We start from the raw sequence: 243,793 nt of genomic DNA, 5'->3' as shown, positions 1-243,793 counted from the left end.
ACCACAGCCCCACTCCAGCTACTCTGAAGAAAACGAACTCAATCCCAGCCCAAGCCAGCACACCTGAGAACTGGCTGCTGGAGACAGAGTCACACCTGGCACAAGCTCCACAGCTTGGCATAAGCAAACTCCAAAGTGCAGCAGCCATTGCTGGGCTGTGCTGCAGTTATGGCAAGAAGCTTACCATGCTCAGCTCTGTCGGCAGTGACCACTTCTGGCTTGGGCCAAACAATAATTTGGAAATAACAGTGTGAGCACTGCAGACTTCCAAAGGACAAAGATTACAGGGTATAACCTCTAATTGCTAAAAATAGTCTCATCATTACTATCTTGTTATCCAGTAAAGAAAAAGCTGTTCAGATACTTTAGGTGTTATCTAGAGCTAAGAGCCGTTTTCTGTTTAATTTCACCATGTGGTCCACTGATACTACTGATATGAAAATCTTCAAGTTTTAACTACAAATAATATGTGGCTGCAGAATGGTTTCAGTTGATTATCATCAAGGTCTCTGCAAAAAAAAAGCACAGACTCACTACATCACTGCACTGACGCCCACAAGTTTGTGGGGTATGAATTTGTGCTTTCCACTGAAGGATCCCAGTGCTTTTCAAATAAATCTTTCAGCTCTATAGCCTCCCCAGTTCTTTCTACATTGATTTCAACACGAAGATAATAAAGCTGCTGTGTTATGGAACCACACACAAGAAAAGTACTTTTAAAAAGAAGAAACAAAAATCACTGTTTGAATACAGCTTTAATACAAAAGGTTTATTTTCTCTATTAGTCAAGTTAACTGGTGATAAAAATAGTTAAGAGTTGTTTTTTTTCCTTTTTGGCCTTAAAATTCTGATCTAGTTGCAGCTGTGTTTTAGGGTACAGGTCCCTTGGCAGAGAGGGATGTAGATGGCAGTTCCTCACATCCAGGGCTCCCATCCTTCCCAGACTCTGCCAAGAATATTGGGGTCTGTTGCTTGATTGATGAGGCATCTCACTTGGGTCTCCTCTGAAAGTCCATCCTCTGGCTCTTTGGCTCTGATATCATGATTAGAGTTACCACGAGCCACAGCTGCAAAATCATTATAAGCAGGCGACCTCTCATGGCCCAGGCGCAGCTCATCGCTGAAATCGAGAACACAAAAATAAGCTCTTACCAAAAGAAACAAGCAAAAAATCTGAGATGGAGTTTTGAACACAAAACAGCACTTGAAAAATAAAGCTGGAATTGAGATCAAGATGTGGAGGCTACTCAAGAGCTGTAGAAGGCTTGGCCAGTGAAGACTGGTGGTTTCAGGGGTCCTTTACTAGTGGGTATTTACCACAATATGCCAATCTTGTCAAAGGTCTGCAGCTGAAAGAAGGATGCAGCAGTTCACATCCAAGCTGCTGATCTCTTTACCTGCTCTCCTGATTTGTGCCTATAACAAGTATTTTGCTGCCTCTTCCAGTTCAGCCTTGACCGCAAAAGGGACTCCTCCCAAGTCCTGCACTTTTCAATATTTGTATGGTTTTAAAACAGGCTTGCTTTCTTTGCTTTTCTGTCTTTCCCCTGATTAATCCAAATGACTTTTTAAGAGAGGATGGAAGGGATTAATTGTACTTTTAAGTGAACTTAAAAGACATTCTGGCTTGAGCCAGACTTGACTAGACTGACATAAATAACCTGAGAATGCCACCAGATTTGAATTTGATGTTTCTCATAAGCAGCTTTCTCCTATGCCTCCCCTACAGCTGGTACAGGCTCCATTTCAAGCAATCCTCCATCAGAAGTATATATTAATTTAAATAATATCCCTAAGCTGAAAGCAGTGGAGACAAACATAAAGAACAGTGGGACTGAGGAGTATGAGACTGAGCAGCCTGACAGGGAGGGGAGGCATGTGTTGCCAGGAGCAGTAAAACTGCTCAGAAGGCCTGAGCTGGAGCAAGAAAACTCAGAGAGATATCTGGTGTTTTGGCTGGCAGGGTGATTCAGAGAGCTTGTACGTGGACCAAAATGATTCTGACAGAAGGTTTGCTGAAATTTTGCCCTGTCTGTCTCTTCTCTTTTCCTAGCTGCCATTCTATTCAAAGGGAGCAAAATCTGACACAGGAGCCTTCCAAAGCTCTTAGTGAAGCAGTTTAAAGCGAAGGGAGAGCATCTTACCACGTGATTATTGCTGGATTGGCACCTGTAAGCTTTCTTCTGACATAGTTGACCTTTTGCAAAGGGTACCAGTTTACTTCAAATGTGTTTATTTCCTTAATCCACGTGCCTCCTTTTTTCAGCTGTCTTTGTTCAAAGTTCTAAGGAGAAAATGTATTTATCCTGTTTATCATAAATCACACACTTGAAAAAGGCTTTTAAGCTGCAGATCATAGCAAGTCAAGCCAGTATCTTAACTGCAGATGCAGTGGAGGACAAAGCAGTAAGATAATATCTGACTTGCTGTGACTATAATTTACAGCTGAAGTTGCTGAAGTGCAACTAGTTCCAGATTTTTTTCTCTGTAACTATTAGTTTGATATATACAGTGCTGTTACATAAATTTAAGAGGTTGAATGCAGAAAGTTGAAAGTATTTATGCTAGTGCCATAACTGGCACAACGTGATCAAGAGTTACCCATGTCTTTAGGACTATCATGAAAGATAAAGAACAGTACACTGATAACACAGACACATGCTACTGTTTTTTGTGCATCAATACAGAATTCTGTCATTTTAAATACTTTTAAGTTCGGTTTCTCTGAGAACTTAATAAAACAAAGAAAGATAAAAGGAGTACTGAGAGTGAGCCTCAAGGAATACTTCCTTTTTCATCAGTTTTATTCTTATTACAGTTTAAGAATTTTCACAAGAAGAAAAGTGAAAGAGGACACCCACCTTCCAGTCCAAAGAAGGCTCTTTTACAAACACATCCATGGTGCTGATGAGGAGGTCTGGATCTGAACGGTAAGCCCTCAGGGCATGCACCATCACGCTGTAAATGAGTCCCCACTCTTTCACTGGCATCATCAGATTAACGAACTGGCGAGTCAGGCGAAAGGGCATCAACTCGGGCACACTCAAAAACTAGCCAAGGGGAAGGACAGTCAAAAGAAAACAAAAAGTAAGAAGCCTTGGAACTGAAGGATTAGATGGGAATATTTTTTAATTTTTAAGCTCGGAAATCCTCTTTGTCACTTCACTGAAAATAACATGCAGAACTAGAACTGAACCAAGTCGTGACATCAAAGCTCTAGTCATGAATGTTCAGTGATAGTGGCTGAATCCACAGCTGAACCATGTGAAACACCACCATACTGACTCTGTGGAGTTCTATAGCTCACTGCTTGTCTGAGAATATCTGGACTCAAGACATTTTATTAAATTGATTAGAAATAACTTTTCAAGATTATTTTGCACCAGAACAACGGCAAGTGAAGAGCATCAAATTTAGTACCGAGATCACGTGCAATTGCACATAGCAAATGCAAAAGCTGTAACAAATTAGTTGAAAACAAATACCTGTGTGCCTGCACCAAACGCGTATCCAAAGTCGATTCCCACCATGCCACCTGTCTCCTTGTTAATCATGAAGTTGGACAGATGCCGGTCTCCAATCCCAAGTATCCAGTGGCTGATGCACATCAGTGCGTGGGAGCTGGCAAAGTGGGAGCGCAGGGCCAGGAAGGCCTCGGGAGATGTGCTCATTTTCACAAAGGCTCGCCTTAACAAAAGGGAAACGCTCGCTGAATGCAGACAAGCACCAACATTTGCTGCACAGCGCGCAGCCCTCAGCAGCACTTACCGCAGCAGGTCTTCTGGAACGCTGCTCTCCCTGCTTCTGAAGGATGTGACTGCTTCTGTACGGCTGGCATTCCTGCAAAGCAGTGGAGAAATAAAGGTGGCTGCTGGGGCAAGAGCCTGCTGGATGCTGAAAGTCAAGATACGCTCGTGACCGCAGCAGCGTGCGGAGCTTACTGCAGCAAACAGTACACAAAGGGCTCATGCCCCAAATCTTATCTGGTATTAGAAGTGTCCCCTTCTCCCTCTTTCTCCCAGCAGTTATTTCCAAGACTGACATTTCTAAATACAAAAGAGTATGTGGTTTTGTGTATTCTCCTCCAAATTAAGTTGACGGGTTAAGTTTTAATAAAGCAAGACGATAATGTCCTTTCTGGCTGGACAGTCTCTTCCAGGCAGGCTGAGGCTGTACTGACAGTAGACAGTAGTGCAGCAGAGGGGAAGCAACAAACTGAAGAACTGGTGCTGAGGGACTCATGCCATGCAGATTTGGGGAAGGAGGTTTTGTCCTAGCCCATATCCAGTTCTGAATGCTTCTGAGAGCTGACCTGCTGGGTGCTTTCCTTCCAGTCTACTTCCCTCTGAAAGGAGCAGTTGAGAAATAGAGGACAGCCCTTTGGTGCAGCAGACTGGAGATGAGTGGGGGTGATTGGGAATTACTTCAAAAGCACATTCTGCATCTGAATACAAATATTAATTCAGTTAAATAAGTGAAAGTTTTCCTTTAAAAAGCAAGACACTTGGTTAAGCAGGTTATAAGCTTATAAGAAATGCTCTGGACACTTCACTTTACAGAGCTAGATCTAGGTAGGTGTAGAAATTCCTCTGAGAGGATGCTGAAGTTGGGACCTAAACCATCAAATATTCTTAAATTTTCAGTGAATCATGGTGATTTTCTCTGTCCAACTCCAGCAGATGCTTGGGCTCTGAGGCAGCCTACCTAACTGCATAATCAGGAACAAGACGCCTAGAAAATAAAGTTGAAGAGCAGCATCTGCTTCCAGACACTTTCTAAAGGAAGTGAGCAAGCTTCTGGAAGCATTCCTGTACTCTGGTAGGATTTTTGGCAAGAGGAATTTTGCAAAGCATCTCCAGGAAGACAAAGCAGTAAAATGAGCAAAAATCAGCTCTAGCCATCATATCATAATGCAGATCATACTTTTTTTTTTCCTGGAATTTCTACATCTCTGCGTGTGTACACACTCTATATTTCCCATGCAGTTCTCTTTTGAAACCTACCTGTACATAGCATGGTATCGAGAGATGCCCTGTGCTTTCCCACCCATCCTGGACAGCCACTCAGAATAGGTAGCACGAGGTCCTCTTGGGCTAGGGACAAAAAAACAAAAGCACCAATGATTTCCCTGTACGATCTCACCACTCTCTATTTGGTTATCCACAGGCTGCATGCTGCTCTGATCCATGAGATTTTTATGCAAAGGAAAAGTCAGGAAGCTACAGCCTACATTAATTTTAGCCTTGCTATGGAAATGAAGTTTATGCAGAGCAGAGGCTCATCCATTCATCTCCTTTGCCCCAGTTATGAAAACACTTCAGTCATATCTGACAGAAGATTAGACATCTCAAAGGTGCTAATTTGTCAATAGGCACTGTAGGTACCTCCAGAAGAAAGATCCAAAATAATTTCTCCAGGAAGGGAAAGTTATTTTTGACAGTCTTGTAGCCTTTGAAAAGCATTATGTAGTACAGCTGCCCTTTGTCCTTCCAAATGGGCAGGGAATGCAGGAAGGCAGTTTGGTATCTCCTCAGAGTGCACAAGAGAGGAGGAATGGGTGCTTGAACTTGGGGTATTAATCCATAAGAAGCCAGTATTCATTCATTGCACTGCTTATGAATTTGGTATTTTTCTCCCATCTTAACTAAATACATCAGACCTTAAACTTCTATTTCTCAACTCAGCAGAGCAGCCACCTCCTCTCTTCCTTCCAAAGCATGTTTTGAGATTGAGAATGCCATTTCCATTTAAGAAGCATTTATCAGTTATAGACTGTAGCCCATCACTTTGGGATAAAGGATTTCAAAAATTCAGAAAGCTGTTCCCTGCAACCCCAACCAAAATTTTCCTTTGTGAGTGCTGTCACATAACCATAAGCTCAGTATAAAATGTCTAATTTGTCTTGATTGAATGACATACAGGAAAATATTAAAGTCTATATAAACAATAAAGCAAAGGATTTCCTTAAAAATAAATTATGACCTGCTTTTAGAAATACACTGATCTTCTACACTGAGCATCACAAGATGGTTCCATCTGAGTCTTCTTTCACTTTCCCACTCAGTGAATTGAGATCAACATAACACCACTGCTGTTCACAACAGTGAATCAGACAGCAGTAATGCAGGAACTCTAGCGGTTCCCAAACTGCTCACAAATCAAATAACCTTAGAAATAAAGACTCTTTGGAGTCCAACCTCCACGCTGGAGTTTCCTCCAACCTGCCTCATAAATGTTAACTAGTAAAAATAAATGGTGACAACACTCAGACAAACCCAAACAGAGATTATGTAACTGAGAACCACATTTGTAAATTAAACCACATTTGTAAATTCCAGGACAGAACTAGGCTGAAATGCCAGAATTAAATCAATTTTACAAATTCTCAACCTGCAATTACAATCACGAGAAAGCAATATAATTTATTCAAACCCAGCATTTGTATCAAGTCAGAGAAAGTGCTCTGTTACAGTTCAGTTCTGTGCATTTGCTGCCAAGTTCCATCCCCCATCACTGACTCACTGCTGAACCCAGGTTCTCAATAGCTCTGCCTCTACTCCCTTCCCCTGCCCCTCATTGACCTAAGTCCATTTCCTGCCTGATCAAATCAAGAGATCAAAATCCTCTGCTTGTAAAATCAATCTGCTGATAAGGAAATGGTGATGATAATGACGTCACATACGATTATAATTATAAGTCTCTTGTTTAAACAAGCTGGGTGGAGGATATTCCAGCTACAATGGCACTCATTAAACAAACAGTTGCCAATTACTAATTTGGGTCAGGAAGTACAAACTGCCTCCTTGCTTATAAATGCTTTTCTTTTATTCTTTAATTACAAAAAAAAAAAAAAAAAAAGAAGAAAAGCCTGCCACAAGACTGTCAGTTATCCAAAACCCCATTAGTAGTGGTTTCTACTAGAGCAGACAGCTAAACCAAGCATCACCTGTAATAGCTGATATCTTCCTCTTCAGACATGCTATTTTTAAGGAATTCTTTTAAGGTACAAGTATTTTCCAGCCACTTGATGAGTCCCAGTCTGAAATAAAGTAAGTCAGAGAGAACAAGTAGCTCAGAGCTGAACTTTAGAGGAACATCACAAATGGGAAGCAATACATTCTACTGCCTGTTAAAAGAAGGTTAAAAGCCACCAATTTAAATATACTCTGAAAAAAACAGTTTCCAAACAAAGCAATTTCAATGTTGTTTAAAAGGAAAAGGAAAAAAAATTAAGCCAAGGCACAAAATACTCTCAATCTGAATCTGGCGTGCAAAATTCTCACTTTCCAACATCCCAAAACTACTAGGTGCTAACATAAGGATTTCTGTCCCTTCAAGATAAATGCCTACCTTGTTGTCATGGGGATGACCTGGTAAGTTTTTAGCTGCATATTTCTTTGGCTACATGTAGCATCTTGGGAAAGGATAATGTTCATTACATCAAACAGCTGCTCAATGCGTTGGTCTTGTCGCAGGTCTTCACCACCTTTGACAAGAAAAGGATATTCCTGCTCATCGCTGCCTCGGATCGTTATACGTTTCGGCTTCCTCAGGGATTCCATCACACTTATCTTGGAAAGAGACAGGAAGAAGAAAAGTATTTGTGACAGAAGACTTGGTCTTACAGAATCATTGCTGGAATTAAGCATGTCTGTCATTCCTAGATGACATAATCAAGTTACTCAATTATAACAGAAAAACAAATGCCCACTTGCAGCATTTCCTTTGTATGCTGCAAGACATGTGAACAAGCAATGACCCTGCTACTACCAAATTCTTCAAATGCTACATGGACACAGATTTATACCCCACAGATTTTGACTCAATCTTTAAAACATACCCGTTCATCAAATCCAGAGATTTTTGCGTGGTACTCTGGCAGTGGTTTGCCTTTTCCATCGTACTGACCTGAAGTGGTAGTGGAAAAAAAATATTAGTACATAGCCGGATGTTATTTTAAAGTGTGTTTAACACCAGAACACACAACCAAATGTTTTGTCAAACTGACAACTATGAATAAAATATTTTTAAATGCATAAAAAAGATCCAACACACACACAGTACAATTTTATCTGTGAATTACTGGATACCTTTTCCTTGTTTAGCTGTTAGGATCGAGCTCTTGATGGTTTCAGAAGACACAACCTTTTTTGAACTAAATTTAAACATGTATTAGATTTATATATCAGATTTCCTGGAGTCAGGCCTTTAGAAAAATACTAAATTCTTAGGTAAGAGATACAAGCTTAGATACAATATTAAAAATCAGGACTACAGCTTAAGAACAGATTGAAGAGATAATGAGAGAACAGAATTATTTCTGTAAGGCCAGATAAGGCTTAAGGCCAGAAAGAAAGGTCATGTAGCCAATATAAGAAATAAAGCTCAAGAGCAACTTTCTTGTAAAGGACAATTCACCATCAACACTGAACAGGAACTTACCAGGAACCTCCAGTTCACTCCTCAAGAACTCAGCTTTGAATTCGCTCATCCATGGTGAACATTCTTTGAGGTTCCCAGGTTCTTTATGGGTTTTGATCATTTTTGAGTGGAGAGAATTTGCAATCGCATCGAAGTCACTAGTCCTCATATCCAACAGTTCTGAACCACCTCTGCCAAAATGATGATCCAGGTCCTTCCCAAAAGCCTAACAACCATTTATAGAAAAGAATCCTGTTTACATAGTGCTAGAAACTATCCAAGAGCACCAAAAGGGCACCTCCCTATCTATACACGTGGCTTGTTTAGATATTAGGAAGAAATTCTTAATATAAACCAGAACAGGTTGCCCAGAGAAGTTGTGGATGTCTCATCCCTGGGAGTGTTCAAGCCAGGTTGGAAGGGACCCTGAGCAACCTGATCTAGTGGGAGGTGCCCCTGGCCAGGGCAGGGGTGTTAGAACCAGATGATCTTTAAGGTCCCCTCCAACCCAAATCATTCCGTGACTCTATGAAATGTTTTACACATTTTGTTTACTACTGGATTTATTATTTGTGGATTTATTACTGCCTAGCAATAATTTTGGACATAGAATGCAAAAACCCGTATTTTGAAGTATTTTAAATATCCTGATATATGAAAAGAGCAAAGTTTTGGACATGGATCCATTTAATGAACAAAATAAGTATTATCTACAAATAGTTAACTGAATTGACTTCCTGTATTCATAATTCATGGTTCTAGAAAAACCAAATGTTCCTTCTTGGACTGGGTATTAATGGCTTGGAAAGATGTTTTTTTATTGCCTGATCATTTTTCTACCAAGCTATGAAGACACAGCTATTTCACTGAAGTAAATGAAAATACAAAAAACTATCCTTTTGAGGAGACTGCTACAGTCAAAAAGATCTTTATCACTAAATCTATTTCCAGATTATGAGGCTGAAGTACTCCGCGTAGTAGAGCAATTTTATGTGTCAGTCAAAAGAGACAACTTGTTTTTTTTCCCCCGCAAGGACACTAGAAATGATACAGTTATTTTCACAGCACACTTCATTTCTTCATAATAATGCATCATGAAAGCAAAGACTTCAAAGCCTGTGCACCATCACCTTAACTCTCCTGCAATTACTCTCTGCTCTCCCTCTTCCCTTTAAGAGGGGAAGAACCCTGATATCCCTCTCCAGCATCTCCCTTGCTCTTCTCTCCTGTATCCTCTAACACTTCACATTTCATTTAAAGAGCCTTTTTTTTTTTTTGTGTGTGGGCACACAAATAATCCAAACACAAATTTCTTTGTGCTTATGTAAAGAGCCATTTTTTTTTTTAATTTTGTGTGGGCACACAAATAATCCAAACACAAATTTCTTTGTGCTTATACCTGCTGTGTCCCTTGCTGTGCATGTACCCCGTATAGCTGCTCCCCTCCCCCTAACCCCACCTCTGTCACATCCTGCACATTCTTATCCCCCAGTCTGAAGTTATTATCATCAAAGACGCATCTTATCTCACAGCAACACATTCAGAGGGCTAGTGTTCCCCTAAACTCCCAATTACCCTTTCTGCTTCATTATCACCTCACCTCCTCCTGACTCCACCTTACTCTCATCCTCCACCTTTCCCACTCATGGGGAAGGAATCTCCCTACAGACAGCCAGGTTAGTTTATCTAATGCTAATGTGACACTCGGATGGCCACAATGGGAGACAGCTGGATGCACCCGCCCTGGCCACGGGGCTATGCACACACAGTACAAGCATACAGTCAGGACCTCCTTCTACAGGAGTATCACTCTCCTGCCCGCAGCAATTTGCAGCTCAGGGATTTCTGGAGCCAGGAGTGTGCATTTGTATGTAAAAGCTCTCAAAGCACTGCCTCCTCTTTGTGCTACTGCCTGCTTGCTATTTGAACCCATGAAAGCACCCAATACCCTGCAGCAGGAGTTCAGCACCTAAGTGTGCACTGAATGAGGAAACACTTCTCACTGGTCTGAACCTGCCACTTCCACAGAGTATTGACTTCCTGTTCGGTGCTCCTGATAGAATCATAGAATTGCTAGGGTTGGAAAAGACCTGTAAGTTTGCCAAGTCCAACCATGGGACTGACGTTAAGAGCTTTACTGTATCTGGCACCATTGCATCTTTTCCAACTGGAGGAATGCTAAAGTTGCTTGTGCAGCAGTTACTCTGCACCTCTGATTATTCTTGCCACTTTGAACCTCATCCAATTTTACTGTATCTGTGCCGAGAATACTGCAGACGGGGAATATAATGTTCAAGAAGGCAGAGTCAGAGAAGGCTACTGTGCCAATGTACAAATCCATGTTTAGTTCTCCATTCTTAATAACGATGAACATTTGCTTTCCTTTCTTGACTGTCCTTGAGTTTTCACAGCTGATGTTTTCAAAGAACCATCACAAATCAAGATTTTGTTCTTGAACTGCAACAGTCAGCTAAAGTATGCAGAATTTCTATATGATACTAGGGTAATTACATTTTCTTGCCACATGTGTCACTTAATTTTCTATGCTGATTTTCACCACTTCGGAATTCAGTCAGTTTTGTAAAGTCTTTTCTTTAATTCTCCATAGTCGTAACTCTTCTGCATAACTTCGTATCGGCAGCAAATCTGAGTAGTATAATACAGCAAAACTCCCTAAGGTGCTCATAAATCCTTGGCAGCAGGGAACAAAAAATAAAGCCAGATTCCCACGGATGATTAGAGGCTCAGGTCCTAAGAACCTGGCAGCACTCAGGACAGGAGAGGCAGAAGCTGTGTAATACAGAACATTTATCCCTGCAGGGCAGTTAGAAGTGGAAAGTGAACTATGTTAAGTCCATGGCTTCTAGCAAAGAAATCTCAGTTCTGTACTCCTGACTAGATCAAGTCTCATCAAGTCCTGCAGCACCTGTAAACGCTGTGATCTGGTTCCCTCTTTTGACTTTCTATTGCCTTCTAGAAAAGCCATGATGCTAACACTACCCAGTGACCACATATACCTGAATAAACCTTTTTCTTGTCAATCCAAGGCCAGGAGTCTCCAAATTTCCCAGATTCTTGTACATTCCTTCATACATTTCCTTAAGCTTCTTTTTGTTTCTCTGAGGTTTTGACAACTCGTTTCTGACATCCTCAGCCCAATCCTGCAAAGAGAAGAAAACAGATGAGTACTGAGAAAAGATTTATCGACCCTTGCTCTTCAGTAGGCCACTCAGATTGCACTGGGGTTACTGTATTTACTAATACTCAACTATCGTATGTCTTTTGACAAAAAAAAAAAAAAAAAGAGCAACCAAAAGACAGTGGAAATATTTTCCTTTTGTTCTGTGTCTTGATAAAATGTTTCTACTTTATTATGATAGTTATGTTTACTGCCATAGTGTTTGGTGCTAAGAAAGCCTCTCTGAGGCCAGGAATGGCACAAAACACAGGACAAGAATCGATTGGACAAATAAGCCAAAAGATAGACAGGGATGCCCAGCAAGGAAAGGGAATAAAGAACACAAGTAGTTGAACACAAGTAGTCCAAAATTATAAAGCTGGCCACAAATGATAATTCTGTAAGGGTTTCAGAATTATTAAGGGGGACTGACTTTGGGGCAGGGCACAGACCCTGAAGGGGAAAGCTGAAAAGGGCTGGAGCAGAACATCCAGCTGGCACAAGGGAGGGAGTCCATCACCAGTGAAAGCTGCTGAAGGCACCCTGACATCATCATCATCATCATCATATGGTGCTGAGTTGAACCACTTCCTGTAGCTGTGGTGGCAACTGAACTGCTTCAGGCTCCACCCAGCACTTGCTCTTCCGAACAGAGGGAGAGGAATGAAGGGGAAGTAGGGAAAACACACTTTACCTTGAAAATCATTACAGGATTAGAAAGCTGCTCCAGGGAGCGAACAAAATCTTGAACTACTCCTCCTCTATCCAACTTATTCTTGATCCTTTAAAAGAAGAGAAAAATGCATCACAATGCAACAGGAATTACCATCACTACCTTGCCTGCAGATAAGCAATGATCTAGACTGTCTGCTATATACAAGAATCTGGTAAAACAGTTCAGGTGTAGGTAGGTAAGACTCCCTCAGAACTGCCTCTTGGACTGCATGCCAGTTTTTAAATTATATGTCCCACTATGAAAATAGCAACTTGGTGGGTGAGTGGAAAGCATGCTTGAAACAGACACAGGCATTGACCAGACCATGTACCCTGTCATGACAGTTACTGAAGGGTGATACTGTCTGTGAAACATGACTTGGTATTTTTATTTCAAGCAAAATTTATTCAGCAAATGTATCAATTTTGAGAAAAAGTCAAAAATAACCCAAAACTTTAAGAGTGGTTCTACAGCATTTTGTGATAGAAACTGATTTTTGCCTGGGGATTAACTAAAGTATTACTGCATGCCAAAATGGACAAGGGAAAGCTTGTAAGAGAAGCTGCATGTTGCACACTGAATAAGCAGAGAACACCACAGCCAAGAGCTGTCATTCCCAAGATAACCTGCATCCATTTCACTGCCCTCTCTGAAGTGTCTATGGGTGTCTATTCTGTTTAAACATAGCTGCTTCCTCTTGGTATTAGAAAGATGATAAATGTTCAATACCATAGAGTTACAAAGAGAAAGGGGTTGCCTCTCTGTGGTCTTTTTGTTTTATCTTGGGAAAACTTTTATCTTCAAACAGCCTGGGGACTATATGTTCCCAACACTTCATGAAGTTTCATGCCACCAACCTGAGTATGTCTGACACTGACAGAGCTGATGTACTGCATTTCTCTGTGCCTTTAAACAAAAACTCAAGACTACCCTCTAATATTTCTTGTGCTCACTAAAGAAAAGGGTTTGCATAGGAAAAATAAATTAATCTGTCCACTCCTGAAAGAAAAACATACAGAAGAGCTACTCCAATTGCAAATTCACCTTTCTACAAACTCCTTGTTCTTGCAGCCAGCTGCAGTATCTTTGAAGCAGTAACTTTCACTGCTGATCATGAAAGGGTAGATGAGTGCCTGGGGGTAGGTATTTGCAATCTCTTCAACAGTATGCTGTACAGCTACTGCTTCATCCTTGTCAAGTAGTGCCATCATCTGGCTAATCCAACCAATGAACTGCCAACAGGGAACTGAAGAAAGCTGCAAAAACACAGACACTGCTTTCATCTTTGGTCTTCCTCAAAAATACCAAACATAGCAAACAAACAAAACTGCTCAGTGGTGCAGCCTGACAGAGAAATGTGAAAAGGAAACAGAGAATGTCCACTAGGTGTGCAAAACATCCCCCATTGAAGCACAGATTTAATTACTACTATCACTACTACTACACCACTACTACTGCTTAATAGGTTTTCTATTATTAAGATTTGCAGCCTGTTGATCAATATGAGGCTTTACACCCAAACTTGTGGCTTTTGTCTCAGGATGCAATACAACTATTTTTGATCATCACATATAAACTACTCAAAAATCTGAAGGAATTCAATTCCAACACCATTGGGTTGAAGTCTTGATTTGAGTAAAAAATGCCACCAAGGAGAACATTGAAACTCCTGTTACAGTTTTGTGCTTTGTTCATCTTTAAGCACTTCTAATAGAATTTAAGATCAGATTGCCAGTATTTATTTCACAGAAAAACAGAGGATAGGATAAATAAATGCCTGGTGAACTCCCTTTCTGATTGAGATTTGTCAGCTGGTGTCAGGTTCTGTTTGAACTATTGGTGTTTCTCTGTGGCCACACCTTGTGACCTCAGCCACTTCTGCTATTTTCTCAGTTCCCTGGGATAATGAATCCGAGTTTCTGCCTCACTTGAGTTCCTTCTCTCAAAGGGCCTGTTGCTCTGGGAGCAGCAGCACAGGCAGGCCAAGGCAGGAACAGGCATGAGTCACAGAGAAGGTCTCAGCTTATCTGTCCCACCACAGCAGGGAAGGCTCGTGGTATCCTGCCATGGAATGGCAATGGAAAGACAGGTTATGGAAGAAGGAAAGAAGGAAGGAAGTGGGAAATACAAAGAAGAGAAAGCTGTAGTAATCTCTGAAGTAAAGGAGGACAGGGAAAGGTGGGTGACATGGAATGAGTCTGGAAAAGCTGCTGGTTTCTTGCATACAGGAAACTCAGACTACAGGAATAAGATACATTCCTCACCCTAATGCTAACCACCTTTGTCAGCCCATTTAGATTGTTCCGAAGGAAAAAAAAAAAAGACAAAGCACAACACAGTTGCTCTCCAGCAACTCTCAAACAAATATTTGGAATCAGAATAATGATAAAAAGCTAAATTTCTAAGAAAAAATTTCTGTCCACATTAATTAGACTCAGTAAAATACAGAAAAGACAAGGAACAATGATGGGATAAAATTTATCTGATTTCCCTGAAGCAAAGCTTACCAGTCTAACCTCTGTATGTATCCCATCCCCACTTTAAAATTTGATTTATAGCAACATTTGCTGCCAGAAAGATTGAAGCAACTAACCTCTTGTGTCACCAGACCCAATGTCTCTGCTGGATATCTTTCAATTATTTGGAGCAGTCTAGGAAATCTCAGCCTGGCTTCTCTGGAATTCAGTTTTAAAGCTTTTATCATTTTCTCCACCACAATAGCTGGGAACTGCTGCAGATCCACAGTGTTAATTTCTGCCAAGAGACATTAAACAAGAATTATCAGAAACACCATCACTTGTTCCATGTCTTTGATCATCTGAAACGTTAATCTTTACAATTTGGTATTTTTTTATCAAGTGTATTTTGTATTTTTACTTTGTTCTCCTTCCCATCTGTTTGAACTGCACACATCTGCAACACATGTACTCAGGGACTGTAAGGATTAGCTTTATCAGGAAGCTGCATCACTGCTGCTATCTTGCCTGCTTTAAAGACAAGGTTGCAGTGGTCTGGGAAGGAACAAGGGAAGCATCTGCTGGCTATGATATATTTATCACAAGTAAGAGCAAGACTACAAGTGATGCACTAGTACCAAAGCTAGCAGGAACAGAGGAGGTGGAAAAAGCATACAAATAATGCTGAGGTCAAACTGTTCCACTGAAACTCAAGCTGTGCTGTACCTCCTGGGTACAGCAAAAACTCACAGACCACAGACAAATACACCTCACAGGCTTAGGAGAAATCCTGACTAACCAAGCAAGCCTTCCTCTTCCCTGCGCAGATACTGGTCACAGAAGCTGATCAAAGTCATATATGCATCAACAACTCCCACCACGTCCACATGGTCCATGGAGTAGGACTGCACATCCTCCTCAGACTTCCTCACAGCACAGCTGAAACACTGAAAAGCCTTCTTGTTCAGACCTGCCAGCACCTGAAATTCAACCATAAGAGGAAAAAAAACAACACATTAGTGCTAAAGTAGCATTGAACAATCCTTTCTGTAACTGGAGCTTTGTTGAAAGTCTTGAGTGGATAAAACTTTTAACTGTTTTAAGATGTTCCAAGCAGCTGATATAAAGGAAAAAAAATCGGGATGTTATTTCTAGCAGAACTTTAGTTTCCACAATTTTCAATGGGAATACATAAACTTAGATTAGTCTTTGGATATGTTAAGTGCAATTTTTGTCACTGCAGAAAAGTTAACATTACTGAACTTTTGGAAACAGTTAACAAAGTATTATAAAACTTTCAGGTTTTTTTCCTATTAAGACATATCTAAAACATCTGCACTACAGTTACACTTGGAATTTGTGTTAAAAAAGCATGCATCAAACTATTTTGAATCTGATGCCTTTTTCTCTATTATAAATATAGTAATATTCATAATACATTTCTAATGCAGCTCATGCAATGGGTGACTTGACAGGATTCACGAAGCATAAAGGTTGAAAGATCATCTTTCCAACTGCCAACTCAGCACCACCACGATTACCCCTACACCATATCTAAAAGTGCCACATCCAGATGCCTCTTAAGAGATGGTGACTCCACCACTGCCCAGGACAACTTACTCCAATGCCTCACCACTCTTTCATTAAAAAATAAAATAAAAAATTCTAATATCCAATCTGAACCTAACTGGCACAACTTAAAGCAATACATTTTATCTCACCCTCTCACTTGGGACATGGCAGAAGAGACCAACTCTGATCTCACTACAATCTCCTGTCAGGCCGTTGAAAAGAGCAGTGAGGTCTTCCCTGAGCCTCCTTCTCTCCAGGCTAAAAAATCCCAGTTTCCTCAGCTGCTCCACATAGGACATGTGCTCCAGGCCCTTCCCCAGCTCTGCTGCCCTTCTCCAGACATGCTCCAGCCTCTCAATGTTTTTCTTGTAGTGAGGGGCCCCGAACTGAACACAGGATTTGAGGTGCAGCCTCACCACTGCCAAGCACAGCAGGACAACCCCTTGCCTGGCCCTTCTGGCCACACTAAATTATGTAACTAAAACTAAACAGTCAGGTAGGTAGGAGGAGACTACCAGGGTCAGAGTGCTGCTCAAACTAAGATAAAATAAGGCTAAGCTTCTTAATCTTTCAGAAATCCCTGGTATGGCAATCTTACTCATCTGATACAGAAGAATTTTATCCTCATCCTTTAGATTGCCCAAAGAAGAATGCACTTTAAGAATCAGCTAACAAATGAAGCTCAGGCTTTTGCTTAAGCTTCTACACACCTGAAAATTTAAAACTTTTTTTTGCAGGAATTTCTTCTTGATCTGCTTTACTTTTAACAATGATAAAACACTACTTAAGAATATTTTTTGTTTGTTTTTTACTAATATGGTTCATATTCCCGAAAGTGATCCTGCAAGAAAGATGGAGAGGGACTTTTTACAAGAGCATGTATTGACAGGGCAAGGAGCAATTGCTTCAAACTGAGGGTAGGTTTAGATTGGATATTAGGAGGAAGCTCTTTGCTGTGAGGGTGGTGAGCTGCTGGAGCAGGTTGCCCAGAGAAGTTGTGAATATCCCATCCCTGGATGTGTTCAAGGCGAAGCTGGATGGAGCTCTGAGCACCCTGGCCTAGTGAAAGGTGTCCCTGCCAATAGCAAGAGGGTTGGAAGTAGATGATATTTAAGGTCCTTTTCAACCCAAACCATTCTATGATTCCATATGTAAGTGTTTTCATGGTGGTTTAAAAATTAGTAGATATAAGCTAGCAGTGGTACTTAAAATTCTTAATCCATTTGACAGACATGAGTCAATGCCACAGCATGTGGGACAACAGACAGCAAATATAATTTTAGTTGCAGCACAGTCTAGTACTATATTCTTCAAATGCACACCTACCCAAAATAGGCAAAGACAGCCTGCATGTGCTCTGCCTTAAAAAAAATTCCACTTTCCCATTAAAATGGGAAATAAAGTAAGTGTATCAGTATTATAAATATCTCTATATCAAAGAGAATACTCTGGGGGCATGAAGCAGGTTACAAATGCCCAGCTGAAAGCAAGGCATTCTTTGAGGATCCCAAGCCTTGTCTCACCATTGTGCATGCAGATGCTGTGACTATGTCTTCCCCCTCCACTCAAAATGCAGGTACAGAGAAACACAAGAACATTCTCCTATTTAGAAAGGTTAGAGTGATGCCAAACTCCAGGAGAGCAAAACCTGGAAGAAACAGCAACCACAGCCTTGTTTTTTGCTTTTTTCCCCCCTTTCTTTCTTTATCTGGTGTTGCTGGACAAATCACTGCTAATAGCAGACAGGTTTCACATGTTCTGTATTGATCAATAGCAATCACAACCTACTGAAGTAATAATCTGTGGTAACAATGACACTGAAATATCTTCCCCTCTCATTTACCTTTTTAGGGTTCTCGAGGCTTTCTCCTGATATTAGTGATATCTTTCCAGCCTTCTCTTTCTCAATTTGCTCAAGACAGCTTGGATCCTGACTAAGAGCATTGGCCATGATGTGATACGTAGTACCCAGAAGAAGATTCTGGTTTCGGAAGGCCATTACGTTCTTGTTGAGATACTCTGATTTGGTATCTTCTGTTGGAATTCAAAAACAAAAGCTGGTAACTGGACAACAAAGCAACTTCGTAAAATAAACAAGGTGAAGCAAAGGCTGTTACCAAGCAGGGAGATGGTTTTCAACACTGAGAGCAGGCGTTCAGGACAGCTGAGGTTGCGGCTGCTGCTGTGGGTGAAGCGGCAGTAGGCGTAATTCCATCTCACCAGCCAGTCCTCCCTCGATCTGGCTTCCTTGCGCAAGTCTTTCAGGAGCTTCTTGGCCACTGCAAAGCTGTTCTGTATTCAGATTAAGAGAATTTTCAGACCATGTGTCTGAAGAGGCACTAAACCTGCCTACAACCAAATTAGGGATGAGAAGATTTAAGTAACACCAGTAAAGTTACAGTAAGGCAAAGAGATGCCCACTGCTTGCTGGGTCTCATATTCAGAACCACATTTGTGCTAATGGAGAAGTTTGAATAACAAAAGAGAAGAACAGAGGTTTAAACAACTGAGAGAAATCATTTTACCTGCAAGAAGCATTTAACTGCTCTACAGTACATTCAGAAAATCACTTATATTTGTGTTTTGATAAGAAGTTTCACAGAAGTAACATTAAAGGAAATCTTACTTTTCACTTACTCCTTCAAGAGTGTACAGTCAACAAAGTAATAATGTAATATTTGCTTATCAGATTGCTTAAAATAAACTGTTGTTAATGACTGCAGATTTCTGCAGCATCTCAGAAGATGGGAGACCTTGACTTAATTATTCATCTTGTCTCAAGCTTGAAAGACCAAAGGCCCATCATCAAAAAGGCTGTTTCAGTCATTTAAACAGTCAGATTCAACCAAAAATTTCTAAGTCACTTAACTTTAGTTCTTTGTTAGTGTAAACTAACAGCAGTAATGAAAACTTTGGAAAAAAAAGAAATCCAGCATTGCGGACTGAAGTAAATTATACTAATTCAATCAGAATTTGTTTCTTGTACAGAAGAAATTATTTGTAAATATAAAGCATAATGCTTGACTGCAAGCATCCCTTCCATTAAAGACTGAAACATTTCAGATACTTTATCTGCCCTTTAGAGTGTCCAAAACCATCTGTGGATCAAAGGGGACTTCAGGCACATTTCCAGTAATGACAAATTATAATCAACTTTCTAATTAACATTTATCCTTTTGTTTCTTTCATTGTGGAACCGACTTTCTTGAGCTTTCAAAATGTCCTGGACTGCAGGGTCAAAAAGGGACAAGGTTTGCCCTGGCAAAAGGGTACCAAATACCACCTAAAAGGCTTTTCCAGCTTTTTCTATGTATTTTCTCAGCAAATTGGAAGCTATCAGACAGTATATTCACCTGTTTCCTGGCACTTTCTATCATCTTCATTTTCATATTGAATTTGCAGCTTTTAATCATTGAATGAATGTTTTCACCCTGTTGATCCACTTCCATTTGGTCACCAGCACTGTATTCTCCATCCACCTCCATACTGTCATTGGCCTGATCTGAGGGAAGTTTCTCCTGCAGTTTATCAAGAAAGAAACACCTGCACAACAACAACAACAGGGGTATAGATCACTCTGGTATACATTCAAGGAAATTAATGTTCCAAAGTGTTGATCTGCCTAACAGCACACAAAGCTAATAAAAAATGTCAAACTATAGCTACCACCTTTAGCAGGGCTAAACTCCGGTCTCAGAGTCTGGACACTCCTAACAGGGATCATGTTGACCCTGAGAGCACTGAGGATCTGGTACTGGCAAGATTAAGGTTAGAAAACATCCATTACAGAGTGGGATTTTTTGTTAGTTAGTTCCTTTGTGCAAGCTACAGTCCCTAAATTCACCAAGCCACAACTTTCATTTCAGCTTCACAGACATGCAAAAGACGTGGAGTCTCAATTATTTACTGCGAGTGCCAGGCTGTATTTTATGTCAACCTGCTACTCAAATGTTTATCACATCAACACATGCCAACATCGAAAGCTGTGTTGCTAAACAGATCAGCAACCACACTCACCTTTTGAAAGGAAATTGCCATGCTGAATCCTGTTCCTCCACAGCTAGTCCTATCTAATTTAATAGCACATCTCATTATGTAAACTGTTACTCAAAGCAGAGGACAGCACTACACTCTGAAGTGGCACTTGGCACATCCTTTGTTACTAATTTAAGGTGAGACCAAGGTTTTCCAAAAGCACATAAAGTGTTTAAAACCCTGACAACCCTTCAAGTCATAAATGTTTTGAGACTTTTTTCAAAAGTAAGCCATGCCAGGTATTCAGCCTAATACTGAACTGCAATAAGCTCTTCTGTAGCCATGCTTTACTGACACCAAGAGATAACAAAATAAATCACAGAGCACAGTATGTATCAGCAGAGCTACTGAAGAAGTTATGACACAGGAAAGGAGGACTAATCTAGATTTTCACTGGAAGAATAAATTAGGACAAAGACAGACGCTATGGCAAGGACAGAAAACTTTCAAATTTCAAAAAGCATTGCAGTTTCTTCAGAGCTAATCCAAAGAAGTCTCCAGAGAGCCTTTGTTCTTTCTAGCAACAGCTGCACAACAGAAGTCTCCAATTAAGGAAGCGGTCATTAACTTCTCCATAAACAGGTGAAGCACTGAGAGTGACAGAGCTGGGCTTTTGTATGCTCCCTCTTTTTGGAACTGCCCAAGTATTTTTATTCATAACTGGTTGGCCTTTTGGGTGGTGTTTCATTGAGCTAAATGCAGCTAATCTACTCAATTATAAGTGAATGTTTCAGGGCTGCTGAAATGGGCCAGCTTACACAGTGCATATGGTCACTAATGAAAGAAAATTACTAGTATGTATGTTTCCCTATCAAAATACAGTTTATTCCCTGGCCATTTCTCAACCTCCTTTTGCTCCTCTCCACAGGTTAGTCACACAAACTCCCCGGTTATATTGGCAAAGCTACTACCACAGTTAAAAAGAAAAAAAAAGTCATGCATTGGATCAAAACCCTCCCATAGAAAAACAAGCAGCTTTAGAAAAAGCACTTCCTGGAACTCAACAGGCAGACAGAACCTAAGCCAACCCAAGAATGCAATTTTACCGATTTGTAATGATATCATCCCAGATGTTCATAGGATCCATTTTAGCATCTGGATATCTGCTTGTCCAAGTTCTGAGAAGTCTCTTAAGGGAAGCCTCTGAAGCTAAGTTACCTAGAAATCAATTGAGAACATTTTAAATGCATCTGAAGCCAAACAGCATGAAAACAGACTAAACAAAATATAACCTAACATTCAAACCAGAAAACTGCAATTAAGCAACACACTTGCATTTCTGGGCTTGCACTAAAAATGCTACTTAGTGATCATCATTACTTTTATTTATTGCCGCAACACAGGGGATTCTGTAAAGACATCTGTGTCAATTGCCACTGGAGATCACCTCCAGGTAGTTTCCTTTCCATATATGAACATGCATAGTGGAACTGTTACCCAAATTTAGTATCTAATTTGGTTTATGGTACTTCAGGCCTATATCAGTAGGAGCAAATCTATACACCATATCTATGTCTTCATCTCTGCTAACTGCTATTTACTACCAAAAATAACTCCAATAAAAAAAAAAGCTTAAAACTTTAACTGACACTTTCAAAAGAGATGCTTAACTCTTATCACAAGAATTATGCTAATTAAACTTTGCAATAGAACATGAAGTTATGTTCAATCCTATCTCACAAAACTGTAATAGGTCTTACTGTCAAGAAGACAGTAAGAAGTAATTCCAGACTTATGCTTCTTCAAACAGCAGTCCAGAAATTCAAAGTTCAGGAAACCACAATTACTGAATACAAAAGGAAAAAAACTTTACTTCTCTTGGTCATAAAATTGATGAAATCTTGTATTTCTGTCAAAGCTTGTACAGACTGCAGTTTGGTCATTCGACTTTGATATAACAAGGAATCAATGCTGGAATAGCTCTGAAAAGAAAGGGAGAGAATCAAAGACAGAATTTAAAGCATGGTTCTCTTCAGTGCTCTACAAATTATTGTTCTCTATTCTTTTGTATGTTATGCTTTAGAACCCAACCTCTTACAAGTAATTTAATAGCTGGTAATCAGAGAGCTTTGGACAAGCACAGAGTCATATTCTAGCTGCAATTCCTATCCTAGATTTGAGCCAAGTCCTACAGTCTAATCAAAACTCAGTAATGGATGGAATTTGTAACTTCCCAATGCAACACTTTGCAAGCTTGTTCTGGGGACAGGAGGCCTCTGAAAAGATGAATAAATTTTTTATTGTCACCACAAGCAATTACTCTTAAAAATGTATAAAATATAAAATCAGCAAAATAAAACAAACAAAAACAGGAGAATGCACTCCACTGGCTCACTCACCTTTCATCATTGCAAGCAGTGAATTTAAAAGAAGTTTTTTCACCTGATACAGAAGGCACTGAGTGTTTCTCTTGAGACTATTATCTAGCAGCAGTAATAGCAACAGCAGTTTCATTGTTCCAGTTTACACAAAAAAGCCATACCAGAGATAGAAGACGTTATTACCTGCATGAATATTTGCATGCCATTGCTAATGTAATATTTGGCTCTGTCAAAATCATCTTGCAGGATGTACAGGAGACTGAGTTCTTGGCTGTAGTGCATTTCTATAATGGCTTTCTTCTGTTCTGTCTTCATTGCCTCATCAATAAAGGTTAGCAAAGTCTGGTCATTCTCCCCACTGAGCAGTAACTTCAACTTACTGCGTATTATATAGGGCAGATATGTCTCCTACAAAGTAAGAACACACAGTCTTTATTTCTGCAAATGGAATATTAGATGATCAAATTTTTTGTTATCAGTAGCAAATCAAATAAAGACATTTTTGAATTTTTTAAAAGATATTTTCCCTTTCATCAATTCCTATTTGCTTTTTCCTGTAGCCTATATTTCCAATTCCTATAGCCTTTTCCTATAGCTCAAGAAGCTGTTAGTAAATCTTAGCAGTTTCAAAATCCATGGTTTGGTAACTCTTAAAATAGGAAAAAATATAAGTGAGAAAAGCAACAAAAAAGACTTGCAAAGAAAGGAGACAGTAAAGCTGGTCCTATGGGATCTGCCATAGACTTGAGGTAAAAATTAAACATCAAAATGAACAAGCAGAAGTAATTGTTTCAATTTTTAAAATATATCAGACTCTCCACTAATTTCCATAATAAAGTAACCCAAATAATGCAGTACCAATGAAATAATTTGTAAAAACCTGAAAAAATGGATCATTCCATGTTTTGCTTAGGTCTGGAGGTTTTCCACTGTCAATATTAACAGTAGCACAATATTCCAGCGACTTCCACATTGTGAGGTGGTCATAGCATTCCAGAGAGGCAAGCTCCCAGAAGTCCTTCTCTGCTTCTGTTGGCTCTCCATCTTGCCAGTCTTCTTGGGAGAGTGCCTAGGGAATGAATTTGAAGGGAAAATAGTGCCAGATTCCAGCCAAGAACCTGTTTCAATTCTAAGTCATGAGCAACTTAACTGTAATTAATTCTCATAAAAATATCTATCCGTTTACCAGAGTGTGACAGCAACATTAAATGTAGAAAATTCAAGCTTGACAGTGTTTATACATAAATTAATTTCATGTAGCTATCTTCAGTAAACCTACGTTTTGAAGAGTGAGCATTTTAAAAGAAGGTTAGAGATTTGTCTTCATTTTTACCCACTGCAACTCATGCCATGAACACATGCAATTTGCTCTCTTGGGGTTGCAGTGTGCCCATGTGTTTTTACTTGTCTGCCTAGATAATTCACTTTTTTCTAATTTGATTAGTTTTAAGTAATGAGAGAATTACAAAACAAAAATATCTTGTTGTCATTTTACCTTATCATAATATTGAGCTGCTTCAGCATAATCATTCCTTGCTTCTGCCAACAAAGCCTTCTGTGTAATTTCCTTAGTCCCAATCTTACCACTGAAAATGCCACGAAGGGCATCATAATCCCCAAGGGATCTGTAGAGCCTAGTAAAATTGAGAAGAGAAATCTTTTAAATAGTTCAGCAGATGTATATCAATACAAACAGATGCTATCTAAAAAAATAAATTTGATAAGCAGTAATACTACCAGCTTGAAATAGTAAATTTTTAGGAAGTATTTCTTATGCAAGATCAGAAACACATACTTAACTACATAAATTTCATCTTGTAGGGTAATACCTGAACTACGGAAATTCCTGCAGTTGAAAAGTTATGAACAAGATGTTTTTCAACAGTCTGACAGCACCATAAGAGTGCACAGTTTCAAAGTCCAACTGCTCTCACTGACAGTATTAACTGAGAAAAAATTAAAAGCGTATCTAATTCTAAGAGACAGAAAGACTAAAAAAGAAATCCCACAAGCCATAATAGCAGAATTCTTCACAGGGCAAACCTAAGTGGGAGTAAATTGTCTCAAACAAGAATTTACTTAGCAAGTTCAATCCATCTGATCACATCTGGGGGCAGCTCTGTCCTCCCACGCATCCTTTTGGAGGGGGGCTCCTCCACAGGGGACAGAGCCATCAGGGCACGCTCCAGAAGAAGGATGCCCATGGGCTGCTGCAAACTTGCAAGGCAGCTCGTGCTCACATTAGCTGAGTCCAGTTCCAGTAGCTCTCTGTGCTGGTAACTCATTTCCTGTAAGATAAAACACCAGGTGTCCACTTGGGGTAAAACTATACGGATTTGGTATCCTTTTTCTTACGGTGCAAGGTTTAAAATGGAAATAAGCCATTAGGCCTCCAGAAGTTCCCAATGCAGGGAAAACTGGAATCTTTTCCTTCTGTGCTGTTGCTCTTTGGACAGAGAACAGTACAGAGTAACCCCATATACTCTGGCTCCAAGACATGGGACAACTCGGGACAGAATCACATGGACAGAATCACAAGGAAAGATGGACACATTGACAGCCTGAACTTTTCCTTCTGTCTGTTGGCAGGATTTTGCCTGTACACAGCAGCTGTGCTTCACTTAGTCTGTTCAGTGGTGCACTCCTGCATAAGCCAAAGGCAGGATTTACCACCAAGTCTTCTCTGAGCTGGAGGCTTTCTATCCACACACTCAGCCAGTTTTAGCACATCACAGCTTCCTGTTAGACTTCTCTAGTACTGTACTCATCTACTCCTGCCTGATTCACAGACATGACAGTGATATACATCATATTTAACATTAGTCCAACTACAGAATAATCTCTTTTTCAGGGATAAACAACACAGCTTCCTGTTAGACTTCTCTTGTACTGTACTCATCTACTACTCCTGCCTGATTCAAAGACACGACAGTGTTTCTCTATACCATATTTAACATTAGTCCAACTACAGAATAATCTCTTTTTCAGGGATAAACATTCCTGTTTAGTTGAAGTTTTTTGTTTTTAAATACTTAAATCACTATTCTAAATACAGGTAAATAATTCAAGAAAGCAGCATGTATATTAAATGCAGTGTTAGGTTTTTCCTTTCTTTTGTTTTCTACTAAAGAAAAGTCACAATAGTATCTTAAATAAACTGAAGAAAAAAAATCACGTGGAAGAGGTGTAGTACAGCGTTCAGTACAAAAACCAGCACCGCATTTTAGAATAAAAATTAAAATCAGATTCTTGCAACACGGCATGTTCAAGGATACTATATGAAAAGAAACTACTGTTTGGAAATTGCAACAGGAGACTGAGAACAACCAAGTTACACTTCTTTGATAAATGACAACCACAGTAAAAACTGAAGAACAGGCATCTGCATAAGCAAACGTGACACAATTTGTAGAGCTGGGACTCAAAAAACCCACAGCCTCTTGTAGCTTCCTGAGTTAAAGACCAGTCATATCCTAATGAGGGGCTAGCATATATATTTCCTATTAAAGCAATTTCAATTAGCTGCATACATGTCCCAGACACATTCCTTGACTGCCAGCTTTTAGGGGTTATATCAAGAACACAGTGACAACTGAACAAAAATCTAAAACCTTAAAAACAACTTTGCTAAGGTAAGACCAAAAGCCCTTTCTCATACCACAGGAAAAAGGGTAAGAACAGTGAAAATGTAAGGGTATGTGCCAAGAATGAATATCCTCCCAAACTTAAAATGTACAGACATCACCCCACATTAAAGGAGCTATCTTTCTATTTTTAGTGCATTTTGGTGACTATTTGACCACTTATCTTCTCAAAGCAGAGGAAATGTCCCCTGCTCCATATGCAATGAGCACTGCTTACTTGCACCATATGTTCAAAGATTAGGGAGAATGACATCCAAGCTGGCCTGGCAGCTATAACATCTCTAAGGCAATTGTGTGTTCTTCAGAGGCCAAGCATCTCTTTGGGGGCTATGTAAATTTTTGTCACGCAGTTAACTCTTTTAGGATTTCAGTTGGTCCTTAATCTGCCCTGAAAGTGAATCCCAGAGCTTCATAGTCAATTTTAACATTATATGTGCAGACAAAACCAGCTCTTTTAACCCATCAAGTTATTCTCCTGATGGGACACGAACCTGTGGAAGATTAAGAAGTCAAACAACCAGAAGGAAAGAACAGTAAAGCAGGAAGCTTTTCTGAAACTAGCCAGTATTTATTATGCTGTTTGTATACAGGAAAGAAAAGCTGTACTTCCAAATAGCCAAGCCACTAGGACCCACATTTGTGAGTCAAATGAAAGCCTTGACACAGCTGAGCTCTTGCTCACACTCTCCCAGCCTGCTCTCTTGATCAATGTGAAATCAATTCCCTACTGGGAAAAAACTTCCTCTCACTGCTTGCAGGCTGTTTAGACTTCATGATATTGTACTTTTGCTATTGATGAAGATGGCAAGGAGATGTTTTTATTGCTCTTACAAAGTCTGTATTTTTTATGAAATCTAACTTACTTACTTCTCGAGTCTTCATTTTATGTCTATTCAGAAAAAAAAAGTAGCCTAATGCAACAGTGTTATTAGCAGGGTCTAGACAGCATAATTCAACACAAATAATGCCATCAAGACAGAACTAACAAATGCGATGTCAAGAGGGAATATTAACAGACAGCTATTGTGAGACGCTGGCTCAAAAAATACCAAGACAGCCCAGAAAAATCCCCATAGTATTTGACCTTTTATGCAGCTGCATAGAAAAAAGTAAACAAGAAATTACATTTTTTCAGATGTGTAATTACAAGTACTAGGAAGCAAAGTTTCTCTGTTTACAAAGCTAGTTCGAACTAGATGGTTCTCTTGTATTTGGAAGGATACCTACTGTCACAGAGTATTTAAATTTCCATAACAAATAAGAAACCATTAGCTGTCACTGAAAAAAAGATTCCTTTGAGAGCTAGGAATCACAACATCAATACAGTTGATAAGAATCACTAAATACAGTGACAGTGGGTATTTAACAGGTGCTGGGAAAACGTTATCTCCCTGAAAACTGGCTTAAAAGACGAAATTCACAATGTATTCCAGGTCAGTATATTCTCATAACAGAAAAGCTCGCGTCTCCTCTCCACAACAACTGCAGTGCACCCACTTGTCCTCTGGTGAGCCCTTCCTTCATTACTGAAAATCCCCAGACAAGTACTTCAGGGGACTAATTTGAAAAAAAATAAACAAGAGAGGCTAACAACAAACAGTCTGACAGCTACTGATATCCTCAAGACATCAAAGAATTCCTCAGTAAGCACTTCCCAGAAACAGGAAGATAAGCACAACACCCACATAACCCTTTCAATTGTTCTCAATTCCCACTTCAATTGAAATAGCTTTCATTTGTAATCAAACCTCTTCTTGTTACTGATGCAATTAAAACATTAAAAGGTGACTCAAACTGAGGAGATCTGAAATCTAAAAACCTTGAAAAATCAGTTCAGAGGTATGGCCTACCTTGTTCGCCTTAAGTGCCATTTGAAATACCCATTTGGTTAAAATTCTCCTTCATTGACAGTGTTTGACCTTCACTACCCTGGGTTTATCACACGTTCAGAGACATTATATCCAGTTACTTTCATGCCATATATCGGGATTTACCTGGATGCACGCAATGAAGGGTGGAAAGTATGACAGGCTCATACTGAGGAAATTATTGAAGTCACTCAGCAGCTTCTGGACAATGGTGTTTTTCTCAGAAGGGTTTTTAGATTTTTTTACCTCATGAAAAATTCCACTAAACAAACTGCTGAAAAGTTGCTTGGCAAATGTCGGATCTTTCTGTGAATTACAATAAAAAACAGTAAGGTCACTGAACTTTGCTGTGACACAACAGATTGTCAAATAAAATTAAAAGATATGACCCACCCTGTACCTAATCCCTAGACACTCTTTGAGAATGACTATTTAAACTGGCATGCATCTCACCTGTGCTGGGAATTACTGTACTACCCCATTAAACACCATTTGAATTCTTCTACTTAAAGAAACTTTAAGGCAATGCAAATTTTCAGCCAGAGTGTCAGGGGAGAGGGTGGAATTTTCAATTTTCACATACTCACAACTCCCATTACAGGAAGCAGACACCCAATGTCAGGGACACCACAGTCCATGAAGTGAGTTTTAGTAAATTAAAAAAGACATCAATGTGTGAGGAGACCTGCTCCTAAAAATTGAGGCAGCTAACAGAGACACAGACTGTCTGTACAGACAGACAGTTTAATCTGAGATTTAAAGGCTTTTTTTTTTTTTTTCAATCCAGAAACACACTTGTGTGTGTAACATAATCCTATGCATCATGGTCTATCATGGGTCTGGAATTTGGTCTATCTAATGCTACTCAGAGTACTCGTGACTGTGCTACTTCTGTCCTTTACAGAGAGATAAGGGACTATCAAAAGTAATGAAACACAAAGGTAATCAGGAAGACTGTGACTTCCCAAAGACTGTAAAATGGGATTCAGTTTACTGTTCACTTCAGTCTGTAGTTTCTATCACTCTCATGTAGGAAAAGGAATATTAGATCAGCTTTACTGAGCAGTCTGAGTCCAGTCTTACACTGAGTTCATTTGTATTTTTACAAGTCTATTAGAGACATACAATAGAAGAGAAATGGCTGCTGAACAGTGAGATGTCCTTTGCAATAATGTCTGCAGAGACCACCGTCTGTTTCTCAAGCAGAAGAACCTGAAGGAAATGGACAACAGCTGATGCATCCAGTTCTCAACTGCTGAGGTGAGGCAAGCAACAAAGCCTCTTCTCTGAACACTGCACCAGCACAGGGGTAGGAGAAACACTCCCTCAAAACAGAGTCTTTAAATGTGGATCACAGTGGTTGACTGCAAATGTGTATCACAGTGGTTGACTGCAAAACTACAAATCAATTTTCAAAGTGGTTGCCCAGCTATCTGACACTTTCCCTACAGGACCAGAAAACTTCACAAGTGATCTCTGAGAAGCAGACAGACCTGGGCAAGGCCCTGCAGAGGGGCAATGAGACTGCAGTATTCAATCTGGATGTCAGGAAGGTCTCCCACTCGGTAACTTCTGTACAAAATAACCTGGGCATCATACTTCATCTTCAGCTCAGATTTTATCTCCTGAAATGCATTAATCATGTAAAAAAAAAGTTAGGAAATGGCCTCACGCTGTGCCAGGAGAGGTTTAAATTAGATATTATGAAAAAAATTTCACTGAAGAGTGGTCAGGCATTGGAACAAGCCTCCCACAGAAGTGGAGGAAACACCATCACTGGAAGTGTTTAAAAGATAGGGGATTTCATTGGTAGTATTTTGGACTTCCATACAGAAAGCATTTACAGGTTCTCTCTTGTACGGTGGAAGGAAATGCTAGCTTTAGCCTGCAAGTAAACAAAAATGGACTAAAATAGGTGTTTGTGTGGTTCTTCCAGACATAAGTTCTGTTTACACAGTTGTCTGCATTTGCAGAGTATTACAGGAGTGTCTCAAACTGGTAGCTCTCAATCCTGGATTCCTGCTCTTGCGACTAAATGCTATCATTTTTTTACAATAATGTGTGCTATTTTTAGAACAGGAACCTCTGAAAAACCGCTGGAGAGCTTAAAAACACTTAGATTTATTGTAAGTACGTAACACAACCAGAAAACCCACAAAGTAGTAAGTTTCTGGCCTTGAGAAACACTCAACAAATGATTATTACTGACATTCCTTCAGGTTAAAAGTTCAAACCAGTTCTGGACAGTCCATCAGCTGCATCACATTTTTGAGTTCACCTTCAGACACTGGATAATGTTTCTCCAACAATTTCTGCAGTGTATTGTAGCTCTAAGGTTCCCAGTTTCCAGAATGACAATTGTAAAGGGCTTCCCAATAACTGTTAGGGACTCCCATCACATAAAATCATTTCATGCACTTTAAGTGGTAGGCTGGAAGTGTTATCCTCCACCTCCTTTCTCACCCATGCTAAGTAACATCATTTAGCTTTAGGGCCATAAATAGCATTATTTCCAAATTAAACCTTCTAAAGTGCTTAAAGCACTTTACACTTTAGCACTACTTAAAGTACCTTACACCTACCCTTTCTTCCCAAAGTTGCTACAAGAGATGAAGTACAAGATTGCAAATGCATTGAGACTTGAAGTTTTAAACCCATTTGGATTGACTAACCTTTTCTCTTTTCTGTTCAGCCAGACTTTTTCTGGCATAAATCAGACTGAGTTTGTCTTGGTCCTTCAAGAAACGTCTCCGCAGTCTTAGAATTTCTGCTCGTTCCTCTATACCTAAGGAATATATGATTATACCCACAGCTTTTCCTTTCGTCATATAAAAAAAACATCATCTTTGTATTTACTTGCAAGTAAATACAAGGCCTTTCAACAAGCTAGCCAATGATAAAAAAATTACGTTGCTCTTAAAAAGCAGATAATAAGCATTTATAGAGATAATAGAGAGAAGGGGTACTAAGCATTTATATAGAGACTTTTAAGTGCAGGGATGAGGTATAAAGATCAAACTATTCTACGGGGAAAGACCCTAAAATTCATGAACAAATATGTCCTATATGCCAGATTTATTTAAGCTCTCAAAGGCATGTATGGCATTTGCACTATATTCCAGAAAGTATATAACTCCCTAAATAAAAGAGGTGCCAAAAGATATCAAGATATTGTGTAGTAAGAATATTGTACTGTATTTTTTAAGTACAATTACAGAACTGCCACTGGATCCACTCCTGCTCAGGACAGTCATGGGAAAAGGCCACTTAACTGACTGTCAGCTCAGTCCACTTCCTAGAAAAGGAGAGTGAGCAAACAAAAACAAACCACTGTAACTGATGTTTTCCAGGCTGTAAGACCAGGGACTAACTAGAAGGTAGACTGACCTCTCTATTTCTGTAGTTCTGCATGAACTTTATTCATAACTGCATGAACATTATTCATAACTGCCCTGAAACACCTCTCAGGTACTGAAAAGACTGATACAGTCCATTATTCATAACTGCCCTGAAACACCTCTCAGGTACTGACAAGACTGATTTTTATAGCTCAATGCCTGAACTCCTAATATCATCCTTTCTGTCAAAATTTTAATGACAAAGTAGACAATGGTTAAAGAGGGAGGATCCCAAGTCACTTCAGAGCAGTACTGATATTTCTCACTTATTGACTGGGTGGAAGAAGGAGCTTTCTCATAAAAAAGCAAGGACTTCTAATGACAGATTGCAAAATGTTGGAGATCAAGTCAGCACACATGAAATTGTTTAGAAAATACATTTAGAGATCTCTTCTTTAAAGAGTTAAATTTAAAACTCTTTAAAAAGAAGGGTCAGAACTGTCTGATATTCATGCTGTGATCCTCTTAGGGAGGGGCAGGAATGCAGAGATGACACTGACTGGTTTCTCATCCAGCCAGTTCTTTCAATGAGCAATATATAATTCTACAATTCCTAGCACAATCCTAGCTTTGTGTCACACGTTGTGTATCATCACATACTCCTGGAAACAAAAATCTCTCAAGGTGAACCTCAATTGGACTGTCTCAAAGACAATGGACTGCCAGCCAAATAACTGACAAGGATGGTTTATAAAAGTGTACTAATTGCACGGAAATTGCACAGTAAAACTTACAGACCTTTAGTTTTGCTGTCCACTTCATCTCCAGGAAAACCCAACCTTTTTTTCCCGAAATCTGGCCCCACTGGTTTAAAGGTTGTTTGTTTAAATTTTTCAGTCCTTTTGCTAACCAACAGCATGGATGAAGACAGGGATTCAGAGGATGAAGGAACTGCATACTCTGCCAACGTGTCAATGCTACTTCCAGTTAGCCAATTAAAAGAACTTCTACCACCTGTAACAAGAAATTGCCAAAAAGCTGTAACATACTCAGACATAAATAAAGTGAAAACACCTCTGAGCCAGGTATTTTTTCTCTCCCAAAAATATAATTTCCTAGTGTTTAAGGGCAGAACAAATTTCAAGCTGCTAGACAAGACAGCGTTTCTTTTACATTAGGCACAATATAAAATACGTATGAGACTAATAAAAATGTGATTTTTTTCCCATATCACACCAAAAAAAAAACCCCTGGAAAACAAAATACTAAAGATATTTACACTTTTACATTAAAAAATCATATGCAACAGAAATTACATCACTCCTACAGCAAAAAAGAACACTTCAGAAAACACTTTTCTGGACTTACTGCCATGCTGTGTAGGTGTAAATTCATATTGCCTTTGGGTAGCCCTCACTTGCCCACGGACTGACCCAGAAGGAGAAAGGGATCTGTCCTGTGACAAATTCTTGTGGGTACTTGGAGAAGCCTGAGTCTCCACAAACATTGGTGTGAGCACAGTGCTTCGGTAACGCCAGCTGGAATCCACTACAAAGTCCTATGAACAAAGAAAGATTTTAAGTAGAACAATAAAGATGGAGGCTTTCTGCATTTATTCATTGAGCAGGATGGCAGAAATTACATTTCAGAAATCAAAACACCCTCCCAAGTATAGGGGCAGAACTTGACTACATATAAAAGTAACCCCAACAAACCACAAAGTGGTTTCCACAGCTCAGTAATAAAAGCTCATTAACTTAGACTGGTCAGCTGAGGACTGATTTACAGCTCTTGCACCAGTATTCCTGTTTCTTGACAGTATTTCTCCAGTTGGTGCTGCTTCTCTCTGCTACCCCTTTTTTTTTTTAGCATTTCAGTACTCTACAAATCAGCTAATCTTAGTACATTATTTTAATTTTTTAAAAAGAAATTACAATTACTGCCCCCACAAAATTATCAAACTTCTGATACTGTGCACAGCTCATAACTGCTGCACCTGTTAACTTTGGAGCACAAAACACTATGAAAAATCTCCTTCATTATGCCATTCTTTTCTAAGTAGTAACTACATTAAAGAGCAGAATTTGTTACATAGTCTCATACAGGACAAAACAGTACAATTCACCTGAAATTTGCATTCAGACAGTGGATGCTCAAATATTTTTCTGGAATAATCTGGGCTCTTGCTAGTCATTTCAAGCAGAAAATTTGTGATTAGACTCAAGTAATGTGTTTCAATCTTGGTGGAATAGAAAGAACTTAACAATGACAGCACACGGTCAAGAGTATTTGTAGGCAACCTTGTCTCATGACTCCAAAAATTCCTAACAATTAGCCTGTGAAGGCAAAGAATAAAAGTTATTCTTGGTTATTTTCAAATAGAAACACCCCCCGCCCCTGACTTCTAAAAAAGCCAAGTTAAAAAGGGAAAAAAACCCCCAAACCCACCAGCAAAAAACTCCAAAACAATAAGCTGTTAAGGCCTTAAACTAATACTTTCATACATTAATCTTCCATTGAATTACACTGAATTCCTCATTCATCTATCATGTTCTGTGCCTCATGTAAAAGGTTTACTCTGAAAAAATTACTTCTGTCAAGTTTTTTCCTTTTGTGAAGTGCTATGGATGGAGAAGCACCAAGATCTCCTCTTTCATCTTTTGCTTCATCAAAATAATTTCTAAAAATTCAACATTTAATCTACTGTTTTGTGTTTGTGTATAGAAGGGTCCTCCTTGTTCAAAAACTCTAGAACATCAATGCAGAATTAGGCTTAACATAATGAAGCAACATTGCCATGGCTTAGAAATTCATTCAAATGCTTTACTTATACTTGGTGTAACACCATGGGACAAATTTTAATAAATTAACTTATTGGAAGAAAAGGAAATGGTATTATCTCAGTGATACTCTTTTATATTGACAAACTTAAAAAAACCTCTAAGGATCAACTCTTTTGCTATAAACAAAGTAAGAGAAATTGAAGTTTTTTATTTCAGACAGTTATCACAGCACTCTTTACTCACTGCAGTTCAGCATTCTCATCAATCAGTCCTTGAAGCAGCATTTCTTTTGCCATTTTGAGTATTTCCTGAGAATCATCATCTGCTTGACTTTCTGGATCACTGATGGTGGGAGAAAAATATCTCTTAAGGACTTCTCTCATATAATCCATAGCAAAATAAGAAGATGAGGATAATGGGACAAAAAGGAGGAATATCCCCTCTGATAAAAATCTCAACTTGGCATAAAAACATAACATGAGGTCTTCCTAGCCAAAAATGCCTTATAACTTCACTACTAATAAAATAAATTATCTAATAAGCTAATTAATATGTTAGGTATTTATTATGAAGCTTGCAAAGTTGAATCTGAAAAACAGGCAGAGAATGCTTTTCAGAAGTGATGCTGGAGCAAAGATTGACTGTACTTTTTCTTCGCAATAAACGTCCATTCAAAGAGTTATTTTGGGAAAAAGCACATAAAACCCAACTAAGTCAGATAATTCAACAGCAACCCACTTGTCAAACTGAGTATGTGCCTGTTCCCTATTTTAAGGGGTCAAACAGAAAGACCATCTAAGATCAACCAGATCTAAGGGATCCAGACCATGCCCATGTGCCTTAATCTACCTTCTAGCTAAAAACAAAGTTCTTTAATGCATAATCTTCACTAGTTACAAATTCCAGCAAGAAGAAAAAAAGCTGGAGCATCAAAGTTAAGACCTCTTATGCCATCCTGCTGTGGTGATGCAAAATCCTAGTTCTAGTCCAAGTATTTATCCCTTACTGGAAATTACAAAATTGTCACCAAAGGTCAGAGCCAGTTAGGCAAATCACAGACTCTATTCTTCTGACAACTGGAAAAATCCCTCACCGAGGGACAAAAAGTTGGAAGACTGTTACAAACACTTTCACTCTGCCTGTGACAAACCACTGAAAGACAACATGTGCAGTGAACACGTACCTGTAATTATCATAAATCCACATCAGGATATCATACATGCGCTGTCGACATATTACAGAAGGGTGAGAAATGAACCCTGTCACTCCAGGCAGAAGCTCTTTAAGTTCTAGCGGTTTTAATTTAGACAGCATCTTGTACACTATATCCAAACAAACCCTTTGTCTTTCATCATCTCTAAAAGAAGAGAGGAAAAAAAAGCCCAGTTACGTTGCTTTTCTTATCACTGCTACATACAGAACCAGAAGATCAGTTTATGTTTTAACAATATTTAGTTTTGCATAAAGGGTTTTAGGTAAATACTTCTGCATGCAGTCTAAGAGTAAGAATACAAGTAAACTAATACAAACTACAGAAACTGACATCACACTGGTGTTTCACCCTAAGGCTATTTTAAAGGTGTTTGTTTGTTTTTTACAATGAGCTAACCATCTTAACTCCCAGATTACATTAGTTCAAATTTGGGTAACAATGACCAAAAGTAAGGTGAATTATAAATGCTTCTGAATGTAAAAATGTTGTGGGCAGCATAGAAAATGTTATCAAGAAACTTGAACTACCATCATAATCACATGACGACTTACCTATGATTCATGATCTGGATAAAGTCTTTACTCTTTAACTGCAAGTGGAGATCAGGAACTTCTTCAGCCCGGCACATTATTACTTCCAGACAATAGGTTTTCATCACACCATGAAGTTTGGGTATCAAAAAGAATACTGCATTCATAAACCTTAACATAACCAAAAGCCCACAAAGAAAAGCAAGTTATTCTCTATTATTCCTCTAGATTTACAGTCAACATACCACATAACTCATGACATACCTGTCAGCAAGAGGTGGAAAATTCTTAACAACTTTATTCAAGCACTGAATAAACTTATCATGTTGTGTGTTCTGATGATGCTTCAGTTGTTTTATAACACAATCATAAACTGGATCTTCAAGTATCTGAAAAGGAGAAAGACAGTAAGACCAGGAAACCCATGAAAATCATAACCACCTTAATGAAACATGGTTTTAATGCTATACTGTTTGATTCTTGTGCATTTCACCAGGCAAGAGCCAGCCAACTCATCTTAACCTTTATGGTGCTTCATGGGTCCTTTACAGCTCTGCCTGGCTAAAACATATGACTGCTACTTAAGAAACCTATTTGTGAGCTTCCTTTCCTTGGTTTGGAACACCTTAATTGCTTAATTGTATAGTACAAATTGCTTAGTGTGCTTATATAAATAATAAACAGCTTCTCATTCAGTAGAGAAGATTTCCAACTAATGAATGTAAAAAAATCAGACATTTTCAGTAAAAAGGTGAAAAACAACCAGCAACCTGTAACTTATACCAAAGGAATAAGCCTTGTTCAGAATAAAACTTACACCATCTTTGCTCATTTATTCAAAATACTGCTTATAATGGAACTTGAAAGATTGAGAAAGACTTAATGAAGAGTTATGAAATATGCTCTAAAGCTGTGAAAGCACAACCAGAATGCAATTAAATGGGGAAAGAAGCAAGGATAATAAGGAGAGAAGGAAGAATAACCTACAAGGTCAGGCTAATACTCCACTTAGCCAACAACTTGGTGTTTTTGTCTCCAATAGCAGTTACAGAATTATATTTAGGGGGCACACATGACCCTGGCTGTGTTTTGTCCTCCTTTTCTCTTATACAATCCAACAAACATCTGTCATTAGATTAATGATCTTTTGAGTGTACATTGATGTCTACTGTATTTAGAACCTGTCCCTGACATTTTTTGTGCATGAATTTACCAAATTTCGCTTTGAACGTGCTGATCTGCTTACCCCAGCACCTCTTCTGGCACCAAACTCCAGAAGTTCCTGAACTATTGTGCAGAGAAGTATTTCTAGCATATGTCTCAAACTGACTTCTGTGATCATCAAGCACAATCCCTCAGTTCTAACACTGTAGGATTTGGTAACAGTTTTGCATTCACCTTATCCACTACCTGTAAAATACCTGGTCTCAGATACAGTTACTCAAAAGGTAGTTCCAAACCTCCCAACCTGCTTTTCTTTTCCTCTTAAAAACCCCCCAACTTTAAAACATACTGTACTAGTGTTGTTGGCTGGCAAAAGCTGAACAAAGCCTCAGAAAGAGAGCATTCACTGTCAGCTCCAAAAGAGCAAGGCAAAAACTCTGCACGCAGTCTGCCCTCAAATCCTTTTCCTGTTGAGTTAGTAGTTTGAATTTTTAATTATCCTGTTGGATAAAGACTGCTGAGTTTTGAATACATTCATTTTTGGATCTGAATTGAGTAGTCATATAAAAGATTAATATAAAATTAAGACAGGAAAGGTCAAACACAAAATACAATTCACTTACATTTTCTCTCTCAGCAATGTATTGAAGAGCAAGTCCCAAAACTTCTGCTGCAGCTGCATAAACTTCTTTATACTTAAGTAAGCCCATGTTGCTGGTCAAAGCTTGAAAATACCTAGCACAAAAGACAGACCTGCTGTAAGCCACTACTCCAGCACACAAATTTAAACTGAAGCAAAAACAGTCATAGTGACTGCTTTCAGAAGAGCTGAATACAGTACAACATGCATTTTCCACTTGCAGCATCTCAAATCTCTGCTTTAGCAATTCCTGACTATGAATTTCCACAAAACTGCAACCCTGGCACCCACTGTAAAAAGCATAGAACCTTCTAGATACTTTCCAAAATAAATGTGGTCTGCAATTTGTAGATAGGAAAATATTACTTTATATATAGATATTATTTGCCACATGATAGCAAAGGATTCCAAAGAACAAGCTCCCACACCTCCTGTTGACAAATTAAACTTGTTGTCTTTGGCTTAAGATTTTTTTCAAGATCATTCACAAAAAACTGCAATTCTCACCTGACACGATCTATTTCACACTTTGGGTCAAAGGGTGGCAAATTGTTAGCAAGAACAATTCCCAGCAGCTGAATTCCCACTGAGTTATCCTTCGTATCAGGGTCTCCACTAGAAAACTTTTGAAATATTAAACTGTTGGATAAAAACACAAAAGCAATGATATACACGAAGGCCCCAAAACAGAGACACCATAAGTGACTCACTCTCTTTGTATACAGGGATGTGTATGCACACATACAACCCATCAAAGGGATACTGTCAGAAAGCAGTATATATTTAGCTTCAATGAAGAAGTCTTTGCAAAGAAACCCACACCAAAACAGCTGAAAAGAGATTGTAAGCCCACACAAATGCTTGACATGTTCACAAGCATGGCAGATAGCACAAGTCTTAATAAGACTGCACCAACATTCAGTGATAACACTCAAAACTTCAAATAAAAATGTTTTTTCAGAAATTACTCCTGCTTTTGTTGCTGCTGCTATAATCATTTACATGTTTTCCCATCTCTCTCTCCTTGTTGTTTTTCAAATCAATTTACAATCTTCAGAAAGTTTGGTTCTGAACTTCTGCTGTTCACTGTAGGGACAAAAAGTTTACTATTGCAGCTGAATTTACCTAATTTACCTTCCCATGTCCTTTGATACCCTTCACTTATATTTTTGAAATATTGATAAAGGAAAGCAATTGTCCAAATGTTTACCTGTAAGGTATGGAGAGACAGCTCTTCCAACACTCTATAACTGTCTTTATGATTTCCAGATTGTGCCTGAACACAGCTCTTTTTGGGTGAAAGGCATTCTTCATTAAGAATTCAAGCAATCTGTTAGCCAAAATCTCATCCTTAATATTCCCCTAGAAAAACCAGGACCAAAAATAAATATAGTGACTCCGAGAAGACATATATTGTTTTAGGAAAGCAAGTAAGTAAACAAGTTATGTTTGAAGTTAATATGTAGAAGAATTGTAAAATGTAAAAGTGGACTGATGTATAAAATTATTTAAGAGCATAAAAACAAACTCAGTCATTCTTTACCAAACAGTCACAACAACAATAAAAAGTAATTTCACAGTTCCTTACTTTGGGAGTGGCTACACTTGTCCAGGAAAGGATTGTAACTACTATTTCCACTACCATGTAATGAATCCCTTCCCCTCCATTATTTCCAGAAACAACAAGCTGCAGCAATGGCCCAAGCCAGTGCTTCGCATAAGGCCGGAATACCTATGGAGAATCAAAGACAAAGGACAAATTACCCAACTATTTAGAAACCTGTTGTTAAATGAACATTGGTGGTAAGACTGCTCAACCAACCTCTTTAGGACTTTGCTCAAACCCTGAGCGAAAAACCATAAACATTTTAAAATAAAAAGTATCCATAACTACGTTTCTCACTTTTATTTAGAAACCATTAACCACAGAAAGTGAATTATTTCACTAGAGCACAGACAGTATGGCTCTACCTTAGAATATCTGTCTGTAAAGGATTTGAGAGAGCATGTCATTCATCTACCCTTCCATTTCAGGCAGCTTTACTAAGAAAGTAGCATTAAACAGAAATAAAAGTTCTTGAAATAATTCTGAAATTCAGTATTTCTGGAATATTCCAGACAGAACTATTATACTTTAAAATCATTGTGTATAGCAGGTTGAGAATGTTTTACCCAAGAATGAGAGCTAGCAAATGCTGCTTCCCAAGCAAACACACATTATGATATCTTAGTAACTTTCTGCAACAAGAACACCATTTAGCTCCAAGTGTTTCTAAAGGACTCATCCATGTCCACTAACAAAACTCTGTATTTGCTTCTGTGAAGATGGAAAGTATAATCAGGCCCACCTCTTGCCTAGTATCAATGAATACATTACTTGTGGTTTCCAGAAGATACATATTGTGGACACCCTCTACTTAAAGAAGCAGAATATGAGAGAAAAAGTATTAATAATATATCCAAAATACTTGGAATTATCTGGAATTTTGGGCCATAAATGCATTCCCTTTTATCACAGCAAACTATTCAATTTGAATGCCCCAAAGGTCTCACCTGATGAAATATTTCACCCTGCAAGAGTTACACATTTCATATTATGAATAAAAATTACTCACATCCTCAGTATTAACAATCAGTTTTGCTATGAAGAGGCGAATATTTAATGGTACTGATGGGTTTCCTAATTTGACATGAAGAAATTTCATCCAAAGAGGAAGGTCTACTGGAACTGTACCCTGAAATTTAGAACAGATTAGCAAAAATCAAATCACTTCTCACACCCAACAGGCTTACCAAGCCAAAAAGCCCCAAGCTCAAACCACACAGGTTTCTCTATAATATAGCAAAAAAAAAAAAAAAGAAAGAATGAAGGGATTCAATCATGACTCTCTTTTCTTGGTAGCATTAATAGGAAAATGCCAAGTTTTTAGTTAATACTGGCCTCCTCCACTTTGGGTGTGATCTGGTTCCTCTGCATATATTTAATCAGAGAGATCATAGAAGCCATACATTCATGTTGGTTGAATTCATCCATTTCCAGTTCCATCTCATCATTTAAGACCTTGTGTTCTGTGGGCTCCTGAAAAAAAAAAAAAAGAAAAAAAAGGTGTTACTATGGTTAATAACAACACTGTGTTTTCTTTTAAATCCCAATCATGCCATGAGTCATTCTGATCTTATCTGCGCTTAGATTTGACTACACACTCAGTGTGTAGAAGTGGGAATATATCAAATGTGTTGCTCAAACAGACACCTCCCAAATGCATGCACCAGATCTGCACATTCTTTACTTTTTGTGCCAACAGATGCCAACTTTATGTTACTCTGACTTTACTACCTGCCAGGACAGGCAAATCCTGAAAGCAGGAGGAGCTAAGCTGAACCTCATAGAAATTATCTCATTTCATAGCTCAAAGAATATATTAACACCTCAATTTTTATGGATGTGTTGTTTCACACTGACCAGCATCTGCAGCAGCTCTCTTTTGCTACACAGAGTAAATCACAAAAGAAAATTGTTTAGTTAGAAATCACACTACTAGGCAAACTAGAAGCGTACTTCCTATCTTGCTTAACTTCCCCGCAGCTAAAACACCCCCTTGCTCTAAAACACAGAAGCAGCTGTCTTTACCAACGTTAACAGTTACTTTGACAGATTGTGTCCTCAGCATCTATGATACTTTTTACAAGCTTTCTGTTTCATAGCAGGTAACTGTTGTATCAGCGTTACTGCTGGTGAGACATCTTTTGATTGCAGAAGGAACACAACCTCAAGTCTGCGCTGAAAGAACAGCATTTAATATCTCCCAAGAGCAACAGTTAAGTACAAGGTGCCACAATGACAGAAAAAGAAAAATAATTGTTTGATTATTTATTCTATCCAGTTGATACAGCCAGTTCTGTCACAGACCAAACAAAGAGGGAAATGAGGAAACCAGCTGCCTAACAGCAAAACGTAACCATCAGAGGATGTGCCTGAGTGCAGTACAAACCATCTTTTTACAAATCAGGCTGGACTTCACTCACACTACTCAGCTTTAGAAACCCAATAGGGCCTTAGTTTTCTTCAGCTGTAGACAGTGGAGAGAGGAAAAAATAAAAGTGACAGAAAACAGGTCAAGTCCCCTCCCTCATCTTCTGGAGGAACCCATTCTCAGATAGAAAAAATACAGAAGACTATAAATTTATCTTCTCAATCCCAATAAATGCATGCAGTTCCTCAAAAGCTTAAAACTTTTCTTTCTCACAGCACATAAGTCACCAAATTACCTTTTTCCTGAAACGAGTGCTGCTAGCTGCAACATCTTGGGAGCTATAAGAAAAACCTTGGACTCCAGTAGAAAAATCAAATTGACTCATTTCCTCACTCAAACTGCTATCCATCATGTATGATGAAGACGACAAATACTTGGGTTCATCTAGACAGGAAAGAAGAACAGTCCATTAATCAAATTAATTACAAGAAACAAGCCTATACTGCCGACTAAAAATTGAGGGCAGGTGGGAATTGACTGTTAGATGAAATACATTGGACACTTTTATTTGTTCCTGCTACTGTAGAAGCCAGTGAAGAACACATCAAGAAACACTATATGACAGGTAAGAAAGCAATTTTTTCATCACCATAAATGACTTTCATACCCTGGCTGGTATTCCCTGCATCCCTGGCCTCCTTCCTAATAGCAATGTACCGCTTCTTCCTTTCCAGAGGAACCTAAACAGCAAGAAACAAAGTTCTAATTACTTAATTAAAAAAAAAATAGTTAACTACTTAAAAAAATTACCGATTATTAACACTTTTTATTTACAGAGATACTGAAAAATTATTAAAATCATTTGACATGAATGGAAATTTCATGCTGTACATGATTATTATTAATGCTACAGAGAAACAACTGAATTTTTTATTCCAACAGCCATTCACTATCAAAGTAAGCACACTAAGAAGTATGTTAAAAGTTATGTGCATTACAGGTCTGTTCCACATGTCAGGTCTGGATTTCTCTCAGAAAAATGTATTTTAAATCATTAGAGAAATACTCCATTTTTTTGTATCCTCTTTCTCCATATGTGAGAATTGATCTGGTTTTCAGTAACTACACTGAAGTCATACTCTTTTCTCAGTTAGAAAAGTGAAGACCAGAAATCTCACTCACCTCAATTTCAACAGGAAATGCATACTGACGCTTCAGGTCTATCAAATTTTCAAAAATCAGCAAGTTCTGCAAACCAAAGCATGTTTGGAAATAGCAAAATTATAATGCTGTGCAGAGTAACAATTGCTTTGAACGCATTTTATTTCTTCTTTAAAAAAATTCAACAGATCAATGTATAAGATAGAAAGTGTGGCATGCTTTTTCTTCTACATCAGTACTCCAAAAATTTTTTTGCTACTTAACTACTTAAGAATTCACAGCACAAAAGTTTCTCTTATTCATGTATATTCCAAGCACTGGAGAAGTTAAACAATAGGGGCTTTTTCCTCCTATTTTAGAAAATGGATTGGGAGTGGAAGAAAAACAGTACCACTACTTCACCCATTCCCAAACAGCTGGTAAAACTTTCATCAGCTACCACTCCTTCTATTGCCTCACTGGGTAGTTTGTTAGTATAATTGCACATCATTCAGTTTTCATTGTTTGATTTATTGCCATCAGGTAAAATCACTTTGTGTGTCATGCTTCTAAAAGCCTTCTAATAGCAACAAAAGCTTCTCACCTTTTCTGATTTTTCTGAAAAAAGAAAGCCTTGATAAAATTTACTTTCAGTGAAGACACAACTGATGACAGCAATAGCACAGTTATATGCTGCACAGTGATACTGCCTCCTCTTCTCCAGCAGCTGACTCTCTCCTGCCATGTTCTCTGTAAATGCATCATAGCACGACCTTAAACACAATCAGGCAAGAAAACACCATCAGAAGTCTTTCATTAACCAGTATAAGAAGGGTTCCAACCAGAGACCAGTGAATCAACAGAATTTCAAGGAAGCAGTATCTGATTAAACCACCTCAGACTTGTTCAAGTATCCTGCAGGTAAATGGAGCCATTCAGCAATGACAAGAAAACCTCCCCAAGTATTTAGACAGGAGTCCTTAATGTCAGAAATGTGATGACAGGTTATGTTCAGATAAGATGAAAGTTTGTTTTGAGGCATAAATAAACTTCTCTCATGGTCCTTTGCCAAAAAATTACGAATGGACATGCATGCTAAGGTATTTTATGGATTAGCTGAAGAAAATAGTTTAGATGTGATTTTTAAAGGCCTTTGGCACAAAGCCAATTATAGATCTGCAAATCACAGAATCAAGAAATTCTTTGAAGTCCTTATAGGACATAGTATTGTAAAACAAAAATCAAAACAAAACAAACAGCAATTCAGGTATCTTATATTTTTCTCTGAATATTAAACAATTCTAATTAACATATATATTCAGTACTTCTCTTTTGTCCCCCTTTGCAATGATGATCAAGCCAATTACTCCTACTGGGTATGCTGCTCTATTATGAAATGCAAATAAAAACCAATCCCATCTTCTCATCAATCATATAAATAGCAATTTTGCAATACAGAGCCATATTCCACATAGAAGTGTGAGTATACTGAAACTGAAGTTGTGAAAACACAAATTGAAGGCCAAGAATAATACTGAAAAGGTAAAATAAATGTACAAGTGTAACAAATTTTTAAAAAAAGTACAAAAGCAGGAAGCAAAGGTTATCGTAACACAGAACTGTAGTTTACACTACAGATAATTCTATCAATGCTAACTCAATATTGTGTATTTCATTTAAAATCAAAAGCTATGTAAGTGATTATATTTACCCTTGAACAAAAGCATACTTTGCTTCATATGGCCGACTTAAAAAAGCATATCTGGTCAAATCCTAATCAGAAACATGAAGTAAATAAAATAAACTTACTTTATTAGTGTCTTAGTAAGTTCATTTCCTTCTACACTCATGGAGCCACGGTATGCTTGGTTGATTTTAGAGTCCTTGGAGTGAACTTCCTCTTTTGAAAGACGCACATACATCACCTCTAGCAGCTTGTAATACCCCATTTTCTTAGTAATTTGTGCCTCAAAGGTATATTCATGGGACTAGAAACAAAGAAGCAGAATCTCAGAAGAGAACTTCCTGACTCTTGTCCTTTCTAAGCAGTTCCACTACTTAGACAACCTTCAGCTTACTACCTTCTAAAATAGAGAAAAGAGCCGATAGTAAAAGAATGACAGATTCTGAGTTCCTGTGTAGTGCAGTTGTTAAAACTGTGCCAACCCATGCTTGCCTGGTGAGCTCTCTTAACTAAATTATTATAAGGATACTGGAGGAAAATAAGCAGAGTACCAAGTGACAGCTCAGCCTCATGACACATGTAAGCAAAACACACATTGTCATCATTCTTGGTGTCATTCATGAGTTTCTTTATGCAACCTCATTTTGGTGCCAACATTAACAGCAAAGGAAAATGGTGTGGGTGACACTACATAGATCTTAGTTTTAGCATTTTGTTTCAATAACTACAACTAAACTTTGGTGATTTCAGCATCTTGCTCATCCTGCTGCCTGTGAACATCTGCACCAGCAAAACCATGGGAATGAAGAACTTTAGCAAGAGCAGAGACCTTGACTGGCAACAAGATCATTGCATGCAACTATACTCTTAAATTGGAAGAAAGTTTGTAACTAGAGAAAGGAAGATCTGTGCTCCTAATCCCTTGCTGAAGAACCTTTGCAATGATTACAGATGTATTTCTTTCTCTAGAAGTAATATACCTAATTTCAGAGCTTTCATTATGGAGGTTGGAAACCTCTCCCACAATGAAGTAACAGGCTACAACTTTACACAGCTTTTATATTTCAATGTTACAAGGGTTTTTTTGCATTTGACAAACTCCTTCAGATATATACAGATAACATTCAAACTTCAATTTTTACACACAGTAGATATGCAAACATGCATTAACTCCAAAGGAACAACGTGTTGGGGAAGAAATAGTTTATCAGTGATAATCAAATTATATAACTGGCACATATATCCTGGCTTCTGTTCCAGAATACAGAAAACTAGAAATCAAACCGCATTTATCAATGCTTCATTCAAAGTTAAGCAAAATGTACATACCAACACCAACATTTTCTTAGACCTTCCCTAACCCTAAATAAAAAAAACCCCGTAATTCATACCTTTGTAAATCTGGAATTAAGGGTATCCATAGCCTCTACTATAATCTTGCCAAAGAATACTCTCAGTGCATCCAAGCTGCAGTGCCACAAGAGAGTGAGGAGGGACCGATCCACAAATGCTTGGCGGGCAGTATTTGAAAGAAGTTCCTCACTTCGGAACATTTTGTGAACAGTGTCCAACAACATCACTTGCTTGTCAGTGGTGCCCCTAAACAAGATGGAAATCTCAAGATGGAAACTCTTTCACCAGACTTAACTTATGTCTCACACCCTTAGGACACACAGATTGTTTTACTGACTGCCTTCATGCCCTCTTGGGTTATCCTACAAGGCATGCAAGATCTTGGCAGAACTACCAAATATTATGCAGCTCCCAAAAAAGCCCACCTCTGCTTCTTAGTCTGCAAGAGATGGCAAACTTGTTTGTGCATCTTTAATAATTTAATCCTAAGGCAAACATTAACTTTCTCAATTCCTTTTTACTAAACAACCTAAAAAAATATATCCAGTATATGTGAGAGATGTAGGCAAACCAAAGGAAAAAAAGAACTGTGGTTATCAAACATTCCAGTACCAGATGATCCGCTATTCTGAATAATTTTATTAAAGCTAAAATTTCAAAAATGGGATATGGTCATAAGGTAATGACCTTATTATAGGTCACAATAGTCACTACTCAACAGCCTACCAAAAACTGGAATGTTGGTTTTGGAAGAGATACTGAATACCTCTCCTGTGGAGAGAACATATTTGAGTCTACAATTCACCACCCTGGAATTATTCAATTAAATAAGTGCATTGTTGTATTTTTAAAGAGGTTGAACAAATTAATTTATTGTCAATTTAAGTACTATCAACTTAAATGATCATGTGGTTATACAGGGATAGCAAATATACAACAAACAAGTGCTATTTTCAACTGGATTATCTCAAAACAAGCTTATTTACAGAAGGCTTTCCAAATTTGCACAGGCACTGGAAGTGTAATCAGGAAACAGAAGTCACTTGTTCACACTTCGGAAATAATTTGGAAATATAAAGACAAAAGCAAAATCTGAACTAAAACTACTACATAAAACTTTATCATGTAAATCATCATTATTATAAGGACAATAAAACACAAGAAGCACATTTGCTTCAGCAAAAATTCAATGAGAACACGCATAAAATCCAGTGGACTAAACCCACCTTCTGGAAATTCTTTTGAAGCTGGCTTGAAATAAGTCCTCCATGAAATGCCTGTGGTCCCTACAGAGGATTTCTGTCATCAGTTGCAACAGCATTGGACTCTGAGACAATTCTAATGCATCTAAAAACTGAAAAAGCAGTAACATATAACATGAAAAGCCAGAATGGATCAAATCACTTCAATCTAATGATGTAATGATTTTTTAATACTGATCAAAAGCAGAAGCACCAGAAGTATGTGCTTATTGAATGTGCTTCTGTAGATTCAATTTCTGCATATAGACATAACCCAGAAACATGAAAGTTGATCTCCTCATGTGAACCAAGAATCTCTCTCTTTAACTCCAGATCCTGTGAAACACTTGTTTCCAGACACAGTTGACTCTGGATTTTAATTACACATTCATTAAAAGCACTGACCTTCTTAGTGCAGTCTACATAGTTATTGTGCTTCAAGGTTCCTTTGGGAAACTCATCAGACCTCATGGGAAAATTGAAAGCTACAAGTTGATCCAGAGCATTCTTAAGGTCATTAAGCTTTTCTCCTGTCAAATTAGTGAAGAATGGGAGAATTATCACTGCTTGGCCCTGAAGAAAAAAAACAAAACAAAAAACAACCAAACATAAAAGAGATACAGTTTCACACTAAAAAATGCGTTATTCCCTAACTATGAAGCCAGCTGAATAGGACCACAAAACAGAAGCAGTGCCTGTTCTTACTGATTCAATGGCTCAGTGTATTAATAAAAAAACATTATATAGCTGCTTTTTTTTACAGCTTCTGGATCAGAAAACAGTTTTTAACTCTCATGTCACTGTTGAGTAAGAGTTAAAGCTAATTAACACCTCATGGCTGACATGGCTATAAATAATATCTCGTTCTTTTTTTAAGCAAGCATTCATTCTCACACAAGTCATTGATTTAACACATCACCTTGTAGCTAAAGCAAAATCCCAAACTTTATTTATTTTGAACGCATAGAGAAGTACTAAACTCTGCCTAATTAAAGGCAGGCTGGCTGAGAAACAACTGCACAAAACGTCCATGAGTACCAAATTTTTTATTGCTCTAGTCCAACCAGCATCTTTTGTAAGTCCCACTTTCTGTCTGCAGTACTTTATCTCCCTCTCCTGACCAAGCTGCATACAGCAGCCACTCCGTTAGTACTCCATGAGTACCACTACTAATGGACAGACGTGGATGTAAAAATCACAACCAATGTTCATAATTTGACCTCTAGGAAATACCCACTCCTTGCAAAAAGCCTGATTAGCTGTCATTTCTCAAATGAACACCTGGGAGTACAAGACAACTTGCAACTGAAGCTTATTTTTTCCCCAACAATTACATTCCTTTCTTCTGAGCAAGAGAAAAAAAAGAGCACCTTAAACCAAAGCATGGCATCTGTGACAGTGCCTTCTGTCTGAAGAACAACAATGACGATTTACAAATTTTAGAATATTGAACAGAAGGAAAAAAACTCCAGAAGTCCATAATAAAATTTAAGCCAAATAAGAGAGAATTCCATGAACAACTAACATTGTAATCTGGGGAGGGTAGGGAAGCTGTTGAAGTAAGCAATTTACCTTAAGATTTAAACCTAAATTCTGATCAGTAAGCAGACTGGTATAGGTATTAAAAACAGCTGTAAATGCTTCATGATTGGTATTGAAAGAAACTGAAGAGTCTATCTGAAAAGACAGAAAAAATAAAAAAAAAAAATTTGGTTTTTTTTAAAGAAATTAAAGAGATTTGTATTAAAGCATAATAAAAAGCCCTTGAGCTATAGAATTATTTATTTCCAAAAATACACTGAATTAACAGAAAGCACATATAGAGTGACTTTGGTTTTAAAAGAAGAACTATAAAAGCTCCTACACAGTACAAACAAAATCATGATGGGTTTTTTTTAATTAAAAAAATATTAGTCTCCTTCTGAAAGCCAAATTTCCTACTGGTCATTTCAGTGCCAGCTAATACAGCAATACAATTCACATTCTGTGTCCTAACATATACCTTTAAAACAATACAAGTTTAAAATAATTAATTATAAAAAATAAAAATTATGCTCAACAGTTGATCTTTGAGTATATTTGTGTACAACTACGTTTTATAAGTTCCTATAAAAACCCCAAAAGGATAAGTAGAAAATTATATTTTCAAAATAGAGAAAAGAAATCCCAGACCAAAATCATGATGTCACAGTAAAGATAATTCTGTAGTTTCTTAATATGGTAGAACTCCTCCACTTTGACTTTCTGGATGCCAACATGACAAAGAATGTTACCAGAGGCTACTCAGAGTTCACTCTCTGTACTTGTACCAGTTCTCCAAAAGGAAAACAGGCAGCTAAAACATGAGAACAATTGAAAAAATATAAAAACGGTGGTAGGAGGGAAGAAAAGCAAAACTAGTAATTTCCACCTGCCCCAAATTTTTTTGTACTTTGCTAATAAAAACACCCAGATTCTAACAATGCCCAACTTTTACCTTTTTAATTTTTTTCCCCCAAACATAAAACCTGAAGAGCTGTCTTGAAAACACGATGCAATCTCTACAGAACCAGAAATGTTACCTGAAGTTTATAAAGCAGTACATACCTGCAGAACTTTTGCCAGCAGGGTCAGGACTGCCATTTTGCTCTCAGCAGATGAACCTTTGGCCCACCAGCCATCCAGTTTCTCCCAGTTTCTCAGTACAGCTGTCACCAGTTTTGCTCCCTGCTGCTTGCGCACAGCACGGTCCCTAAAGCTCTGATCTAACATGCCATTCAAAATGCTCCCCACCTGGAAGGAAGAGCAACAGGTAAGATTCTTGCAGCCCAAATCAAAGGATGATGGAATCACTTCAGTGGTATGGGCACTCAGAAAAAGGAAGCACCACAAATCAATGCTAGATCTAAATCTCAAAAGGATGCAGAAGAAAGGTCTCTGCAGGAAATTAAAAACACACCCTTCTCAAAAAAAAGATCTCTCTCCAATTTACTCCTGTTTCAGAGTACAGTGCTGCAATTAGTTCTGATGTCTTTTGTGTATACATGGAGAAATAAATGATAATCCAGACTAAAGACCAATACTTGATAATTTTAGTGTGAAGTTGAAAAATAGTACACATGCTAACTTATTCACATCCATTTTGAAAAGAAAAATAACCCTTGCATAGCACATGTGAACTAGGTATGTTTGAAATCTCTTTTCTTCAAAAACTAATAGTCACTATCATCTAAAAGATACACTTAAAAGAATTAAAGTATTGCGGCATGCTCAGCACAGGAAACACTAGATAATCATCACCAGAAAGAACCTATTAAAACATACACATTCCTCTACAGTCTAAATAAACAATTTTTGGTATCACCAAAAATGGTGCTGGAAGTCTTTTAAACTACTACTGGATGCAGCACTCCTAAGCATAATATTTTGGATTATAAAAGAGCCAATTATTTTTAAAGGATGATTCTACTTTGCTGAGCATCTTTTTAATAAAAAGAAAAAGCAGACTTTTGATCTTTTTGACCCTTCTGTTTGTCAGAAGCACTGAAGCACTTCTCAGTTCTAAGTTTCCTTCATGGCATTGAGTTCTGTAAGGGCTGTAGACAAACAGGAAGAAGTCTGAACCAAACAAGCAGTGCTGAGACTGAGTACATGACAAAGTGTATCATATTTATTTCAGCTCAGGAGGGTTGTGTGTTTTGTATGCCTCTCTTTCTAATACTCTGATCTAACTCTACCCTAGTCCTGCGGACTAAATACCCATTAATACTTGGAGCTTGTATTTCAGTTTAGTTTTATCCAAAACAAATCCAAGTCACATGCTCTGGACCATTCTGCAATGAAAAGCAAAGCACAGTAAACAGGTCCCTCCTTTCAAAGGACATTTTTTGATCTGTACTATGCAAAGACATCCTGAAATACATAGATCTCAGGATAGGTAACAGGTAAGCACTTTCCACCCGGTCTGATCTGAGATCACAGAGTAATGTTAGGTTCCAGAGATCATGATGGTAGCACCAGTAGGTCAAGACAAAAAAACCCCTGAAATTCAAACCAAAAACTTTTAATGCACTGCTGTCTGAAATTCAACCCCATACACTTTTTCCCCTACTACAACTCCACCTCTAAAGACAATAATAAAATTGTAACTTTTATTGAATATTCCCTTTTGACTTTGTCCTTTTGAAGAGTAAGCCCAATACCATTTGAGGATTGCTGACAGCTGACTCCATAAGACGAACTATGATCACATCCAGGTTTTTCAGTAGCTGTTGATTGATGGTTTCTGAGAACAGGCTGTAGAAATATTGTCCATGAGAGAAATTGATCAGCTGGTTCTGTGATGCTCCTGACAGTGGCACAGACAACACTACTGTGTTCAACAGCAGACTTACTAGCTCCTCACACTGAAAATCAATGTATGGAGACAAGAGTTATTTCATGGACATCACATTTCACTTAGAAATTTCTTAGAAAAGCACATTATTTTTTAAGCTCCCATCCCAAACTTTTTTCTTTTTTTTATTTTAATGATTGTTACTGGAGAACCACATCCTACCTGCTCCTCAATAGCAAAGGCCAGCTGCAGAAAACTGTCAGCTAATCGCTTCCTGCTGATGTCTAAGCATGGAACAGAGATTCTTTCACCCCCAGGTGCAATGCCTTTATAAACAACTGAAAGAAGCTTGGAGCCAACTGAGAAATCAGACCCTTCATCCTATGGAAACCAACAAAGAAGTGACAATCAACAAAAGCTGAAAAAAGGCTTCCAATCCATCTGTACAGTTAATTAAAACACTTGAACTCCAGATAATTTCCTTTACAAAGCAATGTAAATATACCATGATAAGACACCTTTCTAACTCAGGGATGAGATATTAAATGAGACAACCCTATTGTGTAAAAAGTTCAGAACAAATCAGAAGTAACTTGACAATGTTCCAGATATTCTGATCCTCCTCCACCTTTTCAGATTTACTTGACTACAGAAGTAAAATGAATAGCTAAGTCAGGATGGGTGGGACACAAATGGTAAACCATGCAGCTCCTTGATTATCAATGCATGGCAACCACAGGTCTAGATTTTGTTGATACAGAGAATAGATAGAACACCAAAATTACGTATTTTGTTACTTGTTAGCTTTGCTCAGCCCTGTTACAGCCTCATTCACAAATTCTCAGTCTTGGTGGCTGCTGCACAACCTGTTCCTTCAATTCCCAAAGTAGAGATTTACTACAACCAGAAACTTAGTGGAAGGAATTTGAGTAATATAGTCTACATCCTTACACTTCAGAGGTCTCTATCCTGTTTTCCTGCAACTCAGACCCACTATATTGCTTCTGGTCAGTCAGGAAATATTCCTTTTCTAATTTCCCTCATCACTTTGAATAGTCTCTGTGTAAAAGCTGTTAAAAATGCCTCCTTTATATGATAGTTAATACTGATTTTTTGAGTTTTCAGTTTTGCAAAGCTCACTTAAAGGAAGTTAGAGAATCAGATTTTCAGAGTCTGGAGCTAACCACAGAAAGACTAACATAATTATAAAGGTTATCCAAGCCTCAGTATTGTGCTACTCAGATTTGTAGAATAACCATAAAACATTTGTTTTTCATCCCATTCAACACTAGCTCATTGCTGTTGATCTCATTTTAAACAATGTCATCTGATCTGTTCTCTGTTTTTATCCTGGTGTTTTACACAGGAAAGCTCTTTACCATGTACAAATGTTTACTATTATTTTCTGTACTAATAATTACCTGACCGTGAAGAACAGAATGAAGCAGGCCAGATTTCTGGAGCTGCTTACAGGCAGAAAGGACAGCACCAATCCTAACTTGATCCAAATGTGCCTCTGAATTAAACAAATCAACAGAACAAAGGTCCTCAAGGCTAGAGAGGAAAGAGAAGCAATAATGTTATATTAATGCACCCACAGACAACATTATTTACTTTCCATGGTGAGGGTTTGTTCTGGACTCATGCTTACCAGAAAGCCCCTACTTACCTCTGCGGTGTGATTCTTTTTTTTATGCACAATTTCAAAGATTCCTGGTAGGGAGATTTCATCAGAGCTTTCATGAGTCTTACTGAGATATCTGGGAGGTTTTTCATGACTTGCACATCAGCTGTGTTAAAGCCTATGTGTGATGGATCACACACTGTCATCACCACAAGCTCTATAAAGCTTGCATTTAGCAGCTCCTTCTCAAGCAGCTAGAAAGAAAAAAAATTAAACAAAAACTTGAAAAATTCATTCAGATTTCTCTATTTAATTTTTCATAACTCACCATTAATCCTATCTCAAATGAAACCAAACATGAAATAGTACCCATTCTTGCCGATTTTCTCTATTGAAATGTCTGACTTTCAAACATTTATGCTAATGCACAGAAATTAGTTATCTATAAACACAGACATAGGATACATACTATCCCACCATGCTATCCCACTAAACTGCAATTTTGATCTTTTAAACCCCATAGGCCTGTTTCAGTCTTGACTATAGAGCTGTAAATCTGGATGTACATCTCTGTACACGCTATCGGAGATTTGCTGATGAGACAATCACAGTCTCAGAACTAAACCTGGGAGTGTAAATTTCCTAAGAGACTCATAAGTATTATACTTTATATAGTTAAATAAGGCTTATATTGCATCAAATAGAGAGACCAATAGAGAGACCTGAATATCTATACTGAATTCAAGAAAGGCAGATTGTGTCAACTCTTTCTGCCTTTCAAGCAGCTACCACCTTCACACATTTAATGCTATCAGGAATCATACAGGAAATATTCACCACAAGTACTCCATATACAGAACACATATATTTAACTACATATAAAATTTGTATCTTTTCTCCACTACAGATTTCAGAGTCTACCTTCCAGAAATCCTGCTGGCACATTTCCAGGATGACGGTGACAAACTCCAAGATCCGGACTATAATGGTGCACTTGCTGTAGTTGTACTTGTCCCTTTCCTGAGGGCTGAACATGCTGCCTTTGGAACTGCTGTCAAAGCACTGCTCTGCTGCATGGACATCATGCAAAGCAATAGTGTCCAGGAAGAACTGCACAGCCTTCAAGAACAAGGAACTTTCATTTACACCTAGAAAGAATTACATTAATTGGAAATGATTATTGCTTCATGCTTGGAAGAAAACAGTCAATCTGAGATGACAAACAGAAAGAGGTACATCTCACACCAGTGTTTTCTGAAAGCTCTCTGCCTGTTCTAAATATTACCACTCTGGGCAATAGAATAGCAGGACAGCACTGTACTTAGTGATCACTACAGAAACTAACCACTACAAACACTTATTAACAATGATGATGATTTAGGCTTATGTAATAAAATGGATACAAATTTTAAATCCCTAGTTTTGAATAACTTAGCCCTATGCTAGCTTCTTCCAACATATTGTTTTAAATCAAGACAGACGTAACACTGACAGACAGACCACCTAAAACTCGTACAAGACTATGAATCTGTACTATTGCTGAACAAAAGCATTCTGTTTAAGCTTGCAAGAATGACTGAAAGAAAAACCTTTTGGGAGACCCAGTGGCTACACAGGGTATTATTATTTTATCTGACCAAAATTCAAATGCAGCTTTTAGACCTGATGTAGTTGATGCATCAGGAAATGAGGAAAGGTAACATGTATGGGACTTGAAGCAAAAAGGTGCCTTCTTTCATTGTTTTCTGATAGCTTCCTCCAGATATTAATAAACAGCAGGTAAAAAGCTTTAGAAGGATTTCAATAAAAATATTATAATAACCTATTGCTTTTCTGTGCAGTGGGAAATTAGCTCTGTACAGAAAAATTTTTGAAGATGAGAGAGCAAAAGGAGTTGCTGATAAGTGGATGACTAAGAAATGCAAAGATGTATTTCTAGGGCTAAAAGGAAACATTTTAAGATACATAGTACTTCATAAAAAACCTGCATCCCATTACAACTGTCACCGGACAACTTTGGGAGCGTTTGCAAAACTGTCTATTCTACATTTGAGAAAAGACCTTAAATTTCAAGTTAAGAACCCACCTTGGGTGGGCTTTGTGTAACACACGAATGAACCTAATGCAACAGTTAATCACTCACCCAGTACTTCATCAGGTTTGATCATCTGCAGCTCGAAGAATGTATTGTAGCAATCCAGGGCTGCTAAGAACATGTCCATCCACTGCATGACAGCCTGCAAACTGAAGGGTTCCTGCATGCCACGGAGAGTTGGCTGAGAAAGGATCCCAGATGGACTTTTGGCATCGGTGCCACCTCCCTCAAATTTGTTAATGAGGAAAGAAACATTTCTGTTTTTTATAGTATCAGCCAGCCAAGAAGATGGAGACTTGTTTCCTGACAGAAATAGAAACAGAAATATAAATTTTCTAGGAAAAACACATTTCAAACTAGTAAGGAACTAGAGGCAAATGAACTAACAACTTTGTGATTTAAACTGCATCTTCTAGCACAGAAGGTAGTGATTTGGTCTAGTCTTTGTCACATTACCAAAATTCCCACATTTCTCTTCCTTCCATAAGGAAGAGGTCAATTTTTAAGACATTCATAGTTCCCCATCAACAAATTTCACTTTTTTTTGCTGGATACACAACTGCAGTTTTGGCCTGGGAGTAAGTCTGCAATAAAAACCTCCTCTATGCCCAAAAACATCCCTCAAACCCTGAGGTTCTTGCAGTACCCAATTTGCAATATAAGCAACAATATAAGCTCTGTTTCTATTTAACAACACTGGGTGAACAGATATATACTTGTAATTACTACCTTGAACAGAAAACACAGAGGGAAGGCATACACAGAATATAGAAAGCAAAGATAACAGTGCACTGTGACTTAAAATACCTGGTAGCAAAGGAACAAATTCATAGAAGAGCTCCATGGCTTTATGCCGGCACTCTGTCTGAGGTCGTCCACACTGCACTAAGAGCCACATAACAATGTCCTGAAGACACACGGATTTAGTGGCTGGGAATCCCCTGCACAACAATATTAGGGGTTAACAGTCCTCTTAGCATCTACCAAGAAGCAACAGTCTCTCAACTGAAAAAAATGTTCCACGAGCACTATGAATCCCTTTTTATCTGTCAAATCATCACCCATCTGCACTACCTGACAGAGTTCTTCCACCATCATGTCTACCACTGCTTTCTCTTCTCCTCACTCTACTTGGCATAGTCCTTGTGGAAAACAATTTTAAGTGTAGAAGCAGGTATCCTCCCTTCTCTTTGTAAACTCAAAGAGGAAAAATGGAGATTAAAGTTTAAATAAGCCTGCACAGTTTTTCTCCATCCCCATAATCATCTCATCTCATAACTTATCAAATGCCATACCAGTGACCCAAATCTAAACTCCACTTGCCAGTTTCTTTAAGATCACAAGATAATTTGGATAAAAAGGCAACTAAGGAGGTCTCTAAGCCAACCTCCAGATCAAATCAGGGTCAGCTAGGTGACTCAGAGCTTCATTCATCCTGATACTGAATCCATTTTTGATTCTTTTACCTTTTTGGCTTCCCTTCTTTAACTGCTGATCATCCTGCTGCAGCTTGTCCTGCTTCTGGTGACATTGAACAACAGCAAGAAAGGCTTTGGAGGAGTTTCCTCCAAGTGCTTTGTAGCACCAGTGCTAATGTCATTATATGCACTGCTGTGAGGGAAACATAATCTTCTCTTCTGCCTCTTTTTGCTAAACTAAATCAAGTTCACCGTGCTGGAATAAGAATCATGCTCCTCTCATATTATGTCCAGTGTTTCCCCACCAGTGGTTCAATAGACAATATCAGGATGCCTGTGTCATCAATTGTCATAGGATAAAATCCTCATTCAGAATCCCAAGCATTTAATGAAACTACTGGTCATGTTTATTAAAATGCAATAGGGAAATAAATGCAAATAGCTGACCTGGGTACCCGCCGTTTCCCTTCCTTGTTCAGAGAAGGTGCTTTATGCTTGATTATGCGCTTCAGGTGATTAATAGCATCACAGCACTGCTGGGCAGTACCTGTTGGAGAGAGGGAATTGACATCTCTAAAGAATGCCAGTAACTTGGTTAAATGAATTGAGATAGCACTGTAGACATGATGCAAGAGACTCATACAGATGATAATGTCTACCAGCTCCACTACTCTGTGCTTCTACAGTAAATTTATCAAAGATGCAGAACAAAAATCACAAAACACCAGACAGGTCAGCTTGGCATGAGCCAAGCTTGAGGCCTTTGGTATAGAACTGTGCATTCTACTTTCTGTGACCATGCTTAGAGAAACTGTAAAATTTTCCCATGTGAGTAATTCTTCTGGGGACACTTCTACCATATCCTGAACTCTTCCTCTGAGAGAAATTAAGTTTGTTACACCAAATTTTGGCGTTATGTTCTCATTACTATTAATCGATGAAAGAGCATGGAAAAAAAAAAAAGAGAGAGAAAAGTAGATTAACTAAAGAATCAGTAGTACTGTGAAAGAGGTCACAGGCTCTTCACACAACTACATATTGTTGTAAAGAATGAAGCAAAGGTATCACAGAAGATTGGAAATATTCCATAGAATATAACAAAATGACAATTTCTGGAGCATTTGTTTGTTATACAAGAATAGACTGATTCTCATCAAGCTAATTTTTTCACACCATGTAACTGCAAAACCACAACTCATATCTGAAGCACAACCAGCATTTTTAGTGTTATTATAAAACTGTATAAATCATCATAAATGTGAAAAGGTTCTTTCTCCTAGGCTCAAAATATTCCACCTTTACACATGGCAAGGAGTTGATTCAAAGAGTCCTAACTAGATATCAAATGACCTCTCTACTGATAATGAAAAATAATTCCTTTGCTGTAGAAGAAAGCAAATGTAGTTTTCTTACAGCTACAGTTTTCTTTGTTAACTCAAGATTCCACAAGGTAACTTTTTTCTTCATTCCACAGCTAATTAACTATAGCTCACCTAATGACTTCTCATCTGTATGGGCTAAAGCCAGGCTTTCCAGAAAAACAACCAGCGCTTCAAATACGAACTGCTCCACCAGAGAATTTTCTTCCCTTTAAAAAAACAGGAAAAAATTTAATGAGAAACATGAGTAGAAGGACCACTAAATGTAATATCCTTATTAAAACCACCCAATAAAATACTGTAGAGACAGACTGCAAAAGATGTTTGCACAAAAAAGTAAATCTAAACCATTTTAAAAACAAGGAGTTGATTCAAAGAGTCCTAACTAGATATCAAATGACCTCTCTACTGATAATGATAAATAATTCATCCTTTGCTGCAGAAGAAAGCAAATGTACTTTTCTTACAGTTTTCTTTGTTAACTCAAGATTCCACAAGGTAACTTTTTTCTTCATTCCACAGCTAATTAACTATAGCTCACCTAATGACTTCTCATCTGTATGGGCTAAAGCCAGGCTTTCCAGAAAAACAACCAGCGCTTCAAATACGAACTGCTCCACCAGAGAATTTTCTTCCCTTTAAAAAAACAGGAAAAAATTTAATGAGAAACATGAGTAGAAGGACCACTAAATGTAATATCCTTATTAAAACCACCCAATAAAATACTGTAGAGACAGACTGCAAAAGATGTTTGCACAAAAAAGTAAATCTAAACCATTTTAAAAAATAGCAGTGAAATTTGCTGAGCATCCCGAAAAGGCATAAAAAACTTGTGATTAACATTTATTTTTATACATTTCACACAGACAGAAAGCCCAAACAAAGTTACTATTAAAAATAAGCTGTGTAACTGAATGTTACAGCTATCATATACATTAATAGAATGAGTGTCTGTGGATGACTATTTGAGCTACAACTCTTTATCTCATAAACAGGTGTGAGATAAGCTTTAGGCCAAGTTAGTTACTGTTTCAAGCTCTGCTTGCTCACCTAAATTCTCTGTAGATACTGTTAAAGGCAAGTGCTGCACCCAGCCTCTTGAAAGCATTGGGGTGAAGAGCAAGACTGTACAACCGTTTAAAGAGAGACTTGGTGTTTGCTGGGCTTTCCTCCTGCTGTCTCGGTGTTGTCTGCTTGATAGACCATTTCAAGAATTCTCGTATGCACTGACCACAGAAATCTCTCAAAGTGCTGTCAACTGGATCCACTATGCCACTCTGAAATGACACAAGGTTATTTCATCTCAAGAATGAGAAAAACCCCTGCCATTGTCTCTGTGCAGTATTATAGCAGCTTATCTACATTGCACTATTGGAAAATTAAAAAACTGTACTCACAGTTTACCAGAAATTAACAAAGTTCAAAATTGCTACTGTCCAAGGGAAGGGAGGAACTTTAGGCCTCCACAGTGCTGACTTACAACTCAAAGATCTGGATCTCTATTCCTGTCTCAGCCATCAGTCTAAGTCACTTCATCTTCTGATGGGTGTTCTTCCTCCACATAAGAAGTGGTGTGACAACACTGACTTTTATTAAAAAAAAGTACTCCAATCCTCTTGACCTACTTGCCTCTAACCACTTCTGTTTAGTTCAAAGGCTAGTTTTAAATGCAAAACTTTTGCACCTGGTGAAGGCAAAGATACTTAGGGAAAAACTAAGCACACAACAAAGGCATTCAGGGGGATGAATGGTCAATGTGCTTCAATCGTTCCTAGCTCATACTGATGATAAAGAGTGTTTTATTTGTCTGAAGATGATATACCTGCATTTAGAGAATGCCAAAGAAAGACGAATTCATCATCCAAATCTCAGTAAAGAAATATTAAATGGTTACTAGAAAATAAAAAAATAAACCAATAATTTTCTTTCTTTCAAACAGTTAAGGGACCATTCTATCTGTTCATGTGTTCCCGGCTGATTCAGCAGTGAAATGATTCTAGTTAAAAATAAAGTCATATGGCACAGAAAAAAAAGAGAGGAAAGACTTATGACCTACCAGGATAGCTTCCAGGAATGCCACTGTATCTTGACTCTCAAATTTTTTGTTGTTGGTAAACCAGTGAATGAGTTGCATGACTAAAGGCTCATACAACTGTCTTGCTACCTGAAAAGAGCAAATGTTAACTACGTTTTTAAGATTAATACATATCTATGTATTTAGGATTAATACAGTATCTATGCTACTTTGCTATTACTGTGTCAGAATAAAACACAGTACTTTGAAAAAGGGCCTACAAAATGAATATCCAATTTCACTTTACATTCCCATATCAAGGATCAAAAAACCCCAGACAATCAAAATGGGTTAGATGTTTTCTATTCAGCTAGCCTCCATGACCTCCAAGTTCACTTTCAGTAATATCCTTTGAGACAAAGAACATTGCATGCCAGACTGATGTGCCAATACACAATCAGGGAAACAGGGATATTTGTTTCTTAATCCATATTTAGATCTAAAAATCTATATTTACCATTAATGTAATTTCCCAGATTTCAACAATTCTACCTGTAAATCAATCTGATTGATTACTGTCATACTATAGCATGAAGGGAAGAAACACTAAACACACTTACTTGTGCATACACACATGCTTCAACTGCAGTGCCTGTGGCTTGGACCAATCCAGACATCATTTACCTAAGGTTTATGTTCAGCCACATGCCAGCAAAAGGTTTCACCTAAACTAGTAACACAGCTTCCTGTCTATTTTAACAGAACATAAAATTCCCTTGATCTCAAAGTAGATACAGATGCCAGGGTCCAAGCAGCAGTGTCAAAAGGCACAAAAACCTGTAATTTCTGTGGAGATGAACCTACGTGTCTGTTCGGTTTTGTGCAAAGGAGGAGAAATATCAAATCCAAATGTTTGAATGAAATATATAATCTGTAAGTATCAAAGAGGTAGCTACAAATTCTCTCCTAAACGTTCTTCCTGTGAGTCTAGCTTTGCACACACTCAATATCAAAACAATCAACTTTACGTCCAATTAACTTCTTACTGAAAGACAACAGAAATTAAATATGGGGATAAAGAGGGTTACTGCCACTAACTTCCTGAGTGAACCATGAAACCTAAATCTCTGTTGTACACTTCTCTGAGCTACTCTGAACTACACTACATTATAGAAGTATTTGAAATGAGAATGATGTTTGAAAAGGTTTCAACCCCACTCCCAAAATCTGGACAATCCATCCCTAGAATAGAATTTCAGCCTACAAAATACTCTTCATTTGGGGAAAAAAAAAACCCAACATTTTAGGGAAACATCTAAATAGAAGTATTAATTAATTCCCACATGTAAAGGTGGGAATTTGAACAAGCTAAAATTCGTATAAATAAATCTGCTTACCTGGTCTATGTCACAAGCAAGACGAAGCAGTACTGGAAATACTCGCTTATGTAAATGGTACATAGGTGGGGGACCCTGACGTCCTTCTGGCATCTGAGAGGCTTTCCCCAACATATATGTGACTATGCCATGTAGCAGCTCACATGCTGCAACCTGGAATTTAAAAATCCCTTTGGTTATGCATCCATTACTTTCACAGAGAAGACAAAATTATGGAGAATGAGTCACATGAAAGGGGGTACTTGAGAAATCACACCTATGCTAAATCACCATTTCCAGGAACAGATCATGTCCATGGAAGTAATTTACACACATACTAACTGGAGTTTTTCCTAATGTTTTAGGCTCTTTTATGGGCAGTAACACATCAGCTGGAAAAAGTTCATAATCAGAAAAGTCACCCATAGTGTCTTCAAGGATACTTCCAGTCTGGGTCTTTGGGTATCAACATCCCAATCCAGCACAGCTTCAAAATATTTGCTTAAGTGTTCTGCTGGACTGAGCCCACAAGTTCACAGGCTGGGCATGAGAAGGAGGCCAAACAACACTAGTTTAAAACAATCCACTAGTTTAAAATATTCATTTTATGTTAAATCAAGCACAATGCTGTCTGACAGAGCTTACACAACTTCTGCTCTTTAGCTTTGAAACAGTTAGAATACTGTAATCATGAAAGGGCACCAAAGAAGCTGATCCACTAGTTTAAAATATTCATTTTTATGTTAAATCAAGCAAAATGCTGCCTGACAGAGCTTACACAACTTCTGCTCTTTAGCTTTGAAACAGTTAGAATACTGTAATCATGAAAGGGCACCAAAGAAGCACACCTATGAATTAATTAAAACAAGTCTTTAGTAACAAGGAAGACATTATTTTATGCAATTTTATCAGCTAGCATAAAACAAGATGTAGAAAAAAAAAAATCAATACTTTTGTTTGCCTGTCACTTGCAGAAAGAGCCAGTTCAGTCACATGAGGCAAAAATACGTCCAAGTATATGACAGGCTTCATATCTGCAAATGGTACAGCAAAGCTCAGGCGCTTCTCCGTGTCCCAGGATACACATTTTTTCATCATCTCTTCTGCAGAGGTAGCTGATGCATTTGAAAGATGAAAACAAGTTAATACAACAGACATAATTCAGTCAAAAAAATCTGTAACCTTCCACGTTCAGTTGGATTGTCATGCAATGTTAATGCTTTATAAATTACTGAAAAAAATGTAGCCAACATTTCAGGTGATAGTTGCAACGGTCTCCAGTTTAAATACAGGTTAAGTTTGGAGACAAATAAATCCAGAAGACATTGAATCACACGTGATTTAAAATACTTCTCTAAGACATCCAATATAATGCATTTGTCTTCTAATGTTACAGAAAATTCTTGAAGGTCAATCAGACAAGAAGATCCAACACACTGACTCCTGCAATTGCACAGAAAATTACTACATTTACAGCCATTTATAGCTATCTCCTCCAAGAAAAACTGGCATACTTACTCCCTTCTCTCCCTATATTCCCACATTTGAAAATCTGATTAACAAAATCTGACCACACTTTGTATTTAATTTCCAGAGAATAAGGAATAAGGCTACTTTCCCCCAGTACATTTGAGTAAGCAACAGAGAAGTACTTGGCACAAAGAAAACTGATAGTAAAGGCAGAAAAACAAACATAAGCATGCAAAGAAAGGAAAAAAAAATACTACATTAATTTTTAAATTAACTAAATTTTGTGCTGAATTCATCCATTGAATCTCATGGTCAGGTACTTACACTATTGTTTTCCACTTTTATTAGAGTGCACGATATTTAATATTTAACTTATGAAGCTTGTTCATGGACTGGACAGAGAAAAGGAAAGAATGTTGTCTTTTTTTTTTGAGGAGCACCCAAATGGAACTCTAGTACCCACACATAGAAAAAGGGAGAAAATGTTGTCTTTTTTTTTGAGGAGCACCCAAATGGAACTCTAGTACCCACACATACTAATGATATAGCATGATGTACCTTAAACTCACAAGAAAAAGTAAGCTTGCTGAGATTTACACAATTCATGACTGCAGTTCTTAAATACTGAGAACTGTAGCAGAGGTAGAAATAAGTACAGAGGGAGTACAAACTGGGGCAAAGCTTTAAAATGGCTTTGCAGCCAGAGGATGAAGGGTGGAATAAATAAAACCATATACTCAGATGCATAGTTTTTTGCTTTCAACTGTAGTTTCCTAAATACTTTTCCAACTCCATATTAAGCTGGTGAATACTTTTGCTCTACTAAACTCCAGAACTGAATAAAAGTAATTTTGTTTAAATAAAAGCAACAAAAACCAGGTATATGAAAGTGATGTTGAGGCCTTAATGAAATCTACTTTCAAGAGAGACAGCAGAGGCATATAAATATTTCTGACAGGATACTCACCTGTAATTAAGTTGTGGTTAATCTGCCCTCCCAAAGATCCAAGAAGGCGTGCTACTCTAGTCCTTACTGCTTCCAAGGAGGGACTATTATCCTAAATAATTCAACAGATTAATATTAGTGAAAGAACAACAATAGCAGTATAGAAACAATTTGGTTTACAAAGTAAATGAAGGTTTTATGGCCCTTATTAAACACAGATGAAGAAGGTAAAATGAAACCATGAGGAGAAGAATTGCATCAAACAAGAGATGAGCTTTGGTTTAGTAAACAAAAGAGAGCAAGACTGGAAAGCATTTTCACTGCATTTTGTGAGCTTTCAATTACCATTTCTCAAGTAAAATTTTATTACCACAGATAACACATACCTACAGAATGACATAACAGTGCAAAAACAAATCTGAAGCAAAAATTGCTCTTTTCATTTGCTTTAATTCCAGAACTTAAAGTTTAGATCCTGTATCTACATAGAATCACAGGATCATTTAGATTAGGAAAGACCTCTAAAGTCATCAAGTCAAACCATTAACCCAGCACTGCCACAGTCATCACTAAACCATGTCCTCATGTGCCACATCCATATGCTTTTGAACACTTCTGGGATGGTGATTCTACCATTTACCTGTGTATCTTGTTCCAGTGCTTGACAACCTCTTTCATGAATATATTTCTCCAAATATCTAATCTAAACCTCCTCTGGCACATCCTGAGGACACTTGTTCTTGTCCTGTCACTCGTTACCTGGGAGACCAACCCCCACCTGGCTGCAAGCTCCTTTCAGATAGCTGTAAAGAGCAATAAGGTCTCCCCTGAGCCTCCTTTCCCCAGACTCATCAGTGCCTCTCTCAGGCAATGGAATTTCAGAAGCAGCTTGTACAGGATACAAAATTTACTTATTTTGTTTCACAGAATCACAGAATAACCAAGGTTGGAAGGGGCTGCTGTGGCTCATCTGGTCTAAACTCCCTTCTCAAGCAGGGTCATCTTAGAGCAGAGGCAGAGGATTGCATCCAGACAGTTCTGGAATAACTCCAGTGAGGGACACTCCATAAAGTGAGAAATCTGTCCCAGTGCTTGGTCAGTGCACACTAAAGAAGTTCTTCCTCATAGTAGATGAAACTGCCTGAGCATCAGCTTCTGCCCATTGCCTCTTGTCTTACTGCTCGGCATTGAGAAGAGCCTGGCTCCATCCTCCTGACACCCTCCCTCTCTTGTCTTACGTCTTACTGCTCGGCATTGAGAAGAGCCTGGCTCCATCCTCCTGACACCCTCCCTACAGATATTGATGAGGTCTCCTCTCAGTCTTCACTTCTCCAGGTTAAACAAGCTGTGATCCCTTAGCCTTTACACATAAGAGATGCCTCAGTCCTCTAATCATCTTTGTAGCTCTCTACTGGACTCACTCCAGGAGCATCATGTTTAAAGACAACCAGGTTGGAAAGAGTTCTGTACATAGGAGCAATGTCACATCTAAAAACACTTTTATTCCAAGTTAGTTTGTGCAGTGGAATATACAAATAAAACTACACTTACATTTGAGAGGCCACTGGACAAAGTAATACATATTTTGGCCTCTGAAGACTGTAAACCTATCCACAAGACAATTAAAAACCCCCCAAATGCTAACATTTACAAAACTGTATTGCCTACTGCAAAGCTGCTAAGCTGGGACCTCATTTTGGGTGTTGGGAGTCAAATTTTTGTTGCCATAATGTATCAGTCTAGCAGTGATACTGACTTAAAAGGATTTCTTCAGTCTCCCTTCCTTGCTTAATTTCCATCCTCACCCTAGAATATGACATCTTTCCAGCTGTGCTGATGTAACAGCTTGTTGAGCCAGACTGCAGAATGGAATTCATTAAACTCACCTAAGGCAGAAATAGCCCTCATTAAAAAAAAAAAAAGTATGCATGCAAGAAAGGAAAAGAAGCAGTGAGAAGAAAGGATTAACATTTAACTCTTAAAATAAAGAGGGCTCTTACCACTGAAAATGTCTTTGCTTTTCTTATACGCTGTATCACAACTTTTTTACGTCCTTTCTGGGCTGCTTGAGAAAGTTTCCTTACTTCCCAGTTATTCTGGGATTCAACTGAAGAACAAAAAAACCAGCAGATCAACACCAGTTTATTGTACCAGCATCTCATGCACCTACTCATAGTTTCATTAAAAAGAAACAAAAACACACTCTTGTTATGCACATTTTTATTTTTAAAATGTGCCAATTAGTTTTTCACTTAAAATCTTACTAAGGAAAATAAGCCTATTAGCAAAACTAAGCTAATTTAAGCAAAAAAAGGACATATCACACAGAAATAATAAATAAAATGGCAATGATTATTGATTGTTCAGCAAAACAAGTAAATCCTAGTTTAAGAAAAAAGTGCATTTTGGGGTTAAGCTATGTTGTTCCAAACACAGAAAGTGCACAATATAAAATAAAAGGTATGGCACGTCCACATCTTTATAAAAAGTTATTTTTCTCTTCCTTAAGACCAGCAATTTTTTGCATGTATGTACCTGTAGATGTAGAGCTTTTCAAATAACCATCAAGAAGAGGCAGGACATCCTTGTAATAGGGTTGCATCATATGTCTGGGGATGTGAGCTGACCAGTCTTCCAAAGCATCCAGGCCCAGATCAGCCATTGGGGTACAGCTAAGGCCCAGCTTAAATGCATTCTAAGTGTGGAATACAAAACTATCAGCCTTTCACATTTATTCACTAGTGTTACTTAATGGTAAAAGAGACAAATTTAAAAGCATTTAGTGTACATCTCCCTTTGCAGTAACTTTTCTCTGTTTAGCATCTCACTCAAGATCAGCACAGGAGATATGTTTATATTGCAACACAGGCAATAAGAAAGTCTGCTTTGTGCAAAAGCAAATTCCAACAATTTACTTTTTATCCAAAGAATCAAGGAATTTGTGTTCTATGTTACTGAAGACTGTAGAGAGCTTAATAGTTACCTTAATACTGACTTTGCTACAGAATGTTTGTACATATCTTAAGGGAAAATAACTGTTAGTTGTACATCACTTTGACTCACCTGCAGTGCAGGAATATATGCTTTGATATCAAGCATGATGATGTCATGTGGTAAAGAGAGCAAAAAGATCAGACAAGATGCCAACAATTCATCTTTATACTGCTTCATTTTTGCTGCAACCTAAAATGGAGATAAATAGATCAAACATAAACATTTTGAAATCATGACTTAATTGTACCAATACCCATGTAAAACAAACAAGCCCAAACTAATATTGGAATATCATTCACCTGCAGACAGTTACCAGAAGTATTTATACTGTTATTTCTCAATTGTATATGAACTGGTGAGCAATACACCTCTTCTGACACTGAAAACTGATCAAAAAGGATCTTAAAACATCACTATCTTGCACAGCTAAAAAAGCAGGAATATGTCTACTGTGTATGTAAGATTCCTCAGAAGATAACATTTTGATTGAATCACAAATGTTTTTATTCAGCCTAAAAAAGATAGGGAGCAACATTTCTTACCTCTTTTCCAAACTTTACAAACAGTGCAAAACAAGAGCTCTTTTCTGGGTCTTCAGGACACCTTCTGAGGCTCCTGGGGCTGACATCCTACCAAACAGAAACCACAAGTCAATACTACTAAAAAGCACATAGTACATATATGAACCACAAGTTCAACTCAGAATACATACATCATACTGTCCAATACAAAACTGGTGCCAGTGAAAACTTGAAATATATCTTTGATCTTTCAGAGGTTAGAAATTAACATTAATATAGTTCACTGAGGGTCAACTTTTTGGAATATATTAAATATCAAGCAAATAAACAAGAGATATATGTCTGCAAAGCAGCTTTTCAATGGTTTAATTTTCTCTGCTCATGCAACAAACCATAAAAACCCAAACTTCCCTAACAGTGGATGTCCAGGTGGCAAGAATGATGGTGTAACAAGAGAACAATTTACACCAGTGTCCACAGAACAAGCATCTACACCAAAGAGTTTCCAAATGTGCTTCAGTTGGTGCCATCAGCTGCAGTGGCAGGGACAGCTCTGGGCTCTGTGTTGGATACACACCCACGTGTTTTAGTCCAACAGCTTCCAAACCACAGCTAGTCCATCTACCACTGGGCTATTATACTCCCTGTGGCAATCAGTGAGTGGAGCAGGAATACATTCCAGAAGTTGAGCCATTAACCCATATATGACTCTGCTGTTCTGGTTAGATTGTTTCTATCCAAAACACCTTTTATATCACCTGCACTGCAAAGGTACCTCCCATCTCTCTGTTCACCCAGCTCAGGATTTTGGAAAGAGTCCTGGGACAAGCTGCCCAGGGACGTCATGGACTCTCCCTCTCTGAAGACATTCCAAACACACCTTGATGAGTTGCTGTGTCACCTGCTCTAGGTGACATTGCCTTGGTGGAGGGGTTGGACTGGATGAATTCCAGAGGTCCCTCCCAACCCTAACAATTCAGAGATTCTGTGATTACACATGGATGGTGTCTCTTCAGAAACTGGGCTTCTAGTCTAAATTTTGACTATTAATGTGCTTCAAATTATGGAGGCACATGAAGCTATAAACATTTGAAACAACCCAGTAACAGTTTCAATGAATTGTTTTCCATAGGGAATAAAATACTATACATAAAGAATGGCACAGTCATTAATACAACACGTTACCCCTCCACTAGGTGAAAGATCTCACCTCAAAGTATTTTATCCTCTTGGCAATTTTCATAGTAACTGAGAGCAGCTTGTAGAATCCACTAATAAGAGGTAGTCTTGTTGAATGTACAATAAGCTCATAACCAAAGGAATATACCCAAGGGTGAAAGTATTCCACATGTTTCTCTGGAAGTATCTCTCTAAAACCAATTCACAGAAAACAGAGAAGGAAAAAGAAGAAAAAAAGTAATTAAATACAAAACTTTATTTTTAAAAAACTTTCATCTCAGTACAAGAAAGAAATATTGCTGTAAGAGAACAGCAGACAGACAGAGAATAAATGCATGCTGCGTTCTGAGTCAAGTGCGGGAAGATTTTAATTTTGCTTTAGAGGGCAAAGCCATTTATTACTTATACTATCTCATTATTGAATTTATACAAACACACATCCTCATATATCACATTCCATTACTGGACATCCACAGGCAACTAATGCTGTACCTTTCACTTAATGCCCCTTAATGGTCTATGAAGACTGACTGTATCTCTGGTCTCTGAAGTATTTAGGATACATGGTCAGGATAATACTAGAAGTTGTAACATATAATGAATGACAACTACACCCAAATAATGAAAGTGAATGCTAATGAAAGTCTCTTGTATTCTTTTAAAAAACCTGAGCTGATGAGCTGACATGTTCACCCATGGCCCAGGTGTCTGAAAAACCCTTCCTGTTTCCCTCCTAATCCTCTTGTGCATTTTGAAATATGACCTATCAAACTGACCAGAAACAAGCATCTTAAACACATTTCACCTCAAACTCCTTCCAACCACTTTGTAACTTTCAAATTACATATAAAACATATAAAATATAAAAACATATAAATGTATAAGAAAACCATATAATGTATAAAAACATATAAATACCTGCAGAATTCCACTAGATTTATAAAGGCAATAAAATCGATTGGTTTTGTTGGCTGAAGGTTTGAAGCAGGGTCAGAAGAAGGCCCAACCAAAGCACTGTCACCTGCATTTCCATCCTGAAAATAAATGTTGAAGAAAGAACACTGGATCTGTGACAGCACAGAAAGCCTTTACACATTTTTTTTTCCATACTAACAGTCTGTCTATTTCTAGCTGTTATTAGGTACTCTGTGAGATGAAGGACTAACAGTTAACACATCAGTAATGTAAAGGAAAAATAAGAGATGCCTACTTCTAAGTAGAAAGCCAGTCAAAAAATGAAAAACAGTAGATTCCAGAGTAGGAAGTTTAAAGTAACTTCTATTGATTCTGATGTTTCCATCTCCTAACACTGCCATGCAACATTCAGAGATATTAAGAAGAACATTTTATCTAGGATAAATGTTACTTCAAGACACTAAAGGGTGCTACCTAGTCATAATGAAAACAAAACAAGGGATATGATTTTGGTTCCCCTACAACAGCAGGAGTTAATGAATAGGTCCTCAGGTCTCACCTGTTCACTAATATCCAGTTTCTGAACAGTCAGGTTTAAAGGCAAAAAAAGAGATGCCTGCTTCTAAGTAGAAAGCCAGTCAAAAAAATCAAAAGCAGTAGATTCCAGAGTAGGAAGTCTAAAGTAACAGACTGAACTTCTATTGATTCTGATGTTTCCATCTCCTAACACTGCCATGCAACATTCAGAGATATTAAGAAGAACATTTTATCTAGGATAAATGTTACTTCAAGACACTAAAGGGTGCTACCTAGTCATAATGAAAACAAAACAAGGGATATGATTTTGGTTCCCCTACAACAGCAGGAGTTAATGAATAGGTCCTCAGGTCTCACCTGTTCACTAATATCCAGTTTCTGAACAGTCAGGTCCAATTTCTCAATAATCTTCAAAACAGATTTTATAAGTTCATCATACAGGACACGACTTAGGGATTGCAGTTGTGCATTTTCAGTAAGGAAGTTTGCATCTTCAAAAACGCATTCCTTTGTAGGACAAAAATGTTCATATTTCAACACAAATGAAAATTATTTCTTTAACTTACAAACTAACATTTAAATGATTCAGAGAATCCAGTTTTAGATGTTTCTCAGCTATGGAAGCATAAATTAATCCCTGTTTAATTAATTTATCAGCCATAAAATCCAACTAAGACCAGAAAACAATCCTTCTACAGCATGACATTTGAAAGAAGTCTGAAGTTAGAAAAGCAGCTATAAGACAGCAAGACTCAGGATCACGTTTTATTTTCCATTTCATTTTGTATTTCCATGTTAACTATGCTTTACCTTCATTGTGTCACAGCTCAGTAGACTTCTAAAGAGGTACAGATAGTCCTTATAAGTTGGTACTTTTGATCTTTGTGTCCCAACTTCTCCAGCTTCAAAGGCTTCTTCTGATCCAGAAGTTTCTTTTACAGAAAAATCCTGAAAGGACACAATGTTTGTCAGACACACTGCTCTGGTGGTTTGACCCAGGGTGCATACCCATCAGGGCATTCTACCACTCTCCTCCTCACCAGGACTGGGAAGGGGAAAATAAGATGGAAAAAAACTCATGGGTCAAGACAAAAGCAGTTTAGTAGCAAAGGATGACAAAAGACTTATTCTCTACTTCCCATCAGGAGGCAATGTCCAGCCACTTCCTTGGAAGTAGGGTTTTGGTACATGGAGCAGCAGCTCCAGAAGACAAACACCCTAAACAGGGCCACCCACCTCCTCCTTTCTGCCAGCTTTTCTTGCAGACCAGATACCATATGGCATGGAATATCCCTTTGGTCAGTTTGGGTCAGCTGTCCTGGCTCTGTGCCCTCCCAAGACCTTGTCCCCCTAGTCTTTTGGTGAGGGGAAAATGCTGGAGAGCCACCTTGATGCTGTGCCAGTGCTGCTCAGCAGCAGCCCAGGTGAGGGGAAAATGCTGGAGAGCCACCTTGATGCTGTGACAGTAGCCAAAATACTAGTGTGTTATCAACACATTTCCAGTTACAAATACAAGCACAGCTCCATGAGGGCTGCTATGGGAAAAATTAACTCCATCTCAGTCAAATCCCAGTACAATTGCCAATGGTACTACCTGACCCATGCAACACAATGTAACATTACTGCTGCAGGTAGAAACATGGAACGTTTAGTGTTCTTCATCAATCTGAAAAGAGCACAAAACTACCACCTCGTTCCAAAAATACCCGAAAAAAACTAAGGTTGTTCTCCTAGTGCTCAATTATTTGAGAAATTCTATAGTTACTTGGCTGCACAAGATTAAAAAGCTTTAACACCCTTGCTTAACACAAGCATTCAGTAACATTTAAAATGGCCAAAATTTAACCTGGAAGAAAGCTGTCTAATTTTAATTACAACCTATTTTATTACAGACAACCTGAACAAACAGAAGCCTATTTCCTGGAATTTTCTTTATCCAGCACAAGAGGCACATCTACACTGTGCTGAGCAGAGGTGGGGATGAAAGACTTAACAACAAATGAGCCAACAACTAATAACACTAATGGACTAATAAGAAAATGGATAGTACTATTTTTGCTTCTTTGGGCATTCCATTGTTTACTGGTTAGGTTGTCAAGAACTGGAATGCAATGTATGCCCTAGGAATTTAAATGAAATAAATATGTTTAAACAGTCATTTTACCTTTGAAAATGTGATTGGCTTGGAGAAAATTCTGATTAATCCCTGATGCACTGAAACAAACAAAAACCAAAATTGCCTGAATAGATTTAAAAAGCATGGCATTCATATCACTCATTATATTAACAATGAAACAAATCAGTTTTCTGTATTCTGTCATGGAAAGCGAGAACAAAAGAACACAGATTTTTTCCTTTAAGGACGAAATAGCTCAAATCAGAGCCTATTGACTCTAGGATGTTCCACAGGCAACCAATCCTGAACTTGCTTCTTACTACTTTTTTTCAATACTGCTTTGACTTTTTCCTGATTATGAATGACAACCAAAGCCATCACCCATAATGCCCTTATTGAAAAGATAACAACCCCCAATTATGTTAATGGACTTAAGATCAACATAGTACTTGGGTGTACCACTTCCCAACTCTAGAACATGGGAATAATGAAAATGCCCCAGCAATAGAGAAAAGCCACGATAAATAGTTGAAAGAAATAAGAAATAATTTTTGAAAATCATTGGAAAGAAATGTTAGCTTGAGAGTACTAGAATTGTGAGTTACCAATACTGACACATTCAGTATTGCATTCACAGAACTATATCTAACTTCATATTTGGAATTTTACTATTTAAAACTTCCAGAACACAAAAAAAATTGCATTTCTAATAGAGATAACACTTATCTTATTTTCTGTGCAATTTTTAGGTGTAACTGAAAGGACACTGAACAAATGTCCTATGATTTCCTATGAAATCCCTTTCTTCTCATAATTCTTCAGAGCAGGAATGCAAGTTTTATCACAAACATGTATTTCTCCTGCCCTAAATCATACACACTTTGTTATTCAATATGATTGTTAAATGCATTCCTGAAGTTATTTAACAGTGGATATTGAAAAATATCACCATGAAAACACTCAACCTCCATTATTTGAGAACAGGACAAGCTTCATTTTTGATCCTGAATGGCTATTTCACATTTCTCTCCTAGAATCAGTTATGCAATTTAGGACAAAAAAAAAAAATCAAAAGAAAAAAACCCCATGCTCCAAAAAAACTCCAAAGAAGTTAGTAGCACAGACTCACCCACAGTGCTAATAAAGCTCCAGAGAACTGGACCTTTTCCTGAGAGAGACAAAAACACTTTTATTATAGATTTGCAACAGACCAGCTGCATTTTTTCACTGTACTGTGGAAAGCTGTTGATCTGCAGCACAACGAGATGTTCAAGAACTGGAGTGTACACCTCAGGAACCTAGAATAAAGAAAAACAAAACATCCATTATGCATATTATGTGAAATTATTTCAGCATGTTACTTTGTTACAAGAGCTTGCACATCATGATCTGCTCTGAGAACAAGAAGAGAGTTAGCAAGTGAATTCATCTTAGACACACAAAAACCCCAAACAAAGAAAAACAAAAAGTAACAACAACAACAACAAAATCCTCCCCAGATAAAATGAAACAATCAGAGTAAGAAAGCTTCCTGGACCAGATTAGTGCTTCAGTGAATCTAGTTTTAAGCTTACCAGAAAAGTACCAATTTAAATAAACAACAGTAATAGCATTATAATCTGTTTATCCATAACCATCTGAATAAAAAATGCATGCACCAATCTTACTTCACAGCTCCAGGCAAGAAACAGAAAGCCCTCATTTAAACAGACAGCATAACATCATAGCAGCATCAAAGCACCAGTCTCAGAGAACATGCTAAGTATCAGCACCAAAAGGCAAGGCAGCAGCAGAGTGGAACAAACACAAAAAGGTTATGGCTACGTCCAAATAAAGAACATAAAATAAATAAAACATATTCATATTTGCCTATCATGGTTTTCATTTCAATGCATTGTAGCATTTTATTTAGCATATTCAGTGCATTTTCTTTATTCAAATAAAATCCATTACAGCATTCTCCTGATATTCTTCCCATCCCCTAGGGGCTAGATGTCATTACATTTCATTTAAATAAACATCTTTTACCATAGGCTCACAGCTATTACCCCCTCACACATCTGCAACTGCATGAAATAATTAGGTGGTACTTTAAATACTCCACTTACTGTATCTAAATGGAATATCACACTTGCAATGGACTGGAGGAAGCTTGGTAGCTGATACAGATGGTCATCTATTGTTTCTGCTTCTGTGAGGAACATTTGCTTACAACGCTGAAGGAGCTCCACGTACATGTTGTCCACATCCTCAGGATGGATAGCTTTACAGGGCTTACAGAGAGAAAACAAAAACCTGGTTTGGCAATTTTGTTGAGCTGAGCAAATAAATGCATGCTGTAGCACTAAAACCCAGCCACATCTTCACTGAACCATAACAAGAATAATATTTGAGGTTTTTCCAGATACACCTGAAAAAACTACATGTATGAGAAACACAGTATCTGACATAGAGTATAATAATACTTCATTAATGCAGTGTAACTTACTGTAAAAGTACTTGAACTTTCAGTAATATGAATTCATATTCAGACTGAAAAACATGGGAGTTTGGCTGTAAATATCTTAAATATTGTATTATGGATGCTTAGATTCACTTATATTTTGAATTAGCTGCATTAAAGTAATAAGTGTCTCACCTTAATGTAGCTTAACTGGTTATCACTGACAGGTTACTACCAGTCAATACTTAACTGAGCAGCCCAAATTCTGAACTTTTATTGTTATAGGTCCTGTAAAAACAGAACCTATAAAGACTATTCCTAAACTACTGAACAAGTGGAAAGTATCCCAAAGAGTAACAGAGGGTTTGCAACAAAGCTTAAAGATTTCTACAGAATGATTTGTAAATCACAACATAAACTAGGTCAGAAACAAGTCCTTGTGGACAGGAACCAGGTCAAAGGCAAGAACTGTGGTAGGGAACTGACCATGGCAAAGAATGGACTGATTTACGTAACAGTGAAATATGGCTGTTGGCCTACAAGTTGAAAGTCTAAAGTCTAAAGACAGCCTAAAGTCTGTCTAAAAACATGCTGACAAAATTAAGGCTATCCAGTTATCACTTGCAGAACTTCAAGTAATATTTTAAAATTATTTCAGCAATTAAACAAATATTGTGCCTTAAAACTGAACCAAGCATGAACGCAAGTTCAGTGCTACAGTCACAACTTGCAGCAGCACCAAGACTCTTCTTCCTCACAACCCAGTATCTGATGCTTGGCCAAGATTTAACTAAAACACAGTAACAACTATTAATATGTCTTAACATATTAGATGTTTATAGGTACTGGAGCATTAAATTTGTTAAAATTTGCAGTATTAACTTATCTCTATATTTACATGGTACAATTTAAGTTCTTGCATTCCACAATAGATGTTTTTAATACAGTTCTTTCAAATCCATAATTTAAAATACTTAATTTTTTGGGAACAAATACCTTGAACTCAATTCCCTTCTACCTCATATCACAGAAGAAGCCTAGGTTTGAACAAAGCACATGAAAATTTTACAAACAAATGCACTCTACTCAAAAGGTAGCAAAAAGAGGATTCAGCTAATAACCAGCTATTCTAATGCAATTCCTAAACTTCTCTAAATAAAGTTTGAGATCATTTAACCTAAATTTTGCTTTGACAAACAAAAAAAAAAGCGCCAGTCTAGAATTTTATTATATAAAAGTTGTGGTACCACCATCAAGCACAGAGGCTGCAAATACATAAATACCACCATTTCTTTATTGAACTTGATTGTTATATTCCTATTTTAATTGACTGCTGACAGAAAGTGGAAGCTGCTCCTAATGGTGCTTCCTGACAAACATACCTGCCATCCACATCGGTATGCAAGCATGGTTTTGTTTGTTGTTTCTTTTTGTACTTTGTGGTTGTTTCACAAATCACCTCCTACTGTCCTGCAGTTAGCAGTGCCTTTTAGCTGATTGAGTGAGCTCTGTAAGAATCTCTGAACTACTTTCAGAGTGAAGCCTGGATTCTACCATTTAAATGCAGAGAGATAACAAGGTATTCCCTATACCTGGGCAATTAAGCACATCCTGAAATTTTGTGACAGCTGTATATGAAGCTCCTGTTTTTCCACTTCAGAACTTGTGCACAGGAACTAGCTACAACTACAACTCAATGATGCAAGAGCTCCCACTAGATTCAGTATACATTTGAAAATTTTCATCCCAAAGCTATTTTGCAGTGTAAGTAATTAAGTCCAACACTAAGTCTAGAAACAGGAGCATTCCCTATTAAAAGAGCTGTGTAAAATTGTAAAATGCATGGCTTATGAACCCTAGCTTTACATGCTTTCAGTAAGCTCCTTCACCAGAATAAATCCTCTGCACATACTGATGCAAAAAGCCCATATCCACGAATGGCGATGGACAGCTCCTTGCTGCTCGAATCCATCCTCCTGATGGTTCCATAGAACTGCTCCATGAAGAACTGCAACTTGCTCTTGTGTAGCTCTGCATCTTTAGCCACCATTAAAGAAATCTGTAAAACAGATATAAACATTCCAGCATTTCCCAAAAAATGATAGTAAGTCTTAGAAGATACCTAGCTTGTAATACAAAGCACTAAATAATAGACTAAATTAAATAGATTAATTGAACTTCCAAGCACCAAATATTCCCACTCTATCAAGAAATTTAATTTTGCTTTAGACTTGGAGATCCCAGTGAAGCTACCACACCTGCTTAAGGAATGAATCCAGTGCAGAATAGCTGGCTTTCTTCAGCTCCGGATGCGTGTGGCCACACCATCTGCACATCACTTCATAGAGGGACACATAGTTGTCCAGGAGCAAGGATCCAAACTGAGCAGAGTGCCAGCTGAACAACTGCAACCCAGCTGCAATTTAAAAACAATTCTCATTAAAAACCAGACTTACAGTACATTTTACACAACCAGCCCAGACTGTGTAAGTCCACCTTAGGACTTTAGGTAGGCAGACCACCGTGACCAGAGGGTATAAAATGTATTCCTCTAGTCTCTACTGATACTCTACAGTATCAGTACCAAAGCGTTAAGAACTTAAGCATAAAAACAACCTTCCAAAATCCTCTTTTTAAATGTACACCATCATAGAACACAAAGCTGAGTTCTGATGTAATTTACTCTACTATTGAAAAAGAAAGGGACTTCAGTGGTTATAAATAAAAATACTTGATTGCACAATCCAGAAGGGTCTGGTTTCTGTTGTCAGAACACATGTACAAGTCCCCTCTTCTGTCAAACTGCCATGCAGACAAATAAAGAATTCACATTGTAAGTAATTTCACTATTCCAAATATGCACATAAACGAAATTTCAAGATCCTTAACGAATAAACTGGGGAAAGGACAGACCTTTAAAGAGGGTTTTACCCCTCACAGTTACCATGGGCCTAATACTCAAACCTTGCATTTTTGCAATTTCTGCATAAGCCACTCACATTTCACAGGCCAATTTCTAATCTTCCAATTTTTCCCCCATTCTTTTTCTCCTTCTTCCAGTGAAATTTCTCTCCTTATCTTTTTTAACTCAATCCACTGTCACACCTCTTTTCTCCTAATTAGCTACACTCCTCTTATTTTTACCATTTCTTTCTCATATCACAGTTTTGTACAGCTTCAGAGAGGCAAATGACATCGAGTATAATGCTGCTATTCATAAGCTGATTAGACCTTGACTAGTTTAACCAAATACATGTTAAACTCTATATTCCAATTTGAAGTACAGCAGCTCCCCCCCAAGCCAGCTTAGAAGATTGAAGACTAGCGACACCTGAACACATCCAGTAAAGAATAAACAATTCCAGACAAAAGACAGTATCCATCTCAGCATGAATGGAAATAGTTTACATCTTACCTAGAGGTACTGCATATCTCTTCTGATCAACCTGTAATACCAGAAAAGGTTTGTCACTGTGATTTACTCTTCATCAAGGCTGATTTGTTTATGCAGAACAGTTAACACAGAGCAGACTTACCTGTGGGTTGATTGCCTTCATTGCAAAATCAAAAATCTCCTTTGCAGTCTGAGGATCTATGAAACAATCCAACAGTGAGTATTTCACTACTGATGTACAGTAGGCAGAGTGAAGACTAAGACATTTTTGTCAATGCTTGGTATGAAGCAGTGATATTGGAAATCTCATTTTAAGAGAGAGAGACATTTTTTTCCTGAAATACTCTTGAATTTAAAAGAAAAACTGTACATCTGTATTAGCTGTTTTTTCTGAATATCCATGTTCAAGAAGACTATAAAGAGAAACATCTCTATACAACCTGCATTCCAGCTTCGATGTGACTCTCACAGCTGCCCAATATGTGGTCAGAAAATAGCACTTCAAAGATTTACATATAGAAAAACACTGATTAAGCCACTTCACACAAAGACAGATTACAAGGACTGTGTGAGTGTGTATTTTGCATAAACCATCTACTAACAGGAAAATTTTAATTCTGAGTTTACACACAGAAATGGTGCTACTTTTTGCCTGTGTAATAATTAAATGTACAACTGTAAAACAGTATCAGAATGTGCCACTGACTTTCTCACAGAAAAAGAACATACCTTCATCCACAGATTTGGTGAAGTTGTACATGAGTGCAACCAGTCCCCTCAGACATCCTGTTACAAGAGGTAGCTTGGGTGCCCTTGTAGCAGATGTCATCTGAAAAGAATAAAATACCCTCAAGCTAAGACGAATTTACACCAAGGCTTTCCAGTTCCTAGAAGTGTAGGTAAATAACTTACTTCAACTTAATAGTCATATCAGAACCCAACTCTATGAAACAACTCCACAGAAACATCTTTACTCCTAAGTGTCACATCATTTGCAGGGAAGCACGGGAGATCATTTGAAAAACATGGAAATGTTCCACCAAGACCAACAATACCAACATTTAGATAAAATACAGTAATGTTCTGAAATTTTAAGAATTCAGAAATATGAAAGTTCAGCAGAAATATGATGTTCACCTCATGCGCAAGAACTGTGCAGCCAGTACAGAACAAATCAGAAACTACCAGTGCATGGCAAGGTAACATTTCTTGGGGAATGATCATCACACGCCATTTTTGCACACAGTGAATTAGTTCATTTGGTGAATTTTCATTTGCTGAGTTTTCATTTGGTGAATTTGCACTTTAAAAGTTTCTCAGAGCCAGAGAACACAACTTTAGCAGTCTTTCAATAAGAACTTATGATTGTTCAGCTAGATCCCTACAAATTGTACTAGCCACAGTAGTACTCCAACAGCCAGTGGTATACATTTCAAAGGACAAAAAAAAGCCCCAAAAACAAAGCAATGCAAAAAGAAAACCAAAGCAAAAAAACCCCAAAGAATGGAAAGAAATTCCAATCATACCTGTGTTCTAAGCTCTCTCAAATAAGCTCGGAATAGTTTTTCAGAGTTGTTAATCATGTCACTAGGCTGGACTTCTCCCAAAACTCCCAAAAGCTCATAAATCTTTTCCAATACTAGAAAGTAATTTTTAATATTATTAAATCTCAATTACTGAAATAATTGCTTTTGGCATTTCCAGTGCAATTCCTATTAACTTGCAACCATGAAAAAATCATCCCTAACAATATCATTGCTTATTAAAGTGTGGAGCAAACATCTTTATATATAAATACACACATATATATGTAGCCACATCCTACAATGTGAGATGAATCCTCCTCTCACATCAGGAAGTTAAACGTATTTACTATTTTTAAACAGGGCTCAGAAGACTAATTTAAAGGCCACATACACTGAGGAAGCACTTGTTAAGGCCAACAGCTAGCAGAAGTTTCTAGGCTTGAATTCAGAGTGAAGGATTCTATGTAGGCACAAATTTTATGAGACCTGTAAAGCTAAGATTGCAGAAGTATCTAGCCATAATGATCAAACTGCAGCTCATACTAATATGCCATAAATAATACAAGCAGGCAGGGCAGAACTGATGAGCTCACATTAGAGGTGACCAATGCAGGAACTATCACACTAAAACTGCAGCTTTGAGGACAACACTAGCCAGGTTTGGAATAAGATAACAAAGACCTTTAGAATCATAGAATTGTTTAGGTTGGAACAGATCTCTAAGATGATCAAGTTCAACCATTAACCCAACACTGTCAGCTCTCATCACTGAAACACGTCCCCAGGTGTCACATCTACACATCCTCTATACATGTTCAGCAATGGTGACTCCACCACTTCCCTGGAAGCCTGTTCCAATGACTGACAGTCCTTTCTGTCAATTGCTTCCTAATATCCAAAGTAAACCTCCCCTGGTGCAGCTTGAAGTAATTTCCTCTTGTCCTGTCACTTGTTACCTGGGAGACCAACCCCCACCTGGCTACAGCCTGGCTGCAGAGAGCAGTAAGGGCTTCTCTGAGCTTCCTTTTCTCCAGGCTAAACATGCCCAGCTCCCTCAGCTGCTCCTCACAGGACTTGGGCTCCAAACCCTTCCCCAGCTCTGTTGCCCTTTTCTGGACTCACTCCAATCCCCCAAAGTCCTTCTTGTATTGAGGGGCCCAGAACTGAACACAAGATTCGAGGTGCAGCCTCACCAGTGTTGAGTATAGGTGGACAATCAAAGAAAAACTAAGGCCTACCTGTGTCAGGAATTCTACTTTTTGCAGCAAGCTCCTCATAAAATTTATTAAATATCTCTCTAACTTTCATTTCTTCCATCAGACAGGAACGTTGTAAACTGTGAAGCAACTAAGATGGATTAAAAAAAAAAAAGAAAACATTTAGATCAATGCCCCAATATTACTCAGTCTAAATAAAAACACAGTTCATACAGGCAAGTTCAGCTTAAGTAAGCAAATATGTTATTCAATGAAAGAGATCTAAGGTGACTTGTCCAAAGAAGAGTAATGGCATGCAATCAACTTTAACTACACTACATTCCTATATCTGCATAAATACAGAATTTACAACTTTCAATTCACAGTATACATACTACATATAGATCATCTACGTGAAACCTTTATACAATATGATTTATACATATGTACATATGAACTCCACTAGAGCACAGGCTCAGAAAGTCTGCAGTAGCTTTTATCATATAGCATTTCTTCTCTCCCTAGCAGATTGGCTAGTATAAAGCCAATCCAACTCACAGAACTGACTCAGAGTAACTAAGAAGAGAGTTTTGTTCCTCATAAACAAACCTAAGTAGGCACAAAAGCATTTACAAAATAAAGGTCTAAATATGTTCAAAGGAACTACTGTCTCACACAGCAACTAAACTTCTGGAAAGAAAAAGTCCTCCTTCTCCACATTTTCCAAATATATTATCTTATATTACAATAGCATATATAATACATAGTATTTTGAAACAAGACTGCAATTAAACAGCAAAATATCTCCTTAAATAACCGTAATAAACTGAGAGAGATCTGCAACTGCCCCCAAAACTACTGTGTCTTGCTCTAACAAATGAAGGAATGACATGCCCACATCTAAGCAACCTGCTAGAGAATACTGAAGACAATCTGTCGTTAAAACATTTTTTTTAACATCTAAATATTAGCTATCACTCTTCCCTTGCTACGTCTGACTACAACCTCCTTGCAAGAGAAAGAGGAGGGGCAGACACTGATCTCTTCTCTTTGGTGAGCAATGACAGGACCCAAGGGAACAGCCTGAAGCTGTGAAAGGGGAAGTGTAAGTTGGATATCAGAAAACAGTTCTCTACCCAAAGGGTGGCTGGGCACTGGAACAGGCTCCCCAGGAAAGTGGTCACAGCACCTGACAACGGTTCAGGAAATGTTTGGACAACGCTCTCAGGCACGTGGTGTGACTTTTGGGGATGATGCTGTGCAGGACCAGAGTTGGACTCAACAATCTTGTGGATCCCTTCCAACTCAGCTTATTCTGCAACTCTCTGATACAGATTTTCTGCATGATAGAGTGCAACTATAGTAATACAGCAGGTTTTCTACTTCTTTTCTAGAAACAAGAGAGATTTATAAAATGCATTTTACCTTAATCAGAAGTTCCAGAGCTGAGATTTTACATTTTGCTGCTCTCTCTTTTGTATAGACACTAAGACAAGTTTGCTGCACAGAAAAGAAAATTAAGATAACAATACTTGTAAGTAAAGATGGAAATTCAAAGATGACATTTTCTTCTACCTCTTAAAGTATCTGCTCCTTAAGGTTAAGGTTAAGGTTTTCTAAAAAGACTAAAATAATATCTAGTCCTGGAAATGACTTCACTGACAATACTGCAGCACTGTCTGACATAAAAACAAACTCCAAATCAAGCAAAGAAATGGCAGTTTCTGCAGTAAAATTTGCACAGAGCAGATTTTCTACCTCAGTACTATCAGTCCTTAAAATAAGTAGCTACTAATTTATGATCAGAAACTTCAGAGGTGCAGTCAACATAGATGTTCAGCCATCCAGACTCCAGTAACCTCAGGTATTGTAGTTACCACCAATTTGTGCATATATTGCAAAAGTAACAACTTCTCAGGTTATTTTTTTAAAATTATAATTAAAATTAACCCTATAGAAATATTTAAAATTTTACATTTAAATGGAAACTTCAGTTTGTATAAATTAGAAGCTACTATCTCCAATTAAAATAACTGATTTTCAGAACCATTACCTACTATGTTCTATAAAGAAAAGATAATAAAATTAAGTCTACAGCTGGACAAACAATTCCACACTGCTCTGTGGTATGAATTGCAGTATATGTAAAAAAAAAAAAAAAGTTAAAATTATTTCAGCTCTAACAAGAACACTAGAGATGGGCAAGGTTGACTGGGAGGAGTGAAGTACAGCTATGAATGTTATGACATGACACCCACCAGACTAGTTTAAACTATCTGACAAAAACACTTCTAGGAAAGAATTTTCATTTACCTACCTTAATATTACAGGCATAAGGATGAATTTTGTCACCAACTTTTTCCATAAAGACACTAAGAAACTTCAACGCTTCATCCCTGCAATCTCGAAACTGAAAAGTCAAAAGAAAAAAATATTTTGAAATGTGTAACATGTTGCACATATAGCACTACCGAAACACTACTTCAAAGTTTGCCAACTTACCTCCTCGATGGTGAGGGACCTGTGGATAAAGAGGAGTAAGCCATGCTCCTGGGAAAACACCAGGGACAGGTGCAGCGCTGCGGGGAGGCAAGGAACCATCAGCTGGTTGGATCCCGCTCACCACCCAGCCCACCCCTGGTGCAAAAGCGTGACCTGACGCTTTGGGCACGACTGACGCTCGGCCCCAGAAAACCACAACGAAGTGTGGGTGCCCCTGACCTCCCCCACGGCCTGGGGCCCGGCCCTGAGCCGCTGCCTCGCACCGGAGCCTGGCCCCGCTCAGGGCCGAGGACAGCCAGCCTCGGGGCAGCTTTTACCCCGGTGAATGGTTATCTGCGGCAGGACACCCCGCTCCCTGGGAATCCCCAGTGACACAGAGCGGGCAGCGCAGCCGCCCCGCAGAAGCCCCGGCCCGGGGCGTGGGTCCCGCCGCCACCGAGCCCTGCCCGGCCCCGCTCAGCTCCCCCCGCCGGGCCGGGCCCGCACCCTGCTCGCCGCTGGCCAGGCTGGCCACGCAGGTCTCGGCCAGGCTGCGGAGCAGGCTGTATGCGTGCAGGGCGCTGCCGGGCTGCAGGCAGCGGTGCAGCTGGAGCAGGCAGTGCTGCACCCCCGCCATGCCGCGCGGGCCCGCGGCGCGGGAAGGGCCCGCCGCCTCTTGTCCCCAACGCCCCCGGGGGCGGGAGGAGGGCTCCGCCGGGCCATTCCCGGCGGAATAAGGACCGGCGGCAGGGAAGAGCGTTTCGGCTTTTATGTCTCTCGTCTCAGGATGGGCTCAGGACTTGCACACACAGAACCCGCGGCGCGGGAAGGGCCCGCCTCCCGCCGCTTCCAACGCCCCCGGGGGCGGGAGGAGGGCTCCGCCGGGCCATTCCCGGCGGAATAAGGGCCCCGAAGAGCGTTTCGGGCACTTTTATGTCTCTCGTCTCAGGATGGGCTCAGGACTTGCACACACAGAATGACAGAGTGGCTGAGGCTGGAAGGGACCACAGTGGGCCATCTGCTCCAGCCTCCCTGCTCTAGCAGGCACACGGCACAGGGTTGCATCCAGACAGTCCCTCATTATCTCCAGTAAGAGATTCCACACCCTCTCGTGGCAAAGTGTTCCAGTGCTCGGTCAGTGCATAGTAAAATTCTGCCTCACATTTAGGTGTAACTTTCTGTGCATCAGTTTCTGCCCATTGCCTCTTGTCCTTTTGCTTGGCACCACCGAGAAGAGCCTGGCTCCATCCTCTTGGCACCTTCGCTACAGATACTGAGAGACATTGACGAGGTCCCCTCTCAGTCGTCTCTTCTCGAGACTGTACAGGCCCAGCTCCCTCACCCTTTCCTCATCAGAAAGATGCTCCAGTCCCTTAACCATCTTTATTGCCCTTCGCTGGACCCGCTCCAGGAGCTCCAGGTCTCTGCTGCACCTGGGAGCCCAGAACTGGGCAGCAATGCTGCACACAGCAGCGGTTCCCCCCTCCTCTGAGAATGGGCTGCTCCAACCTCCCCACGCCCGCCTACAGCCCTGGTTTTGCCGCGAAATTCGGTACGGTGCGGGCGGCTCCACGCTAGGTTGCGGGGGGGAGGCGATGTGCCATTACTGGGGACAGCCCCTGTCTGTATCACAAGTAGTAACCTGCATTATAATTCTTTCTCTAGTGTACCAGGTCGAGCGAGGCGCGACCCTCACTTCGGGGATCCAGAGGTTTCATCTCCTTCCTCCTTTCCCTCTCGGTTCCGCATCCCCCCTTTCTGCCTTCGTTGGGCGCTCCCGTTACGGTCGCGCCTCGCCATTGGCCAGAAAGCCCGGGAGAGCGCGCGCACGCCGCTGGCTTTGGCGCGGAGTGTGGCGGTGTTCGCTGGGCTGTGCAGGTGGCTGCGGGCGGGGGTCGCGGCTGCCCAGGGGAGCCAAGGGACGGGAACCCGCCGGGCAGGGCAGGGCTCGGCCGGCAGCGGAGCGCCCGCCGTGCTCATTCTTCTCGGCGACCCCCTGCCCCCAGGTAGGACCGCAGCTGGAGCCGCAGCAGCGCCATGTCGTCGCCAGCCTCCACTCCCAGCCGCCGACGGGGCAAGCGCGGCCGGGGCAGCAACCCCCCGACTCGTAAGTGCTGCCTTGGGAAGGGGCCGGCGGGGTGGGTTCCCCCGCCCCGGGGATGCTCTCCCATCCCCCGCCTCGGTCCGCCTGGTGCGGCGGCCTGGCTGTTGTAACTCCGGCTCCGCTTGTCTCTCGCAGCGCAAGATGCTCGCTCTCCGCCTTCCCAGAAGCGTCGGACGGACGATTCCACCTCCACCGGGGACCTGCAGCCCATGCCCACGTCCCCGCCCGCCGACGCGCAGAGCCCCGGCGCCGCCGACGCGCTGTTCTCCAGCCCGCCGCAGTTCCGCCACTCCGGTACGCTGCGGCTGGGCCGGCCCGGGATGTGCGGGCCCCGGGACCCCTGCGTGCCCTGGGGCCAGCCAGCGCCGGGCCTGAGCCGGCTGAAGAACATGAGCGTTGTCTCTTGTTTCTCATTTGAATTTTGTACACTGCAGGAGTGCAGTCAGTGTCTGGGGTGCAGGTCTCTGTTGTAGCTTCCAGTTAGCATGGGAATGTATCAGGGAATGTAAATTAGCTTTTAGAATTTATTTATAGAAAGTATTAAAACTGCTAGCGCAGAAGCTTTCTTTGCCATAGAAAGCCTTTCTTGCATTTATATATAGGGTTGTTTTTAATTCCAGTAACTGTTAATTGTGTCACTTGCTCTACCACCCCCAGAATACTAAAAAGTGTTCCATCTACAATTCTGTATGTTTTTATGCTTGAACTCCAGTGTAGTTTTAATATGCAGTACTGCTGTATAGTTTTCTAGGGAAGCTTTATTTGATCTTGGGATCTTTGAGAAGAGCTGTTAATACAAAGAAAAGTTCTAGGGAGACTGGTAACATCTTTGTTGTGTGTTTTGACAGAGCACTGTGCTTGACTGAGACTACTCATTTTATGACAGAGTTGAAGAACCAATGAGACAAATGCAGGGGCTGAATTTTAGTCTGCTGTAGATGTCAAATGTCTCAATAATCATTAGAAACCATTTCGTTTTATAGCCATTCCTCTTGACTTTGACATCAGTTCACCTCTGACTTACGGCACACCCAGCTCCAGGGTAGAGGGCACCCCACGAAGCGGTGCACGAGGAACTCCAGTCAGGCAGAGGCCGGATCTGGGGTCTGTCCGGAAAGCCAGACAAGTGGATTTGCACTCAGATGGGGTAGGTGGATGTCTCACCGCTTGTATCTGACAACTTCTTTTTGAACATATAAATATTTGTATATGCTTAATTTGTTTCCATGCAGCTGGCTGAAGATATAGTAGCAACCGAGCAATCTCTTGGACAGAAGCTTGTTATTTGGGGAACAGATGTTAATGTGGCCTCATGCAAAGAAAAATTCCAGGTGGGTTTTGTTTCTTACCTTTTTTAAAATGAAAAGCTAGTTTCATTTAAACAAATATTACTTGTATCTATTAAAAAGGAGGTGTTTTTACTACTAAATTCTGCTAATTTCTCATGTCTTTCTTTTACCTCTGGCATTCAGAGATTTCTCCAGCGCTTTATCGATCCACTGGATAAAGAGGATGAAGACATTGGCCTGGATCTTAATGAGCCACGCTATATGCAACGACTTCAAGAGGTACTTGTAGTGCAGTAATTCAGCTTTTCTTTTTTCAGTCTTGTATGCCATCGAGCTAAAGATTTCCTAACTCCCTTACAGATTAATATGGTTGGGGAACCATTCCTGAACGTAAATTGTGACCATCTAAGATCATTTGATGAAAATCTCTACAGGCAACTGATCTGCTATCCTCAGGTGAGGTAGTGCACTTGTTTTCTGGCTCTCAGGTGGTTCTTTCATATTTCTGGGGTTTAAAATGCTTGTTTAAATGCAGTGTGTGCATACTGTGTGTCTTCAGTGCAATCTCAGTGGCTACTTTATTTTACTGAATATAAGATGTCTTGTTTCATAGCAGATGATCATAGAAACAGTGAGTACCTCCTGCATGCAAAGTTAGCTGGTGAACTGCAATGGTCAGAGTTCTGTGCTTCCACTCCTTGCAATACTCAAGTGAATGAATAAATAAATCTGACCCAAATAGCATGTTTTGTGTTATGTAGGAAAATGGTGTAACTTTAATCATTACTGGCTGATTAGCAGCACATAGAATTCTTTATGCATAATTACTTCATTCTGTGATTTAACATGTAAGCTGTTTCTAATACAGGAAGTTATCCCAACATTTGACATGGCTGCCAATGAGATCTTTTTTGATCGTTACCCTGATTCAATACTAGAGCATCAAATTCAAGTAAGGCCATATAATGCACTGAAGACCAGGAATATGAGAAATCTAAACCCTGAAGGTAAACTTTTTGCTTAAGATGTTAGAAAAGAGTCTTAAAGATTTCCATAAACGTAGTGAATATTATAAGATTAAGACTATATAAAATTGTACTTGTGGCCAACCAGACCAGTATCTTCCATTCATGTCTTCCATTCAAAAGAAAATGCTTTAGAGTCCAAATGTGGAATAACCTATCCATAAAGGAAATATCTCTTGTCATCAACTACTTGTGTTCTTAGTTCTGGAAGTGCAAAGGATTATTTCTTTTGTATACATACTCCTGTAAATTAGAGTATTTATATTGTGCATTTATTCTTTTTGCTTGAACAAAATAGTAGTAACCTATCTGTCTAGATTCTGCCTAAAAACGATGTAATGTGAAATTTTGAAGGTTATTTAAATTTTAAGAGTATGAGGTCATGACATGAGTCCTTATGTTTTTGTAGACATTGATCAACTCATCACCATCAGTGGCATGGTCATCAGAAGCTCCCAGTTAATTCCTGAGATGCAGGAAGCATTCTTTAGATGCCAGGTCTGCGCTTTCACCACCAGAGTGGAAATCGACCGTGGCAGGATTGCTGAACCATCAGTGTGCAAGAACTGTAACACAACACACAGTATGGCGCTGATTCACAACAGATCCATGTTCTCTGACAAACAGATGGTATGTTGGCTTAGGTAGTGGCTAGAATGGAAGAATTGCTAGGTTTTGCTCCCCCACCCTCCTAAAATCATCAACGGCATTAGTTATGTGTCTTGAGATTGAATGCTTTGAAAAGAAGTGTTTTGGAACATAGAAATGGGTGAAACAGCTTAGTGAAAGTCTACTTTGGAGAAGAAATGCTTTAGGAGGATGAAATTAAGTATATAATGTTTCTGTATCGAAGCCACTTTATATACAGTCCACTTCTGTCTAGACTAGGTGAGCCTTGCTTGTAGCAGCATTTTATCCATGCCAGTAGCAATACCAGAATTCTCATTTTCATAATGAGATTTCTTGTAATCAGTTTTGCTGTTTGGGTGGGGATATTTTATTCTTAAGCAATGTTCCTGATTGAAAATAATGCTGAAGACTCTGTTAATACAAAATCCTGTTGTATGCTCTGTGGAAAAGCTCTGCTTTTTTTGAAACTGCAACTTAAATGGTGTTTTTGCTAGATTAAACTGCAGGAGTCTCCTGAAGATATGCCAGCTGGACAGACCCCACATACAGTGGCACTCTTTGCTCACAATGACCTTGTTGATAAAGTTCAGCCAGGTGACAGAGTTAATGTCACAGGTAAAATTTGGTTTGAGTATTTCCATTTTTTATTGATCTTAACTGTGTGTAAAGGGACCTGATGGGATGCACTTCCAGGTGCTGAGGGAGTTGGATACTTTCTTTGCAAGGCCACTCAGTTATCTTCGAAAAGTCATGTTGACTGGCTAAAATACTAGGAAAAAAGCCAGTGGTATTCCCTACAGTGAGGAGGGAACTGCAGGCTTAGTCTTGAGCCCTGGGAAAGGTGACAGAATCAATAATCCTGGAAGCCTTTTCTTATAGGGATAGTGTTCTACACCCTCAGCAAACTTGCAGACAAAAACAAAACTGGAAGAAAGCAGTGCTTGATTGACCATGGCTGTGGTGCCAGCATTCTCCTGGGCTGTATTAGGAGTGTTGTCAGCAGGTTGAGGGAGCACTGGGTCCAGTTGTGGGGTCTCCCAGGGCAAGGGAGATGTGAAGATACAGGAGTGAATTCAGCAAAGGGCTTTGATGATAACAGAAGCTTTGGTCATGCATGGAAAGCTGAGAAAGCTGTGACTGCTCAGTGTGGAGAACAGATGGCTTGGGGGAATCTTAGCAGCATGTTTAGAAACACCTGGTTAGGTGTGGGTGGAGGGGTGGCAGTGTCAAGAAGACAAAGCCAGACTCTTCTTAAGGATGCCTAGTGGCACACAGAGGGCATAAGCTGAAATACGGGCAATTCTGGTTAAAAATCAGAACTTTTTTACTGTTTGTGTGGTCGAACCTCATCACAGGTTGGTTGGCAAGGCTGTATGGAGTCTTTGTCCTTAGAGATACTCAAAACCTGATGGGACACAGTCTTTAGCAAGCAGTGATCTCCAGCTGACTCCAATTTGACCCCATGATTGGGCTAGACATCCCCAGGCTGTCTGACCTTGATTCCTTTATTCTGAAGCTGTAGCTGAAGAAGAGACAGTATCTTAAATAGTGTCTGCAGTCAGGAGAGTGACAATGTAGAGTAAGTCTTGTGATACTGCAGCAACATATTATAAACCACTTTGCTTTTAAACAAGTGCTGTAAAAAAACCCAAGCTGTCTGAAATGCATTAGAAAGCTGTTATTAAACTTGGCACTTAAAAAGAGGGGGAACAGCTGACTGGAGTGGGAATTTCAAAGGCATCAAGCCTTAGTTTTTTTTCAAAAATGCTCACATTGTTGAGAACACTTTTGGTATGAATATAACACATACATGTCAATCTGCAAAAATGGGTCTAGGTGACTTAAATATGGCTTCTACATGACAGTGAGAAATTAGAGGACAAAGTACTTAGGCTGTTTAGAAAAGCTCTACTCTTCTAGGAACTTGTAAAATTTTTAGGGTTTGGAATTAGAATGTTTCTCCTTATCTAATGCTGTGAATGAAATTTGTTTTTAGGTATCTACAGGGCAGTCCCCATTCGAGTTAATCCCCGGGTGAGCAGCGTGAAATCCGTGTATAAGACCCACATTGATGTCATACACTACCGCAAGACAGACTCCAAACGCCTGCACGGTGTTGATGAGGAAAATGAGCAAAAGAGGTTTACAGAGGAACGTGTGGAATTGCTCAAAGAGCTTTCTAAAAAAGCAGATATATACGAGAGGCTTGCTTTAGCTCTGGCTCCAAGTATCTACGAGCATGAAGATATCAAAAAGGTGAAAAGTTCTTCATTTCTCTTGCAAGACATGTATTTTTGTGTGTATATATTTGTAGTTCCTGTTTGTTGTTAATGTATCTTGAAACTTAAAAATTCATAAAACTGTCATCTTGAACAGTCTTAAAATGTCATGGTCTTGTCAGGGTGGAGCTGGTTGTAAGTGTATCATAATTCTTTTCAAGCTATTATGGAATGTTAATTAGAGGAAAGGTAATTGAAAAGGTAAGAAGGCAGCAGAACTGGGAAAACTTAACTGCAGGGTGTATCTTGGCTATTTCTTGGAAATTCAGATTACTGGTTATCAAAGGAAAGTAAGTACCTGTAACATAACTGTGCGTGATGAGAAGAGGCATCCACAAGAGAAGAGTGGCTTCAAAATGACTTATGGTTGACTCTGAATTATGGAGTATCAAAACATTTACTTGGATGTATCCAAGAAGGGACTGTTCCAATAAGTATCAATTGAGGTACTAGAACGTTGTGAAAACTGCAGTTAGTAGGAGGTCTCAAATTATCGTAAGACATCAAACACTTCTCTTCCAAGTATATTCCTTTGAGGTTTTTTTAATTGAATTATACATTATTATTGTTCACAAGTTCCTGAAAGTGTAATTCAAAACCATACAATGATTTACTTATGAAATGGGAACACAGTAATGACAGTTCCTTTTGTTGTTACCTTCTCAACATGCTAAAAAAGATGCATCAAATCTAGGGGATGGAGTTGTGGAAAACTAAGGACCCTTCATCAAAGGGGATTCTTCAGGTTCCAGCCAAAATCTGGTTACAACAACGTACAAAATATCTGTCTTTAATGCTTGAAACCATGTAAATGCATTGAGTTGTGTTAATTTTAGCAGTGTTTGTTTTTCATATTTTTCAGCTGAACAGCTGGATTTGCTGTGTTATATCTATACAATTGATATTTTCATTGTTATAGGGTATTCTGCTTCAGCTTTTTGGTGGATCAAGAAAGGATTTTACTCACACAGGAAGAGGGAATTTTCGTGCAGAGATCAACATCCTTCTCTGTGGTGATCCTGGCACTAGCAAATCCCAGCTGCTCCAGTATGTGTATAACCTGGTTCCTCGAGGCCAGTATACATCTGGCAAAGGCTCAAGTGCAGTTGGTCTTACTGCATACGTGATGAAGGATCCAGAAACACGGCAGCTGGTTCTACAGACAGGAGCTCTCGTACTTAGTGACAACGGCATTTGCTGCATCGATGAGTTTGATAAAATGAATGAAAGCACAAGGTCAGTTCTGCATGAAGTAATGGAACAACAGACGCTCTCCATTGCAAAGGTAAGTGAAACTGAAGTTATTCCTAGGGGATTTTGCTCTTGCTTTACTCAGAGGCTTTCACAATACAGGTTTTGACTCCAGAATCCACCTAGTAACATTGGTGATCTCATGAAATTGGAGGGAGGTTTTGGTGGCACAACTGCAGCTGTTTTCAGAGATGTTTTTCCTTTTGACAGGCTGGAATTATTTGCCAGTTGAATGCTCGTACATCTATCCTAGCAGCAGCTAATCCTATAGAATCACAGTGGAATCCGAAAAAGACTACTATTGAAAACATTCAGCTTCCTCATACACTGCTGTCAAGGTACTGAACTGCACTGCATGTGTCATTTTTAGGGGATGTTACACTTCCTCTTCTGAAAATCATGACAGAATAGAATGGAACTACTGTGTTGTTCACAACCTAATGAAAACTTTTATAGCACATACTATATATGCCGTCCTTACAATATCTATGTGAGCACAGGAGTGCCTTTTTTAGTATTTACATGCTGACCTTGAAGAGCAGGTGTGATGAGATCTGTAGGATCTCTTATTTAATTCTATGTTGTTTCATAATCATCTCCTAGAAAAGAGCTATTCTGAAACTCAGGGTATTGATAACTTAAACAGAAATTCAGGATGCTTTGCTTAGCTCCATAAAGATTTCAAGTGAAACACTGACGATCAGGGAACTTGATAGCAGAGGTGGTAGAATCCTAAGCCTGCTTCATGCTGCTTTGTAAAATTCGCCTGAGGAGGTGGTGGTAGCAGTGCTGGTCAGTCATGTGGGCAGTAGCTGTTAGAGCCACATTTAGTGCTTGCTAAAATAAAGACAAAAAAATAAACTACATGCTGGAGTTGATCTTGTTAAGAATTTCCACAGTAACTGGAAATTTGAAGTACACTGATAGTATACAGGATATCCTGAGAACACTTAGGGCTTAAATTTCAGTTAAGATCTTCTAGGTTTGAGCAGCATCTCAATTCCACCATTTATTTGATTTAAGCCTGCAAATATAATTGGCTGGCTAAAAATGCATTATCTGTGTCTGCTTACGGTTGAGACTAGTTGAATATATTTGTAAAATTATAAACCATTTTCTTCAGAATTAAACTGCAAGTGCTTTTTGAATTGTAATTTTATTTAGTTGCATTTTTTTGCTGCTGTATTTCAGGGCAGTATCTTTAGCAGCACATTTCATGCATTTCTTATGTGTGTGGGATTTTTTGTGTGTGGCAGTTGCAGCTTTCTTTTGGGGTTGGTGTGGGGTGTGGATTTTTCAAGGAAACAAAATATGTCAGCCTTGAACATGGAATCTGAATTTTGCAGAATGTACCTTGCTTTCAAAATTTCAAGTCCATAGGGTGTAAGCAAATCCATTGTGTTTTTCTGTACCTTGAGAATTCTAGGAAATTTTCTTTCCAGTGTGAGAAAGCAATTTCTACTGAGAGTAGGAATTAAGTCTAGGAATTCTTACCTGTAATTACGTCAAATCTTTATCACCCAAACACCTAAATGACCAGAAAGTATGCACTAATAGTAGTCATGCACTAATATTTAGTAATGCACTAATACTGGATCATATCCCATTCAGATTTGACTTGATCTTTTTGATGTTGGATCCACGTGATGAAGCTTATGACAGACGCCTTGCTCGCCATTTGGTTTCACTGTACTACCAAAGCGAAGAAAAGATGGAGGAGGAATACATGGATATGGCAGTCTTGAGGGATTACATCGCATATGCTCGTAGTTATGTAAATCCCAGATTAGGTGAAGAAGCAGGCCAAGCCCTTATTGAGGTAAAGTAATTGCTGCTGAGAATGATCAGAGTCTTTATGACTTGTTAGAAGTGGTGAAATTCCCTCATACGTACACTCTCTTATCTGCATAACAACCTTCTGTAAGATCCTTGAAAACATAAAGGTCTTTAATGGAAAGACGGATCAGATGAGTTGTTCTTCATTCTAATGTTTAGCTTTCAGATATGTTGGTTTGTTTCTGTCACATAAAACACATAAAAGTCTTCCAAAGCAAAATGTGTCATCACAGACACAAGTATTGCTATGTAAGACTACTCCAGAATGCTAAAGTGATTCAAAACTTGATTAATTACCATGGTTTAATTGCTTTATAACTGAAAAAAAATTACTTGATGTGGTTATTCATCACTGCAGACAAACCGTGAAGGTGTGTGAGCAGAAATACAGTATTTGGAATGGCTTGCCAGAATTGCTCATATTCTGAATTAAGAGGTGGGGGATGCAGGGGACTGAAGAGGAATTAAGACACAGCGAGCTGTGTGACGAGTGTCTCCCTTTCAGGCGTATGTGGACATGAGGAAGATCGGCAGTGGCAGGGGAATGGTTTCCGCCTACCCCCGGCAGCTGGAGTCTCTGATCCGGCTGGCCGAGGCGCACGCCAAGGTGCGCTTCTCCGAGAAGGTGGAGACAGTTGATGTGGAGGAAGCAAAACGCCTCCATCGGGAAGCGCTGAAACAATCTGCTACTGATCCAAAGACCGGCATTGTGGACATATCCATTCTCACAACAGGTCTGTGCTTCCGTGGGGTTAAAGCAGGGCCACTGTTGGGATTTTGTGGTTTTTAAAATGTAACTTAAGCTGTCCTCCTTAGCTGATCACTAAAAGGTATTTTCTTTGCTTTTCTAAGGAATGAGTACAACAGCTCGTAAGCGAAAAGAGGAATTGGCTCAAGCCTTACGGAAGCTTATCCAGTCAAAGGGTAAAGCACCATCTTTGAAGTACCAACAGCTTTTGGATGATCTCCGAGCACAGTCTGATATAGTAAGTTTCCTGCTTTGTTTTTACATTTCCATTAACATTTAAAAGCATTTTTTTCCTCATGAACATTCGTGTCCTTAAATCACATTATGGAAGGAAATGGAAACATGAACGATTTGTTAGTATGACTAGAAAGCCAGTTCTTTTACAGACAAATGAGTTGAATTTGCTGTACCTTAGTTTATTGTGGCTTCTGAAATTACCAAACTCGGCTTCAGGGTTCTGGGCCAGGCTTCAGTTCTAACATAGAATGAAAACTTCAAAGAAAAATATTAGAAAATTGATAGAAAGTATCACAAGTATTTTCCCTATATTTATTTGATTTGCTCATTTTCTTTAAGGCTGTCACGAAGGAAATGTTTGAAGAAGCGCTTCGTGCCTTGGCTGATGAGGACTTCCTGACTGTGACTGGAAAGACAGTGAGGCTGCTGTGAGTTACCCTGTGCTTGAGAGCCTGCTGTCATGACTTGTACTTCGCCTTACTCAAGATAGTGTCATCTGCAAGATCTTTGAGATTTGGGATTATGCATCTGCTATGACAGGCATAGCCTTTCCCTGCCAACCAACTATCATGGCTCCTCTTTGCCTTACTATATTGCCACTGCAAGATTTTCACAGCTTGGGTTATCATTTGCTATGACAAGGGTAGTCATGACTAAGTGGCATCACTGTCATTGCAAGGTATTATGAAAATCCTCATGTCAGTAATACTATTTACATTTTAGCTAAATGTAATTACTAACATGGCAAGGGCTTTGTGTTTTTATGGTGTTTTTAGAGCATGGTAACAAGAGCCTGTATTTCCATTTAAATTGTAAAAACTGAAATGACTTTTTAGTAACTGCAGTTTTTACTGTTGGTATTGCAGTAAGTGGAAATAAAATTATTTGACTTAAAAAGGAGTCTTGTGTTCATTTCAAGTACAAATCAGCATATCCTGTGTTGAGCACTTTTCTGTCTAGAATTCTGCAGTTTTTTGGAAGTTCTTTGTGAAAGCATGAAAGGAGCTCTGCTTTTGGGGTTTTTTTTTGTTTGACCTCAGTGTACTATGGAAGTATCCTCAACGTAAAAAAGATAGATAGACAGATTTTACTTGAAACTACATTTCTTCAATTTTAAGTATGACTGGTTTCTTTACTTCAATTTTAAGTCTGACTAATTAAGATTACCCACCTTTGGTGTAATGACATATAATCAATCCTGAAAGAAGGAGGTCTTGTAGCTTGTTTACAGTAATCCCAAGGGCATGGTATGATGATTTTTTAATAGAAAAATACAATGCTTTGTCAACCTTCCTCAGCTGTACGAAGCAGCGCGATTGCTTTATGTGGGTTTTTTGTTTTTTTTTTTTTTTAATATAATCAATCCTGAAAGAAGGAGGTTTTGTAGCTTGTTTACAGTAATATTCCCAAGGGCATGGTATGATTATTTTTTAATAGAAAAATACAATGCTATGTCAACCTTTCTCAGCTGTACAAAGCAGCACGATTGCTTTATGTGGGTTGTTTTTTTTTTTTTTTAATTTAAGTGCAATGAGCAGGTTAGAATCCTTGCATAACTGTTTCAGCCAAACTTGAAATTGGATGTTACTGAGAAATATTCCAAACTGTACTCTGCCTTCACTTCATGAAGAGGGAAAAAATAATCCATCTATTTACTTACCTGAAATGATCTTGGATTATGTTGTGTTCATCCTAAAAGAATGATGAGTCCATAACCATTAGACATTCCTGAGACAGATGTCTACACTGTCCACACTGCTTACAGTTGATGAGATAAAAAAATTACATATCAAAGGTCAAGATGAGAAATAGTTTTTTACAAAACAAGTTTACCACAGCATGTCATGGGTAGAAGAACCCAGTAGCAATACATTGTGAACTGAGAAAAATTGCTGAAAATAAATGACTATGCAGCAGCTGTAAGGTTGCCCTGGACTTCTCAGAACAATGAGATTTAGCATGACCATTCTAGGCATCTTCAATCTACTGATCATACTGAAAATAGTCACATTTGGGTATGCTATGAATTTTCAGGTATACCTGAGCATTCAAGGGGACGGTTAAGTTTTTGGCCTCTGGAGACACACCAAGAAATGGAATAATAAATTTTGCAGATTTCAGGCACATTTCCTCATCCATGAACAGACTGAAGATGTGAGGAAATAAGGCCTAGGGAAGAACAAGCATTCTGAAACTATTTCCACTGTGTGATCAAGATACATTAGGTCTAATTCAGGTCTCTAATCATCATTCATCCATTGTGTGCTGGTTTTGGATACTGTGCACTTAATTTTCTTCACAATGGCTGTTGTGGGGATGTATTTTAAATTCATGCTGAACACAAATCAACAGGGTTGATAATACAGAGGTGTGTTTGTTACTGCTGAGCAGGGCTTACACAGAGCCAAGGCCTTTTATGCTTCTCATATTTCCATGTTGGCATGGGAGGTAGAGAGCAGACAGCCAGGACAGGTGACTCCAACTGACCAAAGGAATATTCCAGACCATATGACATCATGCCCAGTATACAACATGGGGGAAAGAAGGAGGAAGGGGGGGGTCACTTGAAGTGATGTTTATATTCCCAAGTAACCATTACATGTGAGGGGGCCCTGCTCTCCTGGGGAATGTCTTGACACCTGTCTGCCCATAGGAAGCAGGGAGTTAATTCCTTGTTTTGCTTTGCTTGTGTGCATGGCTTTTGCTTTCCCTATTAAACTGCCTTTATTTCCACTGAGCTCTCCAGCTTTTACACTTCTAATTGTGGGGCTGTGAGTGGTGCAACTGTGTAGCTCTTGGTGACTGGCTCGGGGCAAAACACGATGTGTCGTTTTTCATTGGGCATGGAAAAATGCTGTACTGCAGACTTCTCTTCCTGCTCAATTTAATTTACACTGTCCAGGAAGTTAACTTTTACAACAGAGGATTGACCTATACAGTTATGTAAGCCTGATTTAGGAAGTAAGGGCAGAGGAAGAAAAGGAGGAAGGGGAAAAAAATCTGTTTTACTTCAATGAAAATAAAGCTAACATTTCACCGAAATAGTTACACATGTTGTTTGGATGATTTCCCATCTGGCAAAACACTGGAGAATGCGGGCATCGATCCCGCTACCTCTCGCATGCTAAGCGAGCGCTCTACCATTTGAGCTAATTCCCCCCCTCGAGGCTGCTCCTGGGATCACAGAACTCTGATCCTCTGCGAGTGTCTAAATTCATAGTTCCATACATAGAATGAAGCTTCCTCTCTTGCTCTGGCCTCTCCGTTCACAAAAGAGAACACATTCAACTTCGATTCCAGAATCATACATGTGTAGTACTTCATTTAGCATTTCCAAACCAAACAGCAAGAAACAAGGCAAAAAGGAACAGATATATTTTCCAGCTGTGTGCATATAATAATAAAAAATAACCCGTTTGTTGCTTGCCGCTCGCGAAGGAAAGTGCATTGACGCATTTCTCTTTCTTTCTATACGCGTCAGGCTTTATTTATTTATTTATTTTAAATACTAGCAGTGAAGTAATTTTTACTCCCACGAAGAGCAAAAAGCCGACAGTGGAGAATGCGGGCATCGATCCCGCTACCTCTCGCATGCTAAGCGAGCGCTCTACCATTTGAGCTAATTCCCCCTGCTCGCAGTTCGGCCATCCTGTCGCTTCAGACCTCAATAGCTATAAATACAAACTGTGTTTTTCGCCTTTATTCTGCTTTTTCACCGCGGGGAGTAACCCCAGGGCAGCCGTTCTGAACATTTAAATACCGCCTGACCTGGAGCCGCCTCTGGTTTTGCCCGAGATGACAAAAAACCTGACGGCAAGGCGGAGAAACGCGATAAGGCACCTCAGGCTAACAACACCCGCGACAAACCCGTGCCCTCCCTGCAGCCCCTCGGAGCACTCAAGCCTGATTAAATTAACTTACATCAGTTTCCATTAGTATTGACCACAAGATGCATTGAAGCAATCTGTGTTAAATGAAAGTATGTGGACACAAAACTGAAACACCCTTTTTTAATGGAACCTAGGAAGCTTGGGCTATTTTTCAGACACAGGTGAGGAAGTTTTCCCAGCAGGTTAAAAATTAGGACATTTTACTTGCCATCTTACATGAAATCCTAGCAACACTCACAACAAATTCATGATCACAAAACAATGTTGTTTTTATATAGTTATATAAAATAATTTAATTAAATTTAAAATATGAAATTCAATTTAATAATTGAAAATAGTGCAGAGATCTTTCCTCACTCTTATCTGGCTCGGGCATTAAATAAACTGTTTTTCTGTGAACCAAATGGGTGAAGCTCTAGGCCTTTTCAGTGATAGCAGAGTGAGAAGTGGTAGTGAAAAACAGGGAGAGGTAATCTGCCTTTTCATAATGACTCTGACTGCACAGGGTTGATAAAGAAAACTGAACCTCGTGAAACATGATATGGGAGAGATCCCGGCCACAGGCTGCAGGGGGCCATCAGTGAGCCTAAGATACACGTAATGCCTGTGAGAAGGACTGAAACTGCTTTTGCATATTTGCTTTCCCCCATCAAGTCTGCTCAAGGAAGGTAGAAAAAATGATCTCCAATATAATGCAAGAAGTGTTAGGGATAAATTTGATTTTTTTTTATTGTGTAGAGACTGAAGTTAAGCAGGAGAATATTTGAATTTTAAGAGAATGTTTGCAGCCACACTGTAGTAGTTCCACATCTCGACCTGTAACTGGATTGTAACAGATCTGGAGTACTACCTTACCTAGGACAAGCTATAACTTGCTGATGCTCAGTTTTGAAATTTATTTTGTTTTGACTGGTTGGTTGCTGCCATGCAGTGAGTGAGTGAGTTCAGAGAAAACCACCAGCACATGTGCTGTTGAATTACTGCACACACTTTCGTTTACTAGCAGGACTTAGTCCTCCACATTTAAACAGAGCATATCAGTGTATCCACTCTCTCTGTAAACTACATTTTCTTTCTTGAAATCCAGAAAGCATTCTTTGATTTAATAGCCTACGAATAGAGATTTGGCCATGTGCTTCCTACTGCAAAGTCAATTAGTATGTCTACAGGTGAATTTTTCTATTTAAGAAATGTGCCTAGTGACCCCATATACTTAAGATGCAATACTATTTGGAGAGAATTATTGAAGTCAATAAATGAAGCTGGACATACAAATAACTTCTAGACTACAACACAAGAATACATTAATTTTTCCTCTCCAAAAACTAGACACGAACTCTTAAACCACCAGGTTTTCCAGGTAAACTCAGAGGTGGCTCAGTGCTCGGCAGGGCGGCCCGGCACAGCAAGGCGCGGCGATGCAGCACGAGTGCGGCCGCCCCGCGCCGCCCGCCGCCCGCAGGGGGAATTAGCTCAAATGGTAGAGCGCTCGCTTAGCATGCGAGAGGTAGCGGGATCGATGCCCGCATTCTCCAGTGTTTTGATGGGCCGGCAGAAGATTTTCTTCCACGAGCTGCCCCGGGTTTGTGGTAGAAAATCTACAGCAGGAAATACAGACGACCTCACGCGGCAAAAAAAAAAAAAAAAAAAAAGGGACAAAAAATGTTAACACCTCACGCGACAAAAAAACTGGAGAAGAAATGTTAATTGCATGGATAACACTTGTGTACTATTTGAGGAGCAATTTCTTCACAAACCCACCTAAACGAACGCTGTTACTCTGTGATACAGGAATAAACAAATAGCCTCTTCCATCCCTTACCGCTGCACCGAATGTGCACTTTTTAATGATAGAAAAAGTTACTGGAATTGTCTCTGCGAAGATGTACAAACTGGTAGTTGTCTACAAAAATCATCAGCTCACCACAGAATTAGAGTCTCTCCAGCTACCTTGCACTCGCTATGGGATGGGCAGGGCACGCTTGCTCCTAACGTGACTTTCAAGTGATATTCGGTCTCCCACAGTATCATTTAGTATCCTCCTCTTGTCATAGGGAGAAGATAATTTACACCTAAATAAAATAAAGCTCAGCTCTGATCAACGTTAAAAACTTAAATAGTTCATACTATGTAAACACGTCTCCAAACGGATTAATTTTAATCCTTACGAGACTGCTGCAGGAAAACGCATCTGAATTCAAAACTGCGTCGCAGCAAAACCTCAGTGGAGAATGCGGGCATCGATCCCGCTACCTCTCGCATGCTAAGCGAGCGCTCTACCATTTGAGCTAATTCCCCCTGCGGGCCGCTCGCCCCCTTCACTGACCATTCCCGCCGGCGCTTCCCTCGCTGCGGGAGCCACCGCACATCGCGCTGAGACGCGAGCCGCCGCCTCCAACGCAAAGCTTCCTCCCCAAACCCCGGAGCTGGGCGGTCCGAGCCCTTCTCATCTCCTCTCGAAGGCACGGCAGGCAATAACAGCGCTCAGCCCCCCAGCGAAACGCAGAAACAATTAGGTCTTCCTGCAAGCGCATTGCTTTTGACAGCCGTAGTGGGAATTTTGCCTAATATGATATCTGGATTCCTTGAAGGAACAGCAGGCACTTCGTTCAGTGGAGCTGCATCTGGATAACATCCGGGCTTGTGTTTCCAGGCAATTGAAGACTTATGTTCACACCAAACAATTATTATTACTTAAGAGAAATCTGGATATATTTAAATACTGTATTTTTTCTAAAACAGATTTTTCCTGTCTGTAATCGCCAGGTGGAAGACAATCGGCTAAATTACTTTATCCTTCTCCACGTTTTACAATATAAAATATATATGACAGAATAGGTAGAGTTCTTCCAGTTCTTTCTCTTGTGGCAATAAAGGCTGGGTTCATGTTATAAAAAGGGAGTAAAAAAAATGCACCCATGGAACAAAGGTTCTTGGAAACAATGAAGAAAGCACCAAATGCAACACCAGGAAACAAAGTAATAGTTCACATTATTTACTAACATCTCTCAGGCATTTTTAAGTTGTGATGCTATCACCAGACAGACAAGCACACTCACAAACATATTAAAAAATCAAAAATAAACAACTAAAATGTAAAAAAAATACAAATTCTTACTATAATGAAACAGCAGTGAAAATTCTGTCTAGTGGTTTCACAAACAGCAAGAGAGAGTTGTGAACTTTTTATTACACTTACAATATTAAATAATCTGCTGTTCTGGAAAAAAAGAGTGTTGAAATGAAACTTATTCAATAACTACATGAACAACTCCTGATTTCCCCAGGATGCTTGAAAAAAATCACACTGACATATAAAGATCTTTCAAATCTCTCCTCGTCAATGACTTAGTGATTTCAGAAAACAAAATAACAAAATTGCAGTCTTTGGCGTAGCCCTAAAGCTGTATACCAAAAGTCCCATGGCCATTCTTCCATTAATAAAATTCCAGTGTCTTGCCACCTACTCTCTTCACTCTAATTGAAACAGTTGGCTTTGCAAAAAAAAAAAGGTTTTCCCTCTCCCATTTAATCAATGTGGAAAGAAGCATCTGAAATTATTTTGCAGGAGGTCATTGAGTTTTTACTGCTGGAATTATGCTGCAGATACCACTGACATTTAAGCAACTGACTGACTGAAAGGCCCACAGGTCAGTGTGCCTGGTAAAGTAAGGAAGCTTGCTGCCCCTTCTATTCTGGGATGTTTCACGTTTTCCTTAGTATTCCTGCTGAACAAAAACCATTTAAGTCTCAAACCCACCTATGCTATAAAACAAAGAAGCAAGCAAACAGAACCTTTCTAGTTGTGTCCACATCAGGCTTGTAAGCCCAGGCAAGACCAGGGTTTAATCAAGCCAGATTTTGAAAGGTACAGCACATCTGCTTGGTTTAATTAAGGGAATCCCCAAGCAGTCTTACAACTGCACACAAAGTGAAAACTTTCAAATTGTGATTAGGCACTGACAGTCCTAAGGCTTTAACACAGCAGGCAGGGGAAAATTTACTTAAAATCAAGCAAAACTCACAATGAACTATAAATTTAGCAGTGACAAAATGAGTAATGACAGCTCTAGTATATTCAGCTCATGCTGTTAAACAGCCTAACCTTCAAGTTGATAGATATAGCATTAAAATGAAACAAGTATGTCTCCAGCTCTGTATCCAGTATTCATCCCATATTTAAAGTATGGAAGGAAAAGCTGTCTTCAAAGCATTGAAGGAAATGTGTTTTGGATCTCAGCAGTATCAAAATATGGAACTGGACAGCAAAATTCACACCATACTCTGAGGGAAAAAATCCATGAAGAAAAACCTCAAACTCCAACAGACAGCACTCCACCAAACACACTCTAAATCACATAAAAAGCAACACAGGAGACATGCCATGAGTCAGAAGAAACCTCCCAGAACCCTTACTTCTGTTTTTAATGGCCACAATGAGAATAAAACTTGATTTGTTGGTGGAGATGTTATTGCTTGTTCATAAAATTTTGCCTCCATTTTACCATTATTCATTGATTCATATCCAAAGCACAGGACATAAACAGGCTAAAGAAATTCCAAAACATAAGAACCAAGAAAAAAAAAAAAAAAAAAAACAAAAAAAACAACAAACTCAAAACATAATAAACACTAGAAAAATTTGCTACTTTTAATAGTATTTGCTACCGTGGTTATCATGTTTGAGGAAAACCAGTATAGTCCATTTGGGAGGTTAGGTACCAGTACAAAATTCCCGAATTTTGGTCAAAGAAACAGCTTAGCCAGGCATCCTAAGTAACTTCAGTTACCATTAGCAGCCACAGCAGAAACTTGCAAAAGCCGAAATAATTCATATTAAATATACTGCTTTTGTAAGAAGTTTGACACCCAAATGTTTTCTGCATATATTTATCAGATTAGCATTTAGGTTAACACTGTACTCTCTGTGCACTAATAAGAAGATGGTGGTCTCAAAGCACAGCTCTGAGCAAGATCATTTTATGCTACTCTGTGTCATCTCCCTGGAGACCAGAACAAAATCACCCTCATTACTTCAACCTGTAAAATCTCTAACTTTATCAGAGTTGAAATACCAAGAAAACATACAGGTTACCAATTTCTCTCTAAAAGGATCCATGGATTTTAGGTTTCCACCTTGGTTATCATATGGAGTCCAGATTGGCAAAGATTTCATTCTATTTTCAGATGGGGAAACAGGAAGTCATTCATTAACATGATTATGCATTTCGGTTTTTCCCTAGGGACATGGCTAGACTCACGTTATAACTCACTCCCATTTTTTTCTGGAAGACTTTGTATCCCTACTAACTTAATGAGTGTTTTAAAAAGTTTTAACATCATGCTACATGTACAATGCCCTCTTAATAGATAATAGCAATAAACAAGGTTATTACAAAAGTAATGAGATTGACTATGACTGAATCCCACTGGATCTGCAGCCTTTGTCTTCTACATCACCACTGTAAGAATGTACATTTTCTCTACATTCCCTGTAATTCCACATAGCAGAGAATGTGAGCTAGCTATTAGGCCACCTAGCTAATCAGCACTGAACAGCACATACAAGGTTTTCCTCATGTTCATTTAGGGTCTCTTCCAAGCCATGGATTTCCACAGAATAGTAAACAATTTCTTTATATTTTTAATTTTTACCCACCTTTCACTTTTTGTGCCAAAGTTAACAGGCGTGAGAATGAAGATTTTTCATAGCTTAGAAGACTTAAGAAGATTCAGATCCCTATATCCTGTGGCTTTTACTAAGGAACAGAACTACATGCTCACTAAATGAGATTTTTTTTTCCAGAATAACAGAGTAGTTTTAAGAACAATATCCTCATCCAAATAAATAAATCAACTATTTATAAAAAGCCCCAAGGAACTGGTTATAGGGAATGAATGAAAAAATGTATTTGGCTGCAATGTTCAAAAACTCGAGGGTTAAGATACACAGAACTCACGGAAGTTTAGTGTATGTTTAACATCTGATTACTTAGGCCCATATGAAAAGCTGAGAGCTTTCCTTTCTTAAATTTATACCCCACCATGACAAATAATAATTCTAAACTAGAAAAGGGAAACCAGACTTATCATTAGAGGAGCTGCATTCACTTATGAAGCTACCTGCTTACAGTGTATTCAAAACACCACAGCCACGCTGAATTAAGACAACAAAAAAGTTTAGGATAACAACCACTCCAACAAATTCTTCAACCCAAGTTATCCTCTGATTTGAGTCTTCCACTTGCCTCCTCGGCTCAATGTTACACATTAAGTGAACTCTGGAGGAGCAGTATCAGAAGTAAAGAAAACAACAGCTATTAAAATTTACTAATGCAGTGTAGGATTAGTGTGGTTGTAGGTGTTGAGAACAACTGAAGGAGGGCTGGAGCCTGAGTCATGGAAGGGCAGCAAGGAATAGGAAGCACAGGAACAGGAACCCCAGAACCCACAAAACCACCCGCTCTGTTGAGGAGCTGCACTGCCCACTGCACCTCCTCCTTCAAACAAGCACCCCCATAACTCCAAAAGTAAATTTTGTGAGACTCCCTAAAACAACCACCACGACCAGAACGCCCCCGGGTAAAAGTCCGTGCACAAACCTCCTCCGCCTTTGTCTTTCAATAGCGTCAGCCCGGACTTGCTCCAGATGACAACAAAGTAGACACAGCTCCCCTGCCCGCATGTTCCATGTCCCCACCTTCCCGGCCTCTCAGGACTCTGTTCCACTCTTGCCAGACACTAAGCGTGCCCTGCCCTGTGCTAGAACCTTCCACCCACCCCAATGGCAACTCTCTCCTCCGAGGCAGCTGCTGCCCTGCTTTTATTCCTTTATGGATGGGGCGGTGAGCAGGCGGTGCTGGGAAGTTTGTCATCGTGTGAGCACGGAAATGCCGTGGCTGTGTCTCCTCCTGATGTGTGAAGCAGCTGTTGGGATGGCAGGTAAGTGTCCTAAAGAAAAGCCACCAACCTGCTGTTTCCCTGAAGCTGCCTTCTGTGTCATGAGGGGGAAAAGTTAATGCTGGAAAAAGCAGATTTTAATCCTAGTTTTCCCAATGCAATGGCTGTAAGTAGCAGGAATATCAGCTGACTGTCTATGCCTTTAAATGGACCTAAGTATTTTTTTCATAACATAAATTCATGATAAAGTTTATGCTCATGCATTTTCCTACGCATTGCTTTGAGGTTGGAGGTTGAAAAACAATTTTTAAAAATGTACATCAATATGTGTTTAAGGAGAACAGAATTTCCATTTTCCAACCACATTCCTGATAGTTTCTAACAGCTAAGAACACAACTTCTGAAATAGTCTGGATATGCAATATATCTCACTTTCTGGTTGTTGGGGTTTTTTTTGTTTGTTTTTGTTTTTTTGGGTTTTTTTTCTTTTCTTTTAAAGGAGATTATAAAACATAGGGATTATTTGCAACTGTAAAAGCTATTCCTGTCTTGCAAAGAATCTCAGCTTCTGCACCTTTGTCACCAAACATCAGGTTAACTGTTAGCAAGAAAAGACAGTTTTAGCGATAAATGGTAAAACACACCTTTAGTTGATCCAGCCAGCAGGCTTGGTGAAACTGTGTAGGCTAAGGTGCTCTACCTTACACCCTTCTTCCTCAATTCCTTGGAGTGTCTGAAGTTTGGCAGTAATCCATCTCCTGTGCATTTATAACCTTGCCATTTTTGTGTATTGCTAGATATTTTTCCTGAAAAAAGTAAAATAAGAAAAAACAGAAATTCATTGATTTCTTTCAGCAAGGCCTGAGCTATTTTTTGTAGCTCTTAAGTTCTTCTTTTGCTAAATGTTGTTAGTAAAATTACAGCTACTTCAACACTTCTCAAATAAATAAAAGGCTATGAAAAAAAAGTTAAGGGTGTTCGACAACTTGAAACAGGATCAATGAAGAATCTTGAGTTGTTTACCAGTCCTTGAGGATCACAGCAGCATTTGAATTGTTAGCAGCCATCTCTAAACACCTCCCTGTGAAGAAAGCTTTATTTTTTCTGAAGATAAAGACAAAAATAGGGTGATTTTTTTAAATTTTTTTTTTTAATCCAAAGACCTGACCAGGAAGTTACTCAGGAATGCCTGGTCTAATTATGTTCCTTGTCGTCACTGTTAAATAATGAATAATGAGTGTCGGTTAGCTAACTCTGAATTCCTAGAGATTATCAAGTAAGCAGGTGCTTTTAGGCCTGGATAAGTATCCAAGGTGTTTCCTGATTAATAAATAAGATCATGTGAAAAAAATGTGGCTTATTTCAGCTGAGTTTTGTATCACAGTTTCTCACCTAGTGTTTTCAGTAGAAAACCTTCTGAAGTGCCTGTGCATGTTCTAGCAGCTGACATAGAAAATTGAATTATTTACATGGCAAAGATCTCTCCTTACTTCACAAGTGTTATATCATTTTCACACTGCTTTTAATTTTCTTAACATTCTCCAAATACTGAAAAACTATACACAATCAATCATCCTCTCCTGCCCTTCAAAAATCTTGGGTTTACCTCTGACACGTACTTTCAGTAAAATACAGCTTTAGTATTTTAAAAAACCAAACAAAAACCAACCAACCAAAAAAATCAGGTATGGCTTAAACTACAGCTGGCCATAAATCCAGAGCAAATTTGTACCTGATTATTACTCTCACTTGTACCATCAGTGCTCTTACACTGACAGCTATATTTTTTTCTGAATACATTATTCTTTCTTCCCCTTCCTATTTTCTTGTGGTTGGCACTGTCAAAAAATTGTAGCAAATCAATGCTGAATCTTGTCAAGCACAAAGTGGACACTGCCACAGAGAGTAAAGACAGTGGCTTAGTTTCAGTTATTCCTAGTCTGTCTTGCCTCCTGCCAAAGAATCCAGCTCCAGGAACAACTGGATGTGCACGTACAGTGTCTCCAAGCCATTCATCACATGTCAGGGCTAAGGTACATTAAATGATTCAGCATCACCAGAAGCCAGTAAATGATGTAAAAACAAGTCAGGCTAGTTAGAAACCAGTCAGATGGTGATCCTACCTCCACTCAAGCTCTGATTTAATTTCTTCTTGGCCTGGCTTAAACTTGATGGATGAGTAACTTCTCCCATCTGTGGAGAGAGTAATGTGGCCTGGCTTAATAAGGAGCCATTTTCGGTTAGAAACCAGTCAGATGGTGATCCAAGCTCTGATTTAATTTCTTCTTGGCCTGGCTTAAACTTGATGGATGAGTAACTTCTCCCATCTATGGAGAGAGCAATGTGGCCTGGCTTAATAAGGAGCCATTTTCTGGTTTAGTACTGACATAGTGCAGAAACAATCTCCTCTGTAAATGAGGATGTTCAAGCAACAGTCAGAAAGTCACTGGGTGGCAGATTATGGGCTACATAATTTGTCTGTATGTGCAAGAGCAAAAAGAGTTTATGGAGAAGAGCAGAAGTGAACATTACCATGACAAATCAGGTGGAATTTGTAAACTCTTCTCACCCTATAGAGAACCAGAGCCAAACCCAGCACTCTTGCTTGGTATATCACTTTATGTTTCAAAGAGAAACCTGAGAGGCCTCTGTGGTTGAAATAAGTAGGGGAAAGATGTAAAGTGGAGCTGAGCCACTTTGGTTTGGTTCAGCTCAAAAAACCTGGGTCAATCAAGTTACGTGTATGTGAAAGTTGTTACAGGTGTGTTCACATTATTTTTGTATCAGAAATAGTGCAGCCAGCAGGAGCAGGGCAGTGGCGAGGCCTCACCTTGAGTGCCATGTTCAGTTCTGGGCCCCCCACCCCAAGAAGGATACTGAGGTGTGTCCAGGGGAAGACAGCAGAGCTGGTGGAGGGTCTGGAGCACATATCCTATGAGGAGTGGCTGAGGGAGCTGCAGGCGTGGAGAAAAGCAGGTTCAGGGGAGACCTTATCACTCTCCACAACCACCTGGAAGGAGGCTGTAGCCAGATGAGGGTCGGGCTCTTCTCACACGCATCTAGGGAGAGGACAAGAGAAAATAGTTGTAAGATACACCAGGAGAGTTTTAGTTTGGACATCATAAAGAATTCCTTCACAGAAGGGGTGATTAGACTTTGGAATGGGCTGCCCGGGGAGGTGGTGGAGTCACTGTCTCTGGGGGTGTTTAAGGAAGGACTTGATGTGGCATTTAATGCCATGGTCTAGTTAAGATGGTGGTGGTGTTCAGGCAGAAGTTAAACTCAATGATCTCTGAGGTTTTTTCCAACCTAAGTGATCCTGTAATTCTGTGAAGCAGAAGCGAGGACGCTGAGGGCAGGAGGGGATGGAAGAGCACGGAGCAGGTGGCAGGGGATTCTGGAACGCCAAGGGAAGGGGTTTGTGGAAGGAGAGAGGGTTGTCCCGAGGAAGCAGCGAAGCAAACGCGAGGAGCCGAGGCCCGGGGGCCCGGAGGGGGCGCAGCCGCAGGGGCCGTGACGGGAGCTCCGGGCACCGCGGCAGCCACGGCACCGCTGCTCCTTGGCAGGCCGGGTTTGGGTGCTCTTTGGCCGGAGCCGAGCTCCGGGGGGCTCTGGGTGCAGTTTTGGGGGATTAAAGGGCCAGGGGGCCGTGGTTGCAGTTTTTGGGATGTCGTACATCGTCGTGTTCCCTGCCCACGACATAAGCTTTGTACTACGTGTCAAGTCATGTGAGCACCGGTGCGCTCGTTTTTCAAAAAGTCAGTGTTGTAAGGCTGGTAAAAGGAATGTATTAATTATAGGGAAGTGCGTTTGGTGAGGTAATAAATAAGAAGAATACAGATCTGCTTTATTTTCACTTGACACTCTCACCTCGGAGAAGCCAGACACCTTCCAAAAAGACGTTTGTGTGCACATATACATATTTATATGACAGGATGTGTATGTGCATATATATGCATACAGATCTATAGATATGCTCACACACATATGTGTAAGTTTTGACTATAAAACTCTCTTTCATTTGAGCATATAACATTTTTTTCCTGTATTAAATGTTTCCTGAACCAGTCTTTACACGTGCATGCCCCGAAAATGGGAAAGAGCATGGGTTTTCCTTGTTGAATTTGGAACAGTTGTTCAATAAAAGTAGGACCTTATTTTATCTTTTTCCCTAGAAACACATTTGGTTTCTTTTAAGTAACTTGATCTTTTGGAGAGCTTCTTGTATGAAACCAGCTAAATAACAAAGACTCGTGTTACAAAAGGATGAATAAGATTGTTCTGGTAGTGTGCGTGCTGAAAGACGTGTCCCATGATTGCAGCTGTGGGCTGCAGTCACTTGTTGATGAATGGAAAGAGTGACTCAGCAAGAAACAATAAATTTATAATCAAACGTAGTTGTGTTGTAGTTTTTATAAATTTAAAGTCTCTGTCTCCAAGTTTTGAGCGTTTTTTTTTCGGGTGGGGAATTAGCTCAAATGGTAGAGCGCTCGCTTAGCATGCGAGAGGTAGCGGGATCGATGCCCGCATTCTCCAGTGTTTTCAGTATTGATGTCGTCAAAAACCACACGGCAGCGTTCAAAAGTATTTTCCTATTTACGTTTAATTTTTCTTGTGTAATGGTGTACAGAAACCTGAAAAAATATTGATTTAAATATTTAATTTTTTAATTTAAAAATCAGGTGTTTCCTCTTTCGAATAGAAGTAGTAAAAATATAATCTTTGCATGGACTAATCCAATTTACTGACATCTTAGTGCAATTAAAAATGTAATGTAAAATTTATTGAGAAAAGGAAATGAGGAATTTTTGATTGGTCCTTAATTATTTGTTTAATGATTTTATTCATTAGTTAACTTTACATTTGATATTATAGTTCAGTATGTAGTGAACAAAATTTTGTATTCATGCTCTGAGTAAGACTCATTGTTTCTACTGTATTTTGGTATTTTAGTTGTAGAGGCTGTTTATTAGAAAGAGTGGGCTAGAACATTCTATTGTTCTTTTGCAGCTGCTAGCAAGATTGTGCCTTTTGCTCGTGGACTTTCACATCTCTGAAGTAGCACGGAAATTTTCTCTCTCAGTCTATGCTTGCACATTTTAAGGCTTCATGAAGATTTTTTTTTTGTTTAGTAGTTGGTTTGTTTGTTTGTTTTAATTCTGATTTTATTTTCTTACTGGCTAATTCAGATATTTAACTGCTTATACTTCCATTTCGAGATAGCATGAGGAAACTAGCAGAATGTGTTTCATACATGTACATTGAATTTGTGCAATTCGGAACTTGGGAGTGCACATATTAAAACAAAGAGAAATGGGAAACAAAAGTTATTAATTAGGCTCCATGTTAAGGGAAGAGGAGAAACTCTGCTGCACAGATTTACAAGTAGCACCTGTGAAGAAAATAAGGGAGCTCTTCTTGTGACCCTGACAAAAAAGGAATTAACTTCTAGATGGAATGGGATAGAAATTGCATTTGTTTATTTCTCTTGTATTTTCCAAATACTGGAGAGAAAAAACGAATTGTGACTGTAAGGCTGCTTGATGCCTCTTAAAATGGAGTCTAATGGAGAGAAAAGTATTGTGGTCTTGTCATGAGTCCCTTTTGGACTCGGGTAATAATTTAAATGTCTGTTTGCTTGGAATGAGACTCTTCTCTGTGATTATTATTGTTTCTGTGTTTTCTGTGTTTCTGTTTCTGCATAATACCTGATACTTTCTGTGCTTTTAAAGGAAATGAGTTCTATTGCTCTTCTTGGCTGATCAAATGCAAGTTGTGCACTGATGGAGTGTGGGAGTTTGGTGGGGCTCTGTTCAGGTGTACTCTGCGACCACGCAAAAAGCTGAAAGCTCTCAGGAATAATGACTTTTATTACATTTATCCCAGCTTCCTCCACTGGGGCACTTTTGTCTACTAGGGCTTGTAAACACTGGAAAAGCTTATTTCTAATTCTTTTGGTGTAAATATGAATAGAAGTAAGAGGTTTTTGCTCATCCCATGTGGTGTTTTATGTTCTTATTTTTTAGGTAAACTATCCTGTGAAGAATTTACAGGATTGAGAGACACAAGGGTCTTGGCTCTCAAAAGAAACTACTACCTGTGGAAGTATACTACTTGTTAATGGGTAAGTAGTTCCCAGAGCCCCATGTCAAAAGAGTGACCACTCTGGGTCTGTCTGTGCTTTCTGTGTCAGAAATTGCATAGAGATATTCTATGTAAAGAACCATGAGGGAATTCAGTTTTATTTGATTTTTATTATACTTCTTACTCTTACCACTCATACTTTACACTACAGTCCTCTGTAATGTCATGCTTAAATCAGTTACACAAGATAGTTATTCATTCTGAAAAATAATTTGTTTGTACTAAACTTGCTGGAGGATATTGGTATGTCTTTGTTTGTTGTAGTCTACAAATAGGAAATAATTACTCCTTAGCTGTCTTTTATCAATACCTTCATCCAGATATTACTTAGAAACTCTTTCAGGTTGAGATGGAGCTGGGGGACCCTAGTATGGCAACTGTGGAGACCGTGTTGTACAACATGAAGGCCACCTGTAGAATCTGCACACAGAAATATCAACTCTGTGAAACTCTTCTTTTAAATAAAATTATTTCACAACATGATTGTAGAACATTTGTTGCTGCTAGATGTAAGCCTTGAGATCTGGTGGATGGGTCTGGACACAGACGACTGTGGAGACTGCTGTGTGCTTTCAGAGACTCATGGAATGCAAGGGGACTTTGGTTTGGTGAGCCTATAGCTCTATTTCTGTCTCAAGACTTGTAGGTGTGCTGTTCATTGTTAGCACAAAATCACCTAAAAAAGAAGGGTTAATCTTAAAAAAAAAATGCACAGGCATTGGGTGGCCATTGTGCTTCTGTCTGACCTTGGAGCTGAGCAGTTTTTATCTTAATGCAAGTAGGAGCATTGCCTGGTTACATTATGGATGGACAACAGTGGACAAGGTTTGTGTAGTGGTCTCTAAGAGCCCTCCTGCACCTGCTCTTGAGTCCAAAAAATAGGAGAAGGACAACTCTTTTTTTTTTTTTTTCTGTTCAAGGCCACAATATCTTCTACAGTGATGTTATAATAGGAGAGAAATTATAGTGGTCTCTAACAGCCCTCCTGCACCTGCTCTTGATTCCAAAAAATAGGAGAAGGACAGCTCTTTTTTTTTTTTTTCCGTTCAAGGCCACAATATCTTCTACAGTGATGTTATAATAGGAGAGAAATTTTCAAAATATTATTTTTTTCAGTATTGTTGCTACTTCCATGAAAATACTGAAATAGGCTACACAAGAAAATCCCTACAGCCAGCTTGTTTTGACAGCAGAAAGCTCCACATTGAAATGTAGCTTAAGGAACAGTTTCACAGTACTGGAAAAGCTTACTTCTAATTCTTTTGCTGTAAATATTGAAACTACTGCTTATTTCTGTTTTTACAAAAATCTGGCCAAAACTAGTAACTAGATAAAAGAAAATAGAAATCAATGGAAGGACTAAAAACTGTAGTAGATTTATCATTTTTATGCATGCAGAGAGAGCAAAGCCAGTATTGGGCTAAAATGAACAAAGGATAAATGCAGGGAGGCAGAGCATTTTATGTGTGAGGGTGAGGATGGTGCTGTGCAGGGGCCAGGAGCTGGAGTCTGTGGTCCTTGTGGGTCCCTCCCAACTCAACATATTCTGTGATTTGAGTCCTCGCTGAGGAAGAGGTTTCAGGTTAGCTGTAAGAAAAACATCTTGCATCATTGCTCTTTCTGATCTCTACCAGAAGTCTGTGAATGAGTTTTACTCTTTATAAGTTGTAAAGGAAAAAACTGAGGGTTATTTTTAAAATAGGATGTCAAGAACAGCATGTGGGTGTTGTCACTGCTTAGTGAGGTGTGTGTGACAGGCGTTTTTGTTAGAGACTGCTGCTAGCAGCAGCCTTGTGCTCAGGCTGCAGCTCCTCCTGGGAATCCCCCATTGCAGTGACCCTGGCACACATTTTGGGATGTGTCTCCGTTCAGGTGTGTTCGCCTGCAGGTTGCTTTGGTGTGCATTCCCCTCATGTCTACGTGAATGCCAGCAGGGCCCTTTTGGGTTGTTGTGAGCCTGCTGCCCTTCGCACTCTGCAAGGGGAGGGAGCTGGTCCTGCCACCTGCCAGCGGGTCCCAGCACGGTGCAGGTTGTGTTCCCGGGTAGGATGTGCACGGTGCCACCGCGGCAGCCGCCTTCAGCTCGGCATTGCCTCCCAGGGAAGGCCTGGAACTTCAGTTTTGTACATTACTTCTGCAGGTGAAGAAACACTTGCCATCATGGCTTGACATTTGCGGAATTAATTCTCCACAGTTCTTATGCTACTGAATGTCAAACATCTCAGCCTTTGAAACTGTCACACCACTCTGAGAGCTATGTCTAATTAGCACCTCTTTGATATAGTTCTTCTGGCATTTCCGTGGCTTTTAAATTTTTATCTGTATTGTTTTCTTTGGCACCGTTTTTGGTTTTTTTTCCTCCAAAGACCCTCCTGAATCTAAGTGTCTTGCTTGAAGCCGAGCTGAAAACCAAAAAAAAATCAAGCAAAGCTTCACCGCTGTGTGCAAACTTCCCTATTACTGGAAGTTAGGGTGCGGGCTGAGCGGGGGTGGCAGGGTAGGGAGGCAGCCACGGGAATTTGCTTCCCAGGTGGAATAGCTCGGGACGGGGGCGCGCCTTGGGTGCCGGCCCCGCCCCCTGGCCCCGCCCGGCCCCGCGCGTTCCCGCGCTCCGGGGCTGCGCCTCGGCCTTCCTGGCGGGAAGTGACGGAGCCGCTCCAAGGGGAAGTGACGCGCGTGGCGTGCGGGCCCGGAGCGGTGTGGGGGGGGCTCGGACAAGATGGCCGGATCCACAGGTCTGTGAGGGGGGGCTCGGTGGGCCCGGGAGAGCGGGAGAGCGGCGCGCTGGGCTCCTGCTGGGGAGCCGCCCCCGCAGGGACCCGGGGCGGGTCTCCTTTCTCCGGGATGGGGGGGACCCGGGTGGGGAGGAATTGTCTTCTGACAGGGGGGAACGGGAAGCCGCAGGGGCGCCGGGACAGGGTATCACAGGAGCCCCGGTTCAGTGAGGTGGGAAGAGACCTCTGCGATCATCGAGTCCAGCCTGTGACCGAGCACCACCTTGCCAATTAGACCGCAGCAGCGAGTGCCACGTCCAGTCTTTGCTGAAGCACCTCCAGGGATGGTGGTGACTCCACCGCCTCCCTGGGCAGCCCCTTCCAGTGTCTAATGAGAAGAAATTCCTCCTAATTCACTTATGCCCCGGGCCCCATCCCTTCCGTCCGTGGGGCAGGACATCCTTGTGAGAGCCCGGCCTGGGGGTGCGCGGTGGGAGAGGGCTCCGGGTGCCGGGGGAGGGGAGAATTGACCTGCCAGGAGGCAGCGATGAATGGATAGGTGCTGGTGTCCGGGGGAAGGGAGGAGATGCTGTTAGCCCGGTGAAAATGCTGCAGGAAAGAAAGGTTTGTGCTGAAGATTTGGCCCAGTGTACTGCTGGGTGAACATGGAAGACGTGGTACAGTGGTGTCTAAAATAAAAGGATTGTCTGTGTCCCCTCTTTATTCGGGGAGGGAAGGGCTTAGGCCTGTGCTGTGTTTTGGGACAAAGGTGCTTCACTTTGGTGGTGACTGTAGCATAGTGGGAAGGAGGAGTGGAGCTCTCTTCCCTAGGGCATCCCTTGGAGCCGAAGGGTCTCTCATAGCCAAATTTAAGGGCAAAGAGCTGCCCTTGCAGTGTTACATCCCACGAAGCCCGTCTCAGTAACCAGCACCATGTGCAGAGCACTGTGGCAGAACGATGTGGAAAGTGGTGGCAAAGAAAGGGGAATACTAGTGTGTTCGAGTGCTAAATGCAGAAGCATAATTTGACTGTCTCAGTTTCATTTCACAAGAGGCTTGAAATACAAAAAGACCTTTCCCTCAGTGCTAAAACCTGAAGTCTTCAGGGGCTTGTTTCCTCTTCTCTCATCCCTGGGACTTTATAGGTGGGATTAAGATGGACCTAAGGATAGGGGAATGACTTGAATTCAGCAGCAAGTAAATGTTGGCCACTAATTTATTTCTGTTGCCAATCCACTGTCCTCTGGATCATTGGAGAATTGGGACTATAACAAAATGTAAGAAACATCTGTATATTTAAACTGGTCTTGGTACCTTGCTGTTGATCCTGTGAGAAGAGCTTGGGCAGGTTTTGGTGTTTTTTTTTTAGAGGAAGCAGAGTCATCTCCAGTTGGTAATACATTTGGAGATGTGGGATTTTCAGAGTGGAATTTGATAAAGTAGCTTTTGAAGTAGCTTTTGCAGCTATGTGGAAGAGCAGTCCAAAAAGATAGCTATTGTCTATGATAAACTGAGCTACAGTGGATATATTTAGAGAAACCCAAGTATTTGTTCATCTGGGAATTACTGCATTTTATTGTGTTAGGATTCTTTTTTACTTTTTTTTTCCTGTTTTCTAAATTTAAAAGGGTTTTATTACAGAGCAACACTTCAGCTTATGTCTAGGCTGTCACTGGAGATTTCCTGTAATACACTAGGAAGCAAAGTTGGTTTAGGTCATGTATTGGGTACTGGCATTTGGCATTCAACCTGGCTAGTGTAGAATATCAGTTACAAATTTTTTTTGTAGTGAGAAGGTCTATTTTCTTTCTACTTCAGCCCTATAAGAATAAATGTTTTTTCACTGAACTTTGATAGTTTCAGTGCCATAAGTGTTCTTTGCAGTCTTACAAGAGTTGTTTTAAAATCTCTGATATACAGTTACTCAGTGGGGGTTGTTTTTTGACTCAGAAATACAGCCAGATTTCAAGTTCATAAAAAGCAGGAGATGTAGGAAACTCCCAATATGTGTGACTGCTCTGGTGTAAAGGGCCAGTACTGCATGTATGTCTTGCTGAAGAAATTAAATTAAACTAATTTGTTGTAGTAAAATGCAGCAAGCAGGCTGAATCATCAACAAAACTGCTGGGAAAATTAGTCAGAGTTTCTAAAACAACATATTCTTGTGGAGAAAATACTGAGACTTTTTATTGGTACACACATGGGGTGGTGGGGGGTTTGTTTTATACTTTCCACATAGTGTGCAAAAACTCAGACTTCACCCAGAGCTGCTCTTGGCAGGAAGTTGTGTTATAATCATTTGTGGAGGAGGGGAGGGAACGATTTTCTATAGACTTAACTTTGTTATAGACTTAAGATTTAAATCTGCCTAGCTTTGTTACTTTGGTCTGCTCTTGCTATAAAGTTCAACTTCATAATTATTTATTTCAGAAAAAAAAAGTTTTGACTGCATGAAGTCAAGGAATGAAATTCTAACCCCAAGGAAGCCAACAGCAAAACTTTTATTAAGGTCAACTGTCTTACTTTTATCCCAGAAATTCCTTTCCTGGGATTGCTAATTCTGTGAACAATCATGTAACAAATTATGTGCATTTAACAGCAGATAATTTAGTTTGAAAATAGCTGTTTTTTAATGTGTGCCAAAGAAAATGTATCAGTGTTACATTGCTGTTTAATAAGTATCTTACCAGCTTTCTAAAATCATCTGTAAGGAGTAAATTTTACATGTAGGTACTGCATGTGCTAGAAATGGATATTTGTAAGCTGCAGTTTGATCTGGTATTGCAACTCCTTCTGCTTGAAGCTTGATCTAGGTTATTTGCCTGGGTACTGCTGGAGGTCTGGGGTTAAACAAGTCCATTTTCTAGAGAAGAGAGCAGCTATATGTAATATATAATCATCCAGTTTCATATTGCTTAGCTGGAGATTCATTCTCTTAATCTGTTTGAAAATACATAGTAGAAGATGTAAACAAACACAGTTTCAAGTTAAAAGAAATATTTCACTAAGGCATACCATTTAAACATCTCTTGTGTATCTTGGGAAAAAGAAGTATATAAAAAACATCATTACAAGGAGTTAATTCAGGAGTTAATTTCTGAATTTTGATAATTTGGGTTGCACTTAATATTATATTGCCTATGATAAATAATATAATATTATATACCTTATATGTAGGGTTACACACACACACATATATATATATATAATGTGAATGTTCCTTAAAGGCACTGATGGTGTCACAAAGTGGTTAGAATTTATGTGGGAATATATGAGAATTAAGGCAGCAGTGTCAAATATGGTGCTGTAACTATGGGCTGCTAATGCTTTTGCCTCCTTCCTCTTCAGCTGAGAGCTTCAGTAGTTTGGTGGAGGGTGGATAGGGCTGAGTTAATGAGAATTCCCCTTGGTTTGCTGAAAATGGGTGCTCAGGGAAGAAAAATTGATCTACAGTCAAAATTATGTGAGTTTCCTGATTTACTTCGAGTATGTAGTCTTGAGCAACCTTTTTTGAAAGTGTGTTTGAAGGTATGTGGCTAGATCCCTGTGAAATATTTTTTTCTGTAAAATCCATACTTTTAATTTCCAGTCATTCTACTCTATAAGGATGAAATGGCTTCATTGTGTAACATAATTTGCCCATGCAAAAATGTGCTTCCCTTTGATTTTATAGATGATTGATTCTGTGTTTAGAAATGGCTCAATTCACTTCAGTGACTTATTTTCATAACTTTGTTTTTTACTTCTGTTTGCCAACATTTGGTGGAAGCAGTTCTGAGCATGCATGACTACAGCAGCAAGGAAGCTGGGATTAAAAGTGAAGGGCTGGAAGTGGTCTTGAGTGTATTCTAGACTCCCTGAGCTGTGAAGCAAGGACTGAGTGTGCCATTCCTAATGGTTGGGGCTTGTGGTGGTGGTTTTAGTTTATTTCGCTTTGAAAGTTGGCGTTTTTTTCTTCCTCTCTTAAAATACACAGTTGCAAGATACTCCGTAATGTGAGATATTTTGCAACACATTCTCTTAAGTGCCTTGAAGCTCTTTTCTTCTTGATTCTAAATTAAGGTGATGTCTGTCTGTTCTGTGCTTAGTAGGGTAAAGATTTATACCCTGAGTGTGGGACACCTAGATATTAAGAGCCATTCAGAAGAGTAATAAAGGGATGTATTCATAAGTGGGATGTAGAAGCAGTGATTTAAAGACCACTTTGTCCCTGCAGGAGATGTGATATAATTTAAACTTCATGTTTAGAAAACTATATGGGTAGGCTTCTCTTTTCGTCTGACCTGTTGAATGTTTGTTTCCTTCCTCTTTTTTTTTTCCTTGTCAAGGAAATAGTTGTGGGTTTTATCCACTGTGTTTTACCTTGAAGGCTGTATTACACCCTCCCATTTTCTCTTTTATGCCTCTGCCACATTGTTAATTTATCTAGAACTGGTCCAAGAAGTCAGTTTAAGAGCTTTTTAGTGTTTTAGAGTCCTCGAAGTTTGTTCTGTGGGTTTACAGTGTTAGCTCTGTAAGCACAGACTTCTTGAAGCTGCAAGTAATCAAACAAAACAAAAGAAGTAAAATACTGTGTTCCATGAGGCAGCAAGTACTCTGTGTGGAGCATTTTTTCCATCCTGTCCTATGCACAAGGAATTGCAATTGTGATTGTTCTGCCTGCTTAAAAACATCTTGACAAACCACAAATAATTTTGGCTGGGTTGAGAAAAGTTTAGATTACAAATTATTTAAAACTATATTAGACCATCAGTTCTTTCCAACTTTGGGGTATATATAGGCAAGATACTCTTTTTCTTCTCAGAGTTTTGCCTGTATAATTTTCCTGTCTTTGTTCCTGGTATTTTATAACTGTCTTTAAATACAAACCTACTTATGTCTTACTGCCACAATAGCTGTAAGAGTGTTCTTGCAGCAAAGCAACTTACCTCTGCAATAAAAAAGTGGCCTACTTTGTAATCTTCTATTTGTTTAAGAGCTCGTTGGAAATTCAGGGATATTATCAGACATAGTATTGAAGCCCATTATCTAAACTGTTCTGTACAATCCTGGAAAATTTTAGCCTGTGTAAAGGTACAACACAGAGTTTCAGGAGGATATGCCTTTCAGCAGTTGGAGGCAGATGGTCCGTACTATAAACCTAAGCATGCATGAGAAGGCTTCTCATGTAAGAATTAGATTTCCAAGTCTTATGAGTAGTTGGTGGAATTGAATTACATATGTTTTGTTAGTATTTGTGTTTTGCCTTATGGAAGATTTTCCAGAGGCAGTGTTAAATACATGCTGTGAAACTGTTAAGCCCCTTTTTGTTAACAGGCCTTTCCTCTCTCTGTCCCTACTCTTTTTATCTACTGTTATCTCTTCCATCTGTTATTTTTTAGTATTATCTGCTATTTTAGTATATCTATTAGCTCTTTTTATTTACACTGTAGCTCATATTTCACCTTGACTGAAACTTAATGTAAAGTACTAATCAGCTTCAGCTACTCCTGTTAGGTTTTGTTGCCTTCTTGTCTCGGTTATCCTGTGGGAACCTCAGCACAGACCATGGAAGGACAAGAAAGTGCTGTGGGGAAAGTGTTCAAAGTAGCCTTGATTTAAGTATTTGGAAGGGTTTTACTATATGCTGTCCTGCCCAAAGAATGTTTTTCTTTAGATTTGTCATTTGGAATACACTAATGACATATAATTCAAACAATATTTTGAATTGAATCAGTGCAGAAACTTGTGAAGCTGTCAGACTGATTCTGAATAACATGAGCTTCTGGTTTACAGCCTTTTCAAAAATGTGTGATGATTTAAGTCTGTGACTCTAAACCATTTCCTAGTTAGCATTTTGGAAGGAATGGAATCTTCAACACTTAGAGCTCTACAATCTTTATTTCAGAAGGATGAGATGATTTTAGATTTTAAAAATAGTCAGAAGAATTATAGATTCAGTATGCTCTTTTTAAAAATTCTTGCATTAAATGTGTTTAATAGCATAAAGAAAAAAAATCACCTCCCTCCATTGTATTTGTGACTATTCATAAACTGGATTGTCAAGTGTGTTTTTAATTTGCTTGAGTAAATCAAAACATTTTGCCCAATACATATAAAAAGAGTGTTTATTCAGTATATTCGCAATAAAATGTCCAGTTTTATTCATGTAACTTAGAACCTTTCCAGAGAAGAAATTGCAAATTTTCTTTCTTCTCACTGAAATGGAATGTGTGGTCATGTAAATATTAAATAATTTGAACTTTTGAATACGGCAGCATATAGAAGATAGCATGCTAAAGTATGACTCTCAAAAATAATGTAGGAAAATAATTTAATGGCAGTTCTTTTTACTAAATATGTGGTGATTGGTGCGTGTGCTGATATATCCATAAATGTATCCTTATGTGTATAACTGAAAGAATAACATTATTTGTTTTACATAGATAAAGGATCTTTATGTTTTGCACTGTGGATAGGTGCTGAGTCATGTTGGAAAGGACCTTCATGCAAATGTTAGAACAACTGTTTGCTAATCAATGACTTGTAACCCGTTTAAGACAGCTTTACAGCTTTGCTAGACTAAATCCTTGATGCTACTCATGTTATCTGGGTCACACATTGTATTCTTAACTTTTAAAGCAGACCCTGGGAAAGCTGTTTCATGAGGAGATATTGGGCTCTGCTGGGTTCCTGTAGTCTCCTGCTCCTCCTGTCCCTTTATCTGGGGAAAAAAAAAAAAGTTTCTATATCATTGTAATTTAAAAGGTAGCTTAAGAAGTATGTGTTTAAAATAATTTTTTCTCTCTGCCAACACTAAGTCAGGTTTAAAATGAAAGTTTCAAAAATGAGCCATTTTAACTTCCATTAATTTTTTCTGCTGTTATTTAGCTTTGTGCCTTTAATAATGGGGTAATTACTAAACAAGATTACTAAGCAAGTTTGGGGATTAGTTTTTAACTTCTGGGGGTAGAAATTGGAAAGATTTCTTTGTCTTGTAAAATCTTGATTCCTTAGACTGTTAAATCAGTTAATATTGCTCATGGTTTTTGAAGTGACAGATATCTTTTCTAACTCCTGTTTGCTGGCTTCCTGCCTTACATTGTTTCGTACAAAATTGAAATAGTAATTCTCAATTTGCTAAGCATCACAACATGTCACTTTTCATTATCTATCATTTCATACACTAAAACATATGGGAAGGTGGCTGAATTATTTAATATGTCATGTGTTTCATTCAATGGTTGCCTATAAAGAGTTAAGTTTTAAACCTGCAGTCAGCTTTGTGCATTTCCACCCTTCACCTAAACAGCCTGGATATCAATTGATGAGTTATTTAGTGACTTAACTGTTTAGTACCTGTATGATTTTTCTTATAGTGTGAGGCATCACTGATCATGTAGTGTCTGAGCTAACAGTGGTCTTGTTTATAACAAAAAAAATGCACTTAGATATTATATAGACTGATAGAGAAATGTCACTAATATTGGTACAAATTTGTAAAATTACTTTTAAGCAATTTACACCAGTTTTCTTTTGGGACTGCAGTCCAGTTTAGTGGGGTTGATGTGGGTTTTCTGTTGTTGTGGTGACTTTTTTGAAAAGTTTGTTTGGATGAGTTATTTTAATTACTTAAAAAAATTGTGCATCTTTCTGAAGGTTGGAGGTTTTTTCCTTTTTTTCCCCCCCTCTTTGTTTTTGCCAAGAGCTTGCTTATGCCTTCTCTGTTATGTAGTCTTTACAACATTTGTATCTGTAGTGAAGCAAGCTTCTTCATTAGTGTAATTTTTTTGAGCACCATTAGTCATTCCATGCCAGCAGCAGTACTCAAGATGACCTATTTGCACGAAAGTGTCAAGACAGAGTGATGTTGTTGCATCCTTGCTAACAAAGCTGAGTTCAGCTGGAATTGCTCTCAGGTCTGGACTTTATTCTGTGTGTGCACTTATCCAGTCTTGGCTACTCCGTGCTTCTCGCTGATGTGCATATGATGACTCTTGTTCCTATTTACTGTTGTGCCTTGTGCGACTTTAGGATGTGTAGGATATTGTTCCATAACAAATCAGGGGAGTAGAGAGGGCATTTGGAAGCTGGGCTGCAGGAGTTGCAGGAGTGGAGCTGTTCAGTGAGGCATGAACCTTGGTAAGGAGAGATGGTGGAGAGTGGGAAAAACTTGATGGAATTTTTGAGAGATTGGCTCCTCCAGGGCTGCTGGTCAGAGGTTGGAGTAGCTCTGATGAATCAGGTAGTTAATGGCAGCTGCACCTCCATCTGCTGCTCCTCTGGAAAAGTGCATAAGGGGAAAGGGGAGGGCAGTGGGGAGCAGGGAAAGAGGAGAGACTGTGAGCATGGTTTGTAGTGAACAAAAACTAAACAGATATGATGTGTTTTCCTGGGAGACACTGACCATCACGGGAAGAGTCATGTCCACAGGGCTGCCTTCAGTAAATAATCCAGTGGATTATGGAACAGAACTGGTAGAAATCAAAATTACTAGAAGGAGTTAACTCTTCCTTCTGGTTACTCAGGAGGCAAGATAAAATAAGGGAAGACTTACGTGATGCCTTGGTAAGGTTTGTTTGTTTGTTTGGTGAGGTTTGTTCTTGTAAACCTATTTGTTTTGCAAGTAATTTCTCACACTTTAAAACATAATTAATAAAACCTTAAATGGTACAAACCTTTCCTGAAGAAGTTCTGTATTCGGAATATGCACTCTGCTGGAGAACTCAAGTTTGAGGTCTCATCATTCTTAGTGTGAAACCATCAGTGAAAAAAGCCTGCTTCTATAAATCTGTTGTCTTTATTGTTTTGGGCACTAACACTTCAATTGGTGTTAGTGCCCTGCCCTAAAGAAGTGATCTCTGGACCTGTCCAGCCCTTTTCCCCTCCACCAAAATCTGAATGCTGAGTTGCAGTAAATAATGAAGACTTCTGCTCTATTAGCAGTTTCTCATTAGCTGCCTTCTTAATATAAGCCATATTTAGAATATTTATGGCTATGGCTGGACTCAAATAAAAAGGAAATTCCTATGGAAGTTATTTTCATGCAGCCTAACTTAAGTTCTGGACTGTGCCTATTAAGATACTAGCAAATGTAGGATTTCACTTAGATGAAATAAATAGAAATTTGCAGCAATATAATTCTAAAAGAAAACAAATATGACTTTAACCAAAAATTAGGTTTTAAGATAGAGGGTTATAGCTTTCACACTGCTGTGGCTCTATTGCCTCATGCTGGGAAATGTTTCTCAGCAACTGACATTTCGTTATATGAAAAAAAAAAAAACCAAAACCTGGTGAAATGCATTGATTAGCTTCCTAGAATTCCTCCTAGAATTGCATCTCTTCTTTGAAATCTTCCAACCTGTGTGCTTTCAACATGTTTAATTCCAAATATTATAAAAGGGAAAGAGGTTTACCAGTTACAGGTCTCCTACATAGTATTCTATATAAATATATCCATATATATAAAATATATCTCCATGTGTATATATATATATACACACAGTTTTAATCCTGCAAAGAAGTGCAATAACCCTTTTAGTTCTTACCACTTCATACCTGTTCAGTATTGTAGCAAAACTGGCTGTGAGTTACAGTGAGCATTGAACTGTAAATGCAGAATATTCCGTTGCTTGAGTTTCATTGCTTTGGGACATAGTTGCTGGAGCAAAGTAGAGAAAAATAGCATAGAGTAAACTCAACTTTATGAATATGATTGATATAAAGAATTATGAATTTGAATTTTACTGAAATATATTTAATCTTTCTTGGAAAGCAGTTGGAAATGTAAATTTACCTTGAATAAGAATCATGTTGGCTTGGTCATTGGAAACTGTGATTTTACTATGTGTATAGTAACATACTTGATTTTAAAACAAGAGCAACAAGAATAATAAAGTCCATTAGTGAATTGCTGCATTCCACTGCTAATGCCAGCAATAGAGTTCTATTGTAGACAAAGCTGTCATGTCCAGCTTGGTTGTTGTACTAACTAGGCAAGTTACTAGAAATATTTCAGTGTTTTGGAGCTTGGTTACTGTGATCAACCTCAGATAACTGCAATATCATCAGGGTACACATGGCAATACTTCCTGATAGTCGGTTTGTGATAGTAAGGCTTGTCTTTTGTGTATTTTCAGAATATTTACTATTAGGCTAAAAAGTATGTGATGTGAGCATGGTAACTGGCAAACAAGAATACACATCAAGTTTACAAAAAAAAGAAAAGCTTTTTTCAGAGGAGTATCTTCTGCAGCCAGAATAGAATATCTTAGTATTTCATATACCCTGGCCCTCTTTCCTCTCTCTCCTTAATTTTTTGTTTGTTTGTGTGTTTTGTTTTTAATGTATTGGCATTTCCGGGCCTGTTTAAGGCTTTGGTTGTTTTATGTTCTTTTTGTGGGTGTGTGGACTTTTGTTGTTAGTAATTTCAGGTTTTTACTTCATTTTGTCCAGAGCAAGATGAATTGCTCAGAGACTGAAAGGAACAAGTTGTTTTCTCTGTGTTTCTCTTTGTATTTTTCCTTCTTCCTCTCTCTGCCCCAGGAGAAATTGTTTTATGGCTTGAAATTTGCAAGACTGACATCCTTCCCCTCTTTCTCTGTCCTTAGGAAATGCTTACTTTGCTGCAAGCCTGAAGCTGATAAATGGGGTTTGAGAGGTTTTTCTCTTTGTTACCAAGCTGAACATACTTTTCAGTTTCTGTTTTGCTGGAAGTCAGTGGGCAAGAGCTAACTCAAAAATTCAAAGTTGTTCATACTACAGACTCCTTGACATAGCTATCTCAGTCAGGAAGAATAGCATCCCCGACAATATCTGACTGTGTTAATGTAGGATTTTTTGATATAACTTGTTCTTGTGTGCATATTAGGATTTGCGTGTAGAGCAAACAAACACATTGGAGTGTTGGTAGTATAGGGTGTGCTGGTTTAATTATGGTAAAATAGTCCTGGTACTGATGTAGCTTTAGGAGTGATTGAAGTCAAGAATTGAGGGAGATTTGAAGAGAAATGGAATGTTGGTATGGATATTGTTATGGACATTTATTCTAAAAACCATAGTTTTGGGTCTATCTAACAGAAAACTTCACACTTTAGGCTCTGAGCCAGTCTATTAAAAATCTGGGTTATGGTTTGCTTTTGTAACCTGCAGGGACAAGGGCAGAGTGTAGGTTATGCTTCTCTTGCCTGTTACACAGCAAAGAATCATTTGATGTGTGAGGAGCTTGGACTGCAGAGTGTAGGTTATGCCGCTCTTGCAAAGAATCATTTGATGTGTGAGGAGCTTGGACTGCCAACTCTATATGCAGGAGTGTGTGAATTGTTTAAAAATGTGAATTGTTTAAAAATGTGATTTAACGTATCCAGTGAGGTCTGTGAAATCTGACATAAGTGCACATAAGTGCAAATGTGTGTTCTGTCTTGATGCTGGTGATTAAATCACTGTATCACTGAGTGATCTGACATTACCAGCTGTGGAACTCTGTCTAGCAAGAGCAGGTCCATCCTGGCAATTCTCATTTGTTACTCTAGTGAAGCTTGTTGGTACTACTAATGGACACTGAAGATTCCTTTTTATTTTCTTTACTGATTTTTGTTCCCAGGTTATGCAGATTCTGGATCAAAGCACAGCTATAACTTTTTTTCTTGACTCATGCTTTGTGGAAGTGTGTTTTTTATTTCTATTAACTTGGTGATTTAGAATGTAATGTCTGAAGTAGCTCCATATATATGAAAGTAGACCCTCATGCTTAAATTATGGACTTTGTTTACTGAGTCTTCTTTCATTTTCTTCTAATTCCAGGGTATTAAATTCACCAATAATTTCATGGATTTCTGTAGTCCAGTATCATGGTTCAGTTTTTAAATTAAAAACTACTGGTAAATGTAAGCATAAGTGATTTTTTTGTTTAAGTGAAATATATTTAGTTGAACTGTTTGTGAGAATTTGGTTGAAGTTGTTTGGCAGTTCCTGTGACAGATTTGGGCAGGGGTGTCAGGAGGCTATTTTGTCAGTAAAATCCACAGTGAGTTGATCTTTTCAGATAAAGTGAAGAAAGGTTTTGCTTTTTGTTTTCTTAATCTGGATGAAACCATCTATGTTTTCACATGCAGAGCCTTAGTCCATCATTGCAAAGAGCTGTGCTGGATGCACTGTTGTTTTGAGCTGTAAATCACAGCCTGCTGAGGGGAATTTAACTTGCCTGTAGCTCTGCCAGTGTTAAAATCGACAGTTTTAATCCCTTTCACTTGAAAGTGTGAGGTTTTAGCTGAGGAGTGCCTGTTACAGAGAGTAAAACCAACCTGTCTGAAGCTGCTTAGTGGTCCCCTGAGCAAGTGGCATTGGGGAGAACACCTGAGGTCTGGTAATCAGCTGAACAATAGTGCTGGTTTCTGTAATTTCATACTGCTGATGAGCTGGACATGAGAAGAGAAAGATGTTTCATTGTCCTAATTCTGTAACTGAAATAACAATTCTTACTCAAATTCAGTCAGGAATATTTCAAAGTTTTAGCAATATTTGATGAATTGCATTGTCTGGATTAGAGATAAAACTGCCTTCTGAAATATGTGAAATAGTGAGAAGAAGAATTTTCTTACTTTCTATTTATACTAGGAGCAAACTTAATTTCTGGAAAATCCAGATCATCCTTGACTGGATTTCTAGACAGAAGTTCTTGTTGTTTTTTACTGTGAAGACAGTACAATCCTGTGTGTGTGTTCCATTCTCCAGCCTAGGTAAATTTGTTTTGTCTAAAGGTTATAGCATGATCAAAGCAAGCATATAGAGTACAATAGGGTGCACAAGGACAGAAGTGGATGCTTAAAACAATATTTAATTCCATTTAATTTTGCTGTAAGTTTCTAAGTCTGTAATTATAAATAATAGTAAGGGGTTGTTTTTTGTCAGGTTGCTTGTTTATTTTTTAAAATCCACTGTATTAATTTTTAAGTTATTCTGTGTCACTTGTCAGAAATCTAGCAATAATTGTTTTCTATAAAAACATTCAGTAGTTCCTTTATTAAAGTTTGAAGTATTGATGACAAAACATTAGTCATATATGCCAGGGACATAAAAGCAATTTAGTGGGTTTGGGGGGGAAGAGTTTTGTTGTTATTGACAGGATTTTGTGTGCATGTGTGTTGGATTTTTTGTTGGGGTTATTTTGTTGGGGTTTTTTTTTTAACTCATGGTGCTTTTACTCTTATTTTTAACTTCATAACAGTGTTTTGCTACTTAGGTCTAGCAGTGATAAGAATGTTAGTGTGGGGAGCCTGGCTCTTGCTCTCAGATGTTTTTGTCTCTTTTCAGAGCAGATCTAAATTATTTTCTGGAGATGTTCTGGAGGTTTCCCAAGTCCTTCACTGCTCCCCGTGGGCAGTTATGGGAACCAGGGAACACAGATATGATGGAAAAAATGTGATGAACACAGGTCAGTTCATCATAAGGGCTTGTTATTTTCTACTAAGTGTCATCTCCTACAATTTAATGTGTTGGGTACAATTTTATGATACACCTGAGTCAGTGCAGTGGCTTTTTGTCACAAAAAGCTCCTTTATCTTCACACCCATGATTTTGCAAAGGAAGGCACTGAGAACCACAGCAGTCAGCTGTGGCATTTGTTGTTCTTTTTTCCTGAGTCAATTCAGTTGATTAACTGGTTGGATTTGATTTTTGCCTGAAGGAAAAACAGCTTTTTTGCAAAATTAGTGTGACAGTTTGGCTAATAGAGGAGCCTGGTTTGTGCAAGAGAAACAGAATTCTGGGAGAAGGCATGGAGCATCAGGACAGTGAGCAGCTGGGTCATCTAGGCTGTGCTGAAAGGTGATAATACATAATCAGAAATAAGCTTAAATCCTGTTTGGTACCAGCTTTTATATTCTTTTTAAATGGCTAAACTGTGACTCAGAAGTTCTGCAGTCAGAGCAGGGGTTCTGAGAAAAGGTGGGTTTAATCTTCTGGGGAAGCCTAAAGTAATGTGTGAATGCTGAAGTGCATGGGGTTTGTAGGTAGAGGTTGTTATGGTTTGGTTTTTTTTTTTTTTTTTTCATTTGAGACTGCACATACCAATCAGAATCTCTTCAGTCATGTGATGCAAAGTGGAAGTTTATCATTCTGGTTTGGCAGGCTCAACTCAGAATGTGTATGAACGTGGAGTAAAAACTTCGTGGTTGAAGTGTGATTGTCAGTTCTCATCTCTAGTCGGAATTAGATATGTAAATGTAATCATTTAATGTTTATCACAAATCACAATGGGACCAGAGGATGGGAAAATGTATTTCAATGGAGGTTTTTAAAAGGTTCTATGTCAAAAAATTGAGATGTGATCTGCTTCTTGATGTACTCTGCTGGTGCTTTCAGTACACGTGCTGGCTGAGCTGGTTTGTTAAGCTGAGGGAAGAGTGGCCAAAATGTATCATTTTCTGCTCAGTTAGGAAGCTCAGGTAGCTCAGTAAGGGCACAGATGAGTGGCATCACTAAGGCAGGACGGAAGGTGAGGCCGTACATGAATGACTTAATTTCCTTCCACTGTCCTGATACTATACCCATAATGCTTTTCCCTGGGAATTTGGAGAACTTGGAGACAATAGCTTGTGCAATTTTTAGAAGCCTCTCCCTAGTCTATGTTACTAAAAAAAAGTTTCAAACACTGTTTAAGAGAAGTTATGGTTCTGCAAGATAAACTGTTTGAAGAGTTGCTAAAAGGTATGTGTATCTATACTGGTCCATATAGCTGCATCAATTATCTGACTAATAAATAATATAATACATTAAAACTCTTGATTTCTTGCATTGAGACTGCTTGGACTACAGACTAGGGTAATGTAAAACCTGAAATCACCTGAATAACTGATATGCAAAACAGTTTTCTTCAACCTTCATCTTTTTCAAACTTGATAACGTTGTGTGTACCCAGTCTTAATATTTAGTTTTATGGAGCACCTGGATTCTTACAGTACAGGAAAGGATCTCTAGTGAAAATAATGGGTAATACTGTAGTTGTAAGAAGCTATAACAAAAAAAATAAGTAAGCAGCTCTAGCTAAGTGGAAGTTTTATGGTATTACAATATTGTTAGTACATCATTGTGCATATTTTATTTGAAAATAAAAGCATTCCATGATTGCATGCACAAGTGTTAATCACCTTTCTTCCCTCAGTGCTGAAGTACCATTTTAGCTGATGCTGTAAAGCAATTGAGCATCCTGTTGTTTAATATCTATCAAAATCTGCCCTTTTTAATGAATAATAATAAAAATCCTGTAATTATAGTTTGGTTAGTGACTATTAGTTGGTGCTCTCTAAAGGCAGTTAATCTTTGTATTCTGTTGTGAATATGTCTTTTATCTCTAGCAATTTAATCAGTGCTTCTGTGCTTATTTTTTTGCTCCTCTGGCAAGTGGTAGTATTAATTACTAGATTAAAAAAGACTTGATTTTCAATTTGCTTTCAGATATTAGTCTTTTGTTGGGTTTTTTTAAAAAATGAGTGAAATCAAGTGAAAATATTTCAGTCTTCAGTTGACATTTATTAGGATAATCTGTGTTAAATGTTACATTCTTTAATTATGTTTTGGAGTAAATTTGCCATATTGATTTCATGTGAATTCTGGTTGATTACAACTTGACAAACAGTCAGTTGATTTTGAAATGTACTGGATCTGTGCAATATTGTGCTTGGGAAAGAGAATCTGAACTAAGCTGTCTTAGGCAAAAGAGGGCTCTCCTATTTTCTGTTTTATGGCTTGTATTGGTATTACTTGGTAGTAATTAACTTCCAGTGAAGCAGTTAGTTGCTTCAAAGCAATTAGAGTGCTGAATGAATTTGTGCAGGCAATATTTGCTTGACCTGGAAAATACATTGAGCAGTTGGCAGTGTGTAACATATAAAAGCAACAAAATTGTTACCTTTTCCTTAATGTGAGCAGTAGTAATTACATTATTCCATTTTTCTCTAGTTAAAGTACCTCGTAATTTTCGCTTGTTGGAAGAACTTGAAGAAGGGCAGAAGGGAGTAGGTGATGGTACAGTAAGCTGGGGCCTTGAAGATGATGAAGATATGACACTCACCAGATGGACAGGAATGATTATTGGGCCACCAAGGGTAAGTGTGATGAAATAAAACACTTTGTTAGGTTTTAGGCAATACAAAATGCAAAAAAATTTAGTATTCTAGAGTGTAAAGGAATAGTTAAAATTCAATGTATGAAATTGTAGAAATAGAAAAGTTCCTTATTTTCTGGCATGTTTCAGGCTAGCCTCCCCTGTTTCTGCAGCTGTCTGTAAAAGCCAGTTGTGATCTGAGATGTATTTTACTCAGTTATGAGTATATTAATTCTGTATTTCCACTGTTACTGAACATAACTGTAGACTGATAGTACAATAAACACGTAACTGTCTTTCCCCATTTTGTCACGTTCCTGATAATTTCAATTTTGTAGTAAACTGGCAATGTATTTTCAACTTCTACAAGTTCTGTAGAACAGCCTTTCAGTATAACAGTGTTAGAGTATCAGTTGAATCATACCTAAAGACTAGCAGCTTCTAATCACCTTTAATCCTTCTGACCTCTGAAGTTCTATAGAGTGTCATTTAGACTGATACAACTTGCAAGAGAAGTAATCACCTCTGGTGTATATCAGCCATATCAGATATGAGTGGGCTTTAGTTGAATTACTGCCCACTTTCTTCCAAGTTAAATATGATGCAAAAGATCAGTGTGTAGCTGAGACCTTTAAATGAGTATATCTAAGTAGCTCTCAGTTAGCACATGGCTTTCACTGCTAGAGTGAGAACTACCTTATGTGTCTCTTGGTACTGCAGGGCTTATGGGATGAGCTGTCCAAGACAGAGATCAGAGCTCTTCCTCAGTGAAAAGAATGCCTTCCAAAGTAGCAGAGTTCCAGGGATATATTCAGTGCAATTCAAGTTTCTTTTGGAAGTCCTTTGCCACTTGCAGTAGGCTGCTTTGAACACCTGAATGACCTTGCTGAGCTCCTAAGATTTGGGTGCAGCTGGGAGAGGGCAGATTTAATAGATAATCATAATCACTGTATGCTTTGCATATTCTGTGGAATCAGTGTTTGACTCCATTTTGAGGAAAGTTTGTAGCCTAATGTGTTGGGATAAAAACTTGAAAATTTTGACCTAGCTGTCATAGGGTCTCCCTGGCTCTCCAAAACCCCTCCAGAACTGCCTGTGACTGCTTTCTTGTTCAGCCTAAGGTAGACTACTACACATCTTTGAAAAGAGATTATGATGTGTATAATGCTATACTTATAATACTAGTATAGAAGGTCCCATGTGTTTTAAAAAAAATAGTAAAAGTACTCAACCCAGCTTGGGATACACTTTTAGTCCTGGTCAGTTTGTAGTTCTGTGAGTTTATTTTTTTTTTATGATAAAGAGTGCATGCAAATAATGTATCTTGTGCCATGTCAGGGACATGAAGCCTTGCAGACAGAATGACTTGCAATATGTAGTGACTGTAGAAAGTGGAAGCTACCAGCTCCCAAACCAGTTACAGCACCTTGAGAAGAATTGCATGTCTAGTTTCAGGGCCTGTAGAAGATGAGTGTTTTTTGGAATTAGCTGAGTTAAGTAGATGGTACAGTTAGGCAAAACATGGAGAACGTTGCTAATATTATCCATGAAGTTCTTCACATATATGGCTTCTCTACAGTGGTACAAAAAAAATTGCTTATCAGGCTTTTTTATTGCTTCATTTGAAAGGTGACCCAACTGCAAGAGAGGAGGGTAAGATTTGTTTTGGATTAATGGAAACATTTTTCTGACTTAAAGAAAATGGGATTTTAGTTTTTTTGGGAAGCTGGCCAGGGATGCCTGGCTTGCAGTAAAACAATGACTTGATAAATTGAACAAAATTGAGAAGCCACCTGGATAAAGGAATGAGAATGAGTGCTGTTCTTGGGATTTTCCAGAGTTGTGAGCAGAATTGCATATATTTTGGCCTATTTTCACTGTAACTGACAGCATCCCTCTCTGGGGAAGTAAATTGTTCTGGCTGAATGAATAATGAGAATTTTAGTTACTGTGTCTTCTTGCTGCGGTAGCAGCTATGTTACCTGTAGCAGGATAAGACGACTTCTATCTGGCCTTTAGTTTTTAATCATAGAATAAGAATGTTAAGGGTTGGAAGGGACTTTAAAGATCCTTAAGCTCATCCTTAAGATGTCCCAACATGCTGTGCCATGGGCAGGGACACCTCCCACTAGACCAGGTTGCTCAAGAGCTCATCTAATCTGGCCTTGGACACTGCCAGGGTTGAAGTATCCACAGCCTCCCTGGGCAACCTTGTCCAGTGCCTAATTACACTCACAATAATGGGAAAGATTAATAGAAAACCTTTTGTTTTTCATTGTTTCTTTGTGACCCACTTGCTTTTCAGTCTCTGTGCCTGCTCAAAAATTATGGTACACAGTTAGGGTGCACAGTCCTGTTTTCACTCTGCATTTTAATTAACCACAGACTAGACTGTTGTTTGATACTTGGCTATGTGGTTGATACTTCTGCTTGGAGAGTGACAGCTGACTGATGCAGAACAGGTTAAAGATCTACTTCTGGAAAGCTGAGAGGCATGTTGCTGCTTTTTTGTTCAAGTTGGCTCTTTCTGTTGTGCCAATGCAAAAGCAGTGTAGAAATGAGAGTTCATCTTCCTTTTGGAACACAGAGGCATGTGCATCAGTTACCAGCAGATCCTTGGCATGGTCTACTTGACAAGATTTAAAAAAAAAAAATAGAACCATATCTAGTTCTAATGTGGCTTTCTCAAAGTATATCTCCATTTAGAATTATCTGTTCCATGGTCATTTTGGAATGACCTCTGCAAACTAGCAGTCACTTTACTGTCCAAGCTCATAAATACTCCACTAAACCAAGTCTTTCTCAGCTGCAGAAATTTCTGATATTTTCTGTAGTGCTAAGTACTTCCAGAGTACGTTTCTTTTGCAGGTTATATTTTTGTTTTGGTTATATTTTAACTGTTAAATTATTGGCATTTCTTTCTCCATTTCCAGTTTTTTTACAGTATTAGGTATTTCATTATGGGGGAAGGTGGTAATTTCCTTAAAGCTAATTGATTTCTCTCTTAGTCCTACTGTGCCACTGTTGTTTTGAGGATGCAGGTGGATAGAAAGGATGAGAGCAAATGTGAATTAAAACCAGAATTGTATTAAAACTTGTGTATGGTGTAGTCAAAAAGCAGTGTAATTTATGCATAATCATGAAGTAACCAATATAGCCAAAACAGTGGAAATCAGTCAGTAATCCAAGACCTTCAGTTGGTACACAATATTAACAAATGTATATTTATTTAATATTTCATAATTGTTATTCCTCTTGCCTTTGCTCTGTTTTAAAAAATATCTTAATAATTAGCTTTCAGTGAAATGCATTAGTCTGTCTTTTTGCTTTCTAGACAAACTATGAAAACAGAATATACAGTCTGAAAGTAGAGTGTGGACCTAAATACCCAGAAGCACCTCCTACAGTTAGATTTGTAACTAAAATTAATATGAATGGAATAAATAATTCCAATGGAATGGTAAGTTGAAATGGTAAGATCAACCATGTTGTTAATTTACACTGAAAAATATTTATGTGAAAACCAGGTGAGAAATATGCATGTTGCACAGAGCTTTCTATTTCATTTTTATAATATAAATGCAGATTTAAATTTAAATTTGGTGGCCTACTTCTTCAAATCTTTGTGGCTTTTTGTGGCTAAACAATGAGATGAGCATTATTTATAATAGCGAGACAGTTGTTTCTTTTAAATGAAGATGAAGGTTTTAGTTTTGAACAGGAAAACAAAACAGTAAGTGTTTAAGCTCTGTGTAGATATTTCTCTCATAATACTCTTATAAAACGGGATTAGTTTTGTATTGTAGCAGGAATATTACATATTTTCTCTGATGTTTCCACTAATTAAAATTATGAGACTCACTCTGGATGTATTAACTCACCTGTAATGAACTGGTGTATTTATACTCGTTTCCTTTTTACTGGATTTATTCAAATCCAAGGTGATTCTGAATTAAGGTCTTAAGACCTTTTGATATAGCTGGTAATCACTTGCATTTTAAAGATCAGTTTGCAGTAAGTTGCTTTCACTGATGCTGCAGTTGGGATGGGATGAGTTCAGAGACAAGCTGTGGCAGCATCTCAGGCAAGTGTGTTACTCAGTTACTCACCAGGTACTTAAACACAGTGAGCAATCGGGGTGCCCCTTTGCTCAGAGAGGAAGTGTGAGCTGCCTTGCATTTGCAGTGGTGTGTGCCTGTATCAGCAGGAAACACAATCACATTTGTGGGTACATTTGTCTTTACTGAATGCAGAGTAATTTGGTTAAGGTGATACCTAAAGGTGCATTAGCATCTTTGGATTTTAAATAATTTGTGAGATTGAAAAGAAATTTAGACTTGCATTTCTGTAATTACCAGTACTGAGCTGTGAAGCTCAAGTGTCTCAATGACTGTAGCAGGGGAGGAGGTTCTCAGGGGATCTTTTGAGCTGTTGTAGGTTGTAGAGTAGTGTTCTGGTTGGTCATCCAAAGCTAGTGCACGAATGCTTCAGAAATAATTTGAAATTACTCTGAAAATACTTTTACGTAGCTAACAATCTTACTCTCCCTGAAGATCTTGTTAAAATTGCTATCTGCAAATTGACTCATGCCCTTAATCACAGCTGTGGCTTGTTGTCTAAGGGTGTGTGTTTATTGAGAAGTTGTGAGAAGCAAAAACGGCTTACAGTATGTTTGGAAGATGATTTTCATACCTCTTCCTAGTTCCATGGGAATGTGTATTATTGTGATTCAGTGAAGAAGTATGTAGTCATGGCTTAATCTCTGCATACCTCAAGGTATAAGTGCTGGTTTTCAGAAGCAGGACCTTAGGCTAGCAGAGCCTGAAGGCTTTTGTTTACTGAAGCCAGTAAGTTTGAGCTTCTGTTTGGAAAAGTCTACATTTGCTCAGCTTGCTGAGGAACAGGGTGACTACTGTGACAGGAAATGTGCCTAGTCATTTTAAAAGCACTGTTCAAACTGAGTCATTGCTACAGGAAAAATTGATTTTAATAAGTTAATAACCTTACATCAAACCATCATTAATTTTTCACCCCAGAAGATAAACTCTTGTATCTTGTGAAGGATTTGCTATGCAAATGCATAACTTCTTTTTTTAATGGGTTTAAATAGGAATAAACTGTATTTTTAATGAAAGAAATTTTCATAAGAAATGAATTTAAAACACATTTATTATATAACTTTTAATGTGCCCATTGTCCTAGTGTCCTGCATTTTATCTTACTTTGTATTTGTGGTTGCTAAAGGAACTGTGGAACAAACAGTGGGGCATGTTCAGCATCCTGGAGAAGTTAATATTGCTGCTTCCTGATAGCTCCTTCATGTTTCTTCCAAGCTGTTCTCCCACTTTCTGGTCATCTTTCATTTAATAGATCATAAGTGGTTTGAATTCTTTGAATTAATGGCAGGGTTTCATCTGCAGACTTCCTCTACTGTCTGTGCTTCTGCAGGCACCCCCTGGGTTTTGACATGTGGCCAGCTTTTGGTCACATTGCCTGTAGATGTCAGGAAGAAGTTGTGACTTGCTGAAAAGAGACCTGAGACAAACAGCAGCTGAAATTGTTTTATCTTAGCAGATTATACTCAAAACATTTGTAATGTTGTTAAGGTAGGCTTGTATGCCAGTTAACATCTGTGGAAAAGTAGGGCCCACACTGGGAGTTTTAGAGGGTAATAATTTCTGTTGAGTTAGAGTGTGAGGGGAAGGATGGATAAGTGCAGTTACTAGGGATCTAGGGAAACTATTCTCATACTGCCCTGTGGGCAATGGTTCTCAACTTTCTTGACTTAAAAATCCCTTTATACTTTGCATGAAAAGGGCATGTGTGTAATGAATTTATCAATACTGACAGGTACAACTTTATTGACTTTTTGTTTGGTTATTCTTTGAGAGAGGAGTTGATAAGTAACTTTCTGCCAGCAGCATATCTTCAGGAATCCCTCTCTGATAAATTTAATGCCAGAAAGGAGAGAATTAGTTCAGGACTATTTTATTTCAAAAGACTTAGATGCTCTGAGGCGCCCTGTTAAATTGCCTTTCTTATCTGCAAGTTAAGAAAAAAGTTTGTGCCTTTTTTCTTTTAGTTTACCTATAGAGCTGCTATATTTCTTTACAGAATTAGATTGCTAAGGTAAAAAAAAACAGTACAAGTACTTGTGTAGAGCTGCACAAAATGCTTTTATGTGCTAATGGCATCACAGTTGTAAAACTGTAGATTATTATTCCTAATGCTACACGGTCTTTTCTCTTGGAGGGTTATGTATCCCATATTGATAAAACACAGGTTGCATTTTAATGTGCTGTTTGTTCTCCCATTTTCTTCTGAGTTTGTCTGATTTTTGCATCTGTGATAGTGTTCCTCAGCAGTCTGTCTTGCAGCATTTGCAGTCACTTCTGTGCTTTAAGATACCATTTACAGCTAGAAATGCTTGTTTCGTTTTAAATCATTTGGGACTCTCAGCTGTAAATCTGTAAGCTGCCCAGTTACTTCTTTGACTATGTTTGCTGTAGACATTTGCTACTTATTGAGTTGGAATATTGTAAACACTGAATACTTTGCATAATTGTATGAAATAATTTGTTTTATTTTCAACTGCTTAGAAAAAAATAATGCATTTTATATATTGCTTCTCTTGCTATTATTCAGGGTTCCTCAGTGGTGTACCCCCCCCTCCCTCCATAATATAGTCTAAATAAAATAGTCTTCAGATTGCAGTTTGCAGCTTTATTAGCTTTTATGTGACCTTGAAATGTCTCCGTCTGTGTTCCAGGGTGTGCATTTGAATATTACCTAATGCTTTTGTGTGATTTGAACATAGTTTGTGTCACTCTCTTAAATGTCTTTAAATGTCTTATCATTGTTGTTCTTAAAGTGAGTTTATTTTTCACTAACTTGGAAATCAATTCTGCAAGACAGAAAACAGAACCTGAGCCAAAATCTTTACTGCTGCAAGATGTTATGAAAGAAGCTGGTGACTTGCAGAAAAGAGACTCAAGATAAACAAGCAACAAAAATGTCCTGTTGCAGCAGTCTTTAGTCAGAAAACATTCATAGCAGTGGTAAAGTAGAGTTTGCAGTCTGTCAGTTTTTTTGTTGCAAATTCCCAGGAAAAAAGAGAAGCAGGAGGAGCTTACTCTTAAGTTATCAGCTCTCATGTTCCAGTCTTTGTAGAACTGCATTATTTGAACAGCAGTGGTGACTGGCTGCTGTGTGCTGTAATTGAGGCAAACATCCAGAGCTGAGGGAGCTGACAAAGGCAAAATTGAGGGGAAGCATGGAGGAGGAAGATGGTGTGAAAGCAGAATTTCCAGACTGAAGATAGATGTTAATTTCTGTAGTCCCAGAGCAACTTCCTTTCCAGCCATTTTGCCTCCTATCTACTACATTAACCCAAATCCTCCTTTAAAAATGTAGTAACATCACAAGAATTACAGTGATGATTTCACCACTGCTAACTTTCAAAACCTTTTTCTGAATTGGCTCATGCACTCATGTATTTTAAACTGGCACGGCGTTGCTGCGTAATTGAGCTTTTCTTTTGATGGTGCTTTTTTTTTAATCAAATGTTTGCAATAATTATTAAGTCACCTGACTGCCATTCGTACTGCAGCTTGATGATACAAGTTGTTTTTGGCAATTCTGCTGACTTAAAGGGGTTCCTAACTCTGAGCAGAACATTGTGTGAAAAGAAATGCTTATAAGTGCTGAGCTGTAAATAAGGTCAAGGATCCTACTTAGGGACTTCTTTCCAAGGTGGTGCTTTAAACTGGGTGGGTTCTGTCAGTTCAGATCAGAAAATATTTCCCTGTACATGGTTTACCTGAGCTCATAGGCAGTAGCAGTGTTAAAGGAACAAGAGAGGGAACAGAAGTTTCTTGAGATAGTATTGCTACTCAAGCCAGCATGTTGTTAAACCTTGGCCTCAGTTTCCTCCTACAAAAAAGTTTAGTCTCATCTGGTGTTCTGAAAATAGCCTCACTTCAAATAATCTAGAAATAAAACATCTGTGTTAACATTCTTATTTCTGATTCCAGGTTTTTTTTTCTTTCAGCTTGCCCTAATTAAGATGGGATAAGAAACTTCTTGATGTTTTATGCTGCTCAAATCATAAAACAGTGGTTTCCAGCACTCTTGTAGCCATGTGGGCTGCAACTCTACCAAAGGAATCCAGTAGCATGCAATAGCCCTATTCCTGCCCCAGGGCCTGCTTTGCAGTTGCACGGCTGTAGGCCCCTCTTAAGTTCCTCCATGCAGGGGTTGGGACTTAACCTGCTGCCAAAACAAATCCCAGGATGACTTTCAATTGCTGACTTTCCTATGGAAACCTCCCCGTTATAATATAATTGTGTAAATTGTCCCACAGGTTTTATAAACGCATAGGAGAAGTCCCATGTCCTTTCCTTTCAGTTCCTATTCCACTTGGTAAGTGATGTACAGTAATCTTCACGCCTCCGTAAGGTGACTTACTGTGAGAAGGATGCAAAGAATTAAGAAATGTCTGAGCATTACAGATCAGTTATTTCAATATTTCAAGACATTTCTTAATGCATGTAGTGCCTCTGGAGGTATCAGAAGCACCGTGTGATATCTGTGTGAAAGAAATCACCAACCATACTTGTAGCAAAGAAATAATAAGGGAAATGTTCCTTTAGAAAGGTATTCTGTGGACTCTGGTGTGGCAGGCTCTTTTAAAGAACTGAGGAACAACCTCATATTAGCATAGTGAAGGTGATTCCTTGTTTCTTTTTTCGGGGTAATTTGAAAAAACCCCATAAATTTAGCAAGATAGCAGCTCCAGTTTTGCAGTGAACAGTTTGCTGGTGTCCTCCTCCTGTCCTCCTTTCCTTCACACCAATGTAAGTAGCAGCACAGATGGAAGGGTCCACCTGCATGGATTTTAATGCAGAATCTGTATCTGTGTGTAAGTATATAATTGTTTTCCTTAAAATATTTTAGGAACACAGGGACTTTATGCCACAGAGAAGGTGTCAGGGAATGCTTAGACCATTTCTTAGAGCGACTGTCGATAACAGTTATTTATGTAGGTATTTTGTGTTCAGTCATAAATTAGATTTCTCTCTTCTTTTTCCAGGTGGATGCACGGAGCATACCAGTGTTAGCAAAATGGCAAAATTCATATAGCATTAAAGTTGTACTTCAAGAGCTAAGACGTCTAATGATGTCCAAAGAAAATATGAAGCTTCCACAACCTCCAGAGGGACAAACTTACAATAATTAATTTTAGCTGATTCTCAAACTTCTGTCTTAAAACAACAACCTTCTACTCATGTAATGTCTTGATTAAATCTCACAATGCAAACACCCACACATTAAAAATTTCAGCTGGTATACATGACCTGGACATTTGTAAGAATATATATAATATATGTATGCCCAATATGTTTTCAGGCACTATGGGAGAAAAAGGCAGCACAATTATTTTTTTTCTCTTACTGAGGCACTGTCATTTAAGCATAAGCCTGAAATAGCCTATAATTGGAATTCAGGTTTTACAAGATGAAAGCATGACAGAAAGTGTCAGATTGCTGTGGAATAATATATGTTACTGAAAATAATTTCTGGAGAAGGCAAAATATAAATGGCATGCTTTATCCATCTTGCTTAGTAAAAGAGCTGCAGTTAAATTTGTTTTAAGGTAGCAGGTACAGTGAATACCGTTGCTCATCTTGTTTAATTTTGCAAGGGTGTGGGTGCCGACTACTAGTAGTGTCACAAAGTATGTTCAGGATTGTTTTGATACCTGTATTTATAAAATGGGGGGATTAATTTCTGTTAAGCAGCTCCTGTGTTACATGTATTGGACATGGCAAATATTTGTTTACAGTCTTTGTTCTAATAAACCATGCATTTAAGTTTTAGTGAAACAAAGGAAATGTATGGATATGTGATTGAGATTAAAGTTAGTCTTAAAATGTAAATAAAATGTGGAAAGTGTCTGAGGCTGTGCCATTTCTATAATAGTCATGTAATATATGTACAGTAACTGGCAGAAGTAGTGGAAAGCGAAACATAATATTGCTGCTGGTGTTACGTGCACCTTTTGCTCTTATCACTTTTGTATGCTTAGTTTACTTGAGAGGTCAAGATATTCCATATGTTGCAGGGGAGTAAGTTCTGTCATCTGTAGTATCACTTCTTTAGAGAAACTTGCACTCTCTCTGTGTGTATATAAATATATTTAAAAAAGAAACCCCAAACACCAAACCAACCCCAAAATAAAAACAAACAAAACCCCCTAGCCTACCCATCTGCCCTTTACTTCCCCTCCAGATTCTTTCCAGAAATGAACATAACTTTCACTTTGCTTACTTGACCTCTAAGCAGTTTTCAGATCATATTGCTGAAGTCTGTCCTACTTCTCAGTCCTTTGTCTTGCTTTCTTGCATTTTTTCCTCTTTTATGTTACTTACCTTTTTTTCTTGTCTGTTCTGCTTTTGCCTTTTTTGAAACACACAAAAAAGAAACTTCAGGAAGCTTTACTAAAAATCACACCTGTGCTATAGATCATCATATTTCCATCTGCTTAAGATGAATCATTTGCTTTGATGCCACTGTGTTTGTAGCTAGAAGTTTTCTGCCTTTCCTGCAGTCCTTAGTCTGTTTTTTCAATGTATTCTGTCTGGTGGGAACACTGATTTTATTTCTGTTACTGATTTCTTATAAGCAAGTAGTTAATGCCATTCTTTTGGATATGACATCTTTCCCTGCCCCTCACCTTGGAGAATGCAAACTTTTGTTCATTTTGGTGAGAATATGTAACATTGGGAGTGAATCAGCTGTTTGCATTCAAAGTTTTATTTAGTGGTTCTTTTGAAAAGTGGGTATGATCAAAAGCCATCAACAGCTAGGTAACTTTCTTTGAAAATCCTTTGCCTATTTCTGATGTAAACAATGAAAAGCAATAAACTAGGTATTCCTTTTTTTTTTTTTTTTTGTTAATGATAAGGTTCGATTGATATTTGTCAGTTTATGCTTTTTAGACAAATTGGGCACTTCCAGAATTGGTGGATTTATAGCTGCCAGCTACCTCGTGTCTGTATTTATATAACATATCATTTGTGATGGTTTGGCTGAAGTGCATTGCAACATTTTTTTTCCTTGTTTTAATTGGAATGACTTTGATGCCATTAAATCTTTTTTCTTACACTAACACTGCTAATCTATATTTAATCAATTAAAATAATGGAACTGTACAGTTCTGAGATGTGAATTTTTGGGAAGATTACAACATAAGCTATTGAGACAATGCTTGTAGACTATTATTTGGTTGGTAACAATTTAAGAGACTGGCTTATTCACAGAGCATCAAGAAGAGCCTGTTGTTTGCATGGTTGTGTGTGGTACAAGGTGATCCTGTAAAAGTTTGTCCATTTGTATCAGTGAGAATCTGCATATCCAGCTCTAAACAGATATATTTTGCAGAAGGAAAAATCAGTTCTGGAGGGAGTTGAGCTGTTCTCTGACACTGGAGTATGTAATACATGGATGACTATAAAAATATTCCTGCAGTGATCTTAGGTTTGTTGGTTCTCTAACTTGCTCACACTGAGACAAGTCTGAAGTGTAATTAATTATGAAATTTTAAAATGTCTTCAACTACTGCATAAAATTCAGAGCCTCCTCAAAACTCTTGTACTACCTGAAGATTTTGAAGCAATGTGCTTACTCTCCTCCAGAAAAATTATGTTTTGCAGGTGTCAATTCTGATCAATGTTTACTTCAAATTTGCTTTCTCATATTCTGAAGTTCTCATTAGGTAGCCTATTTAGATGACAGAATTTTAATTTTCCTCTCATGAGTATTTAATTTGTGTTACATTCTTCTAGCAAGATTTGAGTTTGCCGTTGTTACCAAATGTGTATTTTTTTTCTTTTCAAACCCATATTTCAACTATTATCAACTAAAGCTTGCAAAGCAGAGCACCATTTGAAGCCAATTGAGTGAGGGACAAAGTGGAAAAGCTCTAAATACATAATTATTTTTGTGTTGGTAGTCATTTGGGTTTTAAACTAACTTCGTGCTCTGAAGCATTGCCAAAGTTCTTGTGTTTTGGTTGTTTGAGACATGGATACATTTTCTTTGAAGCAGAGAAAAAAAAGCCAAAGATGGTATGATTCATACTTTGTTAAACCTTAAGATACAATGAGCAAGCCTATGGAAATAGCCACATTATAAATGATGTGCCTTACTCAGATAATAAAGTACAGAAAACATTGCAAGGTGTGAAGCTACCAATGGCCTTGATTGCTCTCCTCTTCCTGAATGCAAGCTGAGAATGCATTTCACCGAGCAAGACTGAGTCAGCAGTGCATCCCTCAACTATTATCAAATAAATGCATAATGCACATTCCTCCTAAATGTTTGTTACTGTATGGGGGATACCAAAAGAAAAAGTCTAGTGCATATTATGACAGTTGGTCATCTATAATGGTAACAACTGTACAATTTAGACAAGTGTTTGTGTTTTGCATGGTTACTTAAATGGTGAGTTTGTAGCTATTTAGTTGCTTTTGGGACAATAGCTCAAGGCTTAAAAATCTAAGTTACACTTCTCTTATGCTCTCTTTTGATGCAGAAGACACACTTAGTAGGCCACCAGATAATTGTCCTGTGGCAGAGGCAGGATGTCTGACTACTACTTGCTTTAATTCTGGCCTCTAGTTTATGAAAACTCAGCCAGATTGTCCTCATGTGGCTGATTTCAACTGCTAGAGGAGGAGCAAACTGGTACTAAGCAAGTCTGAATATGTGTTACTGTACCAAAGACAGATGACTTAAAAATCCTGTTGGTCTTTTATGTGAGTGAAATTCCAGATAGATGTGAAGCAGTGGGACAAAATATGTTTCTCATCAATGTTTCTAAATAATGTGTTCAGAACTCTTGTGAAGCTTGAAAGATTTATGAGGTGGGGAGGTGTTAGAGGAACATGACTGTCTGTAGTCTTTATTAAATAATAATGATAATAAATTTAAAAAAAGCTTTAAAACTTGTTAATCCCTCTGTTTTAACTCTTTGTTGAAGCAATTGTGGGAGATGGTTTTTTGTTTCTTGTTCTGCTGATTGCCTTATTCCCTCAATCAATGTGCTGTACATTTTCTGTTGAAGACGCGACTGATCATGGGCTAAAGTATGAAGGATGTAATGCTAGAAGTATAAAAATAACATACTTGATGCTTTAAAAAACCTCACAAAATCACTTCTTACATTACCATAGTGTTGTAATCATAGTGGTCATAGTGGTTTATAAATTTGTCAGGTTTCTTGTTTTTTTTTTTAACTAAATGGATGTATACTTTCAGCTCAATTTGTAAAGAGCTGTAAGTTTATGTACAGTCAATTCTGTTTTTTAAAATACACATAAGCAAACTGTCAAGTAGCATTTCCATATTCAAGCACTTCTATAATGTTTTTTAGTCTTTACCATTTAAAAATAGTGATAAATATTTTAAAAATTATTTATATAAGTGACAAACTGTATAAATGCATATTTTAATGGAAGATGTTGAGATAATGCACATAGAAGCAGTGTTTTGGATCTCTTGATGAAATTTGTGTTTTCTATACAAATTTATGACTTTTCACCACTTCTTAACAGCAGCATCCCAACCTTCTGCTTTTAATATAAGCAGTATGGATTAAATGTAAACATGGTTTTATAATTCATAATTTATAAACTTTATGTAGTTTGGGTTAGAAAACCCCAAACTGGGTATTTGTTAAATCAGAAGTACAGAAGGAGTGGCTGTGCAATTATACTATGAAAGTTTTCCTAAGCTGGTTTGTGCTTGTTCCTGCTTTGCTCCCTGCTGATTCTTACAAATGTGTAGGTATGCTGATTTAACACACTGACTATTTAAATTTTAATATTACTATTATTACATCCTATTATTATTTTTAAACATGTGGGAATGACAAGGGGAGGGGAGAAGAGTTTGATTTCCCTCTGCAATTTCTACTAAAAATTGCCAAGAAAAGAAGAAACCTGGAAGAGGTAAACGCATCTCTTACTGACTTGACTTGAAAATAGCCTGAAGAATTTTCTGTATTTTTCCAGTTGTCACAGAAATAAAGAGCTGTTTCAATTAGGATGAGAGCACCTCAAACAGTAGAGCTGTGAAGTTGTCATGAAGATATGGAAGAGGGTGTTTCTAGCAGATCTTCCAGCATCATGAAAACTGGGTTAACATGGGAGTGAGGGTTCAGCTTCACAGAATGGCTTTGGGAAATGATGTAGCATTTGGAACTCCTTAAAGTCAGCCTTGCAGGATTTAACCCAATTCTCTTTATCTCTTTTAACTTTCTTAAGATAGAGTATTCCTGCATACAGTTGTTAAAACATTGTGGTGAAGTACAGCAGGTTGAGATGGCTTTGTTTCTCTTAAGCTTTGACAAGACTTGCCACAAAGAGGAGCTGTGTAAACCGAAAGTGTAGAAGTGTGTGGTGGTGGTGGCAGCTGGCCCTTTACTTTCCACATTCATCTAAGTGGTTGGTGATCAGCAGTTTTGGGTTTAAATGTGTGCGTGTAGTTAAGAGAGTCAATTACTATTCTGAGAAAACCCTGTACTAAAAGCTCTGCTTTTGTAATGGTATTGGGCGAATTGCCAACAGCCCTGACCTTTTCTGGCCAACAGAATCCTCCAGTGTTTGTTGTTTGCCTGACTGCAGTTTTGGGAGAGGGCATTATTTCCCATCTCTGGGAGGTACGTTGCACTTTGAACTCTGGGACTGTCTGCTTCTGAGAAATCTAAAATAACTCCTTGCCACAACATCACAATTTGAGGATTTGCGGAGATGGTCATAGTCATCTTGGGTTGTGTTTTCTGAAACAATTTCCTGTCATATGTACATTTTTTTCTGTCTGAAGATTTGCAGATTAAATTTACTGCATCATATGATACTACTAACTTGTTGCACTAATGTGACATTTATTACAGCGTTATCAGAAGATGTTTCAACATCTCTGTCCTTTAAGTCAGCACCATATGTAGCTGTTTCATGTATAGGAAAATTCTCATGCCAAGGTAGTACTATACTTTCACTCCTTTAATGCTGTAACTTTGAAATACTGAAATAATATGAAATGAAAGTTAAAGGCCATGACATTTCTGGTTAACAGTGTCTTTATATCTGTCCAATGACTGGGATAATTATTTGCTTCCTTGAGCTGTCATTCAGACTGTGCATTAAACACTCATTATTTGAAGTCTTTGAGTGTCACCTCAATTAGTAGTGTAATGGTGTTTGATCTTTGGAGTGGGATGCTGTGAACAGAGTACTGCTTTGGAAGCTCTTTGTTCTATCACCTTGCTTCCAGTCTGTTAAAAAATACATTCTGAACTGCTCGTGTTCCATAGAGTAGAAACTATTTCTTCTGGTATTTCAAAACCTCTTGACTTTTACCTTCAGATTTATTTGGAATTGATGTGTTATTCATGCGGTGTTAACAACATTAACTTGCAGTCTCTAATCCTTTATTGTACTTTTGTGATTGTATGATCCTATAATACCTGTATGATTCTAGTATTAAAACTGAAGGCAACAAGAATGGTGCACTGCTTTACTTTACAGATGGACAGATCGCATGTGCTGCACTAAACGAGCCTGTGGTTGAAGACAGAAGGGCTGTGGAGAGGGAAAAAATTCTTACCCTTTAAGTATATACAACTCCTGACACCATTCAAAAAGTACGTGGTTCTCTGTCTACTTAAGACTGAGATGCCAACTAAGTATTTGCCACTACAAAGTTAAAGTTACATGATAGAGTTATCTAGATAGAGAGGTGACCAGTAACTTGTGCTCAGGCAGGAGGGGTTTAGTACAACCATAGCAAGAATTAAGAGTTCTGTGGCAGGTGCTTTTGTGTGTAATAGCTGGAATTTGATTTATGTCTGTATTATTTAAAGACAAGTGGCAAAATGTCTTAGTGTTAAATTAATGCTGTATCTCTACTGCTGTTTGGTGGGTAGTTCTTATTTGCTCTGGCTTCTCATTTAGCAGCTCTTTGTATTTTCATAGTATTAGTGGGGGTTGTTCATCCTGGTCTTTTAAGGTATAAAGAACACATGTGATGCATGCATGCACATCCCCTCACTTACAAAGCATTTAGGCAAATAAAATTGTGTTGTTTCTTAGTTGTTTGGGAGAGGAGTTAGATGAGCTAGCCCAAAACTTTTTTGGAATGGTCAGCTGGTAGTGGTAGCTGCATTTCTGCTGTGCAGCACACCTCGCCTGTCATCCAGATCACCAAGTAGCAGAGGACCAATCCGTTGCTGGCATTTCTGGTTTCAAGGGAGATGCTTTCCAGGTCCTAACTGGAGGCAGCCTGGCCCAGCCTGCTTACATTTACCAAGGAAGAGAGAGCTGTGCCAGTGTCTGCCCACCCTCCTTATTTGACCATCACCCTTTTGTAAACAGTCCCATGGCCGGCATCAAAGCTGCCTGGGAGTGGAACAAAGAACTCTGTGGCTCTCAGCTGGGGTCTTGGCAGCTTAAAAGCATGAGTTCTTCCCACATTGGCCTTTCAAAATTATTTCCTGAGAAAAATTTAATTAATAACCTGACTCAAAGCATTTACGCATAGAAGTGTGTAGGTAGCTTTTAATGGTGATGAGCACAGATTCCTTCTTCCCCGCCTTGTCTCCAAAGCAGCCATTCCTATTTAGGCTGTGATGAGGTAAGAACACTTTTAAAGTCAAGGAACACACCTTGCAGAAGTCAGAAATTAATGAAAAATATGGGAACTGTTTGCAGCCTGGATTCTCTGGTCTTCTTACATAGTGTGAACATTTTATCTTCTGGTATTGGGAAGGTATTTTTTCATCATTGCCTCTGATTTTCTTTATTCATGGTAAAACTTGAGTTTTGGAAGCTCTTCAATAAGCAGAAAGATCCTTGTGTGATGTTTGAAGATAAAAAACATGGCAGAAAGCGGGACAATCCTTATGCAAAATTCACAGAACTGAGAATATATGATCTGAAATACTTTTCCAAAGAAAGATGAAGACTCGTGTTCTGCACTGGGAGGTGTTAGTGTATGTAACAATGACAGCCAAAATGCATAGGTTTGGGTCAAATTCTGACAGACTAACTAAGCAGTATGTATTCTTAGGAGAGGAATGTCTGGTGCAGAAGATTTTACAACCCCAGTCTGCATTTGCCTTCATGTCCCTCAGTCTTCAGGTTTCATCAGGAATGAACAAAGCTCCATGTGTGTATGTGTTCTGTAAGGCCTTGTCTGTCCTCTGGAGAGCAGTCTCAACTCCTGCACGTCAGGGTTGCAGCAATGCCCCCCTGCAATCTCAAATCTTGCTTTATTTTTCACTGTCTAGCTTTTTAACTGTGGCCATTTGTGCATTGCTTCTCAGAGGTTCATGAAATATATTTCAGATAAGTGGGTGTCGTCTCTGAGTAGTGTGGCTTGGCCTCATCTATTTCCCTTAGAAATGTACTTTTAGTTTCAGTGTTCCTCTCCCATCCCCCATCTGTATTGTTCAGTGGATTTTGTATTTTTGTTTGTGCTGCAATCTTTATAATAGCCAGATCTAGTCACACTTGGTCTAACACAACTAGAAAATGACATCATACAAATTCCCATGTTCCAGAAATAAATGGGCTAAATGGAGGCCTTGGGGTAACCAGCCTGGCATATCAGAATGAAACGGTGATGGAATCCCAGCCAGGAGCTCTGCTCAGGTGCCTGCTTTTCTTGCCTGGCTTCTGCTTTCTTTTGCTCCACTTTAAACTTGGAATAGGAGTAGTTAAACCCAGGTTTTATGTAAGCAGAAGTTAGCAGTCTAATCTGATTTTTGTGCTTAAACAAAAAGCTAAGGTCTGAGCTTCTGTTTATGAAATACCACTTTTTATTATTAGTGTACATAATCAGTCAGACACCTCCTATTACTTAATTCACCTTTGACTGGAGGGATTTATTTGATCACAATGTGTATTTGTTGTCTGATATCTTCACTGTGGAGGTATTGGTGGCAGATACATTTATTTTCCTGTATCTGAAGGAAGGTAACTTCTCTAGTGCATTTACTGTTGCTGGTTATACACTGTTTCCAGCAACAATTATTTCCTGCAGTCTTTGATTTCCACCTAGATCAATTCTCTTCAACTCGTTCTCTTTTTTGTCAGATTGATTGTTGCCAGGTCTGATATTTGCATTGTACTTTTGAAGTCTCTAGAATAAAATGCCTGATTGAGCTGGCAAAAAACCCCCAGTCATGGTGTAAGAAATTGAACTTAGGCCATTGCTATATCCTGACATGGATGTACCCCCTGCCCTGGGCAGTATTTTCTTCATGACCGTGTGTTATTACATTTGGGAATGTGAGTAGTGGGCAACAAGCAAACTTTCAGCATTGCAAAACCATAGGTTCAAAAGGCTGTTTTGGGTAATTTGTATGTGACTTTTTTCTTTTCTCTTGCCTTTTAGTACTCACTGATTCACAACCAGGAGCTATTTAAGTTTCTTCATTGCCTGGACAAGAGGAGGCTTTGGGGTGACCCAGTTGTGGCCTTCCAGTACCTGAGGGGAGCCTACAGGAAAGAGGGAGAGAGACTATTGACAAGGGCAGGTAGTGACATGACAAGGGGGAATGGCTTCAAATTGTCAGAGAGTAGGTTTAGATTGGATATTAAGCCAAAATTTTTCACTGTGAGGGTGGTAAGGCACTGGAACATTGCCCAGAGAAGCTGTAGATGCCCCATCCATGGAAGTGCTCGAGGCCAGGTTGGATGGGGCTCTGAGCAAGCTGGTCTAGTGGAGGGTGTTGCTGTGCAAGGCAGAGGGATTGGCAGTAGATGATCTTTAAGGTCCCTTCCAACCCAAACCATTCCGTCGTTCTGTGATTGTATAATTATTTGAGATGAGACCTTGCCAGATTGGTCCAAATTCCAGTTGGTGGAAAACAGCAGAAATCCTTTTGTACTCTTTCTTTGGTATACCGAGGTCATGCCTTGGAAGTGGCAAAGTCACAGCATGCTGCTGATTTTGATTTACAGTGAACATTTGATGTGCATCGAGTCTTTTGCTCCTCTCCAAGCTGCCAACTTGCACACTGCCTTGGGTAAAGCATCCAAGCTGTAGTACCTTTGGTAGACAGAACACCTGCTAGCCCATAAAAATCTGGATTATTTGTCTTCACACAAAAAGATTTATAAGAAGTGGCTACAAGAGAAAACATACAGGTAAACTTACCTCAAATAGTGTTAAATTGCCTCAAATTATGTGTAATTTGAGCACTCCAGGGATATGCTTCTGACAGCAGAAGGAATTAAGAAAAAGTTATTTATTGTTTCTGTGTACAGGAACATATTTTGAATGTAGAAGGGGGCCAAGGGATTAAAAACATATTTTGTGTTTGTCTTTGCTCTTCACAATTTACTGAATATGCAAAAAAGAATTAAATTATTAACTTCTCAATGTATACAACTTAAAAGGAAGAGACTTTGCAGAAGTTTGGGTAAGTTGCCTCAAATTATGTGTAATTTGGGCACTCCAGGGATATGCTTCTGGCAGCAGAAGGAATTAAGAAAAAATTATTTATTGTTTCTGTGTACAGGAAAATATTTTGAATGTAGAAAGGGGTCAAGGGATTAAAAACATATTTTGTAAGTGTTTATGTCTTTGCTCTTCACAATTTACTGAATATGCAAAAAAGAATTAAATAATTAACTTCTCAATGTATACAACTTAAAAGGAAGAGACTTTGCAGAAGTTTGGGTAAATGTTCTCTTACTGAGACTTCTTGAAATTAATTATAGTTAATTTTTAAATTACAATTAACTTTTATAATTACTATTCAAAGTAATTAATTTTAATTTTTTTTTCTCACAGCATAATCTGCAGGAATCATGGTGTTTGAATCTCAGTAGGCCTGCTCTAGTCCTAGGTGATGCTTAAAATAAATCTGTCATTATTACTGAAGCACATTATTATTAGAAGTGTGTTTAGGAAAGATGGAAACTGGAGGTAAAAGTTTGCACATTTACATGATGGGTACTCAGTGCATTATTGCAGTCGAAGGAAACAGGGATTACTTTGAAATGTGTTCCAAGTGCTCTACCAAATGTTTAATTACTGGGTCATATAATTGATTTTGATATGACATCAAGCATTCAACGTCAGAGATCAGACTGCATTGGTAATTCTCTATTAAAAAAACCCAAATAAATCCAAAACCAAAAAATCCAACTGTGTTCCTTACCCAAATGAAAATGGCTTTCACCTGAAGGTAAATCTTAGTTGAGTGTACACTTTTAAAAGAGGTATTGGCAAGAGAAGCCTGTTGTTCAGGCAGTCACAGGTAATATTCAAAATGCTCTGAAAATGGAATTTGTGTCTTTGTGAGAGGCAGCATGACAAATAATCCTATTTTATGGTCTGAGAGGTAACTCTGTCTTCCTGTTTGTAGAAAAGAGTGGGATGATGGCTGCTGATGGGGCTAATCAGAACAGCAGTGGGGGTGCTGGGGATTTTGATTTGTCAGATAATTAAGTCTCTCATCAAATGGAAAGGGAACCTGGTGGAAAATTACCTGGAGGTGAGCAAGAGAAAGTCAGAGTGACATTTTCTGTGTTAGTTTGTTAGGATATGCACAGGGTCAAGTTTCAACAGCCTGAAGGTGCTGCCTGTGGAGGTGAGAGTGGAGATCAGATCCCCTTGTGATCCTTTGTGTACACACACATTGGTGTCCTTTGCTACAGCTTGGCCTATAGTACAGTATAATATCTTTTTCTTGATTTTGTTCTTGTTGTGGGATTGATGAAAGCAGTCTTTGATATACTGTCACCTTCCTCTTCCTCCACGTACGCCAAGACATGTGGTGCTTCAGGTCTGGGTGATATCCAAGGGAGGGGATTAACTTTCTTTAAGGTACTTAGTGAGTGTGGACCTGGTATTAGACATATTATTTCACTCTGCGTCTGGGTCAGCTTTATTTTCAGTAATACATTACTGTGGAATTATTAATTTGTCCATGATGGCTGTCGTTAGCTCTGTGATAATTGGAATGGTGGTGGTAAAAATCACTGAATTGATAAAACCAGTGTAAGTGTCTCGGTCAGCTTTATTTTCAGTAATAGATTACTGTGGAATTATTAATTTGTCCATTGGCTGTCATTAGCTCTGTGATAATGGAATGGTGGTGGTAAAAATCACTGAATTGATAAAACCAGTGTAAGTGTTAAGGCATCTCTGACCCTGACTGCTTGCTTTTCCTCACCTGTAGAAAGGAGCAGATGGTAAAATTTTCACTTGGCTTGTGATATCTATGGTAGATGGTATAAATATTGAAGAGTTTCTTGTGAGAAGGGGCTTTTGAGCTTTTGTTCCAGCTGAATCCTGACCAGGCAGGGTCAGGAATCCTGGCAGCTGGTGCTGGGGAGAGCCTGTAAAACCATCACTCCCGGCATGCAGCCAGCAGCCCTTAGTGCAGGAGGAGGCCAGGGGCTGGGCTGGCAGTGCTTTGTGCTCAGCAGCAGTGGCAGGGAACTGCCAGAGGTGGTCCCCAGCACTCGGCAGAGAAATTACCCCTGACTCCCTGACTCAGCAGAGGCCACAGCCCACTGCAAGCTGCTGAGGAGGGTGCAGCTCTGCAGATCTGGGGCTGGGGATCTCTCCCTGAGGCTGGGGCAAGGCAGATGAGCTCCGTGTCTGCACAGATGTGGTGGGGTAGCTAACAGTGCTGTAGCACTGCAGTGGCTGGATAGAGGCTCTGTAGGAAGGCCACACCATAGTTACAAGTGGGAATGGTTGGAGCTCTGCTTTAGGAAGAGGTGAGAGTCAGCTGAGAGCTTGCAGATCAGTGTTAGAGGGCACACCAACACGTGGGGTGGTGTTGTGGATGTCTGCTGTAAACAATTGGACAAAGCTGTGTTCAGATATTTGGAAGAAGTCTTGTGGTCACTGGCTCAGATCCTTGTGGGAGTCTAGCCAAACATCCCAATATGTGCTGGAAGGACAACTCATCAGGGCACGAGCAATCCACGAGGCTTCTGGAGTGCATTGACAACAACTTCCTGATAAAGGTGATCAAGAAGCAAATGAGGGGACATACTCTGCTGGACCTTGTACTTGCAGGGAGGAAAGACTAATCAGGGATGTGAGGGTTGAGGGCAGCAGTAACCATGAGATTGTGTGTGTGGGATCCTGAGATAAGGGGGAAAAGGTGAAGGACTGGACTTCAGGAGAGCACTTTGTTCAGGGATTTGTGTGGAGGAATCCCAGAGGAGATCATCCTGGAGGGCACTGGGGTCCAAGAGGGCTAACTGGTTTTCATTTGTGTTGTGGAGCCATCCATTCCGATGAGCAAATCAAGCAAGATCAAGCATAAATTTACAGTGGCAACAACTTTCCACAATGACATGACTGGAACAGTGGCTGTTCTTTATTTCAGCATTAGCAAGGCTTTTATCACTGTCTCCCATAACAATCTCATGGACAAACTAATGGTGTATGGATTACATGTTTGGACAGTGAGATGGTTTTACCTGGCAGAACTGCTGGGCTCAAAGCATTATAACAAGTGGCATGGAGTCCAGCCAGAGGCTGGTCCTCAAGGGTCAATCCTGGGGTCAAATGCTGTTAGATATTTTCACTAATGACCTGGATGATGGGGTAATGTTTGGGTGCACCCTCATCAAACTTGCAGGCAAAAGTAAAAATAAAATGAAGCAGTGCTTGATAGACCACGACTGAGGCCAACAGCCTCCTGGGCTGCATTCAGAGTGTTATCAGGAGGCTGAGGGAAGTGATCCTTCCCACCTCTTCAGCACTTGTGAGGCCACATCTGGAGTACTGGGCCCAGTTTTGGGCTCTCTAGTGCAATGGAGACATGGATGTGTCCTCCAGTATTCCGTGGACTCAAGATAATGGAATAATACCATCAACTGCTGAAGGACAGATCTCAATCACTTCACAGAAATGCAAGGGAAGAGTTGTTCTGCAGAACAGATGGAAGCTGAATTTACCAGAGGAAATATTAAAAAAAAAAAGAACAAGTTTAGGTTTTCCATGAGGAAAGCATATATAATCCTCTTGGAAAATTATTTCCCTTTTTTTTAATATACAAACTACGTGTAAGTTTATAAAATATATAAACAGTGGATAAATACACATGCAAACGTGTATATATGCATTTGTATGTATATATAAGCATGTGTGTATATATACACACTAAAGTATAAGTAAATAATACATAGAAAGAAACCACACTTTGACTCCAGGTCATCACAACAACTGTTACCCACACTCTTGGTCCTGCTCTGTTATAAAATCTGTCCTATTGTATTATTAATACAGAAGGGCAGGAGGTAAGCTCTGACATCAGTACAAACATGGAATTCCTGCCCTGGAAGATCTCCCCATCTGAATACCTCCTTCAGCTGCAGATGAGCAAAACTCTTTTTTTTGTGCACTTTGCTGTGCTGTTTGGCCTTGCTTTTACAAAACACTTGATGGGATGTGCTGCTGGGAAGCCTGTAACTCTGTGACCTCAGAAACGCCGGGGATGTGCTTGACCTGCACCCACAGTGTGTCACAGCTGAGCCCTGCAGAGGCAGCAAAGTGCGTGGGAGTTGAGGAGCTCTGGAGACAGCGCGGCCGTGGTCAGCCCAAACACAAATAAACAAACCAACCAAAAACCTGGGCTGACCAAAACATGTGTTTTCAATGTGAGAATGCCCAGTTTGAAAGATGGCTTGCTGGTTAAAATAAAGCAGGAAAGAGCTAGCTTGCTTATAGTCTGTCTACTAATAATAGCTGCAAGTTCATTAAGGTAATTACTGATCTAAGACTTTAAAGACTCCATTCAGGTGAAATGCCTGAAGACTCTAGAGTGAGGTTTTGTGCTTATTCTTAAGGTACTTGAACCCTGCTTCTGACCTGAAAAGGGCCTTGAGGAGTAGCAATGTTTCCTTTATAGTATTTTTAGAGATGGGAAGGAAGTCCTGGAAAAAACCCCATGACTTGGCTCTGAAAGTCATGATTTACCTTACATTTATTCACTCCCTTCCCTCTGAAGAGCCTGCATTGCTTGTTTTGGTTTTTCTCTGTCCTGTATCTTTCTGCCTGCAGAAATTTGTAGTACAAAAGATGACTGGAAAGCAGGACCTGGTCTGTGGATAGATGCTGATGACCAGGCTGTGAGTGTGTCTGTCTGGGCTAGTGGTTCTCTCTGTGGGTTTTGTGTTGGCAAGTGTTAGGTCTCCTATGCAACAAGTCAATAACGTTGTGATAAACCAAATCTCTTACTCTTCCATATGCTTGTTGTTTCAGTATTTTATTAAAATTTTAAAAAAGGCCTCAATTATACAACCCCACTGGAGAGGTCTTTCTTGGCCTTCAGCCTAAACCTGGATTCCACCACCCCCAACTTGTATAGACGTGTCTGGGGTGAAATCAGTGGTGGTGGCGATGCAATTTACACTTAGCATGTGGTGTTTATAAAATAAATACAAGCAGCAGCTGGTATAACTCATGAAAACTCAGTGTTTGGAAGGGGTCTAAGCCAAAGACCATCAGTCCATATAAAAGTTCCTGTTGGTTTTAGATTGATCATTTAAGCTGTGCTATGTGGATATTGCATGTGCCCCAGGTTAGTACTTTATGAGGCACCAAAGCTATAACATTGAGCCTTTCTGTCATTTACTGTCCTGCTGTGTTCAATTTAATTATAGACCAGCAATTAACAGCATAGGTGAGAGAAAAAGTGAGTATTTTACTAGATTTACCCCAAAATCCACCAACAGTAGGAAAAGGGAGTTTGCTGTTACTATACATGCAATAACACAGCAGGTTTAAGGTTTCTAAAGACTGAACTGACTGCACAAATCACAAAGGTTCACATGTACACCTTGCCCCACAGACAGCCTGTGCAAAGATGAGAGGCTGATGAGCTTCAGGCATCAGGATGGAGGCTGGGGCTTGGGACAGGGACCCTTGTCAGTTGTTTTCCCCTCTCAGCCCCAGTATGTGTATAGCAATACTGTCAGGAGCTTGAACTTTTGTGCATTGCCCGAAGCTATATGGGCATCTGTGTTGGCTGCTAATTCTGGGAAAGTTTGTTTGTGAACAGAGCAAGGTGAGGGTTACACTGAAAAATTGTCCATAGACACATCTAACACATCAGCATTTAATGATTGTTGACTCTGTTTCTTTTTTTTAATATTTTTTTTCCCTTTGCAGTTCTTTTGCCAGCAGCTTTGCCGTGTGGCTTGCCAGAAATCATTGGGTATTTTCAATGGCACTTCTATTCAACATCATTTTAACATCAAGACATTTTTAGGGACATTTCTCTCATGCATGCTGGCTGTAGCCTACAGGCTCCTCTGTGAGCCAGAAGGTCCCATGATCCATTTGGGGTGAGAAATAGCAATTCTCAATGTTAAAGCTACCAGGCTGAGGGCATGGCTTTGCAACATCTGTCTTAGTAGCAGCACTGGCTTAAAAAATACCCTGCACCAGGAGCTTTTTTCACCTGTGCTGTCCCCCATCCCTTTTTCATTAGCACAACTATTTGTGCCTTGCAGGGAAGGAAAGGATTTGTTTAATGTGTGTTTTAAATGCTGGCTTGGTTCCTAGTACGATTCCCTGAGTGATGCCCAGCAAGCAGTTATCTGGATAACTGCAGTCAGTTTTGTTTCTGCAAAGCCACACAGCCATGGCCTGCTGGCTGCTTTACATCTCATGTTTTCACCTGTGCAAAGTCTGTATAAAAATAAAGCTGCTGTCAAGTGGTTTCACACAACAGGGACAGTAATTTTAAAGCCACCTGCAGAAGTGCCCTAAGTGGCTGTGCAAGGTGCAGACTGATGTAAGCTGTGTGTCCAGCCTGGGAACAGCCACCAGTGCCAGCTGAGGGCAGCTGCAGGAGCCAGGGGCTGCTCTGCAGGTGGCAGATTGCAAGTTGGGTTGGAGCTGCTTGTTTTCCATGCAGTGGTGTTACACTATGCTTGTAGGTTGGGAAAAGTAGAGTTTATGGTCTTTCTGAAGGATAATGTTTTTATGTTGCTTTCTTATGTACAAAGGAAGAGAATCCCCATCACCCTGCTGTTGTCCTTGGCCTTGTGAGGGGGATAGAGGGGGCTTGCCTGGTCCTCCTGTGTAGGTCAGAGAGGATCTTCAAATTTCCTATGTTGCAATACAATCAAACTTGGTAACTGCAGGCCAGATCTTGGGGTTTTTTGTTTGTTTTGGAAAGTGACATAATTTCCTTTATTCATCGTTCAGAGGAGAATCCTGCTGCATTTTATTATCTATCTGGAAGCATATCTTGAATAGAGATGGTAAAATTGGTCTCTGCTAAAAGGGTATAGATTGTTTGTTGGCTGTTTTGCTGTTTTATTTCTGATCCATTTTGGGGTTGGAAAGTATTTATCCTTGAGGTTTGTTCTCCCCTCTTCACCACCCTGACCAAACATGTTCCTCTCCACCAACCATTCACATTTTCTGTTGCTCTGTTGGTTTATCCTTATTTATTTATTTGCACAGAGGTGCAGCACCCCAGGGGATGACTCAGATGTTCAAAAATAGGGGCGAATGGTTAGTCAGAGGTGGCCACAAACCTAGACAATGCTTCCCAAGGGTTAGCTCTCCCTTTTGGTTTCTTTTGTTTTCTTTTCTTTCAGACATTTGTCTCCAGGAGCTCAGAGACTGCAGCTGTGATTTCTTTTTTTCCTTCGTGCGGGGTTGGTAACCGTGATTTGTGAGCCAAAGAGTTGAATCATATTTCCATGAATAAAGTCATCACAGTATCAACGTGATGCCTTTTCAAAACATAGGAATTAAGAGCTAGTTTAATTTAATTTAGTTGGAACCCTCCACCATTTTTATTAAACATAAACACAACGTAAGTTGCTAAAAGCCTCTGAGAGATTTATTAAGGGTCCTAATTTAAGTCTTGTAGAAAAGTCTTCCAAGATTATACAATGAATAGATTTTTCATTCCACTAAGGGTTGGGATTTTTTTCCCCCCATTTAAATGTAATTTGAAGTGCTGCCTGGGAACACACTGTAATAATTCAAATCATCACACGTCTTCTGTTAGAAGTAGGGCTGTTCTGGCTGCCGTGGTTGTTAACCTGGGAACAGATGATTGAAATGATGGGCTCTAGTCTGACGTGTCACCACACTTGGGCAGATATTAACATGCAATTCTTCAAAGGCATTTCATGGACTACCATAATCTCTGCAAAAGAGACATTTAAGTCTCTGATAGTCTCTAGTAGCTTCCTCCTTTATGTCAATGGGACTTTGCATATTTAAAAGACATGTTCAGCATTTTCCATGTTTAAATCTACTGAAACCAACCTGGCTTTGCTGCTGCATGCTGGCTAAGGCTCTGTCCTCCTCTGCCTTAACTGATTTATGAATAATTTACCAAAGAGTGCTCTCAATTATGCAACATCACTTTTAGTGCTCTCCTGGGTTGTGGCCTGAGCCAGCTGCAGTTGGCACCATTGGCATCCACCTCCTGATCTTCACCAGCTGATAAGGAAGTGATGGGCAGAGATGTGGGGCTCTGTGATGGCCACCCTGCCACTGCCCTCCATGCCCTCGGGTATCTGGTGAGTCACTGGTGAGCACATTGCATCTGAGAGCAAAACAGAGATGCTGCACCAGCAATCTTCCAGCATTCCTGCTGTTTGTCACTTTGGAATTGGGAAAAAGCCACACACTCCAATTAGAAGAAAGTTGTTGAATGAAACAACTTTAAAGTTGTTTAATTAAAAGAAAGTTCACAAGTTGTTTAATAAATAAATACAGAAGACATTTTTCCATTGCTTTCTGGGCTATATAAGGAAGGAAAAACAGCAGGATTTTTACCCATGGACTTCATCCTTAAATTAATGATGCTGTCCCAGGAAAAAAGAGATTATGAGGATTGCCCAGTGTTCACAGGGGGTCTTTGTTTTGTTTTTTGAGTTTTGAAAAAGTAAATTGTTTGTCACACTTTTTTAGTCTGTCTCTTCTCTGCTCATGTGTCTCTGTGAGATAATGCTATTAAACTCTCTCTTTTGAGCAGTTCTACTGAAATTAATTACATTAGTTTCCAGGAAAAGAAATTGCAACCACGTTATGACTTCTGGATGATATTCATTGTCATGTTAACTTACAAAATCTTGTTTGTTTTTTTAAAGTAAGGATAAAAGAAAAGAATCCTCTGTTAATTTCCTCAAAAAATACAATTCAAATGAGCAGTCACTTGTGACCTATCTGGAGTTAAAAGTATATCAAAAAGCATCAAAAGGAAGATATGGGATGTCCTTTACCTTTAACATTTTAAGAACAGTAATTTAAATAAATCTGAGATGTGCTAGTTAAACAAATGTTACTCATCGGAGAAATCAACAATTGTGGTAAGAAAAGTGAAGAAAGTGTTTGTTTTTCTGTGCAGGATCCACTTAATGAGAAAGAAGCACTAGCTTGCAGTCAGGAACCATCCTGGGGGAAGCAGGTTGTATGGAACAGAGAGGGCTGCTGGTGAGCAGCAGAGACAAATGTCAGTCTGAGTGAGACTTCACTTCTTTACAACGAGCAGGATGACAAACTCCCACTCTCCTGGTACCTTCTGGTGCTGAACAGGCTGGAGAGATGCACCCTCTCCAGGTACAGCCACAGGCAGAGCAGCAGCTCAGCAAGCATTAGGCTGTTGAAGGCGCTAAAGGCCTTCCTCCACTGGAGAGCTGAACTGGATGTGTTGGAAGGGTCCAATTTCATTGCTGATACCACTGGTGGGACATGTAGCATGTACAGCTGGCTGGAGCAAGAAGTTGGGGATGTCCTAGGAAAGCTTTCCCAGCTGGTGCTGAGACACCCAGTACCTCTTGAGTTCCCTTCTGCTGGAAACAGCGGCACTGGGGAAGCACCACATGTAAGTAAAAACCCATGCACAAAATTGTCTTAACATTTGTGGGTTGGGAAATCAGTCATGAGGTTACCTGTGTGACTTTACTGGTGGCTTTGTAAAGGGCCTTGACACAACCTCATTAATTTTTTCCCTTACTTTCTCTCCATTATCCTCACTGCTGCTTGTCCTTGTGCTGATAGAATTTGTGAGCACTATAGAAAAGTGAAAAGGGCCTTCAGATGTTTAGAGACTACTCTGATTTTTTTTTTAAATTTTTTATTCTGAGAATTTGCTGTTTGTTACTATTTAAAATTCTCAAGTGTTTTTTACACTCATTGACTTCAGCTGGTACCAAATGCTCAGCAGGTCTACAAATTACCCCAAGGTGTCAGGTAGCACATCCAGAGGATGCAAGTTTAATAAGCTTTTGAGCACTATTGATTAGCTCATTAGATGTATCAGCATCACTCCAGTAACCCTCACAAAGACTGGACTTGAGTCTGTTTTTCTAAGACAGAATTCAAGCATAATTTTATTTCCTCCTTCTAAAGCCTTTCCTCTGTTTTGCACACTGTGGCCTCCCTTAAAAATGTAAGATTTGTCTCATGCAGGATGTTGTTTTAATAGAGCAAAATGGGTGTTTTGGAAAGAAAATTATGTTGTGTGTGTGTAAGTATATAATATAAATTTTTAAGGAAGACTTCCCATTAATGCATTTTTAATAATATTATAATTATTTTCCTTCCTCTTTTTTCTCCTTTTTTTTTTCTTTATTGGAACTGTCTCACAGTGCACATCTCTGCTACTTGAGCCCCTGGTGCTGCTTCCAGCAATGGAGTTGCTCCTTGGGGCACGTGTGGGCTCCACACCTTTACAGGCAGGGGACAAGGTGTATATATTCCATGTGGGTTTCTCAGACATTTACAGTCCAAGGCAGCATGTTGAGCCTTCAGGCTGCAGGACTGTACTCTCATTCTCTAGTGAATCCCAAGCTGCCTCAGCATTTTCTCACTGCAGTATCTCACATCCTGTGAGTGCACTGTTCCAGGGAGGGAAGTGGCACATCTGCCTTGGGCTGTTTGGTGCTACTTCAGCAGCTCACTGTCCCACGATACCCGCGGTACCCAAACAGTGCTAAGGGGCTGAGGATTTTGTCGAGGCAAACATGTCTGAACTCACATCCTAGAGATGCAAGGCAGTGTAATAACCCCATAATACACCAGCAGCTTTGAGAGGAAATTATGGTGGTTTTTGTTTCTCTTTTTTTACCCCTGTTACCCACATTTTGTCTCTTCTGCCTGTTGCAGGCACCATTTCATTACAACTGGTGCACGAGCAGGCCCAGCTTCGGTATTTTGTGCTGTCATCAGCAGACTCTTCGTAGCAGGAGTGGGACATTGGGCTGGTCTGACAAACCTGCTGCTGCTTAGTGTTCACTTTCACCATGCATTCCTTCTCTTCTCTTCTCTTCTCTTCTCTTCTCTTCTCTTCTCTTCTCTTCTCTTCTCTTCTCTTCTCTTCTCTTCTCTTCTCTTCGGGTTTGTTTACAGGGGACATTTTGCATTTTTGAAGCTGAGAAAAAAGTTCTGTTATGGGTATGTACTGTGTGGGTGTGGGAGGAAATAGATGCAGGGGTTTAGGCTTGTTTCTTTCAGTGTTTTTCCTGGGGGAGTATCAGACAAGGGGGACTGAGAAGGGGGAAAGCTGGGATATGGACAGTTATCAGATCAGTGGGTTATGGAAGCCTTCACACTTTACGTCTGGAAATCACTTAAATACAACACAGAGTGTTTTGTTCTAAATTATAGCGAACAGACAGAGGATCTACTCTTTGCTTATTAGCTATTCATAAGATAATTTTCTGTGCTGGTGCTGGCTAGAAGAAGATACTTTGAAGTAAAGGAAAAAGCAGAGGAGCTCTTAAATAAACTGTCCTCCCCTTCTGTAGTTGGCTCAAGCACTCTGTTGTTGTTGCAGGCATTGCTGTACTGTGCCCCTGTTCCTTGGTGCTTACAGATTAAACATTTGAAAAGATGCAATCACTGTTTGTTCCAGTTGCAAAATAGAGGTGACCTTCAGCCTCAGCCACCTTTGCTTTATTCCTTCCAGCATGACACAACCTTTTACCTTACATCCACCTAAAAGTCGTTGCTTTTATTTTTATGTCTTTCATTCACTTTTATTGCTCCTGACGACGATGATGATCCAATAGTGATGTGAAAGTATCAGGATCTTCACTTCTACCAGCCTAAATACCCTTTGTATTTGACTTGGAGATCAATTAGTGACCTAGAAAGAAATGCCTTGTATTCTGAATTCCAATCTACTTCTTGCTACTTTTTAGTATAGGTGAATTTTTCCTAAAGTAATTGCTGAATCTCTTTCATTGACCTCTGAATTTCTTCTGGCTTGTATCCCTCTAGCAATGCAGAAACTAAAGATCATGGCATTTTCCACATGTACCTCAGCTGGGAAATTGGGCAATGTTTCTTGCATGCATGCTCCCTGATATATTTGCTTTCCCACAGGTTTAGCAGGGGAAAGTGGAGAAGACCTTGGGTTTCCACCCAAATCCTTTTTGTGGACCAACCCATAGTACAGGAGCCCAAACAGCTGCAGTTACACACCAAGAGGATGAGAGTTTGTGGCAGAAAGGTGAGGCTACGTGGGCAGGGAAGAGGTCAAGCCTTCTGAAGGCAGATTCATTGTTGAAACCAAAGTATTGTGTAATGAACAGCTGTGTGCACAGGGGAAAGTGGATTCACTTCTGCTGCTATTTTACAATAAGCTTTGCTCTTTTAACACTCAGTTGAGGATGTTTTCTGAAAAGAGCAGTGGATTCTGTCTCCTTCTGTCTTCTCTTAGTGTTACTAGAGGGAAAAGTTAGCTAAAATTATTGACGACATAATTTCTGGCAGGGTTCAGTAAGTTTTTGGCTTTTATTGTGGTACAGATAAGCAGAAACATTTTCATTTCACTGAACATAAGGCTCAGGGGAAATTTTGTTTCTTGCATATTTTATGGCATTAACAAAAAGTTTACAGTGAATAAACTGAGTTGAAAGCTTGTGGGTTATGTTTCTCAAGAAATTATTTGGTTTTTTTAGTTTCATTCAACCTAGCATAATGTTACCAGGGGAATTTATTGTACTCCGGAGCATGAGATTTTCAGGAAACTTCACTTTATTTTTACAAAGACCATAGGATTAATTCTAAAGGTGAAACTTACTCTGTAGGTACCATTTTTTTCTTGATGACTGGCCAAAGTTGTGGTTTGTGTTACAACAAAAACAAAGAGTATACTGTGCCACCTTTCATTTACAGGCTGTCAAATACTCTCTTGACTTCACCTTTACTGCCACACACATACAGTGTAATGAGCATATTTTACTTGAAAGCAAATACCTCAGTATATCTTTTGCTTAGCAAAAATGGAGGTAGGGATTAAAACCAATAAAATCATGTATGCCTATTTTTAGTTTTAGTGCAGGATTGGAATTAAGTAGAATATAATGCAAGATATTTGGATCCTGAAGTAAAACCTGATCTTTTTTCTACTTCGAATAAAGCTTTCTCCTTCTGAATTCCAATACCTTAAATATTAGATCTCTTTAAATCCTTTGGAAAAAGATGGATATTGTTAGAGCTATTGGTAAAAATAGCATTATTAAAGTTTTGCTTAGTACACAGGGTACCTATGCGGGTGATTGTTGTAATCCTGGTTCTAAGGCATGATGTACCTTGAGTCTGTCCCTAGTCCCTGTGACTGTACATGCAGGTATTGAGCTTCTGGTGCCTGGGAATGGCTGCTGGCATTCTCCTTCTTCCAGACCCAGGTTTTCTGTCTGCAGCACCCTGTGGACCAGCTCTTAAAGCCTGAATGGATTTCGACCCTGGCATTTCCCTTTTCAGGAAATACAATCCATATTTAATACAGCCACCTGGTGAATTTGTTAAACTCTAGGCTATTTGTAGCAAGAAGAATAAGATTAGTGGCAAGAAGAAAAGGAAGCAGAAAAAGGAATTTGAACAATAAGAGGACCTCATGCTCAAGCAATTTAAGTCAGGCTGATAGCTGACAGTTTGTCCAATCCACTAACCCCAAGATTAGACCAGTTTAGGGTTTTTTGCAGCTAGCTCTTGACATGTGACCTTCCCACATCCTGGCAGGTAGATTTTTATACAGTTTATATCCTAATCATGACAAAAAGCTGTGTAACTCTAAACCTGGGCTAGGGAAATAATATCCTCACAACTTTTAATAGATTGTCACTGACCTCTTGACCCCATTTTGTTGCCTGGAAGATAAAATGAAAACATGATATTGCTTTCATCCTTGCTGCTTGTTGAAGAGTCAAGCAGAAAATTCAATTACTATTACAGCTGCCAGACTGTGTTCTGTGCCTGTGATTTGTTGTTTTGTGAGTTGTTCTAGCTCAGCATGAATTTCCACAGTTTCACTTAAATACATTTATTTATAAATTATCTCAATGCACATGGATGCAGATTGACACTTAAAAAATGAACATTCAGCAAAGCTCTGATTCAGCAAAGTCTTTTGAAGTGCTCATTAAAGCCATTCTATTGTGTTATTTAGATGTAACCTGAAGTGCTGAGTGCCAGTGGTAAGTGCAGTACATCATAGTTTTCTCCTGTGTGTGCCAACACCAGTGTCTACCTGCTTGGTTCCACCTCTGTGAGGTGTGCAAGAAGAGATCAGCTTTAAATGAATTAGCTGAGTTCTCTAAATCAAAAGGAAATATTTATTTCTTCCATGGAAATTACTTTGAGGTATCAGGTTTTGTGAAAAAGGATGCAATAATTCTTGTCACTGGCAGGATTCTCAGAACAATTTTCTTTCTTTGACTCAGATTAAGAACTTGCTGGATGTGAACATCTTGGCTTTCATTCCAACCATCCTCCTTGGAGTGTTTAGAGGTCGTCCAGGAGATTGCTTTTTCCCCCCAAAATTTAAAAATGAATCAATTACATATGCAGTTCTTTAAATGAATTCCAAAGCTGTCCCTTAGAAAAACAAGCAACCTTTTGGAGACTGTGCTTATCTTTGTAAATAAATAATATGGTTCTCTTAATTATATAACATTTATAGGGACTAATGAGGGCAGGTCACAAACTACTGGATGGAAAAATGAATCTGACCTGCTGGTACTGAATAATGTGCAACAGAGTAAAGAAAATGTGGATTTTCAAAATGCATATATGTATTTAATGTTTGTAGGTATGTAAGAATAGAAACAATAGAATAGTGACACATAGCAGTTGTGATGGTGTGCTTTTGCATTTATTTGCAATCTGTGGAGAGCTTGAATGTCCTGATAAGACATGATGGGACCACTTTACCTTTGGAATTTCCATTTGGCATCATATGCATTTGGGAGAGTCACACCATTGGAAAAGAAAGGGTATAGGCAAAAAGGTTCCCATATTTTGAATATTTTAATGCTTTCCAGTTTTATGCTTTGGTTATAGCTTAAGCATGTTGTTATGAAGAACATTATGACCTTAACAATCCTACAAAGACAGGTTGAGAGAGTTGGGTTTGTTCAGCCTGGAGCGGAGAAGGCTCTGGTGAGGCCTTAGAGTAACTTCCAGTACCTTAAGGGGGCTGCAGAAAGGCTGGAGAGGGACTTTTTACAAGAACACATAGTGATGGAATGGGGGAAACAGCTTCAAACTTAAAAAGGGCACATTTAAATTCCATATTAGAAGAAATTCTTGGCTGTGAAGGTGGTGAGACACTGAACAAGGTTACTCAGGGAAGTTGTGTATTCCCCATTCCTGGAAGTGCTCAAGGTTAGGTTGGTCTAGTGGAAGGTGTCCCTGCTTATGGCATGGCATTGGAACTAAATGATCTTTCAGGTCCCTTTAATTTCAAATCATTCTATGATTAAATGTGAAGAAAAAAAATCTTCAGAACTTTTCTACTGCACTTTTAGTAAATTGTGCAAATTTTTGATTCTCTGGAAGTTTCTTTAGAAAATACCTACTTGTCAAAAGTTTTCTTTATTTCCATTATTTTTGAGGAATTGTTTCTGAGGAGTTTCCCAGTCTTTTTAAGTGTTGAGATAACCTATCTTTAGGGAAACTGGTGTACACTGAAGCTCCTTTCTTCTGCCCTCTTACAGGCAGACTTGCCAATATGTTTAATGTATGCTGTGTCTGGTTTTTTATATATCTTGCTTTCTCTTCTCTCCTTGCTGGAGAGAGGATTGCTCAACTCAAGACCAGTGAGTTATTGAGATGCTCTCCTCCCATCAGCCCAGACATCCCTTCAGCAGCTTCCACTCCGAGCCAGCAAAAATACGTAAGTTTCAGGGAAAGGCAATCACCTTGACTTGCATTGACAGCCTGCATGATCCTGGGAGGCAAACAATATTTTGAATATGAGAGAGGAAACTTTTAGAGCTAAAAGTGTAAGTGTATGTAGGTTGAGGCACACAGGCAAGTCTCTGCGAGCTCTCCACAGACTGGTACAGATGCATGTTTCCCAATGGTTTACCTCTCCATAGGGTCAGAAAGAGTGCATTTCATTTAGTTCTTGGAAGTTCTGTGTGTGCTCTGGCAGGCCACCACCTCCTCTGCCTAGTCCTGCTCTTGGTCAGAGCAGCTGTCTGCTGCAGGGTTCTCTGTTGGCACATCAGAGGTAAAATCTGGCCTGGCTAGGAGGAAGAGGAGGAGGAGGAGGAGGGATCCCAGTGAAAGGGCTGTGCTGGAGCATGCCCGTGCTGATGATGACAGCTGAATTTCAGCTCCTCTTAGTGGCAGGATGCTGGCATTTCTGTTGGCAGCTGTGCTTGCTCACCTTCTACTGAGGGAACACAGCCCGATGAAGCTCATTTCAAGCTTTTTGCTGTCACGTTTGTGAGTGAGTGTGGTCAGTAAGGAAAACAGGATTTCTCAGCTTTAGGAAGAGCCTTTCCCCTGCCAGCCTTCTCATGTTATGCTACAGCTTTGCTCCCCTGTCTCTCTACAGGTTCATGGCTTTGTGCTGTTGAGCACTGCAATGAGATGTCTTAACCAAAATGCAGTTTTCAGTCCAGCAGGCGAGGAGCAGATTCTCACTTGTGACTCCCGTTAGTCCTGTGGAAATGCCATGGTTTCCCAAGGACCTCTGTTTGCAAGAGGCTGGGTTTGCAACAATTACCCTTCTAACATTTTGGAGCTGGAGTGCTGGAGTGTTTGTCAGCCATTTCCCCTACCATTGGGAAGCCTTTGGCTTTCTCATGGTACATTACAGAAACCTTGCACAAACTGCTTGAGCACATAAAAACCACCGGTTTTTACTCTCTGGAATAAAAACAAAAAAACATGTATCAACGCAAGCCAGTCAGAGCCAGTGTGTCAGAAGACACTACAGAATGGAACGTAAGACCATCTTGCAAAGATTTAGTGCCAGACATAAAGGAAAGACTAAGAAAACTCCTAAGAGTTATTTTATGTTGTTCAAGAAGCAGTGCCTTGCTGACTTCAAAAGTTCATGGAGTGGTTAGCACCTTGCCAGCTCATACCTGAAAATGGGAGAGCAGCATGTGTTTTGTAGGGCTGTGGTGCTTATAAAGCTTTTCTGTATATATATTTTTGCCTTAGTCCTGTGGGTGTTATTTTTTTTTTGTGGTTTTTTTTTTTTTTTTCACGTTAACTTTGTAGCATGAACTCTTATCCATGCTGTTTTTCCTTTTCTGTTAGCTGTAGAAGATCCTGCTCAGGTCACAGTCCTTATTTTATTATAACTTGGCAGAAAAAGGCAGGAAAGAAACTGTTTGATCTGAGAGAGAACCATGCAACTTTTTTTTTTTTTTTTAATAAACTCACATAATGGGGCAGCTGAAAGAAACTATGTCACAGTGACTTTAACCAAAAATAATCTTGTATAAACCAGTTTGCATTTAAACTTGGAAAGAACCCATCATGGTATCTTCCACACCCACAACATAACCCGGAATACCATTCCTTTGACTGGAATTGAATATCTAATCTTCAGCCCATAGATTAGACGAAGCTGTCTTCTGAGAGCCCTACTGCCCCTTGGCCTGCATTTGCTTCTCCTCAATTCATCACCTTTCTCTCTGTGAGGAAATCACAATGAAGATAATGTTTTGCCAGGAATCTGGCAGAGCTATCTTTCTTTTTCTATTTTTTTAAAAATCACATTGACTAATGCTTCTGTTCCAAAAGCTCAGTGTTTCCATGGGCAGGGTGGACAATTTAGGCATATATGCATATATACTTAATATATAAGCTGTCAAAACTCTAAAGGGATACTTGAGAGGATTATTTTCCTTTCTACCTGGCTGCGAAGAGAGGCTACTACTTTAAATGTGTAGGCTCCAGGCTAGCTGTCCTTCTAACTCTCTTTGGACTTCAGGGTTTTGGCAAAAAGTTGACCTGGGTTTGAACTGTCCCAGAGTCAAGTTTTCAAAAACAAAACCTGACCTAAGCTTTGTGAAGACTGAACTACTCCCAGTTCCATCTATCTGTTGTAGATGTGCTCTGCCCATAAGCTTGTAATCTTTGAGATACAGGGGAACAAAGGCTTGAGATACAATCGTCTGACAACTTGTCACAACTGCACACAGCTGAATCTCGGCTTGAAGGTTTCCATAAATCTGCTATCTGAGCTGTTTAATAGCTATCCACAGAGGGGATGAAACCTTGTGCTTGGAAAATATATTATTACCCTGGTTGTGTGTTCCTGTAATTTTTCTCCAGATGTCTACTGAAATATTTTCCAAATATCTTTTTATTTTGGGTGTATCTTCAATTTGTATAGAAATGTAAATTAATCTCAATTAAGATAAAACCCTGAGCATTAGTTTTGAATGAAATAGAACTGTTATACTGATGATGAAAAATGCAGCACTGAAATGCAATGCAGTCATCTCATGTAAAAACTCCCTTTGCTTTTGCTGAATGCAAAGCAGCCAGTGAAAACCACTTCTGCTGTGCTGTGTTCTATTTCAAACGTTTTTGGTTTCATTCATGTTTACTTCAAAATGGGCATGTGAAAAGCTAGAAGGACCTGATAAAGTATCTTCAGCCATTTGGATTGCAAATCTGTGTCTCCACCACATAGCATATAATTAGCTTTAGACTTTATAGCTGTCTAGTCTTGCTAGGATGTCTAGGAACATTTTCTGTTGATTAATTGAGTATTAATCCTGTCATAACATCCTCATGAGAGAAGGGAAGCAATAAGTTTGCAAGTTAGGAACAAGTCTTTAACTGTTCATGCTGACCAGGAACTTCAAATTTGCATAAATGGGGTGGAATTTAAATTGAAATAATGGACCCTTTCTGACTCACAGCATACATTTAAGTACTGATGGAAAAAAACTTAAGGAAAAACGATCCCGAGTCCCTGCTGTGCACAAGTGGCAGTGTGCAAAGAACTCGGTCTGGCTGCATCTCCACCATCTGCCAGGATGCAGGGTGGGCAGGCTGGCCATGAGTAGAGCATTCCATGTGCTCCAAATCTTCCTGGAGGGACCAGTGCTCTCTGCTGGCCACAGAGTCCAAGGCCAATTACCTGTTGCAACAGTCACATCCCTGAAGTCAGATTGGGTGAATCTCAGCCTTGCTCATTGCTTGTGAGCAAATGAGTGGGATACATGGGAAGGACAAAAGGGCAATTTTCTTGTGGTAAGTGGTGGCATTAGTGGGTTTAGACACTTTTCTTTCTTTATTTTGTCCATCCTTACTTCTCACAATGGACTGTTTACTTAATGGCTGCAGGTATGCAGACAACTATTACAGAATGTTCACGGTATTTCCTTCCTTGCACTCTTGTCTTGAGTGTGAGAAATTGCCACATGAGAAACAACTCGGAAACATAAGTGGAGAGGATCACCATGAGCATATCTGTGTGAATACAGTTTTTAGCCATTTCTTCCAGTTAGCAGTTACAAAGATTTCAGATGGAAAAAATTCAAAGGTGTGTCAGACCCGAGTATTTAAAATGAATTCATGTAGAGACAAAAGTAACACTTAATCTTTTAAATACTGAAATTTAATCACACTTAAACTTTTCCAGTAAGAGGCATTTGCTGACATGTCAAAATAAGGGGCAGGAGGAAAGGAGAAAGAAGGAAACAAAAGGGAACTAAATATGTAAAAGAACATGAAATGTGGCTGTATGTATCACACTACTTCTTCTTCAATTTGTAATCCTAACTCTGCTTTACAAAATGTAAAGGCCTTGTAGATAGGTATATAAATCTATAGCAGACAGGCTGTGTTTGAGATGGAAATCTAGAACTGGAAACTGATGAAAAATCTTTGTTATCCTCAGCTCCAGTTGGCTGAGGGACATGATTTGATCAGTCCTCTCTGTGAGGACATGAATAGGTAACCCAGAACAAACTGCAATCCAGGAATTTAAAATGGCAAGTATTGTGTTAATAAACAGGCAGGGAATATGTGGCTGAATGGCTTGGGATTTCATGGTTAAACAGCTGAAGAGGTCCTCGAATCTGATATAGGCTTTGCAGTACAAGTATATTTCTTAAGAAATACAGATGAGGAATCCAGAGGAAGTAGAAAAATACTTACTTAGACTGAGGTTAAATAACAGCTTGATTTCACAGCCATTGCAAATGACCACTGCCATCTTCTAGTTTTGCAAATTCATAAATTTATAAAATGTATTTATTCATCCTTCCATGTGAGTAGCGTCATATACACGTTGCATAAAACAAACTGTAAATACTGACTGGACTAATTTCATGGTTTAGGAATGGTATTCCCCAATTCAGTACTCCCATTAAAAACTGTGAGCTGCTCCCCTTCCCTCTCTGGTGGGAGAAAAAAGCAGAAATCACACATGGAGATAAGAGCCGTTTACTGGAAATAGCACTGAGATAAGGAAACAGTAACAGCAACTATAGTAATAACAAAAATATACAAAGAGAGGGTGATTTACATGCCAAATGCTCATGAAACCCAAGTCAATGAAAAACAATGGTGGACAGACCCTATGCCCTCCATGCTTACTCCTTCTTGGAAGAAAAAGAGCCCCTTTCCGCTGTCCCTGGCTTTTCAGATGTCCCTGATGTAAAATGGTATTGAATTCCACAGGGTCTTTGCCACACCCCATCCCACTGATCCGGGCCAGAACCAGGACAATTCTAAACAGCTTATATATACTTATGTAAACTTTTATATATATATACTTATATAAACTTACATATACTTATATAGAAAGGACACCTGCTTTCCCATGCTTACCACCAATTCTAGTCTGTTATTTGACTTGTAATACTTGATTCTATAGTGTATTCTGTAACATGCATTTACATTTTCTTTATAAAAGCAGCCTTTATCACTTAGTACTGGGATTTGATATCTCTGGCTATTTGGGTTGCCGCAGGAAAAGTATTTTCCCTCACTCTGGCATACTTTTTTTTTATCCCTCTTTATTTTAAGGACTAAATGCTTGCAAAATGTTATTTTTCAAAATAAAACTATTTTTTGCTGTTAAGGAAAAATATCTGAAACCATGATAATTGTTTGTCTCTGAATCAAAAATAGTCAGGCTGATCCAACCTAGAGGCTGGATGGGCTTAGTGTCAATTTTTCATTTGGTGGGGCTACAAGTTATAAAGAGCACATCATGTGGAAACTGGATAGATCTGAAAGGAATTGAGCATCAAATTGTTCTGGACTTTGAAAGGTCATGCACATGCTGAAGGTAGTGATGATGTCTCTAATGAGCTTGTAATAAGACTAAATGTGGAAAAGAAGCTTGTTCACTCTTCTCTTTTTCTTAGGAATTGAAAAAGGAGATTATGATTGCAGCTGTAGACTTTAGTTAGGACCATTTAAATTTGGCTCATCTCAGCGTAACGTGAGATTATCAGTCAGTGTTCCAGAAGCAGATAAATATAATTACCCACTTGAGATCCAATGGATTAGTAATAAGCACCCTTGCCACTTTAAGAGATGCAATAGGAACTAAATAACAAGCAAATTGTAAGATGTTGAATTTTGTCTTGTGTACTGATCAAACTCAGTGAAGTGCATGGTTTTGCTTTAACCTGTGATAGTGAAAGATTGCAGCTCCAGGTGGGGCTGTATGTGGCTATGCCAGCATGACAGCACTTCCTTCTATCATAGCTTCTCCTCACACATTTACACTGAACAGTGCTTTTGGTAGTGTTTTGTAGCTCTTCCAGCAGGCTTTGATATTCCTTGGAGAAGGACGAATAGGAATCTACGGGAAGGCAAGAGAAAGGGGTTAAGAAGCAATGGGTTTTTTCCACTAGCAAGTCTCAGTCCTGCACGTGTATTCCTGCAGTGTGGCAGTGCAGTCCTCCTGTCGCCACCAGGGAGAAATCTATCTTTGCTAAATTCACTGACTTCAAAAAGGAAGAGTTAGTGGTACATCACCCTGTGTGTAAGCAAACCCTACACCTCCACTCTCTGTGCTTTGTTCTTCTTGCTCAACCATTTGTATTTTAATTGTAAAACCCCACTTTCTTCTGTTGTTTCTCTCTCAGTTCTTTTGGCATTGCTGCAAGCTTCAAATTGCTTCTCAGATGTGCTGTTTTTTGAGTGTGCATTCCTTTACTGGTAGCAAAGACATATGTATAGAACTTGATGCTTTGATATAAATGAGTTACACAATCATATGGCTTCAAAACCAGGGCAGAGTAATCAGGTTTTTCTTCTTTTATTGACCATTATGAATTTGGAATATATTCTTATTTAAGAGGTTGGAATAATGTAAAAAGCAAATACAAGACTGGGAAGTATATTGTGTCCCTTTGGTTGCCAATCTGGGGTCTGGAAGACATTTTCTTGCACTAGATGTTGGCTGCATTTAAATTTTTCCTCGTAGTTCTGAGCAGAGATCTGGTGGGTCAAACACCACAGATCTCCTGCCCTTTGTTCCAGGAACAGAGTTCATACTGTTACCGTGTAGCTTGTGGTGATGTCCAAAACATGCCGGCTGCTTTCCAGGCTGGAAGAAGGAAGCTGTACCTGCTTGGAGAGTTCAGTTGTTCCGGCTGACAGAGATTGAGAAAGCGTCCAGGAATAGCAGAGCTGTAGAGGAAGGCTGGTTGTGGCCAGCACGATAACCAGCAGTCTAAGCTGCAAAATATTGAAATAACTGGTGCCACTGTTTACCAAAGGAGAGTTTTAAGAACGCGTGGGACAGACGTCTTTGAGGTGTGGTTTGAGTATAGCCTGGGCTGCTGTGGAAAAGGAAACCTCTACATCGTTCCAGCTCTCCATGGCACTCTCCAGTGTCTAATTGCAAATGCATCCATCTGCTCTGAGTGCTGTTCTTATCCACTGAAGTGCTCCTCAGGAATGATAATTCTTGGTCAGATAATCCCCTTTGATAGAGTAGCAGTGTTGTGTGAGTTCATTCCAGCTCTCCATGGCACTCTCCAGTGCAAAGCTTTCTAATTGCAAATGCATCCATCTGCTCTGAGTGCTGTTCTTATCCACTGAAGTGCACCTCAGGAATGATAATTCTTGGTCAGATAATCCCCTTTGATAGAGTAACAGTGTTGTGTGAGTCAAGGCCAGGCTCTATGTATTTTATCTCTCCCCCCCCTTTTCTGTGTTTAGACAGCATAAAGTAATTCCTGGTTTTGAGAATTTTGGGTTTCAGCAGCCAGAAGTTTATGTAGAGAAATATAAGCATTAATAAACCAGATGGATTAGCACAATGAATAACAATCTGATCTAGTAAACTAGATTTATTAGTTAACAAAACAACTTAATTGGGATATTTAAGGGAAAGTTAGCTTTTTGTGTAAAATGACACATTCTGTACAGGCAGCAAGGCAAGTTTTATTCATCCACTTAATAATTTTTTTTGTTAGTTTTGCTTTTAATATTTTAGCATAAATCAGCTCAAGAGGGAAATTTCAGAAACAAGCAGTTCATCAAGTGTATGGATTGGTCCAGATGGAGTCAGATATTCTAATCAAGCCCTCAGTCAAGGGGAGTTATGTGATTGATTCTTCAGAAGAAACTCAAATAACTTGAGGGTATATTAAAGCATATTAATTTATAAGGCAGGTTTTCTTTAAAGTAATGTAATGCTTCCTTCTGACATATCAAAACTAATTGAGACAAATATGCTGGGATGATCCTGAGTTGCTACCTCTAAAAAGAACGGGGAAAGGAGTCCTGCTTTCCCCCTTCCTTTCAAGAAGGAGACTCTTCACAACTAGTACAGTTGCCTTTCTTTGGCTTAAATTGCTGCAGTTTCTCATTATTTAGATCAGGATTGACATCACACTCCAGACTGGAGAGAATATATATCCGTTGTTTTCCTGGAAGTGCCCCAGATGCTGATTTAAATTGCTGCAGTTTCTAATTATTTAGATCAGGATTGACATCACACACACCAGACTGCAGAGAACATACATCCGTTGTTTTCCTGGAAGTGCCCCAGATACTGAAGCTGTCATGTAAACTCATTGCTTTTTAAAAATAAGGTTAAGGCAAATGAGAACTACTACAAACTGCATTTTTGTAAAAGGACCTTTTAATGTTTTGTATCTCTGCATGTCTCTTCCTCTGTGTTGCAGATGCTGTGCTTCCAATTGAGGGTGGGAAGCAAGGGATCACATCGCTTTTTAAATGTGGGACTCATGAAGGATCTGGATGCACATCCCTTTGCATTGCTTTGGCATTTTATTTCATCTTTGGCTTTTGAACAGCAGGTTTTGGGCTTGCCAGTGGTCTGGTTATTCCTATACTTCACTTCAGTCCTGGTTTGTGCTTTCTGTATGAAAGGCCTGTGTCAAGTAGCAACAATCTGAATTGTTGGTTGAAACTTGGCAATAGCAAAGGACCAAGTGCTTGGAGGAAGCTGTATAGGTAGAAAAGGATGGGTTGCTTGGAAAGAGATGCTAAAATTGGGGAAAAGAATGAAGAAATATCATCCGAGAATAGCTGTGGAAGGACCATAGCCAAAACTGTGGACTTTCCAAGTTTAGATCATTTGAATCCTCTGGGGATCCAGAAAGAGTCTCAGCTTCTGGCTCCACCTCTGTAACTGTAGGACTATGGGTTCAGATCCAGACTTTTCATCTGTTTCTTATGTATGTAATAGCCTGAACTTTAATCTTGGACATAACACTCTGAACTTTGGAGAAAACTGCAGCTGGGTCTTTGTCATAGCTTTTAGAAAGTTGTTGTGGACTAGAGCAAGATTCTTGCAGTAATGCTGAGAGGCTTAATGTTCAGCAAGCAAGGGGTCATGACTGGAGAGTGCATAATGCCTTAATCTTGGACATAACACTCTGAACTTTGGAGAAAACTGCAGCTGGGTCTTTGTCATAGCTTTAGAAAGTTGTTGTGGACTAGAGCAAGGTTCTTGCAGTAATGCTGAGAGGCTTAATGTTCAGCAAGCAAGGGGTCATGACTGGAGAGTGCATAATGCCATTCAAAAATATCGAAAAAATATAGAAAGAATTAGTTGTGTGCACAACTTCCTGTCTTTGCCCTCCCCCTGTGTATACACCTCCAGCCCTCCCCAAAAATGTTGTCTAAATCAATTCTTAATATGCAGTGTTTGCTGAAACATGGTTTTCTTGCCTGAATAGATATAGATAGTTAAGTCTGTCAGTCAGCACTCATATTTTTGACCCAATAACCTAATTTTTATAACCAGTCTAGAACTACACAGAGTTTTAAAAACCATTCCAGAACTGGAATCAAATAGATCAGTTATACGAATAAACAGGAAAAACTTGTGTAATGGTATATGATGCTCCTCAAATCATAGAATATCCTGAGCTGGAAGGGACCCACTAAGATCATCAAAGTCCACCTCCTGGCCCTGGACAGAACACTCCAAGAATCATACCATGGGCCTGAGAGCATGTTCCAAATGCTTCTTGGACTGTCAGGTTGGTGCTCTGACTACTTCCCTGGGGAGCCTGCTCCAGTGCCTGACCACCCACTGGATAAAAAATATTTTCCTAATAACATCCAATCTAAACCTCCCCTGACAGCTTCAAGCCATTCCCTTGAGTCCTGTCACTGGTCACACAGAGAGGAGACATTGGTGTCCATCCCTCCTCTTCCCCTCACACGGAAGCTGCACACTGCAATGAGGTGTCCCCTCAGTGTCCTCTTCTCAAGTCTGAGCAGACCAGTGACCTCAGCCACTCCTCATCAGGCTTCCTCTTCAGACGCTTCATCACCCTTGTGGCCTCCTTTGGATGCTCTGGAAGAGCTTAATGCCTTTTTTATATTGTGGTGCCCAAAACTTCTCACAGCACTCGAGGTGAGGCTACAGAGCGGAGCAGGACAATCCCCTCCCTTGCCCGTTTGGCAGTGCTGCTCCTGATGGCCCCTAGGACAGGGTTGGCCCTCCTGGCTGCCAGGGCACTGCTGGCTCGTGTTCAACTTGCCACCAGCCCTTGGGGCCCTTCCTGCAGGGCTGCTCTCCAGCCCCTTGTTCAGCAAAATTTGATGCTGGAGAATGCGGGCATCGATCCCGCTACCTCTCGCATGCTAAGCAAGCGCTCTACCATTTGAGCTAATTCCCCCTGTGCACAGTCAGAAAAGAAATAACTATATAATATATATAATAAAAATTACTGTTGTATGAATAATAAAAATAATAGTAATTCACGATTTCTGGGAAGCGAATGCACAAATCCTGTTCATTGTCTGACACTTGAGTCTGTATATCTAATTCCTTGCATTTGGGATGGAATGTTGTGTGTCACATCAGCAATTACCTGCACAACTGTGATACATTTTGGCCTTGCTCTTCAGTGTAGGTTGGTTTGAGAACTCCTGGGTTCTCTTCACGACTTCATTCTTGGTTAGTTTTGGCCAAGTCATTAATACCTATTACTCCTTTTTGCCCATTTATTATATGACTGTAATATTTTACTTGCCAGGTTTATGGAGCAAATGCAGCCTTAATTTTGAGAAATTATATAAGGCTGGATTTCTAGTAGCATGGCCTTTTAATCTGAAATATCTCAGTGTGTCTTTCTGTGACCAATACTTTTGACTTTTGCTATAAGGTTAATTCTTATCGTGCTTGGAAGGACATGAAGACAGACATGCTGTTAGTCCTTTTTCTTCAGAGTGTGGTAAATCTGGCAGCTTCGTGCTTGAGATTGGCATAAAGTAAATGGTCATACTAAGGAAGGTTGCTAGAGCTTTTTGTGGGAAAGTAGTTGCTACAGAACAAAATTAATCTGGGATGGAAAGGATGTTAAAACATTCCCAGAAAACACCACCACTAGCAAAAAGATTGTTCTTTGCTTCCTGTATACAGGTGCAGAGGAGCTTTGTATGGCAGGATGATGGGATTGGTCCTTGTTTCCTTAATTGATGCTCAAAGTAGTGAATATGGAGTAGGGATTGATACAGGTCTCCAAAAAATGAGGCGCTCCCTCATTTTTCAGAGGTGTTCTTAGACTAACCATCCCCCTCACTGTGATAATGGTATGTAGAGTTTTCAAGTACTTTTGTGGCCAAGGTTGAGTTGAGCTTTTGCTGCTGCAGCTAAATAAAGCACTGGTACCCTGTGCACATTGAACCAAAGATAAATTATTGGCCTGTTTCTGGTTTGCCCAAAGAGAGTTTTTTGTTTTGTTTTGTTTTATCTGGGAACATTTACTTGTGGATTGTAAATTTGGAGGTAACACTTTGAGAAATCTGACTGTCTCTTTTCCTATTTTTAATTTTTTTGAGGTTACAGAAATTATAGTGCTATCAGTGGTTTACAAAGAAGAAAAGGGATGTTTCTGTTGGGTTACAAAACAGTTGTAGGTCACACTGCTTGCCTTGTGAATTCACTTCTGGGGGAGATGAGGGCCTTGTACAATTCACCTTTTAATGCTGGGGTTGAGTATGGCCTCCTGGATGGAGTAAGGATTTACAGTATAGTGATCTAATGGGAAACCTCACAGGTCTGTCTGGTCAAGTTGTGTCTCATAGATTTCAAAACTTGGGATTAATTTGGAACACATTTCACATTTCTGTTTCCCCCTCCTTTCGTAACAGAACATCTTGAGTCCGTGCTACAACACTTTCCAGGCAAAGTTCTGAAAGCTGAAGTATTTGCAAATAATATTCTTTTACTTAGAGAGGGTGCTCTTTGCTCTGCCTGATTGCAACACCTGGGGACAGTGAGTTGTAAGGCGCAGCTGAAATTCAGCTTAATCAACAGAGAAATGAAGTTGAGGTCACAAGGGGGAAGTTTTCACCCTTCCAGGGCAAGACATTCAAGGCCTGTGAGTGTTAGTGTGTGTGGAAATTTCACCCATGACTAAACCCAGACTTGGCTGCCCAGCTGGTTTTGCCCAAAAGTATCTCATTGAAATCTTTGCAGATGTCAGAATTTACACTGAGTGACTAAGCCTGGATTTTCCCTCCTAGTACACTGTTGCACAGTGTTTGATAAAGTAGCTGTTCATTGGCACTCACACCAAGGGTCCATGTTAGTGATAGGTCATGTAAATTCTGTAGGAAGCATTTATTTTTCTTATGTTCTTGCTTGAAAGGTGTTGTGTGTGCAAGAAACCCTCTCTATTGTGAAATAATAATTAGATTGATTATAGAAAAAGTCTTTCTTCAGTGTCCTCTTGGTGCTTTAGCACTTATCCATTAAGTAATTAAGTAAAAATGAACTCTGCTATTTCTGCTTCTGTTATTGCTATTATGCACATCTTGGAAGTTACTGGGTGAATTGTTGGCCAACTAAGTCTGTAAGATTTGAAGAGGGGAAAGTTGATGTCTGCACAGTAGATGTAACTTTTCTGAGAGCCCAAATTATGACTAAATGTAATGTCTTTTCCAAAGTAGGCCTGGATTTTCATGTAATGCCTCAATACATTTTAATTTAAGTATCATTTGTAAATCATTACTTTACAGCTTTCTGCAGGTATAAGTCTTTAGGGGTAAAAGCAGTTGATTGACATTTTCCTCAGCTCATGAGGCTGTGCTCTATCCAGAGAAAGGAGAGGTGAGTAAATGCCAGAACACTTGCTGCTCTTAGATGCCAGGAGCTGCTGTTCATTCAGCTCTGGTACAGAGGAAATTCCTACATTTTCTTTTTGTCAGTTTCTCCCTACCTTCCCCACTACCTGTACTTGTTCTCTGTTTTTTAAGTGCTTCTGCACATGCACATAAAGCATATGCAAAACAATATCTGGAAACTCTTAAGAACTGTAGGGAGCCGAGTTGAAAAAGCCCTAGAAAAATGAGGAGGATTGCATTGCAGTGCGTTCTGAATTCCCCTAGGTGTCATGTTCTAACCCTTCTGAGCCTCTCTCTGCACAGGCAGATTCTGTTTCAATTTATGTTCATCCAAGATAAATAGCTGCATTGCTTGAGGAAATATTAATTTTTGAGGAGAAAAAAGGTCTTGGACATGACAATGCAAACACATAATTAAAAGGTTGTGCCCTCAAACCATAAAATGCACATATTTTTCCTATATTGTCTGATGGGTTCAAAAAGAATTGGAAATGTTTGTTTTGGCTTTTCACAGCCTTCCATTTGGAAACAGTTATGAATGTGGGACTTGTAGCGAACAGGTTTGTAAGATGCCTTTTTCTTTTTTTTCCCCTCATGGCAGACCCCACAGGCATCTGCCCACCTCTTCTTTCTTGGCTGCCTGTTTCTACCCCCCATGCTGACACTTGACCCTCATCCTCAGCTTTTTGTGGTAAAGGCTAGATGTGGTGACATTTTTTTTGGCAAGTACAAGGAACAGCCTCATGACTTGCCTTCCCACAGCCTTCTGTTTCCCATGTCTTTTTAAGTGTCATGTGTCCTGGCCTGCAGGCCTCAGGGTGCTCTACACGTGGAAGAGGAACAGCATCTTTCTACAGTGTGTTTGCTCTCTGGCTAATTCTGAATTTTTACCATTCCTTTTATTTTTACTTAATAAAAATGTCTCACAAGTGTTAAAGAGGAAAGGTGGCTCTGGGCTAGCCTGGTATTAGTTTTTGTGTCCAGTGCTGTGCCAATGTGCAAGCTGAGAGAAGTTTCATTTGCACCAATTTGGACCCTTTGTCCTGTGAGTTGTTTTTCCTTCTATTACACATGATAGAAAGCAACCCTGACTCTCACCCCTTTCTTGCCTATTCTGTTCAAACAGAATTAAAGCAGCATATCACTTTATTGGCCAAATTTATTTCTCCAATAAATCTATTCTGATGGATATGGGAAATGCAATTAATTCTGAAAAGGTTAAGACTCTAAACCATTCTCTGAGTGTGAAACACTGGAATATCAGGCTTTTGACAGATGTAGACTAAAGGAGAAAAGAGACTATTTCTTAGGATTTGGAAGTGGAAATGTAATGTCGTCATATAAATCAAAGGGAAGTCTCCCCAAGGGATTAACTCTCCCAAGAGAGGCTCTGTCCCAGAGTCTCCTCTGGGAATGGTGGGTGTGGCTGCTGTGAATGAACAGGCTGTGCTAAGGGGCATGTACTGAAATATGACCATCTGATGGGAGTTCAGACCATTATGACAAGTCGCTTGTTAATGTCTCTCTGAGTCTGCAATATGGCAGAAATAAAAAGCTTTATGTAAAATTATCTGGTTCTTAAGACAGTAATGAAGGCTCAGAAATGAGGTTTGTTCATGCTTTCTGTTGTTTGACACCTACATTAAAACATGCTATATATTATAAACTACATTGCTGTAAGTGACCAGTCGTATAGTTAGGAAATTTGATATGTCTTTGTCATATCTATTCCATTAGTAATGAAAATGAACTTTTTTTGTCATTTGAATACCTCACTTGTAATGTGTACTTCTGACCTGTTCCACAGTATTGCTACAGGTCATCTGGACTAAGTGTGATAAAACAGCTCTGACAGCATGTAGTAACAACTAAATCCTTACCTCTCCCTCTCTGTGTATTCCTTCAGTACTTCTAATTTAGGCAAAATGTACTCACCTGAGTAATTTTGCAGATTCTGGGGTTACCCTTCTCAGTTCCTCTGAGAGAGATCTCAAGAAGCTTAAGTCCTCCTTTCACAGGGAATTTAAGTGGGGCATTGTTTTATGGGTGTGACATGAAGATACAGCACAGACAACCACCCAATCCAGGTAACTAGAGGGAAGTTATAACAAAATCAGAATGGTGATATATGATGTTAGAAAAATAACCACAAAACTTCTAAAATGCATGTCAAATCTGCCTGGTACCAGTGCAAGTTTTTAATCAGAGAGCTGCTCAGTGGTTGTAGGATGCAAGATGCTGTATTTAAAACCCTTTGCAGTGATGATGATCCAAGCAGGAGGGATGTTTTTGAAAATGCTGGCAGAAATATAAGTTCCGAGTCTTTCCTTCTTGAGCTGAGTAAGGTAATAGGGCATTGCTGATGTTTGAAGACCAAACAGAGAAAACAATATCTGGCTACTAAAGAGACCATCAGGAAGCCAAGAATCCTCATTGACTTAAATTTCTCTTGAGGGAGTCCAGATCTAATGGATGAGAGCTCTATTCTACAGGCAAAGATGGATAAATTGTACATTAACTGGGCAAGAAAATAGTGGTATGTATCAGGCTTGGATTAAATGTGAATATTAATTGGGTGTAAATTCTCTGGTTTCTTCTTGACAAATGGGATGCTAGAAAAAGCCTGTATAGCTGTGCCTTTGAGCATTGTTGTGGGTCCTGTCCAACTCAGGATATTCTGTGACTTCTCATTACAGTGAAACAGTAGTGCCTGGTAGCCTTGAGCAGCCCCTACCTCCATTTGGTTGAGGGCTGTTTCTGCCACCTTGACCTCTGGTTTTTCCCTCTTCCTGTGTGCTCCTTGAGCTGGAAGGGATGAAAGCAGCTCACAACATGAAATGGTTTGTCCCTCCCTGGTTTATAAGTGCCTGCTGGTACTTGCTGTGTTGTGTAGGCAATGAGGAGAGCCTGCAAAGGGAGCTGGGTGTTACTCCAGGAGGTGCTCTGGCAGAGCTGGCCAGACTTGCAAGTGCAAAAGGTTTTCAGTGCAAGCTATGTCTTATGTGAGAGTTGTTAATGCACTGGCTGCCTTAGAACTTGCTATGATAAGAGAAAAGTCAAGGTCAGGTTGGATGGGCTTTGAGCAACCTGGTCTAGTTGAAGGTGTCCCTGTCCATGGCAAGGGGTTTGGAACTGGATGAGCTTTAAGATCCCTTCCAAGCCAAATCATTCTATTATTCCATGAAGGAAACAATAAAAATACTCTTCAAACAGCTGACTTTAGAGTCAACTAGAGAGCAGGTGCCTTTCCGTAATATATAGTTTCAACCTACTTTGTCTTAAGCTTGCGGGTTTTTTGTGGTTTTTTTGTGTTTGTGGTTTTTTTTTTTTTTTTTTTGGTGTAAATTATTAAATGGTCAAAATGAGTGCTGGCACAAAGCTGGGCTTCTGTACCAGTGCCCTTTTGTTGCTGCAAACAGAGCAGCAGCTGACCCTGCAGTGATGGGGCTCAGGAGCTGTGGCACAGCCGTGCTGTGAGATTCAGAAAATGGAGACCATTCAATCTTGGTCCATGACAGGTTTCCAGGGCAGGTCTTATGGCATGAGGAATTACAGGAAGCAGGATATTTTGCAAGATGTCAAATTAAACTTTTTAATTGGTCCTTTTGGTCTTAAAAGAAACCAGTCTTGTTTTCAGCACATAAAACATGGTGTTACATCCAGCTAGTTGAAGAGGAGAGACCTCCCTTCCAAACTCATAGTGCCATCCAAAGTGCGATCCTTTCCTTGATAAGGATTGTAGTTTGCTGAAGTGTGAGGAGAAAAATCCTCTGAGAGCTGAATTTGCTTTTGGCATACCAGAAAGCAGGAGAACAGGCTGATTTAAACTAAGATTAATATGATCTTATGGTCAAATATAGTAAAATAACTCTGTGATGGTAAACACTGAAGTCTGCAAGAGCTTGTTTTTTCCCCGCCACCCGGTTTAGAATGATTTAAAAAAGTTTGCTTCTCCTCTATTTTTGACCTAAAATGAGGACACTAAAGAAACTTTCTTGGTATATTCAAGAGGGAGGCCCAATACATGATGCATCGTGGGAGATGTAGTTTAATCTGAGAGGCCAAGCCAAATCCAATTTTAAAATTCTCAAGAGATGACAATATAACATTCCAAATGAAAGCTTCTTGGGTTCTAACCTGAAAAATACTGCTCTGTAGGGATGAGAAACAATTTGTCAGGTCACTTGAACATTTGATAAAAGACGTATGCTTGTAGGGAAAATGAAATGAGCTCCTTTTTTCTTTCTGGATGGTAGCCTTGTGAACCCAGCCCAAGAAGGTCAGAACAAGTCCCCTCTGAATCCTTCATTCATCATCTGTATAGAAGAACTGCACCTATGGGACAGTTGGTTAGCCTGCAGGTAATTCCCAAACCAGAAGAGAATCCAGCTTTATCTCTAATATAGCTGTGTCAGCTTTGGTACCAGGTTTTATCAGTAAAATAAACAGACATGACTGAATTGTACATGGATTCAATTGGCACTGAAAGTTCAGTTGTGCCTCTGAAATATTGAAATTGAGATTGCATCTCTCTTTTAAATACACACATTGGAAATGAAGCTGTAATTTGAGAAGATAACATTTTTATAAAGTCATTTTTCTGGCTCTAGCTATCAGTAGCTTTAAAAGTATTTTATAAATAAATGGATGTAGTGTATTATAACATGCAATGGTACATTTGGGACATGTAACACAAAACTTAATGAAAGTTCACGAGATTTTAACAAGCAGAAGTTATTTTTAATTCACAGTATCTTATCTGTTTTCAGTTCATTTGAATTACAAAATGCAATTGGGATGTCTTAAATAGTAATTCTTTGCCAAATTTAATTTGTTTCCATATTAAAGGTATTTCCCAGATACACTGACATGAAAAGCATCTGAAACCATTAAATTTTGTTATATTTGTAACTTTAACACCTTCATAATACTGCCAAGAGTGTTTTTTCACAAATTTTGAAAAAATTCTTTTCTCTGGGATGAAAGCTGGGAGCATAATAAGCCTTTTTTTTTTTTTTTTTTTTTTCCCTGGCCTGAGGGGTTCATAATAATTTTGAATGAAACTCCCCATGTAATTGGGTACTCTGATGAATGGGGGCTTGGGGCCAGAAGTCCCCATTTGATTACTGGACCCTGCTGAACCAGGAGCAAGTGGTTACAGAACACAGCAGCTGCTGAGCTGGACACCGTGTGTCGGTGGGATGGAGGCTCCCACTGTAGGTCCTGAGAGAGGCAAATCCCTAAGGAAGGACCATGGTCCTCCCTTGGTCAGAGCAACATGTTTTGTTGCTACAGTTTCTACATGTCCTCTGTGTTTTTGCAGGGTTCAGGACACACATGGTGATGGCAGTGAAAGAAGGTGGAAGGTGTACTGCTGTCATGAACAACACTGAATGGAGATGGGCATCAAGGGGAAGCTGTGAAGGCACGTGGAAAAGTAGAAGCATTAAGGAAAAGAGGAGCATAAATGGTATCCAGTGGGACCTGTCCTAATGACAGCTCTTCTCTCATTGTGAAATACCAGAGTGATGATGGAAAATCTCTTGAGTGCCTGATGGATGTGGCAGAGCAGAGCTTGCAGAGCCAGACTCTTTTCTTATAAAACAAAGCCCCACAAACACCCCAAACTGGCAGTGGCCAAAGAGGTTGTTATCCATTGGTGAGTTGTGCAGCAGCAGGTGATTTCTGCAGTTGCTGGTGCAACGTGTGAAACAGCAGTGCCTGATTTCAGAAAGGACAAAGTTGCACAGACTGTGGAGATAATTGGAGCTGTGTTGTCTGGTGCTTCAGATCATGTAGCAAATGGTTGACATCAGGTCACTCTAGTTATACTGCTCCCATTTCACCCTGTTCCTCAGTCTGACCCTTGTTTAAAGAGAAGATAATTTATTTGGAAGGCTTGAGTCATACTCTTCCCTTTCTCCCACTTGTTGAGCAGAGTGTATGCAATACTCGGGAGGCAAGAGACGAAGACAAGGGAGAACTGGCTGTAACAAATGACTGCATCCTCACGGCACACTTTGGCAGCACAGACCTTGGGAGATTTCTGATTGTGCCTTCCTGTGACTCGCTCAGGATGGAAGGGCGTGAAAGGGACATTGTGTTCCTGGAGCAGACGTGGGGAGAGAGAATGCTGGGGAGCACACTCTGTCAGGAGAGGCATTGCCGTGTGAGAATGCAGTAGAGCCTCATGACAGGTCATGTTGTGCTACACAGGGGTAGATGAGAGAAGGTTTTGACCCTTGTTTTAGAATGAGTACACTGTGCATGCTCTGGATCAGGGAGCATTTTTTTTGCACTGCTGGCTAACAAGGCATGTGTTACAGAGTCCTTGCTGAAAGGGCAGGAAGGCATATGTGCCCACCCAACAGGCAAGTTCAAATTGTCTCCTCCTTAGTTGCTTAAAAATAGTTCAAAAATAGATTCCTTAAATGCTGTTACTCCAGCAGGATTACTCAATAGTGAATTTAGCTTTGGATTCTCTCCATGGCCACAGTCTTCATTTTAACTCCTCATGAAAGAATGCCACAAGGCTACTTTTCCATCTGATTTTAGTGGGGAAGGGAAAATCTTTTGCAGAAGCTGGGAGAAATGAGTAGTATTCAAGATTTTTCACATCGTGTTTCCTAAAGAAGGCAGAGGAAGTGCATAATTATTTGGAAAATAATTTGGCAGGTTCTTCCCAGTGCTAGGCTGTTTAATGCATCAGCCCGTCACACTTAAACAGTTTAGGGATCACTTACTGTTTTTTGATTACACCTGAGATGGTTCACAGAAGTTGTTTTGACAGGGCTTAGCTTTCTGTTACTGATCTGCCTGATATTTTTTTTAATGAAGAGATTAAACCCTAGTAAAAACAATTTTTCAAAATCTACAAGCCTGCAGATATTCCTAACAGGGTAAGCATTTGCTCTCCTTTCACTGCCTGTTGTGAGGAGTCCAATGTGTTCCAATGGTACGTTTTACACTTTTTCAGATTGCAACCTTTTTACAAAGAAGAAGAGATGCAGAATAGTGTGGTACAGATTCTAACCTTATTCAAAATAATCCCAAAATAATTGGCGTAACCAGCAAACTGTTCAATACACTAGGTCCTACTATTTTATGTTGAATTTACTCCAACTAGGGGAAGAGCACTGTGTGTTTTTTGGCAGTAGCTTTTCTGGAAAATGAAATAAGTGAAACTATTCTCACAGAGAAGGGGATGGGGAATGGTTTCTGGACCTCAGATTTAGTAATGCAGTTCTTTAAGAAACTGGCAGTGAATGAATATCTAGGCTCGTTTTAGACAACGGCAAGATTTTGTACGTTTTCTGCTATTTAAAGTCTAATCTACCACTGAAATTAAAGTTGAAACGAGTTTCTCAGCCTGAGGGTGTAGAGAGTTTATCAGAAACCCTCAATAAAAACCTTGTGTAGTCTGCAGTTGTCTGTAGTCAAGTGTCTCTTTCTTCTCCAGCTTTTTCTACACCTCAGGAGTCAGGGACATTAAGAATTCTGGCATTCTGAAGATGTTGGTTTTAGCTTCACTTAAATATGACAGAGATTCACTGCAGTTGTCTACTTTATTTTAAAATATGCTGATGAATCATAATTAAAAGCATTCTGCAATACTGTGAGTTAAGAAAGTACCAGGTTGCTTAGCTGGGTTATTATACAGTACAGAGCTTGTTTTGAAAAGATTTAATAGGTGAGCCTGCTGAATCTTTGGGCATATTCAGCAACACACATACACAATGCTGCTCTTTTTATTAATAGAAAGTTCACTTGACACAACACACACCAGTGTTACCTTTCTGACACAGATTTAGATGGCTTTGAAACCTTCTTTCAGGGTTTCATGTCTGCTGTGTACATAAGGTGAAGAGCCAGCTTACAGAAAAAAATCACTGATAGATGTCTTTCCAGGGGATCTTGGCAAGAGTCACTGCTATCACCAATACTGTTTCTGGTATCACTTGCATCCATTGCCACAGCCTGTCAAAACAGGTGTATTTATAGGCCTTGAGGGACTGAAACAAGAAATCAAACATTTGCATAGCATTTTCCATCAAGTTCACAAGGACTGAGACTCAAAGGATTTTGATATGTTTCCAGGGATTACTTAGCTGTGCTGAGTATTTCTATGTTCTCTTTTGCAGTCAATGTCCTGCTTCTAGGTCTTAGAAAAAAAAAATAAATCTCTCTTCTACCAATGAAATCATCAACAAAATGCTGATTGGCTTCAGAAAAACTCACAAAAATATTCAAATTCACATCAGAGAAAACTGGCATGAGAGCTTACTTAACACTACAAATTAAGTTAAATTAAGAAGTAGTGCACCAGTGTGAGTAATTAGAAGTACTTTCCTTAAAAAGTATGTGCCTTGCACTGAGATATTTTTTCGTGCTCTGTCTTGGCAGCAGTTAAGCTCTAGGGTACTAGAGGCTGCCTACTCCTTGTAATGGCTTGGAATAGTTAATGGTGTTGAGTTCTGGAAGAGGAAGAATCCCACTAATTGTGCAATCCTTCTGGCACTAGGGTTTGGCAGAACGTCCTCACAGTGAACCTACGCTGGGTGTGCCGCCCTTTGTAGAGTGTGATGCACAGCTTCGTGTGCCTCAGGCTGCAAGAAATAATCATTTTCAGCAGGGTGAGGGAACTTTAGTGCATAACTTTTCAGGGCTAGCATGACAATCGTGACTTTTCAGGAGATTTATGTTTACTGTAATGCAGCATCCCACTTTTCCAAAAATTTTTAGCGGTGATGGTGGTGAGTGATAAGGAGACAGCAAAGCAAATTGCGTTAATGAATGTAGTCCTAAGACAATAAAGGATTTCTTTAAAGGTGAAGTGCACAGGAAAGGAATATTTTTCACTTTGTTTTAAAGAAAGAGATTAATGCAAGTTCAGGAAGGGAGTATTCAGTTGTATCGATATGTGAAGAAGGTGCCTCTTTTGGCATAATCCCAGATGGAAATAGTGGATCATGATAACAGCATTTTAATTCATGGTTTGTCAGGACATTATTAAGTGGCAATTAAAGTGACTCAAGTGTTCCAACACACAGGTTGCTGAGAGCCAGCAGATGATAAGGCCAAGATTAAAGAAATTGAAATGCAGATCTACATTGTCTATGAAATGGTTGTGACAATACAATTAACTTATTCCTGTTTGATGTTACTTCCACAAAGTCCTATTCTCAAGAAAGCTGTATGTACAGGTCTTTTACTCCTGTGACAAGGGAACTGTAGTCTCCTTCCATTCTTTACATCAAATGATTAGCTTGCAGCCTTGTTCGTATTTGCTGAAAGAGAAGAATGATCAAAAGTTTTCTGCTGGCTACAAGCCCTCCACCCTTTGGAAACGTTCTCTTGACCGTGAACAATTTTTTCTTGGTGTCTTTTATAAATAGGAGCAAAAATTTCCAAGGAGGGAAGTTCTGGTTGTACGCGCAAGAACTGAAAGGTGCTTTCCAGGGGGAGTGTGTGCTCTTCCACAAAATCTGGGAGAAGACTGGGAAACTCTGCCCAGAGGTAGTGTATTGTGCCAGCTGCAGCCTCAACTCCAAAACTATTTGGTTTGGCTGGTAGTACCGAGACTTCAAGTCCCTTCCCATCCACCCCCTTTTTAAACTTGCTCCCATACGTACTGTCTTGTACCTCTGTCCTGCAGCTACTTGTTTTTTTCCTAAATGTTTTCTTAATTCCAAGCCTTTTGTTTTAGTGTAACCTTTTGAAAAATAACAAAATTATTTCTTCTGGGTTGTTTGCTTCTTCCAAGGATGATGATTTTTATATTATCTGAAGGAAGAAGATTTTGCCTTTTCTTTGTTCAGTTGGCCAGACAGCTCTTCTATTTAAACAAATCTTGAAATACTAACTAAAATGCAAAATAAATATATATATTTTTCTCTTTCTGGTGAGCCCCCACTTCTGCATTTTTCCTTGTAAGCTGCAAGTAGCAAGAGAGATCTCTGGCTAAGTGGGTTTTCAGTAGAAGAAAACTGATTTGCACTATGTAGCTAGCTGATGATTTTTTTGCTTTTATATTATTGAAAATATCAAGGGTTCAGGGAATATTCACTGTATCAGCAGCCTTGCGTCTAATGAGGTTGTTTGGACTCTGCTCTGTGAGCCAGAGTAAAATCTTTGAAACATGTTAGTCACAATTTAACTGAAAGTGGGGGAGGTTTTTAACAGTGAGCTTTAAGTAAACTGCATCTTTTTGAATTTCCTGGGCAGCTGCTTTTCTCTCTTTGATGTACTGCGCCTGGTGATGCTGTTAATGAAATGCATAATTATGTGTTACATAATAAAACAGAGCTAACATGAAGGTGCCTAATAGATTATAATGATGTGGAGGCCTGAGAAACTAAAGACTATTGGGGGTTGTTGAAAAGTTCCTCTGGTGACAAAGATGATGTCTAAAGAGGTTTGAATAACTGTGCTGATAAATTAATTGTGGTCTCTTTTTGTGTAAATGACATTTTCAGGATTTTGTATATAGAAAGATTATTGAAAAAAAAAAGTACAATTTACTAGGCTGCTGATGTATGAAGTGTCAGCGCCGAGTGCTTCCAGTGCCTATTAGAGCTGCTGGCTTTGCACAGACGGGTGCCCTAGGCAAAGACATTTTTGGCACAGCCTGTCTCACCCGTAGGATCAAAAGGACCCAAAAAAAAGTATCTGGCAATATGCACAGAGAGTAAATTGCATCCTAAAGAGCAGCCCCTAGAATGCAGTCTTGGAAAGAATATTGATAAATGAAACATTCTGCTTTATGGCTGAAGAGTTGTAGGCGTTTTGTGACTGCCCCAACTTCCCTCCCTCCTTTCTCTGCTTTTGTCACCTACATTTTCTCTCTTCCCCAGTAATAATCTGTATAACTTGTTCCTTTCAGAGAATCTTTAGGAGCTGGTTTGTACACATAGGCATTTTTAAAGGAGAGGATGTGTAAGCTTCCAGCCCTGGACCACATGGGCTCCTGATGGTGCTGGGCTGTGGCTGGGCTTCCCTGGCTGCTGCTCTGGGCTTACAAGGGTCTGTCTGCTGGGAGAATCAGCATACAGAGAGCTCCAGTATGGATTTACAGCCTGCTAGCTACTTGGCACTAATTCCCTTGGGTGGATAATTCTAGTACCTACTAAGAGTGCTTTTGTGCAGGTTAGCTTCAAGAGTGCTTTGGTGTGAGTTAGGCAGGCTCCTTTTTGAAGGTGAAATATGCTGTTTTTCACTTCCCAAGCACCAAGGGCACCCAAATGGGCAGTTAGTGCAGAGTAGCTAATATGCAGTAAATTCACACCCCAGCTCACTGAGCATGAACTTCCTCATGCAGCGGAATCCCGAGGCTCTGCACTTTGTCTCTCTCAGCAGGGAGCAGATGGCCCTTCTCTAAACAGGGAATACCAATAAAGCCTTATGAAGAGCACAGATATTGTGTGCATGAAGATTTGTGCCTGTCCATGTGCTTATATGAGATGACTTGAATCTGTCACAGTTCTTGGGTTAACTTCTGTGTCCGTGATTTTTAAGATGCCCTAAGGAGAACTTTGCTGTTGAATTGCCATCATCCTTGTCATTAGTAGACAGTTTTAGCTGCAGGTTTTGACTTCTTCCTTTTTCATCAGCACCAAGACAGCATACTTTTTATTATATGAATGACTGCATCTTCCATGTTTGAATCTTTCTTTGTTGCAAGAATTTATTTGAACTGTCAGTTAATGTTTTTCTCTAGGTCTCTAAGTATTTGGATATGAAATCAAGTAAATTTTTAGATAAGACTTTGCTTTAGGCTGGGGTTCATAAATAAGTTGATCTATAATTACTGTATAACTTCACTTTATCTTAAGATCACATAATGGGTTAAACTTTCGTGCAGATTTCATGAAATTTTATAAATTATTTTATCTGGGTTTTTTTTATTCCTATGCTTGGAAAATATAATTGATTTCTAAGTCATCTGCATGTTTTCTTTATGTTTTTGCTCCAGTATTGCCTATATCCAAGAAAATTTTGCATCACAGAAATTGCCTCTCCAACTTCCATCTATAGTGAGAGTTCTGAACAACACCATCGGCACTATTGTGGCCAAAGTTTAAATTTACTTACGTACAAAAGATATTGCTCAAAATGCTTTTAACATGTCTTTTAGAAATGACCTCAGCCATTCTAGCTTGCCAAAGATAAACAGCGTTTCTGCTCTCAGGCATTAACCCTTGGAGGAAGTGAAGTCCAACACTGAATGCAGAGGCACTTGCTCCGAGCATTCAGAGTGCTGCTGTAGAGAGGAGCCATCCTCCCTCCAGATCCCAGCACTCAGGAAGGCTGCAGGGCTGGGGAAAATCAGCACAAGCCTCAGGCTTTCTCAGTTGCAGATGTAAAATGCTGCTGAATGTTTCCGACAGTAAAGGAGGAGGGTCTGGGCCAGGTCAGCTTGATTGTTCCTCCTAGAGGACAGAGGGGTAGGAAGAAAGGATAAAGGGGGATGAAAACCAAGAAGAGGTGGCTGGTGAGCCAGCCTCTGGTTCTTGCTGTTCTGAAGATATTCTGTATAGGTTAAAACAATCACTTGAAAGTATTTTTTAGAGTTTAAGTTTCAACAGTTTTTATATTTAGAGTTTCAGAGTGCTTTTATAGCTTTTTATAGTAATTTTTACTGTTGGTTTTATTCCAAAAGAGTTTCCTGTAGCACGATACTTAAAAAACCTTAAAAGGAATCCACAATAAGGATACTGCATTTGTGTGAATGAGTCGCAGCAGATATGATGAAGCAATTTTTAAAACCCACAGTTGCTGTTTTCCTTTCATCTGACATGTTCCCGTTTTAAATAAAACAGTTGAATGCTAGGTTTAAAGAGAAATTCAAAGAATGCTGTGGTGTTATTGGAAATCTCTGGCTATGTCCAAGCAGAAAGGACAGTTGCATGACTCTGTTGTACATGGCTGACCATGCCATATGAGTCCTTTGTTGGGATATGCTGTAAATCATCCTGAATGTTATCTTTTCAAACCCAGAACAGAGAGAGAAGGAGGGTGAAAATTTAAAGTCTGAATAAATTTCCTACAGCTTATCATGCAGAAATGTGTTTATTGGCATTCTTTGAATGTAGATATTTGAAGTGCTTAACAATCTCTAACTGATGAGGTCGATTAAATGGCCATTTGCTGTAATTCACTTTGTCTGAATTGGAGAAAAGTTCCTGGGCAAAAGCCTCTTAGTCTTATGAGGAAAGGTTGCATATTTAGTCCCAGGGTAATTGCTAATGAATATACCTTTTTAACGGGATGCAATGATAGGGAAAATAGTGGGATGTGAAAGGAGATGGCAATTTTTACTAAAAAGCCTTAGTAAAGTATTGTAAGGACAATACATCTGTGGAGTGGTTTTCACCATGAAAAATATTTAACTTAATTTTGAGTGTGAGACCCACTTCATTGTGCATCTAAACAACATTAATTACATTCACTTTCCTCTATTTTATGTGAGAGGATTCACTCTGAATCCTTTATTCAAGGGCAGTTTTACTGGTGTGCTTTAAGTTGCTTCCCCCACAGCTGTTAGACATTTGCAGTAGCAGGTCAGGTGAATTGGTCTACCTTTGTGCTTAGTTATAGTGGTTGTACACAACCATAGAGGCAAAACCAATCAGCTCAAGGGTAATAAAGTACAAAAACATACTACATACCTCACCACTCTTCTGAATATACAGTCACTACATAGGGAGAAAGGACCAGTACACTTAGAAGAGCAGTTTTGGGTGAGATACCATAATCTGTGCACATGATTTTCTACAAGCAGAACTTCGTGCCAATTCATAGGTTTGTGATTGTGGGGATAGGGTTGCCTGCACCATGCCTTGTACTGCCCAATGTTGTTCTGCGTGGTAACTGATGTTCCTGCTGCTTGATCTCCTGAGCTGGACTTCTGTTGGAAGCTGCTTCATCCCTTTCCTGGCATCCTTCAAGACAAAGAGCTTGTTCTGTCAGGAAGCAGGAGTAAGGAAAACAAGTGTATATCTCCTGAGCTCAGCAAGAAAGAAAAAGAATTTGGATTTGTTTGTATTTTTAAATATTTGTCACAATGCCAAGCTATTTTAAGCAATCTGGCTACTTCATCTCTACTTACTATCCTCTCCTACATCTGAATTATCACAAGCCACCTGAAATATGGGAATCAGATGTGAATTTTAATGCAAGAGTCATGCTTCAAGCTGATGGGAGGAGGAGCTGTCACTGCATCAGCCAAGATTCTCTGGTGGAAGTGTTGATTGACAACCTATACCTGGGAAAGGAGGGGAGCACCCTTCTCCTTTCACTGGACTGAGTTTCTTTCCATTCCCTTGTGAAAGAAGTAGGTAGTCCTGTGTAACTGTTGCCTTCATCTCCAGGTATATGAAAAAATTGCAAAGTCCTTTGTTCCATTTTTTCCTTAGGTAGAGTTCACAAATGATCCAGTCCTCCCCACTGGTAGTGCTGGCTGTCATGCTGGCCAAGATGGTTGGTGACTTGTTCACCGTATCCCTGTACAGTTCCCTCATGAAGCTGAAATACATTCCCTACTTGGCTGTGGAACCTTTTGTTCATTACAGGAGAAAATGGTGAGGTGTCTCATGTTGCTGATCTGTAATTTTGCTGTGTCGTGTTTTCTGCAGAGGCTGTGTGGCTTCTCTGAGACCTGGAGCTTAGAGAGAAAAGGGGAAAATGGAGACCCTGATCCTGACCAAGGTCCCCATGGTGTGATGTTCTGTACAAAGAGAATGAAAGACTCTTCTCTTCAGTCTTGTGGTAGGTTTTGAATTACCACTGTCACTGAAGTCATGAGAGCAGTAAGTGCTCCACAGTGCCCAGCTGGATGCTGTTTATTAATGGTCCCACTGAGAATCCAGTGGAGGTTTTCACAGACAATTGTCACTGTTTCTTGTGAGCAAAAGCTGTAGAACAGAGGGACAACAACAGAGTATGGTGGAATGTGGTTTGAATTCTGGATGACTGGTCTGGGCTTCCTGTATGTTGGGTACCATAAGATGTACACTTTCAGGTGATTCCTGCCATCCAAGGACAGCAATTAAAGACAGGTAAGAAGAATTGTTTTTTGGAAGTGCTTGCATTAACTAAAGGCTAAATGAATAGCTTGGAAAAAAGTTGCATCCTTTAGTTTTTTTAATCTACATTAATCCAACATGTCCTGTCTTTCAGTGCATAAACTAGCATCCAAATCTTCATTTTTTCATGGCATTTATGCCAGGTAATAAGTGTAGGTGCTGGGTCTGTATTTATCCTAGCTAGTGACAACTCTGTACCACTGTCTTCTATAAAATAATTAGCAGAAATGCTGATTCTTTGAGATGTTCTCTAGGAATTAATTAGGTATATATCCACAGCCAAAGCTATTTGTAGTACACTTCACTTTTCTCCCAGTACTGAGGTCTACTGGACAATCTTCTAGCTTCAAATGACCCTCTAGAAAAATAAAATGTTGGCGACTCACTCTGTCCACATTTTCTTCCAAATGTAGCCATGCCTGAAAGGTTTTAACAAGCACATTGAATGCTGGGTATAATCTAACTGTGTTTATCATGAGAGGAAAAATTGCCAGCAATGCAGTAGGAGGAAATAAAAACAATCTGTGACATTATGGATGACTTCTATATGTACCACGGCAGATAAAACAGAGGGGAAGAAGCCATAAAGTTTCCCATGGTATTCCAATTAGATGACAAGCCCATGGAAAGAATTATAACTGCTTTCCTGGTTCAGAATGAGGTCCTATTCACTTGAAGGACATATATATATACATTTATATATATATAAAATTTCATTTTACTCCCACTCCTTCTTTTTTTTCTCTCCAAGCACATTAAAGAAAGTTTCTGGACAACCTGATCACAGACTATACCAATACTCTAAAGCAAAATACATAGCATCACAACTTGGTAAGGATTTTATAGCTAGACACTTTACAGACTGCCAAGTTTTAGCCTAAATCTTCTTAGACATAGTCTGAATAGGCTGATATATATCTCAAATAGCAGATGTAGTTGCTAAGCTGCTCTCCATCATATTTAAAAAGTCATGACAGCCAGGTGAAGTCTTCAGTGACTGGAAAAAGGGAAACTTCATACCCATTTTTAAGAAGGATAAAAAGGCAGATCCTAGCAACTATCATAGACAGTGGGATTGTAACCTCAGCAAGTTTGTGGGTGATGAAAAGCTGAGTAGTGCTGTTCATCTGCCTGAGGGAAAAGATGTCATCCACAGGGGCCTTGGCAGGCCTGAGGAGTGGGTCACTGTGGACCTCATGAAGTTCAATAATGTCCTGCACCTGTGCTGGGGCAATCTCTGGCACCAGCACAGACAAGGTAATGAATGGACTGAGAGCAGCCCTGCAGACCTGAGGATACTGGTTGACAAAAAACCAGATATGAGCTGGCAATGTGTAATTGCAGCCCAGAAAGCCAATTGTATCCTGGACTGTGTAAAAAGAAATGTGACCAGCAGGTTTGCTCGGCTCTTGTGAGACCCCACTGGCACATTGCATCCATCTCTGGAACCCTCACAACATGGATCTCCTGGAGCAGGTCCAGAGAAGGTCCATAAAAATGATCAGATGGCTGGGATGCCTCTCCTGTGAAGAAAGGCTGTGGTTGTTCAGCCTGGAAGAAAGAAAGCTCTGGGGACACCTTGTTGCAGCTTTTTAATGTTTAAAGGGCCTTATAGGAAAAATGGAGACTTTTTATCAGGGCCTGTAGTGATATGAGAAGGGTCAACAGTTTTAAATTAAAAGACAATAGGTTTAGATTGGATATAAGGAGGACATTTCTTATGATAGAATGCCTCATCCCTGGCAGTGTCCAAGCCCAGGTTGGATGGAGCAACCTGGTCTAGTGGAAGGTGCCCCTAGCCATGGCATAGGGCTGTAACTGGATGATCTTTAAGGGCTCTTCTAGCCCAAACCATTCTATCAGTGTATCATTCTATGTCCCTGGTCTCTCCAGGATGCTCTGTCACCTTGTTATCCTCTCAAACAAATGATGCTTCACCATTCAGGGTGAAGGACTCCACCTCAGGGATTTGGACTGATCCCCAGCTCTCTTATAGCTTGGGCATTCCAAACCCTGAGTAGTGACTCAAGGGATTTCTGGCCTGCCTCTTAAAGTAAAAAATATAATAATTGAAACAAATTATGAAGCCTACCATTATGTCTTACTAAGAGTTCCAAGCTTCAGATCTTGTTACTTCACTAGCATGGGAAATCCACAGATTAAGAGAAGACAGTAAAAAAAAATTAGTCTCTTTACATGTTACCTTATCTCTCTTTCCTCATTGCTTCTGAGCATCCTTGAAACTTTAGCACAAGTTCTGGAGCAGAAATTCTACAGAAAGGTGTCTGGCAATGATCTTTTCTTTCCATGTGTTTTCCCTGTGGACCAAGGTTTCTCTTTCTTTTTTTCTCTCTGACTGATCCTGCAGCTAGCAAGATGCTGTGGGAGCCTGCCTATTTGCTTCTTTGGTCTTTTATCTCAGTGACCACACAGTTTATGTAAGGCTCTGCTGTTTTTAAGTTCCACTTATTTGCTACACTTTATTTCAATCTTCAAATACCTACATCCAGATGTAATTTTGCAGAGACTGACCACTTCCTCTGGTTGTGTCAGCTTGGTTGAGGGTTTGCTGCTCTGGGAAAGTGTAGGTGACACAGTTACATTTGTGCCAGGTTCTGCATCTGCTTTGTTCAGTACTATTCTGAAAGATCACAAGATGTATAAACTGTGCATTACTGGATTCCCCAAATCAAAACAGGGACAGGGGTCAGCTATGTAGGAACTGGTAGCTAGCATGTATTTATAAACAGGTGATAAATTATATTTGTGTATGCAGAGTGAAAGATTCGGATAACTAACAGCTTGCTTAAATGCTAGATAGATTTGGATCCTTCTTCAATGGAAACTGAAAAACCTTCAGTAAACAGCACCTGGTTGGTAGCAGAGAGGAAAAATGACAGACTCAAGAGAACACGCGATTGTAGGTCCTCAGCACTGGCACTGTCAAAGTGTGGATTTTCTCTTACTTAGTTCTTTACTGGTGTTAAGGATGATATGACCTTCTGTGTTTGATCATCTTGTTGATTCCTCTTCCAGGTTTGGATAATATCCCTAGGCAGAAAATATGTAACACACTGAATGGAGAAGCAAAACCAGCCCTTACATGAGCAAGGTGGGGGACAGCATTAAGGCTTCACAAAGGAATGTGACTCTTAACTTCTGCAGAAGTCAGTGGGTACATTGAGAAACTACATTATCTACACACTGACTGTGAAGACATCTCTGTAAATAGTTATGTACAAAACTGGTGGAAGTGAGACCTGGATCTTCAGTGGTATTTCCCTGCCTAATTTGTATTTAGGCACTCATCTCTGGATGCTCTGCTTCCTATGGAGCAGGGAGGCTTAAGATTTGTTTTCTTAATACTCGTTATATTTTTGGAACCTCATTGATCACCCTGCCTGTTTTATTCTGTGCTCTGGGTGATAAGGCTCCAAACACAGCTGTATCTAGTGCAGGGCTGCTACAGTGCACTATGATTTCCAGCTACATTGCACACCACTGTAAACACCCCCCTTATAAAATCTGGTTCACTGGAACACTCAAAGCTGCTGGCTGCCAGGGAATGTTCCTTAATGAGGGTAAGGAGTACTTGAACACATCTATGACTTGGCAACCCTTCCTCCTTTTTATAAGCTACTATACACTTCAGAGAGAAAATATCTTAGAGGCTACTTTTTAATGGGACAAGTTTACTTAAGAGCTGAGTGGAGTTGGTGCCAGTAGTTCTGTTTTGTTCTAGCTTAATATTAGCCTTGTCAAAGTTCTTATAGTGTCTCCTGGGTGTTTCTGTATTGCATACCATATAAAGCTGGTTTTGGGAGCCAAGAATTTTGGCTGGAACATATATTATAGTGGTCTCATTATATTTTTCTAAAGTGTATCAGAGGTGGCCCTATATTAAAGATCCATGGAGCAAGGCTGAATTTTTTTCTTTCTCCCTTCTGGTTTTGCCTTAGCCCACACTGCAGACATTGGATCCAGAATCTGAGCCAATCCAAGTCTGAGGGTTATTTGGGATCCAAGGTCTTGGTTTGCCCTGTAATAAAATTTGGGTAATTAGTGATTTTTTTTTTTTTAGATGATACCTTGGACTTTGAAAATCACCAGACTTTTGGGATGGTGCTTTTGGTTTGGGTCTGCACTAGCAACTACTACATGAAAAGATTCCTTTCTCGTCTTGCTGACATAAGTATTTGCTCAAAGACAGCTTGCCAACATGGTGCAACATGTGGTGCATCCCGTCTTGCCTCTCTGAGAAGATGTGTGTTTTATGACTGCTTGGTGCCTTCCTACTGACAGACATCATTAGATGGTGGACTTGGCAAAGTTTTTGCATCAGGGGGCATCCAGCCCATCTTTTCTAGAGTGTTTGTGGGGGAAGATGGATCCTTTTCTGGCTGCACAAAGGAAAAAGGGAGCTGCTGTAACAAGGCCATGCTTTGTCTCAGGAGAATCCTGGCTACCACAGGAAAGATGGAGAGAAGGTGTTGAGATGTGGGTGAGATTTGTTAAAATTGTGTTTGGGCTTTAAGCCTATGTCGGGTTTAAGAAAACATGGCAAAGAACCATTTTTATTCCTTTTTTTTTGCCTATTCTCCTGTGTTGGGTTTTGAGTTTGGTGTGATCCTATTACCCAAAAAGCAGCTGTATGAGCCCTAAACATTGGAATTGAACCCCTGACAAAAATACTATGGCAGAACCAGGGGCTGCTTTATGTGCACAGAAGAGCAGCAGCACAGCCTTGCCTTGGGTTCAGTGTGGTGCAGTTTGTGGTGCCCATGTGGGATGGGTGAAAGGATTCATTGCTCCCTCCTGTACCTACAGCAGCTCTCTGTGGGACAGTCCAGCGTGTCTCCCTTCATGATCCTCTTAACCTGGCCAGGGGCTGATGCCAGCTTGCTTCACTGTGCACCAGCTTTCAGACTGTGCTTGCAACCAGGTTATCCAGAACTGCTTCTAAAAGCAACAAAACAAAGTGAGGAGCTGATGCACATGAATTTGTGTGAAGAAGGTTTGTCTGAACATGAATGGAAGGCAAACTTCCAGCTGGGCAGAGTTACTGGTGTATATTAACCCAAATATTTATGTTTTGGAGGCATGCTTTTCTGACAGGTGCTGGTAAACAAGGCTACTTAGCTCTGTAGTTTTCAGGAGACCTGATTTTCTCTCTTTATAGGAGTTTTGGAAAAAAACCCCAAAATTCAGTGACACTGAATGAGCTACAAAGATGAACTAATGGGCATTTTCAGCTTTAATCCTCAGAGAACAGTGACACTGTTTTCTACTGTTAAATGTCACCCAAAATTTCAAATTTTTCATGAAGTGATTTCAGTGTCCAAATCCATTAGGAAAAAAAGTCAAATATGCAAACAGTTTAATTATATTATGTGAATATTCAAAGGAGACAGGGAGAGGAAGGCTATATGGAGGGAAGCAGGAGGAGTTCTGTTTTCAGGCCTGCCCAGTTTTCTCACGTTGCTTTGGCCAAACCAATTCATTCTTCAATATTCTCAGTTACAGAGGGGAAAACAATGCCTTCATGTCTCATGTGGCTTTCAGTGTCCGTTGTCCTTGCCAAGTATTGTCAATTTCTTAAACAAAAGGCCTTATGTAAAGGCAAAATTTCTTGTGAGCTCTAAAAGATTATTTTTTACCTGGTCTCATTTTGACTATTTAATAAAGCTACTACATAAAGGTAGTACAAGAATCAAAATTATGTTATCTATTTAGATTGGTGAACCCATAAAAAGAAGCCCAAGATTCCAGTTGCATTACTGTTTATTTGTAGAGCAGACTCTGAACAAATGAAACAAATTGCCTTTCCCATGTTAGAGTAAATACCAACAGATACAACCCTAATCTAAAATAAACCTTTACCAGTCTTAGCCATTCCCTTTCCTAAAATGTCCAGGATGAGAGCCGGCACTGTGTCCTCTAGGTTTGGAGCTCCAGATTTGGACCCAGAGCGGAGGGTGAGGAGCAAGTGTGGAGCTGGCTGAGGTGAGGGGTTGGAAGGGCTGGAGGGATTGGATTGGAAGGGCTGGAAGCTGAGTTAGAGCACACTGCTGACCTACTGCCCTTGGAGTGCACTGGTAGTTTCTGCAGTGCTCACAACCAAGGATATACAATAGAAGTTACGAATGCAGGGATAGTGAAGACGAGCCAACAATCTGTCGGATTGAAATCCTTGAAGGACCTCGTAAATACGTTAATGTTTACACAGGGCCTGTATATTTTCACAATTACCTTTCCATGAGCCCAAAATGTTTTAACACTGGAATGTTTTCAGGCTTTAAGAAGTTATATTTTCTGATACATCTGAAAACTGCAGGCTCAGCTTCTCTATTGGACCATTTTTTCTCATGAACAATTAAAGATGGAGTCCTTTCTACCTCCAAATATGCAGAATGTAAATGGTGAGTTCTACCAAAGTTATGTATTGATTATGATCATGGTGTGGTAAGAAGAAAATTGTTTGAATTTACAAGAGAATGTTGTATCATAAATTGGCAAAAAAGATGCACCTACAGTATTTGCCTCTATTGTAATTAAGAAGTGATAAGAAAAATTACTTTTCTGTAGAGAGATTCTTGGGAGAAACAAACCTATAAGAAATTTGAAATGTTTGAGGTTCTTTAAAACCTCAGGGTGAAAGTTTGGAGGCATGAAGACAGATCAAGTGCAGGGAATTTTGAGCCAGCTGAGTGTTCCTCTGGTTTCTGTCACAAGGCACTTCTCTTTTCTGTCCAAAACAAGGTTCCTGTTAGAGTGTCAATGGGACTGTCATGGAGCTGGCACACCTGCTGCATGTATTAGACATGCAGTGACAATGGATTGGTACTCAATATGAGGCTCTGGCTCTTGCTGTGAGGTCCATTGTGAATCAGCTGTAAGGTCCATAGTGAGTGTAACACAGATCCCTTTTGGCTCATGGACAAGACTTTCTGCCTGATGTTGAGAGCGGGATAACAAATCCACAGTGATTTTGGTGGTGTTTTCTATTTCTGGGCAGTCCTGAGAAACCAAAAGAAGTGACTTCTGCACACTTTCTGCAGAAGGAAAGGTGCTGAAGCAGCATCTGGAACTAATAACCTGTGTTTCACAGCTCAATGGTGGGCAGCAAGGGAGCCGCTGCGGCTCCAGCAGGCCCTTACGTAAAACCTGCACACAGTGATTTTCAGCTGTGGGAAATTTGAAACGGCTTCTGCTGGCCCAGTGAGGAGGAGACTGCCTGACTCCCTTTTGGCTCACCTGGGACAACAGGCTCCCTACAAGGGCTTCACCGCAGCCTTCAGATGTGGCAGCACGCAGGTGGAGCATGCACATACACACACACACACACACAGGAAAATCACATCCAGCCATCAAATGGGGTATTCCACTAATTGGAAAGTCTGTTCTGGTGTCTGGCCACCATTTGGCAGATACTGACAGTTTCCACTTAAAGCCAGCCAGCCTCTCCAGAAAGCCAGCTGTGCAGCTGATCTCATGAAGATGTCATTGAACTCCTTCAAGAAATGGTGGGTCTGGTTCAAGGCAGGCTGGAATCCCCTGGGGGGTCTTTGCTGGATGTGGGAATACAGACATCCATTGACGTAACAGTTACACCTCAGCATTCCTGAGTTGCGTGTAAGGACATCATTTTCATTCTGGCACCGGGGACTCCTTCCAAGTTCACCTTAAGCTGAAACAGAGTCTCTTTGCTGTTCATATGTCACTTTTTCTGTTCCTGTGAGTGTTGCCATGTCCTCATAAATATTGGTAGGTTGTCATAATGGTTGCCATGATGAAAAGACTTATTTATTTAAAAAGAAGAAACAGATGGCACAAAATACTTCAACGAATTTCAGCATGTTTGAGAAATGAAATACCTGTTTTAGAAATATCAGTTTTGTGGAGGTGTTAAATGCTATTTCAAACAATTGCGGAGGAGGTTTTTATTCAGTACGCTGTGTATGCACAAAGTGACAGCAGAAGTAAGGCACAAATAAAAAGACAGGATGGAGTAGTTTTATGAAAAGCTATAAAGAGATGAGCATATTTTTATTAGCTGCTGCCATTCAATGCATGGAGTTCTGACAGCAGGTGAATGGGACACGAAAGCCTCTTTAGACAGAAAAAGCCTGAGGAAGCTGAATCCTGGTGCTGGGGAGAAACAAGGAAGGAGAAAGAGAAAGCAAGTCACACACACAAAAATTCTGTTCCCAGAATTGTAGGTGCATATATCAACCACATTTCACTATAAATAAACTGCCAGGTGCAGAGACAGCCACTTATTTCCTGGAAGAGCAGAAAGTAATACCAGCATCCAGGGTACTATTTTTAACACATTCTGCACTTGTAGCAGAGGGTCCTTGCTGTAAGTCATAACTGAGGAAAAAACATGTGCTGCACATGAATGGTACGTAAAAAGCAGGGGGATTAGTTAAATGAATTTTGAAATAAATTATGACTGTTTGTAGAAATTTGCAGCTCAAAGTATTTTAATGAAAAACTATTTATGGTTCCTAATTTGAAAGAGCTATAAAAGGGATATATGCTTTTCAGAAAAGGGAATGCTGAAGTTTGAGGGGTTAAATGGCTTTCCCAATGAAGCAGATTGTACAGCTGGAAGGAAAAGTGCTTTTGCTTGAAATTCTGGTTAAAAATGTCAAACCCCTATATTTACTGGACTGGGAACAGGGTGTAATCTGTATCTCTAGGTAACTAATGTTGTGTTTTAATAACCTGACTACACTTTTCCACTACAAAGTGTCTGATTCTGGGAGGGATTGAGAAATTTGAAATATTTGTCATATTTTTTTTCCATCTGTGTTACTTTAGTTTACTTGTTTTGTAATCTATTAGACCCAAATCTCTATACCAATTTTGACTAGAACACCATCTGATAATCTGTGCCTGATTATTAAAACATATACAGCTGTCACTGTTCATTCCCAAATATTTTAAAGCCAGAATTTTTAATATACTAGTCGGTGCTCTCTTGGACCAGGAAGAGTGGAAAATCTAAGGTGGCTGGTGCAGTACATGAGGGTGGAGGCCCTGAATGAAGCTTTTATAAAAACTGTCTCATAGGAGATTTCCTCTCTTCTTTCCAGTTTGGATTAGGTTTTTTGGCATACATTTGCAAGAAACTCATCAGTTTTGCATTCAAACTGCAAAAGCCAGCTTAGTACTTTGTGAATTTCCCTTGGAAATTGCTCTGCAATGCTCCATCCAGAGAAGATGCATTTCCCTGTTTGTTTGGTTATAAGCAAGTTCACGAGGCATTTATTTTAGTGCTCAATTTACTTGCTTCTCTCACTTCTCTTTTCTTCATTCCTATGGAAGTTTGTTTGAAATATTTCTTTGAATTTAGATAGCTTGTACTGGTGTCATTTTGAGAAATGACTTTCTTTACCTCTGGTTGGTTATAATGCCAGGGCAGATGAATTTAACACAAGCTTAACCCTTTTGTTTTTGGAAGAAATTAGCACCGACTAAGATATTAACTTGGAAACTACAAAGATAGCTGAATCATTGCCATTTTTAATACAGTAATAATCAGCGGTGTGTTCTAGGGTTAGCCCATTAGACATGGAGATAGCTAATCTGACATTGGATCCTTCTTACACACATTCATATGTGTTCTCTCGAGCTGGCTCTGCATTACTTGCAGGGCTCCCTCTCTCCTGACCATTCAGCTGAGCAGCCTTGGCAGGAGGGTGTTTGCCCCTGGCCCCCTGAGAGTCTGGATGCTGCATCACCCCCCGTGTCTTGGAGATCCCAGGGGAGGGATCATAATCCCCACAGCTGTGGTGAGAACCCGTTTTGGATTCTCTGTCATTTCTAGCAAAAGTGGGCTTTTACAGGTCATGTTTGCTGGATGCCACTCTTCAGTGGCCACGGTGCAGAACCTTCTCTGGATTTGCAGAGCTGGTGAGACCAGATGTGTGCCAGAGAGCTGCTTGTTGGGAACGAGACATTTCCACAGCTGCTACTAATCACATGGAGAAATGCCCAGTTCTGGACAGAAACACCAACTGAGTTTAGATGCCTTCAAGTTTTGGTGGAAGCAGCGAGCAGGCACTGTCAATAGCTCTGAATATTTAGATGCCTGTATTCCCCTTAATACTGACATAGATAATGAAGGCTACTAATTACACTTTGAAATTTGTTTTTGGACTTGTAGTGTGAAAACTTAGTTAAGAACTATGACTTTTATATTTTTACCCATGGCTTTGCAGGTGGTGAGTTGAGGCTGTAGTGATTAAGTTGCTGTTTGTATAGTTAAAGCATGTGGATCCACTTCCATAATAATTTACCTGTTTATCCCAAGGTCACATGCACATCCTAATTAATTTATTTGTAGCTAGATGCCCTTGCATAAGCAATCGCATCTATACAAAGTGGGAAGAAGCTGCTGTTCTTCTAACTTAGCAGTATTTCATACTGATGGTGCTGGTGGGTAAAAATTCATAAGAATGAAGGGAAAAAAAAAAAGATAAAGGAACAGAAAAGCAAGCCCTTGGAAGAAAATCTCACAACATTCAACATTTTCCCCATCTTTCCCACCCCTCATCTTCCTTGTCCCAATCCATCTCTTCCAAAACACAGAGACCTTTTTATCTCTGACATTTGTTTCTTTTTTGTTCTACAATTTTTCAAGCATTAGAGAGAGACAATTTACCAGCAGATTATGAGAACTTGTGGAAATCCATTTTTCTTTAGTGTGCAGTAGTTGCTAAACATACATAACTTTCAAATCCTCTCTGGGAAATAAGTGACAGGGAGACATTCAGCTAACCCAAACAACACATTTCACAGTAAGTGCTGTTCTACCAAAAGGCCTTTAGACTGAATAGCTGAATGTTCCCTGATTTAAGGATATTGAGGGAGCCAGGATCAGGGGATGCTGGGAAGCTTGTTGTCTTACAGTCAATGTAAATATTTGTGGATATTCTGAAAGGAGTCTGAACCCTGCAAAACTTCTGGCTCCTGAATTAACCATAAGGATTTCTCACTTAGTTTAGTGTTCAACTAAAATAGAGACAGCAAGGAGTCATAGGTCTGGTCTGCCGTGCAAAGTTCCACTGAAGAGTGATTTTCAATAGAGCTAATTAAACAAAAGCACATCAGTAGCATGCATGCACTTACATCAAAGCACACAGAGATTTCATAGGTTTAATTTAACTTCAAATCAGCTTAAATGTGTCTATTTCATAGGCTAGCACTGAGTGGAGCAAATCAATTTAAAATTTAATTAAAGTGGTGTTCTTTTCCAGTGTAGGGAGGTCTTACAGGCTTTTCTGTTTCCCTTTATTGATCTCAATGGTATTCTATGAACATGCTAAAAAACCCTTTATTTTTCACACAGCTTATTTGCAAAACTACTAAATTCAGTCATCTGCACATGCTTAACATTTTTGCAGCACATATGCACTATTCTGTTACACAGTGAGATCCATATTGGCATGTAATTCTTGGATAAGCTTTTTCATAGTTTGTTTTCACTAAATGTCCTGTTGAAAAGAAAATTGGTGGGCCTGTGACAAGTATGTAGAAATCTTTTTTATGACTTTTAAGGCAAGAAAAAAAAGAATTTGTATTTAAATGAAAGCAATTTCCTGTGATGTTGTGAGTTTATTCACAATGGGGTAACCTTAAAGATGATAGATAGTAAGAAAGCTAATATAAATGAATAAACTGTATTTATAATGTAGTAGCAGCTACAGGTCATCATAGCAGTGTGGCTTGTTCAGTACTAGAATGAATATTCCATTTTTCCAGCAAAATGAAATGTATTAAAAAAAAAAAAGGAACTTTCTAGTCTCAGAAAATGCATGAATAGTGCAGGCTAGAACAGAATAACTCTAATAATTGCCAGTGTTCATAACACAGGTAAGTAATTTTAACATCCTCCAACCTGAGAAATTCCCCTTAGCTAATGAGCCTGTCCTCTCAATTGCTCAAACTTCTGACCATACTCAGACAAAAAACCACCACAAGTATTAAGCAACCCCCAAAACATCCTCCTGAGAACTATTTATACAAGATGCAGTGGTCAGTCAGGGCAGTAAAACAGTGGTTTACAAGAAGCCCAAATAAAACCTAGGGCTGTCCTGAGCAGGATGGCCTGTGGCGAGTCAATGGGTAAACATTCTCAGTGCAAAAAGAAAAAAAGGAGAGGAGAGAAACAGCCTAAAACAGATGAAGGAAAGTCTGTGAATAAATCCAAGCAAGCAGTGTTGCTTGTGTTCTCATGCACCGTAATCCTTGTCATGTGTTAGAATTAGGATTATGCTTCCCTCCCACCCACCTTTAAGTCCTTTTAATAATCTGAAATTTACATAAAATATGGAATAAATCTATTTGACGAAAAGTTCTCTTGTACTGCAGGTTGTCTAAGGAAATCTCCATGTTATGATTAGATCTGTTATGGTTAGATCTTTAACAATTTATTTCAGTGGGAAAGCTTCCATTGGATTTAATAGCAACAAGGTCTGAGCTACATTTTCATGAATCATTTCAAGACAGTTTGTCATTCAGGAATATTGGCTTCTTACCAAATGACTTTTTTAGTTAGATCATAAGGCAGATTGTCTTTATTCCATGTTATATCCAGTCCCATGGATGTGGTCTTGAAAGCAACCTGAAACCTGGATATCATAACTTTGGTGAAATAGCCTTAGTACTTTAACACATTATGATACTACAGTGAGTTATGTTTTGGGAGAAAATGTTCTCACATGTCCTATAAAAGAAAAATTTACACTGGATATATTTTTGTAGTGTGGCTGCAGCTCTGTGTCTCTTTTTGAGGTAAATTTATTAAAGTAAGACAGGCTTACTTGATAAAATCCAAATGTAAGTACCCTGAATTATCCCATAAAAAGGCATTTTCAGCATGGTAAATGAAATGTCCTTGCTTGAAATTGCATTTCAAAACCAAGGCCTTTGTTGCACCAACACAAGCGTGCAGCAGCAGTGGCACTCAGCAGCTGAGCAAGGTGTCCTTTGGGAGGCATTTGGGCAAGCTTGTGGTTGTAAAGGTTAGCAAGGTTTTTGACACTGTTTTGCCCCATATTCTTGTACCCAATGTCTTCAGTTTTGAGGCTGAACAACCAGATGGTGAAATCCCTGGTGGGGTGGTTTGCCTTAGAGGGTGCTGATTAGTGGGACATGCACAGGCCTAACAAGGGAAGTACTGCAGGGTCTATCACTAGAAATGTTTAACATTTCCATAAATGACTTGGAGGAGACAGTGGAGTGTGCTTTCAACAGAACTGCAGGTGTTGACAAACTGGAATGGTCAGGGCTGGACCACTGATGCTGTGAGGCTGCACAACTGGGGCTTGTTCATCCTGGAGACGAGGTGGCTTTGGAGGCCCCTAACAGTGTGTCCCCTCCTCCTCACCCCCATAACTACTGGAGGTCACTGAGGACATGGAGCCATGGTCTCCACAGCAGGGCATGGTGGACAAGGAAAAATGGCACTAGTTGAAATGAGATGTTCATACTGGATATGGGGAAATACCTTCTCACCATGAGGACAGTGGTGTAGTGGCACAGGCTGCTTGAGGTTGTTGCACAGCCTTCATCCTTTGGAAGTCTTTAAGACTTGACAGGAGAAATTGTTTGACCTCATGGTGGAGTCCACCTTCAGTAGCAGGCTGGTCCAGAGAACTGCTGAGATCCCTTCTGACTTGAAGAATCCCCGATTCTTATGATCCTACAGGTGCAACTACAGTTTGTCTTGGTGTTTACCTGAGAAGCAATATATTGGTAAAGGCTTAAAGAATGAAAAAAACCACATCTCTTGGGGATTTAAAAATTTTGTTTATTTTGCACCCAGCCACTTTGATTTTCAAGGTAAATTATTTCTTATTTTAACTCAAAAACAAAATGCAGTTCAGAGAGGTTCATTACTTCCATAAATTTGTGTTCTTGGTCCCTTGAAATATGGCTCTGTAATAAGCTGATGTTCCAAATTTATATTGCCTGCAGTCTGTTTCATATAACTGTGGATGGGTTGACGTGTTTTGATGCACATGACTATTTTTTGGGAGGATTAATTTAAATCCATGCCAGTTTAGAGGAAGAAACTTCAACTTTGTAGGTGCCATGTATGAAGTGCATTGTCTTCTCAGCTCATTTACTCTTAGACAGGTGGTCATATAGCAAACCATCAGAATAACTGGCTTGAAAAAACAACCTCATGTCTGTCAGGAGGGAGGACCATAATTAATAGCATATGGAAAGAGTTACTTTTACCACAGGGATGAAAGGTACCATGGTAAAACAGGATGTGGGCAAATGTATGCTCCAGTTGTCTGTCTGTGGTTTGTGTCAGCCTGTTTCTGACCAGGAGTTTCTGGCTTATGGTGTGTCCAGATGATAGTCAGAATAATTAACGTGGGGTTTTTTTTTGAAAATAGAAACTATGAAACAAGCTTATAACTAGAGCAGTTAATTGATTTCAGTTTTAAAATTCTGGCCTACTATAATTCCATAGAAATGACTCTTAAATTTTGCAGAAAGTATCTTTATTTTCCATTTCACTCAACTGCTCAACTGTCAGAAATAGGGGGTACACATGTTTTTCAATTTTGTATGTTCACATTTTCTGAAACTTTGCCTAGAACCTGAAAATTATAAGAAAAGACTGGAAGAATCTGTCTACGATTTGTGAACTATCTTTGAAAGGGCAATTTTTCTAGCTGCTACTGCTGCAAAAAACCAACCCTATTGCAATGATAAGCGTAAGCATGAATTTCTCCAAAGCGCTTAACTTTAATCTATTTGATATCATCCAGAAATTCCAGAGGATTTCAGCTCAGATTAAAATTCTTTTTTTACCATGAAAAGTCATGCAAATTGATAAGTGGGTCTTACGACATCCTGCCTAGGATGACCAAGCCATGCACATGGTAGGGTTTATCACGTATCTCACACAAAGCAAGGCAATGCTTGATAAGCACTTTTATTGGGTAATTACATTTTTTTTTTACATTTGCAAATAAAGCAGATTGATTTCCATCTTGAAGTAATTTACTAACACATTATAAACTCGTCAAATGCTAACGTGGTGCAGCATGCCATTTCCTGTTTACTAAGTAATCCTTTGGCTGTCTGCTTTGTGTCTTTCAGGTTGAACCTGGAATTGTTCTCTGCCAGGGACGTCATGGAGCCTGGCGTCAGAGCCCTCCACCTGAAGGAAAACATTGCCTCCTTGGCTTGACTTCTTGCAAATACAAGCCATGGCCGATTCCCAGTGGTTTGCAGCCCCAAGCCAGAATGCGCAGAGGTGTTCCAGGGAACTATTAAAAGGTAGAAATGCTACCAAATTGATGACATGCGATGTTTCTGGCTCTTTATCAGATGATTTCTTTTTTCTTTAAGCATCTGTTTGTGAAGATTATTTGGGATATATATGAAACTTGCTCTTACTTTCTTTAGCATGAAAAGCAGGTGTCCTTTAAAGAAAGGAGCCAGGTTCTTTCTAACACAAGGTCATCAATTGCATCAGGAATTTATGGAAACAGCAACAATGAAATGATCTTATGGGAACAGCAGAAAAAGGGAAAAATGCCCTTCGGAGCCTCAAAGGTTCACTGAAACAGTAATTTAAAAGGATTTGAATCCAGTTACTCATGACATTTCCCATGCCAATTCAAAGCTGGCCTGCTCTTTCTTCACATTTTTTTTTTCATTTTATTAGTGTATGCTTTTACAGGAAATGAGTTAACATAAATCATATTACAGACAAGATAAGCAACAAAGTCACTGGAAGTAACATGCTAGGGTAAACAAGAATCAGACTAAAGGAATCCTTGCCATATGGGGCACTCTCAAAAGGCATATAAAATCTCCTGATAAATGAAGTATTTGTGGTACTGTATTTCATATGACAGCAAGAGTGAATTCATCCTTTTAGGAAGGGATATTAAGACTGCTATTTGAGTGGTGGGTCATGAGTGGGAGATGCAGTGACTTAATTTCCACTTTGAGTATCCTAGAGAAAAGGAGAAGATGCAAATGCACCTCCTACTGCACTGGAGTTCACACAGTAAAGCCCTATGAATTCTGCTTCCAACAACAATAAAACTGGACACATGTAATAAAAAGAGATGGCCAGTTTTGTTTTGTAATATTATTATTTTTCATAATTTTCATGGTTTTTTTGTCCTAAATGATTGTAGTATTCTAGATCTTTTCTTGTACAGAGTTCCTTTTTTATCCACTTCTATTTTATCTCCTTAACTTAACTGGAGATACCTGTGAGCAAGTAAGGATAAAATTATTTTTTTCTGTCAGTGTGGATGGTGGAAAAAACTATCTGTGCATCCTTGGTGGAGATTTGATTAGGATTTGCTCATATGCCTACTTTATAACAAATTTTCAAGAATGAACTACCAGCAGCTGAGTGAATATTTAATAAAAATTTTGAACTTGCATCAGTGACAAGTGAAACAGTTTGTATAAACCTTTTAGGACAACAAATATCTTCTTGTAATGAGAATTGTACAGTGGGAATTGTTTGGGTTTTAGTGGCCTGGAGGAGTAATGACATCAATAACTGCAGTATTGTATACTTGTGTATGATACATATACTTGTTTTCTCACAGTGTTATTATCATAAACATAATTAATACAAAATGTGCTAAGGCCCTAAAATCTAAATTTCTGAGTGGTAGTCTGCAGTGTGTACCAGTGTAAAGCTATTATAATAGAGAATAAACTAGTGTGCTTTTTTAGTTCTCAGTTGTTCACAGCAATAAAACTAGAAAGCACACTAGCAACAGCTACAGCTGAAGTTCCTTGAAAATTCACTTTACAGGCCCAGGCTGCTGAGGCATATGCAGAGTTCATGTAAATCCTGTGGTGCTTTATAATGCAGAGCAAATTGGTGTCAGGGGAAGCAAGAAGGGGGAAAGGAAGGCTGATACTAGGGCACTCCAAAGAGAGATGCCTGTAGAGAAAAGCTGATGCTCCCTGAAACTTCTGGTAGGGTTGTGGTTCTCTCAATCCTCAGAGCTCTTTGGTGATACATTCTGTTGGAGCTTTTTCAAAGGGATGGAGAAAGAAGTTTGTTTCCCTGTCACTTTCAGCATAAATGAACTGCTGTTAGACTGTTTTGAATAAAACCAAGATAATATTATAAATAGTTGACAAAGAAGAATGAAATAGCTTTTTTGGCTAGTTGGTACCTCACTCCAGTGAAACACATACAGAGAGGTTGTCTGGGAGCAAGAATTGTGTTCTGGGATGCTGTGACAACACCCCTTCTTGCCCCAGTGTTTGCCCAGTGGCTTGAGGACTTTCATGATGAATTCGGAATGCCTTGTCCCCAGCAGGGACCACACGTGACTTTGCTGTTCTGCTGTTCTCACCAACAGTGGGAAGGGAATGCTCTGCAGTCTTCCTCTGAAACAAATCTCCAGTAATGTGATTTGTCATGGAATTTGTGTGTTCATGACCAGAAGCATTTAGGGTTTAGGTTTTCCATCTTACTCATAAAATTACAGTTCTTGCAGCACGTAACTCTCAAGACCGAGATGACAAATGCTGTGAACTCCTTAAAGGAGAAGGGTGCTGTTCAACCTCTTTCTCTATGAGATCCAAGGAAATCTCATACGGACGTGACATGACCACAGCAGAAAAGTGATAAGTTATTTACCCATCTTGTACATCAATAATGTTAAAGTGGAGGATGGGTGGCTTGGGGAAAATGTAAAAAAAAATTGCCATGATATTTTTGTTGAGAGTTGCCTTGGATGTAATTATTGATTCTCAAATATGGTTGTTGGGTTTTTTCCTCTCTTGAACAAAAATGTTGTTATTACGTTAAAAAGAATGGAGTAACAAGCTAATGAAGGGAAAGAAACAAACAATCTGCTAAGCTTGCAAGAAGGCAGTGGCAGCTCATAATTTTGTAATAATGTTTCTCATTTATATGTTATTTTGTACCATTTTTTTCTCATGAAATAAGCATGGACAAAACACTGTAAATTTGGTCCAAATGTAAAAGTTATTCAGTACCTGGCCACACTTGGAAACTGCGGCAATGAGAGTTGCTGTATACGGATGAAGTGTTATTATGTTTCATAACACATATGAGTGATTGTGACCCTTTGAAGAAAAAAGGTCAATGCCAGTTCCTACAAAAGCAAGGATGGTGGCCAAGCAATGTTGGCTGGAATTTGCATGGGCCTACAAATGCACCTTAGTGTCGGACTGTAGCAAACATGTAGATATTCCAATTTTATTAAAGAAAAACGCAGACGTGCCTCCCCCCTCCCCCAGATCTTCCAGATCTGTCTAGCGGGGCTAGATTTTTCTCCTGCTCTTTGTGATCTGCATGGTTACCCACTGGGGATCAAGATGAGATCACCAAACACGTTTTTCCATGGGTGACCTAAATCTGAAACTGTTATCTTCCCCAGCTGAGCAAGCAGTAGAAAATAAAAACAAAAGCAACAACTAAAGAAAACTTCTTGGCTTTAAAATTGTTAAAGAGGAAGCAAGCTGTAGCTGAGAAGCAAGTTTCCAAAACAAAGATCTCCTTGGAGTAATACATTTGACACTTTGCCACAGTCAGAGCTCTGTGCACGCCTGGGAAACCCTTGCAGAGTTCGGTTTGAGGAACCTGTGGCTACACGTTCATCAAACTGAACTCTGCAAGGGCTTCCCAGGCATGCACAGAACTTGATGGTGAACTTGATGCACTGGTGGTTGATCGATTTACTGTGCGCAGCGCAGAGGGTTGAGGAGCTGCCTGGCCCCCTTCATTTCTCCCACAGTAGTGATGATACTTGCACATCAGAACAAAACAGGCTATTCTTTCGCACTGCAGCTGAAATGCCTCCCCTGTTGCCCCCCAGTGACTGCAGCTGAGCTGAGCTGTTTATGAATGTGTTAGCCCCGAGTCCGCTGAGAACTATAAATGTCATGCCCTCAATGACATGCCCTCCTGGCTAGGTGGAATTCATTCTTCAGAGTGACCTGAGGATAGGACCACTGCCTTCCTTCCCAGGCTCTTTCTGCCAGAGAAACAGCATGAGGCTGTAAATGCATATTGAGGAGTTGTTGGGAGGTCCCTTGGCTCTCTTTTGTCTTGGCTGCTCTAGATTGTAGCTCCAGATCCTCCTCCAGTGAGAAAAGATAGAGTTATGCTTCTGCCTAATTTCTGTGAGACCAAATCTGAAAAAAGAGCTATTTTTTCATTTCCACATATGTTACAATGTACTGGTGCAGGGCCATTGTGGGGCAATGAAGTGGTTCTTTGACATGATGAAGAGATTAGACATATCATCACTTGTGTTTTGCTGCTCCATCTTCTTTGCCAGAGGTTACTTCATAATGTAAAGCACAATAAAACCAGAAGACATGGAGGATTTGAGGAGAAAAACTGTAGGTAATGAATTTCTTTTCCCTGTCTGTGGACACGTCTGGGATATAACATGGAGGGTGATGATACTCCATGGTCAGCAGCAACACCTTTGCTGCCATGCTTTGCATCCTCTGATTGCCTCCCTCTACAGGCATGTGTAATGGATGACAACGTGCTTTCTACCTAGGTGCTTTTTTCCTGGGATGATGTTTATTCCTTATGTTATGTACGTTTCCTGCATATTTGTGACTGATGAAGAGTCAGTTCCCATGTTCCTCCCAGGGACTGTTCTGATGTTGGTGGCCTTTTTTGCTTGTGCCTTCTCCTTTTGCTAAGGAGTATTAGGGAGCAGCTTTTCCATACTGTGGTTAAATCCTCCTGGTGTCCGTTGAAGTAAAGCAGGTGCATGCTTGAGTCTTGTTAGACCAGGAGCTGTCCCCTCTGTGTCCTTTGAGGAAAAATGGTGAAGAGAGTCAAAAGCTGGAATGCTGCCCAGAAATCTTAATTTCTGCCTCGAACACAGCTGCGAGACAATTTTCCTGGAGAAAATACAAGGTTGACAAATACCACTGAGTAGCCTGTTTGGGAATTTTACCATAACAAATAAGCCATTTTGTTCACGCCTGAGGCTCTCAGATCTGTACCATACGTACCTCTCCTCCTGTCAGGCTGAGGGCTGGATTCCCTGTGCTTGCCTCTGTACTCTTACCTACACAGCTGTTAGCCATTAGTCTGCATTCTGTTTGTCTATCTTTTAGATGAAGGAATTTTTTTTTTGCTTGATTTAATTTGACTGGGATAAAGTAATTATGCAGAAACCACAATATCTCTGATGGTAAGCAGACTGTATAGAATATAACTGTCTAAGCAGAAATGGGTAAAACTTGGTTTTATGCTACTTCTGTAGGGGGATGTGAAATTACTTGGCATTGTGTCTGCATTTTTGTGTGTATTTTTTTCACCTAGGAAACCCCATCTCTTCTCACCCATCAAGTTTACTGGAACTTCAGCATTTTTGGTTGATTGAAATAGCTACTTTGAAGCCAAAAAGAAATTTAAATAAAATATTCAAGGTAAAGTTGTCAAAAATCCTTGTGTTTTACCATGCTTGTTCAAACTGTTTTATCACAGTTGCATGCCTCACCCCTGGAAGCATTCAAGGCCAGGCTGGATGGGTCTTTGACCAGCTTGGTCTATGGGAGATGTCCATGCCTACGCAGGGCTGGAACTAGATAATCTCTAAGATCCCTTGCAATCCAATCCATTCTATAGTTTTATGATTGTATGTTAAGGATATGCTACACAAGAGTGTATTGACTGTGTCATTATTTTACTTAAGTTTGTTTGATACAAATGAAGTATCTACAGTACTTGATTTTCAGGACAAAGTTGGGAATCTAAGATCCTTTCAAAAGATAAAATACATCCAAAAGCTGTGGTCTTTATGTAGCTAAAATGTTACTAGAGGCTGGACTTGCAGAAACGCCTACTGACTGAAAATGTGGCTTCCCATCCAAAGACATTTCAAAAGGTCTAATACCCTGGAAACCAGATTCAATCCATCTTAAAACAAAACTGAATTACCTCCGAAGGTCCTGTTCTGAAAGGTGTGTTAAAGTCTGCTGCTCTGTGTAATCACACAAATATGTATTGTAAGCTTTCCTTAAAAATGTCCAGCTGGCCTGAGCCGAGCTGCACAGGCCGGCAGAGCACAGCATTGCCGCTGGGATGCTCCCAGCAAACCCAGCGGGACTCCAGCGCTCTTGTAGATCTGGACGTGGAAACTGACTTCAGTGGGGCTGGGAGCACTGGCAAGAATGCTGAGAGTTACATCTTTCCACTTCAGAAACTCAAGGGAGATATTAAACATCCGCTTGATCAGCAGCAAACTCCCTGCTCCAATTCTCACTCAAAGGATGTCATGTCTAATGGAGCTGAGCTGCCAGAAAGCTGCACCTGAGTGAGGAGGATTTCTGCCTCAGGTTAGTCCCCAGTTCAGATCCAGAAGGACTGCCAGAGGAGGGAGCCAAACTTCATTTCTATATTTATTTATATTTCTAAATATTTGCAATATTTATTTTGCTGCTGTTCTTTGCTGCGCTCCTGCACTTTCTGCTTCCTTTGTGGTAGGAGGAAGCCAGGTACAGAACACTGGGTGCTCATGAACTACTTCTACTCAAAGGTCCTGGTTCAGATTCCCTGCTTGTGAGGTGGTATGGGAAGGGAGATACTCTGCTCTCCTCAATCAGAAGACATAGTAGAGCAGCTGTTCCCAGTAACAATAATGACACTATTGCTGAGACAAACATTTTCACAATGATGCATGGGAACGCTAAATCCAAACCACATTGTTTAGCTAATGCATGCTTTCGCTCTGCTAAAGGGGAATGTCACATAACTGAAAGTAAATTGAAGAGATCAGAGTTTAGAAAATATGACAAAGTTGAAAACTTAAAGCTGTAATGCACAGTAACATCCTTTAGCAGTGAAATCAATGATCCAAAGTGGTGTGTGTATGTGTATTTTATGGCAGTTTATTAGGTATGACTCCCCTCTGGCCAGTCCAGTGAACAGACTCTGTTGTGAGTCAGGAATGCTTTCTGCCAAGCACTTCAGTGAAACTGAGTATAGCATATAGATCTCCTTTCCCACAGAACATATCAGGCATTGCAACATATCATAGATATGTCAGACTGTAGGTATGGTTTCTGGCATTTTTCTTTAATCTGCACTCCCAGCTGGGACTAATGAAACACTGCTCTCAAGGCTTGTGCATGCACACGTGTTCAGAGAGTCCTCACACACTGTTTTAATAAGGTAATACTTTTATTTTCGTTAGTAAGAGAAGAAGCACTTGCCTTCAGTAGTGATGTGGTGCAACAGCTTAAAGAAAGGAAAGTTAAAGATGAATGGAGACCTGAAACATTTAATTCATAAATTAATTACTGAGCTAGTGATATCTACCTTAATATTGTGACAGCCTTGCTGCTGGCACTTTCAAAATAACTGATATGGGTTTGAAAGATTGTTGGACAGCCTTTTCCTTCTGGCACTGTTGTGGAGAGATTGCTAAGTTTAGATCACAAGAATGCAAAGTTACTCAATCAAACACAGAAGTCTGCTAAGTTCATGCAATAAATGGAGATAAAATGGGGTTTTGTTTCTTACCAGAGGATCATGGTCAACTTTCCCCCTTCCTTTTCACTCTGCCTTCGCTCTATGTTCTGGGCAATGGTGATTCTACCAGGTCTGATCAAAGCTAGAAACACCTTTGTCCGTGGTTTGAAGGCTTCGTCTGAACTCAGCCAGAAAAGAAGAAAAAAGGGGAGGGAAGCACATTAAGGACTTGAAAACTATTTTTAGGTGTGCAGACTAGGGAGCTGACAGCAATATCTGACGGCAGTACCAAAGTGCCTTTGTGATTACTTGGTTTTCATGTTAGAGAGTAGAGTCTGTCAGCACATTGATTGTTTTTACTGTCCAGCCTCCTGCTTTTGAAGAGCTGCTCTAGTTTATTTCAATGATACACTATACAGTAATCTTGCCTATTTAAATAAATGGAATTCAGTACTTTCAACAAAAGCCCTGGACATTACGATCCTCCCATGCATTGTCAGGGTCCTGGGGCACTGTAGCTCATGAATAACACAGATGGAGGAAGGTTTATAGAGTCTGTGGCAGTGGTTTTATTTCATATCCAAAGTGCGAAAAGTTTCTTCCAAAGAACAACATTATATGATACTTTTAAAATAAGTAGGCCTGCTTGGCCTTACAAATAATTGTGCAGGTGCTGTAGGACTTTGTGATGGAGCCCTTTGCAGGGAAAACTGGAGTGTTGCAGAGACTGTGTGCTAACCCAAAAAGTCAAATTAAAAACGTATGCAGCCACACTGCAGCATGTGGGTGGCTTTTAGGCAAGTGCAGAGTGTTGCTAAATGTCGAAATCAAATATAGGCATGGGGAAAACTGGTGTGTGAATGGAAAGACTGATCACATGCTTGTCCTGCCATTTATATGTGTGGTAGGATCTTCTGAAATTCAAAGTCTGCCTAGCAGCAAGCCAGCTTGTAGGGAAATACAAATCTGACTTTAAGTTTTCATACATTTCTAAAATCTAGCCTTTCTGCAGGTCTGAAAAATAAAGTTTGCATTTACAATTTATTAACAGCTGCCTTTGCATTTTCATGTTGAGGCTGTGGACTTGCTGTCTGCTCATTCACCCTGATGATGTTGCCTATAAAACCTGACAACTGGCAACTTAAGTAACGAGTATTAACTTCAAAACACAGCCCTGACGTAGATGAAATCTCTGTATTGTAGATTTGAAAACAGAGATACAGAGATTAAATATTTGCTCAGTATCCTTTGAAAAGCTGTAGCATAGACAGAATTTGATCTTTGCTCTGGAAAACCTCAGCCTAGTACTTGATAGTGACCTTTTTATCATCTTTTAGGTAAGATGCCAAAAATTCAGGCAACGCTCCCTCTTCATTTGAAGAACGAAATATTAAGTAAACAGTAATGATTTAGTCTGCCTAACCTGAAACAACCCTGTAACCCTGAGTTTTTATTGTGTAAGATGAAGACTTGGTTGATTTAAAACAGTTCCTGATATGTGATGACCTAGTCCTTATCTACTGTCTAGCTCACCATATGCAGAATACTCTTTTTTACAAGTTTAAAAAAGCACAACACTATTTCAAGTCAGGCAAATGATTGCATTGAATGTTGGCCAAAACAATAGATAAAATCAGCTACAAAAAAAATCCAAAAAACCAGGTACTTTGGTTGGATTAAGGCAAGAGAAATAAGCCTAAAGCTTTCTAAAGTAAATGAAAAAATGATGCTTCATGTTCTTTAATCCTCCCTCCTCCCCCTGTCCCTTTGTGTAGCTATTTTATCCATTCTGTTTAGGAGAGTCCTGCCCTGAATGCTTTCGCCAGTTGCATCACCTTTTAATGTTCCTTCTGTTCATTTGCAGCTACTTTGGAGCTGTAGTTCCTTTTATGTCACTCACCCAATATTTAGAATTTGTAGTTTCCTCAGATAATTGGCCATCTTGACAAGAAGAGTGACACAATCAGCTGTCAGATACTTTTCATTCCTGACTTCCATGCCAAAACTGACATGTGGATATTGGAATAATAATGTGTTATCTTAATTAGGTGTATCTTCATGATACATGCTTTATAACAGATAGAGCATATGAAACTACTGCGATGCCTTGCCAGGGTATCTTTGAAATGAGATTCCCTACTTAAGAGTTTTCTTCCTTCTTAAATAAATAAAGAGTAAACGAACAATTGCAGAGTCCAAGTCTGAATCTTAGCACTTCCTGTTAAACCTCACAAAATAGTGCAAGAAACATGTTTGGTCTGCTTTCTAAGGCTTGATGATGTGATAGGAAGGATGTTGTATGTAACATCAAAGAATGATGTTGTTATACCTCTGAAGCCTGACTTCTGGAAGTCCAAGTGAAATAATGTATGCTCATTTTTCTCCATAATATGGCAGTTTTAAATAGGCTTGGATTGTTATCAGAAATGTTCCAACGATTTCCTTCATTGTGTTTGTGTGTGCTTTTTTTTTCACTATCCAAATTTCTCTCACACTTTTCGAAGTTTTGTTAAGTGACTCCCTGCTGGGTTTAGTTAAGAGTGGTGCTGAGCAAATTGCGAGCTGCCAAAACCAGCCAACAAACCACTGGTGATGAACAAATGTTTCTGCTCTTTCAGCTCACGGTGAATGTTACTGTTTCCTTAAATCCAGCATCATGTTCAAGTGGAAAATGGTGCAGTCTGGACTACAGACCTGAACAGTGTTTTGGACCTGAGCAAACAGAGTCTGGCCGAGGATCAGGGTGCTCTCTATATATGTTAGGATTAAAGTCTTGGGAGTATTCCTGGCCCAGTGTTCTTTCTTGGAGTAGACTTCTTGGAGCTGTGCATGATGATCTCGGAGCACAATTTACATAATTTAGGTCTGTGTATTTACATCTCTTAGAATGATTACAGACCTTTTTTGTGAAAGACTGTAGAATGTGAACCTTTAGAGAGTCTTGCAGAATGAAGTGTGTAATGCACAAAAGGTAATTCATAGGGAATGACTGGATTAGTTTCTTCTCCACACCCTCTGCTGCAGTGAATATACTCTGAATACATTGTGTTTTTCTCCATTTCCTCCGCCAAACATAGTCTGAGTGGAAGAGGTCCTGACTGTTGTAGTATGCCTTATTCGTGTGTTCTCATCATTGTCCTCAAAACCAAGTCCATTAATTGTCTATGCTACATGTCTGTATGATGTTATGCATATGGTAGGAGGCTTAGGGAAGATCAGTGATTTTCCCAGGAGGGGAGATGTGAACCCAGGGCAAAGTGTTTGCTCAGCCATTAGCTCTGCTGTAGATTATTTTAGCAATCTGAAAGAGGTTTTATTAAAACCAAAGCCAGTCAGATATCAAATTAAGACAAATAAAGTTTCAATAGTTATGAAGAATACCCAATTCCTTCTTTGTCCTGTGAATGGGATGTGTTTTAAAGGTGGGAGCAGGTAACAGACTCCTAGTATTTCTGGCTGTGCCACTAATTTCTTTCAGAACTAATGTTTTTCTACAAGTTATACTCACATGGCGTACTTATTTATAAAAATCCCTTTAAGAACCTTAGATGAGAGACCAAAGCAATTGAAAAAAATGCAGATTTCAAGATTACACAGTGCAACAGCTGACCATTTCAGGAGAAAGGGGTCTTCTCTCCAATGTTAACTTGTGGGAGGTGGAAGTGATAGCTTTCTTCAAATGTGTGTTCCAGATCTATACAAAAATGCAGAGGTAGATTCTCACAGAGTATCTTCCTTTAAATGGTGTTTTATAATAAAGGTCTTGAACCTAGTTCTTCCATATCCAGTCCCTAGGATCTTTTGGATCAGGCAGGCATGTTTTCTTAGAATCACAGAGTCATGGAATCATTAAAATGGCTAAAGACCTCAGTGTAAGCCCTCTGCTGTGGAGTGCTAATAACACCTTGAAGCAGACTAATCTTTCCTAGGAGACATTTATGTTAAAACTAGTAAATCCCTATAACATCCCTATTGGTTTGAATAAAACAATATCTTTGGACACAGAAATACTCAGTTAAAAAATTCCCAGCTTGTACTTGGTGCTACAGTCACAAAAGCCACTTGGTATGTTGTTTATGTTTCTTCTGATGCCCTAATGAAGATTAGGTGCCTTCTCTCCTCTGAGTTAATCAAGCACATAATTCAGCAGTGTGTTGCACAACTGTGTACTACTGTATTAACTCCTAGCTCCTAGCTGTAATCACAGAATGATGCTAAATATGCTACAAACAAAAAGATCTGTGGTCGTCCCCAAGGTATCTGTTATCAAAATGTAAGTTAAAAGTTGAGAAGTGGATAGTATGAATGGAATCTGTGTGTGTGTGTGCGTGTGAGTGTAGCAAACATATACTAAGATAAAAATAACAATTTTATGTATCTTGCTTGACAAGGCCTTATCTCTGTAATGCAGAAAGGTAGAACTCTGAAGAAAGATTTGAAATTATAAATTAATTTATAAAAATATTGATTTTAACCGTACTAAGTCAGCAATAATATTAGATGTCTTGAACTCTAGAGGGCAGTACTGTGAGCAAAGGTTTCACTGATGATTTAAAATAGGACATAATATTTTGGCTCATCTTGTTTAAATGTAACTGTTACTTAAGAAGGATGAAGGAAACAACAACAGTCTACTTGCACCTACATAATTGTATTTGCTTATTACAGGTATTGTCTTGTTGGTTGCAAACTACACAGTTCATGAGCTGGTCCTGCAAAGGACAAGGTCAAAGAGAGGTCAAGAAGATGTAGGATAGGTGATGTCTTTCAATCTAATATGCCAAACCTAAATCAGCAAACATCTGTGTGATGCTGCTATTGTTAATGGATGCTTAGGAAAGCCAAATGTGTGGTCAGCCCACTAATTCTTTAGACTCAGAGAATGTCTCAGAGAATATCTCATGTTGGAAAGGACCCATAAGTAATGCTCCTGATGCAGCTTCATTCCATTTCCTTGTGTCCTACCACTGGTCACCAGAGAGCAGATCAGCACCTCCCAATCTGCTGCTCTCCTTGGGGAAGTTGTAGACTATGATAGGTCCATCCCTCAGCCTTCTTCTCTCCAAGCTGAACAAAACAAGCAGCCTCAGCCACTGCCCTATGTCTTGTCCTTGAGGCCTTTTACCATACTGGTTGCCCTCCCCTGGATACACTCTTATACTTTGATGTCCTTCTTATCAAGAACCCAACCCCACACATAGAACTTGTGGTGTCATCATATCTCTGATGCTAAAGCATTGTGTACTTGCTGTTTAAAATTTGCCCATTATAATGAATGTAGTCATCTGCTCTAACTTCGGGTTAAGTCTGTGCATACTGCTGGAGAAAAAGCACATCTCTGAACTGGAGACAAATGATGAATCTTTCTCCCCATCTCATCTGCTCTCCTATGAGAAGGTAACCTCTCTTTCAGTTCTTTCCTTGATTAATAAGCATATTTGAGTGATTTAGGATGAGTATTCCATGAATGAAGAGATTATGTAACATATGTGGTTGAGATAAAGAAGTGATCAGGTTCAACTTAAATTTAAGGATGACCAGAGAACGTACAGGGACATATCTCATAAACTATAATGCCACTTAGAGTCTGGAAGTAGTTCAAGACTGCTGGTAAAGAATTTCTTTGCTCATATAGGCCATTCCACTCTTCTCTTTCTCGACTTCTCTATGGATAGCAGAATTGTTATAATATTTAATTCAATATGGGATAGCACCTCTCTGAATGATAAGTGTTTATAAAAGCTTTCAAACTTGAAAAGCAAGTAGCATTCTTCCCCTTGACAGATAACCAAAGGATTTTTAGGAATAGTAAACGTTAAGCATAGTGGAAGAAAATAATTAGTTTCTAAGGCAAGACTAGTAATGTAATTTAATGAATTTATACAGGCCCAACTGGAAAGTCATAATTTGTTACTGAAACTTGGTCTGCATACGGGAATGCGCCTGGCAAAATAATGTTAAGAGGGAGCAGGGCAGTTATGTATGATGAGGCGCCAGTACTCAAATAGATATTCCTATGGAAAATGGCTGAAGCTCAGCTGATGGCTGATACCAGTTTTGTTGCATATTTCTGCACTACGCTATCATGTAATTACCACTTAATGCATGAATTTTAACAGCATGAAAAACCTCACCCCTAAGCCAATACAACTGGCATTGTCTTAATAGAGATACAGTTACAGTAAAAGAAAGCAAAAATTTGTAACTAAAGAGCTCTAATTTCCATCGCTAATTTAAGTCTTACTGGCAAAAGAATTTATAAAGTTTGGACCAGTTCTGCTGGTGCAGCTCTGCTTGAAGTCTTTCTGTTAGGAGTCAGACTGGGAGTCTTTTGAACCTCTAATGTGCTGCACAGAAGGAAAGAGAAATGCGTTCTTGCCTTTTCCAGATAACAGTGGAGAAGCTGCCCAGTCTATTGCGCCCAACCATGCTGCTGAATCGCTACACTACAGATCCCTGGTATCAGCAACTCTTCATCAATCTGGTGAGACTGAAGCCAAGTCTAAAAACAAACATTTCCTCCATGAACAATATGTTTGTTATATTTTCTCATTTGTTTATGATGGCTGTGTCAGCCGCACTGATTTACATAAACACTGCCAATCCTGGGACGTTACATTCTCAACAAAAGTAGCTGAGTACAAACAGCATTCCGAAGTTTTAATTCATATTGTATAAACATAACAGATGTTGATAAAATGAGCCAAAAAAAAATACAACAAAGGAGACCATTTCAAGGGGGCTTTTGATTAAAATACATTCCAGATTGACAAAATGATACAATGTTAATGGAATAGATCATTTAAATGTCATTATTTGGCTCTTATAGTCCTATAAAGCAAATATAAAGCAACACTTTTGAGATTTAAACTCCATTACAGTACAGTGCCTATACATTAACTTATAAATAAAACTATATTTCTTTTCCCTTTCCTTTTTTTTTAATCCCTCCTATGACATCGCCACATTTATTTCCTAAATACTGTACTAAAATACTGGGTCCAAAAGCAATAATAAGTTTGGTATACAGAGTAAGGCCTAAAATAAATATATTATAAACAAAACAAATGCAGTTTCTGCCTCAGTGAATTTCCAGTCATTGAAACTGAGATGGGTGACACTGAGAAATCCAGGTCAGAGGCTTAATTCAGTTGGGTTTTCTTTAAAAAGATATAAAATCTGCTCCCGTTAATTCATGTGCAAAGATGACGAGACTTCATTTGAGATCCATCTGGTCTAAATTCCTTGCTTTGGGAACAGCTAGAAGGAGAGACAGTTTACAAACCTGCAATGCTCCCAATATGCATTATCTAGTTTAGTTTGAGAGTTTTCTTTCAATAGACAGGAAAATTGAGGTGGAGGGAGGACACATGGTTTTCCAAAGTTCAAGAGGAGGTCATACATGGAAGTAGAAGCCAGCTCAAACTGAGGTCCAGTCCAGTGCTTGTGCCTTTGGGCCACACGACTTTTTATTATGGGAAACCTATAGAACTCAATTACATTTCATACTGATGTGATCTCTGAAGCAACAAAGTTTAGTATCCCTTTCAACAACCTGTTATTATCAGTCATGAAAGCTCTGTTTCTGATATCCATATAAATATCCATTGAAAATTTCCTGGGTGCAATGATTACCTGCAGCGGTGATTTCCACAGCAAAATTACAAGCGATATAGAAAGAGAAAACCTCTTTACTTTTAATTTGTTTTCTTCCTTATTTGAATGCCTGGTCTGTTCTGTAAATGAGAGAGGGAGAAGAGATGTGCCTTTCTACACTGTGAAATAAAATTAATTTATTTTGTTTAATCGTGTCTTTGTTTCAATCTTCCTCTGTCTGGGGAAGCATGGCATTGGGAAGCACAATACACAACCTTTGATGGAACTGGCCAAGTCACAGGAATAATACTGTAGCATTATGGGGAAAATAAAGTCTTAGTGAACAACTACATACTTGATATAGACCAGCTTGGTTGACAATAAAATGATCTGTAGGTCTGTTCCTATCAAGAAACCATTAAAGCCCTCATAGTTTTCAGTCACCAGAGTTGAGTACTGGTAGGCCCACTTCTCACATCCATGTGATTGTTTCTCTTCCTTGCAGCCTGTGTTTCTACGTGAACTGATTTTTATAAGCGTGTACTACAAAATATTATAGAATGTCATAAATGATTGCATAATGAGATAGCAGCTATAAAAAAATTTAAAACCTAATAAACATTGGGGTCTGACTATTTTCAGGCAAATCTTAGACCAGAAAAATTTTAGACTTAGAAAGTGGACCTCAACTTTGCTTTTCCAATCTGTGAAATTTGAGTGCGTTCCAGTCATAACAATTTATTTAGCTTGAACCTTATGGTTTATCAAAAAAGAAAGTGGTTCTTTTACTAGGGTATTTCCTGATGTTTTAGGTGTAATTGAGGATGTGGAGCAGGGAGAGAATCCATGTTCTTATCGGATCCTGCAGAACCTTCAGAATCAAGTGTTTGGAGTGATCAGCAGGAAGGACTTGATGCCTTTTCTGCTGGAGGAGAGGCTCAGGCTCCAGCTGGCACCACAGAGCCCTGATGCCGGTGGGCAGCCCATGGATTCAAGGCCATGCATGCCTTCTTAGGCTTTGTCACTTGTTTTGGAGCCCATGTTCTTCTTCAGGAAAACATAATCAGAGCTTTTCCACTTCATTCCTTCCAGAGAAGACATGCTTAAAAGGTGTAGTATCTTGACATGAGAGATTGTAGCCCCAGAGGTGTGTCCCTTCAGCTGCTTGGTGACTGTAAAATCCACTAATTTAAATGCTTGTGAGACAACATGAGAATTCACATGTTTATGGAAGACATATAAAATAAGATGTGAAAGATGCATGTCATGCTGCATCTATGTCTCTTGAAAAATATCATAACTATCAGCAGCAGCTATGTTGGCAAAGCCTTTCAGTGAAGACTAAGTCTTCAGTCTCTGACTATTTGCCTATTAAAAATAAAAATGTTTTAGATTTTCTCCAATGATTTTGGTGTTTAATTTTGTTCTGTTAAATACCAGAGGGATTCCCACATTTTTGGATATTAAAACCAAACACGTATGAAGGAATCCACCACTATTAATGTTATAATGAATACCAAGGAAAACTACTAATAATTTATTGGTTATAAAAACTTGCCAAAATTCCTGAAAGTGAATTTCTGGTATTTGAATCATGCAGCTCTGACTTTTGTATAAGTCAAAGATTTGTTGGATGTTCTCTATTTTTCTCTTTAGAAATTTGTCTTTAACATTAAAAATGTTGTTTCTGTAGCATCATAGAGAAAGCACAGCACTTTTAAACTGGAGTCCCATCAATGCATATTACTGGCAGCCCAGGAATGCTCAAAATCACATGAGACAGGCTCTTTAAATGGTCATTTAAAATATGTCATATACAGGAAAATAAATACTCTGCAAATCATCCATCTAAGAAATATGGACATGGATGTTTATTTAGATCCTGTTATAGTTCGTAATTTTTTGCTCATTAGTACACTAGCAGGGTCATTGTCACTACTGAGCCATGCCTCACCTACCTGGAAAATGCCAAATTCTTCTTGAAGGAATCAGGGTTTGTGTGATAGAAGAATTATCTAGAAATCCCTGGTGATTTCCTCTTAAGGCAGTGTGAATCTCTTCTCTTGATAACCAAATCTGCTCTTGGGAACGTGGTGTGACCTGTGCAGGGCTGGGAGTTGGACTCGATGAACCTTGTGGGCACTTTCCAACTGAACTTACTCTGTGTGACTTTGGGATTCTGAAATCTGAGTAACCTTGCCATGAATTTGCATTTTTGGTTCAAAGCCCATTGCTGATTTCCTTTTCCTTTATTTATTGAGTACACAGAGTATCACCTTTCTAAGACCTGAGTAATGTAATTTTTTTTTGCTTACCATGTCTGTGGCTAAATGACTCAGTACAAATTGTAGTTGGGGTGTAGTTTGCAGAGTATGAGAGCTTGAGATAGCCAGGATAACAGTAACTTGTTACACAACTTTGAACTGGTCACTGAAATGCTCAGCATATTGTTTACTCTGCCTTTAAATTTGGAACAGTGATGTGAATCCACCACAGGTACTGTGAAGAGCATATGTGCAAAAGATGTTATAGGAATATAAACTATTTATAAGAATATTTTGGGCTGACCAGTTGTAAAAATCATAGTGGGGTTGCCTTTTTTTTAATCTCCCTTTTAGTACAAGTGTAATTTCTAAGCAAAAGTTCACACAATTTACATGAAACTTCTCATAACTGTGTTGGGTGGGGCACAGCATGCTGCATTTTTCCATACATTACGTATCTAGTTTCATTGCTAGATGAGGGTTTCTTTGTTTGTTTGGTTTGTTTTGGGTTTAGTTTTGGGTTTTTGTAATGTATATGTGTTTGTGAAGACACACAAAACAGAATTCCTCCCAGGACTGAAAGGAGTCGCTCCATTACATTCTGGATTCCAGTGACAAACTCATCACAAATGATAATAGCCTAAGACATACAGGAAAGCGAAAACAGATGAAATTAGTAGGATTTTTTAATTAATATGTCGTTCTCATGATCTTTATATAGAACAGGTGTCTAAGAAATCACAGTAACATGTAGTCATATCATTTGACTCTTAGGCACAAGATACTTTTTTCTTTTTTCTGCTTTAGTGTATGGTAAATGTTCTGCTATTTCTTCATATATTTAGAATTAAAAGCTAGATACAGCAAAGATGCTATTTCATATAAGATATAGTTTATCAATTTTCACAAATTTTTAACCCAAACTTCAGCGACAAAGGACTTCACAACAAAATTCAAGTCTCTGGCATTATTTTTGGCTTTTACTACATACCTATATCTTTCATCTTGCTCTCCATTAAGATGATGTTTTCCTAACAATTCTTTCCCTGTTAAACTGAAATGTGTCTTAAAGCACAGGCAGACTGAACTTTAGATCTAGGATTGAAGTACAGTTGTGCAAAATTCCCAATTCTATTAGGAAAATTGCCTGGATTAGAAACACTACATCACCTATGCATTGCATATCCCTATGAACGAACATAAACTGTTGTGAGAAGCTTTTTCTAGCATGCAGCTTTAATGTATGGTTTCACAAGTATCCTGCAATGTCCATTATGTGACATTGGTTGTGTTTTTCCTGTCATGTGATACTCACATACTTTAGAGTTAATTAACCTGTGTCTTTAAACAGCCTGGTTTATCACACTAGAGAAGCTTGCAACATTGCTTCACAACTGATTTCTTCTTAAATTTTTAAATGGGATTTTGTCCTTTAATCACATTTATTGCTGACTACGAACAGAAAAACCTAAAGGAAGGAAAACAGATGAAGAATTTTTTTGTATCCACTTTGTATAAAAATGATGACTTTAAGGATTCAGGGACTAGCATTGCTAAAGGTACTGGTAATATGATATGGTCTATCATACCTCAAGGCTCAGATAGCCTTGAGCCAAAAATCTAAATGCTAATGGAAACGTAGCTGCGCCCCGCAAGGGTAGTGCCGGGAAAATCACTGATGAGGAAGTGCTGCAAAATGTTACTGCTGTCTCTGCTGCCCCTTTTCACATAGCTTCAGCTAACAGAGCTGTCAGTGTACCACTGGTGATCATGAAATCACTTTATGAAATGAAGTGTAACCAGCTCTCTACTAAAACAGTGCTTAATTAAGTGTGACCATCAAGTGATGGGAACCATAGTAGTATACAAGGGAATGCTTGTTCATTCCTGAAAGGCCTATTAAAGTAAGAGGAAATATGTGATCAGCACAGTTGTCTGAATGTCTAACACGGTATGGCATGGGAATGCCAGCATCAGAGTTCAAACACATGAGGAGTTACAAACCAGAATTATTTACACTCTGTGATTGTAATCAATGCCTAGACACTTCTGAGGAGCCAAAGCAATGAAATGGTTGAGTAACTTGCAGTATCTCATTAAATTGGTCAATTTTGCTCAGCTGAGATCATAGATCATAGATTCAACATTCTGCCACTGAGGCTACTCCTTAGTCCCTGACAGCAGAGAAATGGGGAAGAATTACCAGCTTCTGCATATTTTATTTTGCAGGGTTACAGAAAGGAATTTATATTTTTGTGCAGTTTATATTTGCAAAGACTTCTGTAGATATGAAGTACCACAGCTTCTGCTGTAGTGTTGCTATAATTGCCCCTCTTATCTGTGCTGGAGCTGAGATGTGGGATGTGAAGTAACCTACTGAGGACTGGAAAGTGAGTCTGTGGCAGAGCTAAAAGAACTTCAGGCTATTGACTTCTTTTCTTCTCAGTATTAATCTCTTTCTTGCAAAGTGAACCCAAAAGCTAGTGCTAAGAGAAGGCATGGCAAGCTGTGAGAGGACATGCGACTCCAAGGCCTCTCACACTTTGGCAGTTTTGCCACAGAGGAGTGTTTCTAGTGTGACAGGGCTGTCTCTGGTATACAGAGCAAAGCCACCCATGCAGCAGGGAGAACTGTAAGGACTGCCCCGCAGAACAGGCACTGTAGTCCTGTATAAATTCTCTCTCTTTCTCATTGAGAATGCATCCTGGAAGTCTCCATAAGACACGCTCGGCCAGCACAGCAAAGGATGGGACAACTGCTGAGCCACTGCATTGCACATGCAGAAGGTATGGCTTTCTGTGAAAGCATGAGATGCAAAAAAAATAAATAAACAAGAGTTGATATCTCTGCTATGTGTGTATATGTATAGATGTGAACATGTGCATGTGCATATATGCAGGTAAAAAACCCAACCCTTTTAAACTATCATTCATAATTTACAAGACAGGCAAAGCATGGTCTCAAAGGATGAGGATACATATTTCCTTTGAGGAAAAAAAAAAAAAGAAAAAAGAAGGAGTAAACATGTGTATCTGGAGATTTATTATCCTACAATTATACAGACTGCTACCTATAGAAACCTTTTTAATCCTTCAAGGGTAAGCAGTAAGAGATTAGTGCTGGTGCAAGTTAAGTGCTGAGACCACGGTGTAACAGACAAAATCAAGGGCCCAATAGAGCAGTGTCTTTCAAGGATATATAAATAAGAAGTATTACTTTTCTCGTATGACAACCACCGCATAGAATACAAACATTGTTCACAAAAATGACACGACATTTTTTAATCAGCCTGGGCAGGTTGTGTCTCTGACAAGAATCTTTCTTGCATCTTGTCTTTAAGGTGATGAATATCTGAAAACATGTCTTTGGACCTAGAAAGCTGAGTTTCACAGAATCACAGAAGAATTTCTATTAGAAGGGTCCTCTGGGGTCATCTACTCTATCCCCGGCTCCAAAGAGGTCCAGCTAGATCAGATAGCTCAGGCTATTCCAGCTCTTTACACTCCCAAAGATGGAAAACCCAATCCCCTACTACAGTACCATCTTTATGGTAAAATTTTTTTTCTTATACTTAAATCAAATTTCTCATTCTACATCTCAAGTCCATTGCCCATCATTGGACCCTTCCAGAGAATCCGACTCTGTCTTATCTGAAGCCTAAGGACAGGTAGTTTCCACAGTCAGGTCTTCTCTGAGCCTCCTCTTCTCCAAGCTGAATTGAATTATCTCTCTAAGCATCCACTCATGCCTGTGCTCCAGCCTCCTAACCAGTCTGGTGGCCTGCTACTGATTTCCTCCAGTATGTTAATGTTTTTGCTGTACTGTGGAGACTTCTCTTCATTCACAAACTGACTTGTGCAGGTATCATGCTAATCTTCTCTATCATTCAAGTTTTAGCATATATTCTGCCAACAAAAGCATAGTTTCATTAGAAGATAAGCCAGAACATTAATTATTTTTAAAGGAAGAAACATGGGGACTGGGAAATATAAGGTTTTTAACCCATTTCTACCCTCTCCTCCAGGAAGCAATGTGTTCTTATGTTCTGGTCTTTTTCTCAGCTCAAAATTTTCAGTGGCTTCCTGCATTGACAGGAAGTCTTCACAAATATTTACATCAACTTGGGCCCTTGGTTGCAATGTCTTCTCTGTTTCTCAGACCTCTCCTTTCTGCTTCTGCTGAAGGCTCCTACTCCTTGTGTGTTTCACCACTCTGTCAAGATTTGTTCTTTACTCCAGAAATTTTTTCCCCATGAAGTTGCTCAACTGCTCTTGGAAAAGCACAATTTCCTCCTCCTTTCTGATGATGCCCCCTGAGTACAGCCACATTGTTGTCTGCTGTCTCCTGAAAGGAACATAATGTCTATTAGCACAGACTAGCTTCAAATGAAGAAATTAAGAATTATATACTCAACATGTTAACAGAAACATCCACAACATTGTTATGAAAAGTTGTTCATTAGGGTCTGGTTGTGATTTTGGAAATTACTCAGGATGGTTTTATAACAGTTAAAACCCGTAAGGTGCTGTGTGTGAGGCTTTGGGGTTTGGGCATATTTTTCCACGACTCTTTACATTTGTCAGCAAGAACATACAGCTCTTTTGACAGTAGGACTTGGGTGGGCAGATGGCTGCTGGATGCTGTAATAGGAGGTTGGCAGGACACAGAATGATAAACTTACTTGTCAACAGCCTTTCTGGCTTTCTTAGGACAGACTGAGCTTTGTACCTTTGCAACTTGTTTCCCATGTAGTTCCTGGTAATTTTTTTGGTATGGGTTAATTGATTTTGTATTTGCTTGCTGCTTTTATTATGTCTGCCCAACATGGAACCCTTCTCAGCACAGAAGCTCATTTTGTATCTATTATTCCCTGCTTTTTTATGTTGCTTCCCTCAGCCAGAAAGAATTCTTCTTAAATTGTTTGCATGTTGGTGGCAAACAGAGATGGAAGACCAAAGAAAATAAAGAAAAGATCCACAGTAAATGTTTAAAATGGGATCCATCCAGTGTGTGACATGGAAAACAAGGTTGCAAGCACCATTAGGGAGATCTCCAGTTGGGTGACTGCAACATTGTAAGTCAGAAGAGTTTACAGAGCACCTCAAGAGGAAGCAGACCTATGGCTCCATCTGCATTTGGTAAGGCCCTTGCTCTGAAAAGCAAGCTAGTGGCTAGGGAGAGGCCAAATCAAGGCAATCTGCAGTGCCCTTTTGGCCTCTGTGTCTGCATTTCCTTCCTATGTGTCCAAATTATTGTGTAGGATTGGTGGTCATTAAAGTTTCCCAAGGCATGGATTTGGGACATTGCTAAGATAGATGTATGGACCAGCCTGCTAAAACTATTCTTGGGTACTGCAGGCCAGATGCCTTTTATGTCCCCTCGGCTCATAGCTCATTTGTGGCTCTCTCTTCAGTATTCTGAGCATTTGCTCTTTCTCTCTCACTCATCACCTTTTTATTTCCTATTAGTTGTGTATTAGTTGCAATGCAGTTGTATCAACAGCATTTTTCCACAATGAATTTCACTGTTATTTTCACTCCATATTTCTGCTCCCTTCCCCTTCCATTTTCTGTTGGACATTATTTCTTCACTCTTGCTACTGACTGCTCTGCATAAAAATACATTCATTTGCAGAGATTCAGGAAATTTTGCTTGCTTTACTTCACAGCCAAGATATTTGCATAGAAAATGAATCACTTTTTATCTCCCCTTGTCTTCCCTTGTTCCAAGGTAATTTTTCCAGACTAGTGCAAAGCTTTGAGTGCTCCAGTTTTTTCTTTTTAAAACAGAGGGCTCTGAATTGCCATTGCCTGACACTGCAGGCATGGTCAGAGGGGTTGCGTTTCTTGCTCATTCACTGGGCTCAGAATACCTTTTGTTAAGGCTACTCAAGGCAAGCTCACGTGAGACATACCCCAGCGAATGTCACCTTTTTTATTAGAGTTTTGTAGACTTGAATGAAGCTGAGTAGAGCCACATAAAAGGTCTCTGCAGAAATAAAAGAGCAGATCAGGGCTAAGTGCAGTTTTCCCACGTGATTTATATATTTTAAGATTAGGCCTGGCATTTTGCAAAATGCTGTTTGAAGTTGTTAATTAGGTTTGCTTGAACAGACCAAAACAGACACAACTAATTGGTTGAGATTATAGCTATAAGACTGTGACCTCTCAGAGTGAAATCTCTCAATGTATGTTCTTGTTTAGGTCTGTTCTATGTTTTTTTCACAGGAGGCAGATAAATACTGCACCGTATCACTGCGATAGTGAGGAGTACTTTGGAGAGTATCATCCCTATCTCAGATCTGCTGTTGTAAATGGGAGGTTTCTTTGCTGGATACCTGTCTTCACTCTACTTCTGTTTTTGACAGGAGGAACACTACCAGGTGACTTTTCAACTTCTTATGAAGAAAGCCCAACAGGAAGGCTTTTTACAGCATCAGTACATCAATAAGTACAAAATAATTTAATCAAGTCTCATAGTCCATGCAGTTACTGGCAAACCTGATTCATTTTATGAATAATTTTACTTGGATCTTACTAAGAAAAATGTTCTTATTAACAGTATGAGCAACAAATTTCCAGACAAAAACATGGAGGAGGGAGAGTATGTATAGACACAGTCTGGGGGGGGATGTGACTTCATCGCACTTCACACGATAAGAGGGTTCACTTCAGGAGCTGGTAACGGGATGGAGACTTGAAAGGCCAGGCTACAGGAAATGGGGATGGTGAGTCAGGAAATGGCAGCCTTCCCTCCGAGTCATCCTTGAACCACTGCCCTGGTGTGCTCAGAGTGGGAATTGGATCAGTAGAGATGCTGTTCCTTCAGAAGAGATTTCAAACTTGGGTCATGACCATTTGATGTTGTCAAGTGTTACGTGCAGTTTCTCCTTAAGAGCATGGATTTCAGCTCCCCCGTCTGCTCTGATCCCTAGCATGGGTGGCTGCCTGAGCTCTGTAGCTGTCCCTCTCCGCAGTGGCAGATATCCCATGCATCCTGCCTGGCCTGGCTCTCTGTCCTGGTGCTGCAAGCCCTGTTATGCTTCTTGCCAAAGTCACTGCATGGCTGGTCACCCAGAGGTGTCTTGCATGGCAGCTAAATAGCTGTATTTTCCTGCTAAATACATATTACTCTGTAAAACTCGATTGGCTTACCAGAAGCAGAAGAGCTCTTTTGTTAGGGGGCCAATGGCAGTATTTGGTGGTTGCAGGGGCACTCACTAGAAGGGTATGTGGGGTGAATTTCTTTGTCATTACCTGTAATTATCTAAAGAGAAGGGACAAGCAGATGGAGCCACGCTCTTCTTGGTGGTGCCAGGCAATAGGACAACAGGCAATAAGCAGAAACTGAGGCACAGGAAATTCCACCTGAATGTGAGGAAGAACTTCACTATGCAGTGACCAAGCACTGGAACAGATTTCCCAGAGAGGCTGTGGAGTCTGCCTCACTGGAGATATTCCAGAACCATCTGGATGTAATTCTGTGCCACGTGTTCTAGGAAGACCCTGCATGAGCAGGGAGTTTGGACCAGACCTGGTCCGTCCTAAGCTGATCCATTCTGTGACTCTGTGATTCCGTGTCTGGGCGGGCAGGCAGCAGCAGGGCTGAGGATCACAGCTGGGAACAGGCACCTCAGCTGGAACGCGCGCCGCGCTCGCACCTCTTAACTCGCCGCTGTTAATTGACAGCACGGGGTTACGCTTTGTACCGAATTACGGCCCAGAGGAGCCTCATGGCAGCCGGGGCTGGCGGAGACCCCCGAGCGAAACGCGCCGACGGGGCGGAAAGGCGCCACCTGCTCCCGCCCCCCGCTCCCGGCAGACGCCCGCGTGCCGCCTTCCCGGGGCGCGCCGCGCCGCCCCCCGCCGTTTTCCGCAGGAGGCACCGAGCCCAGCTCCACTCGCAGGAGCTCGGAATTGTTAGGGTTGGAAGGGGCCTCTGGAGGGCGTCCAGTCGAACCCCCCCTGCCAAGGCAGCGTCCCCTAGAGCAGGTGACACAGGAAGGCGTCCAGGTGGGTTTTGGAGGGAGTCTCCATGACCTCCCTGGGCAGCCCGTTCCAGTGCTCTGCTGCCCTAAATGTAAAGAAGTTCACAGAATCACAGAATATCCTGAGTTGGAAGGGATCCACAAGGACAATCTAGTCCAATCCCTGTCCCTGCACAGCACCATCCACAAGAGTTACACCATGTGCCTAAAAGTGTTCAATTGCTCCAAGGACAATCCAGTCCAATCCCTGTTCCTGCACAGCACCATCCACAAGAGTTACACCATGTGCCTAAAAGTGTTCAATTGCTTCTTGAACTCTGCCAGGCTGGTACTGTGTGACTACCCTGAGGAGGCTATTCCAATGCCCAAACACTTTCTTGCAGTTTATGGCCATTGTTCCTCATCCTGTCACTGTACACCACCAAAAAGAGTCTGGCACCGTCCTCTTTGCATCTGCCTTTGAGATATGCATTAATGAGTTCCCCTCTCAGTCTTCTCTGCACTGAACAGACCAGCTCCCACAGCTCTCCTCCTAAGAGAGATGTACCAGATCCCTCATCATCTTGGTGAAATGGTTCTTCTGGGCTACAGGCAGGTTGGGCTTGGTTACTAGTGAGGCTGTGTGAGGCCACTAAATTCCAGCACTCAGGACACTGGCACTGGCCAGGATTCAGCAGGCTTCTTCAGGGAGAGCAGAGTCCCGGCACTGGGGTTATCTTACGGTGACAAAGGGATAGATGCCCGTAACTGAAACCCAAGCACGGTGTTCATTAAAAGTGATGATCTCAAATACTTTTTCATCAAGATGAACCAAAACCAAACAGCAAGTAACTTGGATGTTGAATTTCAGTAGCAGTTGACTGTGTTGCCCTTTTGAACCTTGTGTGTTTTGGTTTTCTCTCATTGAGCATTTTCCTTAAAAGAACTAGTACATTGACAGCATGGTTTTTGGGAGCAAAACTGTCTGAAGAACACATCCCTGTGCTTTAACAGCCGCTAACTGTGTGCATTCATTGGGGAAAAAGTTGAGAGCAGTTAGACCACACTTCCACACTGGCTCTCAAGGAGGCCAAGGCCATTGAGATTTTGGATTATTCATATTTCAAAGCCAGTTTGAAATACAAAATTGTTTCGAGGCTAAAAGAATGTAAACAATTGTCACATGTAGTTGTTGGGGATTTTTTTATGAGAGAGGTTTGTATTACTTAAAAATTGCTTACAATTGCTAATTTAGCATCTGCGTGGAATGCCGTATTGTCTGGACTGCTGTATTTGCAATCAGAGCAGATAGCAGAAGCACAAGCACTTCCTGCACAGCTTCTTGGCTGCGACCTGGACTGACCCATGAACAGCAAGTCAGGGTGAGCAGTGTTGGACTTGGATGCTTTCTTCCGTTATTGCTGGTGTGTTAAACCTAGCAAAACTGCTTGGCTACTCTGCTGAGCTTGCCACATAGTTCCAGCTACACTGTAAACATCTGTCTGCCAACTGACTGAAGCCACTGTGTTCATTTTGTGTGGGCTACTGAACAGCTGTCAGATGGGAGTGACTTGGGTTATCCCATGTCTTAACCAATGTTCTAGATCTAAGAGGTTCTGAATGCCTTTATCCTTGCTTGACTTAGCTGTTTTTAGGTCCTTCTAGGCTATATTTTTTCAGTCCCTTAGTAGGCCTCTAAATAATCCCCAAGAATGTGCTGGATCTTATTCTCCTACGGAGCTCAAGTAGATTAGACAGGAGCATTGACTACCTTGGATCACTATGGATCCACTCAGTTCTTCTATGCATCTCCTAACCATTAGAGTCCCATCTCTTAGAGACTTTGTGATACTACTTTTGACAGTATGCATTATGCTGTTCAAGGTTATGTCTGAAAACCATAAAACTACAAAAAGAGGATTTTCAAGATAGCAGTACAAGCAACTGTAGTGGCAAATGAGCTGAGATCTCTGAGAATTGTGTTCTGTCTTCATGGACCTGTGTGTTTATTTCAAGGTGACAGTAGGGTGTGACTGAGAATACATGTGCAATGAAATGTAGTATAGACGTGGAAGGGTTTGGTTTGGAAAAAGAGTGCTTTTTTTGCAAATGTTAGTATTCATTTAGCATTCACCAGGCCTTCTGAAGTTAAATGAGAATTTCAAAACACTTGATCCTGCAAATCATCTATGTATATGAAGGAGCTTAGGAATTTTCATGCTGAAGTTAGAGAAGAGGCCTCGTTGAAGAGATCCTCATACAGATGGTTAGGCTTCAGGACATGAAATTTGGGATTTATTTGGCTGAATACCCCACAAGGCATTGTTAACTTCTGTGACTCATCCAGACTGTCTGAACTTCTCAGATTGAAAAAAGGAAGCAATGAGCAGGTTAAAATATGACAGAGCTTCCTGTCTTGCCTTGAACAGAAGGAGTTTAGAAAGACTTTTTTCATATTCTGCTGATCCAAGTTGAGTTCAGTGACTGGGCAAAAACAGGAGAGAAAATGCTGGTTGTGGGATGCCATTCTTGCCAAACCTTTTCAGCCTCCAAGGAAGGCTTATTTTGGCAGAATGTTAAATGATGCTTTTTGGACTGCTTTTTATTTGGGGAGGCTGATGGGAAAGATGCTCCTCCCCAGGCACTGAACCATAAATATTTGACTTTTACACAACCAAAATTCCTGTGAGTAGACTCGGAATAAGTGACAAAAAACCCCAAGCTTTTACCAAACCTGCGGAATTCATTTCAGCTTTGCCAGGTGTTTGGCTGTAAGACTGTGAGGTCCCATATTTAACAGCTCATATACTTTGCCAATAATATGTGAAGTGTTTCATTATCTTATACACTGTAGTTGGCACACAGCAGTTTGCAGACAAAGAGCGATGGTTTATGATATTTGTGGATTCCATGCACAGTTGTAGGCATGAAATGATGTGTGGTATATGATGAGACAAATATATAAGAATGAAAGAGTTCACATAGCAAATATAAGATACTTTCAAGTCTCTGATAACTAAAATGATAAAGTGCTAAGTAACATCAATACTTTGATTTTTGTCTCCTTTTATAATTGCTCAGAATAAAAAACAAACAAGAGACATACCTTCAGCTCACCCAAGCTGTTCAAGGAGTATGTAGGGCAGATGAAGAGGTAATTAATTCTGAGACTGCAAAATATTCAGAGCTTTTTAGGATATTTATCCTAAAGGCCAAATTTTTCACAAATTAAAGTTTAATTTAGATGGACAAGCTTATGGGACCTATTGCATACAACTGCATATTTATCCCCATTCCCAGTATCCAGTGAAGTATTTTGATCAGTATTGAAATAATTACTGCAAGATTCTGGTTGTAGTTTTGTGGATTTTTTTTCCCTGTGATGTTTTCACTGTTAGCTGAGTTTTAATCTTTCCAGAAAAAAGAAAATCAAACAGCTTGAAACTTTTAACTACTTCTAAGTAAATCTTTGAGCAAATCTTTAATATGTTGCTTTGCAGCATAGCAGTGTATTGAAGTGTGCACTTCTTTATGTATAATAAATGTTCTGCTGAGGTAGGGTCCAGGGATGAAAAGCAACTGCCTATTTACACCAGCAACTCCCCAGGCATGGGAATCTTGTGTGTTGCAAGAGTGGCGACGTTTTCTGTGGCAGTGCTTGCAGCAGCCTGTGTGGTCTGCCCTGCTGGCCTTAGCAGCCCGTCTGAACTGGCAGGGGCCAGCAGCCCGGGAGACCTTAGTCCCTGGGTGAGCCCTCCACCAGCCCACCACAGAGTCACAGGGCTGCTCCCCAGCTGCAGTGAGCAGGGCAGCTCAGGGAGATCTGCTCTGTCTCACCAGTTGCAATGCAGAAAAGAACAATTCTGGGTATCCAGAAGAGTGAGGAGGAGAAATTTTGACTATGAAAACCAGAACAGGGAGCTTCTTTGCTTTCATGTCTTCTTCAAGGACTTTGGCAGGACTTTGGTGTGTTTTGTGGTAGTTCTGCTGCTGCTTAGGACCTATGACAGATGCAATTTTTTTTAAAGAGCTGGTGAACCTTTTCTGGTGAACAAGAAAATGTAATTTGTCTGATGCTGAATTTCTGTTTTTTTATTATTCCCCCCTTGAGGTGTCTCAGAAGTATGGAAGGTGATTTAAATGAAATTTTTATTGTCATTTCTAGTGGATTTTCTGTGCTGTAAACACTGAAGAAAAAACTCAAAGGCAGTCCGATCCATTGTGGGACTGGAGTCTGTTATTAGTCATCTGACCAAGAAATGAGAACAAGATAAGAGTAACATTATTTATATGTATCTAAATTAGTAGATTATATGCAACTGTATGAAGTTTAACAAGGACAAGTGACAGATTGTGCACCTGGGAGAAGGCAGCCTTGGATCCACACCCAGACTGAAGAATGAGATGCTGGAGAGCAGCAGAAAGGGACCTGGGTGTCCTGGTTGGTGGAAAGTTGAATGCGAGCCAGCAGTGTCCTGGCAGCCAGGAGGGCCAACCCTGTCCTGCAGGCATCAGGCACAGCATTGCCAGCTGGGCAAAGGAGGGAATTGTCCTGCTCTACTCTGCTCTGGGGCAGCCTAACCTTGAGTTCTGGGGGCAGTTTTAGATGCCACAATGTATAAACGGATTTAAAGCTATTGGAGACATCAAAAGGAGTCTGTGAAGATAGTGAAGGGTCTGGAGGGGAAGGCATACAGGAGCAGCTGAGGTGACTTGGTCTGATCACCCTGAAAAAGAGGAGGGGAGACCTCACTGCATTCTGATACTTCCTCATGAGAGGAAGCAGAGGGGCAAGTGCCAATCTCTCCTCTCTGTGTGGCCAGTGACAGGACTTGAGGATGTGGCCAGAAGCTGAGTCAGGGACAAGTAGGTTGGCTGTCAAGAAAAGGTTCTTCACCCAGAGGATGGTTGGGCACTGGAACAAGCTCCCCAGGGGAAGTGGTCTCAGCATCAAGCCTGACAGAGTTCAAGAAGTGTTTGGACAATGCTCTCAGGCACATGGTGTGATTCTTGGCCTTGTCATGTTCAAGGGCAGGCGTTGGACTTCCATGGTCCTTGTGCTTCTTTTCTGACTCAGGGTATTCTATGATTCTATGATAACACCTGCTTAGACGCAGGTGGTCACTAAAATTGCATATTAGATGTTGTCTGAATTCAGTGGTTTCTTATTATCAGAGAAATAGGCAGTTCTAAGAGATGTGTGTTTCTTTTTGTGTTTAAAAGAAGCAAATACCAAGATACTTCCAAAAAGCACAAATGTTTTGAGGAAAATGATGGAACTAAAGCTTTCCACTGAATCTGTCTTATTATGCTGACACTTTTGTGGCTAGTCTCACCTCTGGTGACTGTACACATATAGTTCATTCATATTCCTGACAGGACAGTTGTGAAGCCCTTTTTCTGGGACTGATGATGTAAGAGAAGACCACAGTATTCTGATTCCTGTATCAACTTTCTGCATTTGCTGCTTAACCTCCCTTTTGAGGAAACTACCTTATTTGGAGAAAGTAGCATACACAGATCCAGATTCAGCAATGTTTTCTGGCTGATATGGCAAAATACAGTTTTTATTCTCCCAGCTTCCACAGGGGAGTTCACCATTTTTGATTTTATCTCACTTGTCTGGACTCTCCCTAGAGTGGACAGACAGAAGCTTTCCACAGACGTAAAAAATAATCCCCAGTTTGACTGTGGAAATCTGTGTTTAAAACAGGCATTGATTTAGGGAGGACTTAAGAGTGCCTTAACTATTAGTCTATCATCTATTTTTTGCATGTTGGGCAGAAAATAATTCAGTATTGTCTAGCTTTTAGTAGTCATATATCATGATTAAGATGTTTATGTAGGATAAGGATAGCAGAAAAATTCTGAGAAGGCTTGCTGAGCCTTACATTTCTGAGTGAACTAACCCCAAAAGTGAATCACTTACTGAGACTCTCTGAACAATGTGGGAAAACCAAATCAAATGCTTGGGCCATATGCTCCAAGTAGCCTTTGAAAATAGAAGCATGAGGAAAATTATGGTTATTGTTAGTGAACTGGTGTTTTAATTTTGAACTCCATCTTAAATGAGAGAAATATCAGATGATTATTTTCTAACAGTAGTCACCTGTATGAAATTTCATTAAAATAATTGTGAATCATTAAAAAAATTAAATCCCTGATATTTTAACAAATCTTTCCCTTAGACCTGAAGATCTGGTGGTATATGCAGTTTTCATGAAGTGAAATAGCCCAGAATACCATCTGCCTAAACCATAAACCTGTTCAATGCAGAGAAGGAAACTACAGTTCAAGATTCCAAGAATTTGTGATGTAATTTCAATATTTGTTCATCTTTTCTCAAAGACATCCATGCATGTAGAAGTAATAAGGCATGTCCTTATTTCAGTGCAAATCATTTTAGTTCTAGGAGTGCAGAGAGTGAAAATAAGTTTTTATTATGTTGCATTTTAATCAGGATAAAATGACAGTTTTAGAGTTGCAGAGTGCACGTAACAAGATAAGCAGTGCTGCTTCAGCACAAATTGCATGTATTGTTAGAAAGAGGTATGCACTTAGAAAGCAAATGACAGCCCTGAAGTTATGGTGGAATTGTAAAGCATTGGTGTACACTGGTTATCTTTTATATCACTCTTACAACCTTGGCACACATGGTTTATGCTCAAGAATTTAATTTCCTTAGTTTTATATTTTTGCAGTCGTTAAAATCTGCCATATATCCAAGAAAGAGTATAGTCAATTAAAGAATTTTGTAAAACGTAGTTTCTTGACAGCAGAAATTATTAGAAAAACAAACATTTGTATCAACATTTTATTTACACTAATGTCCTCTCAGTATATTGTCACAGCTCTCCACTGTTGTTGTTGGGAATTGTATATGCAGAAATCAAGCAGAATTAAGCTTTCATGAGGAGTAATTAACAGATAAATGTATTATCTCTATGTTTTGTAAATTAGATGTTGTTCTTAAAAAGTGGTTTCAGAAGCCCTGGTTATGTTTTCCTTTTTTCTTTTTAGCAAAATTTCATGTTCTTATGTGTTTTTTAACTGAGTTTATAGTTTTTGAAAACACCAGCATGCTGTATGGTGAATGGTGATTTTTATTTAAACTGATTCTACACATTGCAGAATTATTCTTATATGTCAGTGTAGCTTGGAAATATGATCCATTTCTTGAAGTGTAGCTAATAATGCTCTGGACTCTTACTATTGTAATGGTGTTAATTCTTCCCAGTCTCTGTTTTGCTGGTCTGGCTTGCGCAAAGAGTTTAAAAAGGCCAGGAACCTAAGACCACCGGCATTGCAGGGAAATAGCATCTGAAAATTCCCAATCCTACAGTCTGCCCTCCTGCTGCTGAAAAGCAATAACAGACTTGATTTGGGTTTATTTGTGGATGCCTATTTTATAAAAAAACAACAAATCAAAGAAATAAATCAGTGCAGATCTTATTGGACATTTTATCTGCTTTGTTTTGTTGGTTGCTGTACCATGACTGATAGAGAAGGAGACACACTTGCTACTGGGAACATGTGTAACGTCATTTTGTTTATGGTGGTACATTTCTGTCATTTTGCTTATATACTCAACACTTTCTCCCACCTTAATTTACTTTTTTCCTCCCAAATCTGCAGCTTTTATAGTCATCAGTTCTTCTTAGTTTATTTTTCTTTTCCCCCCCTTTGGGTCAATTTTGCAGTTCCTATTCAGTTCTTACTTTGGAGAAAAGCCTTCAGGCTTTCAACGGGTGGTCTCCTGGAATCACCTCTTGGGTTTTGCCATATTGAGTTCATGATGTCTTTTAGAGTACTGAAACTGAAATCACTGTGCTTCTTTGTCCAGGTACAACGTGAAATTGTACATCAAAATGTTTATTGCCAATCAGGATGTCCAGAACCAGTCTTCGAGTTTGCTCTATTACTGAAGTCTCATTGAACTATGTGCATGATGAGAAGAGCAGTAAAGAGAGACTGCAAAGTCCATGCTCTCCTTCAAGAGGCCAAAGAAGGAGGCACAGCAAGGTAATTTGGGACAGACTGAAACAAGTCCACTATTGTTTTTTTTTTCTTTTGTGTTACATCAGCAGGTGAAAGGTGCCTTCTTTATTCAAATGATGTAATGTGGAGATGTCCTTTGCATATGTGCCCATAATGCATGTGCTGTAGGGTTGGGGGAAATGAGATCCTGTGTTTACTTTTATTTCCAGAATCTGCTCTGCTAAGTCACCAGGTGCATTACTAGTTTCCTTGAATGCAGAAGCATTTCTGTTTTGCAGGTGTTTTGCTAAAATTATGTTTCATTGTAAAGAACAGGTCTTATCCTGTTTGTATTTTTTAGATCCTACATTCACTGGTGTAATCACATAAGCAATTAATAATAGCCAAACAGTTAACAGTAAAACAAGATGTTTTTGATTTGGATTTAAGTCGTTGAAGAGTCCTTTGCTGAGCCATACAAAATGCTTCAATTGTGTGATTGTTCTAATCATTGCTAATGAAGTTGACACACCCATGATGTTGTTTTTGGCTTTGATACCTAAAGGACTTAGTGAAGCAGCTGGAGGGTTTGGTTGTGTTCCACATCTCACAGTGTCGTGGGACACTGGGACAGTAGTTGCTTCAGGGAAGCAAGAGAACATCAACACTGGAATCATCAGTGTTCATCTTCACTCCCACTTCGATTCTGCTCTGGTTTCTTTTAGCTTCTCACTTCTTTTTCTCAATGCAGCAGCAGGAGACCATCATAATTCAGTCTGTGCAAAAAAAAATGAAATACTAAAAATGGCTTGATCTCAATTTTTTAAAGTATGTATCAAAAAAAAAAAAGTTAATACTTTAGGGCTCTTCAGTAAAGGGATTTTACAAAATCTAAGTACTGGACATTTAAAGCTAATCAGGTTTAACCTGGCCATAAGCTGAAAAATAAGTTGTGCTAGGGTAAGTAGTTAGTGGAAAATTGCTAAGGTGTATAAACTGTCTATAAGGATGCCTTAAAACAAGATATCCAGAAGAGATGAACTGTAAATCAACCAGAAGTTACAGTCTGTGTGATCAGGAGGCTGGTCCAAATGGAGATGGGGATTTCTGTCAAATTTCTAGGTTGTACCACAGGAGAACAGTAAGGAAAAAGGGAAGGTTTTTCTTTTTAAGTGGCTAATACCTTCTGACTTTTCTGTCAAATAGGCCAAATATGGGTTGCAACTTGACAAAAAATAATAAATGCTTAAACTCTATGGGTTTTTTTGCCATATTTAATTCTTAACTAAAGAGTAGGCTCTCTTCAGGAAAAACATGATAATGATGTCTAATTGTTAAAATGTGCTAGTTAGCACTGTTGAAAGACTTTGCTTAGGTTGTAGTGTAGGAGAGGAAAGCTCCTTCCCTATCTTTTCTTTGAATTGTCCAGGTCCTGGCCTCAGGCCTCACTGTTAAGAAACTAAAGAGTTCACTCTTTCTTTGCTTCTGCTGTCAGTTCAGGAAGCAGGAATAAGGGCTCTTCCAGATTATGCCAACGATATTAGTATGGGATTTTGCTTCCCTTCCAGCTGGGAAGGACCTAGCATCATCCTAGTGTCTTTTTGAGAGGTCATGTGTTTTTTTTTCCTAGCAAAATTAGCATTTAAACAGACAAAGAAAAAATAAAAGAAACAAAAAGACATAATTGAATATGTGGAAGTCATTACGAACTAAGGAGCTTACAAAGGTGAATTAACTTTCACAAGATACATGCCAAAACAGAGGAAGACACACCAAAAAGATTTTGAAGAAAATTATGAAAGATAAAAAAGTAAATAAATTCACTTTTCTATCTCAAACACATTAGAAGTTGAAACTCTACTTCTAAATCTAGAGGGGTAGATTTATAACAGTGTGATGATACTCACTATGGAGGAGCTTACAGCTGTTGTAACATTTTTTAGGAGGGGAGGAAAGAAAATATATACAAATTGAGTCAAAATAGTTTTAGGCTAAATATAGCATAATTTTAATACTATTCTAAAGAAAAGCATTGCTTACTGAGTAGTTTAAATGATACAAATATGAAATTGCCAGATTGTTAACTGGAATGTGCATCCTAGCTGTTTGAGGGTGGAAAGTGGCTGTTGTGTTGCCAGTGTAGAGTCTTTGGCTTTGTGGTAGGCAAACTTTTAGAAGCTAAGTAATAAAGATTAGGTGAGAAGGCACAA

The 243,793-nt window shown here is 39.4% G+C and overlaps 3 protein-coding genes, 1 long non-coding RNA gene, 5 other non-coding genes and 1 pseudogene across 11 annotated transcripts; 6 read left to right on the top strand and 4 right to left on the bottom strand.

Moving 5' to 3' along the window:
- Nucleotides 1-742: 742 nt before the first annotated feature.
- Nucleotides 743-83,858, bottom strand: PRKDC (protein kinase, DNA-activated, catalytic subunit). Its single transcript, XM_039702961.1, has 86 exons — nucleotides 83,717-83,858; nucleotides 83,231-83,307; nucleotides 83,046-83,138; nucleotides 82,154-82,228; nucleotides 80,771-80,879; nucleotides 79,533-79,645; nucleotides 78,736-78,835; nucleotides 78,149-78,204; nucleotides 78,028-78,058; nucleotides 76,871-77,028; nucleotides 76,525-76,671; nucleotides 74,278-74,442; nucleotides 73,299-73,467; nucleotides 72,218-72,267; nucleotides 70,864-71,001; nucleotides 70,411-70,560; nucleotides 69,520-69,635; nucleotides 68,633-68,792; nucleotides 67,444-67,530; nucleotides 66,971-67,090; nucleotides 66,443-66,602; nucleotides 65,908-66,014; nucleotides 63,929-64,019; nucleotides 62,443-62,606; nucleotides 61,513-61,665; nucleotides 60,158-60,265; nucleotides 59,152-59,378; nucleotides 58,643-58,737; nucleotides 57,170-57,269; nucleotides 56,112-56,245; nucleotides 55,353-55,607; nucleotides 54,131-54,357; nucleotides 53,255-53,463; nucleotides 53,007-53,139; nucleotides 51,808-51,966; nucleotides 51,452-51,655; nucleotides 49,857-50,042; nucleotides 48,843-48,947; nucleotides 47,676-47,843; nucleotides 47,256-47,383; nucleotides 46,068-46,275; nucleotides 44,802-44,980; nucleotides 43,597-43,765; nucleotides 43,035-43,100; nucleotides 42,520-42,592; nucleotides 42,148-42,296; nucleotides 40,820-40,957; nucleotides 40,494-40,613; nucleotides 39,467-39,610; nucleotides 39,089-39,240; nucleotides 38,386-38,517; nucleotides 37,862-37,973; nucleotides 36,339-36,463; nucleotides 36,096-36,245; nucleotides 35,515-35,688; nucleotides 34,575-34,673; nucleotides 33,674-33,884; nucleotides 32,917-33,106; nucleotides 32,347-32,562; nucleotides 30,883-30,995; nucleotides 29,704-29,835; nucleotides 28,337-28,516; nucleotides 24,778-24,986; nucleotides 24,194-24,332; nucleotides 23,579-23,767; nucleotides 22,882-23,106; nucleotides 22,191-22,299; nucleotides 21,424-21,535; nucleotides 19,696-19,885; nucleotides 18,460-18,634; nucleotides 18,186-18,376; nucleotides 15,570-15,750; nucleotides 14,908-15,068; nucleotides 13,359-13,570; nucleotides 12,294-12,381; nucleotides 11,439-11,582; nucleotides 8,443-8,647; nucleotides 7,841-7,908; nucleotides 7,351-7,571; nucleotides 6,947-7,039; nucleotides 5,004-5,093; nucleotides 3,769-3,840; nucleotides 3,486-3,687; nucleotides 2,862-3,050; nucleotides 2,145-2,284; nucleotides 743-1,120 (listed from the first exon to the last, which is right to left on the bottom strand). The coding sequence occupies exons 1-86, from the start codon at nucleotides 83,844-83,846 to the stop codon at nucleotides 916-918; spliced, it is 12,399 nt and encodes a 4,132-aa protein (XP_039558895.1). The 5' UTR covers nucleotides 83,847-83,858; the 3' UTR covers nucleotides 743-915.
- A 1,165-nt stretch (nucleotides 83,859-85,023) lies between these two features.
- Nucleotides 85,024-95,518, top strand: MCM4 (minichromosome maintenance complex component 4). Of its 2 annotated transcripts, XM_039703081.1 has the most exons (17): nucleotides 85,024-85,087; nucleotides 85,216-85,316; nucleotides 85,449-85,607; nucleotides 86,297-86,460; nucleotides 86,546-86,644; nucleotides 86,786-86,881; nucleotides 86,963-87,058; nucleotides 87,471-87,609; nucleotides 88,037-88,257; nucleotides 88,752-88,872; nucleotides 90,254-90,513; nucleotides 91,456-91,821; nucleotides 91,998-92,125; nucleotides 93,399-93,606; nucleotides 94,129-94,357; nucleotides 94,476-94,609; nucleotides 94,948-95,518. In XM_039703081.1, exons 2-17 carry the CDS (start codon nucleotides 85,247-85,249, stop codon nucleotides 95,038-95,040), a joined length of 2,583 nt encoding a protein of 860 aa, XP_039559015.1. In that variant the 5' UTR covers nucleotides 85,024-85,087; nucleotides 85,216-85,246; the 3' UTR covers nucleotides 95,041-95,518. The 2 variants fall into 2 exon arrangements, with proteins under 2 accessions (XP_039559015.1, XP_039559014.1); XM_039703080.1 differs by lacking the exon at nucleotides 85,024-85,087 and having other exon boundaries at nucleotides 85,094-85,316; nucleotides 94,948-95,517.
- A 2,176-nt stretch (nucleotides 95,519-97,694) lies between these two features.
- TRNAA-AGC lies at nucleotides 97,695-97,767 on the bottom strand. The gene has a single exon. It is a non-coding gene; the product is annotated as a tRNA-Ala (tRNA).
- Nucleotides 97,768-98,164: 397 nt separating this feature from the next.
- Nucleotides 98,165-98,237, bottom strand: TRNAA-AGC. The gene has a single exon. It is a non-coding gene; the product is annotated as a tRNA-Ala (tRNA).
- A 1,723-nt stretch (nucleotides 98,238-99,960) lies between these two features.
- Nucleotides 99,961-100,033, top strand: TRNAA-AGC. The gene has a single exon. It is a non-coding gene; the product is annotated as a tRNA-Ala (tRNA).
- Nucleotides 100,034-100,723: 690 nt separating this feature from the next.
- On the bottom strand, nucleotides 100,724-100,796 carry TRNAA-AGC. The gene has a single exon. It is a non-coding gene; the product is annotated as a tRNA-Ala (tRNA).
- A 4,183-nt stretch (nucleotides 100,797-104,979) lies between these two features.
- Nucleotides 104,980-112,018, top strand: LOC120499348. The gene is made up of 3 exons (XR_005626854.1): nucleotides 104,980-105,440; nucleotides 111,425-111,522; nucleotides 111,886-112,018. It is a non-coding gene; the product is annotated as an uncharacterized LOC120499348 (long non-coding RNA).
- TRNAA-AGC lies at nucleotides 109,862-109,934 on the top strand. Its single transcript has one exon. It is a non-coding gene; the product is annotated as a tRNA-Ala (tRNA).
- Nucleotides 112,019-114,146: 2,128 nt separating the features above from the next.
- UBE2V2 (ubiquitin conjugating enzyme E2 V2) lies at nucleotides 114,147-141,550 on the top strand. Of its 2 annotated transcripts, none has more exons than XM_039702854.1 (4): nucleotides 114,147-114,277; nucleotides 130,196-130,341; nucleotides 133,675-133,800; nucleotides 139,432-141,550. In XM_039702854.1, the coding sequence occupies exons 1-4, from the start codon at nucleotides 114,262-114,264 to the stop codon at nucleotides 139,576-139,578; spliced, it is 435 nt and encodes a 144-aa protein (XP_039558788.1). In that variant the 5' UTR covers nucleotides 114,147-114,261; the 3' UTR covers nucleotides 139,579-141,550. The 2 variants fall into 2 exon arrangements, with proteins under 2 accessions (XP_039558788.1, XP_039558787.1); XM_039702853.1 differs by lacking the exon at nucleotides 114,147-114,277 and adding an exon at nucleotides 127,607-127,670.
- A 7,079-nt stretch (nucleotides 141,551-148,629) lies between these two features.
- Nucleotides 148,630-224,500, top strand: LOC120499218 (annotated as a pseudogene).
- Nucleotides 224,501-243,793: the final 19,293 nt, after the last annotated feature.

Source organism: Passer montanus, unplaced genomic scaffold (genome assembly GCF_014805655.1).
Source record: "Passer montanus isolate IOZ18808 unplaced genomic scaffold, ASM1480565v1 scaffold16, whole genome shotgun sequence".
Taxonomy (NCBI): domain Eukaryota; kingdom Metazoa; phylum Chordata; class Aves; order Passeriformes; family Passeridae; genus Passer; species Passer montanus.
This window is presented reverse-complemented; position numbering and strand designations above follow the sequence as displayed.

Bases quoted from the DNA above. Each gene is read 5' to 3' on its own strand.
- PRKDC (XM_039702961.1), bottom strand. From the start codon at position 83,846: ATGGCGGGGGTGCAGCACTGCCTGCTCCAGCTGCACCGCTGCCTGCAG. The intron at 58,738-59,151 runs GTGAGCAAGCAG...GTTTTTTTAAAG, and splicing joins AGTATCTACAGAGAATTTAG to GGAAGAAAATTCTCTGGTGG. The intron at 3,051-3,485 runs GTATTTGTTTTC...CCCCTTGGCTAG, and splicing joins CGTTTGGTGCAGGCACACAG to TTTTTGAGTGTGCCCGAGTT.
- MCM4 (XM_039703081.1), top strand. From the start codon at position 85,247: ATGTCGTCGCCAGCCTCCACTCCCAGCCGCCGACGGGGCAAGCGCGGC. The intron at 93,607-94,128 runs GTAAAGTAATTG...TCTCCCTTTCAG, and splicing joins CAGGCCAAGCCCTTATTGAG to GCGTATGTGGACATGAGGAA. The intron at 94,358-94,475 runs GTCTGTGCTTCC...TGCTTTTCTAAG, and splicing joins CATATCCATTCTCACAACAG to GAATGAGTACAACAGCTCGT.
- UBE2V2 (XM_039702853.1), top strand. From the start codon at position 127,622: ATGGGAACCAGGGAACACAGATATGATGGAAAAAATGTGATGAACACA. The intron at 127,671-130,195 runs GTCAGTTCATCA...ATTTTTCTCTAG, and splicing joins AAAAAATGTGATGAACACAG to TTAAAGTACCTCGTAATTTT. The intron at 130,342-133,674 runs GTAAGTGTGATG...TTTGCTTTCTAG, and splicing joins TGATTATTGGGCCACCAAGG to ACAAACTATGAAAACAGAAT.